This window comes from Balearica regulorum, chromosome 5 (assembly GCF_011004875.1).
Source record: "Balearica regulorum gibbericeps isolate bBalReg1 chromosome 5, bBalReg1.pri, whole genome shotgun sequence".
In the NCBI taxonomy this organism is placed as follows: Eukaryota; Metazoa; Chordata; class Aves; order Gruiformes; family Gruidae; genus Balearica; species Balearica regulorum.
The window spans coordinates 67,058,545-67,346,902 of NC_046188.1; the positions used below are offsets into that span (position 1 = coordinate 67,058,545).

Here is a 288,358-nt window from a genome sequence, read left to right on the forward strand (position 1 = left end):
AGAGACTCTGCTTTACGGAAACCAGTGCAGATGTTAGGACAGAGAAGATGGTTCCCATCTAGAAAACAAATTATGCCTTTTGAAAAGATTGTGTTACGCCAGTTATTTTATACTCTGAAGTTACATCAATCTAATAGAGGAACTTCTGTTTTCCTAACATAAGCCTATGGAGAGAGCAGAACAAATCTTTCAACACTGATGCAGTCCTACAGGATTCAGCTGGATTTAACCAGGACCACATTTTAATTGGGGAAGCACAAAGACTGTGAATAGAAGATTAGAAACATTGCTAAGACATTTTTACATAACTTTGTTAATATGAAAAAGATTCTTTAAAAAAAATGGCATTTACAACCTCACATTATCTGTACATCAAAGGAAAAAGTATTTGCCTCAATTCTAAGGTAAGTTTATCGATTACAAAGATCTTCATGAACAGGTGAGCTAAGGGAGAGAAGAGAAGATGTGGGTTCACATTTTTACTTTAATATTAATATTTTGCACTCCTATAATCTCTTTTATCTAAGGATTTCAAAGCACTCTACGGACATTAATGAATTAAGCCACACAGCAGTCCTGAGAGAAAAGGTAATGATTTAAAGATTGAAATTCAAAGAGATGAATGGATATAAATAGGAAATAGCGTTCCTAAAATTTCATATAGTACTTAGACCATATGGAAAATCTGCTATTTTCCTCTTCATTTATATCCTATGTGCCTTCAAGGCAATTCACAGTACTGGAAAAATTGTTAAGAAGTGTTTACAACTGCTTACACACAGACAGTTTGGATACAACGACAACAGTAGTAGCAGAAATAAACAGATTGCAAAAACCAGGAGGTGTTTTGAACGTGTTAAACTTAATTTCAGTCTATACAGGTAACAGATTTTACAGACCACTTTTGTATTGAAACTGATTTGCTTTACAAATGACAACATTCAGGATTGTATGAAATACCATAACCAAGACAGCAGAGTTGGAGAAATGCTCTCCTGCTCAGAATCAGACCCAAAGTCTCTGAACACGGAGGTCACAGCAGAAGGAAGGAGCCTTGCACTCACTGGAATGGAGGCAAGGAAAATGCACAGCACACAATACATTAAAACACACTTATATCTTTAATGAGCAGCCAAATTCCTGTGCCTTTGCTAACCTGATAAGTTTTGTATATAAATAATTCTATTGCTAGTTAGCAGAATTCATCCCAAAGGATGCACTATCATGTGTAATGATAAAAACAGCATCTTTCAGAAAGCAAGCAAAGCCTTTGATGCATGGGGACATGGCATTTCAGGAGGTGAGCACGTATCCTGTGAAGCCTTGAAACTTTTCTTCCCCTTTTATGTTTCCATTGGTCACAGATACACTTTCCTCTCAAGCATATTTGCAGTTCTCTAAGCTGTAAAAATTCATAAGCAAGACCCAAAGGGAAAGTGCCTTGCATCCCCCAGGGAGAATATGTGCTGTAATCACTTAGTGAGAGATGTCTCTTGATGTACAGCTTTCATTCAATGCAAGAGTCAACAGTTGTGTTAAGGGCATCTAATTTCCTAGCTCAGTTCTTGCTGTCCTGGGGCATTAGGAAATGAACATCTTCGCAATTTGATTTTTTTTTCCTCCAAGTTTTTTTTTTTTAATTGATTATTCATACTTTGAACAGAGCTAGAAACTGAGAAGTATTTGCTTACAGAGAAAATAGCTTCACATCAATCAAGAAAACCTGCAATTATGAGTGGAAGCTCATTTCACACTCTATAAAAAGAAGACAGGACCTGTCTTCTAATGCATGCATATTAGCCTTTATTTACAATTATGATAATCAAGCTTCAAGATAAACATCTAGGAGCAGTTTTTCCTGTAGGAGGGCACTATTCTAAGTCTTTAAGAGTTCCTGAGTCGCTTTGGCCACCAATCATTTGGCTCAAAAATCAGCATCATTTAAAGGCCATCCTCCCCTTTGCTTTGTGCTGCTACATATCTGTGCCTCTTCAGAGAGTATAGCAAGCTGAAAAAAAAGTCCAGCCCCAAAAACATCACCGCTATGCAGATTAACCAGGAATAGCACTATTGTAGCAAAGCCAGCTGCATCTATCCCTTTAAAACTACTCTAAAGTCTTCGAAAATAAAAGCAGATGTACCAAGTCACACCAAAAATCAGTTTCGTTCAATATCCTATCCATAACAGTGCTCAGTCACCAAAGTCTGAAAAGATGTAAGAACAAACCAAGCGCAGAGTTTTATTTCTGTACTGCATACTCCCAGGTTCCAGCAATTTGCGGTTCAGCCTGAGCCAGGCGATGCCTTCTAGTCCATCCTTTAGAAAAGAGAGTAAATGAATACTCCCACATTGTCTTCTGAAAATAAACAGCTGGGCAATCATAGGCACCCAGGCATTCTACACAATTTCCTCATCTGTTTGCATTAAAATAGGTTAAACTGTGTATGAATTCCCACAGGGACACGGGGAGAAGACAAAGCAAGAGCCTTCTCAGTGATGCTGGAACAGATTGCTGAAAGAGGTTGTGTAGGGTTGTGTAGTCTCCATTCTTGGACACAATCCTGGACAACTGGCTGTAGCTGACCCTGGCTGGGCAGCAGGTTAAACTAGGTGATCTCCAGAGGTGCCTTACAAGCTCAGCTACTCTGTGAATTTTGTGAAAAACCCTTAATTAGCAAGTAGTAGTGTGTTGCAAAGGATCCAGATCCAAAGACTTTCTGTTCTTCCTGGCTTGAAGCAAGACCTGAAACTTCCTCTCCTATAGCCCAAACTTGAGTCACATGCACTTAGTCATTCTCCATAGCTTAACAGTTAAGACATTCCCTCAATATGTGGATAGGAATTTTCCAGTACATTTAACTTCAGTTGTCTTGTATGAGCAAGCTCTTACATAAATGAACAGCAAAAGTGCTACCAACTTTAAAGTAGGGACTGTCCCAGCAAAAATATACTATTTTTTGTTAACCTTTTGAATCCCAGGTGCTTAATGCACTAAATTTATCATCAACAGAACCTGAATTTTTCAGCTCCAAAGTACAAGTGAAAACTTGAACTCACAGTTTCAATGACTGGTAACAAATATAAGACCAACACAATCTCTCTTGTCCTGCAGTATATAAGTTTTATGTAGGCAAAAGCATACATTTCATCAAGGGGTCATGCATTTCAAAGAAGATGTTGAAGCATCTGAGAGGTCTGCAAAATTCAAGCTCCCAGACTGGGCTTCATCTCAAAAATCTTCACACACATCATCAACAGATTAAGAGCTTAAACCTCTGGTTTCTCAGCACAGGCTTCTCTCATTTGAAAGTTATTTTATCTGTTATGAGTAGCAGCAGCCCTTATCTCCTCCATGGCTTAGCCATTGAGATGCTGCATTTATTTCAGTTACTAATAATGCATCCGAATGAACAGCAAAATTTTACTTTCTAATCCACACCCAATAATGATGTGCAGCATCAAGATACATATAATTCTTTCATTTTGAAAAGCAGAGGCAGTAGGTTTGCAAACTCCTGTAGAAGTTGTCAGGATTCTCTCAATGTTCTTTATACGCAGTACACACATCACTGCATTTTACTTTTCAGTACCCAAAGTTTTTGGTCAAGATGCTGCTTATCCCAGGCTAACAGAGCTCAGGCACCTCCCATCAGGTCCGGAAGGCTCTCTAATCCAGATCTGAAAAAACATGAAAGGTAGAAGATTTTTAGATCTCAGCTGTCGTGTGTTTGTTCTCATATGTGGAAATGCCTTTGGAGCGTTTAAGTGCTAAATTCTTACTTTCTGACAAGCTGTTCCCTTACCTGTGTTTTTCACTTTCAAAATCTCTCCCTTAGAGCACTGAAGCAAGGGTATTTAAACTGTACATCGAAACGGAATAATGTCTATTAAAAAAGAAACATGTAAGAAAGTCTAGGGATGGCTGAATCTGTCTTGACAGAAACTACTTGTATCCAAGAAGTCAATGTTTCCTCTGACAAAGTGCAACACATTCTTCCTGTATTATTTGTTACTAAAAAAAAAGAGTTTAAACCAAATTCCAAAATCCAAGCATTCAGACACTGGGAAGATCAGAGTTCCAGATTAAAAAAAGTAAATAACACCTTATCTTGTGTAACACATTCAAACTCCACAGTTTATGCTTCTGTTCATTTATTACCAAGATTGACTTCACTGTTAGCCTATACTTTTAGGGAGTGAACAAACATGGATTGGCTTTGCTTGTATTACTCACAACGCTAATGTTCTATAATTCAATTATTTCCATGACACTGACACTAGCAAGTACTAATTCAAATACTAGTTCTAAAGTACAACTGACACTAAAAGTTCCTCTGCTGTCTTGGGTGCCCCAAGCTGGCCAAGCAAACTCAAGAAAGTAAGAATAAGGCTAACATGAGAATTCAGGTGGTTCTTAGTCCAGGCTGAGGCATTCAGCATCCTAGCAAGGTGTGCAGCCTGGCCGCTGGCTAACTGCGTGACCCTACAGTGGCACGTACGATAACACCAATGTTAGATGCACACCAAAGAGATTTACAAAATCAGAGTTACAAAAATCCAATGAGGAATAAAGGAAACATGTTTGTTCCCAAGACAGGTTAGCACAATATTGAGTTAACTTCTTGTTCACTTCTGCTGTTGTCAAATCAACCTGCTATGGTCTCTCCCCATTTGGCATACTGTAAAACTACCAACGACTGCCAGTTATCACATATTGTCCTATTTAAACACCACACATTTTCATTGCAGTTAACAGGAACTGTCTTTACTTTGTTTGCAAGTATCTGCTCCCATGCTAATTTCATCAGTTCAAGCAGTTACAGTAAATTGAAATCTGTCCCAACACTAGCCAAAATTTCCTGGAGTGCAAAACAAACCTGATAAACTTATTTCATATTGGTAGTCCTAACCTGACATCTTTAAATACATAAAATATTTTCAGGAGAAGATGGGGGGGGAAGAACAGCTGCAGATGAACCACTGCCACCAAGTCTGCACCTAACACCTTCGTATGTACAACGGGTTTTACCACAACAGCTGAACAAACCAGGCAAGAAATAGCGTGAGCCAGCCCTGTCGCTCTGTGCTGCTCAGTTGCTGCGGGTGAGCCGAGAAGCATCGCTTTGGTGGCAACACGCACCTCAGGTGGATATCTTTCTGCCCTTTCATGAACTGTTAAAATAAAGCTGGAGGAGAGTAGAAAGAAGACTTAAAGAACCAGTAGCTAAGTTAACATGATCCTCCAGTTGTGGTTAATTTTGGCTAATTTCTTCTTTACATTCAATGTCTCCTAGACTTCTTGGAGCAAATAATCTTTTTTTGAAGACTGCAATAAAATTAATACGAATAAAATGTCCCTATACTTTTTGGTAATTTCACCTGAAACCTAACTGCTACCACTTATGCCTTGTAGAAGAAATTTCTCTATGGGAATTGTGGGCAGAGACCAGGTACTTGTAAAGAAAAAGAAGATTCTGTACCAAAAATACTCTCAATCAATCATGTTAATAAAAACATGCTTCCCTTTCCCACTTCCCATTATTTTTATTTCTTTATTTTTGTTTAATTTTTTTTTTTTGTCTGGGTAGGGGAAAGAGGGAGTTGAGCAAAGAATGTTATGACTATTGACCTGAGACAGTCTCCTGGAAATAATCTAACAGCAGGGAGCAGCAAGTCCTTTTCAAAACCAATGAAGCAAGAAAATGCTGTTGACCAAGCTACTGTGAGAGATTTGACAGAGGGGAGAGGGGGGGAAAAAAAAAAAAGATGGAGAAAGAGGAAGAGAAAGGCTGGAACTATGCCTTAGACTCATACTTAATATTTCCTTTAAAAGAAAACCACATCTTCTCAAGGCCATCACTTTTATGCCATCTCCACCATAACTGACCCTTGTTCCAAAAGATGCTTGTTTTTAGTGGCAGTCAGCCGGCCTGCTTAGGCTTATGACTGCAGGATTTTTGCTCATAGCATGCAGTGCTACATAGCCTTGGCTTTTTACCTGACCTGTCTCTCCTTATAATGCCCTATGGTAGATTTGAGGAACAAGACACTTTCTGTAAAATTAATATCAGTTCATGCCCTTCTTCAGGGGCTCTACCTTTTCAGTAAAATGCCACTGTCTGAGATGTAGAAGTTCTGAAATCTTCATGTTTGCTTTAAAAAAAAAGCTAGGGTATAAAAAACAAACTAAAACATAGTCCCAGTCCTGAAGAGATGAGATTACCAGCTGCCAGCATTGCCAGGACCACTTTCGCTGTGAAATTTTGGCCTCATCAAGACCCTGAGGGTGAGGAGGACCTTGCTGGGATACATTTTGTGTGTGTCAAGATGCTACTACCAGTACCAGCTGGGTCAAGTGCTACAGCAAGGTTGGCCCTAGGAACGCAGATAGTGTGCATATTACCTATTTGCTTTCCACAGATGCTTTTCCCCTACAAACCTCCTTTTGTTTCAGAATTACAATGGACAATACTGATATATTGTCGGATCTGCACCTAGCGGTACCTTAAAAACATAATAAAGTGCCAATGTGCTCTCTCAACTAAAGGACATTCACCACCTTAAATAACTTAAGAATGACTGTAGATGAGACATGGTCATGTTAGAGAAACTTCCCACTCAGGTTTTGGGTTTTGTTTGTTTTTAATGATCTTCGGTTCTTTTTGCTGATCTTTCATTCTTTTTGTGCATGTGCACAGACACTCAGAGTAGTCTCTCACTGAAATACAAAACCCTCAATGTTAATTCATCTTTTGAGTTAATCCATTTACACTGAAAGCCAAGAGACTGAAATTATTATTGTTGTGGAGTGACAGTTAGGGGCTCCATCAGGAAGCCGTAGCAGTGGATTTGACTTTCTCAGTTCCTCATCATTTTCCCACATCAAGTCTGCTATTCTAAACTGTACATAAACAAAGGGGGGTTTATTGTCTGTGAGTGTTAGTCAAAACTGAATCTGCATCTGAACTCTGGCTTTTATTTACGGCATTTGTTGGTGAAACAGACGCTTTTTTCCCACCGCATCATAAAGGAGAGTGGAATCGTGCTCTAAACCGCCAGAAATCATCTATTCTCATTACTCAGATGCGTAGCCACTATTCACACAGGGCAATTTCGTGAATAAGTTAGTACAAATTTACATTTTTAACCGTGATATCACACTTCAGGATTCTTTTCCAAGGAAGAATTCCTTGATTCTTTCAAGAAGTAAAAACCAAAACAGAGCAGGCAGGTTTTAAGAACTTTGAATAGTTATCTATAAATTTCCTCTACTGTATCAAAGGCAGATGTTCCGCCGAAGCACCAACACCAATGTGCAGAAAAATAATCTAAACTACTGATGAAGTAACAAAGATACTTTTCCATGTATTCAGGTATCAAATAAATAGCCAAGAAAAATGTAATGAACGAATAAAGAAAAAGACAAAACAAAAAACCCCACAAACCACCTTTAGGATGAAAGCAAGCATGTGTAATAGGAGCCCAAAGGGTAATATATTCCAAAGGCTGTAAGTGCCTGAAAATGAAGGCTTAGAATGAAAGCACCTCTTCAGCCATAACTCTAGTGTCACTAACGTAAAGCTATAATCTTTTTTTCTATGTTCTCACTATTATCCAAGCACTATGTGTCAGTTAAGAAGATGTAAGAGAGCAGGAATTTTCAGTGGGGTGGAAATCTTTTGTCGCCTGTTTTCTTATACATAGGAATGTTAAGAATAAAATTACAATTTTGTCATGGCTTTTAATGAATCTTTGGTTTACTGCTGCTGTGACAACCTTTTAAGGAGGTAGACTGTGAAATGAAATGATACTTTAACACTCTAATAGACTAGAAGTATCTTTTTTTTTTTAAAATCAAAAATAGCAGTTTCAATATTAACACCAGAAAAGTTAAAGCCCATCTCTATGATGAAAATGGAAAAGAAGCAGATTTGTTAGCAAGCAGGAAGGGATACCAGTTCAAGCTTCTGATACCTTTTTTGTGTTTTGAGGGCTGGTAGATAATATGTAACTGCCTAGAGTTGTTTGCTTTACAAATATTCTTATTTAGTACCAGGAAAAATATAGTATTTTTACCTACTTATTTTACAAAAGAGAAAGTAGAAGCATTTGCAAAGGGAAATGATTTATGAAGGAGGTCCTCCTCATCCACAGGCTGTCATTCTTTCATAATATAAGAATAGTCACACTGGTGTTTGCAGCACTGTGTAAAGAATAAGATACCAATCAGAGCAAGCAAGAAAGCAGAATATATCCATGAGTTAGCAGTCAAGCTCAACCTACTGTTTGTTTCACTTCATGACTGGGTATTTAAAAGGTTTCAGAGTTAAGGCAGACTATGGATTTGAGTGGGATACCTGAATTTTGAACCAACTCACGCTCCAGAGAGGGAGTATGAAGAAATTCGGCAGATCAGACACAGCCCAGCTCAGCCATGCCCGCTCTTCATCCTCTCCCTCTTTTGGCATGCTGACATACGGACTGCTGAACCGATTTCCCGTTAGGAAGGGCTCTGCACACCAAGCCATTTTCAGGAAATGGTTTTCATTTTGCAAGCTATTATACAAGCACCTCACTAACACAGTCTATCACTTTTTAATACAGATACTAGATTTTTCCATCCAGTATTTAAGAACCTAGTGGATAAGAACTAATCTCTCATTGGCAGGAACTCTGTTTATTGAGCAAACTTACTTAGTGCTATTTTACATGGCTTTTAAAGGGACAAGGGACTCTTCCTTCTTCATCCTTCTCCCTGCAGCTGGAGAGATGATGAACACAGGAGACAATTTTCAAAGAGAAGTTCTTCTATGTGTGAAGAACTCTTCAGCCACCGCTCAGGATGAGCTCAAGAACGAAATACCCCAGTCCTCAAACCACCACCTCCTTTAACCACAAACATTTTCTTAAGGAATAGTCCAGATCATTGTATTCGAGCTTTTAATCCATATACATCATTACTCATACAAGATAAGTTACACTACATCTCTTCCAGAGAAAGTAATTTAAAAATATCATGAATACAGTTTCAACCATGCTAATAGCAAGACTCCATTGCTTATTATACTGTTAACTAGTCTTACACAGGGCTTTGGGGGTTGGCTAACAGTAAAATGAAGAAGTGAAGTTTAGGACCCAAAGTGTTTCTGTACACTCTACTCTGAGGTAACTAGACAATAAAATGCTTCAGTCACCCATAAGGAAAGCACTCAAACTGCAGTCATGCATCCATGCATTTGGGTATTGTCTTCTGGTTCCTCAATTTCACACTTTGCTAGAAGCATGCAGTAGCAGCAAGTTTCAATTACTCACATCTAAAACACTTACCAATATTGATGAGCCTGAACTGTGGGGTTTGGATCCCTGCTTCCGATACGGAGACAGTATCCTTTCAAATTTTCTTACGCAGGGTGGTTATCATTATTTTGAACATAGCTTTCTGCATCCTAAAGAGACATATTAAAACAGGAATATAGCAACTGACACATTACTTATTACAAATCACGTAAGTGCAGTAGCTTTTTTTAGCAAGGAAAAAGCATTTCTTCCTTTAGACTTAGAAAAAGTGAAATGCATCCCCTGCTGCCATAAGTAATGACAGAAAGCAACCTTTTAAAATACTAAGTGGTTGCTCTATTTATTCATACCCACGAAAATTACATGTTAGCTTGCCATGTGCACAAATGGATTCACATCTGTAAACTGCAAGTAATTCAGTAAAGTTTACTGCAGTACAATTAACTCATTTTTTGGCCTGTCTGTTCTGTTAGCATCACCCGCATTGCCTCAGAAGATGGGAATTAGTCCAAAGGATCCTCTAAGGAAGCATCGTTGTATAAGGTATTACTACAGCAACTCCTCAGCTGATACAGTTGATACCAGCTTGCTGGTATAGACTTCCACCCTGGAGCCATTTCTACGTGAATACAGGTCTGAGTGATTACAGTCCAATTTAAACTCACTCTCTTATCTCACCCAGAAATAGCTGGTGACCAGGAAGTCTTAGGTCCAGGGCTAGCTTTTCTCCTACTTTATGTTCAGGAAAAATAGCAGCCATAGTCAGTATTTAACAATCATCTGTTTTCTTCCATTTGCTTTCTTAATCCAAGAAAACGAAGAAACATTGAAATATATCTACTGCTGAAGTTCACTCAACATTTCTATAATTAAGCCTGCTGAGAAACTCATTTTAGAGAGGGTTGATTTTTTTTTTTTCCACAGAGAAGGGAAAACAGATTAATTCCTTGGCAACAAAATTCTAATTAATCAAAAATGTGGCTCTATTCATTCTTAGCTTCTTCATTGCAATAAAATATCAGATGTTTACCGCTGAAATTATAGTCTTGATTCAATGCAAAATCAGGTGGCTCTTAACATTTAATTATAAAAATAAAAATTAGGTTTATTGACTCTGCACAAGTGTTTATCTTGATCTGTGATTCGCTGATTACAGAGATAAATGATTTAACACAAGGCAGGACATTCAGCAAACAACTGGAGAAATGTGCTTATCTCCAACCCAATAGACTGTCAATCATTCTGGCAAACCGTCCCCATGTCAACAGCGGAGAACTGGCTTTGTACCTCCTCAGCTTCATTCAAGCAAAACAAAAAACCCAAAATTTTCAAGACCAAGCTGGCCTGTATATAAAGGCCACTTAGGGCACTACTCGTGCTGCCACCAAGGTCATTGCAGAGAGATCTACTTTTCAGTACGTACAAGCTTCCATCGCATCTGTTCCAATATAAACAATAGTTTTCCATGCCAATAACCCATCCATCGTCTGACTCCATTTTCTTTGAGCCACATCTCTCTTCCATTAATGACAATGCAAATATGCCCAGAACAGGGAAGTTTTGTCTTTTCATAATTGAATGAACCTGACCTTGCCTGTATTTAATTGCTTTAAACTTGCATGTCAATGCTAGTTTGTGCATACTGTAATTTCTAAAGGAGAAATATTGAACCTTACTTACCCTGGTAGTGTCTGTCTTCAATCATGTTTGCATATGAGACCCAGCTGTTGAGAAGTGAAATAAAAAGCAGCAGCGCCACTGGCTTTTCTGTTTTTCCATAGATTTCTTGAATCTGGGGGAATGGATCACAGAGAGATGTTTCTGAACCTTGCATTTTTTTCACCCCTAGACAAAAAAACACCCCAGATTTCATCTTTAGTTGATATAAAGATAGTAATTTGAATAGACTAAGAAAGCAATAGGTATGCTGGCTAATGCATAAAGGATATATTCTTGTACCTACAAACTCCAGAGACAATGAAAAGCCAAGCAGTTAACATTTATTCAACAAGCTTCACCCTCACTCCTCTCAGGCCTCTAATTTTGATAACTAACACCTTCGTCCCCTCAGGCTTTCTAGTCTACACCATCTTCTAGAATTAAGTAGCTACCTCTGCTCCATCCCACAAAATTGATCTGGAAACCCTCCCTACTAAGATGCTTGAGGTACTTATCTACACAGGGCAATCTGACCTTCTCTGTCCTATCTCCTTAGCATGGCCTTAACCACCAGGAGAATACTCCCAATTCTTCTGTTGAAACTCTCTCACTTGGACAGCTTATCTTTTTATTAGGCCAGAGAAAGACAGACATTGCATTTGAAAAGTGAGGGCAGCCACCTGCTATTCTTACCCTACACCAAACAATATGCAGGTATTGTGTGAAATATTCACCGGAGACACCAGGAATACCTTCTCGCAGATGCGTGTGCTGTGGTTCTTTTCACTCTTTGGCCCCGTAAATTTTATCTATAATACTCATCACAGAAAATTTAAAGCAATCATAGGCATAGCCAGAGGCAGCTATTTGGGTGCCTGGGGAAGCTGGAATGGGCTTGGCTAGAGAGAAGTGTCTCAGTATGCAGGGACACCCTCCACTAGCCCAGGTTGCCCAAAGCCCCATCCAACCTGGTCTTGAACACTGACAGGGATCCAGGGGCATCCACCGCTTCTCTGGGCAACCTGTGCCAGGGCCTCACAGGGAAGAATTTCTTCCTAATATCTAATCTAAATCTACCCTCTTTCATTTTAACATCATTACTCCTTTAACTAGATGATCTTTAAGGTCCCTTCCAGCCCAAACCATTCTATGATTCTATGCAAAGTCCGCAAGCAAGGATTGTAGAAAATTTAAGTCCTGTTTTCAAATAAGCACCCTAATTACTAGAAAATCCTTCCTTGTCTATTTTGTGATTGTGAACAGAATATCTAAATAAGAGTCTTTTTATATTTCAGGTGATGTTCCTGGATGCTACTGTAATTCAGACAAGAAACAGCAATAGCAAGTAGGTATAAAACCAACTGGTTATTGTCCCACCCTATCGACAAACCTTCTTGCACCACCCCAGAGAAGCTGGACCTGCCAGATGCATGGTCACACTGCTGAACACCATTTCACATGACAAAGTTCTCCAAAGAGGCTTTTCAAGCTAACAAAAAAAGGCATCCCTTAATTGAGAGGACGCAAGGCAAGCTTCCTCCAGGATAAAGGGCGCTTGAGAAAGGTGACTGTTAACAGCCTACTATGTTTCATCACACCAGTGCAGCCTGCAGGAGCATCTTTCCAGGCCCCTGTCATTTTAACCAACAACTCTCCACTGTAGCTGAACGCTGTATCAGTCCCTTCAGGGGAAAAAGGAACAAACTCCCCAAATCGTGTATACCTGACTGACAGGCCAGGGTTTGGAGTACAGCCAGGAGGGAATTCACAGCAAAAAGCCCAGTTAATCATAATCTTCACTGGATGCAAAATTTTCCCGTGTCAGATTATTCGGAAGAAAAAAGGCTCTTTGTTAGAGCGCCACACATTTTCCTGCATTCTCCGCAGGGGGTGGGAAACAAAACACAAGATAGCTAAGAAATGAATATTCAAACGCGTTGAAGTTTCTTTTTTCCTTTGTGTCTTCACAAGAAAATATCCTCAGAGAATTATTGTTTCTGCGAAGAACTGGTGAGGCTGCCAAGCAAAGCAAACTGGATTTTATTTTGATGAACACACCGCAATGTGTATTTATCATCCTCTGTGCTTTCTTGGAGCATGAGTATTACTGCATCATACCGTCTATGCCAACGACCTCATCTGGAAGACTATAACGCTCAGAGAGCGCCCAAAATGTATTTTAGTTATTTGCCTTAATTGCTAGGCTTTCGGCAGGAATACAGTGAAAAGGCAATAAACACAAAAGTTTCCTTTAATAAGAGAGGACTAAGTTATTTTCTCATACAGTTCTAGGTTAATGTATCTTTGACTACATACTTTTTTCCCAATAAAAATATTTCTAAAGAGTAAAACACAGCTTTAATCTTTTGGAAAAAAACTACCCTTAAAAACTTGATATTAACAAAATTTTTCATTTCTCTTGACTTCTGTGACGTTTTAATCCAAATCTTCACTGTAAGGCTTTGGTAAGTGACATTTTACAGTCATTTTAAGTAACAAACAGTTAAGCAGAATATGAAATTAAACTTATTTTACCAATAAGAATTACAAACAGCTTTTGAAAAATAGCACTCAAGGTATTTTATCTACAAAATATTATCCCATTATTTTATAAACAGAAATGTACAGAGCTCAGGAGCCCATTGCTAGGGGTGGTATATCTTTGAAAAGTCTTGAAACTTAAGGATCAGTTCAGTCATTCTTCTTGCTTGCTCCCTTCTCGTCGCTCACCTCTGCCAGTTCTAGCTGAAAGTACAGCTTGACTAGCATTAGAATTTAAAGCGCTGAGTATTTTCTACTAATAACACAAAAATTTGCAGAAATCTCAGTCCTCTTGTAGGTCAGAATCACTTTCTAGCAGCAGCCTACCAGGTTTCTGAGCAGAGTGTAAGCTCAGCTGGGATTTTAACTAGAACACCACAGACTAGAATTTGAGAGTAAAACCCTCCTGACCATCTTCTGTTTGCAAGAGTGGACACGTGTGTCAGCATTTGCTACGCCAGCAAATGATACCTTGATAGATTTATGCAGCAAGAGATTTAGTGAGAAAGTTATAATGAACCTCTGAGCATATTTAAGGAAAAACAACTGCCAGAGAATAAGGCAAAGATAATTACTGTTGACATGTTTAATCCCTCTGTGGTAGATGAAATAATTCAGCTTGGTTAAGATGCTATACACAGAATATAGAGGAGTGTTTCAATAGAGATGGCATTTGGAACAGAAGATGGCAGGTGCAAGTAAAGTTTACTTCAGATATTATGGGCTTTGTGGCAGATTTACTGCACTCAGGCAGCAATCTCTTAGGGGAAAAAAGAAAAAGGTTATCTGTGCAGCGCTAACTCCCTCTACACACAAAAAACACAGGAAAACTAGCTAATGGAAAGAAAAGTCTGTTTTCAACTCATAACAGAATTTTGCTTTTAATTGCACACAGAAGAAACTCGGAATCCCCTATTCCCTTTATGCCATTGTAAAGCATGCCATTTCCAAGCAGTAAGGAATTTTTATTACCCATTCCACAAGGTGGAATCCGCAGCGCAAACTAATAGTCTGACTTTCAGATGTACTTCCTACAAGGAAGACTGGATGCAGGGCATATGGTGCCACATACCTTTGAAAAAGCCAGACTTCTCAAATTGCAAAAGGTCATTCAGAAAGTAATCCTTTCAGCTAGAAAGGTGGCAGAACGAAGGAAAGAGGAACGCCGAGTCCCTGTTCAACACATTCATCAGTCCATCACAAACTTAGAGACAGTTATAATGCACATGCATGTCCCAGTGCATCACATGTCACTGTGGTACCTGACAGCCTGCAAGAGCACACCTCTCGTGCATGGGATTACCCAAGAGCAGGCTTGAAAGTCAGTGTGACACAAATGAGCTATCAGAAGTTAGAGCAAGAGAACCTACAGAGCAAGCAGCACCTTAGGATGAAAAAGTGGCTCAACTCAGAAAAGGCAGAGCTGGCCAGAAGGTTGAAAGCAAGCCATGCGAAGAGCAAACTAAAGAAACATCTTTCAAATATAATCTGGTAGTACAAAAATTCAGGGAAAGAAGAATTTCACTGAAATGAAGAAAAAAAAATCTTCAAATAGAAAATACTGTTAAAGTTCTTGATACAAATTCATTCCTGATGCAAATCCTCTGAAACCAATCAGTTTACACTAGAGGAAAATTTATTCCCTGGTGTGAATGCAACATTCTTCCAACTAAGCCAAACAATTCAACACAAGAACATTGTGAATATCTTCAGTTGAACCAGAAGAGTAAAGAGCATCTGTATAACGTCAGTGTAGTCTGTTTTGTTAACCCTACAGTACAAGCTATTCTGCTATTGACATGCCATTTAACATTACATGTGGCATCTCCCAGCTACAGCACTGAGGGGGGGTGCAATTTGTGCAAGAAGCTGTGTTTTGAACAAACGTTAACTTTTGGATGTATCTGTGCAGTAGGAATCCTTTTGAGTAAGAACTTAGATGCTGCTTGTTGGCAAGAACCTAATGAAATCAGGTCTTAAGAAAAATGCTTCATAGGCTGCTTTAAGAATCCATGCTAGATTCCAGTATAAATACATGACAGAAGAAACACAAAACAAATAAGTGGTTTCAGCAGCACAATCACTTGGGGAAATAAGTTCTTCCAAAGGCTCTTGCAAATAACAATAGCAAGATTTTTTTTTTTTTACTCCATCACATAAAACATTCTGACAAGGAATTAACTTCCATTGTATAATCATTCAAACTTTTTGGCTGAACAGTAATATCAGATGCTTCATACTGTCAAGTGTGCTTGACCCATATGCAACAGTAACCTCTCCAATATATCAGAGCTCATGACATCACCTATAACAACACTGCCTGGTGCTATCGAAGTAGCACTGGAAGAGCACCTCTTTTCAGTAGATCCCAACTGAGAATGAATACCATTGCAGCACCTCCTAACCGCTTGGTTCATACACAAGCAATATTGACACTCCTCATCTCTTCGATATTTATCTGCCCCTCATCTTTCTTGCTCCTGTCTCATCTTCCCTTCAATCAGCAAAGGGCGGTGCTGAGAGAATGTCCAACACAAAGGGGGCTGATGGACACTGAAGCTTGCAGTATAGATCCCTGTAAGACCAAGGCATGCAATGTGTAATGGATCTGCAGGTTCTGTAGAAATGCTCTTTATATGTATATTTAATATACATATATAAAGTGTGGGTTCTGTCACTATTATAATAATCTCTTTTCAGGAACAGAGTTGACCCTGTGTTTTAGCTGGCCCATGAACTTCTGCCTTCAGCAAGTTGGGTGGAAAGCACACAAAGTAGTGAAAAAATAATATAAACCTCTAGTTCAAGGACACGGAGCAAACAGGCCTTTGCTCCAATCAGGAAATTCTTTCAGTCTCAGTGAAAGACTTGTCTATGTTTCTCTTCGGCAAGCAGAATTCCTCTTCATTTCTCAAAAAAACCTGATAAACAACCATGAATCTCAACTCTTAGTAGAGAATTCATCTCTGAAATGTTGAAAGAGCAAAATTTACATTAAATACACTGAAATAATTTAGGTGCTATTACCTGTAAAATGTCTGACTACAAAGAATAGAATGCACGTGAAGTAGAAACATGCTCTTTCCTGGGTACTGTAAACTCTTAGCTCCATATGCTCAGCACCAGTGCTAAGAAAGTGCCCTGCTGAACCTCAGATGTTTGATTTTGACTATACACACATTTTTGTGCTGTTACCATCTTTTCCCAATAATTCATCTTAACAGAAATATACCTACAGAAGTCAAGCACCAAAACTCTCCATCTCCATTTCTCTTTGTACCATGCTATTAATATTCTTCCAGTGTAGTTTCTGGTGCATGCATTAAGTTTTAATTAGCATTCCCCGAAATTAGCATGCCTGAAAAAGGCACTTGTTTGTTTAGGAAGCCGGGTTTCCATCATGGGTTTTTTGTTTCCTTCCCAACCTCCACCTCAGAGTTTGACCAGCTGATTTAATTTGCCTAATTTTAAAAGATAATGTAACAACTGAAGGCAAATAAACTGAAGTGAAATTGAATCAACTCACTCAATAATATGCCTTAATATGATTTAATTTTATGCAGACTAATGAATACAAGATTAGGTAAGGCTCGAGCAAAGCACACTGCAGCGCCTTCTGGACCAGGCACTGCCACCTCCTTTCGCCAGTGCTGTGTCCTGCACCGACCTGCTCCTGTCCTGCTGCAGCAGCCACCAAGCGCTGCTCCGGCACCCAGATTTTGGGCTGTCAGTTATCCCCCCCTCCCGCTCCATCATTTCTCCCAGTTCCCAGGCAGGCCAGCAGCAGCAGCGATTCCTTTGGCTATCTACCCGCAATTGAGGCTGCGTACGTCTATCACTGACCGCCCGGGCTACGCAGGCTACATGCCACTATCTGCGGAGATATCGGATGGTAAAATTACATGAGATCACTTTTATACACTGTGGTTTTTCCATCTGCCACATATCACCTTATTTGCCATCATTTCCCTAATCTTTAAAAATATTTTTTAAAATAATTTAAAAGTAATTTTGTGCTGTTATACACTGTATGGAATTACACATGACATTCTGCTGGGTAAATAATGACAGGAATACAGCCTGCAAGCCCATCTCCGTGACTTAACAGCAGTCTCGTCTCGTAGATGCAAAGGAGTAAAAGAAGTCTGACCTCTAGTGAACCCAAGTGCTTACACCACTTCTGCAAGAGGCAGAGTCTTAAGTTATCTTCACGCTCTGGAAAACTTTATTCATCGCTCTGAAATGAAGATATATTTTGTTACAACATAACCCAGCACGAAGGTGAGGACAACAAAAGTATAAATAAATATTATAATCCTAATTACTACAGAGTTTTGAAGTGACTGGAGAGATTAATATTACAGAAGCATCAGAATAAGGAAAAAAGCTGTGGTTTCTGACTACTACATTGTACTTCTGAATCTACCCTGCCTTCTTTTCATTTTTATTGAATAAAATAATTTCATTAGCTATACTTAAAATATATCAAATATTTTATCCAACTGAGATTTCTGAGATATTTCAGGGCATGCTTATATCATGAACTACTTAACTACAAGTACATACCTGCAGGAGACTGCAGTTTCTCCTAGATACCCATCAGACATTAGAATTAAGGTATGATAAAAGGGATACCTATTGCCTTTAAAATTCACTTGAATAAAGAAAACACAACAATTGAAAGATGCACGCAATAAACAGCTGCACTCACAAGGATTCCTGCAAGCAGTATTTCAACAAAGGAATCGGATGTGCCTAACTTGAGGCACTTCCCTGCAAAGCTCCCGCAGGCGACTATTGCTTACAAATTCACAATTCCAGTCCTAGAAAGAGTAATCCCAGACTAGTTCCTTGAGGAAAGCAGCCTAAAATAACCTGGACAATCAGGCAGCAGGGCAGAAAGCTACAGAAAGTTGCATTTTCTGAAGGTACAAGCCACAGAATCATCTAAATTCCCATACCATCAGTGATTTTCTTTTTTTAATCTTTACAACAGATTACATTCAGAGGTGTAATCACAATACATCTCACAGAAAGGCTGAGGGTGGAAGGGACCTCTCGGGGTCATCTTGTCCAACCCCCTGCTCAAGCAAGGCCACCGAAAGCCCCTTGCCCAGGACCGTGTCCAGACAGCTTTTGAGTATCTCCAAGGATGGAGGCTCTATCACCTCCCTGGGCAACCGGTAAGCAATCTTACACATGGAATTACCCGATAAGAATGATTTCAGTAAAATTCATTATGAATTTGGTTTTATGCGAGCCGTTAATTACAGTTCCGCTTGACAGAAGTACAGCATCACATCCAGGAAGCACACAAGATGTTGTACTTTGCAAAACAAATCCATTATTGACAACATATGTTCATACAAGAAGTACAACTCTGAGCAGAGCATGCAAACCAAACCAGATCAGTGCTTTCTTTGGCATAGCTAATGCTGTTACAAGAAAATATCTATGGGTAAGATAAGGAGGCGTGCCTAACTAGAATACAGGCACTAAAAGCACTTTGATTTACATATTCTTATTTACCACCTTACATATAATCCTAGCTTATCATTCATTGGATTTGGCTAAGCCACAAGGATATATCGCACATACTCTTTAACCCATATGACCATCCTTCAAGTAACTCTTTAGTTGAGCTAGCATAGATAAAATCATACATCACTCTCCAACACCGATTTCTGGCATCAGGTGATATCTTGATTCAGGACATCACTTGAAACTAGCAAACATCCCACACGAGAATCATCATGAAAAAGTGTCAAGGTTACATGTCAAAAAAACCTCCCCTATTCTTAACTTGGTACTGGTGCCTCTGGTTCCCAGTCAGGGGCCATACAACTTTTAATCCTTATGCTTTTCTCTTTAAATATTACCTAGCAGAGAACATCAGTGCTGCTTCTCGTATCTAAGGCTACCAAGAACAACTCAGGCAAGAGCAGAAAGAAATACAAACAGTTTAAATTGATGGCTGCTACGTGTATTTGTGTAACCTCAAAAAGGCAAAGGCAGTAGCATAGTAAGGAAAACCACTCGAGGCACACAAGTTACCAACAGAATAATTATGTCAATAACTGTAATAAAGTTAGCAATTCTTTTAACCTTTGCTTAAAAATACCTGATACTGTCAAAAAAGGAAAGATCATAAGGCCGAGTCCAGCAAAATCTCCCCTGAACAAAGGGCACGAGAGATACTACCATGTGTTTGAACAGAGATAATGGCTTCTTGATTAGGGGATAAGAATAATTTTCAAAGCTTAGCATAAATAAAGAAATCAAGTGACAGCTTGAATGTAAAAAGATTGTTTTTCTCCAGTTTGATTTCTGAACACATGAATGCATTTGCTCTTCATGTAACTCCAATTCTAGCACACATGGTATTGGATGGAATCATCCCTAAAGAAAAAAAAATATCGAAACGCCACCATTTTTAGTATTTATAATTGTACTTCTTGGGAGTCACTCTCCAGCTCTAGGTTACCAGAGCACACAGCAATTACACCTTCTAGCGCATCTTTTACAAAGGGAAGCCAATATACAGGAATTGTATCAAAGAACAAACAGCGAAAAAGAGCAAATGTCCACCCCATGCTAAAACTGACTTTTTATGGTGAGGCATGTATGTACTGCAAGAGAATAAACTTTGGCTGTTACATGGCTGGCGATACCAGGGAGTGAAGGTCACTCAGGTAATTCCTCAATTTGAATATACATGCTTCTGGAGCCTTCCTTTCAGAAGGTTATAGTTACATTAAAAAGCTTTTGTCTTCACACAATCCTAGCTCTAGTACAAAAAAAGCCCAAAGTGGTTTTGGGTCCCAAACATCTACCTACAAGCTAGAAGCGTTGTAACACCCGCGATAAGCGGTACAGCCCGCCTTAGTACCAGGCAGCAGCTGAATCTTATCTGAGGGAGCACCAAGAAGGCCCCTTCAGCAGAGTCAACACTCGGTGATCCCATCCCACAAAAAGCCATGCAATCAGTGAGTTATTAAGCATTATTTTTTTTCCTCTTTTAGGTAAGAGCTTTTCCTCCCAGTTAAGAGAGTTTCGTGTAACTCGTGGTTACTCGGATCCGTTTTCAGAAGCAGGCTGTGCCCGCGTTAAGTGAAGCCTTTACCCGGGCTGCTGAGCCTGGAAGGCCCGCGGGGCAGAGCCCGGCTGGCGCACGACCACGTATTTCACTGTTTTAAAGGCCGTAGAGGCCGCGGGACCCCGCGAACGGACGCCAAGAGCCGCAAGCGACGGCCGTGAAGGACGACCGACTGACAGGGAGGGAGAAGCGGCGACAGATAATCAGCTCCGCTAAAGCAATTAGTGCCCCAGGCTCGTCCCGCTAATTCCCCTCACGCCAGCGGCCGTTGGGGCAGGGAGGGAGAGAGGGAGGCGGCGCGCGCCCAGCCCCGCGCGCCCCGGTTCCCGCGCCTCCAACCCGCCAAACCCCCAGCCCGGCCCGAGACCCGACTTCCCCCGTCCGGCGGCGGCGGGAGGAGGGAACGGCCGCGGAACGCCGCGCTCCCATTGGCTGCGCGGGGTGGAGAGCTGCGAGGTGATTGGCTGGACCGTCACCCCCCCCCGCACCTTCGGCGGCTCAGCGGGTTGAATTCAAATCGGCACCGGGAGCGGCCGCGCGGCGGGACCGGACTGAACCGGGCCGGGCGGGACCGGACCGGGCGGCGGCACCACCGCTACTCCCGGTGGGTGCCGGCTCTCACGCGTCGTGGGGTGGGCAGCAGGCGGGCGGCGGAGCGAGAGCGGAAGACAGCAACTCTCTAGGCGCGGCGGTGGCGCCAAATGTTTAAACCGGATCCCGGAAGGGCCCCGCCCGCCCCCGGTGGCCAATCGGCGGCGCTGCACCGTGAGCGGCCGGTGTGGCGCGGGCGGGGCGGGGCGGGGCCGGGCCGTTGGGCGGCGGGCGCGGGCCGGGCCCAGAGGCGGGAGGCGACGAGACGTCCCCGGCGGCAGCGAGGGCGGCGGGAACCGGCCGAGGTGGGAGCCGCCGCCTGCCCGCCCTCCCGCCCAGCTCGCTGGCCCGTCACGGCAGTCCCCGCCGGTTTCCCTGCTAACGCTTCCCTCCTCCCGCCCCGCAGAACCGGCGGGACCTGCGATGCGGAGCGCCGCGGCGGGACCGGCGGGTGTCGCCTCCTGAGGCTGCGCGGCGGCGGGAGAATGCAGCAGGCGGGCGGGGAGATGGGGACCGGCGACAAGGTATTTCCTCGGTTCCGTCTCGGTTTCCTCCGTGCCTGCTCCGGTGGGAAACCGAAGGAGCAACAACCTCCCCCCCCCCTCCCGGGGGGGGGGTGCTGTCTCCCCGGGGGCGGTGGGGCTGGGGCGGCGGGGCCCTGCCGCCCGGGCCCGGCGCGGTGACAGCCCCGGGGTGCCCGGTGTGGGGTGCCCGGTGTGGGGTGCCCGGTCCCGGCCCTTCGCAGCGCCTCTGGGCGTGAAATCTCTTGGGTCTGACCGGGGGCGTATACAAACCGTTGGATGGCGGTAATCGAGCGCCTTTTACCTTCGCTGTCATTTCCATCCTTCACAAAATTACCTAAAACTGCACCTTGACGACCTTTACCCCCCAATTTTGTAAGGAGCAGAGCTTCCTGGCTCCCCCGTTCTTTTTATCCTTAATAAAAGGGGTTTCGGTCCTTCTTTATAGCTTTCTGCTGTGGATTAACGTTCGCTCTGGCTGTGTTTTCCCTAGAGGGGAAAAAAAAGGAAAGTTACCTCAAGAACACCACGGGCCCCGTGTCCTAAGCCAAAGGCACAGTCAAAGAAATGGTTTCGGGGAAAGGGTTTGTTGGCTTGGAGTAAAACTGCAACCTTTGAGCCACCCCAGAAGAGCAATTGATCTCTATCCCACTCCGACTGTTATCAACAAACGGGTTATAGTGCTTTGGGTTTGTAACATCACGGGTTTTCTTCTTCTTGGCACGCAGGAAAATCATTCTTCTGAGCCATACAGGACCATATTGCAAACGCCTTTGAAACAAGCAGCTACCTCGCATTCGGTATTGACAGAGATACAGCCTGACTGTCAGCCTCTAACCACACCCCCAAAACCTAAAGAAATCCTTCCAGCAGATCCATGGACGCCTACTTCAAACTTGAAAATGCTGATTAGTGCAGCTAGTCCTGAGATTAGGAGCAGAGAACAGAGAAGGGAGCTGTCAAACAACACAAGTGAGGTCCTACAGGCAAAACACTGTTTGCAGGTATGTTGTAAAGGTGTCTTTTTTATTTACTTTTTTTTTTAAATTAGCTGAAGGCTGTTTATTTAGCATAAAAAGTTATACATTAACATGCTACAATGGTTTTAAAGATTTGATTTCAGAGTATTTACCAAATATAAGTAAGGATTTTGTCTAGTTCCATACCACAGGTAACGTTTTGCTGGTTGTATTTCACAACTGTTGAGGGCAAAGGGAGAACACCGGGCCTTTGACAGTGCTCACAATAAAGCTGTTAAATATCTATGTTCACATATTGTCACAAATTTCAAATTCTCTTTTTCGTATTCCCGTGTAGGAGCACTTATCAGGAGATGAATACGAAAAATCTCAACCAAGTCGCAAAGAGAAAAGTCTAGGATTACTGTGTCATAAATTCTTAGCTCGATATCCTGATTACCCCAGCACTGCAGAGAATAATTACATTTGCCTTGACGAAGTATCTGAAGAGCTTAGTAAGTTGGTGTATATGCTCATATATATTATTATCTATTTCTTCACACAAATGTGCCAGTAACCTACCATTCATGTTACTACATTTTTGCTCTGTAAAATTTTGAATGCTTGCTGTGTACTCTCCATCTTATTTAAACTCAGCTTTAAACTCTTCATTGTTAGAGCAATTCTTTTAAAAAGCTCAAGTTTCTTCAGTGAACTGAATTGACAAACGCTGAATTTTGTTTAATATTAAACATCTAAATTATTGCCGATACCACAAATAACCAGATGCAGTTTTTCTGGATCTAGAGATGATGATGAAGATTAGTGGTTGGATTTTTGTGGCAGGAACAAGCTCTTCTCAAGCTGCACCCACAACTTCCTGTCCAATCATGACATCAAAGCAAGAAACTACTTTCTGCTCTCTGATAATTTAACTTTTTCATTTTATATCACTATTTTTATATCGTGCCAATGATCTACCAAGAGTCTAAGTTGCTAACTTTAAGCTGAAGTGTTTTTTTATCGGAGCTATGAAATTACAGTATTCTACAAATTGTAACGCTGATAGTAGTTATAAGTCATACCGCTATAAAATTTTTGGTGTCATTATATCTTCAGAATATGTTGGGGGACATAGAAGAGGAATGAATTGCAAATTAAACAAAACATCTATTCTATTTATACTTTGTAAAAAATAACATCTCTTTTAGGAAATGCCTAGTCAAAACCAAGAGTTTAACAGACAAAAAAGAACAGGACAGGGTGTTAATAGAATAACATAAAAAAACAAGTTACAAAACAGTTGTCTACCGTGAGTTTCCAAGGTTATTTAATGAGACGATTTAAAATCGGTGCAATGAATAATCAAAATTGCTTTGTGTTTTTTTTAAAGCTGTATTGAAACCCATCTAATGACTCTCCTGGCAACAGTAAGTTTTCTTTTTTAAGGAATGCTGTAAACCAAGTAGAACTGTGGAAAAGCAAGCCCTTCCATTTCTAAAGCAAGAATTGTTTTCCTTGCTGGCAAGATCCACGAGGGCTATTTTCAGAAACCTTTGTAACGAGGAACTGGCAAAAACGGCTTAGAAGTATATTAAGAGAAGGTGAAGTATAACAAAGTGATCCCTTCTCTGTGTAAACCATGTTTCAGGTAAATGTGTGACAAAACATATTTTATGTAGTAGAGATGCCATGTTCATTTTTATTTTTTTTTCAGATGTTGAACGTAGACGCATATATGATATAGTGAATGTGCTAGAGAGCCTACACATGGTGAGCCGCCTTGCCAAAAACAGATATGCTTGGCATGGGCGACATAATCTCTCCAAAACCCTGCAGACTTTGAAAAAAGTTGGAGAAGAGAACAAATATACACAACAAATTCAGATGATCAAGAAAAGAGAGTATGAGCATGAATTTGATCTCGATGGTGAAAGAAATGAAGAAACGCCAAGATCTTTTGGCTCAAATGAACATTCAGAAATGTCTTTTGTCGAGCTCCCAGGAATAGAATTTCGTGCTGGTAATAATTCTCTATAATGCCAAGAATAATATGTGCTTGTAATGATAAATATCTATGAACTTGGAAAAAAAAAATTTATTGGACTTCTTTTTTTTTTTCTGAAATGCTACTGCCTGAAAGGCACCACAACTGTTTGTGGTGAAAAAAAGTGCTCTGCACTCTTTCAGTTCTCTTTTTCATTCATTTCTTACACAGTTTGTTTTTACAGTGCAAGAACAAGGGGGCATCAGGTGAAAGTCTCAGGCATAGCCAACATAAAATCCAATTGCAGGATTTGTTACCATTGAATGTTATAGAAACCAAAAGGATAAATTATTCAATTTATTTTTTAATTTAGGTTTGGTTCATGGAAGAAATGTTAATTAAGGGTTGTTAAATACATTGTATAACCTGCAGTTAAACATCTTTAAGAGTACAAGTTGTCAGACAACAGGAAATGTATATGGTGGAAATATCACACTCTCTCTTTGTAGTTAGATTTGGTATCCACCAAATTATCTGATTCTTGCCATGTAGAGACATGATTCTGGAGTCCACATCGGCCCTGCCTAGTTGCTGTGTTGTTTGTCCTTATAATAATTCTTATTGACAAATTTCTTCAGTTTTTTTAAAAATGGTTGTAGCTGGCGTGTCACTTAATGCTTTAATCCTTTCTCCTGTCTGCTACAGCATCAGTAAATAGCAGGAAAGACAAGTCTTTACGAGTGATGAGTCAGAAATTTGTGATGCTGTTTCTTGTATCGACTCCTCAAATCGTAAGCCTTGAAGTTGCTGCTAAAATCTTGATTGGAGAAGACCAGTTAGAAGACTTAGATAAAAGCAAATTTAAAAGTAAGTAAAATGCTGCTGTTGCTGTCTGCTTTTTGATCTTACACTTGATATTTCTATTTAGAGTAAGCTAAACGGACTGTTCTAGTAGAAGTTTATATAGTGTAAAATACCATCACCTGTCTTCCTGCCATAAATTTATTTGAGCCTCCAAAAACTCACTAAACACCTTGCATGCTTTTTAATAGGGACCCACTTGTGCATAGTCATTGATACGTAATGACCACGTAAAAGAAAAAGTCCGTTAAATCGTCTCTCCTGAAGTAACGTCACAAGGCTGCTTATTGGTAGCAATTTGTCTTTCCTCGAGCAGTCTGTCAAAGCTCTCAACATCATTTCATCAAAGATACCCCAGGATCATGCAAATCTGTGTTCTGGTCATATAACTCACTTGTTGGAAACCTAAAGAAATTCTGTAAAAGTCCTGTTAATAACTTACACGTGAGAGGAAGTGAAACTGAATGCTATAACTGCCAATTATTTCTTCATTCTTTTACCCTGCTCTCAGTTCCCTGCACACTTCTTCCTCTTCCTCCCCATTCAAATGAAAAGGTACTTCTAGGTCTAGGCCTATATATCTATAATAATCAAAAATGTGCCTGCTCTTGAGGCATCAAGAATTAAGTGTGGGTTTCATTGAAAATTACACCCTTCCTTGATTCTCAGACTCCTTTGCTTTTTTGTTTGTGGCATTGTATCTATGCAACAAGAAAACTGATCCTCGCTGGTTTCAGTTCATAATTTCCTTTCCACTGCATCGTGGCAACACAGAGAGGGTGGGTCGGCAGGGGCTTTTTGTTTGTTTTCATTCTTTCTTGTTCCTCCATAACCCCTGTCTCACAATAAAAGCATTTTCAGGGCATTCCAGCCATGGGTCTGTATTTCAGCTATCACGTGTTTTACCGTCCTCTCGGTTAAGTCCCTGGTTCCATGACTTGCCAGACTTTAAATTTTCAGTAGCAGAAGCTACTTTGACCTAAGTCACTTGTAATTTGACTGCTGCCTAAAGCTTTTCCCCCATAGCTCAACCTGAGACAGTTAAGAACGTGCAGGATGATTATCCTGTTGGATTTAGCGCGTCTCTTCCCCCTCGTTCCCATATTCACCGTTGCCTGTGCATACCTGCCTTTTAAGCTACTTATTTTCACTACAGAATTGGTATAGGTTTGGCCATTGCACAGAACCTAACTTGTTTTGAAAATGTTTTTTCCTGTATTTAACATAATGCACTCAGCAGTATTTTCTTTTCTGGATCTGTATCTGTGTCATTCTATTTTACAGATAAACTTTGTACTATGAAATAACATATCACAATATAAATACCTGTGCTACAAAACTGTTCTTATAAAAAAAAATTATAAAGGTTTTTTCTTTTAGCCACTAAAAGGGCATTATAACATTTTTAATCTGATATATCTTAACTTGTTAATCGGAATTGCTATACTTTACATTTGTTTATTCTATTGCAGCCAAAATTAGGAGACTTTATGATATAGCAAATGTTCTTAGTAGCCTTGAGCTTATCAAGAAAGTTCACGTTACAGAGGAGAGAGGCAGAAAACCAGCGTTCAAATGGACAGGACCTGAGGTCTTGCCAATTATTCAGGGTGGGTGTATGTTTCATTTCTTTTTGTTTTGTTGATGATTTTGACTGTTTGTTTTCTCTGCTAGAAATGTTTTGACCAAAAGACAGTAAACTAAGCAGAAAGTTACTAGGCACATCACTGTCCTTGGTCCTTTTAGCATAGCACACCAGGATGTACTTCTACATAGTAGATGTACTCATACTGAGACTCTTGCATTTCCATTTTTGCTGCTGCTAGTACTTCAATAATTGTAAGCCAGGCTCAAATAACTGCTTTTAATTACTGAATCTGCATATATGTATTTACTCTTTGGGGTTTTTTCTGCTTTTTAGATACAAAACTTGAAACAACTTCTACGATCTGTCCCCCACCTGTTTCAGAATCCATCACTTCCAAAGAGCAGTGTTCAAAAAACCTTTTTCCTTCAAGAGGAAAGCAAAACTTCACTCGGCATCCTTCTCTAATAAAGTTAGTTAAAAGTATAGAGAACGACAGAAGAAAGATCCAGTCTGCTCCGACCAGTCCAGTTAAAATAAGTGCAAGTATGTACCTTTTTCTAAGTTTGTTTTTAACTTGGGTGTAGTCTTATATTAAATATTCAGGCTGGCCATCTTCTCATAGGAGATGCGCCTGCTTACAACAAACACAGGAGATCTTCAGAACGGTCAAAAAATAGACAAGATGGGGAAAATATACGTTGCCTGTAAATCTGAGGCTTTACAAGATTGGACAGTGAAAACAAAGCTAAACTGATCTGTGTTCAGTGCTCAAGCTCTGCAATTTGTACACAGACGCTCTTTCCAGTTTGGTGGACCAAATCCAGTCACAGCTTGCACAGTTGCAACAAAGTAAATATATTTTTTGAGATGGGGACCAAATTCAGCACACTGTAGGGAACTCTACCCTCCTCTTTCACACCAAATACACATGGAGTGGCATATTACTATTTTTGGTTTAAAAGAATATTAAATCCTTTTTACATATCACTATCTTGACTTTGTGCGATGCCTTACTACAAACTTCTGTTCGTGTAGTACAGCTGATTCTCTGGATATTGTATCTTTCTCTGTGAACTGCTCGAACCCTGGTTTGTTGCGGAAACTGTACTTTAGATCTTGCTATCTAAGAAGTTCTGTGTTCCATGAAATTGCCAGAAAATTACCTATCAATGCTCGTGTTTTTGTTGCGTATCTTCTTCGGAGGGAAAAAAAATAGAGCTGAGGCTTTAAAATGTTTGACGTAAGCTACCATCCAATTGATCAAATCAAGTCTGGGCTGCAGTCTGCGGATAGCTTGGAGTTTAGAGTCTTCTCGTTAAATGTGTACATCACATTAAATAACGCAGTCTCCTCAAGACAAAATTTAACTTCTACGTTTGATGTACTAAGGGTTTGGTTTTGTTTTCCCCCTCCAACCAGGTACTGATCAAAAGGTATCAGCTTTCCCAGGTAAAATGGCTCAGATTCCAGTAATTGCTAAACATCAGCTGGAAGGACAATCAAAGTAAGTTTGCACAAGGGTTAAGGTGAGCAGCTTTGTTTTGTCACTGGCCGTTAAGTTAAAGCTGTGCTCAGTTTGAGTTGGGCAACAGTCTGCAGAAAATGGTAATCCCTGATTCTGCAGGCTATTTTTTTCCACTTATTTTCTGTTTAGTGGATTGAGAAGTACAAGTTCATGTAAGACTTTGTATTGCAGAAAATAATGTGTCAGGACATTCATTTCTGCACAACGGTATTAAAATATGTTTGGGCTTTTTGTTTGTTTTGGTTATTTTTAAGGAAAGCAAAAGAGATGAAAACAAAATTGTCGAGATCAGCTTTGGAATGCAATCTGTCCTTGCCTGAGGTGGTCCCCAAGCCCGACGCTCCTCGCGCCGCAGCACCCTCTCAGCAGCCAGCTCTCATGCAGCCGCTGGCTGGCTGTCCTCCAAGCAACAGCGCAGTCTCACCAGTAATACTACCTCATACGCATTCTGGTGTTTCATACGCAATATATCTGCATCCTTCCCAAGCCCACACTGTGACAACGTACAGCCCAAGTTTCATGTTGCAGCCTCTACCCTGTGCTAATGTAACTGGAATTAAGAGCATTAATTCAAAAGCATTAAATAAAATAACCACTGAGGAAGGGGACAATCAGATAGCTGCAGACAACCCAACAAAGCCCTTGACGGCTAAAGAAAGACCGACTATAACATCAGAAACTTCATCACAGCGGTGCCTTAAAAGACCACAAGCATTACAAGAGAATAATTTAATTAAAAGGTATAGAAGTGATGAGGAAAGCCGTGATACTTCTTTGGTAAGTTACATTATTTTTAAAAATATCATTTTATAGCTTAATGCTGTTGCCACCTACTCATTTTCAAAGTGATTTAGGAGCCTGCCAGTGTGTGTAGGTGTTTTAAATAACATTGCACTTGAAGGGACGACATTCATTTGTTGTGCTTGGTGATATTTGGGGGGCTGGTTTTTGTTTGTTTACACACACAGATAGATAGACAGATATCTCAAATATCACACAAACTTGCTGGTATTTGCAAAGCATCAGGCACAGTATCTAGTATGCCATATAACACCTATCTTTGAAATGCCAACCTAGGAGCAGGCTGTATGTTTCTCCTTGTTCCTATCTCTTCCCCCTCCAAATATTTATTTACAAGAAGACCTGTCAAAGTGTACAGATGTTAGTCAAAATAAAACAACTCCCAAAACATTACCTCAAGACTTACCTATTTATACAACGATTCTGGAGTAGTTCAGGTTGCTCAGCTGCTGGCATTCATTCTTGGCTTTGGAGGTGTTAGGAGGGAAAGTGGACACATAAAAGTCACCAGACAGGGAACGTCCCAAAATCCTGATACCTTCTAGATATTTCTGTCCAACATTGTGTCCTGTTAATGTTGGATTGTTGTAGGCATCGTAATACAGCACGTGAAGAGAATGAGAGGTTCAGATACACTTGATGCATATGGAGAAACTGGGCCTGGATTGCTTTCTACTCCTGGGTTGCTGAATGTTTTAGTGTCTCTGTAAATTATTAGGCTGCTTTAAATTCTGCTTGCCAAAACAGTCGTGAAATGTTATCAGCATGTTGTGGCAATGTGTGGTGTCAAACATCCACTAGTTGTCAAGGAGCAAGAGAGGATGACGTGGAACCAGTTGTCTTACTGACTACAAATTTTTATAGCACAAACTTGGGAAGCAGGAGAAAGCTTGCTTTTCTAATTTTTAAAATGTATAAATATCATAGTAGACCTCTAATTGAGAATGTTCAATCTTACAATGTCTGCCTTTGGTTTTGCATGTACTTTTTTTAAAGGGAGAATCCATTAAAAATGAAAGACCACCTTCCAGTAGCTCACAAATGAATCACGACATGGACAATTTCCAGGAAGAGAGACAGAAGAAAACTGAAACTTCAGAGCAAAACATGCCAAGTTGCTATGATCAGTGTAAAAGAGAAGATACTCCAGAAAATGAGGACAAAATCAAACCTAAACAAGAGATCCCGGTAGCATTTGCCATTCCTGCTCACGAGGTAAGCTTTGTCAGCCACCACTGCACATCTTGCGAAAACAGCACTTGGAGTCTTTGCTAAAGAAACAAAACCATAATGAACTACACATACATAGATTGTCTTTGGTTGGATTATTTTTAGTGTGCTTTTCAAACCTGATTTTGTAGGAATGTAGAACTTCTATTTCTGCATTTAGTACACAAATAAGAGGACATGAAGTGTCTTTCAGGCTGCAGTTGGGATGAAGAGCACAACTAAGGCAAAGTAGACGAAGGCAATGTTGAAATCCCTTGCATCCCCAGTCTGTCCTTTGTGTATATTTAGTCTCAAATACTTTGATTTACAACAGAATCACACAAAACTCTTCATCAGTAGAATTTAGTATTCTGCAGTTAAGACTTATTACTGTAGAGAACCCGCATAAAGAACAGTTCTGTTGACAAAAACAGAAATTGTAACTGCAAACGGATTGTCTTCCAGTATTTGTCTTATGAGAAACACAATCCAAAAATGAGGTGACATGATGATTGCTGGTCCAGATGTTTCTTCTGGAGGAGGGAAAAAAAAAAAAGTATTCAGTATCAGGATTTCTCTTTAGTCTAATTGCACTGCATTAATCCCAAATGGATTTCCAGATCCTCACTGAGGATATCAGCTGGAAACGGAGCCAGCAGACTTCTGCACAGTAGGGCCATCTTAAAGAGCATGTCCTTGAGTCAGTTCTGTCTGATTTCCGACAGAAGGTAGTACAGGCGTGGAATATAGGGTCCTGGGGTCGTGGAGGATAAAGAATAAGAACAAGGCAAGGAGGGGTGCAAGTTTGTAGAAAAACTTCTGTTTTGTTTTATTACGTGTTTGGGGTAAAGGTGTATTGTCTTGTTCTTTTTCAGACTCTTCTTCCATCTGGCTATCTTATTCCTCTTACTCAGTGCACCCATGGCAACAAGGCAGGCTTTTCTGATAAAGAGCAAGCTGGGATATGTTCGTTACAGCACACTACCTACAGCTCGCCCATTGCTGGTGAGGATTAAATAAAATAGGCGTACAGTTGTCTGGCTGAAAGGATTATGGGCCAGATTCATCCTACTGAGGTAATGAAATTACCTTAGTAATGAGTCTCAATTTTTAATCCCCTTCAACACTTGATTTTTTTGTTTCAGGTGTCATTCCGGTGACAGCATCTGAACTGAAAGCAGTTAACATTCCTGCTTTTCATATAACACCTTTGAACATAATGCTGTCACCAACTTCTATAGCTGCTGCACCTGTACTGAGCAACTCCTGTCTCAACTCAAGCAGTTCTGCCCAAAATCCAAATTCTTCAGTTCTGAACTTTACCCTGCAACACATAGGACTAATCCCTGCTGGCGTGCAAGTTCCCACAAATCCTGTTCTTCAGCACGTGCCAGTCTCTTCACAACCAGAAAACGTTAGCCACAGCTCAGAAAACATGAACTCACAAGAAGAGAAGGTGAGTAAAAATAGATTGCAACTTCTTGACTGTGGTGGGTTGAGTGGGAAGTATAGCGCAGTAATTCCTTTAGAGCACATAAAAATTTTAAATTAACTTTTTTTTTTTTTGATCTTTATAAATCAGCACCGCCCAAAAAGAGCTGGCAGTGAAGGCCAGCATAAGCATGATGTAATTGAGAGGTTAGAAAGGAAGAACAAGTAACTTATTTGTTGTGGAAGTGGAGCCAGTTGGAAGATGACTAGATGTGAAGAGACAACTGGTTTCGAGGGAGGATTTTGCATAGATCTGAGATGACACTTGCTAACAAATTGTCCATTTGTTACTTGATCTTTCCTTCTTGTGACTCTCCTAATCTGCTCTCGAGTTCTTGCATCTAATGTTAGCTTTTTTGTTATAGGATAAGATTGTGGAGGATTTTAAAAGAATATTTTTTTCCACGGGGAGTTTCTCTGTATATTTTGTGCAATGCTGTATTGCCTAAGATCTGTTTGTATTAATATGTATTTATAGATATATCAAGGAACACAGGTATATTCATCTCAGTAAAAAGTTGTTAAGTTTTTAAATTTCAGGGGAAAACATGAATTTGCTAACATCCTGCAGAAACCTGAAACTAGAATTCATTCTTTTGTTTTGGTTTTCTTCCCCTTAAATCAAAGTAACTTTCTCTCTTCTCTTGTAGCCTTCTGTTCCAAAGGAACCCCAAGAGCCCCAGAGAGTTACAGAAAACTTCTTCCGCACACCAGGAGGGCCGAACACGGTATCGCCACTATCTGCAAACTCAGATGGTACCGACAGAATCTCTCCAGGAACTCTGTATATTCCTCAACGAAAACTTGAAGTGTCAGAAGACTAATTTTGGGATATCGACTTGCTGGATGTGTTAGCAGACATAATTACTGGTAACACACTGCACACGGCTTGGATTGTACGATGGACAGTGGGTGCTTTAGGCATGTATTGGCAAGACCTTAATACTGGAATAGCCTTAATTAATGCTTTAGAATTAAAACTGGCTCTTAATGAGAAAGTTAATGTCTAATAATTTTTTCCAAAAGGCTTACCCAAAGTATTATAGCAACAAATTTATGTATCTCCTGGGTTTTTTTTTTTTGTGTTGCTTTTCTGCTATGCAAAGTAAGCTGAAATCGTCTTTGTACAGAAAGGTACATTTTATCAGTCAGTACATATTTTGCACAAAGAAAAGTACTGTGAGTGTGTATATATTTTATGTCTTAACAAAAAGGCCATAGTTAAAATGTCTTGCTCCTATGTTCAATAATGCTCTTTTGTAAAGTTAGTAAAAAAAAAAAAAACAACAAAAAATGAATTCTTAATCAAGTTTTATAAGTTAAGAATTATTTATACTGTATTTTTAAATCAATTTGTTCAGATTAAACTTACATCAAACTCAAATTTTGACTTTTTTTGTTTGATCAAATTAAATTACCTCAGTTAAGGAATACATTGTACATTCACTGGCATCTCTTCATTCTTTTTTTGTCAGACAGGGGTGTCTCTGTCGTCTCAAGGGAAAATGGTATTTCACCAGGCAGGGATTTAAGTAACTCAGTCTGACTTCTGAACTCTGTCCCTAGAGGTGACACCTCCTAGTAGCAACCATTAGAGGAAAATATAGTTATGAAGTTTGGAATTCAGAGTATCTTTATCACCTGGAGCATTCTGGAAAGTGCAGTCCCGATGTCACAGAACTGACAAGTTACAGGGTTTGGGCCTCAGACCAAACAATCTTAGTTAAGATTTGAAGATGAACGCTCCTTACCTCACCTCTCCTCTCCTGTAGAGTCTGGGCCAGGTGCACGCTCCGCCGTACACGCTCCATAGGTTCTCTTGACACCGGAGAGGCTTGAAGCCTATGAGAAAGCGTGCATAACATTTGCCCTGAGGCTTTGTAACAGTCTAAAACGGTTTGTGGCAGAAAGGACACATGCAGGGACTGAAGGACAAGCTACTCACTTGCAGACACTGTGCCGTCTGGCTCCTAGAAGGAGGGAGCCCCGTGTCTCTTGGGTGTACCCACGCCGTACGGGGGCTGTGCTGATGGTTTCTGCTCCCAGCTAAGACCAATGTCAGCTTCCAGCAGGGGTTTCTTCCCTCTTGCAATTTCGTATCAAACAGGTTAAGTTACACCAACTCAATTTAAATACGTACAGCAGAGTCTCCTCTACGCTGAAGGAAGAAAGATGAAGCCTCCTCGCACAGCACACGCTCAGATGACAAGGAATGACTAACAAATTAAAGGAAAATACAGTGTATCTGCCTTCCCAGGGGAGACATGCCTGGCTCTCCAAATTAGGGCAGGAGAAATGCTAGCAAAGCCCAAGATTCAGGCTTGGACTGGGTAAAAAACCAGGTAAAACGGCTAACAGTAAAACTTAACTGGCTTGCTCTTTAATAATGCAAAATTGTAATACAAAATACACCTGACAGAATAGGTTCACTATTGAAAAACTCCTAAATGAGGAGCAGAGAAGAATAAAAGCCAGAAAATGGGGGAATTGTCACTGCAGCAGTGAGATTTTCTTTTTTTTCTTCTCCAGAGTAGTAATTGATTGATTTTCCTTACACGTGCTATCAATTTAATTCTCAAATTATAAAGGCAAAAGCTTATAGAAACTTGCCTTACTCAAAGGAAACAAACTACAAACCTTTCATTTTTGGACACCGCAGTTGACAGAATAAGGAACAGCAGTAATGAAGCTTGGAGAAATGGTCTCACAAACCGTGCTCTATTCCAAAAAGCCGAACATACATTCTGACTTGCTGCCTAGTGACCCTGGCTCCTGTCAGGACACAGTTGCTTGCTTTTTCACACAGGCTTTATAATACTTGCCACTTCGTTCTTCATGATTTTGCAGGTGGAAAAAGCTACTGCTCTTCTCTGCTCAAAGCGCCCCACTCCCCGAAGACTTGCATTTGGCTCTGACTAGCTGAACCCCCTGCTCTTTCCACCGCCTCGCCTACCCTCAAACGTGACCTGAGTACCCGATGTGCTCTGCTGCCAAGCTCTAGGAAAGTCCCTCTGATCCTTGGGCTCGTATCTTTTGATACGCCGCATTCCGGTTCTCTGAGCAGTGTTTTTTAATCCCTACCTTTGATCTGTAGACAAGACTATATTCCCGCTCCACCAGGAATATAAAAATTCATGCGTTTGTACACTCCAGTTGCGTATTTCAAGTCTGTTCTTCCAATCTCAGGTCCCGATAGACACAGTGGACCAGGGATTATATGAAATGCCGACTAACCCCTGTGAGTCCGACTGCTCCTTTGAGCTGTAAAGAACCTCTCAAGAAGGTACCGGGGTAGCACAGAAGTACAGGAATGAAGCAACACCCATTATCAGGAAACTAAAGGTCCTTCCCTGCCTTTTCCCCATAAATTCTCTGACAAACTCAAAGGGAAAAGAATGACATTTTAGGGCAAAATCTTCCTCCACACATTTCCCTGCAGTTGGTTATGATGCAAACCCATCCAAGCACGTGATCTACGTGATGTGAGCGAGGATCAATGAAGATTCGGCTCCCTCGCGTCAAGGGTCCTAACTTACAAATCACCGAGGGTGCAAACACAAGGTGGTTACAAGCTGCTTAGCGCTTTCCTTGTGCTGCAACAGCGAGCTCAGTCCTGCCCCGGGCCCTTGCTGCCACCTCACACGAAATGCTCACACCACGCACGTCGCACCGTCACCTCCGCGTTGACCCTTATCTGACACAGGCAGAAGAGTTCCATTAACTACCCACAGAGAACAACCAAGAAGCGATGGAGTCCAGCTCCCAGACCCCTAAAATCCTGAAGTCTGACATGGATTTGGCAACTGATTTCCTTACGCTCCCACAAAAGTCCCAGAGTTGAGATTCTCAGCTTCAGACCCCTGGGGTTTAACCCCGAGGCTGTAAGAGCTCAGCCCTTTCACACACAGCAAAGTCCATGATACTGAACAAAGTTTCTAAATTCAGACATCCCTTTAGAAAATGAGAATTGGCTTCTAAATCTTTAAAGCACTTAAAGTAAAACCCTGTAAAAAAGTGAACTGTACGTGCTTTGTACTTTAGTCTCCGCTTTAATACGTCTGCAGCATCGTCCATTTGCAAGGGGCTCAGTGAGGCACGGCAAATAGAACTGCAATGATCAGACACACTAAACGTTATTAACTGGCTATCTTAACGCCTAAAACCAGTAAAAATTTAAAGATTATAGTGAAAAGCATAATTCTCTGTACCCTAAAAGAGAAACCAGTTGTATCTATCAAATCATGAACTGCTGAACAAAATTCTATTTGGTTTAAAACAACTGATGAGTTCCAGAGGTTCCTACAAACAGGTTTTGATTTTTTTTTTTTATTTTAATAATTATTTTGGTAAATTATTTTTGGCAACGCGACCGTTTATGACTAAATCCTCATTTTGGGAACCGTTATTTTATGATTCACATTTAAGCAATGGCAGTAGCAACTATAAAACTTGACTCTTTATTTCTGCTCTATTCGACTGCAGTTAGGAATGCCCTCTAGGTGTAATCTGAGGGGCTGCATTGTTGTCCACCTACTCACAAGTGGACGTAAGGGAACAAAATGCCAGGCTTTTGTCAGAGGCTATTTTCAGCTCGGTGATAGCAATGGCATCGCTCAAATCCCTCGCTCGTTCCCCTCCCCTCCCAGCTTATAGGGCCGAGAGCAGCGGCCACCGCATTTAAAGAGCGCAGGAGTCCCTCACCTTCAAACCCTTCGAGGCCAAAGAAAATAAGGAGAAACATCACGCGGCTCCGGTAAGTGCAGTATATCGGGTTCTGCCGAGAGCGTCCGATAAAAAGGCTTGGGTATTTTTTCTTTTTTTTCCTAACAGGTGTAGAAACTATTTGTTGCTTGACAAAGAAAAATGTGTAGGCGTAGTACAGAAACGCGAGTCCTACATATCCAAGAGCAGTATTTTAGGTTTGGAGTAGCCAACTGATGAGAGAGATTCCTCTGAGCTTCTCAGCCAGTTTAGTAGCTACTAGTGTTACAGGAACGGGGCTGTGGAAATCCTCCTTGGTGAGGGGCACGCTTCGGCTACAGGCAGGGCTGGAGAACAGAAGTTGCAGAATCTTTAAAAAAAGTTTGTTACAAAGCTACAGAATGTTGTTTTCCACAAAGAGTTTGTCTTTGTATACTTTTTAAAGCATACAAATTTATTTGCTTAAAAAATACCCACAACACACAACAAACAACAAAAAAAAAACCCAACCAAGAATCCTCAGAATATTTCCTGGTAGTGACCAATTGGGTTTACACCAAATGAGAGGAAAACTTTTATGCAGACTCCGCAGAAAATGGCTAGAAAAGAACAGAGGATGAAAGAATTCACACTTCCATCACTCGAGCATGAAAAGACAGCATGGTTGGGCAAGTCTTCAGAAAAGTCCCGATAGGTTGTTTTTTTTTTTTTTTAAATTTATTTACTTTGAAAACTTTTCTACCTAAAGGTAAAATTATTCCAAAGATTAAAGCCTTGCACGTAGATAAAATAATTCTGTGTCTGATGTCAATCATCACGGCACCGTTTCACACTCCGTAACAGTTTTGCTTGGCGCTTAAAAGACGTAGTGCGTGGAGAAGGATTTAGAGAAGGATCTTGTGGGAGGAAAAGTGAAAGTTGAGAGCCCAGGATTTAGGTCTGGAAAAAGAAACGGGTCGTTTGGACAGCAGGATGCAGTTTGAATCAAACTGAACTCTCTGTGTATGGGGGGGGGGGTTGTCTTTTTAAATCAGAACTAGGCACCTCGGTCTAGTGTCGGGATATCTTATTTTTTGGAGATGCAATCTTACGTTTCTGCAAAAGTGTGGATCAAGGAAGTTTTAGAAGAAATGTGGCATTACTATGCTAGAAAGTAATAGATAATTGGGAAGGACACAAGGATGAAAACAGAGGACTGGGACACAGAACGTTTGCACATCACGTGCTTCATATCAAGTATAAATTCTTTTGTTTCAAAAGGGTTTGTGTAACTCAGAGGCACCAGCGTGAGTAAAAAAAAAAAAATAAAATTTCCTTTCCCTCCCCTTGATCCCTATGGGTTAGTTTACTACAGAAACGAAGGAAAAACGCTAATCATCATGAGATTATGGCAGAGGCTCAATGTATGACACTAACGAATAAGCTTAAAATTTACCAGCATCCACAGTCCGTTGAATACACTGAAATATAAGAAATGTGATTACAAACACATAAAAATATTGCATCTTCCATTAAATAAGAAACAAAACACAAAAACTTCAAACACAAACACTCTGTTGTGAATCTGTTCTGCCAAGAGAGAACGCTTTCTGCAAGGGACTGGATTCTGACAAAAACACCGTCAGGCTTTTGGAGACGCAATGGCAGGAATTGTGCTTTACACCGCAGGCACATCACGATAAAACATAACACAGTGAGCGTTAGCTGCAGAGAAAAATCTACAGCAGCATTTTATTGCTCCTTTTACAAGGGAAGCTGCGTGTCGCTATCCCCAGGGCGCTGGCGAGGCGAGTAGCGCTAAGGACGGTGGAATGAGTCGCTGGTGGTCACAGGACAGGTCAGCAGCGGGCTGTGATGACATACCAGAACGGGGACCTGGCTGCGCTGCCGTTTCCCACAGCCTGCGGCTGGGAACAGAATTTCAAATGCAGCCTTGATACTCGCTTTTCAGTGTGGACACTGATTTCATGTGATATTATTACTGTTTATTTATTAGGTAAGGAGTCAGTATTCTTATACTTTTAACTGAGTCTAGACCAAACAGCTAACTGGGGCTAAAACGAAGAGAGATGCAAGACACGTCCTATTCTGTCCATCGGTCCTGGTTCAGCATTTCTACCCGTGGTCCGACATTTCCCCTTCTGATTATCCCCTTCCAGCCACCCTGCAGCACACGTGGCACCCTGAGATAATCCTCCCAGCCACACGCTGCCTGACTTCTGCAGCCCGCTCAGATATGACTGCAGCTCTAGGCTATCTAATGTGTAAGCAGTTAGAAGGGAAAAACCTCACGTTTATCAAGGAAACACCAGAACTACCTCCAACATCTTTTCCACCTGCGCTGCGCTGCCTAGCACTACCGCTGCCTTTTACTCCTCTACACAACTTCATCGGGCCAGTGCTGCATCCACTTCTCGTTTAGATCAATGGATCTAAATATATTTTTGGATGATATTCTTATCAATAGCTCTCTGGTTAGAGTGAGAGGCACTCTGCGACAGTTACGTGACAATCCAGATTTGTGCGGTATGACTAACAGCCCAACAGAAGACGGCTCACATTTTGTCATGCCTGCGCAGAGCACAGAAACACTTCAAAGGCTTCCTTGCTCGGAGGCTAGCCTGTAGAGTAGTGTTACAAGCGCTAAATAATGAGAAGCACGTACCCTTGGCTGCACATCTAATGTGTATAAATTCTACTCCATAGAGTAGCTTCATTTTGAGACGGAAGGATACGAGCTGCTGAATGTTATTAGAGCAAGACCAAGAACACTCCTCCAGCTTAACAGTACCACCAGTGCCTGCCAACATGCCGCGATACAAATACCCAAAAGGTTCTCTGCCATGTGTTTCAAACATTTAGATCAGGCCCACTCTACTTCCCACTAGATCACCGAAATACAACAAGTACCACCACGTGGTTAGCATTCGCTGCAAGTTAACCAGATTTAGACAACAAAGTCCAGGGAACTTCAAGGGGATGTAGATACTGATACCCAAATTAAATAATTGATACAATTTTTTCCTATGACAAATAGGAGACTCAGTTCTATTTGCATGTTGTAAGGTTGGAGATTTAATCCACTGCTATAATTTAGACGAGTAGAAACCTGTGAACGCCGTATATCCTGTGGGCTTCACTTGCTCATGGTAACACAGCTGCAGAGGCAGCACCCGCAGGGATGGCCACCGCGGTTCCGCGTTCGGCCAGAGGAACAAAGCAAGGACACGAGGAGCACGGACTCGCCCTGGCACCTCACCCAGCGCAGACGTCGCGGCGTACGCTGCCATTCTTACGCCGGTATCCTTAGGGGAAACGTTTTTACTGTGACTTCTTTCTCCTACAGCTTCCCATCAGGTGATGCGAAAAAAAACCCATGGAAAATGTGTCTGCGTGCCCAGTCACGTTACTATAATTAGCCTCAGGAGCAATGGTTCTTTTAAGAGCTCTACCCACGGCCCGTAGTGGCACAAGGCTCACTATCACGCATTATCAGACTTTTTCAGAGATTATTTTTTTTCCTTCAGCTAATTACATAACTAGAGCTACTTTCCAAGAAGCATCCCATTGCCACAGACGGAGGTGCTTGGTGTGGCTTTGAGGGGAACTGAACCGGGGAAGGGATCTGACTGGAAACTTGATTTGAAAAGGAACATCGTGAACACAAAAATCTCATTTTAATTTTCAAGAAAGTGTCACCAAACTGATTTTTATCTCCCATTTATCTCTTCCTTCTCTTAAAATGTTTGAAGTGTGACTTGAACTATTTTTATAAGAGGAAAAAATGGCACCGATACAAAAATACTTTAAAAATAGGAGAAAATAGAGAATGGCAGAATGAGACAGTAAGATTTTACCTATGTGAATGATTTCTCTCTGTTCCTTTATCTCCCATTTAAAAGAAAAGGAAAAAAGATTTTAGCAGTGCTATTCAGTAAAGCCTTCACCGAGCAAGAAGGGACCAAATTCGTATTCTGTTCCTTGTGTGCAATTATTTTTGTTTCTTATTTCAGCTACATCAGATTTTTACTTCTTACTCGTTATATTACAGATAAACAGAGTCAGAGGCAAGCTGAGTTTTCTCTTCCTTCTTGCATCATTACTGTTTTCTGTCAGAGCAGTTCGGCTCGTGAACAGCCTCCCAGGAGAACTGATAGGGTCTGGATGCGATTAATGATGCCGCTGCTGTATGACAGCAGAGGACGAAGCTGGTTGAGCTGGAGAGGTTGTTAGGCTGAGCTTAAATCAGCCTCAGAGAGAGGAGACATTGGATCTTGCGTGAGGGTGACAGGTATGCTGTCTGCCGCAGCTAACAGCCACAACAGCGACTAGGTAATTATACAGGGTTCAAGATAATAACTAATAACTGCGGTACTGAAGCGAGGATATTTGGATACGCGTTGTTATCAGTGATTGTTAAGATCTGCCCACCTGGCGATGTCTTCAGTGCTATTGCTTCAGCACACACACGCACCCCTGCGCTACCTTCCTTTTGCTGGGCAGACCCGTCTCGTGTAGCGTCGCGTGATTTTTTAGTGTTAGCTGCCCAAAAGAATTCCCTTCAGCTTCAGCTTGCAGAGCTGGCGTGTAGAAATTGTTCATTTCATTCTGAAATTCAGAAGATACAGTAGAGAAGTCACAGACATGATGACAAACACGGACATTAGTGTCCCATGTACATAGTAAAATGTTAGTCTAAAATGCAAGCTATTGAAAAGACCAGCTATGTTACATCGCTGCTGTGATAAATTCCCCTCCCTCTCACACTTCAGAAGAAAATTCTCAGGTAGCAGGCCTAATTCAGCGTTCAAAATCCTTTTCTTAGTTAAGAATATCTCATGGTGAATTTAATCAAACACAAATAGCACAAGCAGGCTCCGAAAGACCTATAATAAGAAGGTGACTGGTTTTCCAAGAAGGACAAGGAAGCCCTGCGCCAGGAGCTCGGAACAAGCCGATAATACGATGTGCAGATGACAAGATGACGTCCCAGTCTTTCCAGAAACGATGACTCAAACAAGAAAACAGAAGGGCAAACCGTAGGCTGGGGTTGTTTCAGATGTGTGACGGCGCAATCATCGGGAAGGACGTTTTTTGAGCCTGCCGTCAGGCGACCTACGCCAGGCTCCTGGCTCGGACGCTGCCCTCCTGCGTGACCTTGGGCAAGTCACTTCGACAGTGACTCGAACAGTAAGGACTGGAACAGTAAGCACTATTCTCATTTTTTTTTTTCCTTCCCCCCCCCAGATGTTTAGATTTTAAAAACAATTGACAAAGAAAAACACGCCTTAAGCACGTTTTGAACCTTTCTGTTACTACTTTACAATGGCTGTGCGGCACAGAGATCTTGCAGCGGGTTTATGAGGAATTCAGAAAAGCAGCGACTTGTTCCTCTTAAAGCATCCTCTGAAATAACGTCGTACGTTTGTTAAACTTCAAGGTGGAATTATCGAGGTGTGAATTGTACAAAGTGATATCATACTGACACAGAAAATTGCTTTTACACATGTTACCGAGGAAGTTCACGTGGCAGTGGATGAACTGGCGCTCGCTTTGGAGAGGTATAAATAGCACTACCTGCTGTCTCTCCACAGAGTTTAGGCAGAATACTGTCTGCCGAAAATGGAATGCCGAATACTGACCACACTTTTGCTTTTAAACTCCAATAAAGCTTCAAAGTGTTCGTTAGCCTCCGTTAAAATTTGTCTCCCAAAAGCAGATCAACACACATAAAGCAAAAATTGAGAGGAAAAGGCTATGCTGGGATGCAAAGGAGGGCAGGATTGAAAGAAAATCACTGTTTGCTGGAAAATAAATTCTAGAACCACTTCTCCAGAAGAGGTTTGAGTGATCCTTGCACCTTTTTACTGAAACACCTCACCACCACAACATACCGAGCTGAGGAATATCCTTATTTACAAGGGAGGGTCGCAGAGGACAGAGGATTTAGACCGCCCCTGCCCTCCAAAGCACCAGGCCAGCACCCTCACCCATGAACAGGATACATCCCTGCTATACCGCACAGGTACGTAGTATATGCTGGCTACCAGGTGCCTGAAAACCACGTTACACCAGCGAGGTGGGTCTCCCAAGGTCTCCCCCTCCTCAGGAGGACCAGCCACGCAGCAGCAGTGCGGACTCTCAGCTACCATCTCCTCTCCCTGCTACCGGATTATCTGCAAATACCATGGTGCAATTCACACGAGCAGATACCGGCTCGGGGCCACTCTGCAATAGCAGGTGACTGGAAAGGGTGAAAAAATAATAATTAAAAAAAAAAAATTAAAATCAAGCTGTTCTGTTTAAAATAATGCACTCTTGCTGTTGTATTTATTTAAGTAAATTGATTTTCTAGGTTACCCTTCAGATAGAAGGATGCCGAACTGGGGAGGTGGAGTCAAATGCGGCGCCTGTGAGAAGACCGTGTACCACGCCGAGGAAATCCAGTGCAATGGAAGGAGTTTTCACAAGACGTGCTTCCACTGCAGTAAGCTGGCGTACACTGCTTTAACTTCACAGTATTCCCATAGCTCCGTATAAATCTTCCATTAAAGCTAGACAACTTACTTTTGTATTACTTTGCATGCAATAAAGAAGCTTCACAGCTTGAATAGTTGAATACAGGGATGCCTGCAGCAGGCTTTTAAACACCCTAAGCACCGTACGGGATGGCAGAAGCAACCAGCATCAGATGGAATTTCACATGGGAAAAGTTTTGTAAAATTTATGCATCTTACTTCTGGGAAAGCTCAAAGTAGAGAGAGGGCAGTCCCATGTCAGTCATCCTACCTAAAGCACAGCTCAGCGAGGGTGGTTCTGGTCCAGCATCCTCTAGAAACCCAAAGATGAAACCCGTTTCCCATCCTTTTAGTAATGGGAGGAAGGAAAACGACTGTATCTGTTTTCAAAGCAGGAGCTGCTTTTCTGAAATGCCGGTTTGCCGCTCCATAGCGGCTCTTAATAATCACACCCAGTTTTCTATAGCCCTTCAGCCCAAGCAATCTGCCTCTCGGGCTCCTGGCTTTGCTTTTTTCAAACATGCATTGGATGATTTTTGTTAGGGACGCTAGACTGCAGCAGAATCACGGTGTCTAGGTCCATCTCCAAGAAACCCTACCTTCTGTCCCACAGCGTAGCTCGTTTGTTTTGAGTTAAAAAGTCTAGAATTGAACACCCAGTGCTCGTAAGACTGAAGTATGTCTTGTTAGGATATTATAGGAGATGGTTACTTTTATGGTGAATCCTATCACGAATTCATTTCACACAGGAAAGCTGGAAGACATTACCCCAGCGTCACCAAAATCCCCCACCAACACCCTACAAGCGCCTCAGTCTCCCCGTCCCGTGTATTTCATGCACCCCATTTCACTTACTCTTTTACTCCGCACACCTCCGTAGCGTCCGGCAGGCAGCTTCCAGGCACTTTGCTTTCTCTGCAGATGAGCTAGCACTTGAAAAATTAGAGAGAAGGTATCAATTCAGCTCAGCTTGCCCTTTGTGGAGAGAAGTAAATGATGCGATGAGGACTAAAGATAGCTAGATAGTTTATTTTGCAGACAATCCTTGGGATTTAGTACCTTTACAGTTTGAATTCCAGTACAAGAGCTTGGAAGCCATTGAACCTGATTTTTCACCCAGCTTTCCTGGATGGATAGAGAATTCTCGTTTGGAGGCACGAGACCGATATTACATACTCATATGACACGGTACAGCGCTACGCAGAATCAGTCCAAAGGACACACTTGAGCTGTCTGTGCCTTTCTCCCAGTGCCCTGCAAGGGATGCCTAAATTACCGAGTAAGAAAGAATTCCCTCAAAAAGTTTTAAGTTAATTGACAACCTTCAGCCAATTCTTACAAAATGGTAAAAATCTCAGTTTTGTGAAAATGAAAGATTTCTTATTGCTTCCATGTGCTGTCCAGAACAATTAATACTAGATATCACAGAAACTATACAGAGAGGGACATGAATGTGATAATTGTGAGAAAACCTTGAGATGCTTGTGCGTTATCAAATGCTAAAAAATGATACAGTAGAAAACAACAAGTGAGTAGACTCTCCAGTGTCTAATAAAAATAAACAGCTGTCCTAACAGGGCGTAGTTAATAATATTTCTCTCTTATACTGGAATAAGTTTAAGATTCATTCTTAGCACAACTGATTTTATTTTTGTTAATATATATCCATTAGCTCTGCTAACCATTTGTTTGGTTTCTTGTGGGTATTTTTTTATGTTTTATTTTGGTTGGTTGGGGTGGGTGGTGTTTTGGCATTTTCTTGCTTTGTGTTGTATTTGCCTCTTGTACTCGTAAGTCTGAACTAAATTAGTAATAGGTTAGATACTAAAAAAAAAAAAATATTCCTAGCTGAAGCATGTTTAAGGTCAAAAAGTAAAGATGCACGTAAGTCCAGCTGGCATCTGGGAGGTATGTTAATGGGCTTTACTTCTGCCATGATTCTCACACACTAATCAGCAGCTCAGGATGACTCGGTATCATGTTCATGGGCTTTTCAATGAACCAATTATAGGATTTCATTTCTCAACAGAAGAAAAACAATCCTCCCTGCCCTAATCTCAGGTACAGAAACAGCCTATCTAGTTGAGCTTTTACATATTTTTATATTAAATATATTTTATATTTTACATTATATTTGACATACAAAACCTGTATTTTTTTTGACTAAAAGGTTCAATTTGGGCAAAATTCTAAACAACCCAAACCAACCTGTTAACACAGTAAGTAACAGACAAGCTAAACGATAGATCACACTCTCTCCACTCCGTAGTTTTTCCCTACAAACGTTACGAGAGAGAAACCTCTTTCCCCAAACCTTCCCGTGCAGATTCCTGTTGACCTACCTTGTTTCCCCATCAGCCTTTACTGAAGCCGCAGCCGTGACGGACGTTTGGCAGGATCTCACGCCATCAACCTGAACCGCCTTCGTGCCGGCGGGTGAACAGCATCTCTTGGCAGATGACAGGTCTCAAAGTTATTTCAACAACAGCCCTTCAAGGGCTTTGGCTCCGTTTGTTGTGGCGAATTGATACTCGATCCCTACGGTGCCAGAAATAGAAACGCTTTATCTGCTGCTAGAGTTTCCATCATCCCTTAACTCCCTTAGCAAACATCATTATCATCTCCAAGCAGAAGAGATCGTAGCACAGCCAGATCAGGTTCACACATTTACAGAAGCCTCTTGTTTTATTTCTATTAATGATGATGGTCTTTGCAAATTATCTTCCCCTCTGCACAGTACAGTGACAGAAGTCAAGCTGCAGAGGTTCCAGTATCAGCGTACATTCCCTGATGCGGATGAATTTTAGACTCACAGCAGGACAGGCAAAATAAACACGGGGGGAAAAGGGACTAATCAAACACACAGCTAGCTCTGCCACAGCTTTTAGTTGTGTATTTCACAGGGTTCTGTTGCTTACGTGAGCTAAGCAATTCTATTTTCTAAGCTATCAACAGCCCACACGTGACTGGAATGCCCTCCGTGGGGCCTGCAATTGTCCAAAGGAAGCTGGAGAGAGAGGTTTTCTCTGTTTTCTTCCTCCCCCGCCCCCCATCAACCACTGTTGACAGAGTGTACAATTTCTAAGAGTTGAAACTTTAACTTTTAAGCATACTACAACCCCCTGATTTTTTTCTGTAGGCACTCCAACCTCTCTCAACAGGGTGCGCGCTCTCTCACACTGAGTTCCCAAAAATGTGCAGCACACACAGTTGCCAAAAAGACGAGGAGCGTAGTTTCTATTTTTTCCATTCATTATTTTCCAATTTCCAAGCATAAGCAGCAAGGACATCCACTGGACCGGTAGCAGAATTCAGCCTCTAAACGCTGACCAGGTTTCAGATGAGCCAAGAGCCGAGGCGGCAGTAATCCAGCTTCTGCGGCCACTCGATGAGCATAACCACACGTGAGTGTGGCCTCAGCAACGCTCGTTAGCTCTCCGTGTGGCGTGTGTTTCTCAAAACATGGATACTTGCTTACTGAGATCCCCAAATAAGCAGCTGTTAGCACCCAGTAACTTCTGGTCCTTCCAAGTTAAGGCTCAGTTTAAAGTAGCGCCGTAGAGGATGTAACTCATATTCCATTACGGCACCGTCTGTCCAGAAGTCTCCCAGACCTTTCCTCGTGAGCTAAGCCAAGCAGCAGTTCTTGGTAATGAACACGACTAGGAAGAGGTCTCTGGTTTTGGAACAGCGGTAGTCATGCCTTCGCCATCCTGGAGGGAGCCTAACAGAGCTGAGACTACTAGTTATTTGGGATCATCGCTTCGCCTTGCACTACAGCTCAATTAAACATGACTAGATAAATAAAAAGTAAGTTCTGCTTGACTGTCTGAGGCGGTACGTACATTATGGCCTTTTTTAGAAACACGCCACACTAAAATAATGCGGGCTGAGACGAGAGAGCTACCGCAGACTCAGAGTGACTATCCTGAAAGGTGCAGATGCACAGTAGAATCAATACCCCTCCAACCTCCTTTTTATTTAGGGTTTTTTTAGGGTTTGGGAGTTTAGGATGATGATCTCAAATCCATCTTAAGCTTCACAGATCTAGACAAATTGTCTTGACAAGCTCGTGATTTTCCTAGGGTTAGAGTCTAACTTTACAGTTGCAAAAGAGCATCTTGCGTGCACACGCAACTACTTTAGCAACAGCCCGGTGAAGTTTTACACTGACTATGGGCTAACATTCTCCTCTTCCTGTATTTTTAGAGACGAACAAAAATAAACACTAATTGTAACGATTCCGAATCACATAAATTCAAATTTGAAAGCAGAAGCGTTTATACGTGCTCCTCTCTCCCTGTTTTCAGTGGCTTGCAGGAAAGCTCTGGACAGTACCACAGTAGCAGCTCACGAATCTGAAATCTACTGCAAAACTTGCTACGGGAGAAAATATGGTCCCAAAGGTATCGGCTTCGGACAAGGGGCAGGATGTCTCAGCACTGATACTGGTGACCATCTGGGCTTGAATCTGCAACAGTGAGTTAAATCCCACTGAAAGCACCTTTATTCCAGTACTACTTATCACTTAGCGGGGTATTTTAGGTATTTTATTCTGTTTCCATAACAACATCTAGCCTAAGTAGCAGAACAGACTTTCCTACAACCTTTCCTTCAGTGGACACAGCATTTTACCAGTTTTTAATGACATTCAGTCTCTTTAAGCCTTCTTTATAAATTATCTGCTCCTTCAACGGGCAATTATTCTGCAGAAGCAGCCTTTATATGCCAGCACATACGTAAACATATCCACTACAATTGTGATTTGCCATTAGTAGCACAGTAGTAAAGTCCCATTCACCATAGAATATGAGAATACATTTTTTTTTTCTTTCAGAGGCTAAAATACAGTTAGGTTTTACTGTTACAGAAATAATCACGCTACCACATACTGTTAACTCTCCTCTCCATGGGGGAAGATAACATTTCTAAATCCTCCCTGTGGCTCGAGTAACACTCACAAACACACCGAGAATATGTTTGAACAAAGGAATTCTGATGGGATACCATCTTCCAAAAGCCTCAGCTGCACATAATTATCTCTGACAGTACATTTTTATAGTATTTTTCTACAATTCTCAAAGCTGCCCGTTTCCAAATCAACAATGCTTTCTTCTGGTATTACTATAAAGAAACCAATTAACCAATACACTGTGTAGGAAATAAAAGCTTAAATAATGTATTTAACTGTAGCTCCTTGTAAGATACAAAGCCATTAAGGGCAGAGTTCTGTATCAGAAACCACCACGTCCTGTAGATTTAATGACCTGTTGCAGTCCAACAATCCGATAATTCAAAAGTCACTCTGTGAAAGGCTTTATGCTAGCACAAAGACATAAAGCGCCGAGACCAGAAATACAAAGCAAAGCTACTTTTCTGATGTGCTTTTGACCCTAGGCCAGCCAAGAACGCCAGTTCCCTCTCCAAACGTTACCGTGACTACTGAAACCACTGCATGCAAAAATCAAAGGTTTTTTTTTCCCCCCACTGAGTACCAGCAGCCAGTTACAAAGCAGAGACAGGTCTTTTGCTAGTATTTCCCCTCTTGCCTCTCAATAAAACAAATTTCTGGTTTACTTTCATTTTTCATTAAATATCATCTTTTCTGCACATGGCTACTGTCAGCTCCATGTACTCAGCCCAATGCAGCAGTGACGGTATCAGCTCTTCAACCACACAACACTGAATTCAATAGAATACTTTTCATTTTCTCTTTTTCTCCCCACCTTTTGCATGCCCAAGACCAGTAATTTAGTAATTTTTCATCCCTTACCAAAAAGTCATGAAGTCATATTTCTAGAACGAAGATAGCATTTTAAGCAGTATTTAAAACCATTGAAACCTTGTGTTTTAGGGGGTCACCAAAGCCTGCTCGCCCTTCTACACCAACTAATCCTTCAAAGTTTGCCAAAATGATGGTAGATGTGGATAAATGTCCCCGTTGTGGCAAATCGGTGTACGCTGCAGAGAAGATCATGGGAGGAGGGAAAGTAAGTAGTTACTACAGCACTAGAAACACACCACTTATTGTAGTGGTGATAAGCTGTAGCTAATAGATCCTTGATCTTTCAAATTTTTACTCATAGTCTCGATGAAAAAAATACAAGGATGAATTAGTAAACTGCTAGCGAGTCTGATGTACTTTCGGGTGTAAAATCATGTGCTTTTTGCAAGCCGCCTTCAACTTTTTGCATCTTGTCGATGTCTGAAGAACAACTCCTGGCTATAGTAACAGCTGGCTTTTCTACCACTGTCATTCTACTCACATCTCTGGGGAGATTTATAATTTAAACATTTATTTGTAGTGGCAATTGCAGATAAATTGAAGAGATTATGCGACTTGAAAAACAAAAGCCTGCCTCGCGTGACATGCGAGAGCTCTCCTACAGCTCTCTGCTCTAGGAACTCTCTCTACAGTATTATCTCTGCACATCGAAGAAGTGGCCAAAATAAGAGCAATATCTATAGCTCTCTGCTTTTTACTAGACTTCTGTTAATAAGAAAGTCACTAGGTAAGATCTTGATGTGGGACAATAAAGTAATTGAAAAAAGACTAATCTAGAATGACTGAAAACCAAAGCCCTAAGACCAACAAAACAATTTAACCTTTTCACACCATAAAAAGCCATCAGTTCTTTCCTTCTTGTACCTGCTGGCTGTGCACTTTCTGTAATATACAATGACTTGTCTTCATTTCCTCAGCCTTGGCATAAGACATGCTTCCGCTGTGCTATTTGTGGAAAGAGTTTAGAATCAACAAACGTTACAGACAAAGATGGAGAGCTCTACTGTAAAGGTAAGAATTGTAATGACCTGAACTGGGTTACTGAGTCAATCTCAAACGACTCTTTTTAGACCCAGTAATGCCAACACGATTTACCTTGTTACATGCTTAACTCCATGAAATCTCCTCAGTGGAGTTGTGATAAATAACTATGTGCACACTTGGCAATACAGAGTTAAAATGGAATGATTCAAACTACCGTCAACAGTTTCTGGACTACGTTCTAGTTCTTTTAACCTCCTTTGAAAATCTCTTACTCAGTCGGTGTTACTGATACAGACCAAGTTTTACTGAGTATTTTGACAGGAAAGTAGCTTTAATGAAATGTTATGTAGATCTTAAATACATACAGTTTCTATTTTTTTTTTTTTTTTAAGAATATCAGATGTGACTTTAGTTTAACTCAAGTATGTGATTCCAGTTTCACTATTAGAACCTGTCAACACTTCTGAGAAGGGCGCTGTTTCAGATTTCCTTCCTTTTATTAAGTTTGGCAGTAGTACTAAAACCAAAAGTCACTTACCTCTATATGACAACATTCAGAATACCATTTACCTCCCTACTTCTTTTGCAGTTTGCTATGCAAAAAATTTCGGTCCCAAAGGAATTGGGTTCGGTGGCCTCACTCAAGTGGAAAAGAAAGAGTGCGAATGAGAAGAAACGGATGCAACAGACTCAACCCGCTGTTGATGCCAAGTGATGGTTGTCAAGTAAAACATTAAACATCACATATTGCTAAGAACCTAGGGCATTTGTTTAATCCTTGCAGGAAAAACTTGTAGTTTGTATCTTAAGCAATTGTTAGAATAGCTTAAAAAGGTACAGTGATAAAACAAGATTAATGTTTGTTTTACAGTAAATAAATAAAAAAAACCAACTTGTGGAACATTATTGCTTCTTTAACTAGTATTTACCACGCTTTAGACTGGAATTTTAAAGGCTCAGCATACTGTCCCATTAAGATAGAGACACCTTATGGCGCACAAGGGTCAGAGTGTTCCGATTTAGGCTGTACTGTCCTTTGTTCAGAATGTGATGCCGTCTACGTTTCTACCAATCTCCTAAGGGAGTTTTGAATGTTTTGACATTTTGTGTTATGGCAAAGTAGATGTTATTCACTTTGAGACAATTAAAAAATATTTGAAATTCTTTCTCTTAAAGGGAGATATTTCTGCGGAAAAACAACATTTTCATAGAATACAGTGTTGTAAGTTTTGTTATTGTATGTTTTCAAGCTACAATAAAGTACCGATATTGCTTCACTTTATTTTTACTTGAATTTTATTGTGCTTTATATTCTACAACGTCGCAGATAAACGCCTTTCACTGACACGTATGAAATCCCCCATTTCTTAACTACAAGAAATCTGTTTCATTACACTACTTTACTCTTATGTTGTCAGTTCCAGATGATATTTAACTTTCATTTTCTGATCTTGATCTGTTTCCCTGCTGGTTTTCATGATTACCTAATTTGACCTATATTCAAAACCACACTGCCCAGCTGGCCACTCCAGACAGACCTTGTACCCTTTTCTTGGGAACATGGCTGACAGCTGGGAATAACTCCCTCTTTTAATATCCATTGCTATTTTCCATCATCAACTTACCTATTTTCATACACTAACAGCATGTATATATATACACATGCAAAATAAGGCAGAGTCAGGTTTTTTCTTATAGTTTTGTGCTTACCTGTTCTTAAATACCTCACTGGTCACATATCCCTTGAATCTATTTCAGTCTGTAAAAATACACTTAGAAGCATGAAAGCTCTATTTTATTACACATAAACCCTCCAAATACAAAGACTTAACTGAGGTTTTAACAACATAAGCACTAAAATTACAGGGTAATTGTAATATTAAATTTTTAAAAATATGAACGTTCCCCTTAATTTTCAAAAGTAATTTTCTTTTATTATCTGCAAAGTAAAGCAAAGGGTACCAACATGGTTTTGAAATTCTGCCCTAAAAAAAACTTTACCTTTAAAAAAATATATTCTTAGTGTCATTTCATCACACAAAATTTCAAATCGTTTCAGCTCAAACTATATATACACAGACAGATAGAGATTGTTCCGTATACAAACCTGCTGTAGCTTATGCAAGATAGATTTAGTATTTGAAACAATAATACAACCAAGCAACTTCAGAAGAATTCGTAAAAATTACCAAAATAACCAGTTTTATTTAGCTTTCAGCTCAAGAATTTTAGAAATTAAGCAAAACTTCATACAGAATGCACATTTTTCTCCTTTGCCAGGTGGAAGAGGTTGTATTGCTTGGTCCAGTCAACTCCATTGGGTTTGAACATACCAAAGCAACTGCGCTGAAAAAAGTCTGCAAGATTCTGGAAGCATCCAAGACTGAAAAGGAGGGAAATACCCATTAATAAACTAACAAAAGATGACTGCAAGCATCAAAAATACACATTAACCATGAGACAGTACTTAAGGCTGTCAATGATGACAGCTCTGGGAGAAGAAACATAAGAACAGTTCTTTATTGAGCATTACTCCTTTGTTGAACTTTTACAACCTGTATTACATTAAAGAGTGACAGCAGATTAAGTTCAACTCAAATATTTAACAGTTAGTAAGATCTCATCTGCTAACACACAGAAGGAAACATGGACTTCTAGTATAACAGGGAGATCTTGGTACTAATTTCTCCATTGAGCAAAATACTGCAAGGGAAGTCAGAAAGGGGCCAGCTCATACCTGAATTCTCTTCCTAAACCTACAGAACAGACACAGAGATTGACGAACAAATTAAGGGATAACACCCCCTCACCCCTAAAACAGCGTCTACTAATTAATGCTATGGACTGATTTTGCAACATCTTTTTCCTATATACAGAGCCCTGCAGAAAGAACCCCAGTAGCTCTTACGCTGGCTGTTTATTTCCTAGGGCAAAGGAAGTTCTCAGCAAGGAAAATGAGGTCCATTTCTTCTTCTTAGCACAACTCATAACAGGCATGACTAGCACATCCACAGACTGCCACTTTTTTTGCATTTATGAAGCAGTGAAGCAAATCAGTACCGAAAAGAGACGTGCTTAAAACACACTCTTCATTAATACTCACTTGTATGGAGTTCTCCTGAGTGAAACAGGATGCTTAGATGATTTTCTCTGCATCAGGAGGTTCATTCTTTCATGAGAGGTTAATCCTAAGAATGCAATCTTAGAGAAAGGAAAATGTAAGTAATGGTTAAAACATGAACATCACAAATTAAATTCTGGTGATAACAAAAGATACTATTAAGAAGGGAGGGAGGGAGGAGGGAGGGGAACAGGTTAGCCATATCCAACAAATAAGTAACTACTGCCATAATTAATGACTGTGAAGTATGTTTTTAAATGTCATTTGGACTAAAACAGAGCACAGCAAGCTGTAACTAATGCTTCCACTGAGAAGGCAAGCTTAATTGGGATGACTGTAAAGACTGTACTTTTACAGATGTCTGTAGAAGATCTATAGCAGGTAAACACTTATCTCCTCAGATTTTGTCCATATTCTACCACACAAATTGGTAGGAAAAGATCCCCTGAAAAAGACAAAGTAGCTTACAAAAAAGATGAAGTAGATGTCAGAGACTCAACAATAACTTCTTCATTTTCTTGATTCCATGTCTTCTTTCACTGAGTTTCATAATGAGATTTATGGTTTTTTCTGTATTTTTTGCTTACCTATTCCTTTTTCCATTTTCTTATTTTTTTTAATTAACATAAATCTGATAAGCCCTTACAAATGGCTGCAAGGTTCCTTCGCCAAATGACATGCTAAATGTCATAAAGTGGTACATGACTGTGTACACTAGTTAACTGTAAATATTCTACCTAGGTCCCTTTTTTCCCAGGATGATATCTCAGTGCCTTGGACATAACAGAAATGTAGCAGCAAACATTTAAAATTGTGGATTTGGGGTTTTTTTTAAGCAAGATTTAGTTCAGTATGTTAACACATATTCAAATGACACATCTTTCCTAAAAGCTGCTAAACAACCTGTCTTCTAGATGTTTTTAGACAGCTCTTCTCAATCTTGTTTGCATAACCAAGCTCTGAGAAAAATGTAAACAAGAAATTTGACAGTTCTCATCCAGATAAAATCCAGGTCATGTATTTTTATTGTAGCAATGGGATTTAGTATAGTCTAATGATGCACTGCTGAGCTCTACCACATAATTTTCAATTCAGGACTAATTGTGGTATTGAGCTTTTGTGCCATTTTGGGGACAATAACACCAGTTCTATTACTCAAATAAGTTTCTTGGCTTTAAATACATTTTTTTATAGGTTTGGAATTTTTTTTATGAGTAGTAAACCCAGAACTCAGTTAGAGGAATGATTTGCAGACTGTGATCCAGCTTTTAACACGGGAATGTTGAGTGCACAAGTACCCGTGAAACTTAAAGGACTGCCCTGAAATTTAAGAAAAAAGATGTGACATTACTTCAAGAAGGAAAGCAGACAAAGTTTTTATGGGAGCAAATAAACTAGGGAAAAGTTTTAATACAATGACTCTTTAAGAGAGGAGCATAAACTGAAGGAAAATACCTGATAAAGCTGAACCATTAGCCACAATGAAGCCCACATAGTATGAAAACAGGTTACAGCGAAGATGTAGGAAACCCATGGAGAACAATATGTTATCTGCATGAAGTACGTCCATGCTCCATCTTGGTAATAACTTGTTGCGCAATGGTTTGACCAATCTGACAAGACACATAATCAGTTAATTTTTAGGCCACTTAAGAACTGAGTAAAGATTATTTGCAGGGAATGAATATTATAAGCAATATGCTCTAGAAATACCCAGTTTAATATATCACGTTCCCACTTAAAAGCACCCACATAGGTATGTGACTGCTTGCTATTCTGGCTGCATAATCTTTTACATTATCTGCTCACAATCCGCAAAAGGAACATTCAAGGCACTGGCTATGTACTTTTATATGATATTGAAACAAGTCATCATCCCTCGTTGTCAAGACTTCTAAAATTTTGCTTCAAGCTTACTTGTAATTTTAGGACAAGAATTTATCTTAAACACCATCACCAACAAAGGAAGACATGATGGTGAGCATGTCAAGAAAGCAGTATTTTATCACTACTAAGTAGACGTAAATTGCCATGTCCAACTTCTGTAAATTTCTTAAGAGATACTTAAAGCCTACCACATATGTATTTAACCTATGAAAAAAACCCCAAACAAACTAAAAGCAGAGCAACTTTTTTTTGTGTCTACGTCAGTAGAACAATAAAGAGGTTTTCGTCCTATGTTCCTTCACACACAGGAAATGGAGAAAATAATATACTTTTTGCATACATAAGATCCCCGCTGAAACACAGGAAAGCAGCTCATGTCCAGACCCTGTGTCCTCCACCGCCATAGTCAGCTCACTTTACTCTGTGTTAGATATTGACTCAATTCAATATAATGTGAAATAATTGAAAATAAAACAAACTCCTCCTACTTTTATTTAGAAGGTTAGTGCTATGCTAATTCACCCTCATGAACTACATCATAAGAGCTCCCCTCCAATAAATTTCTTAATTTTCCAAAGTAATGGTTTGGGTTTATTAATGAGATATAGAGTTCTCTTCAAAGTTATCGCTACATTAAAAAGAAACTTTTGCAAGTGTTAAATATAGATAATTCCAAATAACAAAATCAATAAAGCCTTTGCAATAATGTATTTAGACTTATTTTCTATAACAGTAAAGGGTATCCAGACTAGAACCTGTAACCTGACCTTCCTTCCACATGGCTTCCCTATTTCGCCTCTAACAAAAATGCTTTCTGATATTGTATTTCCAGTGGACATCCCACCAGAGCTGTATCTCAGCTCAGTTCTTAATCAACACAAACATATTCAGAGATTTGACCAAAGACTCAGATACAATGCGTTTTCATTTTAAGACCAAATTACAAGGTAATATTGCTGAAATATGCTATCATTTGTGCAGATATTATTACACTTGCTGGAAACAAAATGCTGAAAAATAAAGACCATACACACACTTCCTTGAAAGCTAAATTAAAATAAATTCATGGATACTTACACAGAAGAGTTCCATAAAGCAGCGAAACACCGGTCATAGTTAGGAAAGACAGGAACAATAGGTAGTAACGATGGTTCCCAATGCCTGAATTTGAGGCAAGGAAAAGTTTGACATTTTAAAACTCTGCAGTATTTGCATTTCCCCTTAAGTTAACAGGAATAAAAAGAATCAAAACTGCTTATTATTATTGCCTCTGCTATCCTCAAGAGAGTTCGACAAGACTGATCTTTCTCAACTTTCTCCTGTAAGCCATCCCAATTTATAAAATAGAATTAGTTCTGATAAAGTCAACCGGGATTTGTCTCCTCTTCAGAGCATGCCTTCAGCCGTTTTAGCTGCATGAGGACCAATTATGCAACCACAACTCTCCCCGTGCACAGCACAATTGTCTCACATGACTGAAAAATCTAAGCTATTCAATTTAATTGTTTGACCTTTGTGTGCTTCGGAATTGCAAACATACGCGTTAAAGACCAGACTTCTGTCAGAGAAACTGTTACCTAGAGATATATAATTATTTTTCTTTAAATTACAATTGGTATTGCTCAAAGCTTTGAAACAATGCATCAGAAGGATGCCTCACCACCTTGTAAACAGTGAACACCGCAAAAACATTTCCAAGCATTTAACAGTACAAAAAAGCTATTGGCAAAAGAATATGCTAGAAATATATTGCTACAGATGTAAAGCTCTAACCTTTCTATCTTGAGCATCACCAGTAATGAGACAGAAAAGAAGAAAGAGGGAGTTTCTCAAAGAGCACAAGAACATAAAAAACTCCCTACGGGATTATCTCAGTGGTCCAGCTGCTCCACTTCACTGTCTCTAACAGCGACAACAGGCAACGTTAGCTCAGGAGGACACCCGAGCCGTGCCGCTTTCTAGAGTTCATTCTCCTCATCCACAGCTACTGCATTGAAATGTTAGTGCACATACCTGTCTAGTTCTTTTAGTATCTACTTCTGGACACATCGTCCAAAAATGTGTCTAATCCCTTTCTGAACCATCTGATACTGCCTCTATCTGCAAACCCTTACAGCAGCGAGCTCCAAAATTTCACTACCTGCCATGTAATGACATTTTTTCTTTACCAATTTTAAATCCAATTGCTATTCTCACTGAGACTACCCTAGTTGTAGTATGATGTGCTTGGCGAGTAGTTCTGTGTTCACTTTAGCCACTATTTTCATTGCTTTTTTTTTTTTTTTAAAAGTCTCAACCATATCCCCTGTTCCTTCTTCTCTCAAAAGAAAAAGTCCCAGACTTTTTGGTTTCTACTCTCAAGGTAACCACTCCATCCCTTTAATCATTTTAGTTACCCTTCTCTCTGCCACTTAACTGATTTCACTCTGGCAACGATCAGTAACCCCTTCAGTATCAACTGTGTAGTATTATATCAGGTGTGCTCTCTCTCTAAGGAGATAAATGTTATTTCTGCAACTTTTCAAATACGTGCTATTTTCAAATTTGATAATAAACTCTTCACCTATGCACTGTCCAATCCACAGAGAATGCTGATCGTATCTGGCCACACATGAATCACAAGCAAGGCAATGCACAGATCTCAAAGGCTTCCGCACCTAATGCAAGATGAAGGAAAAGTCATAGCAAAAGCATCTATTTTGCTCAAAGTTTAGACATCATCTCATGGGCACCATAATATTTTGTACAATGACTGCGTAACAGACCTCACAACACAGAGAACAGTGAGAACTATGCATCTTAATTTTACAGAGAGATAGAAAAAAAATATTATTTTATTAAGATTAGAGTTAACGGATCTCAAAGCATCTATCACTGTAAAATAAAGAAATTTAAGTAACATAGAACAAACCATGCATGTAACGCTTGCACGACAAGCAACAGAGAAAGAGTTTTTTCTACAGCAGTGTTGACTAAAAGCCAGGTTCAAAAAGAAAACAAATACCAAAGTCTCACTTACAAGACACGATGTGCAAAATGTTCTGAAGTCCAAGCAACCTGCTTCTGCCAGAGCTACAATGTTCTGAAAGACAAAGCAGTTTGCATTTGCATTCGGATCACATTTTCAGGGGGATCTATGAAGAAGGTTTTTACATTAGGCCTTTTGTAGTTCAAAAGCATTTTGAGTGCTGAGCATCAACAGGAGTAAGTACTTGCTATTTAAAAAGGTCCACGAGAAACACAAACCAGCAAAGCCTAATGCAACTGCACTCACGCAGGATTATTCAGAAAAGTATCTCAATGTTGCCAAAATTAATAACGTGAATGAAATATTCTTTAAAAAAATGAGATTGTATTAAGATACAAGGTACCTCTCATATAGCCAGAGAGACGAGGACAGTGGCTCTATTTACTGTCCCTTTATGAGTACTAGATAGACAACATTTACTAGTTCTGTGGTAACAAGTTAAAATTGCAGTTTACTCTCCCTGGCAACCTGAATAAATACAACCTCATGGAGAGCAATGAGATCACAAACAAAATGCTTTCCTTAATCCACAGGTTGGGGAGACCAAATGCTAAATTCTCTACTGATTGGTTGGCCACGATTTCTTTTTGCCATTCTAAAACAGAGCTAGAAATAGCATGACATTTACATGATGCTTAAGCACAAAAATCAAACCGTTGTATGCATCTTCAAAGCATCTGACAAAATTTAAGTCATTTCTAGCCTTTGGTATGTCTTATAAGCACAGTGTGAATCATAAGTGCTCATAAGCACTGTGAATATCTCCTTCTAATGTTAGACAACTAGAGTGGAAACTGTACTAAATTTATATTTATTAAGTGAAGTTCTCTGTGAATTTATATCACACATAACATCAGTAGGTCTGTACGATGTTTGGCCAAAGCTCCCATTTCAATGAGAGGATGGAGGCAAGGAAATTATGGCAGGATGATGAAGCTAAAAACTCTTAAAAGAATGGAGAGTATTTCACTGCTTTCAAGTTTGACAAAGCTGCACACGATGACAAACAAATCAGCCAAAAGTACATGCGTTGCGCCAGGTTAGCCTTTCCTTTTTTGTTTGTTTGTTTGTTACAAAATCACCTACCTCTTTTCTTTCTTTTTCTGAAGTCCTAATATATCCAGGATCAGTTCTCCAAGTTTTATAGAAATAATAAAGAAGACCCACCACACTGAACATGACAGTGATTTGAAGAATTATATTGGTTACATGTAATATTCAGGTTAAGGAATATATTGTTATCCCACTATATATAGTTATTTGTTGCAAGTTTTCTAGCAGAAAAAATCTTATACATGAGGGAGGACATACAGTCATTAGGAACATAACTTTTACACTATGGACTAAAAAAAAAAAAAAAAAATCTAAGTCAGGTGGAAGGGAGAGAAAAACATGTCAAGATTAACTACCCCCATACAGCAACCGAGTAACGTGGAGCGGGACAAGTTTCCTACCAATTCAAGCGTTGAACTTGAGAGCTCGGGCTCCTAAAGAATAGTCCATGATGCCACGAAGGAGCAGAAAGTCCAAGCCCGGATTCCATCTGCAGTGACCACTGGGCCGCTATATAAACTGCGATGCGAATAACACTTAAAAATCAAGTGCTGCAACCTCAAGGTTGTTTTACAAAAAGTGTAAAAACACTGCAAAGTAGCTCTCATTAAAATCAAGATAATAAATTAGGAAATATTGGCACTATTACCAGTCTTATAGCTGTATTTGTTACAATGCAATTGCAGGGTGCACTTACACAAGGCAAAATGATTTTCTGTGGATATCGCCAGTCTATTTGCACTTCTGCTGTTTTCTGAAGCTGAGAGTGGTCCCTGATTAGAATGGTTGGATTTTCTTTCAGACATAAATACAGGAAATTAAAATACTGAACGCTTTTATAATACTCAGATCTGTGACTAGTTCCAGAAGGAAATAAGGAAAATGGTTAGCTAGTGAAATGGAAAACTATTTGCCCATCTCACCAAACTATAGTTAGACCTTCAAGAATATTGCTATGCTCACTATCTTCAGCAACGTGTGCGACTCAAACCCCTAGTGCTGGAATCTTTTTTCCTTTTCATTTAGATGACACCAAGAAAACCTTAAAATATCACAATGCAACAATGAGTAACGTGATTCTCATTTAGACAAGCAGTCTATTCCCCAGCTGGAATATACTTGATCAATTTATCGGAGCTAATGCTGATAATTCTATTAAGGACATCTTAATTGGGAACAGTAAAACAAAAAACCCCCCACTTAATGAATGAAGTAATTAACAATTAATTAAAATTGCATAGCAATGTATTATAGCTGGTTTAGTACAAAATTATTTACAGTTCTAAGTATCTCCCTAAAGGCCTTTTCACAAAACTTAATCAATAAATAACCAGATGCCCTCTGTGTGAGAAAAAAGCAGGGCACTGAAAGGGAGTATAAACTACTAAAACATTTTTGTAGTGATCAGTGCAAAGCCTCTTCAAAGAAAGTAAACGAAAGGTAGAAATTAATCCACTGTACACTAAGGATGCAGTATACCCTCTGACTAAAGATAAAAGGTGGAGATTTTTAGTCGGTATATAACTTTAATTTAAACTCAAAGTTATTTCACCCCCAATGGAAGTAAATGAGTCTTACCAGCCATTAACAGTCACGTGGAATTACCTAGGAATTACCTAGGACTGCTCATTACTATTTTCATGACCAGGCTTAGATTTATTAGGAACTATAAGAAGAGTTCTATTGCATTTCTTGAATATAAAGGATATCAGGCAGCAACCAGAAAAACCAGGTCACGGACATCCAAAAAACTGAACTTAGCAGAAATGCTGTGGGAATATACCTTAAATTCTTGAGCCCCACACATTGTCTGAAAGAATATTAAAAGAAAAAAAGTATTTTTTAAAAGTTTATTTAAAATATAACTCCATAGAGTATAAATTGTTTTGTTCTTTTAAAAACTTCACACTCACAGTATACTTCAAGTTTGTCTTAAAGCAATCAAGAATTGTCACTCAAAAGCATCCTTCAGCCAGACACATAGGGGGTTAACAATGCAAAAATAAAACTGAAGAACGCTCTGTTCCAGCCTACTATTATATATCAGAAGTGCTGTAGCTAGCACTGGGTGAGAAGTGCAATCTCTGTCTACTTGCACACTGATAGCATTGCCATTTCAAGCAATACTGACTGTTGCAGTAACTGTTGACGAAAGCAGGAAACCTGGGAAACAGCTTAGGATAACACTGGGAGGTCTGGGGAGCAGAAGGGGAGGGTAACGGTCCATTAAAACTCATTCGGTGTCACAAATACAGAAGGAAAAGTTGAGACAAAGCACATTTCTGAGCATTGTGCATAGATATCTCAGTGTCTACCAGGTGCAGACCTTCAGTAACGCTCTCTTTATCATTAGAAGTAGCCATCAGACTGCTTAAACTCTTTAGCACTTTTCAAATCTTAGTGACGAGAAACTATTATTATGCACACCTGAAGACATTCAATTTCCATGGTCATTCTAAAAAATACATACATTTAAATCCCTCACACACTGTGCAACCATTTCTCAGGAGGTATTTTTTATGCTAAGTGAAACTAAACTCTAAAAAGAATACTGCATGAGATACCTTATATGACATCTATAACAAATAAATACACATACATAGAGAAAAAGCCACAAACCTCACACACAGAGCCATCCCAAACAGCAGGGCGAGCAGCAGACTTCCTTTCAAAAGCCAAGAATCGGAACTTAAATTCATCACGTATCCTATGGCCCACATAAACGTCAAGGAAGACGCCAACAGCAGGAAGAGCTATTAAAATTATTGTTGTTAAAATATGACAAAGTATTCAGTTAATGTAGTAACAAATGCTGAAAGACTCAGGGTAGATAAATCAAGGTGTCACATCAATACATCAAAGGCGGGGGGGGGACAGACACAAAAACCCCAAACTACTGTGATGTGCTTTTAAAGAATTTAAAATTTTGAAGAATTTATTAAGAATAAATAATTCTTTTTTTTTTTAAGAATTTATTTTTGTGCAGCCAATTTCAGAAACCTTAGAGGACCCTCGTTAGAAAAGTTAATTTGCATATTATTCTAAATACAGAATGCTGTAGCTTTATTTCCATTAGTTATTACTCATGAAATTACCTCATATTTCTCTACTATTTTCAGTAATCTGTTATTTCTTCTGCTTCTCATTCTTTCTTCCTCTTTTATCATATAAACCATGAAGCGATTCGGACTTTGATAAGCAAGGTCAAGCGGTGTCTCTCCCTTTAACAACAGAAATGTTTATTTCTTTATGCATTTAACACATAATTGCTTTGCCTTTTAACAGAAGCAAGAAATAAATATAGCTAAACCAAGAATAATTTGGTGGTCACTTTGCCCCCTCCCCCCCCCCTTTTTTTTTTTTTAAGGCAAGGGTAAGCTAAATACAGAGTTTTAACATGCTTAATCCAGTGCTTTTTAATTCTAAAAACTGATATTTGCAACCAGATTGCATTCATGTGAGTTATCTGTTGGACTATCTCCAACAAACCGACACACTAAACTGCCTGCTAGAATATTACATGCTTACTCAAAGGGAAGGTTTCTTGTTTATGTTAACTTTTTAAAACCAAACAGCAATATCCTAAAAGTCATACATATGAATAAAAAGAAGCGGCAGATGAAAAAGCTGCACAGCTTCATACCCAAATCCTGAGTAACTACACTGTACAAACATAGCTATATAGTCACAGGAATCGATAGTTTCAACATTTATACTTCTCGCTATCAGTTTTTACAAATATTAGGACAAAGACTTTCACAGGTGATTAGCCCTTTTGAACGTACAAACAGACATTGTCAAACACTGGTTTTCACAGGATGACGTACACGTATTTTTAAAGGTTTTACGTGTCTCACTGGACATTAAGACACTGGTATTTTTAGAAGTCTGGTCAAAGTCATTACTTCTCATGACAATGTTTTAAAGTAGAAAACAGCCAACTTAAAGAGAACGATCAGCAAAGGACACAGTTACGTCTGGAGTGACTGAAAGGCTTGACATGAACGGTGCAAAGAATCTCTGTATTCACACTTTGTGCCACACCACGAGAAAGGCGCTAACCCTTTTCGGGAAAGGCTAAGAACGCCTGCTCTCAGACAAGCCCTGTTCCACAGGGTATCCGAAGAGGAGAGGACTCAGATTTTTTCTTTACATTCATTTTACACATTCACGCCACATGGAATGAAGTATCATGAAAGAAACCGTACCTTGATATTTTTTATGTCCAGGCTAGCACCAGCTTCCAGCAACAGATCCACTGCACTAGTATTGCCTGATGTTATTGCCCAATGCAGTGCAGTATTCTTTTGAACATTGTCTACAGCATTGAGAGAGGGGTTAAACTTTAAGAGAAACCTCGTGGGTTCTGGTCTAGACAAAAATAAAGTATAAAAGTTAACAAGCAGAAGATAATCTATGCTGCAGATAAAATTTTTGAACACCTTATAAAAACTACTGTTCCCATCTGTGAAATAACAGCAGATATACAATGCCTTGTCTCAGAATAAGCTCATCAACGATAGAGTCAAGTTTATAACTCAGGACCTGCCCAGAAGGTTCTTCTTCAGACTATGTTGTCTTAGCATTTTAACAAATATGAGGTATACACACAGATTAAATCTTTCTACAATGCATTTTACTGTGTCCACCCTCATTTATTTTCATTTCTGGAAAAGCACTATAACACTGCAGCCGGTTCAGCTGCAAACCTAAACCTCTTTTAGAAATTCTTTTTACTTTCTTTGCTATATCCAATTAGCTACTTCATAACTCCTGATCTCTGAAATAATGTGTATTTTAGTACAACTAAAATGGAAAGGAATGTCAGTTTAACAAAAAGTTTTCGTTAGAAAAAAATCACTTCACTGTTTCTTGGGTACAATACAACAGATTCTTTTTAAGTTATTGACTACTTACCCAATCACTTTTTGGGCTGATAACATTAAAGGTGTTTGTCCATTGAAGTCTGTTGTGTCTATGTTCTAAATATAAGGAAAAGATAACAAGCAAGTGACTACCAGTGATTTCAGGAAAGAGAGAGATGGTAGGATTCAGAGGCATACAGCAGGCTTAGCTTCACTGCAGTAGTGGAAAGAAACCAAATTATACCAGCCAAGAAGCAAACACTCATGTAAACCATTTTCCCCGCCCTGAGTCTTGCATGTCACTCCTTTCAGAATATTCTGAGTCTCCACTCAGGATATTTTTAAGGGAATCACGTTAACCATGCTTCTTGTCCTCTTTTGCACAAAAATACTATAAAACAAACTGTACCTCAGAAAACAATGTTAACCATCTTCCTTGTGTGAACACAGGCACACAACAGAATGTCCAAGCACATAAAATCAGTTTACTAAAACAACAAAAAAGGATTCTGTACCTCAATACATAATTAAACATCTAACTTGCATTACCTAATCATCTTCCTTTTTCTTCACAATGAAGGTCTCCTTCCCCAGCTCCACTCCTCATTACATTACAGCAGATTTACTTAGAAGAAATGTTTAATCACTTGGATTTTCAAGATAGGTAGGCTAAAAACTTCCTTAAGTTTGGGATATATACTATCTACACCTACATTCCAGAGGTCAGTTACTCTACTAAAGAGAGCTCTATGAGAAAGAAAACAAACTTATCAAATCTTTAAATCTTAAGATATAAAGATCATGTAAGAACTCTCCTCTCATTTTTATTAGCAAATCGTTACACTTGTCATTAATTCTGCTTACCTCAGATGTAAGCTAAGCAGACATCAGCTACAGTGGATACAATATAAAATGACATAAAACATAGAATATAGAAATCTCCAATAAAAGATTCAGGCCTAGTCGGATCATATACTCTGCACACTTCAACTGATGGACAATTGCACAGATTATTAGTTACAAATTTGTAATCAAGCAGTAAATACTTCATGATGTATATACTCCATATATTGCTTTTTGCTATCAGGTTTAAAAGCCAGTTGTTATTTATACAGCACCACAAATCCACACAGCCTTAATAATTCTCCTTAAACACTCTGAATTGTCTGTGAATCTGTATGTGTGTGGATGACAAGAACAGGGAGAGTATTAAATATATATATAAAAATAATCTCAATTTCTCTGAACTTATAGCACAGAGAAATAGTTGTTAAATACCTGCTTACCATCTAGAAAACAAAAAGGTTAATTCTGAGATGTATCATACACACAGGCAGCTACTCAGGACTAGAAAACAATACTTGGGAGATCAACAACATACCTGGCCTTTTGATATGAGGTAAGCTACAATGGGCATGTGTTGAAACAGCACTGCTAAGTGAATGCTACTGAATCCTTCCCCATCAATAAGACTGGGATCCGCTCCACATTTCAACAACAACATGACCATAGGCAGGTGTCCTTGTCTGTAACGATATGGGAAATCAAACTAGAGAGACGACAAAAAAGCTGGAAATTTTAATGAAAGCATTGCCTTAAAAATTCTCCTAGATATAACCCCCCTCAAAAAAAAAATTCTTTCAGATTCTTGTGGTTTTATTCAGGAAATTATAAACTTTTTTTAAAAAAAAGTTTATATCAGAAAGCTATATTAGATATATACCTTAAGAAGTCTGTCTAAGGCAAACTGTTAATTTAGAACACAATGGTTATTCCACAGTAATTTCTCCTGCGAGCAGTCTCTCTCAGAAGTATCTAACTTTGCAGAAGATTAAAGATAGCCCAGAAGAAAACACTGCTCTTCCAGTGTGAAAATTTGCACTCAGGTAAGTTAACCCAGAATAATTATTTACAATTGTGTTTTCTCTAGACAAGCAGTGCTTTGTTCTTTTGATCATTTTACTCAAGTCCTGTCCTAGAAACCGAAGCTGTATGATTTTAAACTGTATCAGGTGGAACAGATGTAGTCTAGAGGAGACGTAGATGTAGAAAGAGCGGATCAAAGGAGACATTAAACATATGCAAGCACCAACAGCTACCGTCGCCAGGAAGAGGCACTGCATGTTTGTGGTGGCAGCTATAAGGAAGAGGAAAAGCTAATGCCACTGGAGGAAGATGCTTCAAAGCACAAGCATGCACAGCAGGACCAGCGTAAGGCATCTTGTTGGGATGCATGTAGAGAGATGATCACTTCGAACTGTGAGTCCAAGTTACTAAAGCACAGATGACACACGTAACACAACCTTGCAGCCTGCAAAGTTGCCAGGAATCAGAAAGCAGATTTCAGCAATATTACGGACATGCAGTGAAATTCTTTATATCTTAAAAAAAAAAAAATAAATGTACCACAGAATTTGATTTAAGATGACCACTGCTGTGCTACACAAAAATGTAACTGTTAATACTACCAGATTTACAACTAGTAGTTGCAAGCAACATACCTAATGGCCCAGTGAAGGGGAGTTGAATTCAAATCTCCACCTAGCTGATCCACTATTGCACCTTTGGAAATATAGTATCTGTATAATGGCAACACAATACAATTAAGAATAGACGTAATAAAATATCAAAACATTATACTAAGGATAGGATAGCTCTAGTAGTAAATAGTTCATAATAAAAAAAAAAATCACTAGACAAGCAAGTGGACAAGTGTATTTCTGCAGTAAAGGATGCTGTTTTGAGAAAATGTTTAAGGAAAAATACAATAACTAGCAAGACACCTATAAAATCAGCTTTAATCTTTGTTAAACAAAACAAACCCCCAAAAATCTAATGATTTTGTGTACTACATGATTTCACATATAAATAAACTATGGTAACTTTGCATTGCAGTGACACTTCCACAAAGATAATGGGGTTAAAATTTGAATTTTATGCTTTTCTTCTCAAGCAGTACATTCCCTTTGTTTTGAAGTACAATAGCAACGAAGCGATTATAAATAACAGTGGGAAAATACTTGTGTTACTTTCACAAAGACTCTAGAGCTTACTTAACCAGCTCCTGTCTGTTGTTTATCGCCGCCCAGTGAAGAACAGTCACATTTTCTCTGTCTGGTTGTCGAACATCATATCCTGCTTCTACCAGTTCTTTGCATCGCTCTATTATTCCATACCTTAAATGAGGAAAAAAAACCCATATCAATTTACTTATCATTCATTTGTTAAGTACCCTCCAGTTTAGAGACAGCCACATACTAAAGAAAAAGTAAATCTCAGTAAGCACCACCCAGCAGTTCCTACTTGAGCAAATTCTACGCTGCATTCAATGGAAGTCTTGCAAAAAGAGATGGGCTGAGCATTGGTGAGTAGAATTTTCTACCTAATGGAACAAACCTGGTTGATATACCATTGTTTATGGTAAAAATATTAACGACAGTACCTTTATGTGATTTTTCTTCTTTCGCTACGGGGAGAAAATGGAACTATACTTTTTCTTTGTAAAAATATCCAACCTGGCTCACATTTGAGGACACCCCCATCTATTTCGACATTTTGCACACACAGAACATATACTTACTGTGTAGCCTTGACAATATCACAGGTGCTGGGGTCTTCAACAATCGGATAGGGTCCTGGCAGCACTGATAGATCTTTATCTCCATGGGCGTTATGACAGTTGTGCATATGAGGTCGGTGAGGCCCATGGCAATGGTTTTTACACTGTCGGTTAACAAAACATCTATTAACAAACAATATTTATACGCTGTACACCATGCCTCCCTCTTTACCAGAGGCACACGCTGTTGCTTGTTAGGTTGCGTTAATACAAATAAGGAATTGAGTTTAAAGCGCAGTTAAATCCACCCGCCAAGAGACTAATCCACACAGGGACACGGGAGAACAGGAGGGATACGGTTAAGGTCCATCAGGCCAAATTACAAAGGCGTTAAACACCCTGCAGAGCTGGCTGCTGACACAACACCCTTACCCACAGCAATGCTGCTACACTAGAAATGTCAACCCGTGTCCCTGAGGAGGCTTTGAAATGGAAGGGCACCCGAGAGCCACACAGCCAGCCGCGCACGCCCAGCAGAGGAACACGCCGGAACGAACACAGGCCTCCTGCCTCGGTCAGCCGCTGCTGCCGGGAGCTGGAGCCAGCCGCCGGCAGACACCGGCCCCTTCTCGGCTGCTGCGGGCCGCCGGGAGACCCCTGCCCCGCGGCAGCTCAGCGCCTCCGCACCGCGGGCCGCCGCCACGGCCGCCTACTTCAGCCCGGTGCCGAGCATCAGGCCGAGGCAGCCGGAGGGGAACCGGCCGGCAACGAGGGGCGCGCACCCGGCTCGGCGTCCCTCCCCGGCTCGAACCGCCTTCCCAGCCGCCGCCAGCCTGCCCCAGGAACCCGAGGCCGCCGGCCGACCCCCACACCGCCGCCTCACGGGGCCCCCGGGCCTCCCCCACCGGTCGGGGCCCGAGCACCTCCCCGCGGCCGGGCGGACCGAGCGCAGGGCCGGTCGGTCCCTCAACACCCCTCCCTCGCCGGCAGCTGTCCCCAGGGCCTCCCCTCACCGCCGGGCCGCCACCGCCGGCCATCCTCTCCGCCCGCAGCTCGGCACCCCCCGCAGCTTCCTGCTCCCGCTTCCTGGTCACCGGGGAGCGGCAGCGCCGCCGCGGGGCGGGCTCGGGCACACACCGGAGGCAGGCCGGCAGCCTGCCGTGCGGGAGAGCCGCGGGAAGAGGTCCCTCACCTCCCCCGACTGTGCAGAGCCCCTTCGGCGTGCACAAGCAGTTCAGCGGCTGCTAGTTTTATTCCGTTCTGCGTCAGCTCCCAGCGTTCGTAGGCGACACCATGGAAAAACTCGTTCAACGCGTCTTCGCCTTTCGCATAGGGCTGCCCACGATCGAGGAACAGGACCAACTCCTTTCCTGCTGGCCTAACCTTTGGGGTGCTGTGCCCTGGATGACAGCATACAGGTTCAGCTGAGAGCGATCCGAGCCCCATGCCTTGCCTACAAAGTCCTGACCAGGGTTATAATCTGTCCCACCCACACCGCCTGGTACAGCAGGAGGAGACGAGAGGACGCTTGGAACCAGCGCGGAGTTCAAAGGCCGACAAGTCGATATTAAAACATGAGAAGGTGTTTCCAGTCCTTGTAAAGCTTGTAAAAACATGAGAAGGTGTTTCCAGTCCTTGTAAAGCTTGTAAACATGCTAACACCTGATAATGTTGTAAGCAAACATTACAGTATGAAAGGCCACCAAAGAATTATCCTCATCCTGAGCATGTTTAAAAAAAAAAAAGAGAACCGATGCCCCATTTATGACTGCTCACGCACTGGTTAAAGCTGGGTGGGAGAGGAGGAGCGAGCAGGCTGTATCATAAAGCACGTGCAGCATGGGCAAAAGAAGAGTTATTAAGGCAATCATAAATACATGCTCTAACGCTTGAGGGTTTGGTGTTGCAACCTGAATAACATTCATTCAGCATGTCTTTATATGTAGTTTCCTGCAAGTACTTTTAAGGGGGGCGGGGAAGTATTTTCTCTTTTGTATAGTCACAGCAAGACTTCCATCTATCATTAGAGCAGTATCTACCATTTCTGTCAAACCCCCCCCCCCCCCCCCCCCAGTACACAGCAAATGGCCAAAATAAGCTGTTTACCAGCTACCTTAAGAGAACTGAAAACGCTTGTTGGGTAGCATTGTGGCTGGCGTCAGCTTGAAGATGCCCTCGTTCCTTCCTCCTCTCCCTCCTCCATCCATGGAAAATCTCCTGCTCGATGCGGTGTCAGCCGATGGAGATGTGAACAGGTTGAGGGGGCTGGGCGCAGGGATTTCTGATCTCCTAAGGGGAAGCTTGGCCTGGCACATCACGTATGTTTTCAGCTCAGCATTGCTGCCTTGGAGAAGGGATGGTTCTTCATCACGTTCTTTAAGGAGTTCATATCCTGTTAGTAAGTTTGCTGGCTACCAAAGTTTCTCTGGGATGCGCGAGTCTGAATGAGAAGATGGAAAATTTCAGAAAAAAAATTCAAATGCTTTTTTTTTGTTGTTGGTTGCAAAAAATACAAAGAAACTCTTCACCGTCCTATAGCCCTCAGGCTTGTCAGAGCTCATGCTGGAAACCATAACAGGGATTCACAAGAGTCACCAGAACACCATGAAGTGGAAAATGCTGGTACCTTACAGATAAGAGTGGCTATCAAAATGCTTTACAGTCATAAAAGCTGCTTCGTTTTTTGATGATTGCTGATAGCGCCTTGTACTTTATATAAATTTCAGTTGAGATTTTTCAATCATTTTAAACATGTTAGTAAGCTCTTTATGAGGTAGGTAAACATTGCTCAGAGCACTCCCCTTATATATTTAGTTTTTGTTTGCTTTTCCTGACCTTTTTACTGTCTGATCTTCCTGTCTCTCAGGCTTTGTCCTTCTACCCTATGCTAAATCAATGCAGTAAGCTGTTCCCCGTCAAGCTCTTTTCATCAAGCATTGCAAGGTTATTTCCCTGGCCTGTGCTCGTTCTTGCGGGCCATGCACCCACGCCTGCACTGCCCAAAGTCTCCTTCCACAACCCTGCAGAGGTGGAAGTTGAGCACCTCCTATTCATGCTGCCATTTACGACTGGAATATCCCACATTGCATAGTTTAGGCCCCCAAGTTGACTGAAGGAACAAAAAGTAAGCATTTTTTCCCCACTATTGGGGAAAAGTTGGCTAGATGATTTTCAAGTCTTTTTATTTCTAAATTCTCGTTAGTTTTAGGGTGTTAAAAAAAAAAAAAGGATTTAAAAAAATTATTTGCCATGGAACATGTCCAAATCACCAAAGAAATAACAACTGTTATTCCTTATTGTTTAAATCAGCTGAAACTGTCAATGTTACGAATTTTTCAGTTAAAGCTAGTACCTTAAGGAAGCAGTTGCAAATACCGTGGGCATCTGCTGTCCTCCACGGTTACCGAAAAGTGGGTGAATAATAGAAACCCAATGCAAACAAACATAAAAGATTTCTTTCACAAGAATATCTGGAATAAGTCCAGAAAAAAATAATTCTGAACGTGGCTACTGGATGCTGCTCAATTAGGAAAAATGGCTTTATTCCAAATAAACTACAACTTACTTTCCCACCATTATTGCAGAAGAACAAGCATGGTTACTGATAGTCTGCAAGTTCAGCTAAAAATCAGCATGCCACAGAACGAATGCAAAAATCAAATTCCAGTTGACAGGTTAATACAGCTTTTCCTTCCATATGCAGAACTGCTATATAAATAGATACTAAAGCAGCTCTAGCTGATAAAATATTGAAAGGTTTAATTTGGTTTACTATCACAAAATAGTTTGTATGATTTGAATGCAGAAATCACGTTGGGGAAGCTTAGGAAGAAACACTCTTGCGTTAATTCTAAAATGCCACAAAAAGATTTGGTAGGCATTTTGCTGCTTGGGTGTGTAATAGATCCCCAAAAACACAGAAACACAAAAATAAAACTGAAGAATGAAAAAGAGTTAGTGTTTCCCTGTTTGAGAGTTTGGCATGCGAGACGTTAGGGTTTGTTAAAATAGAAGTTAGTTTGATTTTCTGCATTATCTGAGACTATTCACAAACCTTACATTGCTTGATTACATGGTATAGTATGACAGTTGGTAGCAGTAATTAAGAGTAGTACGTGGGCAATTTTCAACTTGGAGTCTCTTAATCTTTGTTCCCTGTGGATCTCACCTCTGGCATCTCTTTTTTTTTTTAATATATAAAAACCCAGTAACTTTTCCAGAAGTAGGAAAAATTAAGGCTTTCCTTCTACTACACCTACAGCTGGCTTTACAAAAGAAACCATATTTGATCTCGCTGAAATCTAGAGCAAAGCTCCCAGCACAAAGCAAGGTTTGGTCCTCAAAGAACAGATGGGCAAATTTCCATTGTAAACTACATCCCATCTTTATTGTGTTTGTGGGGTTTGGAACATACAGTGGTTATTGATTTATTTTTTTTTAGTAATCAGCCACTATTATCTCACAGCATAAAGTGACAGACTAAGATTAAACAAAGCCTTTGCTGAACTATTTGTGTTCCAGTTGAGGCAGAACTGAACAGTTTCATAAATTTTTTGTGTACTTTGCTGTGCCATCAATGCTGCACTGTTAACACATCTCGTTTATTACTTGGTGAATAAATTCGCTCAAAGTACATAAGTGTTTGCATGAGCAAGAATAACTACTACTCATTCATCATCCTTAAGAGATTAAGACTTGGATTAAGTGCATTGTCTTCAAAAGTCCTAAAACAATCATTCTCTTCCCAAACAGGCCCTGATTAGTGTCATTTTGATTAGGTAACGGTAAAGGGGTCTTTAGCAGCTTTAAAATAGCATTTTGCATTCACTTCACTGGATAAATTGCAGAGAAGCAAGTATAAAAAGATGCCACTAAATCAGATCAAATTATATGAAAATTGCAATTTAAATAGTATAATGCTTTTTATTATGTCAAAACATCGTATGATGCATTTTACATTTTCCTTTATTGCTTTTGATGCTGTTTTACAAAGCACTATAAATAATAAGATTTTGCACATAAGTGTATCTTTTCTGAAGAAAAAATTAGAGGGCACAGATAGCATTCAGTTTCCTTCTAGAAGCTACTTCATTATTGTATCTCTTAAAAAAGCAAGAAAATATCTTTAATTCTGCTGTACAAGGAGTTTTTATGGAACTACAGGAATAACACCACAGTCCTGCCAACGGAAGGATCACTGTAATTCTACCTCCATTTACACCCCTAAAATAAACCTATCAACTGTGTCTGTGAAATTTCAATAAAATGGATTGTATGTATCCTCAGAATGATTCAGATTCCTTTTCTGTAGTCTTTGTGCATAGCCAGAGGTCACACAGAGGCACTGAGGTATGAGACAACAACCGATGCACTCCAGTTTGCAAGTTCTCAGAGGAAAAGGAAGTCCATGAACGTTGGCCAAGGGTTCCGCATTGCCACTCAAACTGAGCTACCAGCTACGTGGCAATGTAGATTGCCTGTGCGTGATTCAGAGCCAAATTTCTTTTCAGGGAAGATTTCTAAACTTAGACAAAAAACAGAATGTCACACCCCCAAGAAAAGTTCAGTTTGGAGATGCTTATGCATGAAATTGAAATACTGTTATCTTATTCTCAAAATGTTTAGTATGTAACTATCTCTTCATCTAATGTAAACATGAGCACCGAACAAAAATAATAATAGAGTAAGCTGTTGTCTGTAAGGCAGTTAAAAACCAGGACATATTCAGTGGCTCTCAAAAAGTAAGGAAAAACACACAAACATTGAAAGCACTCGAGAAAGCTAGATGTGTTGAGTGCTGGCTTGTGTGTACAGCTTTCCCAGTGTTTCATGAACAAATCTAAGCACATATCACAGTGCTGAGTTGTAACTAATAAAGCCATCTTTTACAACAACTGATATTTTTATGGTTAGGAAAGTCCTGACCCAACGAGTGTTTTCAGCCAGGAAGGAAGAGGACTCAGTAGGACAAAGCAATTTCTTTCCTATGCTCTCCGCAGATAATAGAGACAATGTTGCCTGAAGAGACTCAGATCATCCCAGAACCATTAGGCTGATGTCCACACAATGCCAAATAGCACAACTGGAACAGATGCTGGAATCCACTTCTTTCCTAGAATCATAGAGTAGTTTGGGTTGGAAAGGACCTTAAAGCCCATCTAGTTCCAATCCCCCTGCCACGGGCAGGGACACCCTCCACTAGCCCAGGTTGCCCAAAGCCCCATCCAACCTGGCCTGGAACACTTCCAGGGATCCAGGGGCATCCACAGCTTCTCTGGGCAACCTGTGCCAGCACCTCACCACCCTCACAGTCAAGAATTTCTTCCTAACATCTAATCTAAATCTACTGTCCTTCAGCTTAAGGCCATTACTCCTTAGTCCCATCACTATCTGCCCTTGTAAACGGTCCCTCTCCAGCTTTCTTGGAGGCCCTTTTAGGTACTGGAAGGTGCTATAATGTCTTCTCCAGGCTGAACAACCCCAACTCTCAGCCTGTCCCCATAGGAGAGGGGCTCTAGCCTTCTGATCATCTTCATGGCGTCCTCTGGACTCGCTCCAACAGCTCCATGGGGACCCCAGAGCTGGATGCAGTACTCCAGGAGGGGTCTCACAAGAGCAGACCAGAGGGGGAGAATCACCTCCCATGACCTGCTGGTCACACTGCTTTTGATGCAGCCCAGGATGTGGTTCAGGTGCTCTCCTGCTGACCTGTGATCCTTCTCCTGCCTCTGAGCATCTATTGCTGGCACTGCCATCACACTGATAAAAGGGCGATCTTGCCTTTTACGTTCTCAAGACTGTAAGTTGCATTAGAAACATGATCCTTTAGGTATCTGATTTTTTTTTTATTATTTATTTTCAAACACAAAACTGCTGGCATAGGGGCAGAACAGTTATCTGAGAATGCAGAATGCTACTTCCTTGTAACTGACCATATAGGATCTTAAAAAAATAGGAGAAACATTTAAGAGTGTGTGCACCATCTGCATTTCCTATAGCTGTGGCTTATGTTCAAATTGAGGGACTATCACATCACCGCAGTGAGCTACTTCATTTACCTCACTAGCTACAAAAAGCTTAACACCAGTCAGAGCCTCGTGAAATTCCACTGAAGTTACACAACAGATGATGTTAACAAATAGAAGAGACGTAGTTCACTGTTGTTGGTCAGAGAAAATTTGCTAATCCAAAATAAGGAACTGCATAGTATAGCTGAAGACAGAATGTATTCTGTCACATCAGTTTAGAGGATAGAAATACATAACATGTTTCGAAATGCCAGACTCTTAGGCTACTCAGCTCTGCTAGAAACACTGACACAGCTAAACTAAAAGAGGAGAGCTATGCTAAACAGAAGTGACTCCAGGAAAAAAAAAAAAAGACGACAAAAAAAAGAAAAAAAAAGGAAGTATTTACTGATGTTAACTTAAAACATAAGCCATATCAGTGCAATAAAACAGCAAGCCAAGTACCATCTTCATGTTATATATAATACAACCTGGAAGGCAGAGTTTTAACCAGCAATTGCAGAACATCAATGTACTGCTCCTGGTAATTTGTATTAAACTGTGCATTTCAGCTGCAATGTTTTGAATGTTAACATCATCAAAATTAATTTATCCCGCCTTCATGCTTGATTTTGCTGAATTGCCATGAGCTGTCTTTTTAGGTGCATTCCACATATTCAATTTCTTGCTTGCTTTTCCAGAGGAGGTAGCGAGAAGCATGTGTTACACATTCAAAAGCTGACACTTGTTTTGGCCGGAGGAAAAAGGGCAAAGAAAGAACATGCCTCTTCACTGACAGGAGCTAAGATTTTTACTAGTTAGTTTGTAGTAGTACAAACCTTTCAGCTACAACTGTGCAAGAGTTGCTCAAGTTCGGCATCTCTTTTTTGTTGTCTTATCACTAGGAAATTAAACACATCAAGCAAGTGACATTTTAACATCTGATAATTGTCCTCAATCGTAGAGCATCCATTTCCTTTCTCTTTCCGGCTGTCCCCACCGAACTACACCGCAGTTGCAAACCACTTCTCCTTAGCTACCACAGCTGCCTCCCACACCTGGGCTCAGGACTGCCTGGCACACTCAATGACTGCATCAAAGCCTTGCTTATATTTGACTTACAGGAGGAAGGGCTCTTTGATACAGACCTGCAGTGTTATAGAGAAAACCCGTCACTAAGTGATCCTCAATAGTAACTACAATATCCCAGCTGGAAAGCCAAACATTACAATAAAGCATACTTTCCAGACACTGAGATGGTTACTTATTACCAACTTAAGAAAAAAAGAACAGGCACATTTCAAGATGTTTTGGGAGTTTATGATAGTCATTTGCTTGATATAGTCATTTTTCAGCACAGCTGAAATTCTGGCAGCGATATCCCAATTTTTCCCTCACAAGTGAATAGTCTTGTAGCACCACCCACTCTAGGTAGTGAACAGTTAACTGTGTTCCCCTCCACCAGCACATTTTTTCTGTCGGCAGAGAGGTTTCTCTCTCAAGAGAGTGCTTAATTTTACATACATAAAGTGATAAACTCTTACCTGAATTAACAAGCCGCTTAATATGTACTTGGGTCACCTCTTTAAGGGCCTGGTTCTAAGTACATTGAAATTGATAGTAAGCTTTCTTTCTCAGTGAAGAGAGATCAACACAGATACATGGTTATAGACACTACTGTACTTGGGCAAGTACTACTGCAGTGTGAAGCGTATCATGCCAAGAAAATCATAACCATGTCACATGAATTAGTTATTGTCTATTCCACTACTTAGCATGCAAAAATATTTTCTTGTCTTCTTGGATTGTTTCTGTCCTGCTTCCTGGCTTACTAAGTTTGCCTATAGGTCAAACAAGGAGAGACCCAAGCTTAATAAATGTACTTATAAAAGTTCATTCACATAATCAGGCTGTAAATATTTTGGACTTGTTGTCCTTAATAATCTCTCTTTGGAAGGTGATACTTTTAACAGAAAAATTAGCTAATTTAAGTACGAAGCTTAAGATGAGTCATGGAAGAATAAATTATTTTGATTCAATTCTTTCGGTGTTTCAATAGTCAAAGAATTGAAGCCTCTCTCATAGTAGAGAAATTTGTATTAATAATATTAACATATGGCATAATATTAAATTCAGCAGTCATAAATTTTAGCTCATATCAATGTCAAAAGTATATCCTAGAGTTTTACATTCATTGTAATCACCGTGGCATGAATTCATTTCATGTAGTCAAGTCTCTTTGAATTTATAGTTGATGGCTGATAATACAAAAGGCAAGTTTAAGAGTGCTAGTTTGGCTTAAGTTTAGCACAACATTTTTCTTTTAATCTAGGAATTTTCCATAACATTGTATTCTAATTTTTTTTTTTTAAAATCTAGGAATCACCAAACTGAATCACATCAGAGGTCTACTTAGTTCAATATCCTGCTTACACAAAAAAGGTTTCAGAAGTTGACTCCTACAGCAGCCAACTGATTTAATCAGCTCTTTCAAACTGACAAAAAATTGGTTTAAACTCTTTGTCAAAACCTTTAACTTGACTAAGCTTAGTAACTCTTGCAATTCTTTTGTTAGTAGTTCAAAACCTGGATTAAATACCATAGTTATCTGGATTGTCCAGATACATCCTTACAATTAAAAAATAAAATTCTTAATTTCCAGTAGCTACAAGCTCCACGCTGTAATCACACAAAATATATTTAATCTGTTACTTGTGATTTTTGCAAAAGCATGGTGGATTTTTTGCCTTTTATATTTTTCCCTTCTGAACTAATCTCTTTCCAGTTTTCATTTCCTCCACTCAGAAGAGCTTTCCTACCGTTTATTCTTAGATTCATTCTCTGATTCTTCTATAATACTTTAGAGGGACATGGCTGTTGCAACATATACTTATTAGATTTTTTTTTTGTTTTGATTTATACTATGTTAAGATGATGAAATACATATGTAAAATTACCTTGAATTCCAAATTTGTTACGTAATTAAGGGAAAAGAAAAAAACCCATTTGAACAGCATAATTTAAAAAAAGGTACTTTCATTACCTGCTGCCATAAAGTAGATCTAAAAATATGAAAGGAGCTTTTTTTCCCTTTTGATTTGACACACACATTTAGGCTTTTTTTTCCCCCTGCATGAATTCAAGCAGAAAAAAAATACACTATTACAGTTTTATTTTCAACTGCACGTCACTTTTAATGAAGATGAAGCATTATTTAAAATAGCCAAATAATGCAGCACAGCCTTAGGTTAAGGTTAGCACACGATCAGAACTTAGACTGATAATTTACAGCAGAAAATATTTTGTGGCGGCTACCATGAGGCAACAGCATGTACTTCTGTTGTCATTCATATTGTCTGAGTAAAACTGGAACCGAGCAATCACATTTCATTACAGCCTAAGCAGAGCTCTTTGGACTAGTCACCAAGTTGCTCAGAGATACAGATTTTTTTTAAAATGAAGCTTACATATTTATGAACACATTTAAAGCCTAAATGCATTACTCTATGCTATAGTCCACCATTCAATTGTGTCAGCATTTTTTCAGGCTGGATGGGAATAAACTGAACTATAGCTTTGAATCAAGACTTATAAACAATTAGGTGTCCTTATGCTGAACATGGAGCCCTGATCTCAGAAATGCTATCATATCGCAATGCCATCTAGTGACAGGGGGTTAAATGCGGGAAGGCATCCTCGCTCCTACGGGTATTGGTAGTTCCCCACTCCCCTCCATCTGTAGATTGAATACTGACAATCTATAACAGTTATACACTAGAAGACTGTGATGCTTGGTTGGGTTGTTTTGGTCCCCCCCCGGCCTTAGGTAGATCTACAGCAATCTGGAACTTGCTCAGCCTGTTGCACCCTGCTCAAATAGGCATTTGTTACTTTTCTTCCTACAATAATCCAACCTAACTACTTCACTACTGCTCCAAGTAATTACCAGAAGCTTTTGCTGTATTTTCCCATTATAACCCAAGTTAAATCAGTACCATTTTACAAATACTGGCATTTCTATATTTGAAATTCCCAACACACTACAGAGACATACTCTCGAAACTTGATAGGTGATATTGACAGCATGGTATCAATAAATATGAAATATCAGGGCAAAAGTTAATCTCATACACACACCCACAAAACCTTCACAGCAAAGTAGATTTTTTGTGTGTGTGTGTGTTCTGGAAGAAATAAATTTAAACAGCACTGCCATGCATACAACACCGTGTGACCCAGTCATCACTCTATCCAAAGATGTGCAAGTTAATAGCCTTTTCAATGATTCCATTTTAAAGGATGACATTAGTCGGACACTGCTTAGGAATACTGCTTACACATGGCTTATGTTAGAACAAAGCTTACAGATAAAAATATCCTTCATGCCTCTCCAAAAATAACTTATAATTAAGAAATACAAACCTGAATGGAATTAGCACTTCCTTTTCCAGTGAGATGCAGACCTCTGTATACATACAGTATATACTTAAGTCTGTATGCCACACAGATGGAACAAAAAAGACCTGTATGGACAACAGGCAAGCCTGAAGAAGCAGAATCTGTCATCCTTACAACAAATAGGATGTGAGTTTAGCCCAGTGATGGCCTCTTGCTTGAAAAAGCCTACGACTAATTGCTTCCCACCATGAGTTTAACTATCTGGCCGACAAAGAGTTCTCACCTGCAGCAGCTAGGTTATCTGCAGGGTAAAGTATTCTCAGCAGGAGTAGCAGTCCGCATCAAAGGAACAGATAAAAGTGCTTCCATACTCCAATGTCAGACAGTACAGAAAATCCTTTGAGTAATATTAGATGTAACAGAAACTGCCTAGAAGCAGCATTTTAATGCATAATGGTCTCGTTACTCACAATACTACTCTTTTGCTTCAAGTTTCCCCAATTTTATTTTTAAAGTACTGATATTTTTGTTGGTCTTAAATGGGCAGCTTCTTCCACTAATCATCCAGGATTTATCAGTGAAAAGAAGGGAGCATACTGTGCCGTGCAAGGCTACTGTGATTTAGAGTCCAGATTACCTTGCAATATTTAAATAGCCTTGGCATTAACAGCAAGCTGTCAGTGCAATTTAAAGGCTACATAAGAAAAGGATGCAAGTGTGTGGCCTTAGGGAAGCTGAGAAGAGAAACTATCCAATTACTCCAGCAAGGTCAAGGGCAGCCTAAAGCAATGCAGTGCCAGCAACTGATGGGGTCCAACAGTCCTAGAAGCCCACACCTCAGTTTTCCCTTCCTCTGGACTAAGTTCTCTCAAATCAACCATTTTTTAAGCATTACCCCTTGGTGAACTGGTAAGGTATTGGGCTACGTATTTTCAGCAAAGGCAATCGACATTGATTTCCTCCCCCCACCTTTCAGTATCTGTATTAAAAGTCCTCTTCGTTTATAGGAGCGCAAAGTTCAAATGTTCTACCACAGCAAAACATCTGTTGCCAGTGAGCGTGCCATTATTACGGCCATCATTCCTCCTCCCAAGGCACCATTTTCAATTAGCTGCTGCTTTGAAACAAGTTTACAGATACAAATATGTTTAAAAGTATCATTAAATTGAGACAGCCTACTTCCTACGAACAGCTGTTTCCAGACACATAACTGCAGTGTTTTGTACTGGGTGCTACACAGAAGCAGAAAGGATTCTTTTTACTTCCAACCCACAAGAAAATGGTGTTGCCCCTCCAAACTGGAGGTTCAATGAAATCCAGACCTGTAGGAAAGTGAGCTACAACGACCTTTGATGTCCAGAATTTATACGAACTTAATGATCCAAAATGCTAACAATCCTTAAAGCAAACACAAGCCTTAGGACACCTACCTACATGATAAAGATCAGTGCAGAACTGTGTCACACAGAGAGAGATTGGACTGCCACCTTCAATAAGTTAAACTACGAACACTTCTCTGAAGTTTAGTACTGCCAGTTGCATCATCAATTCAGTATGCTTAAATATATGGATTTTAGGCAATATAAACACATTATGGAGTTTGTAATCAGCCACTTGGTTACCAGACACGCTAACAGAGAGCTTTTTATTCTATGGGAATGCTTTGGGATTTGAGTAGAAATTGTCAGATATGGCTACTCCCAGCCCCATGAAAACACTGTTATTAGCAACACCGTAACATACTGAAATTGTTATCTGCAAAATGGTGATAAAGTAGTTAGGAGGTCTACAGACAGTGCTGGTGCAGTTTGTTTAAGAACTTTCATTAACAAGGCATCTCTATACATGCTTGTACATCCAGCTCTGAAACAAAGTCAAACTACAAAATACATTTGTTTCCTAGGTTTGGACAGAACCTTTTTCTCCTGCCAAAACCATCCTTTCAGGCAATACTGCAACAAAACCAAAACACATACTCACCAACACACCTCATTCAAATCCACCACGAGGATCAGTGCATTCAGCAGCTCCTACAAGAAACCAATTTACACAGTTATCTACTTACTGCAAAAACTAAACATATACTTATGCTTAAAAATAAAAAAATAGAGTCCTTTAGCTTGAACATAACTACCAAGCTCATTAAACAATGCATGGTTAATACTATGACCCCGCTTTCTTTTTATTTGTTTCTCCTTTATGCATTCTTGAACCAGCTCTTGGAATTACACTCTTTGAAGAGCTCCTTTTGAATTCGGTAACTCTGAAAGATAACTACGTAACAAGAAAAGAAATAGCTGAACAGAAAATTAGCAGTACTTTTTAGTTGTCTGGGAACCAACCATTTATTTCTTAAATTTTTACAAATAAGATTTTATACAAATGCTAGAGAATGGAGTTTTCTATCCACACTAAAGAAATCAATGTACACTCAGTATCTCCACAAAGCAAGTTCGGTTTTGGTATCAAAATAATACCCAGTTGGTCATGTACCACATTCTCAGGTGCTGTAAACTAATGTAACTTTTGAGCCATACATATTTATACCAGCTTCCACAAGTATTTGTATTAGATTATAAAAATCTTCCCACACACCAGTTTAGGATCAGGTTCCCCAGTTCAGTATTTCCCCTCTTGAAAAAGCAGCAAACAATAAAGCCTCCTTTGGGGAGTTAATTACTGTATGTTATGACTGTCACAAGCAACCACATCATACAATTTCTTTCATAAAGAGATCACACAATTATTTTTCTCCTCTCCTACGTCGCTGGAAACTGGTTCCAGAACCCTGCTACTCTGATGGGTAAGGCTTCCTTCCATCTCTGGGATACTTCAGGAGTCTTAATACATGCAACTTTTCCTCAATTCCAAGTTAATTTTGAGAGGGAGGGGAAAAAAAAAAAAAAAAAGAAAAAAAAAAAAAGAGTTCCAAGTAAGAGAGTCTTCTAAAAAACCAGACCATTTCAGTGCCTCATATCATTTAAATACAGTCTGCCTGCATGCTCCTTCAGTACAGCAAGAATTATTGTCCAGCCACATTTTCTCCTTCAGAACCGTATAAGTGTCCTTCACAAAGTGTTTTTGTTAGTTAAACTATGTAATAAACTCTCTTCACCTCCAAAAAAAAGTTTCTTTTTTTTTTTTTTCCTCTTCCCTGGATTCTGCATTAGCCTTAAAATATTCCTGGTATGAGCCGGTAAGGCACTGCAGCAGTGTAGCGCTTCCAGTCCTTCCCGTATTTGCTGAAACAACGGTGTTCATCCCTAATGCAACGGTGGGTTAGCAGAATACTCATATAGACAATATAGAAGTAAGGCAAGATGTGTTCAAACCCGCAAGTCAGGCAATAGGCCAGGGATCCCATCAAGTCTCCTGTGTAATTAAAATGGCGTGCCCACCCCCAGAATCCTGAGGTCATCAGTTTGCTGTAGTACTTGGTCCCATCCACAGACATATAGGAGCACTCAATATACTCTGGTTTCTTCCCCCATATCTTGCAGTTGCCATTTGTACGACGGAAGAGGTCCTTCTGGTGGTTGGTCATTCTGAAGATGTAATAGCTGATCAAACCCAACATCAAGATTCCTATAGCATTAGCTGTGCCCAGCTGGACAGGGTGGTAAACCAAATACAAACCCTGGGGAGCAGGAAAAAAAAAAAAAGACAATCAGTGATTTACTTTAAATATATGTGCAGGATGCCACATTAATTCCTTGACCTACAGTGACCCAGAACAGATGAGTAGAAAGAACAGGAAAATCCTCCCTACCAGTAAAACCGTGGAAGTTTTTCAGAAAACTCTACATCCTACATTCTCTCTCTCTGTCTCCAACATTGCATTTCTTAGGTGGAACAAGAAGAGAGAAGTTGCAAGTACGCAGACAAACCAGGACAGAAGGCAAAAAAAAACCCCACCAAACACTCTCAACATGCAGAAGTACAAAAAGGGACTGAAATGATGTAGGAAAAAAAAATAAAATACAGACAGTGACAGAAGAGTGCACAAAACAAGGGGAAGAGAGAAAGAGATGTCAATTCATTGCAGGGACCGTAAGCCTTCTTACAAGTGAATTGCTGCAAAGGACGTTGTAATGGTCACTCAGTATTCAAACTGTCTAGAAACAATTCAAAATAGAAAACAAACTGCTGCATGTTTGTAGCCCAAACATGAATTGTACCACATTTTTACCTGCAAAGTATAGAGGTAAGGCAACCAAACACAGTCTCCCCAGCCCAAATACCATCCAAAATGATCATGGCAGATATCAATGGTTTTCAAATACCAGGCTTCGTTCCAGAAGAAGTCCAAAACATAAATACCCTGAAACAGAATAGTTTCACATTAGTAACAGAGCACTGTCACCAGTTATCCTCTCTACAGCATCAGTCTAATCTTTCTGTGCTGTCTTGTAATAGGATCTCAAAACTGATTTGTATTTTAACACCTCAAAAATACAGCCTTAAGAGGAACATATATGACACAAATATACTGCACCTATATAGATAAAGGAATAATAAGTAATGCAAAGCAATATTAACTAAGATAACCAAGGCAAGTGTGCTACAATAAGGACATACACTTAGGAAACATACATTTAATCACTCCTGTCTTTCTTGAGCTAAAAGAGTCTTATGCTTACAGAGAGGGGGAATAGAGCTTCTATCGAGCGGGCTCCCATTTACACCTATCAATAAATAAATCCAAACTATTTTCTGTACTTATTACTTTGGGGTTTCTTCAGCAGGAAGCACAGCACCTGACCAGCTATTTTAAGGCGTGGAGACATCTGTAGTTTTGCACATCTCCTAGACACACACACACAAAAAAAGTTAGGTGCAGTGCTGCCCTCAGAAGAAAAACTTGTCCAATCTTGCTCCAGCTAAAGCCACAGAATTTGTCATTGCTCTCTTTGGATTCAAGATCAGGCTATGCCTGTTTCCAGAACACACGCTCAGAAAAGTATCTCTTAAATTAAGTTTACACTGAAATCTGCTGGTGCAGACATGACCATGCCACTGGTGGCACTCTGAATGAACACTGCAGAGTATTCACGGTGGCACTCAAAATAAATACAAGTGTCCAAATAATCAAGTCCCAGTGCATCATCACTGAATGAGGTTGTTCGGGCCAGGAAAAATTGTGTAAGTTAATTTCAATGCAGGGAGGTTTTTTTCTCCTTTAACACTAGTTTATTTCCAAACTGCTTTCTTATGTCCCTCCCTTAGTTACCTGAAGGACATTGACAAGGATCATGGAGTTGGTTACTTGACCATACAGCTCCTGTTGTTTAGCAGCATAGGATAAGTTAATTAGAGTCCAGGCTACAATACCAGGGCGCCCATTGAAGAACAGCTTGAAATCAAACCACTTTCCTATTCGAGGGTTAAATTCAATCCCCATCATGTAGTCATAAAAGAAGTTGCCAGTGAATTTGCTAGAAAGCATAAAAAAAATAAGAAATGTACACAGTTATACACAAATACAGGTAATTACTATTCCAACTACACATTTCAGATTCACTCCATGTAATGATAAAAAAATCATAAACCATATGATGTTGCGCAAGACAACATAAACTGATCCAACCAAAGCATTACATTAGTAGAGATAAATTTTAGCTTCAGAGGTACCTTAGTTTATTCTTGGTAACACTTTTGAACAGTCTAACTAGAACTTTACCACCATCCTATTTGTGAGAAACAAGTATCTGTAACACAGAGGCTGCCAGTCACATGCCATGTAGCATGAAAGAGTGCTAACGAAGCAAAAAGCCAGAGTCATACATTGGCCTATCTATCTGTGCCAGTAAAATATATTCTGTCATCATTATTCTATGCAGCATTCAATTTATATGACTGATTACCTAGTATTTTCTCATTAGTAAAAAGCCACATACCAGTCTTTGGCATTGGTAGGGAAAAAGTAGCTTTTAATCATTGCAAATGTGGAAACTGCATATCCCAGAACATTGGCACACCACAGGAGAGGAATCCAGTTGTCAAAAATGATGGTGGGTGAGAACCAGTGGAAGTAATAGGCGTTTGCAAACCAAAGCACATGGGTAATGATCCAAGCCTGAAGTCCATTGATTTCATACTTATTCACTATACCTAACATATAGGAAAAAAAAAAAAAAAGAAAGGAATGTTACTGACACTGCATTAGTACAGCTTTTCATTGATATGCGTACAATACATAGAAGCACAATCAAGTGCTCATCAAATGACCTCACTCTCCTCACCCTCCCAATTAAATATCTTGTGGCACTTTTCTGAAAGTTTCATTAGACTCTGCCGTAACCATCAGGCTTTGTTAGGCTGAGCTCTTCTTTTCACTCTCACTTCACAAAACAATGAATTTGGAAACTCCCCTAAAACTAACGAAGGTAACAAGTTACCCTTTCTCACCCTTAGTTCACATCACTCTGTTCAAGACTCGTGGGTTAACTCAGCTTCAGCAGGTGCAACTGCATTGTCAAATACTAGCAGTAGTCCACTGCTGATGTTAAGCACCAAAATCATCAATCTGTATTTTTCCATTGCTGGTGTGGTGCCCGCCATATCAATAGTTTTACTATCAGTACGAGATAGAAATTCTATCATTTATTCTAAAAGATGACATTGATTGCTTTTTATTTTTGTTTCAAGTGGACATACGAGGAAGGTGAAACCATTTATGTCCACGTTTCCTCCAGTTATGTATGGGTTGCTAAATATTGCAAGTACAGAAATACTATCATTTTAAAAGCTTGCATGGTGTGCATGTATTCTAAGGAAGAACTTACCAGCAGGGGTGACAGCACCTTCTTGTACACCTCCTACATATCCAGGAAGAAACTTATGGCAGAAGTCAGGAATGAACAGATACAAAACCACCTAGAAGGGAGAGAATGTATTAACAACAAAAACTGACAAGACAAAACCCTCAAAACCACTATCCCTTTCATACACATACTAAGTGTAACACACAGCATATTCAATTAAGTGTTGGATAAGAAAATATGGCAAGATGTAGCTGTTGTGATTTTAGACTAGTAATATTTCCAAGCTTCTAAACAACCTTCATATATAGTTGTCACCCTTTTTTTGGTGGGGAGGAAAGACAGTTGGTGACTAGATTCAGGTCATTATCCTTTTATTTTGAAGTTAATCTGTGTTACATGTAAGTCATTTTCAGATTTGGAGAAAAATTAGAATGGTTTGGTAAGTTTGAAGATATTTTACAAATCTAAGTTGTATTTCATATGTCAATGTTCTTTTACAGTCTGTCTATAGAAAATAATCGCCCCTTCTGCAGAGTTAGTTTATGATATATTGTGTAACAAATGGGTATTGTTGTTATATAGTTGCTTTTTTCTTAAAAACCACATCAAGGAACATGTCACACAAGGAACATTTGTGTATATTCCCAACATATTTATTTTTCACGTGCATAAGCTTCATTTGAATTCCAAAAAGCCATGGAAAGTGAGAAAAGCCAGCACGACATACCATGATCCTTCGACTAAAAGGATTAGTCCAACAGCTGTTTTAAAAGCCACTACATCTAAATCACAACTCAGTAACATACCTGGAAAGCAACCCAAAGGGTATAGATCCCAGCAGCCCTATAGGTCAGTGTAGGAGTCTTGTTCCAGATGTCAGACAGATGTTTATTCCCCGTGAACAAGTCAATGAGTGGATCAATCAGAGAGCACTGGTACTGGTCACATGACATTATGAAGTAATATACGATAAGTGGCGCAAACATGAGCAGGAAAATGATGTTTGCCAAGGAAAACCAGTCCACTTCCCTGTAATCCAAAACAGAGGATTTTTTTTTTTTTTCCCCAGCTTTAAGTTAGAACAGTGGTTTGGTTGAGTCAGGCAATTTTTTCAGTGGACCTTCTAGACTAACCAGATCAAAAGCGAAAATGTTTTCAGGGCACATACATTTCTTTGGGTCAAATAGCCATAAAAAACTTAGCACGTTACATACTTTACCACAAACTGTTATAAACCGATGCCAGTTGATCAGAGCAATGGAATAGATAATATCTCCTCTCCAAAAAGCGGATTACTATTACAGCCTTCATGTTTTTGATGGCAATCATAGGTATAACTAGTAGAGTGTTCAGTTGGAAGTGGTAACAGAATCACAAGAATATTATGCAAAATTTGGAAATACAGAAAAGACAGACCCTGGACAGGCAGAAGTTGAACTTGGTCTCCCTCCCACACACTGTAGTGGCAAGTCATATAAACACCCATGGCTGTTTCCAGCTACAATACAATACTCTATTAATACTTGCACAACTCTGAGAACAGGGACACGAGCCTTGCTTTTGCTACAGCAGGAGATGTCAACTGGCTATACCACAGATGAATGCCTGTTTTCCAAATCTCATAAAATATTTTGTTCAGTCCTTGAAGGAACTACAAATTTTACTGGGTTTTGTTTTGGGTTTGGTGTTTTTTTGGGTTTTTTTTTTCTTTTTTTTTTTTTTTTTTGTAGTAAGGAGGACTGTGTTTTAACCCAGGCCATCTGGCAAGCTCTCCCATCTTAAAAATCTTGAAGAACTCTTCTTTGGCATCTGTTACTACAGCTTATTACCCATGAGCTTTCAACAGAAGGGCAATGCAACAATCTGTTAATAATAGCATGAAGTTTAAAGGGGATGTAGCATCTATAAGAGTAAGTATGAACCAATTTGAAATACAAAGACTAACTAGGGTCATCAGCTTCTCTCACCATGCTCTTCCCCACTGGACTTGAGATGTTCGAGTATCATTTTGGGTGCTTTTGCGTTTTCTTTCTTCAGAAGTTTTTTTCTCCTGATGGGCTGCCATGATGTCCTGTATGAAAGAAAATACTCATGGTATTACTCCAGCTGGTTCTCAGTAATTCTTATGGTGCTACATATGAGAAACACAAATAAAAGTTATTAAAAACTATTATACAGCCTTCTGATTACAAGAAATTTGGGGGAAGAGGGCAGGAAGCAAAAATATTTCCTAATTTCTTATCATCTTACATTCAGCAAAAAATAACCAAAACACTGATAGCAAGAAGTTTAGTGGATTGATTACTTCGACAACTGGAACTTTCTTTTAAGGTATATTGTATAATACATGGCTTATTACTTACATGCAAGATGCAAAGGGAAAAAACTGTTTTGCCACATTCTTATATACCTCTGAAAATAAAGTTCTGCAACTAACTGACTTTCTTAATTAGAGAAATCACTAGTGTTGCAACATTAACTGTACTGGACCTTGGCAAATTAGGGACTTTTCCCCAAACCCCTTGCTTCCTATATGTTAGCGACATCAGAGAAAACAAGAGAGTTTATAATCCTGTCTAAATCAAAAATCAGTGAAAAGGAAGAATAACTTCCTAGGCAACATCTAATTCTCTCTGTGGAGCATGCGTTATAGCTTTCTTTTGCTTTGCCCAAATACTACTTTTGTTAAAAACCATCATCCCATAATCTGAACATGTGGTAAACCCCCATCCAAAAGAAAAAGCTGTTTTTCCAGAACTTTGTCTCATGGGAAGATATAGACTCTAAAACACACGGAGGGGAATTCGCTAACAGTTGTTGGTTTTGTACCTTTTCAGGCTTTGATGTTTTAACTCAAACCAGAAACTAGCAGTTATTTCCACTGAAACAGAAATGACAATACAACACACTCAGGGCCCTGAGGACACTAACAGGCCTTACTGTCCCTGCCCAGCCTTGCCCCACGGGCCAGGAGGTCCACTTCAGCCCATGCCAGGGCCAACAATCCTAGGCACCACTGGTGCCTAGGAGTGCTGCTCTCCAGGTCCACCAGAGCCCTGCCCTGCCTGGCTATGGGTCCTGCTGACCCAAGCCCGACCCACAGGCTGATGGCCTGGCCTCAGCTTGTCCTCGTCCCTGTGGACCTGCATTGCCACCCTGAGTCTGAACCTTACTCTGGTTCCCCTCCCCAGGCCTGACCCTGACTCCCACGCCTGGGCTGATGGCCCTGCCTGGCCTTGGCCCAGTCCTATCACCACAGGCCTGCCTGGCAATCAGGGGACCTGACCCTGACTGATGGACTGACTTCCCGGCTTGACCTGTCTCATCACCATGAACCTGCCTGATTATCTGGACTCTTGGCTGAACTCGGCCGTAATCTCTGCGTCTGCTTTGCTCCCCTCACAGAAGCGCTATGGGACTGACAGGCAAGCCCCTGCCCACAGCTGTGCTATCTCCCCTGAGCTCCCAGCTCCTGCCCCTTCAGGACCAGCAGGGTCTCACTGCTCCCAGACACGTTCAGAAAGAGGAAGACGCCTACAAGTCAAAGTAAGGACATCTCAACCAGGATCAGGCCAGCCGCAGGGATAACGTGGCACCCTCAGATTCAGAATACATAGTATGTTACTCTGTAGAAATCTCCTCCACACAATACATTTCAATAAAGGTGCTTATTTTCAGAAGCGACCAGAAAAGATGTCTAATGACTCCCTTTTGCCAACCTAGTCAGGCAGAAAACCTAAGCAAAGAATGCAAGAATATACACACGAGGCAGGAAGCCTATGTTTTTTTACTATTTCAGTTACGATAAGTGCTAACTACCACCCTATCTTTCAGAAGCGACATTGTAAAATATGGTAGACTTCTGGCTCAAATCTAAGAAAATCTTTCCAAGTATCAAATACTTTCACGACAAGGTTTCTAAAGCAAGTAATGAACCAGCCTCAAGAGGACGTTATTGATCACGTACGAGAAGAAGAAAGAGGCAGGACAGGAGATTCACCGTATCAAGGTCAGAGCGTGGGAGCTTACTCCAGTTATTTGCGTTGGTTCCACTTTACAATAGTCGTGCAAATTATTACAAGGAACACTTACAATACTATTAAGAATTTTGCCAAGACAGAAAGGCTCTTATTCAGAAATCATCAGAATCGGAAATATTTAGGTCAGATGAAACCTTTGATGTCATTTAGTCCAACCCCACTTGCCCCTGCTAAGAGCAAGGACAACTTAGAACAGGTTGCTCTGAGCCCTGCCCAGTTAAATTTTGAATATTTCTACGGATTCCATATAATTTGTCAGTCCTGCTGACAACATGAGCCTCTTTTCTAAGAGGCCCAGAAAAGAAATCAGCAGTTGAGAATTTTCACAGAGTTCGGTTTTGTTTTAGGCTCTTAAGTAGCCAAATAGCCCAGCTACTTTGCAGAGCTCAGCATACTGCATTTGAAAACCCTGCTCAGCCTGCTGAGCACTCGTAAAAAGCCTGCCTGACGCTGGCAGTACCTGGAATTTTGTGCAAGATACACACACACCCAGTTTATCATTAATCCTACTAGACAGAGCAGAAACAGGATGATTATCCAATTACTAGAACTGGGAACTGGCTAGATGAGAAAGGCTGACATTCAATAGGTTGCATATGGGATCCATGCTTCCCCCCTATTTGAAAGCCAACCATTGCCACCAAGTTTTGCCTTTCTACAGAGCAATTTAAACAACAAGTACCTGCTTGGGACTATTCCCCTAAACAGACAGACCCCAGTTTGATGGACAGCCATACTGGCAGTAACTACCTCTCCTGTTCAGAGCTATTCCCGCATCACTTATCACATGCTAACATTTCTGGATCAAGAATCCTATCGAAGTCATACTCCTATTAGTAATTACTTCCATGTCCAGAAATACAAGCTTTCTGTTACCCCACTAAACACACCCCAAATACTGCTTTCCTAAACCCTTAGTCAGCTTCTTAACAAGACCCTGAAGCAAAATTTACAATTCAAGTATCACCTGCACAGAGAATTCCAGAGACACACTCTTCCTCTGAGTCCAAACTTCAGGGCTTAACAACAAAGCACTGCATTACCGCTCACGCTGTGTTAAAGGAATATCACGCCAACCACACAATTCACTTGGAAGCTCTCCCCATTTGGTGTCTAAGCCACACACCTAACATACAGCTCAGAGCATAAAGCTCACATGGCACCCTTTCAAGCAATAATAATACAGGTGTTCGATGCTTTTCATCAGCACGTTCTGGACTTCTTGAAGAGAATCCCACTCAAGTAGATGTGTGGCAAAAAACCACTTTTAGATTTTGTCCTACAAAAATAAGGCAGGCTCCTGTTCACGAATACATATTTTAAATTAAAATACCTAGCTAACACGCAATATTCCACAGACGCTTGTGCTTTGCATGCGAAAGGAACAGAGCAGCGGGCTGCCCAGGAGAGGTTCAGCTCTCCTCCAGGCAGGGAGGGCAGCACTTCCCCACCTGCCAGGCCCCCCATCTTAGACAGGGGTGCCTTGGGGAGCATCGTCGGGAGGAGGGGGGGCCACAAATTAAAAACAACCTCCAGAGTCAGGGGGCGCTTACCGAGCCTATGGCTCCGCAAACGCTCCCTTCCAGCCCCGCTTCGCCCCTCCGCCCCACTCCTCGCTAAGGCCCAACATGGCTCTCAACGAGGTACGCACCCACGAGCCCGAGCCCCCCCACGCACAGGTGGGCTGCCGGTCCGGCAGGCACCACCCGCTACCCGGAGGCGGCGCAAAGGCAACCTACCCAGCGCAGCTCCCCGGTACCGCCCGTGCGGTGCCGCTCGTCCCACAGCAGCGGTCCTCCCGCGGAGAACCGACCCCACGACGCACCTCACCAAGCACCGGCGGCAACGCCGCTCTCCTCACGGCGACACCTCTCCGTCCCGCCCCCGCCTCGCCGCTCCGACCAATCCCCGCCGCGCTCCGCTCCATTCCGCGCCACCCCATTGGTGGAGAGCGCTCAACCCATGGGCTGAGGAGACGGAGTGGGCGTGGCGGCGGAAAGGGGCGGGGCCCCTATATCCTGCCCGGGGCGAGCGGGGCTGCGGTGGTGTCTCCTCTCGTTGTGTCTCTGCGGCCCGACCGCGAACGCCGGTAGTTCAGGCAGGTCGGCTTGAGCCTGCACTGTAGCAGGCACACATGTTTTGCTCAGAGTGGTTTTAACTGCAATGAGAGGAGGTAGTTCATGGCTACTCCCGTGAGAACACGCGGTAGAGCAGGCATGCTGCGGGCAGCGGTGGCTTTGGATGGCTTGGTTCAGCCGTGGTGGGGGCACGATGGCTAGAAAGAGCAAAGGCTTTGAGAGAAAGGGAACTGACGGTCAAGGAGACGGTTTAGCACTGAGTAAACTTAGAATCCCATGCCGTAAGGAGGCTCACGGCAGCCAAAAATGAAGGACGTGAGCTGGGAGATTGGACTCGGAAGAGCCCCGCTACTTCGGGGTCTGCTCCCCCAGAGCTGCCTCGGTGATGCTGAAAGGTGAATAATGCGCAAGATGTTGGATCCTGCTTCCGTTGCCTTCAGGACTCACGTCCTGAACCTGCTTTGAGGGACACCTCCTAGAAGCTGAAGGGATAAAGAAGAGCTAACACTGTACCCCCGCTGTTCTGGGCTCTGGGGGTACAAAACTGCAGAAAACCGGGCAAGGGGGTGCAGCAGCACCGGAGGAGCCCCAGCAGGGGCTCGGCAGCAGCTCCCGACGGTGTCGGAATCCGCTACGCTCACGGTGCAGGAGCTCCTGGCAGCCCCGCCGAGCAGGCAGAGACCTCCACGCCCCGCAGCTCCGCGCCAGCCACTGGCGGGCGCCGGGAGGAGCGGTCCGCAGCGCCCCGGCACCGCCCCGGAAGCGGCGGGGAAGGCGGTAGGGCAGCCATGGGCCGGGCGGTGACCGTGGCCACCTGCGCCCTCAACCAGTGGGCTCTGGATTTTGAGGGCAACCTGGAGAGGATTTCCAGAAGTGAGTGGGGCGGCGGCAGCGGTACCGGCAGCTCCGCGGGCGGCCGGCCCCAGCCCCGCAGAGCTCGCTGGCTGTGCCCGGCCATCGGGAACCGTCCGTCCCGGTAGCGGAGGCCGTCCCTGTTTTATGCAGTCGGGTTCCCGGAGCCGTGGAGCCGCGGGCGGTGGCGTGGGGCCCCGCGGCCGGGGGTGTCCGGGTAGGGCGGGTCGGGCCTGAGCGTCCGGCTGGTGTTTAATGCAACCCTCTTCCAGGTATTGACATCGCAAAGAGCCGAGGAGCCCGGTACCGGCTTGGTCCAGAGCTCGAAATTTGGTAAGAGCACTTTGTTGGTTCTGCGTTTGGTACGTTCCCAATTGATTACTGAGGAACAGTCGGTAAGAAAATCAGCAGTGTAGTACTGTAATGCCCAAAGCATCACTGAAAGCATGCAGCTGTCCAGGCAAAGAAAAGCCTTGTAGTTGCAAGCACAAGATTGGTTCTCTCGTCTTGGAAGCATGGCTTGTACTAATAATTTTTGACCTATTTCAACGAGTCTTCTATCATAGAAACTGTAGCGCTTCAAATTCTGCCTCGGCCCAGTCTGCTGCTCTTGAAAGGAATATCCCAGCCGTGCCACGGAGTCTTAAAGGCTGTCAGTCATATCCCAGCCGTGCCACGGAGTCTTAAAGGCTGTCAGTCATATCCCAGCCGTGCCACGGAGTCTTAAAGGCTGTCAGTCATATCCCAGCCGTGCCACGGAGTCTTAAACGCCGTCGGCAATATCCCAGCCGTGCCACGGAGTCTTAAACGCCGTCGGCAATATCCCAGCCGTGCCACGGAGTCTTACACGCCCTCGGCAATATCCCAGCTGTGCCACGGAGTCTTACACGCCCTCGGCAATATCCCAGCCGTGCCACGGAGTCTTACACGCCCTCGGCAATATCCCAGCCGTGCCACGGAGTTTTACACGTCGTCAGTAATATCCCAGCCGTGCCACGGAGTCTTACATGCCGTCAGCAACATCCCAGCCGTGCCACGGAGTTTTAAATGCTGTCAGCATGGATGATGTTGACAGCACTGCTGCTTCATGTTCTGCCTGTGTGGAGGAGGTGTTCTTTGTCTGAAGTAGTTCTGGTCCCTTGGCTCTGGTGCTGATTTGGCTGAGTTTTTTATTTCTTGTGTTTTTATATGCAGTGGTTATGGCTGCTCAGATCACTATTATGAGTCTGACACGCTCCTGCATTCGTTTCAAGTTCTTGCAAAGCTTTTGGAGTCGCCAGCTACTCAAGATATTATTTGCGATGTGGGAATGTAAGTTTTTTGTGTACATATGTTAGAAGGGCAGGTCTTTAGGAATGCTGTTTCTGGGAAGTGAGGGCTTTGCACCAAACTTTTGAATGCATTTTAGGAACTGCACTACTTTCCCTGTCAGGTACCGTGGCTAGGACTGCAACATGCAAAATGCTTTCAGAAGGATAATCCTTTCAAAGATTTCTGGTTGTTGAGCCCTTCAAGAGAGAAATAGGGTAGTTACAGTTATTTACTGGGAACCCTCATGGCTGGGCCCTATTGCCATGGGTAAGACTTTGTATTATGCGTAATGCAAAAGGCTTTATAAATTGACTCTCTCTCAGGAACGTCAGGGCTAAAATGACTTGCTTTGACTGGCAGATGTCTTTAAGATGCTGTACGTGTATGTCAAAATCACTGAAATCGTTGTAAGTCATGTGCTGACAGTGAGCAGTGGTAAATTATAACTGTAAAATTAACATGTACACCTACTTGTTAGAATTTATATAAATGTGTAAAGCTAGCTTTATTTTGAACTGGCCTGGTAGTATCATAGGGGCCAGCTTTGGTTAAATAAGTTAGCCCAGCCAGCAGGCTTCTTCTGGTCTGCTAGTGTTTGTCAGCCATGCCTGTGATCTGGCAGTAGTCGATGTATCTGAGACTGACAGTATGGTCAGTAACTCTGATTTTTGCAAACAACTATTGAATTAAAAAATTAGAAGCTAAAACTTGGTATGTTGCTCTGTTTAATTCCCTTTAGTGACAGTGTAGAAGTGTTGTCTTAAAAATAGTTTCAGTTTAGTGATGTAGATTCTGTAGCTTTTTTTATTTCATCTAATGAGCTTAGGCAACTCTGGTTCTTATTTTCACAGGCCTGTTCTGCACAGAAACGTTCGCTACAACTGTCGAGTGATCTTTTTAAATAAGTAAGTAGTTTTGTGAGACAATACTTTAGTTTATCTTTTCAGAGACCTGTTATACCTTCAAGAAAGATTCTTCATTGCTATGTAGAGCAATTGAGTTGTCTTCCTATCTACTAAACTTTAGAGAGACGACTAATGTTTTCCACTGTCTCTTTCCTTTCTGAATTTATAGAAATTAGATTTCCACTGCTTTCTGAAAGACTCCAGAAAAAAAATCCTTAAGTCTACAAACAGAAACTTTAAAAATTATTGTGTGTAGTAGTTGCTTAATGTGCATCATAATAGAATAAATGGGTTGGTATTAATCAGTGTTCTTATTTAGTCTTGTTTGGCTGGTCAGGTCTTAACTTGCCATTTGTGTTTTGTTTTGTTGTAAGGAAAATTCTTCTGATCAGACCAAAAACATCACTGGCAAATGCAGGAAACTACAGGGAACTTAGATGGTTTACCCCGTGGAACAAAGCAAGGTAGGCTGGCTACCATTAAAATTGTGTTTAAAAACACAGCTCGTTGATTGCAGCCACAGCAGAAGGATTGAAATCTCTTTAGCAACGATCAACACCACTACAGGGTGAGCAGCAAGGCAGAGTCAGCTAAGCTACGTAATTGCAGCTCAGTTAGAAAGCTCATTAAGTACAATTAAATTCTCCATTGCTGAGCTGGGAGGAAAAGTGTGGCTGAATGATCCTGCAACCAGTGTAGTAGTGTCATTTTTCTCGTGTCTACTTTCTAACTGTATGCAGTTCATGATTGGCAGAGCCTGTGTTTATCTGCCTGATTGCTGCATCCTGTTCAGTATTAAACTGGAAAACAATGTGAAATGGGTGAGCTCTGTCAGAATTTTAATGACCGCAGAGGATGAAAGCCACATACCTTACAATGCTGCAAAATACGCTTGATGCTTATCACCGGTATTGCGCACTCATCCTGTAGTCAAAGAATGTTCTGACTTGATGGTCTCAGTAAAGTACTTCCGAGAGACCCCCTGAGCATCTGTCCTCAGTGAATTCCAGATGAGTTCCTACTTACTTACATAATAACACTGCAACAAGAGAAACTTTTATTTGGTGTTTGACTTGCGTTGTGTGTTCCTTGTTAGGTCTAGTTTATAGCTAGGATGGAGCATTGTTCACTGTGCATTTCTGAAGCAAAGTGGGATGTTGCTAGCTTATAATCTTAACATTTCTCATTAATTTCAGAGAAAGTATGAAGGTCTCTTTTTTTTTAAACATACACAGCCCTGTACAACTGAAGTGCAGTTTCTTTAATCAATGTTAGAAGGTGACGGAATGTGGAGTTTAGAATCAGTTTTTATGCTGTGGTTTACATAATGATGTATTCACAACCTATAAACCTGCTTTAGGCATGTGGAGGAATATTTTCTACCCAGGATAATTCAGGAAGTGACAGGACAGGTAAGTTTGTAAAGGATCATTTTCTTCTCTTTTTAACTTTAGCATCTTCCAGATTTCCAGATTCATCAATTTAAATGAATAGAACTTGTGGCATAAAACCGTAGTACACCAAATTCTCCTGTCAGTCATTGCAAATTCATAGGTTTCAGTGATAGTTCTCAGTTACATTAAATGAGAGCATAATTTAACCTTGTTTATATTAGTATTTGGCATCAAAACAAGTAAATTTTAAGTTTGCCTCATTTATATATACAGGACCTGGAAGATTGTCTTTTTTTGCACAGTTCTGGTACCGAGTTTATCTGAGACTAGATAAATTTCTAGATAAAACAGACTACATAAATTTCTAGTTCTCATTTCTTGAGACTAGAAATAAGTATGCATTTTGAGGTTAAAAAAAGAATTAAAAAAAATAACCTTGATTCAGAAGGGTCTAAAACTTAGATTATTTCCTGCTAAAGCATGAGCACGATTCCTAGCAAAAGACAGTCTCAGTTTTGTAGATTGTTTAATTCAAAAGCAGTTGTCCTGTCCTGAAACAAAGCACTGGATCTGAATATTACTGAAATTTCAACACAAAATTTCAGTACAGTCCAGAGATTTGCAGTTTAGAGGGGTTTTTTTTGGTTGTTTTTTTTTTTATTTGGTATAAAATGAAGGAGGGTGTAATGTGATTGATACTCTGTCACTCATTTCACAGAAGTGAGTATTCTTTTTTTTTTTCTTTTTTTTTTTTTTAGATTTGTAGTTAACTTTTTGAATTGAATAGATTCTTCTGTTACATGTGTGTAAGGATGTTCTTTTTCCTCAGGAAACTGTTCCTTTTGGGGATGCAGTGCTAGCAACCAAAGATACCTGCCTAGGGACAGAAATATGTGAAGAACTCTGGGCACCAAACAGGTAAAGGAGAAGAAGAAATATAAAGTAAACTAAAACATGAAAACATACCCTGGACCTGCCTGAAATGAATGTTTGAAAAAATCTGATTATTATTCTTCCAGGTAGTATATCTTTCAGAAAGTTTAGGAGCAATTAATACATCATGGGAAAAATTTCATTAGGCTAGAAGCAGAGTGGCAAAAGAAGTTTTAGGTACTTAAGCTAAGTTCGTTTGAAACAGAAGGCAGGAGAGAAATACAGAAAAGAAGCAGAATGAAAAAGGTGACCTGAGGAAAGAAATGACAGCTAGCTGTAGTGCTACCATTCCAGATATTGTTCAGCTTTTAGTTCAACCTGAGGTTGAAACGTCCTTTCTGGAGCCACCTCTGTAACTTGATCTAGGGTCAAAGTGACATGTAGTATCAATTTTGTTTAGCAATTATAATCCTATATTATTCCCACTTACTGTGCCTAGTTTCAAAAATTTGAGAGTACTAGTAGGTCTTCTATTTATTTTTTTTATCTTGGGCTTTGACCATCTCCTCCAAAGCATTCCACTTAACAGACAAATTGAGCTCTTATCTTTGACAAGCTAGAGCACAGGCTTCTAGGCAACATCACTTTGAGATGTATCACTTAGTTTTTTCTATTCAGCTGTTAGCTTAATCCTTGTGCTTTATTTTTTTTAACCTGGATGAGACAATGCATAAACACAATGCATAAGGAAGCAACAAAAGGTCACGAAGGGAAAGAAAAGCCTAGTGCCCTTAAGTAACATTTCCTGTTATTATTTTAGTTCCTATTACAATTTAAAGTTCTTCCCAACCACAAAGAAGATCCCATTCACAAAGGTCTGATGCGAGGTGGGGTTGCATGAAAGCTGTTGCAGTTAACACAAAATAAACAAAGCGTTCCTGATGTTTTTCCAAATCTCCCAGTTACAATCATTTCCTTGTAACTGCAGAGGGTGTGGTATCTTAACAGGCAAAGATGTGGTGGGGTTTTTTGTTTGTTTGGGTTTTTTACTATTGCTTTTGATATTGGAAAAAGGAAAAAAAAAACAGAAGTCGTCTTCTCATGCTTCTGCTTGCTTATGCTTTTGGATTTACGAAGAGAGAAGGAAAATGAGACAACTGATGTTGCACGAGTATCTCCAAGATTGTCTTATTCTCCTTTTCTTTGAGACCTAGGCTTCTACAGGTAAAATAGAAGGTGTTTCATTTAGAACACAGTGAGCAAAAGCCCTTCTGCCCTATGCAACCACAACTGGTCTTTGACAGAAGATTCAGGCAATGCAAGAAAAATAGATGTTTTTTGAGAGCCCTATCCTTGTTTGAGCTAAGACATGCAGAAAACTGGCAATGACATAGATGTTTTTTATTTGTCAGTGGTTTTAAATGATACCTGCAGTATTCACAGCATAGTATTGCCAGCTGAATTTTTTTCTGCCTTTTGTTTTGGCAGCCCTCACATTGAAATGGGACTTGATGGTGTGGAAATTTTCACTAACTCTTCAGGGAGTCACCATGTGCTGCGGAAGGCTCACACCCGAGTGGATTTGGTAAATTCTGCCACAGCAAAGGTATACGCTTAAAAAAAAAAAAAAATTTTTTTTGGTTATGCACCTCATTTTATTTTAGAATAGTCTCCTCTCCTGTGACAGGCCACAGCTTTTTTCTTCCTATATGAGTATGGTGGCCTTGACAGACCTTGTTGCTAGCTTCTTGTTTTCTTACCTGTAATTACCTTCCCTGATTGGATGAGCGATAGGAGAATACCTCTCTGGCTAGGGGACTGTACTTCTTTGGGGCGCCTTGCTATATATCGTGCTTTAATATGAAGCACTGCAACTTGTTTTCTTCTCCGTGGCTCCAAATACCAGAGGCTGTTTGATTGCAGGTCAGCTCTGTCTGGTCTGTGGATGGCGGACTAGAAGAGACGCTGTTTGGTATTTGCATGGGAATAGGGGAGATACAAACGTACCTCTGTGTGTGTGCGGGATGATCTCCCAGAAGAAACTTGGCATGGGAGCACGTAGTTCTGCACTGGCATGCCAGCTATATAATCTCTTTCACGCACAACTATAAAGAAGAGTCAGAATACCTTAACACAGTTTGATAACTCTAAGCTCTGGAGACTTATGCTCCAAAAAATGTATTTGATGTCCTTGATCTTAATTCCATTAAACATTGAAGAAAAAAAATACTGCGCTCGTATAATGGATAGAAAATAGTTAATCAAGTAACTGACTTTCAGTAATTGGAAGTACAAACTGTTGAACCCACTGCATACAGAGAATAACCAGCTTGAAAAGGTGTTGTGGAATGCACATTCTGCATAAAGGGCAAACAACCCGTGGCTGTGGTTGCTCCCTGTAGTTATGTGTCCCTAAACAGTCTCCCTCCATATGAGTCATGTACTGAATTGGCAGCTCATTGCCAGCTTGTAATTTGGTCGACAGAAGAGGTTATTTTCCTGGCACATGTAAAACCATCCAAAAATCTCTTTTGTTTCCTAAAATGACAGTCTCCTGATTTTCGTTCACATAGCAACGTTGTGTTGGAGAAATATCAGTAACTGTATCAAAAAGGGGAAAGAGAAATCGGTGTTTAAACTCAGACTTATTTTTTTTTTCCCCCCTGTCATCTTCTTACTTAAAATATACTGTATTTTTCTACTTTGAAAGTTCTGTTGATTTTAAAGAAGAGAAGACAGTTATTAGGCTGTAATCCCATCTAACAGTGATAGGGACAAAACCAAAGTAATGAAATGTACAGTACACTGTGAAAAATGTTTAATTTGTACAACTGCTTTGTCATTGTAATTTGAAATGCTTTGGTTATGTTTAGCAGTATCTGCTCTGTCCTCAGATACCCAAACACAGCTGCTGTAATCCTCCTCCTGCTTTTCTCAATCTCAATTTGAACTTGGAATTTCAGTTGAGAAAGCCAGCCCTCTCTGTTGGGGCTAAGGGAATGACTCTTGCTAATATCAGCAGACTCCTGTCTTCCAACAGCGTGAAAGGGATAGAGCTCACTTACGACATTTACTTACATAATTACTTGTTTCTGTCGTGTATATCACATTCAAAGTAATTTTTCAAATGACAGGAGAGAGTCCTAGCTGTAAATCATTCACAGTGTAAAGACAGATGAAGGTTATAAGAAGGACAGGAACAGAGAAGTAACATTTTGTCTTTTCACATTCTGTCAGGTGCTATGTTCTGAAAAGCATTTTTTTGTCTGCATGTTTGTTTTTCTCCCAGAATGGTGGAATATATGTTTTAGCTAACCAGAAAGGCTGTGATGGTGATCGTCTGTATTATGATGGCTGTGCCATGATTTCGATGAATGGAGAAACAGTTGCACAAGGATCCCAGTTTTCACTCGATGATGTGGTAATATATTCAACCTATAGCTGCTAGTTACAGCTGAAATTAGTACAGCTACATTTATGCGCAACACATACTAGGTCTGTGTCTCTAGCCCCTTCTCAGTAGATTTGTCATCAAAGCTGTAGGTTTCCTCACATTATGTGCCAAACTCATCTCTTTCCCCAGCATCCTTCTTGCCTTTTCCTCTTGTCCTCTGCCGCAACTGGTGGTGAATCTATTGTTCAGCCATCTGACAAGCGCTATAAATCTGTTGTGGTTTTTAAGTGTCCTAGTGTACTCGGTGGAGCAAGTCAGTTGTGCTCACTGTGCAATTGAAGTTATTCTACTGAGTCAGAAATGACTTGTGAAGTGAGCATGAAAATCTGTATTGAAAAAAGTTGCCTGCATTCTTCTTCCCCAACATTTTTTGTAGTCCAGGCCTGTCAAACATTGCTTATCTGTTTGTGTAGAATCAATCTAATGTTGAAAGCCTTTCCATAGGAGGTGCTGGTTGCCACTCTGGACTTGGAGGATGTTCGAAGTTACAGAGCAGAGATTTCATCTCGTAATTTAGCGGTAAGAATTCTCTACAGAGGTTATGTTTGTAAACTCTGCCAAGTTTGAATAGTTACTGGATTTTAAAAGTATTTGCGTGTCTTGATTTTCACAGTATTCTATAGATCAGATGTTTTATAGGTACACGCTACATTAAAATTGATGTCTTCCCAATTCTTCTGTACTATTGCTTAGGCAAGTAAGGTGAATCCTTATCCCAGGGTGAAAGTGAATTTTGCTCTGTCATGTTCTGATGATGTGGCTGTACCTATTTGTATGCCAATCCAGTGGAGACATCATAGTCCTGAGGAGGAGATCAGGTAAGCACATACTACATCTGTTCCTTGAAAATTTTTTTGGTTTAAAAAACCAAAACAAAACCTCAAACAAACCAAACCAAGAGATAAAACATAAGATCTTATTTATATTTACGTAAAGAAGGTTGGAAGACCACAGTAAACATGTTAACTTGATTAGGTCTTATTCAATAACCCTCTTCATATTCTGTAATTCCAGCCTTGGTCCTGCATGTTGGCTTTGGGACTATTTAAGGCGCAGCAAACAGGTAAGAACAACTGTTTTGTTCTTTGCCTTGGCATACGCATCCTCTTCTGTGCCACAGGGACAGTACACATTGCTATCCTCTGCTGCTGTTAATGCAAATCATGGTAGTCCAAAGTGCAAGGTTTGAGTTTTTTATCTGTAGGTCATTCGAACTTAAACCCCATAAGCTAAGTGTGACTTCACTATGCTCTTCAGCCCTTTTCCTTAGGAATCATGCTTGCTTTGAAAGCAACAGTCAGGCTTACCTAATAAAGGGAATTTCTTTTTCTTTGAAATGCTGTTTTTTCAGTAAGGAAAATATTTTAATGGCATAATGGATATGTTTAAAATAAGCAGTGACTAGTAATTCAGTTTAATAGTGAAGTATATATGAAAAATTTAATCCTTTTTATTAGCTCTTCTGTCTTACTGGAGGGTAAAGACTCACTGGAATTTTTTCTAGCCAAAGGGTTCACACTGACTACTTGTTTTATTATCCAGTCAATGAGAATTTAAGAGGGTTTGCTAGGTCTGGTTGCTTGGTTTGTTTTTCCCCAGTAGAATATAAGCAGACTTGAACAATGCATGTATAATTCTTTTACGAGAGTGTGTTTCTGAATGGTGCAATATATATTTTTCTAATTTTGCTATTTGGAACATCTTCCGTGTTCTGTTTTCAAGGCAGGATTTCTCCTACCTCTTAGTGGTGGAATTGACAGCTCTGCTACAGCTTGCATAGTATATTCTATGTGTCACCAGGTTTGCCTGGCAGTCAAGAACGGGAGTAAGTAAATATGCACATCTGGATAAGCCATGCTTACTAATAGTTACGGACAAGTTATTGTTAGCTGAATGAAATAGATGCAAGAGGTCATTAATGGTAGACTCTTGCTCAGTTGTTCTAATGGAATCCTTTGTATCTCTTCAGAAATTCCATCAAAAATGTGCACCCAGATTTCAGGTTGTTTGAATTGGCTTAACAGTTTTCATTTTGGGTTTAAGAATTGGATGTGGAACTCAGACTAGTTTCTGTCTAGAGTATAGTGCAAAATGTTGCTGATGTAGTTTTAGGGTTTCAGTTTATCGTGAGAATGTTCTCCTTCTATTAAATTCAGTACTGCAAAATGTGGTTAGGCATAGTTCAAGCTCTTAAACTGGCTTTAAGTAGTCTATATGCATGTAGCTAAGCCTTTGTACATACTGGATCATATTTTCTATGAAGTTTCTTTAAGGCATAGAACAAAAGGATGTAATATTTCTGTGTTCAAAATTAGGAGCAAAATCAGTAATTCTTTAATTTGCTATATGAAAATATGTTTGGGGAGTTAGATGATGGAGTGACCTGATTTGTGAGGGGCAGTGTAAAGCTTATTTGGAATGCAAGAAATATACAAGATATTTGCGTATCCTGGATGGCAGGAGCGCAACAATTTCCACTCTTGTTCTGTTTCTTTTGCTTTGTCCTCAGATGCAGATGTGCTGGCTGATGCGCGCAGGATTGTGAATGATGAGACCTATGTCCCTGAGAATCCTCGAGAGTTTTGCAAGCGTATCTTTACCACTTGCTATATGGCTAGTGAGAACTCCTCCCAGGATACTTGCAACAGGGCTAAACTTCTGGCTGAGCAAATAGGCAGGTACAAGTTGAGAAGTGCTGGGAAAAAAAATCATGTTCTGGCAAAGACTTTCATATAAAACTTTCAGACTCTTAAGATGGGGGAAAAAACAGGAGACGAATAGTAGATATGTTAAGTAGGAGTATTACAGACATTATTATTTAAGTATGTAAATGTGAGGCAAACTTAGAAGCATTTGGTGAAGGACATGGAAATTTGGAAACAGACTATGGCAAGTGTTATTCTTTCCTAAGTTCCTTCATAACTGATCTCAGATGGCAGCAGCCTTAAAACATCATTTGATGGGTGGGGTTTTTGTGGTTTGTTTTTTTTATTTAATGCTATCTTTTATAGTCAGATTGTGCTAGTTGTGTCACTTCTGCTTGAATTCTTCTCAGCTATCACATCAATCTGAACATAGATGCGGCTGTGAAAGCTATTGTGGGAATTTTCAGCATGGTGACAGGTCGAACTCCCCATTTTTCTGTCTACGGAGGGAGCAGCAGAGAAAACCTGGCACTCCAGAATGTGCAGGTGTGTTTCACGTAGGCTGAATCAGGTCAGACTTTTTTTTTTCTTTTTTTGAAAGAGTACAAAATGATGAAGTAACAAGGGGACCCTTCATTTGCGTTGCTGTGAAAACCTGAACTTGTGGTGTGTCCCTGAAGATTCGTGGGCTTCCAGTAAATGCTTGTCTGCAGCAGAAATCTACAATCCCACATAACTCGGGAGAAGACCAAGATAATTATTGCTTGTGACTTTTATAGGATAGTCAGGAAGAAATAGTACATGCCTGTATCCCAGCATTGGTGTAGATGTTGTTTAGAAAAGCATCCCAACAGAAAGTTGCTAGGTGAGGAAAATGAGCAGCAAAGTATTCTAATAGACCAGTCTGAGTCCAGTAGGATTGTGGCAGGTCAAGACTCAAAAACATTGCTGATCATAGTATACTAGACTTTCCTCAGGTGAATGTTAGCAGCCTTTAAAAGGCTCTGTGTGAGATGTCAAGGTTACCTATGTCAATTCCTAGATGTCCTCAGTTTTAGAAGGTAGAAGAGAATGGGTTTTTTTATATTAGAAGGTATTTAATCTTCAGCAGGCTTATAGAAAGCAGCTTAGATACACTTAACATCACACACAATTGTGGCTAGAGCTGAAGGGTGAATCTCAGGTCTGTTCGGTGTTATTACCGTCCTTAGAAAAGGTTGAGTTTCGGAGTGGGGACAAAAGCAAAGAGAACTTTTTACAGTTTTTATGCAAATAAATCCCTTTAGTCTAATACTCTATAAAAGCATGTGGTAGACAGATGGTTTATCTGCATACTTCATCCATAATGGATCCTTATTAGCGCTTGTAGGCGGCAGAAAAAGGCAACTACTCCCCATTCTGCAATTCAGATTAGGATAAACTTGCTCAGTCATGTAAGTCTGTGGCAGTAGTGAATACTGATCCTGGCTTTCCTACGTGTGTGCGGCATCTTCTCCACAAGACCATCCTTCTTGCAGTAACGCTTAGCCCTCTCGCGTTTTGTTCTTTAGGGGTTTGTTTAGGGAATTGATTAATAAAACCGATTGGGGAGAAATTATTCTGTTTTGTAATTTTGCTTTCTTTTTCATTTTGCTTTGCAGGCTAGAATAAGAATGGTCCTTGCCTACCTGTTTGCTCAGCTGACGCTTTGGACTCGTGGGATGCCGGGGGGACTTCTGGTGCTAGGATCAGCCAATGTGGATGAAAGGTTGGTCAAAGTTAGAAATCTAAAACCAAGTGAAATGGGAACAGGTCACTGCATTTCCTTGCAACTCTACCAAATCCCAGTGTAGATTATTACTCAGAAGAGGTAACAAGCTAAGAATACACCGATAGCAGTGAAATTAATGAAAATAGTTGAATCGGCCTGAAGAGAAAATTGTGTATTTTTCAGAAGGTTAGCCAAAGTATTGTCATGGTTTTCCAATAAAATGCTGTTCCTTCCTTAGCTGTTTTCAGTAGAGCTTGTCCGTGCAGTTACAGGGTTAACTTTGCAATCTGTTATTTGTTGTATTTTCAATTACTGTATTAGGAATTAAGTTTTGAACTTTGAGTTGAAAAATAGATATTAAAAATCTGGAGTACTATTATTAGAGCTGACTATTTAAAGATTAAAGCAAAGACTGTGAGACTGATAACCTCAAAAGCTGGGAGAGTAGTGTGTGCTGATTCTATGGGTGTTTTGGGGTTTATTTTTTTAATTGGTCAGGACAGTATTTTAATTGTTTTTCATCAAATATATTACCTTAGCAGGGGCAGTTTTGCAGCGCTTCATAATTGTTTAAAATACTGTCTTCCTCTTAGCAATTTCATGGCTTTAGGGTAATACTTTTGCAGCTGAACATTTTGTGCCCCTTACATATAAATACATTCACAATATGCAGCCTGTTTCTCCCTGTCTTTATATGACATATATATTCTATATAGTAGAAAATATTATATATTATAGTAATGTTACGTTATTCTTTACTGTTACTATATAAAATTTCCTCCCTTGCTCAGTCTCCGAGGTTACTTGACAAAGTATGATTGCTCAAGTGCTGATATCAATCCCATTGGTGGAATCAGCAAGACAGATTTGAAGAACTTCATACAATATTGCATTGAAAATTTTCAGCTCACGGCCCTCAGAAGGTGCGTAGCGAAGCGGTAATATTTGGTGACTGTAGTTGTATGTAGCGTATTGTGGACTTCACGGTTTGGTTTTCTCTACTAACAGAGCTAAGCTGCAGTAATGTTGCAAATGCTAATAAAGAAAAGTATTCTGCATGTCCCTCTGGTTTTAAATGATTGTGTACACTTAGACAATGTAAATTGCTGAGTGCTGAAAAATGCCACCAGTCTTAGGAGTTACTGCATGCAAGTATTTATGGTGTTAATTCCACTGAAGGAACTGTTTGAACCGGATTCTTTATAGTTTTTGTATAAAGCATTGCTTTTTAAACCTGGAACAGCTTGGAAGTACCACCTCTTTAGAGTTATCTAGTCCTTTAGCAGCTTATGCTAAAAAAGTTTTGAATAAAGCATTTGATTTTTAACAAACCTGACTGTTAACTAGTACTCGTGAGTCTGGATAGAATTCCTGTTTATCTTTTTACCTTTTCCTTACAGTATCATGTCAGCTCCACCCACAGCGGAGTTAGAACCCCTGGTGGATGGACAAGTGGCTCAAACTGATGAGGTAATGGGCAGTGACTTTAAAATGCTCTGGTAAGCCTTATCCAAAAATTTGGGGTTTTGTCCAGTAACTGCTGTTTGCTCCTGTATGTATCTATGCTTATTGACAAGCATGTTGTAAACAATCTTAAAGCCACTGACAAGGCGTTAGTATCCCACACCAGCCTTATCTATGTTGACAACAGTTTCCAAAAGAGCAAATTAACTTTTTTTTTTTGAACGATTTTATATTTTGGTCACTTAGAAGGATGGGTGTTCTGAAATTCAGTTTGATTTCAAGTTTCTTAATATCAAAAGAGAGTCAGTCAGAGCCTTACTGCTATTGCAATGACTGGTGGCAAAGCCCTTCCTCCTCTCCCCATGCCCATCTCTTTGCTGTCCATTGGATAAGAGAGGACTGGTAAGCCTAACAACTACCTCTAAGGGTTGTTGGATATTTAACTGTAGGATATTGTAAAACTTTATGATAAAGCAAAGAGTTGCTGAACTAGAATTAGTGGTTTGCTTAATTTGGCCTTACCTTACTGATATATACTACATTTAAGCTATCTAGAAGGGAAAATGAACAAAGCTTTCGCAGGAAAGAAATGTTTTCACTGGCCAAGTCAAATATATTCATGGGAGGATTTAAAATCTCTCATTTCAGAGAGATTCCAGGGTTTGGTTGGTTTTTTTTTTAGTTCTGTTCGTAATATTACTATCCCTTTTTTTTTATCATTGGCCATTTGAACACCATTTTGGTGTTCTTTGATTAAACTGGGTTATTGTAATTGCTCCATACAACTATTAATCATAATTTGCGTGGTTAAGATTTTCAGTGAATTTCTGTATGTGTGATTTCAGGAAGATATGGGGATGACATATGCAGAGCTCTCAATCTATGGCAAATTAAGAAAAATTGCAAAAGCTGGACCATACAGTATGTTCTGTAAGCTGATTAATATGTGGAAGGAAATTTGTACTCCAAGAGAGGTAATATAAAAAATAATAAATAAAATCATGCAATGTCTTTGCCAAAATAGAGTATGTTTGGAGAAGGGTGAAGTAGAGTTCCTTTTAACTGAAAAAGATAGTTTAATTTTCTGCATTTAGAGATTATTCTACAACTGTAGCAGAATATGCTCGGAAAACTGGTCTGCGTCTCTTAAATTAATGGAGCTTGTTGTCTGTGTTGCAAATTGTTAGAACAGTAATTGGCTAATTTGAAAACAATTACTTCAGAACTATCCCTTTGGGGGAAAATTATTCTCTGAAATATACTCAAAGGCTAACTACTCTTGAAGCCTTTGGTTATGTATTCTGAGACAGAAAACGGCTCTTGTTTTGAAAGCCTGTCTACACTGAAGAGGTATCTGCTGTTCCACAGTTCTTCCTTGTGCATAAAGGAAAAAGTTCAGATTGTCACAGATTTCTTAGAAGGCAAATGTTAGGTGCAGAGATCGAGGTGGTGTCTGAAAACAGTCTTGAATGCCTCTTATAGGTAGGGTTATCCACAGTGATTCATGCTGGTAGAGGTAGATAATTTATGTAAATATTAATGGCAGAAAATGGATATGTAAAGAACGCATTCTCAGCTCAATTTTTAAATACTAAGAAACTTCATCTAATCAAAAGCTATATTCTTTGTACACCAGGTGGCATCAAAGGTTAAGCATTTTTTCAGGATGTATTCCATCAACAGACATAAAATGACCACCCTCACTCCTTCCTACCATGCTGAAAACTACAGTCCGGATGACAACCGATTTGACCTGAGGCCTTTCCTTTATAACACCACATGGTCCTGGCAGTTTAGGTGTATAGATAAACAGGTAAATGCCCTCTACTTCTTGTATGGTTTTCTATTTAAAGCCCTCGCAATGGGACAAGCCCAGTTCCAGTGAATATCCAGCAAAAGACAGCTAGCATTTAGGGTAGTAGCTTAATAGAGAAATAACTGTGATTGTTCGTTTCACATAACTGTGAGGCTAAGAATTCTCTCGTTTCAGCGTAGGCTGTTTTGTTTTGGTTTGTTTTTTTCATTGTTAAGTTCAGCTTGTGATATTGCTAGGAAAGCAAGAAGTAGAAGAAAAAAAGAGACTGTGTGTACTAAGGCCAGAAACTAATAGGTGTACCCCATACTCATGAAGCCTTGTGCTACTAGGGAGAACAGGCTTAGGTGTTTTGGTTTCAGTTCAGGATCTGTCTGAAGAGATCTGTTTAATTGCAGGATTAAGACTTGACCTACATCTGCGTGGGAAAAGCCAGTATGAGGCAGCAATTCATTGTGCATGCTTCTCCCACCTGCTCCTACAACAATACCTTTTTTGAACCTCAAATCAGTTGACTCACAAGTACGTGTTTGCTCAAATACAGCAACAGTAATGGTACAGTGCTTAGTTTGAGCACTGTGAGGTGTGGAGGAGCTCAAGCAACTATCGGAGCTGTGCTTAGCTTTTCGTAGTTTTTAGTCACACCTTTGACGTTATTTTAATGCCTTTTTTTATTGCAAAAGTGCTGGGCCAAAGAATTTTAGCACCTTGATTTTTTTTTTTTTCCTGCCAGAGATTTTACACCTCAGTTTCTTTTAAGAATCTGTTTATATATGTAATAAAATATTAATTCGCTCGTCTGTGAAATGCCAGACATGCTGTAATAGTGTTTTATTACCTTGAAACCTAGGATAAAAGCTACCATGTGCAGTGCTTTTTTGTAGGTCTGCGTGGTGGGGTTTTTTCCATCGTTTTGGACTTTTTCCCACTGAAGTCCAGGACAAAAGTTCTTTTGGCCTCAGTGGGAGTTGGGTAAAATATTTTTGTAGGGTCTGGACCAAAATGTAATTATTTTATGCTTACAGTAAATGTGATTAGGATCTTTTAATGATCCAGGGTATTGTTACACTCCTTAACTAGATTTGTATGTAATAGCAGTTGTGCTATGCAAACAGTACTAGCCATTGCAACTTATTCCTGAGAAGTGGGAGTCAAGTTTGGGGAAGAATCTGCTATGTAGGCAGCAGTAACCTGAACCGATAAAGTTCAGCAGTAACCTGAACTGATAACTCTTTGTTACGGATAGTTTTTTGCAAGACTGGAAAATAATGACTTGCAATAATGTGAGTCAAATCCGCCGTATACAAGAAAGAGAATACTGTAAGAGTTTCCACTTATTGTGCATATTCAGCACCATTATAATTCTGAAGAGAATCACTCTGTAGGATGATGTCTCACTGATAATTATGCTCCTGGGACTTAATCTGCACTTAAGGTTTTTCTGGCGTAGTAACAGGACTGTGAAACACATAGGATAAACTCTAAATCATATAGTTTCGCCAGAAAACCTGGCATTAACTATCTAAAAGTGTTTTCCTGTAGAAGAGTCATGTTACAGCTTGAGCTCAGTTGTGAAGGGAAACAGTTTGGAGTGCTAACGGTAGAGAAATCCATTGGATTTGTGGAAAGTACTTTTCTGCTTTGGATATTTGTAGTTTAGTCCAGGGTATTTAGTTATCCACTCTTTTAAGTGCAGAATTCCCTCTGTATTTGCTGCAGAAGGAACAGGGGTAAGAGGAGGTTGAGGTCATAGCGTTTGCTGGGAATTGCCAGATTTGCCCTTGGAGTCTTAATGTCATTCAGGTCTACTTAGCTGGAAAGTTCCACCTGGGGGATGAAATTTCTAGTCATTTAGAGCAACCCTAGAAACTCTCTGTAGCTTCTGCATTTGAGTGACATCTGAGGTAAAGGATGTGTGGTCAGAGCATGCACTTTAACAACTTCAAGGTGCCAAAATGTTCATTGGCATTTTAATAGCTGGCATAATTCGAAGGAACTGTGACATAGCTCAGGTGAAAGCTGGCACACCTATCCCCAGGGATTAGGTATCTGCAGTTTTTCTGCTTTTTCTGGTCCTTACTGGTCATACCACAAGATTAGCTGCGTTTGGTCAACCAATCAAAAGATTTATCAACCTGAGTATCTTTGTGCGTCTCTTTCACGACCAGTAGCGGATGTTGAAGGAAGAACATAAGAACAGGGAATTTATAGTACAACCCTCCCTATGTATCCCTGTAGATTTATGGAATGTAAAACTGAATTTTCCAGAGTTAGAGAGAACATGCAGAACATCATGTTTAGTTTGTGCTGTTAGTCTGTCCTCCACGAGTTTGTGGAATCCTTTCTGAAACTATTTATATTGATAGTCTTAACAACAGCTTAGCTTGATACAAGGTAATTCCTTTTCTTAAGTTTTAAAGACAGTAAAGGTCAGTTTTATAAAATTGTGCGTGTGTGCATGAAAAGCAATTTCAGTGTTTGTTTTAATTATTCTAGGTGTTGTGTTTCGGGCAGGGTTCCAGGTTATGGCCTGATCTGATCTGACAGCTGTCACTGAAAGAGGCAGTCTAGCTTCACTTCCAGTCTCTCCTGGCTTCTGAGGTGGCTTTGGTGCTTGGCTCACTCTTTGGTCAGCCAAGTGATGTCACCAAACTGACAAAAAACTAGGAACTGAAGGGAGCGTGCAGCCGGGAGGAGGTTTAGGGGATGGTGGGGATAAAGTTTGACCTTTTCTTTTGACTGCAGCTAACAGCCTGTTCAGCTCAGTTGTCCCTTAGAACCTATCCCGCTGTCGGTTCCTGACAAATCTGGGCTTTACACTGTTTTGTGATGGAAGTCTGAAAAGACATGAGGCATTAATTGCAAACTTATTTTTACTATTGAATCAGTTTCCTTTTTAACTTGCAGGTATCCAAGCTAGAAAAAAAGGAAGGAGTTTCTCTAGTTGAAGATGTGGACTGATTCACTGTCTTGTTTAACTGTGGTAATTAATTTGCTAAGCAGAATGTTCAAAACTGGAGTATACTGTGATGAGGAGCAGAGATGACCAAAACAATTGTTGAGATGACCATTGTAAATGGTATTTGTCATCAAGTCCTTTTTTTTTTTATTTACTCCCTGTTTTGTTCCAAATATAATTAAACCGTAGTTTGGCTAAGGAATCATTTATTATGGATTTTCTTCAACTACTTGAGTTAATTGCCTTTAATTGAAAATATTTGGATAAGCTCATCAGTCATAAATACAGGGTAGTCTTTTGTAAAAGTGAATACACATACAAATATAAAGTTTGGTTGCAATAATTTCAATGTGATTTTTGAGTAACATTCAGCTGAAAGTATAAAATTTTAACAGTTCTGGCATTTGCCGTTGAGGGGGAAAAAACTCATTTTACTTTGCAATAAACTTGTAATTTTATATTTTTTAATCTAATTGACTCAGTTATTATTTTATGTGGTTTTTATTTATCTAGCAATGGCTGTGTAGACTGGTCAGTGTTTTGAATAGCCACATAAGGTCTAATTCAGCAAGGTATTGGAAGCATGTCTAACTTGAAGCAGATGGGTAATTTTGTTAGTGGGATCCAAATTAGAGTTCAGCTTCTTGTTTTGCATCTACTTGCTGTGTAACTTGTGACAATTAACTTTAAAATCGCTGACTTAATTTTCTCAGAGAGGAGTAATACCTAGTTTATCAGGCTGTTCAGGGATTGTTTAATAGTTATTGCACTCCAAGATCCTCAGCTGTATTTTAAGGATTTTGAATAAAGTTGGCATGGTGTCTTTTCCCTCTGGGCATTTTTCATGTGTAAAGGTAACTTGCCATACCTGAAATAAGAAATGTCTTCTGGTGCATGGTGTCTTGAATAGAGAGAACACAAGTTGGTGCTGCCTGTCCAGGAGCTGTGATCGGTTATCACTGACCATGCCATCAGTGAGTGGTTGGACTTGCCCACATAATCCCTTTACTGTTAGAATCAAGCTTGCTGGATGCAAGACATCTGGAAATGGAGTGAATATGGCAGAATGAAATATAAAGCCAGCCTCCTTTGAGCTCAATTAGTGTACTACCCACCTTCCACCCGCTGTTTGCAAAAAGTTATTTTAACATTATGACTCCACTGATCTTTTGAATGTGTCCACTGCTGTGAAACAATAAAAAAGAAACAAGGATAGGCTTGTTCCTCAACTTCAGTTCCCTTTCTGCTCGTTCATTAAATGTTTGCTCATTTCCATTGTTTGTTTTGTGGTTTGTTTTTTTTGTTTTAATTTGATTTCAAATGTGCACTTTTAATAAGGAAACTGGAAATGCATTTTTGAGGTTCTGGGCAAACAATGCTATAACTGCAACAGCAAGACTTTTGTTAAAACGGTCGTAGGTTGTGCTAATGGAAAATGTCTGCTGAAGGGCATGTTCTCCGCATTTGTTTCCCACAATCCAGAAAGACAGAGTTGATTCACTTGGGAGTTAAAGTTGTATTGTTCTTGGTGGGTTTTTAATACAGTATTTATTTAAATACATAGCCAACTTACCTTCGTGGATGTTGCTGGTACTAAGAATGCTTATGTTCATCTGACAGAAAACCCCAGCTGAGATTTTCCTTCAGTCACCATCAGTTGGGCACTTCCACTTCCGGTTCCAGTTAGAGGGACTGGATGAATTTTGAACAGATGTTCAGGAATCTGTTATATATTTAAAGGCTTCTTAAAGATTTTTTTTCTTCTTGAAGTTACTGCTTCTCTTTTCTGACAATCACAGAAGAGGAAAGAAGGAAACATTTGCTTTCAGTTAAATAAAAAATAATAGCAAAAAATAATACAGTGTGTACATGTACTCCCTGTAACTGTGGTTATCCTGAATATTTCAGACATTTAGTGAAAGGACACGTTTCTTAGCAAAGGCACTCATAGCATGTGTGCAAATTACATTTTATTTCTTATCTGGTAGTGCTGAATACAGATTGTACAAGCCCACCCATACTTTCCTTTTACTGTCCTGAAATTTTCACTGTACCTGTTCCATCTGATGCCTCTAGTTTAACTGTTACCAACATTAACTCTGATTTTATCAGTGCCTTGCTGTCTACTGAGAACGGGAAATAATGTGTAGCTAGAGTTCACCTTTTACAAGTGGTGGCTATTATGGTAAAAGTAATGTCATGGAGTTTTCCTTTTTATTAAGCTCCCCCAAAGGGCTGGATCCTACCCTGATTTATTTAGAAGTCAGTGTAAAACTGATTTTTGACCCATCAGTTGTGCAGCTGAAGGCAAAAACTAAATTAAAGAGTATAGGATGGATATACTTTTACTGCCTAGGTTGGAATACCAAAATGAGGGATTGACACACTTTCCTGTTTATTGTTATGCTGCCATAGCTCCCAGAAAAGAGTGTGTAGCTGTCAAATTATCTTGATAGCTACTCTCTTGCAATTGCAGATTTACGAAATTGAACAGTGGAAGTGTTTATGAAGTGGACCATGAGGAAAGGGGGAGAGTAGCAAAAGTGAAGCATCTTTTTAACAAAGTTGCTTCTGGGCTGCCTAGGTGACTAAATAAAAATTAAATACTTTCAGCACTAAGGCTGTAAATGATGTCTGAGGAATGTGAATACAAGGAGGACGCAGTTCCGCAGCTTCCCCCTGAGGCGCCGACTAGCTCAGAGGCACGCTCAGCCGAGGAGACCGAGTTTACAGCTGCCCTGAGGGAAAAAAACCTGCAGCTCTTCATCAGGCGTATATTTTTTAAATCGTAAACGACATATGGGATCAGATTTTGTAAGTTCAGGGAAGAACCAACACTTTTTACCAGAGACTTACTGACACGTCTTTCATCAACCCCTGGCTGCTTAAAAATACTAGTTCCTGAGGCGGCGGACGTTGCCGGGGCGGGAGACGGTGCCCTGTTTCCTGCCGGAGGGAGAAGCCTGTGAGGGGGCAGCGCCGTGAGCGGCCCGGTTACCGGAGGACGCGGCGGAAGGAGCCGCGTTCCCGCCCTCCCCCCCCTAGCGGCAGCCGGTCACGTGCAGCGGGCGGGGTCGGGGGGGCTGCGCCTGTCCCGGGTGGCCCCGCCCTGCGCTCCGGTCCCGTCCCGGCGGCACGGAGGGAGCTCGGTGGTCGCTGCCGATGGAGGTTGGAGCCGCTGCTGAGGCGGAGCCACTGTTGCCCCCGCGGACCTGGCGAGCGGGCCGGGGGCTTTGGCGGGCCGGTGGTGGCGGTGCCCGCTCCGCCACTGAGGACGGTGAGTGCCGTGGGGCGGGCGGTAGCGGCGTGCCCCAGGCCCGGCGCCGCGGGCTTGGCGGGCGGCGCTGAGGGGACCCGGTGCCTGAGGCGGGCGGTGCTGAGGGGAGCCGGTGCCTGAGGCGGGCGGCGGCGCTCTCGCCTTTCCCTCAAACCTTGCCCCCTCCCGGGAGCGGGACGGGCGGGCCGAGCACCGGAGCAGAAAGCCCCCCAGCCTGCCGAGGAGCCGGGGCTCGGTGGGGTCTGCCGCCCCGCCGGTGTTTCTGCAGCGGCTCTGAGGGACCAAGGTGCAGCCGCCCTGGCTGATTGAACGCACTGAGCTGCTATCACTGACTTTAGGTGCGAACCTTGCGCTGCTTCAGCTGGAGGCTTGATTTATGTATTTTTTTTTTTAAGTCTTATTTTTTTAAGGCGCTGACGAGTTTTTTCTCTAACTCGGTGAGTATTGGAGGTCTGACTTCTCAATTGCTCCTGGAAAGGCTCCTTTGGAGACCTCAGGTTCTCTATTTTAAGGGTATCATGTCGCTTAAGCAAACTTGGTTTTGTTGCCTGTTTGTTCAGTATTAAAAATGTGGTAGGGTCAGAGAGATCCCACACACACAAGCTGAGCAGAATTGTAATCATCACTTGTGACTAAGGGTCACTTGCTGTGACGAAGAGTTTCAGAATAAATTGGATATCCTCAGTAGCATGGAGAATGTGTGTTGGTGTTTTGATATTTTTTTTTTTTAAACTGAAATTGCTAAAGTAAACATTTCCTGGTAATTGCCCTGTTGTAGTTTTATATTAAGAACAGTTGCTTAGATTCTGCCCTTTCAAAATCATTGGCATCAACAGTAGGCTTGTTGTGTGCTCCAAGAAATTAAAGCTTTTGCAGTCCTTGCTATCCTTTTAACTAATACTGTTCATTTACACAACCTTATTTTTATCTCGCTGGTGTGTCGTGTGTTGAAAAAGACAAGATCTTTATTGCGTGAGCCTAGCTTCATTCCTGTTTATGCTCAGTCTTTCTGGTGTAGTGGTTCATATCAGAATCAGTACAAAACTGTGTTGTTGCTTATGCTCAGATAAACGATGACATTTAAAAACTGTTTGCAGTCTTTGTAGAAAATTGATGCCACTGAATCTTGTGGAGCATAAAATCATCTGGGACGGAGATCAATGTGCTTCTGGCACTTCTTCCAGCCTGGAGAATGTTGTGCTAGCACTGGGACCGACTTGGTCTCACTGTATCCCATGCTGGGATTGTCGTCTCCTGGGAGGAGATGGTATGAAATGCTCCTTGGGCCTCTTCCCTCTGTGGGAAGGTTACACTAGCACGTATTTTCCACATCGTTAGCCCCCTTGACCTTCTCTCTTCACCCCCCACCCCCCTTCCTGATTGTGATCTTAACTGCCTTTGTCTCTCTTGTTGGCTTAATTGCCAGGTTAGTTACTCAAAGGTCTTAATTCAAGTGAACGCAAGTGATTGCCCTTTATTCTTTATGTATATATCCTCATATGGACTTAATAATAGGATTCGAAATGTTGCATAGTAACTAATTTGGTGATACTTTGTGTACTTTCACCTCTTTCTGTGTCTTGAACTCTGATCTGTTTGATATGGTAATAATAATTCTCAGGTCAAATTAAAAAATGACTTAATTTTGTTCTTATCTGTCTGGAGATTTCTGTTGGTTTTGGAGAGAACAAGTTCCATCTAAACCTCAGTACATTTAAGCAAAAGTAAAAAGGCCTAGAATACTAGTGTCTGATCTTTCCAGCTTCACTTGACTGTACACTTTGTTAAAGAATAATTTGATTGAAGATCCATTAAAGAGAAACAGATTTTTGCCATCTCATTTAGGGGTGGCTTTCTTGAAACAAGATTGATGAGGAGATAAGGTCATAAAATACAATGCCTGTTACTTAGAACTTGTCTCTGTACAGAAATATTCTGGTCTTGTGATAGCTATTTAACTACTGGTATAATCTAGCCACTTAAGCTAAACGTAAGAGAGAACCTTTTCACAAAATATGGACAAATGCATGATGTGTTTGAGATGGTTATTATTTATTTAATGTAATGCATGGTGCTGCTGATGGAGCAAACGTGGCAGGAGCTGTCTCTTTACTTTGTGTGTGTGCGTACAGTGCCCTTTATCGTGAGAACCATGGTTTTGGAGCTTCTGTTAACTAATAAGTAAGCCGTAGGCTTTATCCAAAACACAGCAAGTGATTCTTATTTCTTTTCAACTTCATAGGTACTAGAGCTGATAACGACCTTTATATAAACCAGGCCATAGTATTTATTGAAGATGCAATACAGGTAAATCTAACTTGTTTGTTAGCTATTATACTTCCCATGCTGAATATTTGTCATGCATTCTGCTAGCTTTTAAGTTTTTATGTGTTCAGGCAACTTCCATATAACATCATCTTGATTTACAAAGCAAAACCAGAATTCCAAATCCCTGCAGTTTGCAAGTTTCGGTGAACTTCAGCTTATGAGAAACATATTTTTTCTACACAATGAAATAGATAGTGTCTTCTCTTCAAGGCTGTCAAAAGAGATGCTGATTTGTTGGTTTGTGGCGTGGTTTTGGTGGGGTTTTTTTTGTTTATGGGAGTGACTGGCCTTACTGCTAAGATAAACCGAGCAAACCCTGTAATTTGCCTCTAAATCTGACTACTTGCATAGCTTAAGTGCTGGTAGAGTTTAAGGCTAGCTTTAAGCAAGAAACTGCAACTCTTTTGCTTCAGCTGAACTTAGTGCCTTTGGAAGTTTTCACTCCTTCTTTGTCTCTCCTTTACTGGCTGTTACAGCGTATTCCTAGATCCTGTTATCTCCCAGTTACTAGCAGGAATGCTGGAGGGCAGTCCTTGAGCTCTCTTGGTGCATTCAGATAGCTTTTTGGTTGGGAGATTTCTGGGGATCAGGTATATATAAGGTGTGCACATCTTTCTGGAAGCAGATACTTCTCAGTGGAGGCAGAGTAACAGCAGCCCAGGAGCAGCTGCAGAGGAGGGGCTGAGCAGATTTCGGCAAAAGTAGGCCTGTTCTGAAGAAGCATGGGTACTGCCTTGAACTTAAAGCATGTTTTGTTTTAAGACTTAAGTTGAGGTCTCTTGTATTCAGAATTAAATTGTTTGCATCTTATGGCTTTCTGAAAGAGAAAGAAAGACAAAAGAAGATATGTGAATGGAATGAATTCTAGAAAGGTAAACTAAATGGGAGGACAGTTTTGGCAAGATAGAATAGGCACCGAGTTATTACAGATACTGTTATTTGTAATGATGATAATGCTTGCTTCAGATGATTGCCACACAGTTTGATTATCTCAGCAACTGTGTGATTTCTAGATTAGGAAAACTTCATTAAAATCTTTGCCATTGCATGCGTATTGGCTACAGCTATAGTCATTGGTGACTGACAGTTAGTAACTTGTGCAATAATTTCTTTATCACAAAACTGGAGTTGTCTCAAGATTTGAGTTTTGTTGATTAGAACTTTGTTTATTTTGGTAACTTGATCTTTGTCTTTGAGACAGACTGAATGTAATGTTTTACTGATCTTTTTTGTTTTCTGCCTTCAGTATCGATCTATAAATCACCGTGTGGACTCCAAATCCTTGTGGCTTTATCGATGGTACTATTCAAGAATTTGCCAGTGGTAAGAACTTGGTATTCTTTTTGTTTTTTTCATTTAGGAGTAAGTCTTTATAAAAAAAATATTCTTCATCTTTCTGGTTTTTGTGGGGTTTTTGTTAAATAGTTCGACAATTGTTCCTTTATTCTTATAAGAACTTACTGTAGGAAGGAAGTGAACATGATAGAAGTGGAAAGCAACAAGATATATGAAAGTGTGATCTTGTAGATGACTCTTTGGAACAGCTGTAGGTCTGTTGCATGAGTGGACTGTTGGCATGATTTACAGCACTGTGTGTTTTCCAAGTGTCTATTTCCAAACAGTTAAATAGTATCAGCAAACAATCTTGCTGTTAGTTTCAAAACAACACTGCCTAAGGTTATTGGGTGGTCAGCAGTTACATTATTCTAATACAGGCAACAGCATGCTAATCACATGCTGCCTTGTGGTCTAACCTATCTGTGTTAAAAACGCTATTAAAATGCCTGGTTTACTTCTAAGAAAATTGCTTTACTGTAAGTATTTTGTTATTCTTCTGACTCATTTTGTGGGGTTTGTGTTTTGCTGGTTTTTTTTTAATTTCATCTCTATCCAAACAGGATTTTGAGTTTAACCATTACTATAATCCTGGCTTTGGCTTTCTTAGAAAAGCCTTCTTCGCTTACTATCACGTCAGACGTACGATACCGTCTTCCTGCGTGGAATCCTCCATGTGGCCTAACAGAAAGCATTGAGCTGCTTTGCTTTCTTGTGTTCATGATTGATGTATCCGTGAAGGTGAGCATCACATTCAGCTGGTATGGAATGAAATACTAGGTGTGTTGGGCAGCTCAGTAGATATAGTCAGTGTGGCTGTTCTCCATTTTATATTTTGGGAGAAGTATCTTAGAACTGTTATTCAAATCCTGGATTTGCATGATGAGATTGCTTTGCTATATTGAAGCCTTACTTTCAGGAGAAATTAGAAAGTGCATGTTTTATGAATTAAAAAAAATATTGCTTTTATTTTTTTTAACCTAAGAAAAATAAACTTCTATTTGTGTGGAATAAGTGAAATAAATTTTGCTAAAACTACAATGATTTTAGCTTAGTTGCTTGTGTTAGGCTATAAAAATTGGCGTATATAATAATCAAATATATGCCAGTTCATTTAAACAAAGTAAAATAAAAATAATCAGAAACTGAACTTTTCTTTGGATATTTGTTTCTGAAAAAGTCTGGGTTTATGATTATTAAATGAACATTTTTTTTCTTGCATTCACATGATTCCTCTCACACAGCCTGTGTGCACCTCTCACTTCTTCTGACCTTTATTTAGTTCTTGTAGAAAAATTCTCTGATCAGCCTATTTTTATTTGGATTTCAGGGAGCTTTCTACGAGCACTGATGTAAAACTACAAATACTTGGAAAACAATTGGTGCTGACTTCTTAGGGTATTGGAATTTATTTTTAATAATAAGTTTTTTTGTTTGTTTCCCACCCCCACCCCCCACCCCCCCTTCCCAGAGTTACTTAATTGGATGGGAAGAATTTTGGAAAAATAAATGGCTGGTGGCTTATATACTGACATTAATTGTTTCCCTTACTGATTGGATTGTATCGCTGAGTTTTTTCTGCACAGAGGTAAGAACTACTTGCTGCAGAAACAATTGGCAACTTAGTTGTGGAGAGTGGCAGAGAAGAACCCGCAAAGGGATGGTCAGCAGGGCTTATGTGATATATTGGAGAATTAAGAGGGAAGGGTGAGATGGTTCATTTTTGGTCTTTGATAGCTGGATAATACACTGAAACACAGTAAATGCTTGATGTAATGTAGCTTCTCAAGGGATTCTGTTTGATTCTTAATATAGGATGGGAGTTCATTAGTAAAATTAAATGAACTTTGTTGTTATAGTCTGTCAACAGTCAAACAGTATAGAGAAAACTCTGGTTGCATAGCACCAATTTTGTCACACAGTTGGAGAACTATATTCTTAACTTGATTCAATGGTGGAGTCTATGTAGTGATGTTTAAGTGAAAGGTAATTGCAGAGTTTAACAACTGCCTTCTAAGGTGAAGCTGTGTTATGTTCAAAACAATTGTGCCCTGAGAGGAATGTCAGTTTTGTGAAACTTTTCTGAAAGTGTCCTCCTTTATGTAATAATGCTTTCTCCCAATTGGTTTTCTCTACTGTGACATAAATCTACATGAAACTTATTGTTGTTCACTTACAATCATGGTTAAGAAAATACTTCCCAGCATTTTTACCACATTAGTGAATGAGGCAGAGATGTTGAATTTTGCTTCTTGTGTAAGTTCTGGTGTCAAAGCCATTATCTGTTGCCTTCATCTTTCAAACCTGGTTCAAGTTATTGTCCGTATTAGTCAGGATTAGCTTGGATGCCATTGCTACTACTAGTAACTCGCTCTTAAGTTGTTCTTGCTTCGGTGGTCATAGTTGACCATTGGCCACTGTTGACTAGGATGTGTTGTAGTATCAAAGAGATAATTTGAAAATGTTGAAAGAACAGGTCACTTAGATGCTTATAAGCATCTAAGAAAAATGCATGTGTGTCTTTCATATTCAAGCAAAATAACTTCTTTCAGCCTCATTATATTTAATTATCTAGGATGAAAGTTGTGCTTACAACATAGGGAATATGTTTTGGAAAGAAGTGATTGGAAAATCTTTAGGTGTGATAGTGGACAAGTAGTTTGAACAGGAGCCTTCCATCCAAAGCAGTGGCAGATGGAGCAGTTTTAACTGCTGGGATGTATGAACAAGGGAATACAGGAAGAAAGTGATTTATTTTTTTGCTGTTATGTGTGGCCCTGAGACTGATCCTAAAATGCAGAATGCTGAAATACTTGAAGTAGCTGATAAATCACAGAAATAACTTGAAGGCTGGCAAGTATCTTGAATGCAAGAATCAAGCATCTTAATTGCTTTAGTGTATGTTAAGGAAAATCACCTGTTTGAGTCTTGTCAGATGCAGAAAATGCTGAGTAATTAGCAGGCCCTTTAAATATAAAAAGGAGGATAAAAAAATCCTGAAAATTCAAATCAAATACTTGATTTCAAAATGAGTATCTGTTTTTACTGAAACTAGCATGCAGTTAATTCCCTTCTTGAAATAGACCTTGGCAGAAAATATGAAAATGCCATCTCTTGACCTGCTTGTTCTGCCTACCAGGCAGTAAAGTTGGATTGTTTATACTTGTGGCCTTATGAGGCTGTTGAAATGTCAATGTGCATTTTAAAGCAATCTCTCATTCTTTTAATGAGGCACTCGTGTGTAAAATCTCTGTTGCATCTTTTGTTACCACAGTGGGACAGATTTGGCTTCTGAGCACAGCCTTTTTATGTTACACTGTTGACTTCGTTGATGTGTGTATCAGTGTTATTTGACAAACTTGTATTACAAATATTTGTGGTGCTAGTCTTATGGAACTCAGTATCTGATCCACTGGTTTTTTTGCAGAATGTGAGAATAAGAAGAATTCTTCGTCCTTTCTTTCTCCTTCAGAATTCTTCTATGATGAAGAAAACCTTAAAAAGTATCAACAGCACATTGCCTGAAATGGCAAGGTCAGTAATAGCATAGAAAACTTCCTTTCACAGCATGGGTGTGGTTACCATCAGTATTCTCGAGTGTGACATCTGAGTAGCTTCCACCTTGCTGATCTAGCTACGTGGTTGGTGAGATCAGGTACTAACGGATGGAGCGTTGTGTTAAATTTTTGGTTCTGTAAAATTTCCCTAGAATTCATGTGATGTGACTTTGTATGTGACAGATAAGGTTTTTGATGCTAGTCGAGTGGGGGTTTTTAACTCCGTATATGTTATGTACAGCCATTTTGTAAAGGAAGAACTGAGCCATCATTTGGGTAAAAGTCTATTCTGTGTTTCTCCAAGGTAGAAGCCTCAGAGGTATGGTGAGACACATATGTACTTGTCTTCCCATCGTGAGTGCCACACAACGAGATGCCTCTTTCTTTACATCTTCAGAGTGCTTTACTTCAGCTTTTTCATTTCTAAATGGTTTTAGCCATATATGCGTTAAATTTTACTGTCATTAAAAATGTTGAACTGGAAACCCCACTAATGAAATTGTCACCAGGTAGCATGATGCTTTTTGAAAGAGATCTCTTTTTGTGACCAGGGTCGTGTATATGTACAGCTTGTAGAACTCGCTGTCCTTGTCTGTTACTTTTTAACTAATGAGTCCCAGGAGAATCAAAGGTGTATGCAAGCCAAGATGTTGTTAGGACCATATTTGTACCCTCTAATCAAAATACGAGTGTTAAAATATCATTGACCTCACAACTGTCTAAGCTCATGCTGAGGAGTCCTGAACAAATGTGATTCTTATTCTGAATCAAAACATAGATCACCTTCTGTTAAATCCATATAGCTCCTTAAAAATATCCCTGGTTTTCTTTATATGGCATCCTTTTGCTTTTTCAGCAAAGAATTATCTTATCTTAAGAATAAGATAAAGTTAGTATTAATGCATATGATATGTTTTCTTTCCAACAGTGTTGTTTTACTACTAGCTGTTCATCTGTCTCTCTTTACCATGTTTGCCATGCTGCTGTTTGCTCGAACAAAGGTAACAAATTATATTTATGCTTTGGTAATCTTAGTTTTTGTTGTTTTTCTTTTTCTTTACTCACATAGCTGTTGCATATCTAGTTTTATAATCAAACTGGTGAAACTTGTTTCCCCTGAAAAGGTTATGTTAACTTGTCAAACTTACTGGGGTGAGTTTAAAGGCCATTTAGAGAGATTTAACATGTGCATAGTACCTCTGTATAGTGCTGCTTCTGTAAGTGTGCATTAGAAGGCCCCACCCCAGAATAGTGTTAGAATCTCTTCATCCTTCAGTGAAGAATTCTTTCCAGACTGTGCCTTGTTTCTTAAGTAATAATGCTGCTTCTTACTTGGCAACTGAGATCCTTCACTCTTTCTGTAAGCTGTGGCATATTATTTTATTAGCCTCGCTCTGCTGCTCAAAGCAGTCAGATGGTTCCATACCAAAATGTGGTTGACGTCTGTATTTGGTTTTGGTCCTGCATATTACTGGTATTGATGCCATTGTCACAGGTGAGACATTGAAAGTCTGTTTATATAAGAGGCTTCCGTGTACAATTCTCCAATTTGATCCTTTGAGTTACTTCCTCTGCTTTATTGAAACCTTCTATGCTGTTCTGTGTCCAAAGCTCTTAATCTTGTCACTCTTCTGTTTACATTATCACTCATTTCTTTTCTCTTTTCCTTATCTACCTTTTTGCTAAGTTTAGTTTCTTCTGTGTTTTCTTATCTTCCACTAGTGGTATCCCTGGCCATGCCTTGGTAGGTTTTTGCCTGTGTTTGCCTGTATTACTCTGAGATTTTGGTTTCTGTTCTATTTGGGTTTTCCTCTGTTTTTTCTCTTCCTGCTTCCAAAAAGCAAATTTGAAATTTTGTGGTTAAAATCACTTTTGTGTTCCAGTGTTTTTGGTGTGTTCCCTCTCTCCTAAACTTCCTGTATTTTAATGTATCATACTCAAATTTTTAATTTGTTCTGTCCTTAATTTTTAAGGCCTTCCATAAATGTGTTCCTATGAGCACAAAGACTTGTCGCGTACTTCTCCCAGTAATTTTAATCCCAGTTTTGCACCTTCTTTCCTACTGCAATTTGCACTTGAGCCTGCCTCTAGTCTTCCTTATGATTGGCAAATTCCTTGAGTTCCTGTGTTTATAGAATTTCTGAAATTAGCAGCAGAGCTCTATTTTTTTCCCCTTTGTTTAGTTGCCTGCTGGATCTTTGTATTATCTCTGTATGTCACATCTAATTTCAGTTATGAGCTTTCCCAGCAGATGAGAATATAACTTGTATACCTGAACAAGTCCATTTTGTATACATTTTGGTGAAGAATAACAAATTAGCAGTCTTTCTTTCCTTTTTTGATTTGTTAGTCTAATACTCATGCAAACTAATTGTATCTAACAAGGTGAAGTACTGAAAGCAAGTTCTAAAAATACATTGAATAATGAAATTCACGCCTCTAGATTTTTGCATTGTCTTGTGTATGTCCTGTAGAGGTACACTTTTTCAGTCTTTTGCAGCAAAGTCAAGGTCTGTTTGTTCTGTGCTGCATGATTTATGTTTGTATTGTTTGTACTCTGCATCTTTTTTAGCTGTCTATATTTGAACTTGGGGAAAAAATTAAATATGTGGATCATCCAAGATCGGCCTCCCAGTGTGTTTTTGATGAAAATGCTGATACCATCAGAGCTTTAACAGATCATCTGATGTTTCCACTAAGCCACAAAATAATTTTGATGACCTTAGTTGCTAAAGTATTTGCAAATATTTTTGGGGTGCTGTAGCACTAATATTTTACACACACACACACACACACACCTGCCCCACCCTGATGTTTAAGCTCTAGTTGATGTTTTCATTGATACTATACATAGCATTTTGAATCGTCATTATTTTCAAATTGGAACAGTTACATGTTTTCCACCTGCCCAACAATTTCTGTAATGTGCACTAATGCTGGTTATAGTATGTTGCTTTATATTGTATACTCTTATTTGTGTAAATATTTATTTTCTCTAAAATACTCTTGCACTTGTATTCTAAATACATCTTCATGTATGTTATTAAAAAGAGAACTAAAACTTGTCTAACTCTGTTCTGTGTAGATGTTACCGTAATTAAACAGAACCCCCTGAGTATGTAAGGGGATAACTGGAGAAAGGGGAAAACCTCTGTTCCAAGTAGGGGTAGTAACTTTTGTGCAAATAACTTATTCAGAGGATGTTAGGTTTTCTATTCGGAAGTCAGAGGGGAAGTGAGAAACACATTTCACACTTGGTGAGTATGTTAGTGGAGCTGTGGGTGTTTGAGAGGAGCTCATAGCCTATAGGGAAGGAGCTTTTGTAACACGGTAGTTATTGAGGCAGCTCTTGATTACTGAGTAAGCTGTTTTGTTTCTGTTCTTCGGTATAGACGAGATCTATTTTAATATTGTTCTCAAACTGTATTATACTTTGGGACCAGTCCTGGCGTGTAGTCCTGGAGTATGCTGTTCAGGGTGATTAGGTTTCCGTCTACGCTGAGATACAGCATGCTGTAGCTGGAATAAGAAAGAAGGCGGCTTCTGTTCTACACTATTTTTTATAATGCAAGTTGAGACTGAGGATGGTATTAGTCTGTTTGTGATTTTTTTTTTATTTTTTTTTTAAAATCATGTTTAGGGAGTCCTTTTAGCTCTAATACACTAATATCTCTTGCAGGCTAAGAGGTAATGTTTTTTGTATCAGTCAAGTTTGGCTTCAGATTCCTGTATTGTCTGTGACGTTATTGTTGTTCTTGAGTCTGAGGTAGTAGCTAGTCATAACTTTTATATTGAGCCTCCTGTGTCTGTCTTGGCTTGCTGTTCTTCCTTATATTTTTTTAATGGCTGTTAATAGGTGAAGTGATTGCAATGTGTTCTTACACGTTGTCCTAATTTTTATGCTTGTTTTGTGCTTTTTTTTCATGGGGTCGATTTGATTGTGTAAGAAATTGTTTGACTGATTATTTAATTTTATTTTTTTCCCCTTCCTTGGTAAGATGGTCTTAGTGATTCTTCAGTGTTTCTCTAACAATGAACATATCTTTGACTAGGATGGCCAGCAGGATAAGGAGTGGGTGGGGTATTTCCGGAATTTGCCAGATTCACTGACATCGCTGCTGGTCCTGCTAACTACTGCAAATAATCCTGATGGTGAGCAATCTTTCAGAAATAACTCTTGTCTCTGTTTTCAAAGAATAGTTGAGTAAGATTATCTTCAGACTACTAAAACCATTATTTTACAGCTGATAGCTCTTAGTACAGCTAGAGGAAGGTTATGTAAAGATTTTTTCATGCCTTTAGTAGCTTGATTCTTGCCTTTCCTTCGGTGTAATAATATATGCAACTTTAAGTGGAGCTATATAACAGCTTTTACCAAAAAAGGTCTCCAAATTAAGTGTTCAATTCTTATTTCCTTTTTTGTTAAATCTGATACAGTGATGATTCCTGCATATTCTATGAATAGAGCATATTCAATCTTCTTCATACTCTTCACTGTATTAGGTAAGTTACCTCTTGCCTTCGCTATTTTAAATGCGCTTTGACACTTGCGCATACCAGCTACAGAGTGTTTTATTTTTCTAGAAAAGTTTAATCATGAACTTCTCCTTTTTTGTATTTCTTCCAGTTACTGTGTAGTGTCTTGTAAGATAATTTTCATGGAAGGTATTTATGATTTGGGTTTTTTTCAGTAGCAGATCATAGGGGAATGGATACAGTACAGTGTATTCAAACATTAAAAACAAACACAAGAAAATAAATACTTTTAAAATTTTACATCTGATTTACTATATACATTGAAACTTCTTTGAGAAACAGATATGTATTTCAGTAATTCTTACTACCTCTCTTTCTCCAATAGGCAACTTGTTTCTGATGAACTTGCTTACAGCAATAATATACAACCAGTTTCGTGGATACCTTTTGGTGAGTAAAGCATTCCTAATTTCTGTGTTCTACCATAACTTTAAAACTGTGAGGCCCTAAGTATTAAAAGTTTCAATTGTGTATTAAAGCAGTATGCCTGTCCTGGTTGTAGGTAGTTTTAAGATACTAAAGGTTCTTTGATGTAGATACTTTTCCCCTTATATGCTGTTGTATCTTGATCCCCTTCCAAGACAAAATTACTTGCTTGTATACTTCCATGTACACTGTGGATCTGCAACTTTGACTAGTATAGGAAAAAAAAAATCAAACGATTATAAAACTGAACAAAGGTAAGTAAACAAGCAACTTAAACTTGTTCTCTGTGAAGAAAGCCTGTGGTACTATTTAAATAGCTATTGTTGCAAAGCTTAGTACTTCATTTCTCTGACTAGCACAGCATGAGAAGCCTTCAATAAAAAAGAATCACTGACTAAAATATCTTCATGTTTGGAATTTTTTACTTCTTCCTTACCATGGTGGCTGTGTGCGATGTTAGAGCGATTAGGGCAGTCTGTTGCCTCTTGAAAGATGGCCTTGAGCCTTGTGATTGGCTTGTACCAGAAGCAGTTGCCAGCAGGTGTAGTAATTATTCTTGGTAGTATCCAGTCTCAAATAAAAGGACCTGTGCTTATTTTCCATGCAATGCCAGTCATCCATGTAGTACTTTAATGTACTTCTGGAAGATGCCTGGTCATATGCGATTCTCTGCTCTCCATTTTGTGAAATGTGAATCTGATGTACAGTGTAATGACCTCTTTTGACTCGGGTGCCTATATTAAAGAAGTAAAAGCTGACAAAGTAAGTGTACTTTTTATATGTTGTGCAAGGAGTGTGCAATCTGTGGTGATGATTAAATTCATCACTAAAAGTTCTTTGTCCTTTATTGACAAGTTGTGCTATGTGCTTTGTTGCATTCTGTACACCAGTTGTTTAGTCTGCAACTGAGAGGGTAATCTGTATTCCCTTAGCAGGAAATAGTGTAAGTGCTTTTGTTTTCTGTATGTGATAATGCAGTTGAACAATCTGGGAGGAATTGTAATGAGTTGAGGCAAGAGTATTCTAGAAAGCAGAGACAAAGTCAGTCAAATGAAAGATCATCTCAGTTACTTCCAATAAAATGTACTTCATCCAAGAGGTTAAACTTGTGTCTTTCCTGTTGCTGTTCCAAAAAGAAATAACTGACTGGGTGGGTGATGGGAGGAAAAGGCTGAGTGATGGGTGCAGCTGGAGATCTCCAGAACTGGGTTTATCTCCAGCAATGAGTACAAAACATCCAAGGTGCAGCACAGCTACTTAGTGGTTAACACACAGAAGAGATTAGTAGAAATAACACAGCGCTAGGCTAAGTATTAATGGTTATCACACTGGCACGCAACTGAATCTTTGGTCATCAGTCAGAAGGGGAGCTGTCACTCTCTTGCTCCTCAGAACAGGCTGAGACTTGATCTTGCTGAGGTGCGATCTTCAAACTGTTTGAGATTTTTCTTTGAGCTTTAACTTCCATGGTGAAATTGTTCTCTCAAGTCAAATTAGTTCTTTAACAGTTACGCTTCCTCCTGTGTGTTTTACTTTCCTCTTGCATATTTTGTAAAACTTCACAACTCAACAGCAATGCTTTTGGTAAAGCTGAGTCAGGTTAGCACTATGCAAAATCACTGGAGCCTGACAGCTAACCCTCTGGGCTGTACGTTGAGCTTTTTTTCCCTTGGTGCCAGTATGGTGACGGCCTCTGTAGCTTGGAATAAACAGCAGCTCCCGATTGTGTACGTTGCAACTGATCTTGTCTTATGCCAATAGTTTCCTTCAGGTTTAGTGGCAGGGGAAATGTGGTGAGTTTTTGGCTATGATTTCCCCTTACTTAGATATGGTCTTATGGTTCCTTTATTACTTACTTCTCCCTTTACTTTTTATACAGTCTTATAGTTCCTTCCCCTTCCTTACATAGTCTTATAGTTCATTCACTCCTTCAGAGGAGTGGAGTTGAGGTCTTGGGGGGGAAAGTGAAATAGTAGCTGCTCTAGCAGAGGTCCAGAGAGAAGGTAAAGTTTGTTGTATAGTAAGCTTTAGGCAATATTGCACAGAAGGAATGGCTCCCACCCCCTTGTGGGAGGGCAGTGTTTGAACCTAATATGTGCAAAGAGGAATTTTTGTAATATTTTCCTCCTGTTCTGTTTCTTCCCTTCTTTCTCAATTTTCCTCGTTCCCCTGTGAGAGCATGCCATAATCTGACTCCCAATAAAGTAGCTGAGTTTGAAAGTGATTACTATGCAAAAAAAAGAAGCATGAAAAACTACGGCTCTGGCTTTCTTCCTTTTGTAAGAACCTGGAGACAGACAAGCTGTCTAACTCTGCACAGTAGTATGAGTTTCTGTGAAGACTCAAGCTTTGCTGTTTCCACTGTGTCTGGAACAGACATGTACCTATGCAATCCAGAATTAAAAAATAAACCAGGACTTGGATGTTTACTTGAACTCCACAGACTTGCTTGCTTGCTTCCTTCTCGTACATGGAGTTCTTGAAAGGAAGGAGGCCTAGGGAAGTCTCCTAGTCCGATCTCTAATCACAAATCTGGGGTGTGTACCAGAAGATCAGTATATTATCTGACCATAGGACATAGTACTGCATGAGGAGATGAATAGCCCTGTTCTTCCTTAAGTTCTTCTAGTAGGAATGGGCTTCGCTGATTTCAGCTTATGTCTCTCTGTGGTAGACTTTTTAAACTGTGGAGTGTCTGTCTGGTTGGGGCCAGTATCTGGCCAACTAGCTCTAGTGGCTAATGATGGGGACTTTGGTGGTGGGAGAAACAAAACAGTATCTTGCCTTTCTGAGAAATTACTTTAGTTGAATAGATATGACCCTTTCTGAGGTTTGTAATAGGTTCTGTCAAAGGGCTGGGCAAATAATTTACAGGTCTTATTTGTGTCATCTAGTTGGATTTCCTTTAAACAAGTGTAAGTAAATTGTCTCCTCTGTGGTGGTTTTTACTGTTCAGAAATCGGTTCAGTCCTCCCTCTTCAGGAGGCGACTGGGAATCCGGGCTGCGTTTGAAGTGCTTTCTTCCCTGAGAGAGGCTCCTGCTAATGCACAACAGTAAGTGGACATTGTTGAAACAGTAGATTATGTAGCAGAAAAGAGCAGATGTTTGGTCATCTTGTTTTGTTTAGTATATTTACTGTGGGAACCTTCTTCAAAAATGGCAGTTTTCTCATCTTTTTTTTTATTTTTTTTCTTAACTGGATGTTTATAACATACTGTTTGGGACTCTTATGGCACCTGTTTCCTTCTTATTTCTACTTCTGATTTTATCTGCTTTTTAAAAAAAGGCAGGAATGCATTTGGAACAGCTATTTTTGCCATCAAGATGGTTATCTGTTTCAAGGCCCACCCTATTTTCTTTTAAATAGGTCGCATGTCAGTACTGGAGCCTTACTACAAGTGCTACAGAAAGTTGAAATGGATTCTCGTTGCAAGCAAGCCATCATGAGAGTAAGAACTGGATTTTCTCAGTCTTTATGTTGGTGACTATCAAACCCTCTGATGGGACAGCTATGGAAAATTCCTTAATCACACCATTGATCTAGGAGTAGTAGATTTCAGCTCAGCTTGCTTTATGCTGCTTTCTTTAAGTGTGAACAGAGACCCAGCTCAGTGTCTGTTTGTCTTTTGGGGACTTCAGAACAAAAACAGTCTCTAGGCAATGATTTCACCTTAAGATTGCTGCTTCTTTGGTTGGTGTGATAAGGAATTCATTCACCTGTAGAGGTGTAGAGTCATGAAAACTCTTATTTTGCAGAGCTAATTTTTTCATTTGCTTTACTTTCTCTCTGTAAAGCATTTCTCACTGTGGTTTAGGGCTGCTGTCTATAGGAGCTTCCCTCTACCATTTGAAAATGTCTTTTTTTTTTTTTAATTGAATTTTAGCTGTGCTGCTCCCTCTAGGTATTAATACTTTTATCAGGCTACAGGGAGGGTGGTTTTGCTTAAGTAAAGACTTAAGTAATACTGCAGTTCATGTCATAGTTTTCAGAGATTTGAGAAATTATTTAGCTCTAATAGGAGATGTGGAGATTATTGGTGTGGTTTCAGAAAAAAACATCTAAAAGAGAACAACATTGCAGCATGATTTCGAAGTCCATATTGTAAGATCTTCTGCCAAAAGGAAGTGACAATTCAGAGCTGATGGTTATAGCATCAGCATTTGGCTGGCTTCAGTGTGAAGACTGGAAGTGGAATGAAGAGGTATACATGTATTGCTTCCAGTTGTTGTCTGGGATAGGGCATGTGTAAGCAGAGTTACCTGAAAATAAACACCCTGCTCTGTAGTTACACTGAGCTGTCCATTGCGTTGTTAGTTAGGTACACAAATCCAAGTTCTAGTTTTATCTTCTTGTTGCTGTGTGTGCTACAGTTGCAGTTAGTGTTTAGCATACTATGGAAGTGTCTTCATGTTACAATTTGTGAAATAATTCCATCCTTTCAGGTAGTAACTTCTGCAAAACAATCGTAACTGACATGTTTTGATCAAAGGAATGAAGATACTAATGGCCATACTAGATGAGACTAAAAATTAAAGGATGTCAGAAGAGCATGCTCCTTCTTAAGCAGCATGTGATCCCAGAGAAGGAAAATAGAAAAGACAAGACAAATCCCACAGTCATATGGCAGTCTTGTGTTAAAGCAAAGAAATACTGAAGTTTGCTCTAATATCTTGGTGTAGGTTGTATTACATCTCTATTCCTAGACTTCTAAGATAGTCTGAGGATGTTGGCACTCTTTGAAGATGCACATATTGCAGGTGTTGATCTGAATGTTTCTCTTTCATGTGAAGTCACTCAAAATGTGCTCCTGTGACCAGCTGTCAGCTGCCCAGTTTCAGAAGCTCTTTGAAGAACTAGACAAAGATGCCATTAAGCAAGTATGTATCTGTCAATGATTTATAAAGTATCATAAGCTGAGTGTGTTCTTGCACAAAAATAAGTGATAGTATTCTGCTATAAAGCATATAAACAAACTTCATAACTAGTTGAATGTGGGACATGATCAAGCATCGATTTTTAAATTGTTCATGGATTGCTCTTAGTCGAGGGCTCTGTGTATTTTGTTTGATAGGAAGACTCATTACCAGGAAATGAGGAATAGGAGTTAGAGAAAGGTTGGATTATCTCCTTTCTTTGCCATCATCTTGTGGTGTTCCATAATTGCCAACCCGTTTGCTAATCAGAAATGATCTCTTGCTGTTAATAACCAGAACTTGAAAGCACCTTCTTTCTGAGATGTCAAAATTAGCATGTGGCCTTGAAAAGTTTGGGTTTGAAAAGGTTTATTTCTTAAATCTGAGGCTGGGTTGTTTTACCTGCACCAATATTAAAATGCTTATACTTTGTGTTCTTTTCAGCATCCTCCCAGTCCAGAGTACCAATCCCGTTTTATGCAGAAAATGCAGTTTGCCTGTGGCCATCCCTACTTTGGCTACTTGGGGAATGTTGTAGCCCTTGCAAACATTGTGTCTATCTGTGTAAGTAAAAGGTTTTTTTGATTTGTTTTCCCCCCTGACTCCCACTACAAACTTCAGTCCTGCTCTTGTTTGTTAGTGTCTGTTCTGATAACCACTTTTTGCAGCAGATGTCCAAGTTTGGCAGGCTTCAGTCATACAAAGTCTTAGAGAACACCTCCAGTTAAAAATTATATTCTGGGAATGCTTGAAAAGGTCTATGCAAAACAAAAAGACCGTTTTGTTCTTGTGCTTAAATATCTGTTTTGTTCAGCTGTAAAGTAGTGGATTCATAAAATATTTCTTGTTGTTTAAGGTGGTTTTGGTGATGGATGCAGATAAGCAGCCTTCTGAAAGAGATGATTTCTTCCTGGGGGTAAGATGCAGCAGTATTCCTACAATTATTACTGTTCCCTGAGATGTCAATAATTCTAATTATTACTGTTTTTGTGGTGAAGGCTATCAACTGCTTCTTCATCTTATATTACCTGCTGGAAATGTTGCTGAAAATCTTAGCAATGGGCTTGAAAAGATACTTGTCATACCCAAGCAATAGATTTGATGGACTTCTGACTGTAATTTTGCTGGTAAGCTTCTAGTTAACTTCTGAATTTCTGGATTTGTTAACTAAGATGGTTAGGAACTGCAAAAGCTAATGGAATTGCTTTTTATTCAGCACTAATATACCAAGTTAAACAGGATGAGCGAGTGTTGTGGTTTTCAGTGGCTTGAATATTTTGGTGGGGCATGGTACTCTTAGAGTCTACTTTCTGGAGGTAGGTTTTCTTAAACTGATGGAAAAGGTGAGCTTTCTTATGAGCAGCCTTTCTATTGCTGTTTGGAAACCTTCAGCTCTTGGACTCCATTACATAAGGAAGTCTGTTCCGTAGCTAAAGATCACTTTCCTTATTGGATAAAGAAAAAAGTGGCAGAAGATTATTTTTCATTATTTGATAAAAGCCTGAAACCCATATGGCAGACGAAGCCAAATTCATGGTTAATGTAATTCATTGTATATCCTTATATGTGTGTACATTGGATTAATTTGGGGAATACCTAGTCAAAAATGACGATTTCAGGGCTTTGAAGTGAGTCAAATTAGTGGCTCAAAGCTCTTGAAAATGTTTCCTGTCATGAATTTTGTAACTCAGAATTATGAAGTAAGGTTTTGACTCTTTTTTTTTTTTTTCTTTCTTTCTTAACTAAAGGTTTTGGAGATAGCAACTTTTGCTGTGTATGGATTTCCTCATCGTGGTTGGTATGTAATCTCTCTGAACTGTTGCACTTTGCTCAATGTTTGGGATGGTTCAGGGGAATATACAGACATGTTTGTACATGCTTATGTCATTGAACTATGATTGTCAACCCAGTCCATAATTTACTAAACCTACTGGAATTTCTCACCCTTGTAGTCACTAAAGGCCATGCAATATGGATAAGTGAAGGGAAATTACACATGAATTCCTAAACGGCTGGTGAAGCCCCTTCAACCCTGTGTGTAGATTGAAGTCTGAGTTTTGTGCTGTAAAATTTAGTAAAACAGTTCTCATGGACTTAAATTATTTATCTATACTGGAGTAGCAAGCAGTTGTATTTGATTTTCTGAAGTTCAAGCAGTTCTTGGATAACTATCTTGATCTTTTTTCATTATCGAAAGCATAAAAATCATTGTTTCATCTCTTAAAATTTGAAAATTGCTACCACAACAAAAGAGGAAAGCAAAGGACTTCTGGAAGATTTCCCGAATCTTACTTTCAGGGGTGATTTATAACATGTTCTGATACTTTGTTTCTTTACACAAGCTCATTCTTAAGACATTGTCTCTCCCTAATTTTTCAGGGTATTAGTTATGTTGCAATCAAGAAGTTATCTTAATTTACACTAGTACCTGTGAAGAGACCTGATAGATGTTACAGCTAGAAATGGGTTTATTTTTGAACACTTCTTGCACTCCTGTTGCTCAAAAGTGATGGTTACCGTAAGGATATTAATTGCTAACAATCTAATGGCATTAACTATTGATGAAACTTATAGTTGATTATATTTGGGTTTGATTTTTGCCCTTTGATTCTTGAATGTAGACAATTGTTTGCACTACAATAATATCTTGAAGCACCAGTAATACTTGTTAGATCTTTGTGTCAGTCACTGCAAACAGATTTTAACCCAGATGAGACATTCTGAGTCCTGATGCCGCTTATCGTGTGCGCTGTTGGTAAATGCTCGGTCTGTAGATGTAACATCTTCAGGACAGGACTAAGACGTGATTATTATTCTAGAATATACATTCTATGCAGTGTTGTCTTGAGTAATTTGTTACTAGGGTTGAATATGTTGGTGATGCAAATCAAGAGTTAGCATCTGTGTTACCAGGGAGGTTTTTCATTAACATCTTTTGTCCCTCACCACCTACCCACCTTTTCAGCAAAGAAGCATCCAGCATGCCAATGTAAAAGTCAGCTAAAACTCAGGCTGACATTTGGAGCGTAGGTGTATCACCTGTGGAATAGACATATAAGGAAAAAGGTTGGCAAGACTGTTATCTTAGTGCTTTCTTTGAAGCCTAACTTCAGCCAAGCACACCCTGAAGGATTAACGCACATCTTTGTGCAAGTTCCTAAAGCATCTCGCTATAGCAGTATTTTTGTTTTGCTTTGTTTTCTGAAATGGCCCTCTTTGGTGCCTCCCCCTCAGCAGAAGGAAGGCCACTTACCCAGGTATTTTAGCACAAAGATGCACTTTAAAGAGACTAAATACATGTTGAAGAGCCTAGGCTAAACAGATTGCTTCCTTCATCGGTTATTAGAGTTTACTGTAGCTGGGATTCCTGCTGAGTAACTTGATGTACTTCCTTTCACAGATTATAGGTTTTTATATAGGATAATTCTGGCTGGAAGGGACCTCAGGAGGTCTCTAGTCCAGCCTCCCGCTCAAAGCAAGTTACTTACACTTTATCCAGCTGGGTCTTTAAAATCTCCAACGATGGGGACGTGCACAACCTCTTTGGGTAACCTGTGTCTCCGTCTCACTGTTCTGATGGCTGACAAGTTCTTCAGTTCTTCCTTTGCCTAGTGTGAGCCTCCACTCTTTGAGTTTGCATCTGCTGTCCCTTGTCGTCCTACTTTGCACCACTAAGCAGCCTTGCTTCTGTCTTCTTGAGGACCACTTCCTAAGTATTAGAAGGCTGTTGCTAGGTCCTCCTGAAGCAGGGCTCTCCAGGCTGAACAAGCCCAGTTCCTGCAGCTTCTGTTTGTAGGGCAGGTGCATCAGCCCCTGACCATCTCATTGGCCCTCTGCTGATCTTGCTGCAGTTTGTTGTTTCCTTGTATTGGGGATTACAAAACTGGATGCAGTGTTCTAGTCAGTTATAGGTTATAAAGAGTGTTTACACAAGGAAATAAAACTACTTCGCCCTCCAAATATTTTAATGTGCCATGGATGTTAACCAGAAGTTGTGGAGAATTTAGTTACCTGCAGCCCGCTCGATTTAACTATGTCTTTCTGTCATGGGCTGTTTCTCTGATTTGTTTTCTTCCATCTTTCCTAGGAGACCTGAGTTCATGGGCTTGTTATCCTTGTGGGATATGGTGCGATTGGTGAATATGTTCATTGTGTTCAGGTTCCTGCGGATTATTCCTAATATGAAGGTGTTTATTTACCTCTCCACACTTCTGATTTCTTTGTTGGTTAAACTATAAATTTTATTAAAGCCTTTTAGAATAACATGCAGTAGATTGCAATTCTCTTGCACCTGAGTGGGATTATAACTATTGCACAGTGCCCCACAAGCTCTCTCTCTCTAGCTGGTTTTCTCTGTTGAGGTGTCAGGGAAGTTCTGTTGATGTCACTGCGATCGATGCTGGTATTCTGAAGTGATGAAATCTATCCAGAATACTTTTTGTGCAATTTGTGTAGTGCTTCAATCTTAATTAGTTGTGTGGATATGGTGTCCTTGAAGAACTTTGTACTCAGGAGGTGATAGACTTTCTTTCACTAGATAATGCCAGGCATTTTGGTCATGCAAAGAGTTATTTAGGAATAATCCTTCTTTCTACTTTCCCAGTTTGGGTATTTCCACCAGAATACTTGTACTTGAATCTGAAGTCACTTTGAGTTGTTTGTTATAACCCTGCGTTTAGACTTGCTTGAAAGCTAAGCCTAAATTAATGTCAGGTACAGAACTTGTATTTTACTTTAATAACCATAAATATCTACCTGATGTAATCAGAGGTAATATCAGTGGAAAGTGTAAACTAGAAATTATGTGAATCAAATATGATGTGATCACTCTGGACCTGTGGGGCACTTGTGAATTTTTTTTTCCTGTCCTAGTCTCATCAGGCATATAGACCTTTAAGTCACAGTGTATATATAAAACTTATCATAATGCGTGTGTATGAAAAGGACTACAGCATTGTTCATTTATTTCAAGTACCTCATGGAAATATCACTGTAGAACAGGTGACCTGCATTTAGGCATATCTCACTTCGCTGGTTGGTATTTCTTTGTCCTTTTAGTAAAAATAATTTGATGCGGATTGGAAGTGTGAATGTCATGCATATAAAATTCTGCTTTGTTTTAGTTCATGGCTTTGGTGGTTACTACATTGCTGGATCTGGTAAAAAACTTGAGAGCCTTTGCAGGAATCCTTGTGGTAAGTCATGATGCAAGATTGTAATTTCCTTTCTTCTAGTTAGCAATATAATAAGGGTATGTCTTCAATCAAGTAAACACAGTTCTTTGACAATCACCATAAACAGTAACATTTCACCTTAATCAGCCAGTTCTTTTCCAGGGCATGTCTTGTAAAGCCGCAACAAACTACTGTTTTGTTATGGGCTGCACACAGTGACAGTGCCTCATTTACCAGTTTCCTTTAGGAGTGCCTTTGAAAGATTGTTTGAAACTTCCTCAGAGTGCTTGCCTCAGGCTGGATAGTCTAGTTTCAAATAAAAATTCATCTGATCATAAGAGTAGCCTAGTTTTCCTTACCCTGACTCGCTTATGTTAAATTAAATAGCAAAAGAACTTTAAAATTGTTTTCAGTTGGGATCATCTTGAGATAGCATGTTTGGACGTGATTTTTAAAAGCCTCTACCATCCTGTTTTGGGTGTGTGTGGGCAGAGCATATACTCTGTAAACATGTCATTAAGGGAGGGATCACAATGTGTGATGTCCATTACATAAATCCTCCATTTCCCAACACTTGAGTTTCTGGCTTTGCAACGATGCCTTCCTGGTAGAGCAAAGTAGTGCCTGGGTAGTTTTTTCTTGTTGTTTGGGGTTTTTTAGGACACCTTAATTTGAGGTAATGGTTAGAGACCAAGGATTTGCTGTCTGTTAGGTATTGTCTAAAAAGTTATTCTAGTCTATATACTTAGCATGCAGTTTTTGTCATTAGTCATCTCTGCTTTTATCTGTAGGGGAGAACCTTAAGTTGCAGTCTGGAATGGCTTGTGTTTGAAATAAAGATATTGGTTTGGGCAAAGCTAAGTTGGCAACAACTTTCTTGTGCTGTACAAGTCACGCTTGAAACCGAGAAATACTTTGGGAGTGCGCAAATGGGGAAGTTAGCTTTTGCATGTGAAAAATACATCTTAAGAGCCTAAATGCCAATCTTGCATGTGCTAGGAAGAGGTTTAGGATAACAAAAAACTTTTAATTACCCAATTTGTTATTCACTGTAATAAACTGTCTAAAGGCTGACTGCAGTTTTACTAACTTTGCCTGTTCTTGGTTAAGTACGTACACCATGCTAAAGAAACACACGTTTGCTTATCACCCTTTCGGAGGCTGGTAGGGTTGTGTCCTGGATAGGTGGGAGAGGCAGATACTGCCATTGCTGCTGCTGGATCTGACAGAGCCCACAAATCCAAGCCCTAGGAGAGAGTAATTATGGGGCGAGCTGGTTTGCACTTTACACTGGGACCCCAAAGTTGTGTTGCTACTGGCACGGCTGCACCTGGGCTGTAGCATTCTGCTGGAAGCAATTTTCTATTCCTGAAAGACACAGCTAAGACGACAGGAGCCTGTAGTAATAGGCTTGACTTTATTTTTAGGAATTATGCATTAGTGTTTCAACATGGTGTCCCTACCGCTATGTTTAAGAAGTAACGCTCATTAAATGGTTTAAGCGTGTGCTGCTGATTGCCTTTAATGCAGGGAGTGTGAATTGTAGCTTTGCACCAATTGTGAGGCAAGTCTACGATGGTGTTTGCTGCTTCCATTGAATATAATTTGCTATTACTTGAGGCTATGTAGAAGCTGTCACAGAACCGCTACCGTAGTGATGTGACTCCATTAGCAGCTGATGCGAAACATCTTTCCTAATGTTAACCTGGAACACACACTGATAAAGTAATGTAATTGATTAGCTAATTTCTCAGGCGGTTTGTGTTTTGGGCATATCTTTTTCCAAAGAATAGAATTAACTTTATTACCAAGCCAGAAACTCCATCTTCTGGCCGGCTGTGGAATGTCAGCTTCACCTAATTCCAGTAGCGTTCACAGGGCTGTGACTCATAGGTCAAGGCAGTCTCTCTTCTCCTCCCAGACTTCCTTCTTGGGTCTGTTTTGTAGCAAAATACAGAAATATGACTAATGACATTTTCCTTTGAAGACTCGGCTTGTTTGAAGCTATCCTAGGACAAATGGCTCTTTACTCAGAGGAGCAAAGTGCTAGGTTGTTTCTAGAATAATCTTTTTAGGATAAAATTTGCAAAATCACCTAGGCAACTGCTGAAGACTGTGAAAAGTATCTCTTTAAAAAGAAGTTTGCATTTCTAACAAGTAAAAGACAGAAGTTCCAAAATCCTTTGCGTTATTGAAACATTTATTTTTAGATCAATATAACATTTTTAAAGAAGTTGCTGATGTAATATAAAATACTGACTTAGTTTTGGCCTTCAGTTAAATTTAGTAAAAGCTCATTTTCACTGAATCTAGCAGAAAGGTCCCCAGATATTTAGATTATTCCTTGTAAATACAGGTGCTGGTTTTGGTTTTGTTTTTTAAATCACTGTTCTGCAGTGTTGATAGTTAAGTATCAGCATTCTGAGACACAGAAAAGTAAAATAGATTGTAAAGTAAAATGATTTAATGCATTTTAACAACTGAAAGTAAAAAAGAATATTAAAAAGAGTGAACAGTTAAGTAATACAGATAGTGAGAAGTATTTTCACTCTAATAGCTTCAGGCATGTTCTCGACCAAATTCCTTTAACTGTGGTACTAACGCGAATTCCATGTTAACTGCATTGGTTTCTTATTTAGTGACAGAAATATTCAAAACTAATACTTGCTTATTTTCCTTCCAGGTGGTTTTCTATGCATTTGCTATAACTGGCATAATGCTATTTAAAGGTGCTGTTGTTCCCTTGGGAAATACCAGGTAACATTCTAAACATCACTACTCAGAGTCTGTTTTTCAAAAGCATCTGCGACTTGGTACCTCAGAGTTGTTTGTGGTTCATTGTGGGTGGGGTTTTTTCCCCTCTTATGCTTGGAGCCACCCTTCTTTTAATGTTAAATCACACAGACTTTTAAAAATCTGTAACTCCTGTTCGTTCTTCTTGTATTGCAATTGCAGGAATGCTTATCTGTAGCTTGAATTCTTACCCTGCTGTAGCTTAAATACTTTTGTAACTATTTCCATTGTTTTTCTGCCCATACAAGATACTTAACTTTCTACAAGGCACTCAGAAGAATCTTGGGGTTAAGGTATAGAACACAGAAAGCTATGCTGTCATCAGCCTGTGATTCTCTTATAGTGCTGTCAATACAACGTACGGTAATGGAACTCTGCAGTGTGGGACCTACGAACAGCTGGAATATTGGCCGAACAACTTTGATGACTTTGCTGTGAGTCTGATCATTGGCGGAATCTGTCCCTCTTACCCTCTCTGCTCATCTCTTCCCCTCATTTTCTGAGGCTTAAGTGTGTAATATAGCCACTCAGCTTCTGTTTTACTCATATTATTTAGGCAGCAGTGGTGACCCTCTGGGATGTGATGGTGGTGAACAACTGGCAAGTCTTTTTGGAAGCGTTTTCAAGATACTCAAGTCCGTAAGTAGCAGTGATAATACTGAAAAAGTCCCATATAAATCTTGCTTATAAGGTGACTGAACAAGAATTTTACATGTAGCACAGTTCCTATCATCTGCTAAGAGGGGTGTTGCTTACATTTCTTCTGGGTCAATTCAGATATATAGGAAATAAACTTAATACTTCATGGCTGTTCTTTAACTTGTGTAACTTGGTGGTTGATCTAGTGCTTGGCGGATGCCATGAAATCCCTTGTCACATTTAGAAGGGATTGGAAACTGGCTTGGTAGTCATCTTGTTCCAAAACAGAGCAAATGACTGAAGTGGATTATAAACAGGCTTGCAACATGTGTTCAGTGGGTGGCTCTTGCTGTAGAGCCAATCTCACAGAAGTGAGATATTAGTGAATGGCTGCAATTAATTTTGGGCTGCTTCTGCATTTTTGCCCTGTGGGTGAACAATTTATTGTAAACTTAAAAACCTTGGATGTATCTTTCAATTGTATTTAATTACTTTATGGGAATATTTGAACGAACTGAATAGCCTCTGGGTTGAGCTGTTCCAGTGGTCCTTGGCTCCTTAACCCAGCATGTAGTTAAGTTGTGGAATGCGCTTCTACAGGCTGTTGTGTGTGATAAATGTTTAACGTGGTCTGGTGAAGACTGGACAAGTTGTGAAAGAGAAATCCATTGGGATCTGCAATGAATGGAAGCTACCTCTAGCTCAAGAAATCTCTGAACTGCAAAGGCTTGGAGATTGGGAGAGCACGTAGTGGGGTAGCATCATAGGTATTTTGCCATGGGTTTGCACTCTTTCCTGTGCTTCTGCTTTTGACCACTCTTGGAGGATACTAGCCTAGATGGATCTTTTGCTTTGATCCAGTACAATTTCTCTTCTGTCCCTTCAGAGTTTAATTTGGTATGTTAAATGACGGGAGCAAGTCTGTTTGGCTAACTTAATGAAAGGCAAAGATTTTCTACTTTTTATTTTTTTGTTCCAGATCTCCTTGTACATTAAAAAAGTATTGGTATTATATTTCAAGGAAAAATGTGATTTCATTACTCTCTTTGGCCACTTTCAGGCTGAGGTTATTCAATGCCTGCTTCGCTTATTGTCTGTTAATCTCATCTGCAGGTGGGCAAAGATCTATTTTGTAACCTGGTGGTTGATCTCCTCTGTCATCTGGGTTAATCTCTTTGTAGCTCTACTTCTGGAGGTAAGGAAGTCTGTTTATTTGGTATTAGATCATGAAGACAGGTTCTAATTTGTGTGGGAAATGAAAAGAACCCAGACAACTGTTTTGGAGAAGTATGTTGGTTTTGTGTTGGTTTTTGCTTATTTCATCTTTCTCCTTGCTACCTTTCCCCTGAGATGGTCAGTGAGCATTTTCTTTTTCCTAGACAATTGTGTATTTTATTTGCAACTTTCTCACAAATCTGGTTACATTTCTTTGGGTGTGTATGTCTGCCATTATAGCTCCCTCTCTATAAAGATGAGAAATACTTTATTATAAAATTGCTTGTCTCTTGTACATTAGCATTTAACTTCAGCATTAGTTATTCAAGCTGCAGACTTTTTGCATTTTGATTTGTCAGCAAGTGAAGTTAGTGCTTTAAAATTTACATTTTAATTTTATTTGGTTGTCCCATGTTTCTTCCTACCCCAGTTTGAATTATTACCCATATTCAGTTCCACACTAGAAGAATGGAACTGATTACTTATTTTGAAGAGATCATCTTCTAGAGGTTTTTTTAAAGAAGCTCTGGAAAGGTTGAGCAATGCACCTAAGCAATGCCATGAAGAATTGCATGCCTGTAGAGGGCACTTCACCCCATCTCAAAACCTGTGAAAATTTGTTTTGGAGATGTTCTTGTTGTTGTTGACTGCATTGAGAGCTAAAATTTACTACTGTGGGCAGAATGGTGAACTTTTAGACAGAAACTTAGATACAAGTCTCACGCTGAGCCTCAGTCTTGCCCGTGAGCGTTTCAGAAAAGACTTTCTGTTCTAGCTGAATGTTAATCCTATGAAATCTTCTACCTGCTTACATCCGCAGGGCTGTAGCCAAAGTTTTGCTGTAAGAGCCAAGATGTAGCATGCTGTAGCAGGACAGCAGGATGCCACTATTTTTCTCGCCCCCCCCCCCCCCCCCCCTTTTTTTTTTGTTTGCCTGAGCTCTCTGTCTACTCCCTAGGTATTGATTTGTCAGAGTAATTAAAAATGGATAAGGGAACATGACAAAACCAGAAGCTGAGTTTAAGCTGTGATGCCGGGACTAGGAGTATATTTATATATTGTTGGGTTTTTAGAGAGGAAAAATTCCAAGCAGGTGAACTCTTGTGGGTAGTTCACAGAGTTATCTCGGGGAGGCAGTCCTTGTTAGGAGCAGAAGGCAGCAGGGCTGTCTTCTGCTCTATGCTTCTCTCAATGGGTGATGAAAAAGTCATTTCATTCCTGAACAACAGGTTAGAATAAAATAGTGACCTGCAGCCAATAAATATGCTGATGCCTAAATAAGTCCCTGCTCTGCCACTCTGTGTTTAAAAACAAACCTCGCTCCCCTCCCAAACCTTACCTGCAAACATACTGACCTAATATAACCTTTTTTCTCATGTCAACAAAAGTAGCCTTTAATTTTTTTTCCTGTTTCTTTTACATTCCAGAATTTTATTCACAAGTGGGACCGTCGCTGTCATCGAGAGCCTCTTTCGGATATTGAATACCAGAGGACCGTTGAACTAATGTTCAGGTGAGTTGAACTAGACTTGGTAACTGATCTAGTTTTATATGTTCAGCTGTTTTAAAGAAAGTGTGCTGGCTGCAAGAGGGTAAAAGGCTTGCGTCTTGTTTCTTCCCTCTGAAGCAAACTGTTTCATCTGTTTGGAAAAATTCACTGAGTAGTGTAGTTAAGTCTGCTTTAAGCTGACTTGGTAGCCTAACCTTTATGTGCTTTTTGCCCATAGTATGATGGGAGGTGTTGGGGGTGTGAGGGACACGAAGACTGTGTTGAGAGGGAAAAGAAAAGGGAAGATGAGGAAAGCAATGCACATTCTTGGCTTATCGTGAAATTGTGGGTGGTGACTTGATACTTGATGATCATGTGCAAGTGGAACTTCTGGTGCACATTGGATATTCAATAGTAGCATTGGGAACATGTTCTCATTTGGGAGTTTTTTCAGGAAAACAAATCTACTGACCTTCAGTTGTATTGTACTGAGCGCAGGAAATTGCTTTCCTGCTTCTTATGGGAAAACAGCTGCTGGTTTCCATGACACATCTGTAAAGGATGGATCACTTGCAAGTAGATGCATCTTTAGGGAGCATCAACTTATTGTAACTTTAATTCCTTGTTTCATTCTTGAAACAAGCACACGCTACATCTCAGTATGTGCATTGCAAAAACAAATGCTGAGAAGTTCCCTTTGCTGCCACTAACAACTCATGCTTTTTCTTTGTAGAGATGTTTTGGAAGAACCTACAGAGGAAGAGCTGATGGAAAAACTGCTCCAGCATCCACACCTGCAGTTATGTAGGTGACTGCTGGGAAGGACTGCTTTATTTAGACCTCTGTTTTCTTGAGGTTGTCAACTGGAAGAAACTGAATGGATTTTCTGTGAGGTGCTGTTAGGAGAGAGGCTTGTAGGACAGTACATGAGGTTTTGCTTGGCAATTCTCTGCAGAAAGAGTTTTTTTTATTTTTGGTTCATATCTTTTTATTTTTGAAAAAGATTTGAATCCTGCTAATTTGACTTGATTTTAAGTTGCAATTTTAGAGGAATATTGCAGCTGTTATTTTTATAAACTGTTGATATCAGGATGTTTTATTTTCTTTTTTAAGAAGGGAAAGTGTGTTTAAGATGACAGTGCACTTTAAAACATGAACTTTGTAACCACTAAGCCTGCTACTTTTTTCAGCACAAGAAAATGGAACTGGCTTTTCTGGTAGGTGAGTGTGGCAAGGACTGTGCCCTGCGATTCATGAATGGATTAGGCAGGACCAGGACAAAATCCTTAATCTTTTAGTAGTAAGAATTGAAACACTATTTTTATTGAAATGTGACACCAGCATATATCACCAGATTTTCAGTAGTTAATCACTTCTGAACACAATCAATTTCAACTTAGTAACAGGGAATGTCTACTTCACGCATCCTCTCTTTTTTTCTTTTTTTTTGATCTAGGGTTTGTGCTGGTTGCATCATGGTGGTAGCTTTGAGAGCAGTTATAACTTTGGAGCAATTGCACTCACGGTTTTCAATGTGGTACAATTGAGCTCTCATTTACAGTAAATATTCTCATATTGCTTTCCTTTTCCTCTCTTCCAAGTCCTGCTCTACGCTATACCATATTCCATGAAAAAGCTGAGGGGAATGAACTTTGGCTGGAATGTAGCACCACGATCGCTGCGAGTCTCCCACTTAAAGGGGGGAAGATTGAAAGGGATAATCAAAGTGCCTAGGGGTTCGGATTTGCATTTGAGTCTATGGGAATTGAAAGTGCTAAGCCAATACTGCAAGATCACGTTCTTTTATGGCTCAATGACCACGTGCTGTATACCGCAAGCTTTCATGTGGGTAATGCTTTTTGGGTAGATAACTTTGTCAACAAATCTAAAGCGGAGAATTAAAAGTAAGCCATTATTCCTTAGTATTCCTCTAAAAAAGGTGGTTTTGTTTGAATCTTTGTCACATAACTAGTAAATCACTATGAAGAATAGAATCAATGAAACTACCCTTTGGGGTGCTGCCTTGTCATTGAGACACTTGTCACCAAAAAGACATTATCGTGATCATCTCTGTATTGACAAAGGCTTGGGGAAGGTAATTGGCCATAAAACACTGCTGCTATTTATAACTTATTTGATCCTTTTTAGAAGACAAAACATTTTTGAAAAGTGCCAAGCAGGCATCTTGTATGCTTTTCTTTCTCTTATTTTTCTTCGTCATTTTGTCTTTTTCCTGCATAAGGGAGAAAAAAACGTCTGGGATGATGGTGCGTTTGGGCTCAAAAGCATATTTTCTGCATTGTTGTCTTACTGTTTAGAGCTTGCATAGTGATTCTTGTGTATTTCTTTATTTTCTGCTTATATTTTCCTTGTGCTGTGGGACAAAATATGTTGTAGTTTCCATATGTGTAGAAAAAAATCTGAACTGAGCTCTGAGGCACTGCAGCAATCTTTCCTTACTTTTGTAATCTCGCCTCTTAAGCGATGCTCTTGTCTCTGTTCCAGAAAATCCACCCGGTAACTCACTTGCACTGGTTTCAGTGGCATTACCATGCTTATTTTCAGTCATGCACTTAGACCACACATCATAGCGAGTAGATAAAGACATCAGCACAAAGCTTTTATAGACATGACTTTGGTTTTTTTCAGTATGGTTTTATGTCAGGATTGTTTCTGCTTCTAGGATGATGTAATCACTACCACCAATTTATTGGCACTTACTAACAGTTCAATACTCTATTTTACCTTATTTATTGAAATTCTTTTTTCCACTTTTCTAAATACTCGCCTTGCCAAAAAGGAAGTGGCTGGTTCTTATCTGCCTGTAAGTTTAATATTTTTTGTGTCTCTTTTTTTTTTTTTTTTTTGGCATTACGTTCCACTACAATCTACCAAAGCAACACAAACTGGTGTGGGATTATCATAAACATCACAAATGTCCCATTATACATTCTTTGCATCTGGACAAATGTGAAGAAGGCTATCTGAAGGGAATAGTCTTGTTCTTGTTTCACACTTGTGTAATTGACTGAAAGCGTAACTAGAATTTAATACAAAATTGTGATACCTAATGTCACTTGTACTGAAAGATATAAATGACCACAAGTCTTATGCAATAATTGTATAAATCATGAAAATGAATGTATGTAACTGGGTTAAATTTGAGGTTTGCATTATTAAAAAAACTTCCTTCTCTTTCTTAAAATATGAAAATAATTGGGGTGTTGCAGTAATTCTTGTAGCTTGTTTTTTTCCCTTCCCCCAGCTACTGATTTCTGCTGGGCTCAGCATCTGTGCTCCTATTATCTTTACTAGTTGAAGGCTGGTCCATAGAAGAGGTTACATGCAGATGGGGACACCACTGCCCGGTGTCAAAATGCAGGGACCTAAAGTACGCTGCTCTGTTATTCTCCAGTTCTAGAGACTTGTAACATGATCTGTAGGTACTTGATATGCTGAATTTTTAAGGTGAAACTTCATTGGAACTGAGCGTTGAAGGTGTTGAGCAGCTTGATTTCCATTTGCATTTCAGTCTTTGCGAACTAGGGGTATTTCTTCATCTCTCTTTCCTGAAAATAATAGTGCAATAAGCACTCTCATAGCATTTCAGCTGGGACAAATTTTGCACATAATGCAGCAGGATCCATGGCATTATTTTGAAACAAGTTCTGTTTTAGAAGACTTTTTTTTTAAGAACAAAATCGACTCTGGGTCAAGCTAAAGGCTTAAAATTGCTGATGTCTCTGACAATGGGTGTAGCGGATGCTGAGGTGAAGCATGTGAAAGCCAAAGCAAATAGAAGGTCATCTTGCATTATTAAATCAGGCTCAGATTTTTCTAGCTTCTGAAGGAGGACCTTAATCACCAGACTGCTGGCTAATTTGAGATTCCTGAGATTTTTTTTTTTCCTTCCTGAGTTGCTATGAATTTGTATTACTTAAAGATTTAGGAGTAGAGGGAGAGGATGGAGGCGATTGAAGGGTTCTTGATTCTTTAAGTAGAAATACAGTGATAAACCTCACAAGGACAGTTAACTATGAAGAAATTTAAAAAGCTTATATTGGTCAGACCTGCAAATAGGGCAGGCAGAAGAACCTAGTAACTATGTAGAAATTACAGGCAAAGGAAGAAATACTCTTCCGGGTGTCAAGGGCTTATGTGAATAAACCTATTTGTTGTGGTAATATTGTACATCTCTTGATACATTTTAAGCTACATTACTTTTTCATAACCCCCAACACTTTTTAATATGCACAAAAATACAGGGGCATACAAAGCTATAAGAAAAAAATGGGGTCTATAGGAAACCGATGCAGTGTATAGATTAACTATCTCTGAAACGTGAGGTAAAGGTATTTCTTATCTTGTTAGATGGTTTATCTTTTCACCTGCCAGTATATCACGAGCAGTATGTAGTGTTACTGTGGCTTCTGCTATTGTTTAACATTGCTTTAGTCAGATGATGTCATTTCAGTACTCCATGTCTTGGCTTTTTATTGAAAACAAAGTAAAAATAGGTGTCTGCCTGCTTTTATTTATGTAGGTGGTGATGATTTTTCTTTCACTAGATTTTTGTCTAATTAAAAGCCCGTTCAACTGATGGGAGTTTTCCACAAATCAAATGGGTTACACTTAATCTGCAGTCTTTATAAACATTCAGAGCTATTTGTTATGTGAACTCTGGGTAGAAATAATTAGGGAGGAGGGGTGGGAGCGATAAGATTTGGTTTCTGTTCCAAATCTAAGCACTTCACTATATAGGGCATTGTTTCAAAATGACCTTGATAAATTTTACTTTGATAATTTTGGCAATTTCATCTAGTTTAAGAGATAAATATGGACTATTACAGTTTAGAAACATAAAATGTGGAAGTACCTAACAGAGTAAGAGAAGACAAATATTTTAAGGCTTACGGTGTACTATAAATTGAACAAGCTAACAGCATCTGAAAGAGATCAAAAGAAAATTGCTGTAATTTGTAATAGCACTTCCCTTTAGGCCCTGCTGTTCCCATTTTGGGCCCTGCATTTTCAAATAAACAGCTGGGGGGAGGCATTTGTTATAGGACAGTTACAGCGATCTAAAGAAATTTGGAAGGTGTGAGTTGGGAAGAACTTTGAAGGAAATAATTTGTTCAGGCACATAGTTTTTTAAACTATTCAAGTACGTAAACAGTTGAGAGAAGCGAACTGTTTACGCTGTGTAATCTCTGTGTGCCTGTTGTAGGACAAGTTGTAGTTTGGATTTCATCAAAAAGAGTTGCTAGATATGAGAGATGCTTCCTAATTCGCAGGAGGTCACAGACTCCCCTTTCACTGGAATGCCCTTTTAGGATGGGTTTGACAGTCACCTGCTACAGCTTTGTCTGGATGTTTGTGAACCTGCCCCTGCTTGGCGATGCCTCAGCTGGTCCCCGAGATCCTGTCCCGCCTACCTCTCTGTGGTTTCACTGGAAAGAATTCCCATGGCTGTAACAAACCTTGCTTTTGTTGTTACAGCATGTGCTGTGGGTTCTAGCTAATGGCTTACAAATGTTTACAGCGTGCAAGTATTTTATAAGTAGGTATAGCAAAAAAAATATGCTCCTTCAGCTTCCCATTGTAAACGGGAAGATGAGATTTAGTTGTATGTGCTCTGTTGCTAATACTCAACCAGCATCTCCTGGTCCCTACACTCCGCCCCATATTTCTTCAAGTTCTCTTTACTAGGTTCCCCTTAATTTCATTTCTACATCCCTTTTTGGGCAAGAGGAGGAACGTGCTGCCCTTCTTCCAGTTCGTGTTTGCTCACTGGCAAGCCACGCTGATCAGATAACTTGATCTTTCCCTTGGTGAGAACACTTAATTTGGGCACGCTGCTCTGTTTGGCACCAGTTGTCACAAAATGCACGACACTTATACCTTCGATGCTTTAGCTCTCCTATCAAGCTCTTCTATTTCTTGGTTTGGGGAATTAATTTAAAAGTTATTACCAGGCGACCGATGCTGTGTGATTTCTAGAAGCAGCTAGAAAATTGTACAAGAAGTAACGCTGCATTGTTGGGAATTGTGTTAACTGAAATTGGTCTGATATTTCACTGGCTCCAAGGGAGCTTAGAATCTGAAGCCTTTCAATGGGAATTGAGCACTTAAAATCCAATGTGGAGGAAGGGAGATGGTCCAGATACTTACGTGTGCTCAGCATCATTAGTTTGTAGAAGTGTGAGCTAATGTGTTTGAGCTGTGAACTGGGCTTTCCTGCGTCCTCCAGGGATACCATTACTTTTTAAAAAGATAAAATAGATCATGGAGTGAAAATGAAGAAGTTAAGGTCATGGGAAATCCGTTGCTAATTCAGGAATAAACACCAGATCCTCAGACTTCCTTAATCATGAACTTCATGTTTAATTCTGTACTTAAATCTTTTTCTGTGTTTGTAGAGCTACTTTTTTTCCAGTATAAAGTGAGAGAAAACGTTCAGGAAAAATCCTCTAAGCTGAGATGGCATTCTTCAAATACTAAGTGCATAGTGATGTGTACAGGAAAGTACTGGAGGAGCCACCTACCATTATCTCCCATAAAGAATATGAGAAGAACTTCCAGACTGTGTACAAAATAGAGTCGCAAAGCATAAGTATGTGTGTTTTTCTAAAAGTGTCTTAACTAACTAGAATTGTTGCAATTCTGGAGGAACAATTGTGGTATACAGTTACCTCCATCATATACGCGCTTGTTTGCCAAAGGCAGCAAAATGGTATTTTGTCATGAATTACACGTGTTATCTACTATAAGGGAAAACTTAAGTATGTTTTGCAACTTACAGTTCCAGGCATTTATGTAGTTTATTTGCATTGATTTTCATATCTAGTCCTATACTTAGAATTTTTCCATTGTAATTGTATAAAGATGCCTTACTGATGTTGACTTTTTTTAACTTTGAAATGTAAGTTGAAGACAATTGCAGCTTGTCCTTTAATGCTAGAAATTCCTTATAACAGTCTCAGTCATCTTTTTCCCATTAAGCTAGTTGAGCAGGTGTTGTCTTTGTTCTGTACAGATACTTTCATGGCCCCCATCATTGCACCATTTGAGTGCCTCCCAAGTATTTTCCTGAAAACATCCTGCTGGGATAGGAAAATATTACTATCCTTATTTTGTAGATGATCAGCTGAGATATTTGGTGATCTGCCCACAGCTGAGCTTGAAATCCGTGGGAGAGTTAAGAATGAAACCTGCAGTCCCTGCTCACTGCCTTTGCTAACAGACAATACTGCCTTCTTTTTTTGCAACAGCTGTGAACTTCAATTGTATGTTTACAAGATGATGTTGATGTTTCCACATCAATTAGTTTATAACTTTGCTACTGCCTATTCTTGTATGTAACTTTTTGATTTACTTTGTTTTAAAATTGCAGAACAAATCCTGGAACCTCTAAACTTCTAACTCTACTTGTTTCCCACCTTATCAAAAGAGGAGGGAGGACTTACTGATTTGCCATCTGATTTATAAATATTTAGTAGGGATGATCTGAGGCTGGCACATGTGCTGGATATATAATGAATGTAAGTAAACTGCTAGATTCCAGTAATTAAGATACTACTGTAGCTGTACAAAAATACAGGTTGACCATCCTAAACAGCAGTTATTTGACAACTCCAATTTTAATTTGTCAGACGAGAAACTCACTTCAAAAATGCTCGAGGTTTTCTTTAGCCTCATCTTCCTTTTGTACTGCTTGCATTTTGTTCTTTGAGGTGAGTGAATGATCTGACTTCTCAGAGCTGGGGAGTGCTTGCAACATCATACTGAGTTTGGAAAACTGTCCAAGAGGCCAACTGCCCCGCACGATCTCGTTGACAAAGGATCATCAGCATTTGAAAGAATGGAAATTTATGTCAAAATAGAAAATGGAGTGCATCTTTAAGACCAAGTTCTTTTGTATAGCAGGTGTGTGTCTGTGTAATGTGAAATTCAATCTCTAATACGACTAGAGGTTGTCAGGCTGGATGCAGAAATTACGAGTCAAATTGTAAGGATTATGTTACACAACCTGTCACATCGGGTAGGCATAAAAATCAAAATTCCTTCTGGCCTTAAAGTTAGGGTTATTGTGTAGGATGCTGGCTAAAATCAGATTGGGTTCTGTTAGCTTCCGGAAAAGAATTACCATTTTGTGTGTGATGCAAAACTGTAACACTATAGCATTGAGCTCTGTAGTGGTAGTACAAAAATGACCTTGTACAACGAGCATCCTACTGAGATGAGCCAAAAAGCCAGTCTAGCCTGTATTATTTTATTATGTTAGGTCTCCTTCTTGCATTTAGGAATTAATTGGTTCCACACATAATGTGCTGAGCTGTTGCCAGTGCTCTTTTTTATTAAGTAATGATCTTAGAAAGTAAAACTTAAGTCTTTAATGTGTCTTCCCTTACCTGTTTAATACCAGTGAGAATAATCTTGTATTTCACCAAAACTACAAGTGTCTAGTTTCCTGCATCCTGGATAATTGGTGGTTTCTCTGAAAAGACTTGAACAATTACTTGGTATAGAAAAACAGCTCTGAAGAAGTTCTCTGTAAAAATCAAAGGTGAAGGTGTTAAACCCAGACAATAAAACTTAGATCAAAGTAGCCAGCAGAAGGGGCCATAAGAGGAGCAGATTGTCCTTTAAGCTTCACCATGTTGTGTAAGGTGTTACCTCTCTCTTTCTCTAATCAGATTTCATGAAGAAAGCAAAGCTATTCTTTACTGACGTAATTCAATCAGAGCTCTCAGCTAGATCAGCAGGAAAAGCACCTGCCTTTCTTGCTTTAGGTTTGGTTGATAGACCCCAGTTTTTGATAGGAGTTGGTTAATCCATAACTCAAGCACGTGGCCGCAGCAACACCTGCCATGCAGGTGAGCTTTTAGTCTTGTTAATACAAAAATCTATACTATATTTGTATATTAATCTTGCACACATACACACCCAATAGTGATTGTCATTAGGAGAATTTAATAAAATGAGATCATAAATGTCTAATGTACTTTTTGTTGGGCAATAAAGTTGCCCACATGTTGTAATTGAGGTCTGAAGTTAACTTGACTTGCTGGGACCTCTCTAGGATAGATTACATAGACTACTAGAGCACATGAAAAAATGTTTTTCATGCGCTGCTTTTCCTCCTGTTTTGTCCACTAGCCTTTCCACCTTAACTCTGTCTTGGGTTGGTGCCCACTGTAATATCCACTGCCATCAAACTCAGCGCTTTTAAAATTAGGCACACGTTTTAAACATCTGCTTGATTGAGACCCTCCACAGTGACTATTAAGCTTTTGCCTCTGACATTTTCCAAAGTCCTTGGTTCTTTTCTAGTCTCCTGAGCAACCCTGATATAGTCCTCCAGAGATCTGTAAAGCAGGCTCCTGAACTTCCTAATTGGTAAGTTTGTGTTCAGGCTTAAATTTTCTAAAACTCGCCTACCTTGTATAGGTGGCCACTGTGAAATTTAGACCTGGAGCACCTTATATTCAGTTCTGCTCAAAATTTTCATGCATGTGATTTCTGATTTGCGCAGAGAGAGGTGTTACCTGGTTTTTCACTAGACACTCATGAGCAGGTGTTTGGGAAGGACCACATCTAATTTACTAAATGAGGAAGGGTTGAATTAAATCCCATATAGATAAGATGGTGGTTCAGATAAAAAGGATTGTGACCCATCAATGTAGGTAAGAATCCCACTAAGAGGAAGGCAATTTCATTGTGTAAGAAGGAATTTTGTAAGATTTGTGCCAACTATGTAATGTTACAGCCATGTTTTCTGTGGCCACCAGCGTGTCAGTGTGCTAACAGATTTACCAGAAACCAGAACTAATGTTTTACAGAACAACATACTCTATCATTTTACAGAACGAACTCTCGATGGAGTATTTGCGAGGATCTAGCTCTGCTATTTCATTTCTGCAGTTGCTTTCTCCCCAGCAAACTTTACCCTGGTTTGTGCCCTTAGGTGAGACTCTCAAGGGGTGTTACAGTGCCCCATGGACTTCCTTGATGCTGCTTTTCCATGGCCTTTGGTGATGGCTCCACCTGTTATATTACGTGATTGAGGTGAATACCTTCCCATGCTTTGACTATTGTAGCATTGGGTCAGATAGTCTGTTTTGTACCTTGTGATAGTGTTCAGGCTCAAGTAAGATACCTGTGAAATGTTGCCATTTGAATTTGGAAGTCCCTTACTGCAGAGGTGAGATTACCAGTGGGGTTAATGGGACCAGAGCCCCCCGACTAACACAATCTGCTTTGCCATATATGCTTCAAGTCATTTTACAGGGTTATGGTCACAGCACTGCACGGTCTTTCTATCTGTACTATATCATCTTAGCCAGTTAATTGTGACTTAGAAATGAGTACTCCTGTGGAATGTTGTGGTGGGTCAGACAGTGCTCTAAAAATACTTTTGGAATAAGTTTTAAAAAGCTCAGTTATGTGACCTATCACAGAAGGCACTAGGGGGAACACCAAGTCTGCTCTGTAAGCTCCTTGGGGCAGAAATCTATCTCTTGCAGTCAAGATAGATGAAGGGAAGAAAACAAGGAAAGAACACTTTCCAGGGAAGGAACTGAGACAAAATGACTTTGGGCACACGGATTTTTCTCAGGAGTGGGGACTCAAATCTTACATTTCCCACTTCATTACCTCTAGTAGACCATTCTCTCCAGTAAATTTGACCTGAAGTTGTAGTTTTGGTCCTTGGCAAACATGTCTTAATTTGCTGCTACAACAGTGAATTTCTTTCCGGCAGTTCTCCCACCTTTGCCTGTAAAGGTCCTCTCGCTGTCTTGGTTGGTTGTCTCGTCACAGATACCGTGCTCTTTGTGATCTGTTGGCACTGCATAAGAAGGAAATTGTTTGTGCAGGACCCCTCTGTGGAGCTTCCCAGTCACAGTCCAGTGTTTTATGGGAACAATAAACAGGGAGATCAGGAGTTTTCCTTTCAGGTGCTGTAATGTCACTTTGAGTCACCAACTCGCAGAGGTTGGTAAGCTTTGGGTAGCAGGACGCTGGTGTGGGTGCATCTGAAAGCTGGAAAGCTCAGGGGCAAGTGCAGCCGTGTAGAGGGGCAGCCTTGCCTCTCTCCCCTGCCCAGAGGAGAGGCAGGAACCCAGGACAGGCTTTCTCCTGGAAGCAGCAGCACTGAAGGTCTCCATCTGCCTCCAGTGAGGTAGAGAAGAGAGGCCAGCTCTGGGCAGGAGAATGTGGAGGTGGGAGAACGCTTTTTGGGACGGTGTGAAAGGAGGTGTGAGGTTATAGAAGGTGGAGAGCACAGATATATAGAGGACCTAAGGCTTAGCTTTGTGTGTTTGTACTTGGTCTGTACTTGTAAGCTGAATTTCAACCCTAATTATTACAGAAAAGGGGGAAGCAAGGAGAAAAGACATTAAAAAAAACCCCAACCCCCAAACAATGAAAATAAAATCCCAAAAAAAGATTGTCTTTTATTTTAAAATTGTTTTATACTATTGTGGTGGGTTGACCCTGGCTGAGGGCCAGGTGCGCACCAGAGCTGCTCTATCACTCCCCTCCTTCTCTAGACGGGAGAAAAGGTATAACAAAAAGCTTGTGGGTCGAGATAAGGACAGGGAGAGATCATTCTCTAATTATCGTCACGAGCAAAACAGACCGAACTTAGAGAGGGAATTCATCTAATTTATTACTAAACAAAACAGAGTAGAGGAATGAGAAATAAAATCAACTCTTAAAACACCTCCCCCCACCCCTCCCATCTTCCCGGGCTCAACTTCACTCCCGGCTTCAACCTCCTCCCCCCTCAGCAGCACAGGGGGACGGGGAATGGGGGTTACGGTCAGTTCATCACGCGGTGTTTCTGCTGCTTCTTCATCCTCAGGGGGAGGACTCCTCTCATCATTCCCCTTCTCCAGCATGGGGTCCCTCTCACTGGAGACAGTCCTTCATGACCTTCTCCAACGTGAGTCTCTCCCACGGGCTACAGTCCTTCACAAACTGCTCCAGCGTGGGTCTCTCCCACGGGGTGCAGACCTTCAGGAGCAAACTGCTCCAGCACGGGTCCCCCACAGGGTCACAAGTCCTGCCAGCAAACCTGCTCTGGCGTGGGCTCCTCTCTCCACGGATCCACAGGTCCTGCCAGGAGCTTGCTCCAGCGTGGGCTTCCCACGGGGTCACAGCCTCCTTCAGGTGCCTCCACCTGCTCTGGCGTGGGGTCCTCCACAGGCTGCAGGTGGAATCTCTACACCCCCTCATCCTCCTTCCATGGGCTGCAGGGGGACAGCCTGCTTCACCATGGTCTTCACCATGGGCTGCAGGGGAATCTCTGCTCTGGCGCCTGGAGCACCTCCTCCCCCTCCTTCTGCACTGACCTTGGTGTCTGCAGATGTTCTTACATCTTCTCACTCCTCTCTCTGGCTGCAAAAGCGATCTCTGTTTTTCTCTTTCTTAAATATGTTATCACAGAGGCGCTGATTGGCTTGGCCTTGGCCAGCGGTGGGTCTGTCTTGGAGCTGGCTGGCATTGGCTCTGTCAGACACAGGGGAAGCTTCTAGCAGCTTCTCACAGAAGCCACCCCTGTAGCCCTCCCTGCTACCAAAACCTTGCTATGCAAACCCAACACAACTATTTTTCTTTTTCTTTTTTTTTTTTTTTTCCTTTTTGGCCATGACAGAATTTTTTTCAATTCTCTACTTCTGATTTTAGCCAGCAGAGGGAGTTCAAGACCCCATTACAGACTCCGACCATGCAGGTTGGGCTGTATGATCAGCACTTCTGGATGCACTTAATGGAACATTCTCAGCATAGTTAAGTGCTGGGGCCCGAATGAAGGGGTTGGAATACAATTGGGTTTTGTTTTTTTATGGCAAAATGTAAGAAGGTATGTTTTGAGGCAGTGAATTATCAGTAATACACATCTGTTTGTACCAAAATATTTGTATCCGGAACACTTCTGCATTGTGCTTGGGGTATGAAAATGTAAGAGTAAGAAAGTAAAACTTTGTACAAACTGGCAAATCCAGTTTTTTTGTCCCATCTGAGTGAAATATAGTTAAATACCATTAACCGCAAATGAGTCTCAAAACAATCTCTGATCTTTGGGAACTCCAGAGAGCAGCAGCGGACAAAACGTTTTGAAAATAACCTCTAAATTTTAAGACAATGATCGAATTTTTGTGTTGACAGTTCTTGGCGAAGAAGTTAATTCTCCCTTTCTTTAGGTTTTTAGTGTATATTCTAGGACCTGTATGTTCTGGTGGCAGGGGCATCCTGCTACATCTTAGATGCAAAACCAGGAATAATAATGAAATATGTGAAAATCAATCAAGCACTGCTGGGCTTCCTTTAAACCTGTAATTGTGGTTCCTCTGTGACAGTAAGTTCTCAACTGAGCATTCATCCATTGAGCAGTCAGGGTCTTTTATACCATCGCAAGCTGACAACTGAAAATGTAAACCACATTTTCAAGTGATTCATTGTATAAACTTCTCTTGCAAATGTTAAATTACACTAATTTGAGCAGATGCACATGTTGCTGCCCTAGCAATCGGGACAAATTCTTCAGAACTGAGCAGCTTGTTCTTGTGTGCAAATACATATTGACAAAAACTTCTTTGCTAGTTTCTTGAATTCCTTTACATTGGCAGTCTACAAATGTATATTTTTATTGCAACGAAAGCTGAAGTGTTTAAATGTTTGAAGACTTAATTATAGGTGGGATGAATCTCAAGATAGAAGTAACAGCATTTCTCTTTTTCACTTAACCTGAAGGGCTACCACTTGTGTTTATATACCATTGCAAACTTAATTTAGATGTAGTAGTAAGGGCTAAAACAAGTTGTGCTTTGTAAAGAGACCAAAGAAAGGAACTGAACAGTCCCCAAGTGAAAACAGCAAGGGGAATCAGCGTGTCTGGCATTGACATAATACTGCGAAATCAAAGCTTTGATCAACTATGCAGCATAACAGCTGTGTGAAAGGTTTGCTGTGGTTAGCTGGCATTATCTCTTGTCTAAAGGAAAGTACATTGTAAACCAGTAAAAATTAACTGCCAGAGCACAATGATGGTTTTGTGACTGGGAATTCAGATAAAGTTTTGCTTCTGTTGGCAGAATGATAAAAAGAACTGGGGCCATTTGCATACAGGTGAAGAGAGGCAGTGATGTCCCATGTTTTGCAGAGGCCAAGGCACCACAGGTATGCAAAGTACTTCAGCTCCAAGTGCTGCCTTTAATTTAACTTGATTTTTTTTTTTTTACCTGGTTAGTTATCGAGGGGGAGGAAATGGACTTAGGAAACGGACAATACCGGGAAACGTCATTGGGTGGCAGCAGAGCATTTACCACGTGCCTTGGCATCCCAACAAAATAAAGGCAGAAAAGACTGTAGTTCTGCATAATATTGATATAGGTAGCTGGAAATGAGATCTCAGAACGTTATCTGTGGTGAGACAGCACTCTGATACAAAAGCTTTTTCTCTAAAAGTGTGTTGTCATGTGTGTATGTATGTCTGTGTGTATATATATAAAAAAATATATTTGTGTATAAACATACATATATATGTGCATGCACACATAAAAACTATGTGTGGCGTCTACAGGCTTTAGCTCTGTGATAGTGTAGCGAGGAGCTTTCATGTGATTACTACAACTACCAGCTCCCAAATTAGATCCCATATCCCTGACAGTTCAACCTTGTTCCTAAGATATATAGCTTGGTGCCAGTGCAAATAAAGCCATGTAATAGGTCTAAATTACTTTCTGCTGGAAGGAATCAAGTGGGTCTGTGCAAGTGGCCAGCAATATCCACTTTCACTAAAACTGAAAATTTTTATTAGTTGTGTCTGGTTCTTTGTAGCAAAAGTATGAGAAGCAGGACAGTTACTATTTATTATCCTTTTAGGAAGGAGTTGACCTCTCCGTATTTATTCTACAATGTAAATGTTGAGTCTTTTTGCTGAATAATGTGGTTGGTGCTTGAAGGACTCTTGAAAATACCATCCTTTTTTTGGAACTAGAAGCTAAGTGTGTATTTTTTGTGCGTTGATTTCAGTGAAGAGATAGAGAATTTGTTTTTATTTGTTTTGTGTTTTCCTTTAACATCAGGCCTGGAGAGGGCTGATGCTGTATATCTTACAATGCATTTCATACAAAGGAATGTGTTATGGCCTTAAGGAGGACACAAACTGTAGCATGCGTACATATAAATGTGCATGTTTCCTTTTCGTTATACACATTATGAAGATACAACCTTTTTTTGCTAGTTTTTAAGTTGTTTGTGAGTTGCTGCTATTGTAAGTAAATATCTTGCCTTCTAACTACCCATTCTGGTATCACCACCATGGAAATGCTATTAATCTAATACTTTATGGGCGGTATTGCTGCAAATGTGGAAACTCAGTGATTGAAAGGAATTTAACATTTTTCTTTTGCTACTTTGCCTGGGAATAAAAATGAGCAACTGTAAAGAAGTATTCCACCATCAAGTTTTAATTTCTACTGTGTTTGGAAGGTCCCACTAACAATTCATGCTGGAAGCAATCCTCCAAGAAGCATAGGTTGAACTACAATGCGTGCAATGCTGTGCTACAGAGCCATATTTTATTTTGAAGATAAGCATATAAGCAGTTTAGGGGCAAATGCCCACACTTAGGGTACTTCAAGTGCAAAAGGCTGCCCCCACGGACTTCCTACAGGCATCGTGGGCAGACTGGCTTGAGAATTCCATGCCTCTGCAATAAGGTGGGACTTCTGTTTCACAACTCCTGCTGAGCTGAATGTGACCTACCAAAACTTTGCAGTCTGGACTCCAGATCTTGCCTTGGTAATCCTGAGTTTTTCTGAACTATGCTGATTTCTGTTAGGTTCAGGACTTGGCTGAGTTTGGGAGTTTCTGCTGATGCTGAGGCCCACAACCCATAGAAACAAGGTATTGCCTCTGAAGAAGAGCTGCCCTGCGTCCAAGCCCTTGCTGAGCTCAGAATTCAGTGCTTGCTCCTGCATCTCCAAAAGTTATTATTTTGTACCAGTAAGAGGCAGCATTTCCTGGATCCCAGCTCCCTAGGAGCCTTAAACCCTTGTTCACTGGTGGCATACGACCTCTTCAAGGAATAAGGGCTCTTGTCTCCTGCAGAGCTTAATAAAGCCTATTTTTACACCCTGTTTTGAATACTGTTGGAAATGCTTTGAAGAAAGAAGTCTTTAAAATTATGTTACTGTTTTGATTGTACGTATTACTGCTGGAGATAGTTATTAGAAGTTAATGCATCAGTTGACAAAGACATCAGATGTCCCCTGCCCTGAAAAGCTTATAAAATTAGGCAAGAAGCAATGTGTGAAAGGAAATCTGTTTGGCTGTAGGAAGGTCTGGTTATCGTTTTTAGTTTTACTCACCCATTCCAAGCAAGAAGACATGGCATGGAGGTGAACTCTGGAAAACTCAAAACAAGAAACAATTTCCATGATTTCAGTCTTCACCTCTGTGCGCTTGTGCCTCTGTGTTCGGGAAGCCAAAAGGGCAGGGTCTCAGAGCATGCGCAGATGTTTCAGGTGATCTCAACTGTCATGGTAACACAGAGAGGGAGGGCGATCTGGGAGGCATCAGCACTGATTTGGTAGGTCAGAATGAGCACATCTCTGTCATAAATGATGCAACGTGCTTTCTGTGAGAAATGTAAGCTGCTGCACCACTTAGGGAGCAATTGGGAAGTAGATGTTACAGCCAAGGGAGCTACCTAGTGGAAGTCACAAAACAGGGAATGGGGAAAGATGGCAGTCATGGTATGATGGCAGTGAGACTTCTTTTTATTTGGACCAGATGCTATGAGGCTATTACATTAAATGATCTTCTTCATTGTATCTGCAGTGATTTAACTATAGTGAATTCAGTTCATCCCTACTGCTTTCTCTTATTAGCTTAAGTAATTCCCTTGTCAATTGTTGCATCCACGCAGCTCTGTGCTTGTTTGTATTTGCCTATATAGGGGGAAAATGTTCCCTCATGCAGTGTTTCATTATTTGCTTCCATGCTTTGTGTTAACTTTAGCAGAAGGTTAAGGTGTAGACTGGAAATGACAGGAATTATGGTACTGAAGGTCAAGTGTACAAACCCTTACGATACTTCTCTTTGGGACTAACTTGTGTACTAGGAATGCAGTCGTTGGTGAGAACGGGATGGTAGAAACAACACTGAGCTTTTTATCTGCAGAAAATTTATTTAAAGCCACTTTGGGATTATGTCAGCCTGTAGTGATTAAGAGAATTGGTGGTAGAAAATGAAGGTGACTAATGGCAGTGCTGTCAATTTTTTGTTTATAGTACATGTAACAGAATTTTCTTGTTTTCTTTTGGACAAAGGCACTGGTTGAGGAAAGAGGCTGATACTGGAAAACCTTATAAGGTTATTATAAGTCCATTATAACTGTTCTAGTACTGATGTTTCATGTCCTTTTCAAGACTGTGTGTGCTACTTCTGTCTCTTTGAGGAGTCAGCTCTCTCAATCTCAACTTTGTAACCCTTAGTTAATTAACAGGGTTTTTTTGGAACAAATTGCCTCTGGCTTTCATTTTCTTCCCATTCAGGGATTTGTCAACCTGACTGCAGAAAAAAACACAGTGCCTATTGTCCTGTGCCTATTTTACATGCTGACAATGGAAAAACTTGCTTTTTCCCACAAGTTTGCAATGACATTCTCGTCTTCTCCAGGGGTTACTTCGAGAGGATAACTACCATTTCCTCCCAGTTAAGCTTCCCCGTGTCAGTTATTTGATTGTTTCCAGTGGGTGGAAAAGGGCAGCTCGCAGGCTGATAATTGCATGTGTACCTCTGCAGGCGGTTGCAGAGGATGCTATCTTAGGGCAAATCTCTTGGAGATACAAAAACCTCACGTTAACAAAATAGCGTAGGGATCTGTAAGATAAGCACCGCCTGGTGTGTTGAGTCCCTACAGCCTCAGTGACTGCAACCAAAGGTCAGATCTGCTAGTAACGCTGGCAGGAATTCCTGAAGGTTCCCTTGGATCTGCCTGGGATTCAGCGAAAGTGCATGCAAACCTCACATGTTTAAAAGGGTGATTTTTAGGCTCAGTGACTTGCCTGTTTAAATGAAAGTTCATTTTAGCTAGAAAGCTTCAGACTGCGTAATTAGGAAAGACTTTACACAAATTCTTGAGCAAACAAAGAGGAAAGAAGGTACTGTCGTTTTGAAGAAGGGCAACCTAAGTCGTCAAAGCATTCGTGTATTTTTGGGGCATTTTGAGGTGAAATGCAGTTACTCTGAAGTGACAACTCTGTAGATAGGAAAGCAATGTACATATGACCGTATGAGTGCTAGTGGCATCTGGTGGATGAGGTGCCTTGGTGTCCTAGTATGTGTACTGTCCTCATGGTGGAACTGATTACCCAGGAAGATTGAAATGTAAAAAGTGTAATTTGCTTGAATCTGCACTGAGTATGAGCTATAATGTTGCCAGGTAGTGGTGCAATTCTCTCTGCATGGGGTAAACAGCTGTCAGTAATCCATGTGTTTGCAATGATACCATGAATTCTTCTCTATTACAGTCTAGGACATTTCGGATACATTCTGATCATAGATGTCCAAAGAAGCATCTGTCCTTCTTTTTCTTCAGCATTTTGAATGTTCTTGTTTAAGTCCTGACTCACTACCCTCGTTCAGTGATAAATTGGTGGCCCAATTACTCACTGGGGGTTTATGCCTCTTTTCCAGTGTACCACAGGCCTTTGGAATTTCATGTGGTCTTATATAAAAGGAAATTGATGATTATATATTATTCATAAAATGGTGTTTCCATCATTTTGTCTGTTTCCTCTCCCGCAATTCACCAGCAGAGGGCTGAAGGATTTATCACCTATTTAATTTAGCTTAAATTCACAGACAAGCTACTCAAACTCTCCTCCTGAAAGAACTGTTCCTGCCAGGTTTTGAGCATAGATGTAAAACACTCTGTGCTTTCAAATGCATGATGTGTGCTGCATACCATGCTGAGCTAGGAGGTACATCATTTCTGTATCAGAGTAATGCTCACAGCAAAAACTTCAGATGTCCCTTTTCAAGCAGTATGGCATTTTGAAGCATTATTGTTTTACCTTGGATCTGCCAAGTGGATACCTTTCTGGAATGTGCACTTTTAAACTTTTTTTAGATCTACGTGATAGTTTCTGGTCTGCGTGAGGGAGGTGATTAGATTGGCTGTAATGGTCCATCTTGATCTGAAACTGATGTTTCTACAGCAGCCTTGGCTGACTGCTCGGTGCACGCTCAGGGAAGTTCTTCTGCTCTCCTTGTTGCATGCCCTACTGAGTTGGGTTGAAAACAGGACTTTGTATTCTGAGAATGTAGCCAAAGGTGGAAACTTGAGCTTCATGGGAAAGAAAACAGATCCTTTTGGCATCTCAGAATGGGTTACTCCTTGCAATAACCCAATACATTTTTCCCACCTAGAAGGCTGGGATTCTGAGTTCCTGCTTTCTTAAGAGAGGTAGAGTAGAGTTTGGCACGTTTGTTACGTGCTTTCTGGGGTTCCTTTTGCAAAGATGGGTAAATACGATTGATATCACTCTGGAGAGCATTTACCTAGGGCAAAGGCAGTTTCTTTTTATTCTTAACTTCTTACGGTAGTGATTAGAGGCTGGTTAAGATTGGGGTATGTTGTATTAGTACACAATACAGTAAATAATTCCTGTCTTAAACTGTAACCTAAAAAGGCAGCATGACGAAAGGGACATACAGAGAAATATTGATATAATAAAATAATAAAATCCAACTAAGTGGAGTGGTGAAGGAAAGGAGCTGGCTGAACCTGCAGAGGAGGTGAAGGATGATGGAATGAAGCTGAAGTGAGAAAACTGTGAAATGGGGGAAGAAAGATGGCTCTAGACTGGTGGACAATGCTGAGTCAGAGACTCTGAATGATCTCTGACTGGGGACTGCTTAGCTCTCTGTTGAGACGCATAGAGTGTTTTTACACATAGTTATGTACATGCATGCATGCGTGTGCTCAATAGCAGACATCTGTCTGCATGTGCTTTACTCATGGTTTCTCAGGAAGCAGATCTGTATGAATATTAGCAACATTCTTATTGTACTAGGGTTTTATTCTTGTCTTGGGAAAAGCATGAAAGACAGAATATCCAAGCAACGTACTTTTCTAAACCCAGCTTCTCATAGCGTACAGTGCCTCCTTAGTGCTTCCCATGTCATGGGCAATGGTGAGATACTGCCCCAACGGCAGCAACGGCAGAACTCCAGCATGGTCACTGGTGGGCTGTCTTGGGGTTTGAGGGCAAGTCTTGACTTGGTGTAGGGCAATGGAATATTTTATGGCAATGGTTTCAACACAAAGATTATAAAGCCAGCTCATTTTTTCTGTATGTCATGGAGTTCAGCATCAACTTTGGTTTCTGAGATCCCCAAATCCTTTTTAAAGCTGCATACACTTTGTGTCTCTCTTCAGAGACATGTTATTTCCTGACAAGGTTCACTATTCAGAAATACATTTGGGTGTAAGGGTTCTTGTTTTCAGTATGTCAAAAGCGTTATAGTCTAACCTCAAAATTTTGATTAATCTCCTCATTCATTGATGGGGAGAAAGAACAGGTAAGTTGGGAAATTCCTTGAGTTTCAAAAATGGAAGCACGTGACGGCCTGTTCTCTTTGCAGTAAGCATCTCTGCTGAAGCGCTCAGAAAAAAGCGAGTGCATGATTTAATATTTTTCCCCTGCAGATTGGAGATGGGTTTGGAGCTATTTTTTTCATTTAGCCAGAAAAGTTGATTATTGTTAATAATGCTACCTCTAATGTTTCATTGTAATCTTAATTTAAGGAAATGTTTGAGCATTAAGCATTTTTCCCACAGCACTGAAACAATGTACCTTTCCCTGCCAAAGATCGCATTCACATATATCCTCCTCATTCCTGTAGCTGCAAGGTGAAGTTTGGAATTTTTCCAGTAGCCCAGCTGCCAATTTACCATCATTGATCATTATCAGGAGTCATTTGACTGAGGTGTCTGATGTATAGCAAAGCATGTTCTTGGCTGTGTGTGATACTAGCCGTTTCAGGTCTGGGAGTCCTGCTTGTACTGGTTTATAGAAGCCTGCACTTCATAACTGATTGTAGTTTGTTGAGAGTTCCTACGATATAATTAATTTGTAGTGCACTGATTAGTTGGTGTGTGTGATGGGGGGGCAGGGAGGGGGCAGTTTGCTGGCACCCACACTGTAAACAGAAAACCTAATCCAATTCCTTGGCAGTCAGTGGAAGTTCAGCTATTGAATTCAAAGGGAGGAGGTGCATGCCTGGTGCTCTTTTGACTTAATATTCAACTCTGTGTCCCCAAAATGTTACACTACCTGTTAAGAAATGTATTATGAGGTTGTATGAGTTACTTGTATGTGGTATAATCCTCAGTTAAGTAGAAAGAAAGAAAGAAAGAAAAAAGAAAACCACAACAACAAACCCTCCCCCCCCCCCCACCCAACAAAGCTTATAAGCAGCTCTTACTTCAGTTGAAAAGAAATTGGATTTTTGTCACGTGAAGGTACCTCATAGTATTTAGTACCTTAGAATTTACCAGTAAGATTGCAAGAACTTGTCACATCATGATAATGTACCAGGTGCTACAAATGCTCTGGATGCTGATTTGACTTAATTTCTAAAACCAAAATTTCATCATTAGTGAGATTTCTTTTTTTTCCTATCACTACCAAGCACTTAAACTTAGCATTATGTTTTGCATCAATGCCTTATTTCAGCAGTGTAACTAGTAAGCTAAGAAATAAAACCAGAAGGAATTTTAAAAATTCAATTGATCTTAGTATTTTATGAGCCTTCTATTTTGATTTAGTCATGCTTGTTTCATTTTGAGTTTTTCAGTTCTGCATTGTTAGGATTACATATGCCATATGAGAATTTGTTTAAAGATCACTTTTATTGGAAGAAAAATAAAAACTGGAAATCTTTCTGTTATTCTAAGGCTTTATAACAGCTTGTTTGTACAAAGTCTAAATTTGGAGCCAGATTTGACTTGTCCTTTAAAACAATAATAGCCTCAGAACACTGCTAATAAATGCTGGAGGATTTGTCAGTGCTAAACCAAGTTTGAAGATATTTGAATTGTTTGCCAGACTTAGCCTTTACACTGATGGAGTTTGGGCTACAATGTGTGGGTCTACATTGTACTTTCCTAAATAGCTGATCATTTAGTGTTAGGTGCGTAACAACTATCCATTTTGTTCATAGCTGTCCACACTTTTTAACATTTTCATAATCTATTAATCATTTCTTAACCCTTTATAAACCATTTATAAATGTACCCTCAATAAAAAAAAGTGACCATTCAGTTTTTTCCTCAAGTTTAATATTAAAGGCGAAGTCCAAGGTCAAGATGGGCACAGGGAGGCTTTAGGGAGCTGGTGTAGTTTATATTTTGGCCAGTCAGCTGAGGAACCACGTGGAACTAAAATTAGTAAAGTGTGTGCAGTGAAGAAAGTTCACACGGTGTAATACGCTGTGGGCAGTATTAGCGTTGATTTACCCAATCTGTTAATGGTGTGGTCTGTCTAGACCTTTGGAACATTCCTTAGCTCCTTATTTAATGTAGGAGAAATCATTTCTGAAATTAGCATATAAATTGTCCGGACTCAGCAGCCCTTTAAAACAGTGTTCTACCCGTGTGTCATGGCACAATAACTGTTTTAAAAAATAAAATAAAATCCTCAATAAGGCATGTTCTCATGAGGAACTTCTCGACTTCAGATTGCATGCAGAAAAAGTGCATAAACCTGAGAAAATTCACTAAGTTTAAAATGGGGAAATGGTCAGGATTTGATTTGGGTAAGTTGTATTTATTTAGTCATGTTAATAAGGGGAAGTGTATTATGATAAGGAAACATCTGGCAAGATCTATTCATGTAGAAGTTTTGAGTATATGTAATTGAAACTGGAGGCTTTTCTGACTCTGACGTTACGTTTTTTCTTTCCTTGGTCTTCCACATAACTTGTACGTAAGCCATGCTGTACGGTGCATTCATTCCATGAGTCTCGGTCCAACTGAGACTCATATGAGATCAAATCTGCTCCTGGTACCAAACACCAGGCTGCTGCAGAAAGGAGGTGTGAGGAACCTGTTGGAGGCAAATCCTCCTCCCTGGCTGTTCTTTCATTGGCTCTTCTGAAGTCCTTCTTCCCACTTTAGTTGCCAAGAGTAACGTACAGTGCCCTGTTCTTAGGTTATGATCTTCAAGGGAAGATAATATAACTTCAGCTGGTGAATTTGTGCAGGAATAGAAAGAGTATATGTGTACACAGAGACGGAAAATAAATGACGATACGGTGTGGTAGGTTTATTTGGCATGAATTTGAGATGACCACACCGAGCAGTGAAGCCAATAAAATCTTTGTACTACAAAATCATGTGTTCTGAACATGCTATGTACTTTACAGAAAAACTATTCCAGGAATGTTGCTAGAGAGTTTTATATGTTTATTTGGTACTCGTTTTTCGCCTCCCTTGCTCCAAAAGCCAGGTGCTTTAATCACAATGAGATCAACTGCCCAGGTCACAGAGCAAAAGAAATAGAAAACAATGTAATTACAGAAACTCCTAAAAAAGATCTAAAATAACACTTTTATATGTAACTGAGTAACAATTTTAAGTTAGGATATTTCCTTTACCTCCCAAGGGTTAAATACTGAATTTGTTACTGAAAATGCCTTATTGAAAAGCTTTTTCCATTCCAGAAGCTTTGGCTTGTGGCCAGGAAAGCCTCCAAGAACCTGGATCTTAAATTTGTCATGGTCCCAGCATCCATCCTGTATGTCGCCCTAGTATTCTGAAGAAAGCATGTATTTCAGAGGAGGGGGGAGAGAAAACATTTTGTTTTCTAATAAATAGTGAAGAACTGTTCAAGAAGGGAAAAAAACCCGAATCCCAAACAAAATAAAACCGAAGCCAGCTCCCTCAAAACAAAGTTGCTTACCTGATGCTAGAGTAAAATATGAGAAGAGAAAATTTGAAAACGCTTTATCCTACCTTCTGTTCAAGCAAATTTAATATTTTATACATGCGCAGACCAGTGACCTTCTGATTGCAATGTCATATTTAAGCTTGCATTACTTTTAGTATGAGGATCTCGAATACTTAGTAGTCATTTGTTTGGTTTTTGTTTGCCTGTTTTTTTATTTTATTTATAAAAAAATAACTCGGATAGCTAAACATAGGAATACTGGTTGAATTACGTGCAGCGAGCAGGGTTTGTGTTCTGTACTAGTGCTGTGCCTGGCACAGGGAGGCCTTGGCTGGTGTCTGTGGGCCATAAGCTTGATGCAAAACAAGAATTGCGGTAACAACGTGACAGACAAATGGTATGGCTTGAAGTAGAACACTGGAGTCCTGGCGCTTTTTTTTTTCCCCCCAGTTGGGGTGAAATGGGTACACTGAGCCTTCCCGCTAGAGTGAGCGATAGCAGTTATTTTGTGACCGCGAGCCTAGCAACCGAAGACTTGCATTTATTTCACAGGCTTTACAGAGTGCCTGATCCCAAGATAACCGCGCTCAAAAGTGTCAGAATGTCCTGGATGAATCAGTGCAGGCTGTTGTTCGTGCAAACGTGAGGTGGATTGTAGCGCTTTCGGACAGGCACAGATTTGGAGGGGTGCTATGCAAAGTCTCAGAGACACGCTTCTCCGCACGCCTACCGCACCTCTGCTGTAGGACTGCTGGGCCCCACTGCCACGTCTGGCATGGTGGTTATGATTTTGACAAGTACCTCCGAGGGACCAGACTTGGGATTATTTCACTAAGTTTGTGGCCCAAGTCAGATCCAATCTTTTTACGTGAAAACTTGCATTCACTCCAAGGATGCGTGGTGTCTGTGGGGCACAGAGTTACATTCTTACAGTCTACGTGTCGTAAGAGCCACACTTTAGAGCAGTCCCAGTGGAAAAAGGGCTTTGAATTTTCTATCTTTGCTCCTCTCTGATATTTTGTGGTTTGTGGTAAATGATGTATGCTTGTTTTTATGTTTTCCTTTTAAAATATTTCTGCTTCAGTGTTACTTTAAATGTTTGAAGGGTTTCCCCCCCTCCCTTATTACTCAATTTAATTGGAATTATGGTGCCTATCAAAAAGTATTACTGCAAGGTGACCTGGAAATAATCATTTCCTTTCATCTATACCAAACATTTGTAGATCGTTAAAATGTCACAAATAAAAAAGTCTTATTCACAAAGAAATGGCTTTATATGAGCACAGTAAAATATGAGATTTCATTATACACAAAAAGGCTATGTTTTGTATTCCTGGTTCACAGAGCAAACCTCCAACACATGTGGAATGCATGGCAGGATGTAGGACCCTCTAAGGGCTGTATACAGATATGTGAAAGGGAAGGCGGGGGGGGAAGCACTTGTGGGTCTGAGGAAACGAGCCCTTCCAGTAACAAATGGAGCATGTGCTCTGGGTCTCTGGGAGGATTTGTGCGGGGATCTTGCTCTCCATGTGCGCGCATTCCTCTGAATCAGACAGGTGTTAAAGTGAAATGGTGCCCAGAGGACGCAGCACCCTCCTATGCTATCAGCAGCCTAACCACATGACGGATCCAAAAGCAGCCAAGCACAACTGCAGAGGGGTTTGCCAAGGGGTTAGATGCCAAATGCTGAGAGAGAGTATCCTTGCCAGCTTGGCACCTTTAGGCCATGTGGCTGCTGCTGGCATGGAGTTGTCATTGTAATGTGCTGGGGAGAACGGAACCAGAAACTGTCTTAATAGTTCCTGGTGAATGAAGATCTCTTACTGTTGTGAATATAAAATATTAATTACCTTACAAATGTGTCTGGGAGCCTGTGCGTGGCTTTGGCATCTGTCCAGACTTGCAGTGGTGAAATCAGAGGATTGCCTCCTGGCAGTTGAATTTATTATTGTTCCCCCACCCCCCCAGCATCACACTGGAAATAAGAGGGAACTATTCAAAAACAATTGACGTCTGGGGAACGACATTCATTGGCTTCTGGGATTTGGATCAGTCCCTGAGCTGGTGCCCTAGGAGTGGATGTAACCAATGCTGTCATCTGCTGGCACCTGTTGCAGTTTTGACAGTGGCACAGGACAGCTTTGATTGCACTGTGACTGGAGTAGCGAGCATATGTCTAGTGCCCATCCCAGAAAGAACGACTTCGTGCCCTTAATGCCTTTCCTATTGTTTTTCTGCCACTTTCTCTTCTCTTGTTCCTCAAACTGCTGTTAGTAGTTATCACTACATGCAGACAAGCACCTATCAGCATCTTCAAAGCAAACAAATCAAGGATAAAGCAAGAGGAGAACAGGAACTGGGAGAGTTCTGTGTTATCAGATTCCAGCTGCTTTTTTGCATTTGATTTTTGAACTGTTTGTCTGGCCCCTGAATCTTTAAGAAGTGTGGTAAACAAAGGACTCCAGGCAAAATGATGTGTGTTTTAGTGTCTTAGATGTAATCAGAAGAGGAATATTTGGGTTTATAAATATGCTAATCAAAATAACCGAATATGTGTCTTCAGGAAGAGAATTCAGTGGACCCATTAAAGGAAGTCTCTGCCTACATGTCTCTGTACTGATTGTACATCTGTAAATGGCTGCCGTCCAGCAAAGCTCTTAAGTGCATGCTTAACTCTCAGCGCAGCTTGGCTACAGCAATGTTGCTAACTTTGGCGTGTGAGCTTTTATGCGTTTGTGGCATTTGCATGCCTAGTGCGAAGCACAAGCTTACGCGCCCTTCTGGATTACTAACTCTTTCTTGTGTCCTACAGGCCTGTAGCCAGGAGTACGAGTCCAGTTTCCACCTCAGTTTCCTGCTCCTGTAGAAGGTACTGAAGATGGCAATAGGGCAGCACATCATCTACAGCTCTGAGGTTTTTACCCTTCGTTTGAATGACACTGAAATACAGAGGTACAAACCCCTAAATAATGTTGTGAAGCCTACCAATACTGAGTGTGCTTTACCTTCCTGGTGCCTTAGAGTCAATCTGAGGATTCCCAGGGATCACGTGAATATAATCTGAAATCTGTTAATCAAAATGTGTTTGCTTTTCTGAAGGTGTCTGTCTGTAAGCCCCTGCAGTCACCAGAGCAGTTGATTAGGCTCTGATGGGCAGACCCGTTCACACAATTAGATTAGTAGATTGACCAGATATAATAAAATTACCCATAAAAGCTCCCCATTGCTTTAAATCACTATTTGAAATATATTAGGAGTACAGTCTGTGCAGGATTTAGTTGTTTGTTGAAAATGACTCCCCAAGTAACCCATGCAAAATTGCGGTGGATGCAGAGAACATAGTGGGGAAATGGCACGCTCAGGTATCACACTTAAAATCCACGTTGCTGCATCGCAGTTGTGTGTGTTTGTACTGATACAGGATAGCCTGAGAGTTACATATCTTAAAATTTCTCGTTGTGTTTGCTGCCTTTTTTGCAAAAAAAAAAAAAAGGGAAAGGAAAAATTCCATCAGTAACAAACAACTGTACTTGTAAATAAAGTCCAAGCAAGCAAACTCAGTGAAATATTCTAGTGTGTGCAGTTCAGAGTCCATTTGGATATTTTCCGGACTACCATCTGCAACAGAAAGTTGCTGCACAAATAACTCCGATTCTCTCCAGTAGCTTCTTGGTATGCCTGAGGTGGGATTCCAAAAGAGGAATAGCTGGCAAGTTGTAGTGTTTTGTTTTTAACTTCACCAAAGCCTGTTTGTATTACAGGAATCGTCTTTGGTACCTGTACTCATTTATTTTATGAAAATTAATTTCTTGGAGAGCATAAAAAAAAATCCAGATGGAGAAAAAAAGTCCTGTTGTAAGAAAGCTCTTATCTGCTGCATTGAAATAATTGAAAATAGCCTTCTAAATAGTCCGAAGTAGTTCACTTACAGGCTAAGATCCAAATTTCCTTTAAAAAAAAAAGAAAGACAAAAAATGCAAGTTTGAGAAATACTTTAAAATATCTGTCCAGCTTTTTGCCCCTGGAGGAGGAAGTGAGAAATTTAGAAAGCACCACATGTGGCAGATGCTGCTCAAGATGCTCAACACATTACTTAAAGATTCTCTGTAACCATCATGTTGTGAGTAAGAAAAGAATACAAATGAGATAGAAGAACAGTCCAGATTTACTGTAACCACATCTGTAGCCTCACTGCTCTTGCATGATGTAAAGGAGTCAACAAATTCCTGCCAGTTCCTGGAGTATTCCTAAACGTATCTCTGCAGTGCGAGGCAACATCAGATTAGGGAGCCCTCAGGTTACCTCCAAGTGAGCTGGCATGTCTGTAGTAGATTACCACACAGGGATACTAGCTTCAGTGCCAGAAACAGTAAAGCTCTGTTACTGCCATACATAGTTAATTAGCTCGGGTGTCACACCAAGCAAACACAGCTATATTGCTTCTGGTTCTGCAGCTAAGTTAATTGAGGCTGGCTTGGGGATCTTTGCCCCAATGTGTGGTGCAGACATACCCAGGAATGCACTCCTATTGTTGACTGAATACTGTATTTTCTCATAAATGTGGCAGGAGTATAATTGCAGGGTGGAAAAAGAAGGCCAATATACATTCACTTCACTTTAGAAACTAAATTAAACCTTTGACTTAACTCACTTCTATACCAGCTCCCTGCAGGCATTTCTGCAGGCTTCGTTAGAGCCAACCTAGAGGCCATGGAAAAGGTCTTACAAAAGACTAGCCAGGAAGCCAGTCACAGACCCAGATCCTGCTGCTACAGAATACAATCTGCCTCTTGGCACCTCGGGCTTGCAGCTGCCAGGCACTCTCCTTATGTGGTCACTGGTGTTGGCTCAGAGGCTGGAGCAGATAGACGAGGAGGGCTAAGGGGGAACACATTCATCACTGCCAGCAAAGAGCGGAGGCAGTGCCAAGTCACTATGTAACTAGGCACATGTGCCAATTTGCTCAGTAATTGGATTGCTATTTGAAAAATTAAAGCGGTGTCTAGAAAATTCAAACCTTTGCGTTTATGAAGTATGAAGTTTGCAGCTGAGGGGTTGAACAGGCAGAATGGAGGTGATCAAATGTAGGTGTTTAAGGAGAGCGAATGTAGGAAGTAATTTGATTACTTTCAAAAGTGTTACGCCAGCCTCAGAAGCAGCCACTCTGTATCAGGGAGACAAAGAGCAAGACACAGTGCAGTGGAAAGCTGTAAGGTTATGGACAAGCTGTAACCCATTGCTTACTAAGGAAAATTAGTGCAGACTTGTCAGCTGAAGGCCATTTGTATAAAGAAAACATATAATTAGAGGGAAGGGCTTGATATCCTTGCTGTAATTTTTTTTTTTTTTCCTCCTAAAGAGAAAAAAACGATAATAGGCATTATTATATCTTTTCAGAATTTTTTTCTGAGCCTGCGAATTTGTTCCTTCTGTATGCATTGCTCTCAAACACACTTGGTGAACAAATCCTATGTGTTAGTATTAAGCGTGAATGATATTGAATTACCCAGCTACAGAGAGAATTTCTTATTCAGAAGTATGCCTCTGCCGCAAGCCATTTCTGCTCCCCCTGAAGTCAAATTCAGACCTTGCTTTGACTTCAGTAGAAGCCTAATTGTATCCCAAAATATAGTTACTTAATGAAATGCCTGAAGGCTCTTTATTCTTCTCGGTTGAGCTCACCGGCCACCCTTATTCAGCTAAAAACTCTGAGCATGTGGATACGATGGGATTATAAATTGTTCCTAAGGTAATATTTGTAGTTCAAAGTATAATCCAGTTGCTAGTAGATGCGTAAAAGTAGTGCCTGTGTTCTTCATCACTGTTAAGCGGAAACTCAAGCTGGAAGCTCTCTATTTAAAATAATAAAAAGTAAAAATCTATGGACTCATACTGAGGAAGAACTATTTGGAACCTCTGTGAAATGTCTGATTATTTCTCATGCACTCAGTCCTGGTAGAATGAGGTTAACACATGTCAAAGCTGAGGCTAAGGAAATTTTGAATTACATTTCTGCCCCTAGATGGAGTATTCTGCACACTGGTATTTTAATTTTTTTTTTTTTTTATATATATTTTGGGAGAATGGAGCTGTGTTAGAAGCCTTGAAATGCCTCTTGTTCTGAACTCCCTTTACAGCGTATCAAGTGCTGCGCATTGGGACTAGACTAACTGGGTCCCAGACACCATTTAGAAGAGAAAAATCAAAATAGGGTTTGTTTGTATAATTGATTGGATACTATAAAGGGCACTGCACTTTCTTAGTGTCTCTTATTTGTTGGTTAGTATAGATATATGTGTAAAAAAGCAAGAAGCCTAGACTTTACAGTGTGTCACTAATTGCTATGAAACATCCGATATTTGCAGCTTGCAGTGCTCAATGTTTCTGTGATTTTCATGGTATTCCCTTCTCTTGGTATACTGTGAATACCATGGTAACCTTAACCGCTTGTAAAACATTTTAATAGTGACCACTGTAATATAGTGGTTGTGTGCAAACAGCATGCACCATTGCTTCAGAGGTGTTTGTAACATTTTGTTTTTGTCACAATCGGGGTAAAATGTTGCCAGATTTCAAGAACCCAATCCTAAACTTGCCAAACAGGGAGCTGAAAGTAAGTTCTCCTTTTCTCCAGCTTCTGTCTTTGATCATCTCTGGAGTTTCATTGATACATTCCTACCCAGCACTCACAAGCTTAGTGAACCATGGCTCCAGAAAGCAGAGAGTTGCTTGGGAAAAGCATTTGGCTACAGACACCGTGTTTGGAGGGGGGTGGTGGGTGTCAGATTAGAAGCCAGCTTTTGAAAAACCTAGATTGTTTTGTATCTATGAGTGAGAATTCAGCTGCAGGCTCTTAGCTCAGGTATGTTCACATGTGGGCTTCTGGTTTAGTCTGCTGTAACAGGAGCGACCAGCTGCAAAGTTTGTCCCTGGACTGGGAGCTGAATTCCTGCAGAATCCAGGATTTTGGTTTGGACCTTTTTAGATATGATGTAAATGCCAGCAGCTTCCTAACAACTGTTCTTGAAGCTCAGAGCAGAATTTAGAGCAGACCCTTGTGAGTTAGGGAATTGCACAAGATATCCCTTCTCAGAACAGAAAGAAAAAGCCCAACAAAACCTAAGCCATCTGACTGGAGTCCTGAGAAATGCTTTCCAGCTTTCAAAGAAAGAAAGGGTCTTAATTCAGATTTGCCGGAATTGTCTAATTAGTCCCTTTAATGCCATGCACCTTATAGTCTGTGCCACCGGATTCGTCCTATAAATGAGACGATGGGCTAATTCATCTTGGCAGCAGTAAACAGACCTTGTGATTGTCCTCCTTACAAACACCGGCCTGATTTTAGGAAAATGCTTTGACCAAGCCTGTGTCCCTGCTCCCTCCCCCGTGAGCTCCCCCCCCCCCCTCCTTTTCTGAGTGCTGCCTGTGCTTCTTGCCCTCCTTCTTCCCCACCAACCCAACCCACCCCGTCTCACACACAGTGACATACCTCACACATTTGCCACTGCTAACAACAACCTGTCAACTCTTTCTTTGCACCGTGCTAGGCGCCCTTTGTTTCTGCAGCCCAGCAAGCCTTGCAGCTGTTGTCCGAGGCCTGCTCCGACAGCCTGTGATCAGTCAGCTGCAAAATCCTCCCTGAACAACTCGGTATTCACAGCTCTAATCGGGCCAGCGGACTGTTTCCTCCTCTCTCGCAGTAAATCTTTATCACTTGCGCTCTGCTCGTCAGTTAGTGGCGCCAGCTCTTTGGGCTGCTCTATCCCTTTCCCATACTCTGCTGGGCTGTGTGCTCTGAATGCTAACTCCAGCCTTGTTTAGACCCGGTGCTGTGATCCACATGTTGGGAAGGTCTGAATTCCTGCTCCCTCCCCATCTTTTAAGCTGAACGTACATCAAGTTTGTACCTCTCCAAAGGTGAAGATACTCAAAGGCTTCCTCCCTCTGCCTATGTCATATTTTATCCATATAAGTTAATTATGTGATTATCTTTCTGTTTCTTCCCGGCAGGCTCTCGTGCCTCTGTTTAAGAGCTATCTTTGGTAGGAAGATGAGGGTGAGCTGCCCAGCCTAGGGAAGCTGGTGATGGCGAGGGAAACCCTGGGGAAACTGGCACAAACCTTAATTTGATCGCATGCCCAGGGCTATTAACCTTCCTCCTAATGGTTCCCCCCACGGACGGAAACACATTTCCCTCCATCCTGTCCCTGACTTGATGCCATCTCAGCCTTTTAAAAGATTTACATCAAAGATGTTGAATTGTGAAGCAGATTTTTAGAAAAAAAGGATCAAAGTTTGCTTGCTTAGTATCCCAGCTGAGTTGAGGAGAGTCCATGGAGCTTTTAGGGTAAGGTTTATGTCAACGTGGAGTTGCTGAGGATTTATAGTTGTGAAGCTGAAAGCACAACTCTATCTGTGCCTGTTGCTGCTTCTGCGACAGCACGAAAACTCCTCCTGCGTCCTTTGGCAAAACATTGTGGGTTTTATTTTCCTGTGCTTGGACCTGGGACTGTAGATGATAGAGAGTGTAATTAAAGCTCAGCTAAACAGCACACTTTGCAAAGAGGCTCAACTAGCTTTTCTAAAAAGCTCGATGGAGGTTACTTTAAAAAATAAATGATTCAGGATAGTGAGGGTTATTACAGTTTGTAAGGAACCTGGGGAGCTTTTGTCTGAACACTGGTCTGAGGACCAAAAAGTAATGGGTTTTGATCTTGTCTCTGAAGCTGAGTCCATCTCTGGCACTGGAAAACCCATTTCTCTTTCTGCATCAGCCTTTCCCACCTTTAAGTCCTTGTATTACAACTGTTCCAGGTGTGTATGTGTATATGCGCGTGTGCATGCAGGAGTAAAAATTAACTAAATGTAGAAATATTCCTTTAGGAGTAAAACATGAACTGGCTTTAAAAATATGTGGTTGCTATCAATTTTGAGGCAGCTGTAGGATAGATGCTGCTTGAAAAATCTGAGTTCCTTTCCATTCAGACTTTCTATGCCTCAGTTTCTCATCCGCATAGTATTTGCTCAGTTAAAGATAAGCTGGTGTATATATGATTCTTACATTTTTGGCATTGGCGGTCAGTTTGAGCCTGTAAAAAGATGTACACAGTCAACTTAGTGACAACGACAGTCAATTTGATGTGCAGAGGAACGTAGCCATTAGACTGTATTATGCACATATGGCCAGTAATGTGCGGGTAACACATGGCACTGCTTATTCACTGAGCTCACAATTTGAATCTGTCAGCCTTGGGATTATACCTGTGTCCCACGTATTTGCAGGAGTCTGCAGTCATACTTGCTTTCTGGTCATCCCAGTAGTGCTCTGTTGGTGTGTCCTTTGAAAACAGCTCCCACACACGCTTCCAGGTGGGATGTGTTTTGTTTCTGCGTCATCAGACCTATCAACATATTTTAGGTTTTATTTGGGGAAAATAGCTCAGATTTTGCTGGTATTTGCCACAGAAGTGCCCATCTGCCTCAGTGTGCTCTTCAGTGAAATTAAACATGTGTGAATAGGATTTGAATATTGGCCTTTTTCTGTAGGCTGTCTACAAGGGCAGCAGTAGAAATATGATCTTGAATGGTATGGAGTGTCCCACGTCTAGGCTGATTGTACCATTTGCTGGGGGAAGCCTCGCTGTTGAAGGTGCTGTTACGATCAGAGTCAGTATGGTGGAATGTAAGATAGAGAGGACACAGCAACATCTTGATAGACCCTAGGCAAGCATCTTGAAGATAACCCTTTCTAGTTCTCTGATTTATTTTCTCTCGTGTTACTGTTCTCCCATCCTTCATGTTCAGGGTTTTAGCTGTCATTCTTTTTTTTGGTAAAATGACTTTTTTTCCCCCCAGCTGTCTCCAAAGGCTCAGTGGCTACTGTGGGACCGGTGCAGCAGCTGAGTTTCGTAGTTTGGCGCTCTTGGCACAAGTGATGAAAGGAGACGTCCCGTCCAGTCAACCACCTATGCTTCCTTGGTACTTGTACGTCTCATCTTTCACATGAGCCTTGTCAGGATTACTTTGCCTGCAGTGTTGATGGGTACAAGCTTTGGAGGATATCCTCGTTGTGTTCCCAGACCCCTACCAGCTAGAAGTGTAATAGCAGTGTTTAGCTAATTTTTTTTCTGTCAGATAGCAAGCTACTGAACATGGTTATTTTGTGATGTGACTGTCCTCTATTTTATAAAATAGTGGTGTTTCACCATGCTTGGAGGAGTGGGATGGGTAATATTTTCATTATTATTATTATTTTAGTTTTAGAAAACTTGTAATAGCTAGAATTTACATGTAACCTGATACAGTATTTTGGCTTTGAATTGTAAAGCAAGACTCTAACAGTCTGAATTGAAAGTGAATAGAACAAGGAGAAGACTTTCTCAAAATTATTATTATTTTTTAAAAATGAAAACAACTCAAACCACAGCACAATATTTTGACTCTCTCTACACAGAAGTAAGCAAGGCTGTGCACAGCCCAGAATATACTTTCCTGAGTATGTTGCTGCTGTCTACGTGTCATAATTCTGCTCCTCTACTGATGTTTGAGCCTTGAAATGAGGTTTCTTTGAAGGATGTAGCTGGTGCTTACCTTGGTATGGCTGTAATTCTGTGGTGCTTGGTGATGTGGGCTTAGAATAATCAATTAGAAAAATGTCTTGAAGTTATGACAGGAAGTTTTTATCTGTTCTTTTCCTCAGAACTTTGTACTGCAGGGGAAAATGTCTCACAGGAGGCAAATATTCCTAATGAGAATGTATTGTTGTTCTAAGCCTCCTATGTCAGCTCTCTTGTCTTAGAGAGGTAAGTTCAGTCTTCATCTTAACCCAGATCTGCAATGAAGACTTTGGTGTTGGGGGTTTTTTTTGTTTGTTTGGGGTTTTTTTTCATATTCTTTCCTTCTGTTTAGTTATTGCTAGAAGAGGACTTCTTCATGGCTGTAGGATAAACGGGATGAGCAGAATTTGAGAACAGCTTATCTGTTCCCTGTTCCAAATTGAAAGTGGACTTGACTTACTTTTCCTAACACATATGGATGCATATATTGGAGCAGGATATTTTATTGCTCTGCCTTTTTATTTTTAAGGAACATTGTCAACTTTTTTCCTAGCTCCTCCTGTATCTGTTTTTTAAGAAATTCTCAGACCCCTGCATCTTTCTATTTGATTCCCCCCCTCACCCCCCACCCCGAGTTATTGATAATATGCTTATACAGTAATTCCATTTTAAAATAGCCTTTTAGTCTAGGAATTTCCTTGTCTGATTTGCCTCAGACTTTCCAGGAAAATTCTACCTTGGCATAAAGTTTGCACCTGTGAAAATTCAAGGAAATCAGTTTAGCTTTTGCTAAATGAGGAGAGGATTCTGCCAAAACTGAGTTTATGATGAAAGGCTAGTTTAAATATGGATAGACTAGTTTCTTCATAATTATTAGGTAATATTAATGTATAATCAGTCTCAGAGAGAAAAAATATGACGATGGATTTTATATTGCTTATAAAAATCAATTTTTGTTTCTTCTTTGGCTGCTCAGAGAAGAATGCTTACTACTAACACATCGTGTTTAATTTTGTGAGCCGCTTCTTGTGTGTGAATTTCCTGTATGTCTTGAACAAAACCATGTAAAAGATGAACAAAGAATGAGGGGGAAAATTATAAATGGATCCATGTGACTGCCTCTTCTCCAGACATTTTTTTTTCCCTCACTTAAGAAGTTTAGAGGGAATGCAGGGCCATGCAGTGTTTGTTAAAGCTGATGGAGTATCTTTCTGCCTCAGGGTATTTCTTTAATCAATGTTTCTTTATACCATTAGGTCATCTCCTCTTTTTTTATATACTTTTTTTTTTTTTTCTGAAGAAGCCTTGTTTTGTATGTTTTCATGCATCCTGACATTTATTCTCAGAATTATGGCCTGATCACTTCCTCTCTTTTCCTTGAAATTTCTGTCGTTCTATCTATTTTAAGTGCTGGAGCACAAAGATAACCCCGTCATAGTTCTCTCATTTTCCCCAGCAGTTCCCCCCCGCTTCCCTCCCCTCAATGAAAAAATGAAAGGTCTCATGGTCTTACAGATTTTCTTTATGCTTATTTTGGCCTATTTGCAACCCAAATACATCATCATGCTATAAGACAGCTCTCTAAGGCTCTTGGATCAATTAAAGGTAGCCCTATTCATTGCCAGTACAAACCTTTGCCTATTAACTCTTTCAAAGGGCATTTGTCATAGCAAAAAGCTGTGAATGCCGTCTGGGTTCATTGATTAAAAAAAAGTATTGTTTTAAGGCTGCTGAATATCTTAATTAGTTGTAATCAGAGGGTAGCTTGTGTCTGTAAAGTGATAGTTACCTTTCACCTACTTGCTTTATTTTCCATGTTTCTAAAAGAAGAAAAATCTCAAATGTAATTCAAGCATACTTGTTTTAGAGTACAAGAGGAACAGGCTTGCTGATCAAACTATAATTTATGACATTATTTTGTAAAGCCAAATATTTAATGTGGTAACCCAGAATACGTCTCGTTGGCCTACGATCAGCCGAGAGCCAGTAAGCGGAGCAACACTGCTCATTGCCAGTGATCATCCTCCTTTCTTCACTCAGAAATCCAGGGTCTGTATTCTGGAAATCTTGAAATCCACCCCAATTCTGCAAGCACTTGCATGTGTCCTTTGCTTGAGCACATGAATTGTTTGTTCATATAGAGTATATACAGCACTGTTTGGCAGGTAGAACAGGGTAATTTTTTTTAAAATTTTTTTTTTTTTAGACTAATAGTTCATTTGCCATGTTTGCTGTCTCAAATGGTTTGAAGCTATTTATGAATGTGTACCAGAGCTCTGGCAAATTGTTTTACCTGGAAAAATGTTTTTTCTGCTGTCCCCTAAATAAAAAAAAGTTCTTTCAGTGGTTAATAATACAAATCTGTTTTCTGTTTAAAGAGACCCTTTTGAAAATTAAAATAAACGCTTTTCCTTGGGCTTTATGAAAAGTTTTGGTTGTGCTTGTTGCTTTCTTGGTTTATTTTCCTGAGAAAACAATATAGTTTATATTTCCCCTAAAATATTTTGCTCAAATCAAGTGGTTATTTATGTGTTATTAATGGAGGCATCAGGGTGTAGACAGAACCCTTCCAGTCAGATGTCGTGATGGTGCAGCAATAGCTTGCATCATTTGACTCTTGCCCTCTGGAAATGCGTTTCCAGAGAAGGTGATTTGGGAATGTATGCTTTTCTTTCCATACTAGTGCAAATATCTTCTTACAGGGAGGAAAAAACACTTGACAAAAAAATATTAAACTGAGTCACAGTTGGTAGAAATGTGTGGTTTTGCGCTTGAATACGATACTAGATACAATGACAATGGTAAGTAGTATTTAATTTGTTTCATTATGGGAAGGGGAGGAGACACAAATGGTGTCTTATGGGGTGTTTCCCTTATCTGGGACAAAAAGTCATTAGAAAATGCCCAATACGAACCACATATATCAAATTGCTGCTGCGGTTTGGTCATCTGGAAAGCAAGGCAATGCCACGTCTAGGAACCACCAGACAAACGAATCCCTAACACTCACACTCTACTTCTGGTTTGCTTGATGAATTGTATTACAGGAAACCCATGCGTGCACATGCATGGATGCTCAAGGTAATATGGCAGGGTCATGTAAATGCAAGCGGTACTGCATTCAGTCTCTTATTTTCCAGTGAATACATGTACTAGAAAATGTACAGCTTGAAGTTAGAATATGTTTATAATTTTTCTATTTTTTTCAGAAGCCAAGATGATATGTGCACTTCGCTTGCAGGACAATTTTGCTACATATGCCTAGATTCTACATGAAGAACTTTTTGTGACTAATTTATCTCCTTCTTAATTTTTACAAAAATGCTTCAAAAAGCATAGTTCTGTCTTCAATAGGCTGTATAGATAAGAGCCTATTATGATCTCTATTTCATAGATGGGGAAAAACAGTCTGATACAGATTAAAATCCCAATTCAAGGAAACACAAAAACTTAAGCACACATTTTAATGTTGCAGTGATTTTGGCATAAACTATTCTGAAAAGTTTCTCTGGGATGCTGTCAGAAACAAAAATAGAATATGCATTTGAGTTGCAGACAGTACCTCAGCCACAGTATTCCTCACTGTAGTGTGTGGATGTAAGGATTTTTCTTTTTATACTTGATAAAAAATGTGATGTGTGGTCGTACAGGACAGATTTATTTTTGTAGTCGATTATTTAATTCAGTGATTTATATACCACAGTACTGAAGCTCATTTTGGTGTGGAGATCAATGCAGCTCTAACCTTTTTCTTCGTCTTTGTACATTTTCACAGAAATGAGTAGTGTCTTTTCTTTGGGCAGGTGCCTTGGAAATTTGGAGAAATAAATGTGCACATTTCTACTGTAACTGTGATGTGCACATGTATTTATATATAATGGTATTGTGTGTCTTGCTCTATATAACATTTTTAGGTGTCTGTACAAGTAGGAGATTTATGAAGTGTGACTCATTTTTCCTTTTCCACGCTGTTCCAGTGGAAGAGCTCAGACTGCGATGAGAAAAACTAGTACACGTTATTAAGAATTCTGATAAAGTAGGCTGAATAAATTTGTTTTCTTTGTGAGCCTTAATCCTGTGTTGTATTGGCTTCTTGGACATGGCTAATTTATTTGGAATTCCATTCTGTTCCCGACAGCATTCCTGATTAGCAGTTTGATCACCCGGAGCAAAGTTACATACCAGCTTTCAACTCTTGTAATCTAGCAGTGTAATTTTTTCAAATGGAGTCTTTTCTTTCCTTCTTTGCCCCAGCTCCCCTTCTTTTTGTGTGCAAAGAGACTTTAAAAATAAGCAGGATAACCTGTTAGTAGAATGAAAAACTTGTTCAAAACACAATATAGTTTACTGAATGCCTGACTTGAGACTGGCCACAAAGCCTCTGATGCAAAGTTCAGACTGGAATATGGAAACTTCCAAAATCAGATCAGCCTGTGTTTGTTGTAAACCTAGTGTTGTGTGGCTATCGAAAATGAGACTTAGGAAAGTAAACCATTAAGGAGACAAAGACAAAACATAAAGCTGAAGCCATGCAGTCCTACACCTTTTTTTTTTTTTTTTTTTTTTTTTAGTTTGGTATGATAATGGTAGGTCTGATAATTCATTATTCAGCTTTAAATAAACTGAAGTTTTTTCTAGTTGCACATGTATTAAATAAGGACCCTGTTGAATGCAATCATATTTTTGATCATCTGTCTTCAAAGTTTCCAAAACCTTGTTAATTTCCAAGTAAACCTTTATAAGAAATATCTCAAATATACCTTTCAGATAATGTAATTTCATTTTTTTGAATAGAAAAATAAGGTTTGGAGCTGTGTCAGTGCAGCATATGAAATATTTACTTTCTATTCACTTATAAAGGCTAACAGCTGTGGGTTTTGGTTTTGTGATTATTTTTTTCCAATAATTGCATTTTATGGGTGGTGTGATATCATCTTTCAATGATTTGTAATTTGTCAAAGCCCATTTTGCCTATTGTAAGCTTTAGAAACTTTACCCTTTAACTTTTATTTAGCAGTTTGTCAGATGGTGGACCTCGTATGGAAATTGCAGTTGCGTCATTGTTCGCTTCTATAAATACTGGCTTATGACGCCAAAACAAATGGCAACTAGGAAACGCAAATTTGATTGCAAACCAGAGGCAGGTTTTGATCTGATCTCTTTTTGGTAGAGCACCGGAGGAGCTTCATCCCAGTGAAACTTGAGGAAACAGCACGTAGCAGTCCCCCTTCCATAAGCACTTAATCTGCCGAAGACATGTAGTTACAGACAAGAGGGAACTGGATTTTCCACCTTGTAACGTTTCTTAAGGTCCCAGTCTGGTTTTGCACACAGTGAGATGGAAGCAAGGATTTTAAGTCACGAGAGACTCGGGAATAGCCCAAAGATAGGTGGCCACAGCGCCCATCAAAAGACTCAAACTGGTTTTATGCATGAGTGCCTTGACTGTACAATGTTTTGAAGAACTTGATCTGTCTTTCTGTTTTGTTCTGATTCTTGAATTTTACAGATCTGAAAAGCATCTCTTGACAAATATTTCATCAAAGTTGGAGCATGGTTTTGAAAAACTGGTATTTCAGTTGAAACTCTGTTCTGTCAAAAATAATCATAATAAAATTCTCTACTAGATTGATGTGAACTCTATGAATTTAGTGGGGGGGAAAAATCCACTGATAAAAGGAGAGCACTGAGAAAGGATGGTTTAGAGCTAGATCCATTATGTCCAACCGAATTCAGTGATAATTCCTTAATCTCACTAGCAAAAAGCCAAACGTTCTTTCCAAGCAAAAAATTACACATCTGAGTGTGAAGACAGCAACTTGTGTAGGGTCTCTGACCACCGAAGAGGGAAATGGACGTAATAATTGCTATTCTGAATGTTGTAACATAATTTCTAAATATTTGTACTAAGCACTTTTCCTCTGAGTGACTAAATATGTTTGTATTTTTATGTTTGTTCACCGTTAGGTGGACATTTTGGATATTACTAATCTTTAATTAATTGATATGATTAAATATCATGGCATATACATTGTCTATTCTGCTACTTCCAGATCATGTTCTGATCACAGTCCTAGTAAGAAATGGACACAAATAAAAAGGAAGGAAGATGTCTACTGCTGAGCCTTGCAGCAGCTGGAGATGAGGTGGAGTGACAGCTCTATAACTGCGAAGGTCTCATCAAGTCCTTTTAAAAATATAGATCTCTTCAGGTAATCGCTTTTAAGACTGATTTATAAGTTTTTGTTTCATTTCCTCCTAGTACTTTTCCCTCATTTTTATTATTGTTTTTCCTATGATCTGTGCTCTTTTTGTGCTTTTAAATCTCACTTTTGGCTGTGAGGCCTTTGATGGTGAACTAGAGGTTTACAGATGCTTCTGGTTTTATGGATTCTGAAGTTATTCTCAACAGAAGAAATATGTAATAAATGAAGTATCTTATTTCTGTCCTTGTTTTTCTTGATCATGGAAATGGATATATCGAACTGACTGCAGTGGGAGGAGTATATTTGCTGGGGATTTTCCAGTAGAAAACCAGTGGGGCAGGTGTTTGCTCTTTCCTTTGACTCAATGCAACATTGAATGATCTTGATATGTGCATATTATCGCAAGTTATTTGAATTGACTTTGAATGTCTGATTTTGTCCTCTAAAGCTATGAGTACATTGATCTGGCTCTTTTTGAGTGGTATTTTGTTTTCAGTGCAATGTAGAATGCTTGTTCAGGAGATCTCGCGTATGTAAACTGGAGCAAGGTGCCTTTTTGACTCTGATAACTATAGAAGGCACGTGATTCCAAGAGATAAGCGCTGGTCTTGAATTTTTCTTTTTTTCTTAACAATGAACTGGGAACTTCTTGTTAGCCATGCTGACACCTGCAATTCTTTGCTGTTTTCTTTTGTAGATATCCTGACTTTTGAATGTGTGATAAATACAGTAAGTCAAATATCTTATTATTTTTTGATTCTAATTTATTTATGCTTTGGGATATATTTCAAGCTGATGATAACAGTGGATATTTTATGATTATTGTTTTATTGTCTGCTTTGTTGCTTGTAAATTCATGTGATATCTCAAAATTTTAGGCATGTAGTGATATTTTAGGAGGTAGACTGCTTTATAATTGGAACTGGAAATTAGATATGAAATCTGTTGCCTTACATTTTAAAAGTCAACAAGAATGCATAATATGTACTTTTTTCTGTTCAACTACCCTTCAATGGGCACTGATTACCAGGACAATGTTATGTTATAATTTAAAAGCAAAGTACGGAATTTGTCTTGGGAATAGTTTCAAATTAGATGATTTTAATAAATGTTTATAGCAGAAGAGGGTAATAATGTTGGTTATATGTTGAAAACATATGTTAGTAATAAAATATCACCCATCAGGAATACTGTTCCATCATGCCATTGTTCTCTAGAGAGATGATTATTTGAAAAATGATTTTAACAAAATAAACTCTGAGCAGAGAGGATGCTTTTATGTGTGATACAGCATGCATTCTTTGAAAAGGCAAATCATTAAAAATGATGCCAGGCGTTAGGAACATCTGTTGTGTGAAAAAGTATATTTGGGAAAATCCAAATAATAATCATTAATATATAGGCTTTACATGGTGGTTTTCCTCATTCAGACTCAAAATACTTTACAAAGGAGGGAAGAACAGCTATCCATATTAAACTGTATTTTTCTAAAATCTAGCCACACAATCTTTTCATCTGCATGTAGATTTGCCTTGCTTATGCTGTGCCATTAATTTTCTATGGGAGGAAATCTGTCCTAAGTGAAATCTAAGCAGGAAAGCGCTATCTTTCCATCTTCAGCAACTGAAACGCAGTGTTCCTTTGTGCAAATAAATGTAGTACCTACGAAGAGTGCCAAGCTGACAGCCGTGGCATGTGGAGCCATAGAACTGCTATTGACCAGGCAGCCGTCGTGGAAGCTTACCCGGCTTTGTGTCAGCCTGTCCCAAGCGGAGTCCAGCGCCAGGCGTGAGGGTTGTGCGGTTTCTGTTCCAGCTTTGACACCTCTCGCGGAACGCCAGAGACGGCATAGCTGTGAACCACTTGTGAGCCCGGGGAGGAGGCACCTGTTCGCTTGGCACTGGAATGAACCATCAATTCGTTCCTCATGTGCCCTGAAATAACCACCAGGCTTCTCGCCTCTAACAGATTGAACTGGAGCTGAGGATCGAGGCATAGGATGTGCTGTATTGCGCGACAGTCCCATTAGCTAATGTTGAAATTGGTAAAATCCTGCTGGTGGCTTTCAGCAATCCTGCTAGCGTATGGACTGCAGGATTGCATCAGGGTGAAGGGACATGGCTGTCACAAAAGATACACTTTCAGGTATAGCAATCGCATCCATCCGGAGGAGACATACAGTTATGTGCTTTTCTGGGGGGAGAAAAAAAAAAAAGAAAAACAGATATCATTGCCTCAACCAATAAATCACTTTACAGCTACCAAATGAGCCGGGTGCCCAAGTGAGCATGTAATGTGGAGCCCCTGGCTGCGGGCTCACAGTGGTTGTATTGTAGCAGATAAAGTGACCGAACAATTTGTCAAACTGTTTTTCCTGCTTAAATCCCTTTCAGATGAGACAACGTTTTTTTCTTCTCATCTGTGTGGGTGTAGGTCTCTTAAAAAAACAGGTTAGAGAAACAGCTGTCATGAATGGCATAGCTGATCTTGCTTTAGGGCAAACTGATAGACCTTTTGGGTCCCTTTCATCCTTTTCCCTCTAACTGGAGGTGGCCCTAGTAACATATATATGTATATATATTTGTTCTCTCCAGCCTGGTGCATTTTTTTAGCAAAATCTTGGCTAGTTGAAAGGAGTAGTCCCTTTAAACTTAGCATCTTTTGAAGTCTGTAGGTATAAAAAGACACTCATTGTTCGGTGCACCTCCACAGAGATTCCTTCTTAATCCTGATTGTGTGTACACAATCCCTTGGTTGAGCCTTCCTATACAGAGGAATTTGAGTTGATTCACATTCCTTCATAAATGCACATAGGCTAATACATCAGACTTTCCTTTTAAGCAATCTGACCAGTTTTGACACTTTCCAACTCCATTAAAAATCCCTCTAGTAGTTAAGAGTACCCATTAACGTGAACAAACTCCTGAAATCCCTTAAAGTATTTGCTTTGCCATGCCATTTAACTGTTTACAAAGCCTGCAGCATTGCTCCTGATACACAGTCAATAAAAGATAATAGACTATATATTTTTTTTATTGCAATGTAAATATATTTGTGTTGTCCTAGTAGAAGGCAATGTGTTGATTCTCATGAGGCTACCCCAATCAGGACAAATTTGACCAGAAAATGGTATTGTAAGAGAATAGTGACACTTCCCAGTTTTGAAAGTGTAGGGAAGCAGTCCTGACACTGTGCTATTGCTTGGACGTTGCCCAAGTCATTTCACTTACTGCTGATCCTTCACATTTTTGCCTTCACAATTCCACTTGTCCAGGTCCAGTTGCTGAAGTCTGGGCCCAGGCGAGGTATTACTTAAACATCTATAAAAGTTCCTTGTTTTCTTCTTGAACTGGGTCCTAGAGTTTGTACTTGTTCTAATGGGGACTTGGCATCAATGAGGACCTCAAGGTATTACTGTACCTATTCCCTGATTTTAAAGGAAAAAGAATGTAAAATTCACAGAGTTTTACGTCTCTGAATCAGGCTTTAATTTCTTTTTAGATGGAAAGTGCGGTTTCTGGGGAAAGGAGCTTGCTAGTTGAGTAAGTTCAAAAAGATCTTAGCAGTTCCAGTAATTACTCATTTCATCAATCCATCTATATTTAAAGTGAGCTAAGCAGAGTTCTTTCCTATAATGTCTACTTCAAATAATGCTGCTTTACATTTGGAGAGCCAAATAAGGAAATAGAACATAATCTTCCAGGAGTTTCTTTCCCTTTTGGTTCGTATAGCTCAGAAACTTGCTGTAACAAGAGCCCTTCTTTCTATGAAACCTGTTTAACATATTCAACTAAACAAACTATCTCTTAAAGTAGGAGCGGGTTTTTTTGTGTGTGCCTTGCTCTAGCATTGGCTCTTGAGAACATTTCTGCATTTGTCGATGTACTAAATGTGTGATGCATTTTGGACAGCTTCTGTGTTCTGATTTGTTTTGTTGTGCTTTTTTTTTCTCCCCCCTGCCTCCCTTCTTCCCCTTTTAATTTGTCTAGGAAAAAAAAAAAGCTCCTCCAGTGTTGTTTCCTGCAAAGACCATTCTTAAGAGCTCGTTGGACAGCGCAGGGCTCTTGAAGTGATAGCTAATTGGTGAAAGAAAGGCCCTGATTGTCTTGAGGGAGCTGGAAAGTGCTGCGTGTGCTGCTGAAAGGGACTAGGGAGAAGGTGCCTGGTTTCGCTGAGCAGCTGCTGCTGGAGATGTTTGGAGATTACATCAGCATTGGAAAAAAGGGGCAAAAAAAAAAAAAAAAGTCCAACTTCACAGAGACGGAGTTTATGGAGGTTTTTTTCCCCCTTCCAAAGGTCTTCTGACAATACTGTCATTGTCAATATAAGAGTTGTTAATTCTTTATGAATAGCACATGGGGCCTCTTGACTAAATAGTACGTTACATGTCCCAAATCTGTCAGCTGGACTCTTCTCTCACATGCTAGTGAGATCACTTTGATTGGAATGTTAGAGGAATTGCTGGGCTGGCTGTGCAGAACTGAATACTGCATTATATAATTAGATCTCCCAGAGTATTTTTTTCACATTACCTCATTATTCTAGCTTAAATATGGAATCAGTCCTTTTGATGATTTTACTGGTTGTAATTATATTAATACGATTCATTTTGTGGTCCTGTCTTAGTGCTTATATAGATTATAAACTGTCCCGAAGGTTTCCTGACACGAGAAAAGAGAACTAAGGGACTTCAAAAGGCTTGTTCAGATATGAATTGACAATGGGGAGAAATTGATAAGGTAAATGGAGCTAGAGCAGATTTTACCTTGGGATCTGATGAGAGAGAAATGACCTGTTGAGACTGCAACTGAGTGAAGATTCTTCAGAAAGCCTCGTGCTGAGAGAGGGGGGGAAAAACGACAACTGATTGAGTCAAATGACTTCCTATCAAACTCAGGCATGAATTTGTTGTTGGGAACAGACTTGTGGACTTTTGCCAATTAAAAGATCTGGACAAGCTGGAAGGAATCCTATTGCTGGGCAGTCCAAGACTGCCACTGGCCCAGTCTTGATACGTGAAATGTGATGGCGTGCTGCCTGCTGGACTAACTGCTGGTCTGCATGTTAAGATGTCAGCTGCACAGCCTGCCTGGAGGCAACAACTGATGGCGCCTGAATGAAGCTGAAGATTACTGGCCGAGCTCAGTATCCATGTGCCATGCTGTGGACTTGCAGGAGTGGATTTTTACCCAGTTGGCTGATTTGTTACCAAATTTCTGGTGGTTCTTCTCAATCAGTCATACTGAATGTTTTTAACTGACTATAACCTGCTGATTATTCCCATTTCTTAGCAAGTGATATATCTGAGTACCAGAATGAGCTGGATACTGCTGGAATAGTCAGTTCCATGAAAAACAGATCTGTGCCACATCAGTTGATGGACTCTAGCTGTGCTTCAGCAGCAACCAGGGGTGGGGGGCATGTGACAGCATGGCATGCAGTGAGTTTTGGCTCCAAAGCACTGCCAAGGTACCTTCATTTCTGGCTTTTAATACGGAGCTTATTAGGACACCAAAGGGTTTGACTACTTGCCCAAGGCCACAGCGACTTGGGATTTTTTGGTTAACTCATCTTGCAAAATGAAATAAGTTGTTCCAAGTGAACTGTCTTCTTTCAAATCAATGTTATACTAAATCAAACATCTGAAAATCTTACTGCATATACAACTCAATTTAACATCTGCTTTTAAGAAGTCCATTTTTCTACAGCAAAAGTAGGAAAATTGTATTGTCATCTTTGAGAAGTGCAGCGTCCTCAGTCCAGTCGCCTGACAAAAATTCCTTTTTGGGTTGATAATTTTCTCTGCCATGTAAAAGTGAAGGCTTCTGTATCTCTTGGTAGCTCACATGACAATATCAGAGTTCAGTGTAGGTAAAACCCTACAGCATTCCTATAAAGAGTTTCTGGCTCACTCATGACTCTGACTCGTACAGGCTTGTCTCATTAGTAACTGCTAATCAGCCCTTATAACTTTGTCTTTTGAAGCCTTCCTAAAATTCAGACATGTTTATGCTGTGGAACAGGGTAAATGTAAGGTCAATTGATGTCAGCTTCAGATTTTATTTATGGTGGATGACCAATCTACAAAACAGGCTGCAATGCCTGAAGATGCATGTCATTGACTTGAAATCTAGCCAGATGACAATAAATTAAATGTAGCTGTAACTAACCCCCTTATTCATTTCTGTGGTTCTTAATTGTAATGATTATTCTGTCCTTTTTTTTTTGTTTGTTTCCCGACACCAGAAGACCACAAAGGGAAAGTGAAGTGTTGTCTACTTGATGTGCAGACATACCTTTAATAATAAGTAACTGGAAAAATAAACACAGTAATCCATTTTTCTTCTTTCAATTTATCATCGCTATTCTTAGCTGTTGTATTCAAAACAAAGCCTGTAGATAAATGGATAGTGCCTTTAGGAAACAATTCTTCTAATCCTGCATTTAAATTATATTGAAATTGTATTTGACAGTGTCATATTCATGTTAATTGATTAAAAATGTAGATTTAATGACAAGTGGTACAGGGGAAGTTGTGTGTTAATGCCTTTGACATTCGGTGATATACGGAACTGACACTGGTACGGAATTCACAGCTTTGATTCTTTTATCCCTGCAAAGCAGCATCTGAAGCTTTCCATGTAAATCAGAGAGCGTAGTCTTATTATGGACCATACTCTTACACAGGCCAAATTTTCATTGACCTCTGTGGCACAGTTGGTAGGAAATCATCAGAACGTTGACATGCTTGCGATGTCATAACCATTCCCCTTACTGATGGTGGAGAAAAAGATGGCTGCTACTGGGTGAACTTACTGATTGGTAGACTTAGTGAATGGTTGGTAGGTATCTATCCTGTAGACAACCCCTACTTCTGACCTACTTTCTGCCTGAAACAGCCATCATGAAGGTCGAAGTTATTTTTCACTGCAAATGGTGCGTTTGGCCCTCCTTGGTACTTTCTGAAGTAGCCCGAAAGAAATCTTCTAGCATCTGAAAACCCATGGTATCTTTATGCTAATTTGGAATTTTGTCACAGATGGATTGTTTTTATCCTGTTATCTGATTTAACCATACTTTTTCCTTCAAAAGATATAAAAATAATATTTTTAAATGTAATTGATTTATTTTTAAAATGTAAAAGTTAGACTATGCCTGTGCTTACAAGTTACTTTGTTTACTGGACAGAGTGCAGCTGAAGAAAAAATTTTGGGGAGTAACTTGTAGTTTATTGAAGATCCATCTTGAAGCCTGTATTCCAATGGGATTTGAACGGGCTTGACTGAAATAACTTTGGAGACTTTTACAATTCATTCCATTTCGTTTAGGTATTAAGATGATACTTATGCCCCACTGATTTTGTTTGCATTTAAAGATGTATTTAAAAATAAGGATGTGTTTAATAGCAACTTTGAGCTGTGGAGAGTGTGAATGAAGATTGCAGTGCAGAGCTCCCTTTGAAGACATGAAACAAAGGTATATATAAAGAAATAGAAAAATAATAGCTAAATACTGTGATGATATTAAAATCCTTACTAATGTAAAATTAATTACTTTATATATGTCAATTAAAATCCCCTACATAGAAATATATTCTGTATGTGTTCATTAATTTATATCACTAGTATGCTAAACAGTGGCCAAAATTACCGTGGAATCTATTGGGAAGAAAAGCCACTTTTTGCTTTAAGACATTATCCCAGAGAACCTCTAAGATGAGGTTAGATTCCGTTCTGATTCATATTTGGAAAATTAAATTTTTGTGACTCTGCCAACAGACTGAACTATAGATTTTCATCTCACACTGTGTTTGATACTGCAGAACCATTGCAGCCAACAACTCACGTTGACCTGTTGAAGCACTACTAAAAGCAGGTGTAATTACAGAACCTTATAAGTTAAACTCTAATCCATTGTTACTGATAAAAATTTTCATTTGTGTGAAATGATTTCTTGGTTATTTTTTTTGCCTTATCTAATAGTGTGTGTATAATACATATATCCAATGCATTTATATTTATACATATAAACCAAAAATACAACTGTATGATGTATGGATGCAGAACTGTTACTGTGGTATTGTAACTACATGTTTCTTACATTTATGGGATTATGCTTTGCTTTGGTTTTAACCAGTGATTTGAACAAAAGTATAGGAGTCAGTATGTAAGTACTGTTTCTCATTTTGTGAGTACCTTAGGAAGGTTACTGTAACTTCCCACATCTGAATTTCCTCCTCCACAAGATCGGTGTTACAATGAAGATCTGCCTTACGGGTGGTATTAAGGTCAGTTTATGAATGTTGTAGAGTTCATGATCACACTTGGCAGTAAGCACATACAGATGTGTGTGGATGTGTGTATGGGTACGTGTGTGCATCTATATTTCATGTACGAACGTTAATATTTCAATATCTTGTGATGACAGCCCTTTGCACTTTACACTGCTCAATCTTGTGTAGTTCTGAAAGAAAAATGATCAATTTAGCTGCGTAAGTAACTGAAGTTGCAAAATGCCATTTGTGTTGGTGTGTTAGGACTGTGTTAATTTATGGTGACATTTTTCCAATGCTACCAGTATAACCAAATTTGCTCCTAAACCAAATAGCCATTTTCAAGTTCCACAACCGATATGTTCATTGTTGTTGTTGTTGTTGGGTTGTTTTGGGGGGGGGGGGGCGTATGTGTGGTGTTTCCCCCTCTCCTCCTGCCCTGGGCTCAAAATCTTTGAGCTGTAAAAGCTCAATTGGTTGTAAATATCCTGTCATCTGCCAATATTGTTTCTGTCTGACATGCTGCAATGTGCCAAAAGTTGGCATTATGAACTGCTTTATGGTATGGAGAACTAATTACAGATAAGCTCGTGGTCTGATGACCATGTAATTATGTTTATTGATTAAAATAATTATGCAGTTTTATTTTGCAGTGCCATTACAATAGCATCCACTTGAACAATTTCTGTCAAACCATGTAAACCAACCTGCAGAAGGACTCCTTTAATTGAATCTGGTGATGCAACAGCTGGTCTAATTATTTTAGGTAGGTCCATTACACCAAACTCCAGAGTAGAGAAGCTGCAGACACAAGTAGGGCTACAAATACGTTGACTCTCGCAGAAGGAATCTGAACAGCTGGGGGCCCAGTGGCTTGTCCACCAACTGTTTACAATGAACTGCCACATCATAAACTGAGGCTCGGGGGAAATCTTGTAACCAGTGCTGCTACCCATGTTCGTATTCCATGGCACAGCCCTAGGGAATGGAAAAGTATTGTTGGGATCTCTCCATCAGGATTTATGTAGGCATCAAATTGTTGGACAATTAAACGGCAAAAGTCTTGTCTCAGTTATGTTAGCAGGAACCCAGAGTTACTCTGTAAAATGCAGTTGGTTTATGCTTGATTGTCACCAAAGTGGGTGACCTTATAGGGTGGCCCTTTGACTCAGTACAGGCAGGGCTAGAAACAGCATCTATTACTAAGGCTGCCAGGCACTTCCAGTCCTAAAGCCCTATTTTCAGCTGTTCACAACTTTGTCAAAGTAGCTTTTCAAACTAAATTTTTCCATGTTGCATTGGGTGTCTGCCTCAGGCTGAATTCTCTTCAGAGATTTTCAGCCAGAACAGCTTTAACATCTTCCAAGAACAAGACTAGAGAAAAACACATTGTTTTACACATGCTAAAAAATTATTGGCAATGTTTTTCTCCAAAAAGATGTAGTTGTCCCATTCTGGGAGATGATTCTCCCCCTCCCTGTCAGGGATATGTAACTCTTGTTCATACGAAGGAAATGATGTAACTAGTTACTTCAAATTCAAGGGAGACAAGACCAGATCTGATATGGGCAAATGAGGATAAAGGAATTGGCAGGGGAAAAAAAAAAAAAAAAAAACAACTTATAATGAGGTTTTAGGTAGAGGGGGAAAATGGGCCATGCGTAGTGGATGAAAGGCAAGCTGGACTGTACCATGTAGGAAGATAATAGAGAAGAGTGAGTGATAGACATCTGGTAAAGAACAACAGTATAGCTGGGAGAGCTGGGAAGATGCAGGGAGTGATGCTGAAATGAGAACAGCCAGTGAGGATGTGGACACTGTGGCTGGATATAGGGGCTGAGAGCAAAACCCACACAGAAGTGGGTGAGTGGTTGATTGAACACCAGGCGGAGGTAGGAGACAGACTAGATGAAATTAGGACACTTTGGGCTAGCAAGGAGGACAAAAGCGGAGTCTGAAATACATGACAAGGCTGAAGATGAGAGGTTAAGACTTATTGAGTAAAATTATGTGCCCTGGAATAAGAAGTCCAGGGAACTGTCAAAGGAGTAAGAGCTGGACAAAATGTCTGCTGGACATTTTATGGATGCAAAATGGACCTGTCTCCTTTTCAAATGTTAATATAAATCCTAGGACTTGAGCTTCATTGATTTTTATTTTTTTTTCTATCAGCAAATTGCAGTGAAACTTAACTGTCAAAAATTCCTCCATCCAATCTACCACTCATCCCCCAGCATAAAGTGCTCTGGATCTGTATACTCCAGTTTTGTTGGTGAAACACAGCAGTGTCAGTGTAGCATTGTATGCTGAGCATTACGTGAGCTGTAAAATAGGATGTAACAAAGTTGAGCACTGAGATTAAGACAGGGATAGAATTAAGGTTTACATGAAATTTTTGTTCTGCTCCCCGAGTATGATTATACAGCTTTAAACTGCACTTTTCCACAGGTTCTTTTGCTCATTTATTGCACAGGATGAAATGCTCTGGGATTGATTGAAGCTTGCAGGAACAATGCTTGGAACGTGCCAGAAATGGGAAGATGGGGCAGAAGGGCAGAGCTTTAAGACAACTAAAGTTTTGAGTGCACTAATGAGGAAACTAATTCTGTCTTTGCCTGTCATTCAGTTCTAAGTGGAAACACTTACAGATATGTTTTCTTTGCTTTTTGGCTGCAGAAAAAAGCTGCAGATGGTCAGTTTAACAGATAAACTAGTACCAGTGTAACAAATGAACTGGTACAATTAGAATTCAAATTCTGAGAATCTGAAATGAGACATCTAAAATAAGTAGATAAAAAAAAAAGTCATTCTTCTGTACTTCGGTTTCTTATTGCAAAATGAGATAATGTATATATAACAAAAATGTTAATCAACATCTGCAAAACACATAAACATTAAAGGACATGCAGGAGGAAATTAATTATTCTTGCACGGGGACCAAGTACTGGTAATGAAGAAAACATGAAAACTCATTAAGCAAGCACTGTCCATCCTGTCCACTGAATGTGGCAGGAATACCCTGGAAAAATAATCTACTTGGCAAATGAGTATAACAAAAGGGAGGGAAAATAACTTTTCCTCTCCATGTATGACAGCAGAAATCAGTAGTTGCTTCTCTCTAAGTTACTCGTGGGCACTTAACAAGTCTATTGGATTAGCCTACTCAGATGAGTGGTCAGATATGTCTAGCTTAGTTTGGAGATCCTGTTCACACTTGACTGTGTGATAGATGCAGAGCTTCCAGCACTGAGTGCAAGTGCTCTGGGTGTATGCAGAAGGAAAAAAAAAAAAAAAGAAAAAAGGGAAATTTATGTAGAATAGAGACATCCATAGCATTAAGATATGTGTGGGAGATTTTTAGGTTTGCATGTTGGCCTTAGATCCGTAGACTGCATATCAGTGGTACATGTTTAAATCTTTGTGTGCTTTTTTTTTTTCCCCCCCTCTGCAAGACCCAGGTTAATTTGGAGCCCAGGTCCTGTATTTAAAGGAATGCTTGAACTTAGGACTGGCCTATGTGACTTAAGAGACCATTTTCTTGACTGCCTCCCTTTGAGAATTGGCAGCCTTACACCACTTCATCAGAGTTTCTAATTGATACTTATGAGGTGCATAGTCTCTCTTTTGTTCTTTCAACAATAAATTTTTCTTTGCCACTAAGTTATAAAAAACAAACAAAAACCAACCAACAAACCCCCCAACAGTTAATTACTGCCGTATTCTGGTTGTTATTAACAAATAATAACATCTAGAAATAGGTATTTCTTCTCCCTGGTCTTTGTATTAAGACAACTTGATCAAGGGCTATTAAATGCAGGAAATCCTTTTGCTACAGAGTGTCAAAAGCTGAAGATGATATTGAAAACGCATCACTATATGCTTGTCCTATTCTTAGTCTCTTCTTAGACATCTAATGTTGATCATGATGGTAAATGGTGCAGTTAGCTGATTCTGTAGGGTGCTTCTCTACTGGTCCGGACACGTTCTCTTTGCATCTGAAAAATAAGAATCTGTCCATTATATTATTTAGAATTGGTCTATGGGACAAATGCTTTCAGAGGGTTGGAAGATCTGGCTTGTACTGCCTGTGTCCTCAGCAAAGCAGTGTTGTGCTGAAAGGATGGAGAGAAAGATGGCAGTGAGAATTATGAGCTACCTGAAGACATGTGACTTTAAATTAACAGTTTCTGTACTGATCCCAGAGCAGGTACTTCCAGTAGCATACCTCTGTGGCTCTGGTAGTTGATGAGATATCTGATTTTATGTCTGCGCTCACTGGCTCTTTCTTTAGACATGCTTTCTTTGGCATGCATCTCAGACCGAATATAGCGACTTCCAGATTTTTAGTCCCTGCAAAATGTCTCCCACCACGCCTACATTTAAAAGGGCGCAGGATCCAGTTAGCTAATTTGTTCCTAGGCAGTTAAACTACTTTACATGAGCTCCAGAGCATGGAGTAGATTTAACATACTATTTTAAGAATATGTGAACAGTGTTATGTAGGGGGACGTATCTATATCTGACTTAGAGTGATAATCTAATTGGAGGTCGTCCTTTGTGTAACCCTATTAACATTTTAGACTATTCTGGGAAACCCTGTGGCCCAAGTACTATGGAATGTAGTTAGGAAAAACAGTGTTTTCTCAAATATTTCAGATGTGGAATATTTATTTTGTAGCCAGAGAAACTTGTTTTGTTGCCAAGCAACTGACCATGAGTAGGATCCGCTGCCAACTGTACTTGAAAAAAAGGGGAAAAAAAACTACTTACCTCTTCAGGCTGCATACGAGAATTTACAATGCTATGAAGAGAAATATTAAAATAAAATCTGTGTGACAGGATTCATTGTTAGTAGCCTCAGGCCAGTTAGGCTTTTTCCCTCCTCCTTCCCCTGAGTCATATAAAATTGACAGAAGAAGCTGCTACTGAAAATATTGGTGCAGGAAATCCAGTCATTTTCAAAAGCCTTCCATTTTGAAATCCGCTTCATCTGAGCCTTACAGAATGGAGTTTGATTGTCTGCTCTTTGCTGGGCTTCTGGTCCAAAGGCAGGCAAGGACCTTAGATACACCTTGGACTTCTGCTCAGATTATTTTATTGACCTAATACATTCACTTAAGCAGGCATGCAGATGTTCAAATACTGTTTGTGTCAGAATTCAGGTACCCAGGCTGGTTTTCAGAGGAGCTAAAGATGTTCAGCTTGCACTCAATGGATGAAGGTTAAAATGGGACATAAATTACTTCAAAGGAAGCCTATGGCAATGTGGTTGTAACCGTTTCGACATAAGCAAAGCACTCCCTGCTGCATAAATCTATTGAATGGAAAGTAGCTACTTGTGGAGCTGTCTGTTGGTAAACAAACCTGCCCGTTTCACTGGACTTAGCTTGAGCGAACTGTCATTCTGGATTAACCTTGATGTTACTGAGGTTTATTCCTTGCAGTGGCTATGCCTGTAATCAATGCTTCCACCTCTGCTTCTGGACTGGGGACTCGCTATCAGCCATAATAATGGGGAAAAGTGTTCATTAACTACTCTTTTAACACATAAATGGCCAGTTTGGCCACAAGTGGGCACAGCAGAAAATGCTACCCACCTGGACAAACAGGAGAAGGGGAATGTTATTGTTGCTTGATATAAGAATCAGGCTTGTAGCTAAGTCTTATAGAGAAGTTGGTCAAGAAACTATAAAAAGATGCAAGACAGAGCTGTGAAATGTGGCATCTAGGAGCAGTCTCAGTGATAATTCAGAACCTTTCGTGGGATATATAAGTACTGTTTCTCATAGCACAGATCTTTTGGAGTTTCTCAAAGATGTCCAGGAAGCACCTGTTTATCTGAGTTTCCAGTGTGTATTAGTTTATCTGTTCCTTGTTGTGTCTATAGCGCCGTTCCATGCTTCACTGCCTACTTTGGAGATGTTGCTTGGGTTTTTTCCAGGAGAGGCCAGATGTCAAATTCTTTATGTTTTCAAGCACAAAAGGAGCTTGCCCGTGCTGCTGTTGTTCAGCTTCCTAAAGCTTCCTCTCCAACCTGGGCTCTTCTTTCCATTTTGTCCTCCTACTTCAGAATAATGCCTGTCAGTTGACCTCGTTTAGCAGTCAAGGCTCCACATGGTGGCATCACCTGTTCTGCAGCTTGATCTTCAACCGCTGTTGGAGATTGTGTGTGCACATGTTAGTTTGGTTAGCTTCTGTGCCCACAGATGATTTTAAAATTATGATGTTATGTGAGGCGCTTTTGTGGCTCTTGTGAATTAATTGGAAAGTTCAAGTAGTGGATTACTTCAAAAAATGCTATTTCAAATTCATTTCAATCAGGTAAGAATGATTATCATTCTTCAGTAAGACAGGAAAAGATTTACTGAACACAAAGATAAAGATGCTTACCACATTTCTGGAGTGCTTGGGAGAATTTATCTCCCCCAAATTCTACTCATTACGTTTCTCTCTAGCTAAGAGTATGTGTAACTTCTGTGCTGATGAGTTTGAGATTTTTGTTAACATAGTTTCATTTGGAAAAATTTTGAGGTTTCAGGCTGGATTCCAAAAAGCGTAGAGTTATTCGAAGTGTAGTTCACCATATAATCAGCTACATTTACTTTTGGTGCAAAATAGTGCATGAGTATCGGTGATAAATTGAGTTTGTGTCATGTAATTATTACTGTAATATTATCACAATAAGAAAATAAGTTCAGCAGTACATAATGATTCCAAAATGTATAACCTTTTGATAGAATTATAGATACAAACACATATTTACCATTTACGTAGGTTGGACAGCCTGTGATACTATTTCTTGCCGTTACTTTAAAAAATTTTCAAAGATCAGAGCTGTGAGATCTCTCCTAAATACACTGATGATATTTTATGTGCCAGTAATGCCTATGTGATTTAGACTGGTGATCCTCTATGTTGAGCCATGCATAGGTATATGCATGTGCAAAAAGAAAAAAATAGGCGTTCGATACTATTCTGGTTGTAGTACCTCACACTCTGAAAACATTAGATCCTGTTGTATGAACTGCTGGGATACTGAAGTTTATAGCCTCTGAAGAGTGCTACAATGGAGTTGGTGTTTCTCTGCTCTTTGCTAATGAATTGTATGAATTTTATATTATTTTGTCCTGTGGCCTATAACAGAACTTATCTGAGCAGTTATCAAGAGAGGAGAGGGAAAGAATAAAGAAATGCCTTCCCTTCCTTCAAGCCTTGTTGTTCTGTGGCAGCACGGCACAGGATCAGCAGCTTTTCAAATCAAACCAAGAGGTAAGCGACTGAGAGCACTGCTTTGCATTTTGAAAGGAGGCATGAAAATGTGAGTCTTATTGTGTCTCTGGATGCCGGAGGCTTTCAAAAATGAAAGTACTAATCTGTCAAATTCCAAAGGCAGAAAAGATTTTATAAAATCTTGTTTGGAAAGATTTCTTTGGTTCTGACCTGGAATTTAAGCTCAAAAGAAGAGATCACAGCTGTGCCTCAGGGCTCTGGAGTGGTTAATGCCCTCCTTCGAGCAGCCACCTAGAATTTGGCATACCAAGTCCAGATATCTGCTCTATCTTGCTAAAATGAGAGACTGACACCATCCCATGTGGGTCTCATGAATATTAGCTATGCTAAACTCTATCACTGTCTCTAGATCAAAATTGGAAAGGTGTCTGTGAAATAAAAGAATGATTTTTTTTTTTTCCCTTTTAAATATTAATCTTTCTTCAGCAGAACTGGGGCACTGGTTCCTTCCAAGTTCTCCCTCGGCCCACTACCTGGGAAACGTATCTCCGGGAGACACCTCACAAGCTGGGATTAATGCTGTGGTCTAGGGTTGTGTGTGGAAAGGGAGGATCCTCCCTTCAATATATTTGTTTCCTTGTCTTCAGGTTATACAGATATCATTTAGAGGAGAGCTAGAAATCCTGTCTTAGTTCTTAGACAACTAATAGCTCATTACATTCCTTATGTGAGCAAAATCACTAAAAAAGATGATCTTCTGAATTGTCAGTTACTTCCTGGTATTTACTTCCACAGTGGAAATCATAATATACCACAAGCTGTACTTTAAACAGTTCCATATACGACATGAATAATCTCTCACAACAGTGTTGCGTTGCTCATGGCAGTGGAATGATTTCTGATTTAGAACAGGAAGCATATCTAGGAAGGATGAGAGATTCCTTCTTTCTATTTGATTTTTTTTTTTTTTTTTTAGCACGGGGATATAGTTTACTAGATTAAATCAGATATTGACATACCTATGGCTTGTGCTAACTATCAGAATTTTAAGTTAGCTATTTAGCATCTTGAACTCAACAGTATGGGTATGTGAAGAATTGTACTTGTTATCTAATAATTACCGAACCATTTTCTCCACTTCTATGCAAGTTAAAATTAAATGAATGCTAAAGAACATGATAATTTTTTTAATGACACAGTGTTTCAGTGTATTTCTTGCAAACATATTTTTACCACCAAAAGCTGCAGAAATCTTAAAAATAATCTGCAGGTTGTGGCTGCCTAAAGATCCAGCCTGGAAATCCTGCTCAGCCATCTTGAAATCTTTCCCGTTTATGTCACATAGTAGTTGTGTGATGAGGAACAGAGGCAATACTACCCAACTTTGCTGTCCAGCCGTAAACAAGAATAACAACTGATGAAATTATGATCCAGTTCAGTGTTTTGCCCAAAATTTGTCAAAAATTCAGAAATACGGTTGGACATATTTTTTTAGCAGATAATTTTGAATAACAGACATGACAGGTTTTGTAAGATGGGGAACCACATATTCCCTCTTTTGATCACAACAGCTACATGTTTTATTACCAGCTGAAGCTTGCTTTCCCAGCTCTAGGCACAATATAGCGGATGTGGTATATTACGTAGTATTTTGTTTGAAAATTCTCTGTACTCTTGCGCTCCTACTACGTGCTGTGGCTGCTCAGAAGGTTGTTATTAGTCATCCTGGCCTCGGTTCTTGGCTATGCTGTGGTTAGTTTGCACTGGTGTCCTGGATCTATATGATGAAAGACAGTCTGTGAGCAAGGTAATCCTTTGCTGTCCCTCGGTTGCCGTAACAGTTCCTATGCTACGTAGGGTGCAAAGCTGTAAGCAAAGGAGTATGGTCAAAACATCCCAACAATGCCTGAAAACTGCAGTAGCTCGAAGTCACTGACAGCTGATGTAAAGCAGAACAGCTCTGAAGATGCTCTGCTTTACACTAGGGTCTGACCTGGAGGATAGCCAGTCTCGTGGTCTGGGGAGCCCTGGTAGCGTGTACCTGCCTTGGCTCCGCTCTGGGCTCTCTTTGTGCGGTTTGAACGCTGCTGAGAGCCTGGCTCGGTGAGCGTACGCTGGCTGCGGCGAGACTCTCGTTTTCTGAGCGCTTGTGTGTGTTGCGTTCCCATCGCTTGTGGCTGGGGCCGCAATGAATATATGTATAAGTTATAGCTGGCAAGCACACAGCTGGTAAATAGAAGAAATAAAGTGAGTCAAGTAGTAGAAATGTGCTTTCACACTTCTCATGGTTTGCAGGTATTACTAACCGCTTTTTACAATAAAATTCACCGGTGCACCTAATGCAAAAGCAATATTAAATCATGTGCCTGCTGAAACGCTGCTTCTGTTTTTTCCAGGATTGGAAAGTACTGAAGTATTTTTATTTTCCATAAAAGATAGTGTTTGAGGGTAGTGATAGTTCATTAACAGACATTTTTAGTTACTTGTTTTGTCCCATTATCACTTTTTCTGTCTTCTGAGTTGAAAAAATGGGCAATGCAGTCTTAACAGTCACCTGTGGAATAGTTAGAGCAAAGTGTAATATTCTGAGGCTCCACTTTCCCAAGACTTCCTGAAGGAGTCTCTGTTTATCATGCAGCCTGCAGTGCCTGTATTGGGTTACACTAGGAATGTGGAAAGCTATATGGGAAAATCTGCCAGGCTGTTAAAAGATCTCAGGATTTGAAATTTTATGGACCACGCTTGCTAATGCACATTCCATATTTCAGGGTGTCTGACTACCCTCGCTCCCTGTAAGGATGTGACGTACATTGTGGAATATACGTGCACGTTTTGTTACAGGCGCTACCGAAGTGATAAACAAGGCCACAGACCCAGGGAAGTCACAGAGAGGAAATCCCATTAGGTGATAAATTATAGTGACACCTACTAGTGTTGGTACAGTTAAGGGTCAGTCACCATTTACAAAACATAATCTCTAACATGGTAAGGAACACCGGTGTAACTCTTTTTCTGCAGCAATATTCCAGTAAAATTCCACTTTAGCAGTGGGGCCCTTGTTTTTTCTATATACAGATCATTATGAGAGACTCATCTACAGATTAGATCTTCAGCTGCTACAATTCAGGTTCATATTCATAAGAGGATTTCCTTGCAGATATTTCAGCAGGACCTAAATTGGCAAGTTGCCAAGCGCAGTTAATAGAACTTTGATCAGATGTCTTGAGTTGTACATCTATTAACTACAGTGTATATTACGTATGCTTTGTAAAACAAACCAAAAAAATCCGTTAGCTCATTAAATTAGCCTTTGCACATACGAGATACTGTATAAGCAGTTTCAAGAGTCTAAAATTGTGGACTGTATTGAAGAGAATTTTTTCCTTATTTTTAACTTCAATTTGTCTTGTAAGGTTGCCTACGTGCACTCATAAGATAATTAAAAAACAAAACGAACACAAACTTAGGAAATGGAAAGAGCTTCCTAATTAAAAAGCTGCAGCAGAACGTAATGATTAAAATGTTTTCCTCTTTTTCCACTTTCTGTTGAATATATTCACCAAGCTAGTCAACTTTTCTGACTACCTGCTAGAAAGGTGGGATATTAACAGCAAATCTGTTGGTGGGGGGTTAACAGATTGGCTTATCTATATGTATGTGCTTACAGAAAGTGAGGCGTGACTTCCAAAACTGCAGGAGTTTGTCTGCACAGTCATGTCCTTTAGTGTCTCCATAAAGCAGAAGACTCCAGGTTTATGAATGCAACATAGTCGAAGTCAGTCCCGCAAGCTCGCATATCCAAAGCCATTTTAGAGTTTTATACAGCAAAACAAAGATGGCAAACATTGCTCAGAAGGCAGCAGAAAGCCCATTCAGATCTCATCAATGTCCTGTGGGCTAAGGGAGAGACTCTCTTTGATAAGCATTTCTCCACATAAGCACAAAAAATCAGTTTGTCTGTTGGATGAACCTCTGTGGCCTGGTTTATGCGAATCAGACAATATTATTGTAATCTGACTGTAAAATGACTCAAATTTCTTGAGGAATTCTGTCGTCTTTGTTCAGTAGCTCCATATTTTAAACAAGACTAGTTGTTTAGAAGTTACTAGGGTTTCGTTCACCAGAGAAAAGAAATGCTGGTCCCTGACAGCCACTGCTCCCTTGAGAAGACCACCCTTAAGAAGACATGGCCTAGAATAAACTTCAGGCCCTAACGAGGCACCATGGATTTCACCCGGGATGCCCATCTCTAGTGCCTGGATAGTTACGGGCCAGTTTGAATCCCTAGCAACACCTAAGCTTATGCAATAAGTTCATGGATACATTAAGGGTGATGGATTATGGACACCTTTCCCTAACATTTGTGTTGGTTTTTTTGGGCTTATATCCAGAACTTAGTGTTATTCAAACCTCATACTTTTTGTCTAAAATATGAAGCAAATGCATTGTGAAACTGATCTATTTCCAAATAATTTTGTCATCAGGCAATTAAAATATCATGTGCTATAAACATCTCTAAGACGCTATGGATGGGAAAGTTGCCAGTTTCACAAGTCACATTGCTTTCAAAACTACAATGAACGTACAGTACTCTGAACAGACTGGAAAGAAAAGTAATTTTCCAACTCTTAAAATCTTTTTTTAGCTTTTTGCAGTGCTCTGAAGTCAAATTATGATGATTTTAAAGGCAGAACTGTTAAGCGCCAATGATTTGTCAGTACTGGCACACTTAAATTCTCAACAACATAGTTGGGCCCGTGCTTAATATCTTAATTGTGCATATGAAATGCTTTTAAAGTAAAGCTAGCCAGAAAATGTGTGCTTGTTATATTAAAAAAATAAATTAATTTGCTTTATTATATTAGAAAAAGTTCAAATAATGTATACCTTTTTACTCCAGTGTTGCTGCTTCTGGCTAAGAATATGAACTGTGTAGACTAGGAATTTAAGAAGGGTCTGTAAGGTTTCACTCTCTTGACATGACTGGACACCAGATTGTCTTCCTTGACTTTGAAAACTGAATCTCTCATGGGCTTGATCAGATTAATTTCAATCTATAAAAAGTTCAAAAGCATCTCTTGACGTAATTTGTTAGCTTTTACAGAAAGTGGTGTGAACCTTATGCCTTAGAAATGTAGTTAGAGTATGTGATTAACTTCAGGCATTTTGATTTATTATTGGTCTGTGCCTTGGTTTACTGAGATGCAGGATGAAGACAGGGGCGTTGTGCCTGCCAGAAGGTGTGCAGTTTGGTATCACTTCTCTTGCGAGTAGAGAAGATGCATTCTGAACAGCAAGGTGCTATTCCCTGTGCTGCCGGTGCCTTCGGGGTGCTTTCAGAAGAATCATTGAGCAAGGTGCACTAAGTGAAAAATCGTGAGCTAATTAAAATAACTGTTGCGTATTCCCTGAAAATTGTGGTCATGAAGATCTTCAGTGTAATGTACTTGAAAAAGAAATAATTTTCTAGAGGCTGTGATTGTTATCTGGAAAGAAGAAAAAACAATGTGACAATGTTAATGACCAGTCCCAAAGTAATAAAAGTTCCTTTAGTCTATTGTTGCTCTTTAGAAACAAGAATTCCAATGGGAAAACCTCAGAAGAGTGCTAACAATTGGAAAATTTTACCTAAACAATTCAGATTAGCTTGAGTAATATAATTATTTAGGAAGTACAGCAGGCCAGGTATGCTGTATGTTGACGTTCTAATTATATGCGTTGGATAATGCACTCGTGAACAGCTGACTTGGAGTCTATCTCATCACAGGAACGTGTAATAGTATCTCTCTTCCATAAGTACAAACAGAGAAACAGAAATCTAGGCTGAGTTTTTGCAATCCTAACACAACTGCAGACAGAAACCCGGTTGACGGGGCTTCTTTTGGGGACTGGGCAGAGCAGGGAGTAGCCTGGGGAGAGGCAGTGGGAACGAGGACAGTAAAAGGACCCGGTGATGGGCATCCCTTCTCCTGGTCCTTGGTCTGCGCATGAGTGCAGCATGACTGCCTGCAAGAAGAGGGTATTAAGAAGAGTGCAGCCACCTGCCAGGGCTGAGCCCTTTCTCAGCTGTGCCTTGCTTCAGCGCTTCCCCCGTTCTCCTCGGCGAGGGGCTCGGCAGAGGTGGGAAGGCCAGGAGTCTGCTCTCACCAGGCACTGCGGAGTACAGACTTCTCCGAGTTGGACTGTCCTGGTGACAGCTTTTTGAGCTCCCTGGAGTGTTTCTCTTGCATGTCCCATCACCCCCGGCTGGGCTGAAGACATAAACCTGCAGCAGATGACACATTTCTGAGCAGGCAAGATCTGCTGCGATCAAGGAGCAAGAGCGGTCCCAGGGCTGCAGGGTGTGCTCTCCCTGCCATTTGCTCTGAGAAACTGAGCTTTGCTGGCAGAAAGACGAGGGCAAAATTCTTGACAAACATAGCGTATATCTATACCAACACTTTGGCAGCAAAACATAATTTTGTCTGTTCTGTGCAGGAGCCATCAACCTGTTGTATCCTCTGCTGTAAATCATGCAAACCTGTCGTATGGTCATATCCATGTAAACAAGTCCCATGAGTTTCCTAACTTAAGACACTATTATTATTCAGATGGAAATGTAACTGGCATGACAGTCTTTGATGGAAGTGCTAGGTGCCCAAGAGCATTTTGCCATTTTTTATTTTATGAGTTGTATGTGTGTGTAGAGATACAGTCTTGTTGGGAGATGTAGTCTGTGATGATAAAGGGGTCACAGAACAGAATGTTTGGAGAACTAGAGTATAGCAGAAAGAGAACTTCAATGAAAATTTGGAATGTGTTCTTAGTAAAATATATGTATTAAAAATGATAGTATTTTCAGATGCAGAAAAACACAACTTCAAAATTTCTGAAGAAGAAAAGAGGATCTTATGCAGAGACAACTTTTTTGGATACAAGGCCTTTGTCTCCTTTATATTAACTAACCTCTCATCTTATGTTGCTTTCTCAGTGAGGAAGAACCCTTATAGTGAGGGTATATTTAACGCTGCAGCCCCGGTGCCACTTCAGGAATGGTGTGAGGAGAAATCAATATAAACGAGAAGCAAGTAGTTATGGGGATGTATGCTGGAGGTGTTATTAAACATTGCATTCTGATCTGCAATATTTTTGGAAAATTCACACTTAAATTTTTGTAGGAAATGGTATCTGGAAAAAGAAAGCTATTAGTTCTTTTCTGATGCTTAGTAATGTGATGTACAAATATGATTGAAGTAATAAGCATGAGATTTCATTGCAAGTGCTGAGGGAGTAATAAATGGGAATTAGCAAAAGAATAGGAGGGGTGAATGGGGATATGCACTGAGCATTTATTCTCTTTGAAAGGTGATCTCTCTCCCTGAGACTTAGAGTTACTAAATAGCTAATGGCTGATACAAATGGTTGCAGATAGGATAGATGGCCTCAAGATTGATGGCTGACTGTTGTTGGTCTAGGTTTTTAATCCAGGCTTCTGCTGGAATGCAAAGTTCCTAGCTCAAGATCAATTATACAAGGACATCAAGAAGAAAAAGACAGTCACGGTATTTGTCTGCTTCTCAAACTACCCAGGATGTGAAACTCTTTTTGCTTGCAGTGACATGCCTGTTAATGCCAGGCAATGTAATACGTTCTTAGTGCAACTCTTTGCTTGCAGTTAAAAGTAAAAACAAAACCAAAAACCAAACCGTTTTCTGATACATTGCTCATTCCTTGCACTATGATGAATTATGATTGTGTTGTCTACACAGATAAATCCTGGGGACTTGGGAGGTCACTGCAACAAAGCAGAAGGTGCCTGAGTCACTTGGGGTGGGCAGCATGCCCGTAGCTGTGCTCTTTAATCTAAATTCATTTCATCACACTGCAGAAATACTAAAATACACCCGGAATACAACAGGGGACAAAAGAAGAATTATTCGACAAGCAGAGATGGGCCTGAATCAATTGCTAGTTCTGAATTAGGAGGTGCTTTCATGCGAGTTCGTATCCGAAACATACGGCTTGTCCTCGTTGGTGTCAATAAAAGAGGCTGGTGCAGGGAACGGAGTGCTGGGTAATGTAAGAAACCTAAACTTTCAAGTGTGGCTCCAAACCGCAAGACATACTTAAATAATGACCGTGAAGTAGTTGTCTCAAGTGTAAAGGGTTCTTTACAATAACACCTGTTAAACTTCCTTTGATTTTCCATTAACTGAATACCAACGGAGAGCCGTATGAATATGGAAGGCTGAGAAAAAGATAGAGCTATAGCACTTTAAGGCTAATTATAAGAAATAGTAACTCTAAAAGAATGTCTGCTATTATTTTTATTTGCTTTTATCTTCTGATCATTCCTCTCATATACAGAGCATAAAAATGGGATAAATGTTATGTGCACAACCGCATGCATCAAATTTTGAAAATGCAACTTAAACTGCTCCTTGTTGGATATCATTCCATGAAGGAGAAGAAAAAATTTCTACTCAGGTCAAGGGTGACACGGCAGACTGCAGACAGTTGATGCTGATAACATTATTTGAGAAGATATGATTGGCAATAGATACAAACAAGACTGAGTTTCCACACAAAGTAAAAGTATTAATCGAATAGCTTATAGCCAATGCTAAAATTCAATAGATAATTGAATTAGAAAATGGCAGTAGGTTAATTTAACAGAAATTCTTAACTACTGTGTCAATTTTGGTTAAAATGTATGAAAATGCTGTTTATTAATTTTAAATGAAAGCTTCCATCTGAATGTCAAGTGCTGTGAGTTCCTACATTTCCATAGTCAACCAGCTGTGGTCAAAATTCTGTACAAGTGGAGGACTGAATTTTTAAAGATTAAAGTAGAAGAATTTTTTTTTTTTTTTTTTTTGTCACTCATTTCTGGCTACTGAAGAATTCCCTAATACAGCAGATAGTGTTGATGCTTTCTCTGGTTTTCCACTCCCCATTACGCCCCATTAAGTTGCCAGGACAGTTTTCTATGGAACGTGTGGCAATTGCACCTGATGGTGATGTGCATAGCTTTGGGGGCTATCCCTGCCCTCTTGGAAATAAAATACATGATCTACTTTCTCTGCCTTCTCTGCCCCATAGAGGTTCCTTAACTCATGAGTTTTAGCTATGAGACAGGACATCCTGTGTGATTTCAGCAAATCCATATGGTTCTAAAATGCTTTTCCCAAGGTGAGGATTAGAGAACATCAAATGCTGCTTGACGGAGAGAGGAAATCTCATGTAATGCTTTTGTTCTGCTAACATCTATGTAAAGAGCTGGCTGGGAGTTTTGGAATGGAATCTGTCATCACTGTAATCCTGTTCTGGAAAATCGTGATGGAGACAGCACAGGGAGTGATGTCATTGGCTGTCTGACACAGTCATTGCCCACAGCAAACTCATCTCCTTACCAAACTTTCTTTTGTCTCTGACATTTGAATGCCCAATTGGCGAGGTTATTGGTGTTCCTTTTTTTTTTTCTTTCACAGCTGTGTTAAAATTTGAAACACAGATATGCGAGAAAAAGGCTAATACAGAGGAGGGTCTGTTCAATGCTCTCTGCAGACTTCAGAGGAATTTTAGTACGCTCTGCCTTCAGTGTCATATGCAGGAAATTCTTCTTTGGTCCATACAATGCAATAAACAAACCTCCTGTGTATTAGCTTTAGATTTTAGCACTTCTATCACAGCCTATGGCAAGTGGTAAAAGTGTAAGAAAGAAGCAGTTTGCTTTACAAGGCTTCTGGCCTGCCCTCATTCTCACATACACCTATTTGTTAAGGACCTGTTACCATACAGGGCAATGGGAGTTATATGACATAATGCAAAAATGCTATTTATATACCGTGTGTGAGCAATTCAGTTGAACACTTGTATTTAGTTGTCATCCTTCCCTGCCTTTTTCTCCACCACAGATCACGCTGTGATCTGCATTGCTGGATGTGAGAAGGCAGCCTGCGTTGTAATCCTGTGTTAGAAGTGGATTGCCTCTTTTCAGGGGTAAGTTAGATGTTGTGTATGGGCACCCTTGTTTGTAAGTAGTGTTGCAGGTTGTGTTTTATGAATTAAAGCATGTTTGTATTTAGACATCTTTAGCTATGTGCTGAGTTACTGTTTTACAGATAATAACTTTACATATAACAAAAAGTCTTATTTTTAGAGATGATAATGACCAAGAATGGTAGGATTTTGTTAATGGCTATGAGCGCTCAGTGTCATTGAAACTAAGCCCACAGAGATTATGTTTAAAAGTATCAAGAATACACCTTACCTGCATAACAACTGCTGCTTGCATCGTATGAGTAAAGAACCTCTAAAATGTTGGCAGATGCTAAAGCTATACCTAAAACATGGCACCTGCATGTCTTAGCTCTTAACGTCAGCATGCGTCCCCCAGCTCCATCACAAGTCTGTGCCGGGGTGCAACCTGAGCACATCTCCATCCCCATTTTCCCTGCTGTCACCCCACTTTCCACAAGCGTGAGAGCTGGGTGGGAAGGGAGCAGTGACACGTTGAAGCTACGTCCTCAATCTGGGTCATGGGAGACCTCCCACACGTGCCAGAGAGTTTCCCTCCAAGATACTTGACTGACAAGTTGGATTTCTTCGGGAAAGTGGGAAGAATCCCTTCTTGCTAGAATCCGAGATATAGGTGCGAGGAATTGGTATGGACTGAAGTTCCTTAATCTTTGTTCAAAGTGGAATTGTAACCATTTCTTCCCAATGAGTCTGATCAAGTGGAGGAAGTTTGTTCCTGAGAGATGTCCAGGTCTGTCGCAGAGCCTTTTTCCTGGGGACTAAGGAAGCTCGGCTTTAACCCTGGTTCAGTCAGAGTCCCACACTATGAATTGGAAAGTCAGCTCAGCTTTGAAACATGGAGGTAAGTGCAGGAAACTTTTGAGACTTGTGGATGAAAAATGCTGCCTTGGTGTTTGCTATGAGACAAATCTTGGTTACGTACTGAGATCAGAAATGTCATGACACATGCTGGCACTCTGTAAGTGCTGGAGTTTTTCCTGTGCACTGTGTTTCTCTTCGCTGTAGGTTGGGAGGAAGTTCCACTGAAGCAACTTGGGGCTGAAAACTAAACTGAATCTCATAGCAAGAATTTATCGAAAGCAAGACTGACTGTGTTTGCATTATGCAGAGAACCACAGATAGCCACGCAGTCTGTTGGAAACACTGTAATAGATTTTAAGTCTTAACTTTGTAACCTTTGCATAATTCCTAAAAGCTTTTATGGGTGTCACTAATTATTTGCTAAAAACGCCTGTCAGTAACAGATAGCTTGCTTAAACAGCATTAGTTCTGCTTCCACATGGACAGTATATTTTCCTGCTCTGGTTTTGATGCTCTTGGGTAATCCTACATGGTGGGGGGGGGAAGGGGAGCTGAGCTGCCAACTGGGAATCTTCAACACAAAAACTATTAAGGGGTGATAAATCATTGGAGGCCCAGCATGTGATTAAAAGCTGTGGCCACCAGCAGTGACCCATGGGGATGGAGGTATCAGTGACAGAGAGCAGGGGGAGGTGTTTGGCATTCCTGGTTTGGAGGCCTGACCAGGGCACCGGGGTTTGTTTATGTTTCTGTTCCACCGACTCCTGTGAAATGCCCTCTGTCTGTACAGGGAACACACATCGAGTTAGGGAAAGTATCTTCAGTATTTCTTGAAATGTCAGGGCACGGATACTTGAAGGTAATGTGTGAGGAGAATTACCTGGGGTTGCAGAGTGAAAACCAAACATTTAGTCAGTTCAGGGCTCTGTGAATCGACAGTCAGCATCACATAGTTATTGCAATTTTATTTGAACTTTACACAGATGCACAGTATATTGTAAATACAACTCCTTTCCTCTCAACTAAGTCCATCTAGAAAAAATAATTGTAGTTGGAGCAGGCATGGGGACATCCAATCTCAAGTTCTACTTTGTTCTTGGCTTAACAGAAAGCTTGATTAAGTAAGAGTCCAAAAAAAGTGGCAAAAACATTATGATTTGGCCCATTTTGATATATGCTTGGAGCAATAACAGTATGTTTTGTTGCTGTACGCAAGACGGTGGAGACATAATTTCTGTGTGTTATTTTATGTATTGGTTATTTGCCAGCAAACATCGTGCTAGATATTTATCAGCAATTACAGAGGTACAGTTCCATTTGCAAAGTGCTGGCAAGATAGAGCAGCAGTGAATGAAAGGTGGGCATGGAAGGCAGTGGAGAGCAGGATCCATGAGAGATCCAAGCCCTGGGGTAGTGGTAGTCTCTGAGTTACATTGGTAGAGAACTGTAGGGCCAGGAGGGGAGAAGCTTGGCTTGATAAGTGGAAAAGATCACAAGGGCTTGAACAGAAAAAAAGTCACAGCGACTTAGCAAATGAGGTGCCTTTGAAGATCAAATCAATTTACTTTGGTAAAAAGGCTGCAGAAGCTTTTTTGGGGTTGGGTTGGTTTTTTTTTGAATACCACAATGTTTTGACAGACTCTCTAACTGCTTAGAGACATCCATTTTTCCTGTGAATTTATTCTACCATGTGTGAAAGATGGTCTTGTCATGCTTAAAAGTATCTTAGGGATTCCTTTATGGGCATGTTGTGTTATGCTTGACAGCAACAACCCTAGAATGCTCCAGAGAAACATGCCAAGTAGGTCTGAATATACATAAGGGCTTCTTCCTATCCCCTGTAGGCAGAGATTGGTTTAATCTTCCTGAATTGGAAGATTTTATGTTCCTTCCTATGCTCTTTTTATTAGCTTGGACAGGATATTTTCAACAGACATATAATTCTGAACAACAGGGAAGCAACTCACTGTAAATCTCTTGACTTTTCACCAGCAACAGGAATATCTTAAAAGTTTCACTGTGCCACAGATAAGCAGGTGATAACTATATAATTGATGCTGCTCAACAGGATAAACGTGAGTGATATGGGCACACCTTGTAAAGAAAGAACATGACACAAGGAAGTTGGTAATAATTTGGTGTAAAAGACTAACAAGGACTCTTAGCTAGTTTGAGAATGTTATGTTTGCCAGATGTGCTCTTCCAGATGTCAAGATTTCCTATTGTATGCTTCTTCCGGTCAGGAGAAGCAGTTCCTGTGGTAATGTGTTAGAGCCTTTGAGACATGAAGGTTACCCGACCCTGAAAATTCATTCTGTGACTTTCGTCGCAAATGATGCTTATTATTACAAAAGACTGCAATCCTTATACCCTCTTGTGCATGAGGGGCTAGCAAGATGCGTTGGAAGGTGAAAGGTGGAAGAAACGGACAGTGAAAATTGGAAACAGTCAACATTCATTTCTAGACGGGAGGCCAGTGCCGGGTCTATGCGGTGACTAACTCCAAGCACAGCCCTTGGCTGTTTAGAAACACACTGTGCACAGAGTTGCAATTGTCCTGCCAGGGTGCTGCTCTGTCAGTGACTCACAACGGTCCCTGTTACATCTGAGTAAAACTATGACATGGTATAACCCCAGCTGATTTCATACCCTGCTGCTAGTTCTGTTCTTTCTTGGACTTCCATAAAACTGTAGCCAGATGTTTGCTAGCTAGTTGTCTGCCGCAGATGGGAGTTTACTGAAGTGGTGTCATGCATCAATTGAAACTAAACCAAATCTTTGCCATCGCCTTGTAGCTTCTTCAGCCTCTAGGCAAAGAATTGCTTCCCAGACTTCAGTTTCTGCTCGTTACCTCAAGCCACGTGCTTTTGAAAATCCGTGCTTCTCTCCATTGCTGCAAAGAGCTACCGTTGCTCTGCCTTGCCCCATCCTCTTTGACTGTGTTCTCTTCTCAATCCCTGGAGACATCCTTCTCTTAGCTAGTCCCACTCATTCTTGTGTGAAGGTCTCAGGTCCACAAACCCTTCATGGCAGGGAAGGTCTGACAGGCCCTGCCTCTGTTCCAGATTTGGGGATTTAGAGGGGCTTTGCCTTAGTTTGACCTTTCTGGATCCTTTGAAGGATCCAGGCTTCCATCAAGCTGAGTTCATTCACTGTTCCAGCGCCAGTTCTGTCACCTGGGACCTGATGACAACGCACAGGGAGTGCCTAGGTCTAAGATCTAAGAGTGGCCTGTACTTCAACCATCAGTGGGCAAATGCAATGTTTTCTTGCAGATCATTTTTGCCAGCTAGATATAGGCATATTTTTCCCACAGCCTTTTTTCCTTTGAGGAAAGCTACCAGCCTAGTTTTCACAGAGCGGTTTCTTTAACTTTGTTCCTTTTTTTGCATCACATTCATTTTGCAGAGCAGGAGTCTAAATCATGAAGAAAGTGAGATGAGAGAAGGAAGAAGTGAGGAGGCAATGTCCCTTAATATTGTACAGAAGTGTTTAACATAGGCCTCTGACTGCCAACAGCAGAAATGCTGTACTAGTTACAGGGAAAGGGCAGGGTTTATTCTTTTGCCCAAGAACTCTTTAAGAAAGTCACCTACATCTAAGAGACAACCCTGACAGGCAAGTTAAATGACTGTAGGAAGTCCTTGGTAGAAGCAAGAACCACATAGAGGTCTCTTGTGTCTCAGCTCAGTGCTTTATCTGCATGACACACATGAAATACTTGTTCAATATCTAATTTCTATCCATAATTACAGATTCACAAATGGTCATTATTTAATGTTTTATTTAATAAATAACATATATTCATTTATAGTTTATATTTCAATACCTTGTAATTTTCTCCAGGTTTTCCTACTTAAAAGGACAGAGAAAAAGGGCTGGAAGGGTCAACAGATGGTCACATAAACAGCCCAGTACTTCTAGGACCATCAGTCATACTAATCTATTCCTAAAAGGTGCTCGTTCTCCTAAGAATACTTGCTGGGCTAGAGGATCTTCCATGAGGTGATGGGCTGGGTGCCCAGGAAAACGGCAGAGCAGGGGCCAGACCCTGGCTTGTATGGCAACACTTGACAATTCATGGAAAGAGTTAAGAAAGGGGAAATAGAAATAGGGGAAATCTGCCTGTATCTCAGAACATATGTGGTATGAATCATTAACCGTGTGAGAGGTGTGAAGGATCAGCAAATTAGGAAAATTTAATTTTCCTGGACATGAATTCATGCTTGCAAAAGTTTTGGAAAATATTGGTCAGTCTTGAGAATTTCCCTGTAAGTATGGGGTGTCCTAAAGCTGATCTGTCTTTATGGGACACATATTTAATATTATATCTTTGCTTCTTGACCAGATGGGTATAAGCCTTCTGTAAGTTAGTGCACATTTAGCTTACAGCTATGGGAGGCACTGTGATATGTGCATGCAGACCATGTCCCTCGTCAGAGCCTCCCATTGCTGTATGGAGCTCTGTATGAGCACAGGGTCTCATTAATCTAGTTCACGTTGCAAAACAAGCTCTCCTGACAACTTGGATTTTTTTTTTTTTTTTTTTGGTAAGGCTTGAGCAATATGGAGATGTGTTTATGGATTGAATGCAATATTATTATGAAAGATATTGCTTATATACTCTCAGCAGCAATCCAATCCAATAGTTCACATTTTGGCCCTTGCTACTGCTGGGAGCACACCATGCTATCTCTTTTTAGATAGTTATCTGTGGCCACTTCAGAATTATTGGGTTTGATTATTTATTGTGGTGGTTTAGACTTCTTAAAACTCGTCTGTGCTTATGGCAAAGGGTCCTCTGGCTTTCTGTGCTCCCTCTAGCAAAGTGACTCAGCCTGATTATGGTTAAAAAGGCAACAGTGCTGTGAAAACCAGCTTTTTGCAGACCCAGAGGGTCAAAGCAGAAGCCTGGAAATGCATTGAGGTCACCATGCAGACAGGAGAGACCTTTAACAATTACATTTAATTTGACTTGCAATCAAACAGAACTAGATGGCAAAGCAGGAAATAGTATCTTTAGGCATGACATGAAATAGTGTTGCTGTCAACTTGAATAAGAAAATCTGACTTTTTTTTTTTTAAGTGACTACATATTTAAATAGCCTGTAGGGTCAAACAGCCTTTCCTACAGCCCTTTGATAGCTGGCCTGATAATGGCATATACACTATAAATATCCTAAATCAATAACCCTGTATCACTGCTGAAAGCAGGCGTGTTCACATATCACAGCAGATGGAAAGAAAGCAAATAATATTTGTCTTGCCTTTCAAATTGGTTTCCTGTTTTTAGTAAGCCAGAGTGTGTCCATATGTTAATCAGATTGCTAAGAAAGATAGCAGGGCTCAGGCAGCAGACTTTTACTCGACCTGCTGGGAGAAGGGGGGCGAGGGAGGGAGGAGGAGGAAGTTCTCCACGGCCCTAAAATATCTGCGGCAGAAGCAGTTTTTACAAATGTTATGCAAATGCCTGTGCTTCCCTGACTTTCCCTGGGAAGTGCCGAGCATTTTACTTTTCTTCCTAGGCGGAAGATCTTTGCAGTGCTCAGTAAGCTGCAGGATTGGACCTGTTCACTGAGGATTTCTTAATCCATCTTTTCTTTCCTCTTGGAGAATATTTGCCATGATGAAAATTTTAGTGTCCCCATGTTGGGTAGAAAGACCCAAGGTCCTTGGGAAGTGCAAAGGCTGCGGCTCTTCTCCTCTGCCTTCCCTTGACCTTCAGTGTCATGTGTTTCTCCACTCCTCCTCACTTGCGCTGACACGTGGCCGCAGTGTGCCCTACCGTAGAGCACAAGGACTGTCCATAATGGCTTCCAAATGCACACCCAGATTGTATTACTCTTCTCTTCAGACAGGAGACTTTAATTAATTTTAATGACAAATAGTTCAGAGATCATTTGTGTGCACGTAAACTCTCATGATGTTTATGGGCAATACACAATTGCCCAGGAGGAAATGATGGTACACTTGATGTTCTGAGCATATTTTATGTGGAAGGCATTTATGTACATTCTACGAGCTCTTCAGTTTTATTCTGCTTTTAAAATCCCAGATTTCTGAGATGTTTGGTATGACCGCATGAAAAAAATAATTTCCGTGGACATTTAGTCCATACCCGTGGTCTGCTAGAAAGCTCACACAGCAGCTGCAGTCCCACAGAAGTGGTTTGTGTGTTCATGCCAATGTGGCACACTTCTCATAAATATGAAAATCAACCAAACCTAACATATTCTATATCAAATATAAAATACATACCAAAATTAATCCATAGTGCCCCAAATTTGTATACATTTGGTGTTTTATGCTTGGCTGATATGAGTTAATACAAGATGATCCTGGCGTCCTCATCAAGTCGCCGTTATCTCCTTCAGCATTTTGAGATGAAGGCAGATCCAACAGGCAAAGCACTGGCCTTGATTTAGGAAACTACTTTCAAAAACCTACCTTCGTGTTTGATTTTTACTAGTCTACACTTTTGTTCCCCACCTCTTGAGGGAGAGCAGTACTTCTTGCCTTGTAGATTTGAAAAATACACTAAAGACTGGGATGTGGTCCGATCCCACAAAGATACCTAAAAGAAGTGGGTGTGCCAAGGATTAATTTTTTAGTCAAATCCTAATTTATGTTGCTTGCTGTTTGGGAGCATGAAGGGGAAGGAATGAGAGGAGAATGAAGCTGCTGACTTCTTTCCTGCATTCAGTGTGCATTGGCTGTGTTCAGGAAGCATGTAGGAAGTCCAAATGCAGGGAGGACGAGAGCTGGTCATTCCTTATATTTCTGAAGTTAAAAGACAAAAACCGAAGACCACCCCTTCCTGTAGTGGCTTTTATTATTAGAAAAGAAAAGTAATTTATTTTGGAGAGGAAGGATGACTTTATGGAGCTGGAAGCCAGATGATCTCACTTCTAATACGGGTGTTGACACAGATTTTCCTGTGTGACTTTGGAAAAATCTCTTGCTGCATTCCAGTTTCCAATCAGTAAAATGCAACAATAATTCTTTGTTATCTCTGAGAAGCACTCTGCAGTTAATAATGCACGATTGCTAGACAGGTTTTGACACATGCATAGGTGCTCGAAGATGGTGTTTTGGTATCCAGTGTTTTTCTGTTGTTGGTTTTCTTTTAAAATAATTTAAGCAAGTAAGCTTTAAACTCCTGTGGCAGTTTAGGAGCTCTATTTCTGTCTCCTTCAGCATGTACCTTAATCCTGTTCAAAGTTCTGTCATGTACTAATGTGCTGACATAATAGAAAAGCTCTAGAAATAAATTGAGTTCGAAATAAATTGAGTTCTTAATGGCTATCTTAGTAATTCAATTAAGATAAATAAGCAGATGTAATCAAGTGAAACCCGTTAAAATATTTTAAAGTCACTTTTCTAAAACATGTAATCAACTGACCTCTTGGTTAAGAGCCAAACTGCATCTTCAGCCTTGTGCTGCCTACTTCCACGCTGCTGCTACTACTACTCAAAAAAGGGACACAAGGTTTCTTTCCCCATCACTTCTGCCATTATCCTTTTATATAAGCCATCATGTCACCAGTCCTGTGCCTTCCAACACCTCCCTCCCATTGCTTGCCATTTCTTCGCACCTGAAAAAGCAGTCCCCAGTTCTGCTCCTGGGTATTGCTGTGTCTCCTGATGACAGTTTGCAGGAACCAGGTGATCTGTGCTACTGTCAGTATCTGTGCTCCCTACATACCATGCCAGTTCAGCTGATCCGTGGTAATCCGTGGAAATCCTGCAGATACTCTGGCTCAATGCTTTAGGTGGGCCATAGCATTCTCTGGAGTACTTGGGGTGTAACATTCTCCAAAAGACAATTTTTTTACCTTTTCAAACCTGCCATTTCCCTTGGCCGTCTAAGGAACATGTTCATAGCGGGGCTAAAGACCAGTAGAAGTCTCCGAACCCTCTTTTTGGTCACTCTCTCGTGTTGAATTAATGAGTAGAGCTTGGCAGAGATCAGAACGCTTTGCAGCAGCCACTGCAAAGAGCGTAAGAGAGAAGCCCGAGACGAAGTGACGTGGCTAAGGTTATTGAGCCGTTCAGCGCCTGAATCGGCAGCAGATTACAGACCTCCCGATACCAACTTAGTGCTTTAGCCACCAATTTATGTCAGTTGCCAAATATCCAAACTCTTTATCCAGATCCTTACTGTGTATATAGCTGGGCTGTATGAAACATTTCCCTTTTCCTTTTCCAAATAATCACAATTTAAAAATCAGTGCCAGCATTTTTTTGTTCCTTTCATTTGCTTGGAATCTTAGCTGCACATCTGGTCTTGGTAGAGACAGGTACTGTAATTTCTGCGTGGTTATCTGATCTCTTTTCTAGTGTGTAGCTGGTTTTGAAAGCAAACAAAAAGTAATCCAGTTAGACTTTATTTAAATCCATTCAGTAGGAACAATTATCTCAAGTGCTCCAGCTTCTGACATTCATCACTCCAGAAAAGGACACAAAGATGTATATAAAAATATGACCATTTAACTCGAGTGGTGCTTCGAGGATGTAAGAATAGAATCATTCTGTTACGTTAAATAATATTACGTGGTTAAAATGTGACTAACAGGTCTTGATTATGGCCATTAATATTTGTGTTTAATAAAGAGAGTCTAATAAAGGCACTCTGAAAAGGTTACCAGATATTACAAAGAGTTGCTTTGCTGTTTACATCAGCAAATATTTTAGGTAGAGGGAGAAAATTGTTAAGTGTTGGCTGTTAATCTTGGGTGAATGTAATAGATTCAATTATGTAATGTGACAATGAATTTGTTCTGCTTTGCCTTGGGTTAGAATTTAAGCTTTTCCCCTTCAGATTTATTCAGATTGTTAAGTGGCTGCTGAGGAGCTGGAACCTTGTCAAACAAACTTGGCTTTAAATTTTAAATTATTTTTAATCAATATGTGAAGAGGCCAAGCTCTGCCATATGTTACTCACCATCCATTAGTTGGTAGCTGGTCATTAAACTCTCGCTAAGGTTTCCTAACTGTGACTACTGTGGTGATTATTTTTTTTTTTCTCTCCCTTTGTAGAGTATGGGCAAAGGGGAGCATTCGTGGCAGATTGCCTCGAGGACAATAAAAACTCTCATGTAGTATGGTTGTTTGTTCAGACGCAAACAATAGAGACATTTTGCTATTACCATTTGCCAGCTATCAAGGGGTTTCGAGCCCCCCTCCCCCTTGGTGCCTACAACTCAAAACAGATGCAAAATCTTTCTTTTCAGTCCCCTTGAAATGACCTGTGGTGGTGCAGTGTCATTTAGAGGAGAAATTATTGGAGTGAGAGTGGCTGGTAACAATAGGGGCCTTGTGCCAGGCACATGACGGAACAGTGAGGGGGCTGTTGGTGACTTTATTGGGGAGGAGAACGGCGATCTGGCAGGTGCTGCCATTGTTAAAGGTCTCCGCTCCTAGACAGTGGTCGCAGATGAGTTCATGTCATTTTGTTGGAGCTCTTTACGTCGGGTTCAGTGATGTGACACTGGTCAAGTAGCCGATCCAGCTTTTCTGATCTCTGCGACATGGTCCCTTCTGTAACGTAACCCTTTATTGCTGAGATATGTCAACACGCTTCTAGGCCATATGGCTTCAAGCTAGAGTAACTTTTGTGCTCTCTGAAAGGGACATAATAACTTAATGTTTACTCTGCTAATACAGCCCCGGTACTCACTACTGATCCTGGCATTATTCTGTGGAGATGTCATCCAGAAAACCAATTAAAGCGTATTGATACAAAATAGATCCATTGGTTTAATGCTGAATTTGACAACAACAGAGATTGTTGCTCACGAGCCAAAAGCTCCCGCGGACTATATTTAGAAATGCACGCTCTCAATGTTTTCCTTTTTATACACATAACAATGCTGGGTTCTGGTGGTGGGATTGCAGACCAGCAAAACGGGGTGAAGAAGTTTAAATTTTTTTACACTCGAAAGAATAACATTGAGTGATGTTAAGTAGAAAAGGTTAAATGCATTGAAGTAAATGTATTAATGCATTAATTTTACTCATGCGGTCCCTTTTCTCAAAGCACCAGGCCGCACGATAATAGCTACATCTGCTTCTGTTGTACATATTGTTTAGATCTAGTTTTTTGGCTCAGATAATAGAAACTGGTCTTTCTGTGGGGAAACAAAGAATTTGTTTTTGTAAATTGCTAATTTTTTTTTTTCTGAATAAATAATGAAAAATCTGGCAGACTGAACAGATCAGCCATATGGAAACTGGCAAATTTTAGTCTGCTAAGGATAATTAAACATGGATGTTAAGTAGTCTAATGAGATATGTGTTTGTGGTACAGGGGAGAAGCAGAGACTAACTAAACGAGGAGATGGCGCTCAGAAAGAAAAATTACATTTTTGGCATTTGAACTGCTGACGTACAAGAGATCTGAAGTATTTTCAGAGCCGCTTAATGGGCCTGGGGTAAGCAGATCTCGTCCAAACTGTGGTTGTACATCCAAAATGGGCAGACAATTTATAGAATTCCCCCTAAGGGATATGCTTTTTTTTACTAACAAACACCATAGAGCGGTCATAATAAAGACTTGATCATAATACGTGGAGGAACTCTGACCATAAAAAACCATTTGCATGCAGATAAATGTTATTGTTCTTATTAGACAAGTTTGACCTTTTGATTGTCAATATAGAATATAAAATAAAAGATAAACCACTTTGCAAGACAAGGTCTTAAAAATTTGACACTGAAATGGACCTATAAATGTGTCTTATAAAAAATATATTGTATCAGATATAGAACCAAACCTTAAAAGTAACCAAGAAAGATAACTTTGCAGGAAAAAAGAGCTAAGTAACTCTTGCTAGGGAAAAACCTAAATCAAGTGTTGCAACCCTTGTGAGATATGAGCCCTCATAAAACACCACTGTTTCGAATTTCATCTATTTTGTTGAGACCCCAAGAATTTACCATATTTTGTCCTATATTTCAAATACTCGCCTACTGGATCTTCTTGAAAGCTGATGAGGTCTGCAGTGTGGATAAACAGGTAGCACAGAAAGAAAATAGTTTCTAGAGTAAAACCTGGAGTCAATGAGCTAGGAACATAATAGGAAAAGGCATTAGGGTTTACAGGAATGTTTAATATCAGTGTAATGGGAAATGACTCAAGTATGCTACCAACCTAGCCAAACACTCCACAAACAAACAAGCACTTCCCACCTCATTCCCCAAAAATAACAAGCAGAAAAGCAAACTGAAAACAAATCTGAGGGGGAGTAGAGGAGGGTGTGGGGGAATGTGATCTGCTAAAAGACTATCACAAAACCTTCCAAATTGTGCTATCTATAATTCTCCCTGGAAAAGGGAGTCCCATCTCTGGGTGTGCTACTCACATTGTGACCTTTAAATGGAGTAAACCTCTGTTTTCTTATCTGTACCACTAGCAGTAAAAGAGATGACTGTCCAGATGTGGGGAGGTTTTCATTAGGTTCAGTAACGCACTCTGACCCTTTGGATGGCAGAGCCAAAAACACAAAGGAAAATGAGGGCACACACACATACGACTTGTGAAATTGAGCCAAGTACTCCCTACTACCCCAGCTGTGTGACCAGAGCTGTGGTCAAAGAATCCTCTCCCTCCAAAGGGATGCCTCTTACAGCTTGACAAGGCCGTGGAGTATGCATTTATGCTGCTATGCACACAAAATGGTGTTAACTGTAACACGCCAAACTCAAGCTTTCAGGCTTTAAAAAATGCCAGGTTTGAGCTTGGTTGTCTGTTGAACACGAATTGGCTCCATTTGTGTAGATGTAACACGATGAAGTATTTAATGGCATGATCACACACGGCTTTTCTACAGGGTTTCTGCTTCATTCAGTTGACAAGACAGACCCATGCACAAAGGAGCTTGAACTGAGCACTGAAACCTCAGGTTTGCAGCCTGATCAGCTGGAAGGTAATAAATGAGAGGGCTAGAAGCTTGCTAGTGGGATAGATGATTTTTTTGTTCATACAGATCCATTCATAGAGAGTCCAATTAAGGTTGTGTGGCCACCTTTAATTCTGACTTTTCAGGCTTTCTGAATTCTGAGAACTTGATCTTGCCACCTTTTTTTAACACCTCTCTATTTCACGGTTTCCATAACTTAGTTTGTAACTTTCTACATTTAAAAAAAGCAAACTATATCTATAATTAAAACTCCCACCTGTTGCATTCTGAGACAACCGTAGGTTCACCAACATGGCTTGAAGTTTTAAATGCAGTGCATAGACTAGTCAAGCTGCAGAAATTCTGGCCATAACAGCAAGCTGTAGTGGAACAGGTTTGCAGATATTTATCAATAGCAGTGAATCTCCAAGCTTGGCTTTGGTGGGAACTGCATTACAGTTGTCCTGTGCCAATTTGACACTTGTCCATCTAGAAGCTTCTCTTTTGGCCTACGTTCTCTAATCTGTTCCAGTTCTGTCAGTTCTCAACTCCTGCTTATCACCCTAGATATGTTTTGGTGGAGTCTCCTTAGCCTGAGTCCTAAGCCCATATGATAGCTCAGTCTCACCATGTCTGCTTATACCCTCAGTTTATATCTGTCTGGCACGTTAGCACCCAAAAAACCTTAATGCACACCGTCAGTTGCAGGTACTGCGTTTGAATTGAGAGCCAAATGTGTCTCGGTCTGTTCTCCAGCTCCAACTGCCAGTCATAGTCCCCTTCTCCAACCAATTGTCTTCCGTCTCAGGATCCTCCCAATGTTCTCAGCAGTATCTGTAAGCTTCATAATAAGCATAACAAATAATATACATCATAACAATGATAACTTATGAACTAAGCTCCATGTTAATATTATCATACCTACTTGAAAGCACACATTTGGAAAAAGGTCATCTTGTGGGGTTTTTTTCCACAACGGGGCCGTGTATCTTGGAGATAATGGTGGCAGACTAAGGTCCATCTCACCAGTCTGAGTGCACTGAAATCATCCCCAGGGCTTGTGAAGTTGTGAGTAGTTTGACAGTACTCAATAATTACCCCTTCTTTTTTTAAAGTAGGAAGTAGTAATGAGGCAGAAGGACAACCATGGTCAACACAGTTTACTTTAAGGGAATCCATTTATAAGATGATTTTTTTTGTTAATTACATTCCCAGAATTTTTCTAAAAATACAGGTTATGTTCATTAGATGGGCTTATCTGTGATTTCCTTTTTGTCATTCAGAAAACTTGATTGCTGTGGGGAAATAAAGTAGTGTGTAAGGAATATATCACTTGTGCACTTATGAAATTACTTTTCTGCATTTTTTTGTAGTACAAAACCTTCCTCTGGTAATGATTGGTTTATAGTCATAGGTTTTTTTTTTTTTTGTTTGGCTATAGAGTTTATTGAAAAGGTAACACCACTTAAATGACACGATTCTCGGTGTGATACTCTGATGTGATGTTAGATTTTAACTGTTGTGTTTGACCCAGCAGGAGCTAGAGTTAACACATCTCATTAACAGTTATTAACAGTATATGTTAATAACTGTTAACATACAGTTAACATTACAGTAATAATGTAACATTACAATAACTGTTAACATGTAGTTAACATTACAGTTGTTAACAGTAATTGTTAACTTTAAATTCTAGTTGTCATATAAATAGTATTAATTCTTTGGTATCTTTCCAGAATTCTTCCTAGGGATTTGAAAGAAAAAACCCCATATTTTTCCAATGCCCATGTGTCGAGTAGCTCAGTTTACTGCATAATTAAGACTCTGCCCTCGAATATCCCAGCAGGAGAGTTCCTCATGGATACAGAACTGGGGTTACTCTCAAGTGTGCAAAGTTAACTCAAGAGGAGGCACTCACAAATAATTTAATTAAAACTCTGGATTGATATCTATTCTTAGGTACATTAGCCTGATTTTTTCACCTTACCTACCTCTCTGGGACCGAAGCCAGAAGTTATACACATGACAGTATGTGTTTTGTTCAAGTTTGTGTTTGCAAACACTGTAGATATGTGTTTTGGTAGAGTACAGTTCATTCAGAAGACTAAAGTTTACTTATCTCAAGTTCTTATACAATAGAATAAACAAAATGAGAATTAGAATTAAAATCTTTAATTCTTCTCTTAAAAAATCCCTAGCCTGGAAATGACTGTCCTAAGAAGTTATCTTTTAGGAACGTGACACAAGGAGTCTGAAAATCATCACAGTATAACTTTATCTTTAAGATGATAAAATGTGTCCAAAACCAAACCTGTAAGCAGTCTGCACAGTACAGTGTAAGGTACTGGGGACATATTCAAAGAGGGCTTTGTAGAGCAAGAAGTATCAGGCTTGTCATCTGATCTGCAGGAATTAATATTGACGAGGATAAAACTAAGTCTTCTTTTTTGCAATCAAACTTTCTTTCTTTTGCATAGACCCCCCCTCCAGAACCAGAAAATATAATTTGATATTTTTGAGCTGGAAATGGTAAGCACCAGCAGACTTTCTTGTGTTAGAGAGGCAGAACTACGGTATTTCCCCAGTGAATAAGGCTCATTCACATCTTGCAAAATTGCTGATGTGTGACTAGAGAGGTAGGACAGGTAACTATCGGGAGTCATAGGTGGAAACAGCCCCCAGAGATCTGCTTTCACAGAAGAGCAGCGACTGATACCTCGCTGAAGAGAGAATCAGGTAACTAGCTTGCAACATATTGCTAGCAACATGTTTTTTCAACAGGAGAATTAGAAATACAGAATAGTCATGAAAGCAATACGTTGAAAATGAGAAATAAACACTGCCGAATAACCTTGCAGGAATGTAAGGATGTGATGCTGTGACACTAAGGGGAAGGGGAGAGGTATGTGGCTGAGCTAGAGTCATATTGTGCTTTCCAAGGCTTTTCTAACAAAGAGACAAGGTGCTACAGTATGGAGTCGTTCAAGGATAGCAGCACCCAATGCCAGGAAAAAGCGCAGGAGCTTTGAGCTTGTCGAAAGCTGGAGTCCTCAATACCCAGCAGAGGCAGGGTACTGCCAGCCAGGCAGACGTTGCTGCTTTCTACAGGGGAAAGGATGTCTGAGAGATGCAGGGCATCCAGAGGGGTCCGAGACTTTGGTAGTTCAGGATTTGTCATGGAAACTTTAAGCACCCACTGCATGCAGAGCACGGTGTCAGGTCTGAGCATTGAATTGTACCCTTACCACTGTGTACCGAACACCTTCGGGCACTGGGAAGTGTTACTTTTTCTTCTCAGTAACAGCAATGTAAATCATTAATAAGGTCATCCAAGCTTGCTGATGTGAGAGCTCGATGTGTCCTACAAATTTCTTGGTCTTTTTACAAATGTCAGTGCAGGTTCTCTGTCTTCTCCCGACAATGATAGGGGTTTAACTGGTCCCCTGTCTGAAATCACATGCTCATGGTGGGCTTTTCCTTGCAGTGACATCTTGTTTTGCTAAGGATTAAAAATGACTAAATGAAACCGGGAAAACAGAAAGAAAACAGGCCACAGCCAAAGCTCAAGCAAAAGCATACAATGAGTAAACTAAAACCTGTGTTGGGATGTAAGGCAGATATTTTAAATGATTTATATTTAAAAAAAAAAAAAAATCCTAAGGAACTACTATTAATACAACCGATCAACTATTTTTAAACGTTGTTTTTGTAGCTGAAGGGGAAGAAGAGTGGTTCTTTTACGGCAGGCCAGCGGTCCTGGGAATACTCTCTTCCTCTTCTGCTTGGTACTGAGCGCATTTGAAGAGATGATAACAGCAAGGAGCATATCATGGCTTTATGATGGCTCATCAGCTTTGGGGAGCCTGTGAAGTGAAAGGCCCCCCAGACTGGCCAAGGTTGAAAGGTTGAGGCTATAACCAGACTTTTTGTTCCTGACACGGCCAGAGCCATTGCTGAACAACAGGCAACTGTGAATAGATAGATGATGGGCATCTTTGCTTTGTTGCTGCTCCCTGGTTTAAGGATACTCTTGTTCTCCTTCTGCCCCTTCTATATTTGACAAGTTTGCTTTCAGCAGATATGACAGGCACTGGTGGGGGTCACTGGCCCAATTCCACATTTCCACACTTGGCTTGCTCCAAGTTCACTGGCCTGAACTAATGTCTCCAATGGAGGTCGTACTACTGAACATTATGAGTTTTTATATATTAAACATGCATTAGTGGTTTTACCCTGCTTATCTGACAGCTGTAGAAAAATAAAGAAAATTCAGTTTGAACTTTAAAAAGCAGGGCTTAATTTATGTCCACTACTTTTGTTCCTCACTTTCTTTTTCATTTGCCAATTGCAAAGCTCAAGGGAGATAATAAAATGGAGGAGCTGCTACTTTATACTTCCACGTGCTTCCTAGTGCCTGTGCCTTACTGGGTGAGCTAAATCTAAAACTAAAAAAAGAGTTTTCAGATGGAAATTTGATTAAACAATGCAATCATCTGTCTCACAATCTGTTTTTTTATAAGGAAAGTATTTTTTTTTTCCAGGGGGAATTTTCTTTCAGAGGGTTTTGTATGAAAAGGCAGACGTCATGAATACTGATGGGAAGGGCTCAGTGTTTTGTTATTTCTGTATAACAAAGACAAAATGCTTTAATAAAATCAGAAAACACAGATGTTACTTTGAGTGTATTTTGCATCTTCTACTTTTTTTTTTTTTCAAAGTTGGGAACAATTCCCTCCCTCGGATTGACAATAGCAGCTCATGACAGACAAAATTAGCAGCTGGAAACTTAGCCAAAAAGTTTAGGCTTTTTAGTTTGTTGTTATTGTTTGGGATTTTCTTAGATGGTAAAAGGCATGCTTGAAGGAAGAGGCATGGATGAAAGCCCTTGTTTCTCACTCTCAATATAGTTTGACTGGATTTTAGTTTTTATAAACAGTTTTAAATGGGAAAACGTACAACCCTTTGTTTAGAAATTAGCCTATTGTGTTTTCCTCTTTTTTGTGTGTGAGGACTTGAGGGGAGTTCGTGTGGTTTGATAATATATACTTTTCATACTCATTTAAATAGATCACTTTTTAATTTTTTTTTTTTAAAAATCAGTTTCCATATGTCAGTGAAAAAGCAACATCTATCAATTTTTCCAAAGTAATCACTGTTTTTAGGGAGGACACAAGAGATATCTGGAAGATACCTTTTCACCCAGACTCATGACTGAATAAAGAGTGAAGTGAATTAATTTCTTTGCTGTTTGCTCAGTATTTTTGAGGCATCATGATTGTTCTATATTCTGTGAATTTTACAGTGGCAAAAGATGGCTCCGAGAACCTTTTCAGGGTGCAGAAGAAATCTTCTGGCATGACAGTCTCTCACTTATCTTCTGTGCTTACTGCTTTACTCCCTGCTCCTGAAGCTGGATGCTGGCAGAGTTGCCCTTAGGGTGCCTGGAGCCGGGAGGGATCGTGGATGGGAATTACCTCCATGGCCACCTGCTCGCAGGAGCCCCACCTTCCCCAGGACCAGGAAACCACATCATCTGACTTTACGCTTTGTGTGACGATTAAATGCTTCTGAAAACAGTGGAGGAGCAAATCTTGCAGCATGTACCTTTCTTTGAGGTCTAGCATAGGTATCTTCAGCACTAGTCTCGGCGGGAATGTTTCATGGTTGGTTTTCGTGTGCTTTTGGCACATCTTGGATCGCCGTGTTGATGGGGCAGTGCTTCAGAACGATGGCCACTTCGGAGTGGTCTCTAGATACTTCACTACTGAAGTATGTTTTACTCTAAGAAACAATGAAACGAGATATTTTGTGTTCAAGAAACAATGGATTTAGAGGCAGAATTTTACAGTTTTCCTGGTTTTGCCACAGGTATGTTCTCTTTCCTCTGTTCAAGCTAATGTTCTAACGAAACATGCTTTCTCAGGATTGCTGGGTGGTCAGTCATTGCCTGCCCAGCATTATTTGTAAATGGAGCTTTTGGTTACGCTGTTTGTTCTTTCAGGGCATAAATTCTCAGAGATCATACCTCTGGATTCATACCACATTTAAGAAATTGAGGGGAGCACTGGGAAAATCCCTTTGCCAACAATGAAAGATAATACTATGATCAAAACAAAGTATTAGGATTTGGGAGATTTGGCTTTTTTTTTTTCTTTTTTTCTTTTTTTCTTTTTTTTCTTTTTTTTCCTTTTTTTTCTTTTTTTTCTTTTTTTTTCTTTTTTTTCTTCTTTTTTTTTTTTTGAATCAACTGTGACCTTAAGCAAGTCCTGTGGGTTACAATGTTCTTTAAGTATATGGCAATGGAAGGGAACACCTTGTAACGATTGTAGCTTTATTGCAGGACATTAATAACACCTGCTTAATGCACATAAACAAAAAACATGAATGAGAAATGATATTGCAATGAGAAGGGATCACAGCATGCAAGAGGAAACACCACTGTCCTCATCCCATTCAAAAGGTGAACCAATGTTATATTGTTATGTCAAACTGCTTAGCACGTAAATATTCCTTCTCAAAGGAGATGTGTTAACTGAGATAGATATAAATCAACAAAAATAACTAGAGCTAATTTCAAAAAATGTTCCCTAAAATACTACATGATCTCTAGCGTGCAACTGCTGGAATAACAGGGAGTTGCCTGCAGTGGTAGAAAATATTGCATCCTCTGGGTTTACCTGTACTACAATATTTAGTAAAGAATCACTTTAAGATGGAAAAATTATTTCTAATTCTGATACTAGTGACATTTCCTTATTTCAATGTCACTTTCTTTTTTGGACTTAATGGACACTTGTTCCCAAAGTAATCATGTAATGTTGCTTCATATGTAAATATTATTATTGCCTACCTGTATTTGTGCTTCTGATGCAGGAGAATCTGGCTGATACTATCTTTATTTTTCAGGGTATTAATCCAACTCTTGATATGCAACAGAGTAGCGTTAGAGACCCCAGACATAACTGTAAAAGTGAGGGGACTAGTGAGCTGCTGTGTGGTCTACATCCATGGCTGGAAATGTGAATTTTCAAGGAATGGCCTTTTTTCCTGGGCCTCTGAGAGGATTCGGAGTATGCTTGTCCACAGAGTAGCAGAATTCAGGGGTGGTAGAGGCAGAGAAGCGGGCTTTAGTGGAAATTCATGGGAAATATTATTTTACATAGCAAAACATCTTGTATGCAGAAAGTATATTACTAGGTAGTGTGAGAAACTCAGTGTTGAGGTTTCTGGCTTTTCACACAGCTTGTTTATAATAAGGACCATTCCCTATCATTTCCATGTGGAAGCATTACTTCACACTTGCAACTGCGCAAGAGCAAATGGAACAGAAGAGCCTAATTAAAGTTACAGGGACTTCTTTATAACAGAGCAAATGTTAGTTTAATGATACAGTTACAAGTCACAAAGAAATCGGAGCAGACGCCCCAAGTTTTATACATTTTTGGCAAAGTAAGTGGGAAACTATGTGCTAAAGTGAGGTCAACAGATGGAGGAAGAGAGGTACAGGAGGGGAAGAAAGCTACACACCCACGTACAAAACCAAAAAAGCCCCCAAAACCCCAATCAAACAAACAAAAAGAACTAAAGAGACAAACCTTGGAAGAAACAGATTTTTAAACAAAGTTTGCCAAATAAGCAAACTTTTTTTTTCCTGAGGGCAGATGCAAAGTGCCTTTTCAGTTCATTTTGGATAGAAATAAGTGAACACATGCTGTGCTTTAATAAATCTTGGCGCGACCACAATAGGGAAACTCAGACCTTGATGAACAATTTTGTGTTGGAGTTTGGTGATACTCACCAAGGCTCTTTGCTTTCTTCCCTCTCCTGCTCTGCTTTGGAAAAAAAATAAAAAATAAAAATAAATTGTCAGCGATATACAGAAGTTCGTTTCCTCCATCCTACACCAGGATGCCCCTACAGGGCAGGGAGATAGACGATCTTCATAACACCTAGAGAGTACCTGGTATTTTGAAATCTACTATTTGGTAAATGGCCTTACTAACTGACCTTGGGCAAAAGTTAGTTAAGTTTATGTTTTCAAAATTCACTGTCCAGAGTGAATTCTTACCTAACCCTCCTTAAATTCCTTCTCAGGAATTCAGCTTCTAAATTTCCTTCTTAAATTCCTTCTTCAGCTGCAAAGTAGTCTGTTTTTCATAAAACCAAGACATTGATGCAAACCTCTGTGAATCTTTGTGTTCCCTTTTATGAAATGGGATAATAGTCATTGACACTTTGTTCCACTCCTATTTTTGTCATTATTTGCTTTCAAAAAGCATAGTGATGTTTCATAATAAGTTTGCATAACCATGTAGTTCTGTGTCTGGATTTGCTATCATCTCTTCTCAACCTCCCAGCATTGTGCTGTCTGTTGTTTATTTTAATTAATTATTATTTTTTTTAAGACTGGGATCGGGAGTGAAATCTCAGCTCTGTCAAAACTGGTGGAAACAATCCTGGTCTTTAAGAGAATCGGGATTCTATCTCCAATTTTTTTATTTGCCTAGCACCCTGGGATAATTCATAATAATAATAGTTAACATGTATCATGCTCTGATCCCTGCCAAGCATTCCGGATAAAAGCTTAACACATTGGGTAAACCTGGGGTATGCTTATTATCAGGCTACTATAACTGTATCTAGCAAGGACAGAGTGCACAGGGGAATATTATCCTGACTGCAGATGTGTTGACGTTGGTGAGCCTTATGACACATCACACATTTATACAAAGCCCCGAAATTCAGTAAAATATACAGTTGGCAAATTCCTACCAGTCCATTTTTCTGGGCTGCCATAACCTTTTTGGAGAACAGTTTTAACACATAGAATATATGTATACATTTCATTATGCTTCTAACAGCTGGATTTCGTACAAATCCTGTGATACATGAATCAAAGCTATCAAGATCACAGACAGTGCAAACAGGGACTGTCTGATACATGAATCTTCCAGGTGTGCTACTGTACTTTCCAGAAAAGGCTTGCAAAATTCTGGCTGTTGTATATGCACTTTGCAACTTACTGAAGCTGATCTTGTAGGCAATGCTGAAAGCCGGAGGAGTTGCCTTGCTTCAAGGGAGGAATTTTTCTGAGCTGAATGTTCTGCTTTGCTGTATGGTTGTGGCTTAATTTTTTCTTAATGCTATTTCTGTATGAGATCATAATTTAGTCTGTTCAAGTACCTATGGAAAATATTCAGACACCTCTTTTGGAGTAACTTGGAACACCTCTGTTGGTGTCACACTTGTTGCAGACGAATGCTTTGATCTAGATGTAGATATATAAAAAGTATTGGTTACTGAAGGCACTGTGGCACAGACAGAATATACTCTAAAATCGAACATATTTTTCCACCCCAGAATCCTTGGAAAGCTCCATGAAATTAATGTCTCTGGAAGCTATTTGGTTAATATGCACTGTAAAGTTACCAGTATGAACTTGTGTCGTGGAAAGACCGATCTCACTTAAGGAGGTTCAGCTACCTGCACTAATTTTGTTACTGTAGATTAAATTGGTCTTGAAACTTTGTCTCCACATGGAACAACCAGCACCTAACCATATATGTGATCTCAGGCTTAAAATAAAGCATTTCCCTGAATCAGGGTAATACCAGGACCTTGATGAGAACTGAGAGGAAAATTTGCCTCTCGGTTTCTCCCAGTTTTGAAGTTGACACAGTGCACATAAGATTTGTGAGTTTGTGTGTGCGAAATAATTATTAGGTTGTGACAGAGAAAGGGGGGAAGATTTGAAATAATCTGAAGGTGGTTTAGGATTAGAAACAAAGTCAGATATAATTTTAGAAGCCTGAATTCTTTCCATTCTTTTTTAGTTGGAAAAGGGTAGAAGTTGTAAATTGCTCTTTGCAAGCAGAAAAATACCTCTAGTACAGTCTCGGATACTCACATTAGACCATGTGTTTCCGAAGTGGCCCTTGCCCCTCATAAATTTCCTACTGAGATTAGTCGCAAACAAGATAATTACTCATTTCTAGGCCAAAAATAGATGAATTGACTGGACTTAAAATATTTATGTTTACTTTAATTAATAGACTGAGTCAACAGAAATGAAATACTTCCTTCTCTGACTGTGATCTATTTGTGTTGGGTGAAAAACCAAGTGTACCTACCTATCTGGACTATTTGTGACCTGTATTCAATTTTCTATATTTGGGCGTTGTCTGTTTAATGGCGGTAACTTTAGATTTCATTGAAAGGGTTCATTTAAGACTAGTTTTCATGCTGTATTTTAGACATACTGACATAGAGGTCAGATATTCATTCCCATGAAATATTCCCAACCGATGGAGTTAAATACAAGTTTGATTTGCGAATGATTGAAAAGTAGGAACATGTACAGTCTGTTTGTCACGGTATTTGTTCAATATGCCAAATTATGTCTTAGCAAAATGCATGTATTTCACCAAATATGCCAAACAAGGATCAAATGTGATTTTTCAACTCCTCCCCACATGTTTGACATTATACTGAACCTCCTTGTTTCGACTTCAAGATGGTCTAAACACAGGCCCGTCAGTTTTTCCTCTGGACTGTGATGGAAATACCCTACAAATAACGCTTACAAAGGTAGCTCTTGCTCATGCAGAGTGTCCCACTGGTGCAAATTTGCTAGATGATGCTACTTACGGACTATTGACTCAGTGGTCCTTCAGATGGTTGTGCTGCAATCCTCTGTCAGCTAGGCATCGCCTACATTCTTCCTCCTGCTCCGCTGTGTACGCTTCCAAAAGAATTGTCTGAACTGCTCCTGTTTTCCCAACATTATGCTGTTCTTCCCTATCTGTTTCTTTGCTGTTCCTTGCTTGGACTCCGGTTCTTTCTACCTGAAATCTTTCCTGAAAATATGTTTTTGAAGGGAAGTCATAAATTTTTTTCTATATACCTCTGCCTTTGTGTTTGTGTGCGCATGCATGTGCAAAGGTCTGGAAAGCTTTGTGCAATATAAAAAGTTTACCAAGTTAAGTTAAGAATTTATGTATGTGATATGTTAGTCATGATACTCCAAAAATCCCAATACAATTCCTCAGCTTATCATTTATTTTTTTTTTTAAATTTATGTTACAGGGCGTATTTTAGGAACAACTATTTGAGAACTCTTTTAGATCTCTATGTATTTCCCTGTCACTCTACCTGTCAAACTAGCTGGTCCTTTGTTAACAGCCTGATTCAACAGACTGTGAAGACCAACCACAGCAGAAGTTGACTCTAAGGCATTTTGAGTCAGTAACATCGACTAGCCAGGTGGAATCAAGTGCTTGCGCTATATGTATGAGGCTAATCAACTGGAAGTAGATTTAGATTAGGTATTAGGAAGAAATTCTTCCCTGTGAGGGTGGTGAGGCCCTGGCACAGGCTGCCCAGAGAAGCTGCGGATGCCCCTGGCTCCCTGGCAGTGTTCAAGGCCAGGTTGGATGGGGCTTTGGGCAACCTGGGTTAGCGGAGGGTGTCCCTGCCCGTGGCAGGGGGGTTGGAACTAGATGATCTCTGAGGATCTCTTCCAACCCAAACCATTCTAGGATTCTGTGAAGTTTTCTTTTCTAATTTGAAGACAGTGTGCCATACCAGACCTTAAAACCATCACTGATCCTGAAATGCACGTCACTATTTTGTACTGGCATACCACTCTGCTGGGAAAGTAGTGGATAGAAATTTGTAGAGGATGGAAAGACTTTAATCTCTTTCAGCTGCTACTTTGGAAACTGTGGTTCTTCAAGGCATGTAGTCCTAGCAAGTGAAGTGTTCAAATAAGCCCAGAATAGTATATATTAATTTGCTTAATATAGAAAAGATGGTAAAACACCATAATGAAGTCATATTGACAAAGATTGTGCAATCATCTGATGTGTGGATTTCAGTTGAACACATAGAAAGCGTGTATATTGTGTGAATGTAACTGCGGGTGTCTTTTGTCCAGATACAAATGTTTAGGTAAATATTTTGACTCCTGCATGTCAAGGCACTTAAATATACAGTTGCTACTGATTGAGTCAAATACCTGCTTCTCTTTCAATGTAAGAGTTTCCATTTAAATACTGACAATGAAACTAATGTATAAAATCTGAGAATGCGGGGGAAGTCAAAGCAGAGTAATTCTCCTTGAGAGGAAATCTTGGGGAGTGGAGATATGGATAGATATAGAACATGCACAGTGATGATAAGAAAACATACGCTATACACCTTGAGCTGTTGTTATAATAAAAGAACTTTTTCTTTCTTAGGCTCCAAAAGAAAAATTACTGCATAAAATCAATTGTCCTGTGGCCTCTTGAACCTGTCAGAAACAAGTTTGCTCTTAAGAACACTTTAACTTCAGAGATCTTAGTTGGATAATATTGTCACATTCTCTCTCTCGGTTGTCAGGGCTTTTTTGTTTGTTTATTTTTCTGTTGTTGTGCTAGTTTTTTTCCCCTGCTCTATTGGGAAGCTATTCTGGTTTTACTGATTTTTGTTCACAAAGAACAAATGGACGCAGAAGGATGTTGATGGGGATCTAGATCACAGTTCTGATAGTTACGGGGAGTAACTCACAGTATTGTAGAAAGTCAACCAACGCTCTGGGCAGCAAACCTGGATTTGGGAAGGAAAAAATTCTGGTGCATTTTTGGACTAATGTCTGGAAACCTTCAACCTATAATGATGTAAGTCATGTCTAACAGGTCAGTCCTGGACATAGATCACAGTTTGACGTGTTCTGTGCTTATTCAGTCTTTGGAAAAGTCTGGGCCTCATGTATAGTGAGGGAAATGTCTTAATTTTGCCTTTGGGATATTACTACTTTAGAGAATATAGTGAGTTTTAACATTTACTCTGCTCCCGTGACTCAGAGCTTCCTCCTTCACCTTCTGGTTGTGATGCTTACTGTGACCTGCAAATCGAGGGACTTGCAATTCTGTATTCTGCCGGTGAAGAACAATTTTGTTCTTTGCTTCTCATTTGTCCACAGCTGAGCTGGGCACAACTGGATGCAACTTCAGATATGGATTTAAAAAGCACTCAGACTGTGGCAGTGCTAAATGTAAGTGATGTTTTTATTTACATGTTCATGATAGTTATGTCTGGGAACACTTGTATATCTTGCCAGATACGCTGGTACCCAGTAGCTATTCTGTCTTTCCACCAATAGTTTGTAGACTTCTGCCAAGTTGTTTCATTTTTGTTATGAAAGAGATAAAAATAAAATGGCCTGGACCTTGATCAAGAAATGATTTTAGATACTGCTTGGCAACAGAAGGAGACCCTCAGCAACATTTTCCATTGTACAGTCATTCTTTTTTCTTAACTGGGCAGTATGATAAATTGCTAATTTCAGGTCAGGCAGCTTAAAGTGCAGAACAAAAACAATGACACCATGGAAAATAAAAAGGGTGTCCAGCGTATTGAGTTTAAATTTAAATCTGTCTCTCTCAGGAAGCAGACTTCAGCAACAAAGATGGAAACACACCTCAGAGGAAGATGGCTGAAGTCTAATGAACAGGGATATCCTTCAAATTCACCAAGAAAAGGGGTTTAAACCTCTTCTTCTGAAAAAATGGATGAACTAAACTTGATTTTTTTGCTTTTGTCGGTTCTCCCCCTTCATATAGGAATAATTCTACTGTGTCTGATTAACTAGTTCTTTTTTTCTTTAAAGTTCATCAAGTCTTAGTTTTCTATTTTTAAGAGGTTAACTTGATAGCAGTAACAATTAATTGCCTCTTCATATATATCTTGGTCTTGCAGAATGAAAACTGTTAGAAATGGTCTCAAAATGATAGGTCTGGTCTATTCCCTGTCTGTACAAGTCTGTACCAATATTATGAAATATTTCAGAAATGCTTGTTGGGCATTTACCAGCATTTTCAGAAGTCTCTAAACAAGTTAGGTGCTTAGATCCCATAGAATATGATAGGGCTTGGGACTCTCTTGATAACTTCAGATATCCAAATACCTATAAACATTGAACTGATAGTTTTTAACACACTAAAATCAATGACAGCTAAGTACCCAGTACTGCAACACCTTTGTAAACATGATTCTGGGCTCTTTGGTCTCTCTTGAAACTGAGATTGGGCTGTTTAATCATGAACGTGGTTTTGAAAAGTTTGTCTTAAAAGTTGCTGTGCCCTGTTCCTGAGGGGAGACATCAGCACTGCCATTTCAGTAGTTGATACATGAATGCTATTCATCTGTGCTCAGTATATTAAATTATTTATCCTCAGTAATTAAACTCTTTGAATATTAGGAAATGTGGTTACAACACTCATTGCTTTAAAAGGTATGGAAATAATATAAATATGTGAATAATTAGGAATTTACTGAATCAAAGTATGTAAATTTAATTATTGAGATCTCTCCTGTCAAACCAGCTTACTTATTTTTTTTTCCACTTTTCTGAACAATTTCCAGTATGAAAAGTTTTGTTGGTGGTGAAACGTATAAAAGGTGAATATAAAATTCAAATGTTAGTGCATGACAGCCCTGTGGTGGGATACTCTTAAATCCCTGCTCCATGGCAAGATAAAATGCCTTTTACCTGCCTCAGTAAGGATCAAAAAGTCTTTGTCCTTCTTTCTACACTTTATCACATGGCAAACTCATGTCTAATTTACTGTTCATTGCCATACTGAGATTTTTCTAGGTTTAGGATTCTAATTGAATAACAGAGTTTTAGACAATTTCCCGGAGTTATGAGTTAGAGTGACCATCTGTGAGGCTAAAAGAGTCATTAACTTTCCATGGTCATTTCCACCCATTGTCTTCCTTTGAGACTACCCATAAGGATTCCAGTTAGCAACCAAATGTAACGATGGGTTGGTTTTTTTGTGTCGGGGGAACACCTGTCCATTAGGAAGAAAACAGAGGCTTTCAACTTTTTTTTTCCAAGTAGATCAGTGTAGGACTGTCGGTTGGGAACAACATTTGGTCACTAGCAATCTGGTAGAGGCTGCTTAAAATCCGTGACCCCAAATGGGAAGATGATGTTCCCTGATCAACCTGCTTCTTCAGGGAAGACAGTTTAGGCTACAACATAATTTTTTTCATTGGGCTGTGAAATAGCACTTGTATAACTTCATGCTTGGCTATAGTTCTAATGGTCTCTTTCTACAGAATTCTCACCTACAAATAACAGCTTTTTTTTATTGAGTGCATATATCTGGTGTGGAATTAGGGTGTCATCAAGCATAAGGTGGAACAAAATTAATATTTCACTACAGAGAGATTCCACTTCCTGGTTTGTTAATTGACTTCATAATTAACTGACAAGATCAAAGTGCAAGAGAACTTTTTTTTGGTATGTTTTACATTTGTGCTTCCTATTAAAAAGTTCTTTACTTTTCTGTAAAAAGGGTCAGACAAATACTTTGCATTCAGTACCTGTATTGCTGATCTCTCTTTCCTCAGGAGTTGGTGTGTCACTCGTAAATTTCAGCTTTATTAATCAAATCTCTGTAGCAATTAATCTTCCTGTATATTTTACCTGATTGTTCTGATCTTTACTTTTGTCCTAAAATGTTGTTCATTGTGCCATGTTTATAGGACCTGTATTCTAACACTGTGAGATCTGCATTTCAGGAACAGGATTTCCTGTTCTTTCTGGTGTATAATTTCCAAAGTGGGCTTGAAATAAGGGAAATACAATTGGTTTTTTGTTTTGTTTTGTTTGTTTTTTCCCTACAGCATCTACAGGATCACAAGCACTCTATGGAAATTATATAGAGACTTTTTCCCTGCCCAAAGGACTTTGCATCATTTTTAAAGAGTAATTTAGCAAGTGGAATCAAAAAATAGTACAGAAAACACGGAGATGAAGTGCTCTGTAGCAATTAATTCCTTTGATCAGTTCAGATGCACACACATTTTAGCTGCAACAGAAAGGTTTTCTTGCAGGAATAATTATTATTTCTCAAGAACTCTTGTGAATGTTGTGGAAGTGGCTAGTGTTTGAAGAAAGAAAAAGGCATTGGTTTTTTAGAGCAATGGAAAAGTAAAAGTAGAAAGAAAATGTAGCCCTAATTTACCAAATTGTTTTTGTATGTGTCTGTTAGGTGTTTGACCAATGAACTTTTTACATTCTGGGACTTTCAGAAAGTGAGACTTGTGTTAAGGATCCCTGGTAAAAATGTGATTCCCTGTACTAAGGCTGAGAGAGAGAGGAATAAGGTACTATAGCTCATTATTATCTCATTCTGTACACAGAAAAGAGAAAGAAAAGTTACAATTGAAGACTGACTGGTTTCTTTCAATTTGCAGTTCGTCAGGTTTTCTCGAGGTCCCTCATGATAGACACACTCTCTTTCCCTCTCTCCTTCTTTTTTGAATTATTGACGTCTCTAAATGGCTGCTGTAATTTTGTAACAAGTACTTTGAAATCTTTTCTGTCTGAGATTGGAAGAAATCAGACTTAGAAATTCAGAAGAAACAAAACCAAGATTTGATTCAACATTTCTGGTTTTGGAACCAAAGCAACTGCCCATGTTTTAATACTTTTCTCCCTTGTTTCAGCTGTAACTTGTGGTAATTGGTCTCTGGACTGGCTGATTTTCTACAGTGCACTGCATTTGACCCTTAATGCCAGCATAAGATGGACAGTGAATTTTCCAGTGTCTTCAGCCTTCTGTTGTTACAAGGCATCAAGTTCCTTTCCATTTTATTATTTTGTCTTTCTCTTGTTGTTGGTTTGGATTCACGTTTGCTTTCTTTTGGCAAACAGCTTTGCATTTCTTTTGTAGAATTTGTGGCCACATAACTTATCAGCTATAAAAAGGCCAGAGCAGGAAAGCTTGTCCTTGACATACCCAGTGGAATAAAAATAATAAAAAAAAACAAAGGCAAGCAAACCATTTCCTATTACTTTGTTCTGTTAGTAATTGCTGTAGGAGGTTGCCAGAAGGAACAGTGTCTGTCTTCAGGTCAGGATGGTAAACTGCAGTGTCCTGCCATACTAAAGAAAATACAATTTTTGTTTCCTGCAGAGTGAGGTAGACCGGATGCAACTCCTGACAGGGTTAACTGCAGAAGGGTATGCAAGGTCTGTGTCGAAAATGGATAAGTACAGCAACTGAGAGAGAGAGCAGCAGGATGAAGAGTAGCCCACTGTGTTCAAAAGAGGCTCTGTAGCATGTAGTACTATTTCACAATTTAGAGATTCACGCTTTAAAGCTTTTGGTCTGGACTAGTTGTCTAATATTGTGTCATTGTGAATGGTGTGGAAGTGACAGAATCACTGTCAGAGGGTCAGTAATAACTTAAATACAACAGTTTATAAATACCTTAGACATTTATTGGTGGATAATGCAAATCATTCTTTAGAAATGCTTCTTCCCTTCATTATCTATAGATAGTAGCTAGCCTGTAGGTCTGAGCTTTTTGGCTAATGTATACATAGTTCAAACTTAGTCAGACCCATTTCATTCTCCTCTTTTCCCTACCCTGTGAAACATGGAGAACTGACAGATAGCCAGCAATAAAATGCTTTGTGAATTACACACAGCAACACCTTGCTCTCTTGTTACAATTTTTGGTGTGGCATTGCAGGACTTCAGATCATGGGCATGGATGGGATTGCTCTGTGCCAACTGCTGTAAAAATGTAGAGCAAAAAGATGTTCTAAAGAGCTTCCAGCCTAACTATGAGAGGTAATGGATGGATGCAGCCTGGCTAGAGAATAATTTCTTGTAAGATGAATTTATGAAATTTCCACCCATTTTTCTCTCTTCTGAGAATCTCACAGCTAGCTGTCTGTTGGTTTTGGATTTGGAAATTTGAAGGTTTTATGAATCCAGGGATTATTTCACTGTTTGTATAATATTGTTGCGGGGCTGATGACATCCCTTCAGAATGTCTGTCAGATTGTTCATGAGCTATTTCTACTGGTTAACTTTAATCTGAAAGCCCTGTCCTACTTCTACAAGGCATTGGCTTGTTTATCCTTGAATGCAAGGTAGCTTTTAAATCTGCTTTAGAATAAGTGATGCGTTGAACTTGTTGGGTTGCATTTCTTCCATCTATAGGTAGAAGATCTGATCTAGGGAGTGACTGACTGCATAAAAAAGTGTAGCCTTACGGCTGCTCTTTTTGGTCCTAGAAACCAAGTAGCAGCAAACTCCAGACCCCTAGGTCCTTTTCTGTGTGCCTGACAATGCAGACTGAGATGCCTACAAGGAGTGGTGTAACTTTGTGCTGTTTTGGAAGGATAATGTTACTTTTATATACCAACCATCCCTAGAAGAAAGCTGTGCTTGTTGTTTTTATGTATACGGTTGTCTCACGGCTTCCCAACAGCACAGATAAAACTGCAAAGAAGTCAGACGTACCTCACTTGTTGTTAGCAGGATAAGGGAAAGACAGGGACAGAGACAGATGCTGTTGGGATGAAGCAGCCTTCCAGTCATCTCCTGTGGCAGTAACAGCCAGTTTGGTTTGCTGGGGCTGTGTTATCATAAAGACATGGCTGTTTTGGTATTTGCTACCCTGTATTATATCTAATAAAACAACAATAGTACCAGCAGTATTAGTATTAATCTGTCCATCATCATCATAATAGCAACTAAATAATTATCAATCAAAAACCTGAGTACTTTCAATAAAATATTGTGCTGCTTTCTGTTAGTTGATACGGTGTTTGAAATTTTCAAATATTTTGAGGATTCTACTGGCTGTTTAAAGAAAATTAGTACTTGAATAACGGGTTTTCTACTAACTTTAGAAATAATGTTGTTACCTAGACTGCTTTTCTATTGACATGCAGCTGCCAATCAGGAAGTATTCATGAAGATCTCTTTTTTTGTGTGTGTGTGTGTGTGCCTGTTGTTACAACTTGATATGTGTGACATAAACTGGGAAAAACAAGATTCTTACTGCAAGTGTCCATTTTGATAATGCAGACCAAATGACCGAATTTTTAAAGGGAGTAAATAAAAAAGCAAATAGTTTCACTTTTCCTTCTATCCTTACAAATATGCAGGAGGTTAAACACAACTGCCATAAAATATGTAGAACTTTAGCAAGATGGATAACGGCAGTGCAAATCAGTGGAACAGGGACAATGAAGGTCTTGGTCTTCACGTAAGAATTAAAAGATATTTCTGGATTTATTGAACAAGTTCTTTGCCTACAGCAAAGTTTGCCTAATTATGCTGGCAGTTTTTTTCCTGTGTTCTGAACACATCTTTGAAATGCTGGTTCACTTCAGGTAGGCCATTCAACACTCATCAAGTGAGGATGATTTTCAGATAGATCATTCAGTGGCCATTGAGTGGAACAAGTGTTAATTTAGGTCAGAGTCACACTGATGATGTGGTGGTCTATAGCCTCTTATCAGCCTACAGGACCTTCTGATGTCCAGAGAGCTGGAGGACCTCTCCTGTGAAGACAGGCTGAGACAGTTGGGTTTGTTCAGCCTGGAGAAGAGAAGGCTCTGGGGAGACCTTATGGCACCTTCCAGTACCTTAAGGGCCCTTCAAGAAACCTGGAGAGGGACTGTTTACAAGGGCATGTAGTGATAGCACAAGGGGTAATGGCCTTAAGCTGAAAGAAGGTGGATTTAGATTAGATGTTAGGAAGAAATTCTTCCCTGTGAGGGTGCTGAGGCCCTGGCACAGGTTGCCCAGAGAAGCTGTGGATGCCCCATCGCTGGAAATGTCCAAGGCCAGGTTGGATGGGGCTTTGGGCAACCTGGGCTAGTGGAGGGTGTCCCTGCCCATGGCAGGGGGATTGGAACTAGATGATCTTGAAGGTACCTTCCAACCCAAACCAGTCTATGATTCTACCAGATTCGGGTACTCTTTTTAAGATAATTCCCTGCACAGATTTATTTTGCACTTTTTTTTTTTTTTCAGTCACCCTTATGGTTAAAAGAATTTAAGGTTTCTCTATTTCAGCTCAGAAGTGAGCAGAAAGATCTAGAGGTTTGGATGAGCATGTTGGCTCTGAGTTTAAATGTGAGCTTAACTTTAAGTAGGGCACCAGTCTCAACATCAGTAGGCTTACTCGTGTGACTGTACTTAAGCAGGGCTCAGATGATACAATGAGTCCGAACATTCGGCCTGGGATCTTACACCTTAGAAAAGAAATGGGAATTTCCTGGCTGAGGTACTGCAAATTCAAGCTAAAATCCCGCCGTGGTCCTGCTAATAACCCATACAATTACAGATTTTTAAACCATTATATAGTTTATTTTGCTGGCCGTGTTTTACTGACATGAAGTTTGAGGCTGAATTCCTAAAGAAATAATATTCTGCTTCCATTGCCTGTTGTTGTTAATTTAGGCTGTTATCCGTGATGTTTTGGTACTAGAAGTATGGCATCACTGTGGGTCTACAGTGCTGGATCAAGTCTCTCTCTTTTTTTTTTTTTTTTTTTTTTTTTTACAATGGGTGAGATGTGTTTAATTTATTGTAGGAAACTCTTAAAGATGCAAGATCCTTTTTAGAGGCTTCTACAATAGCCGTGAAGCACTTATTTAATCCCATTGAATGGAGGCTAGATTTACTAGCTGGGCTAGACATGATTTTTGTTCAGGAGTCATCTCGGAGTACATCGAAGTTTAAAGATCTTTGCAGAAAACCCAAGGAGAAACAAAAGGAGTAAATTTTAAAAGGAACTTTGTCAAGGAGTTTTAGATGTTAAACAGATAGAAAAACCATGGTGGCTTGACTGAAACGAGTGTTGGGTTAGCAGAATCATTACTGATCCGGTGAGACATGCTAATGAGGCACTTTAAATGCAAGTTTGATGGAAAAAGGGGTAATTTCATACCAAAGTGCAGCAAGGTTACTGAATCAAAGAAGGTACACTTCAGTTCTGCAAAAGGGGACAATGCTCCATTGTCAGATCCTTTTTCTTTTGACTTTAAACATGTTTTAACTACACTATTTACTAAATTGTACAATGTGGCTTGCCCACTGATTGAGAATTTATGACCAGAAACAAACCTGTTAGGGAAAGAAGAAAAACTGAGTGTGATCCATACTGTAGCTGCATAAAATAGTTTGAATGAACTTAACCTGAGCACTGTGGGGGGTGCACAATATGGTTTTCAAGCCCGGGGGCCTAGGATCTGAGTTCAAATAGAATTTTGTCTTTCAATAACAATTTAAAAAAAAAAAAAAAGGGGGAGAGTGTTTGGAGACATCTGTGGCCTCTCAACCTGAGTTAATATAGACGTCTCAGTTTTGTCTTAAAAAGCCTACTTCAGAACTGTGCCTTGTCGACCCATCCAGCGTGCAAAATTCCTCAGATTGCATCATGCCTGAAATTCACAAACATCTTGTTTTACTTTCAGTCATTACAGCTCTTTTGGTAAAACTAAAGACGAACAACATCAGTACTTGCTCTTGCTGCCATGAAAAATCAGCACACAAATCCTTCACTTCCATGAAGAAGAATTGAGGCTCCTTTATGAGATTTATTGAGCAGCTTTTGGGTGAGATGATTACTACACACAAACACAATGAAATGGCTCAATTTTTGCCATGCCAAATTCAGTTGCAGTGAAGAACAGACTTTCCTCATCTAGTTTAGTAGAATTGCATTGGATAAATCACAAAACGTGTTACTCCAACTTGGTATAACGAAGCCTCAACAATTATAAGAAATTTCAGTTATGGGCATTTTTTTATTATTTTTTTCAAAACTGGAACCTGCCTGTGGCAATATATTTATTATAGCACATCTTGTGAAAGGTTGCTCAGCTGGGTTCTGAATTTAACCTCCAACCTCCACAGGTTCCCGCTGATCCTCCTAGTTGGAGTTAGAAACCACAGAACCAGCATAAAATGGTTCCTTGAAATGGAATTTATATGAGGTTTCAAAAATTGCTTTAATAGTTCTCCACCTTTCTCTGGATTTTATTGCTAAGCTTTTAGTTTGTATCTTGGTCTAGAAAGACTATCCCAATATATTGGTTTTCTTTGTACATCTCAAAATGAAAAATGCATGGTATCTCACTGAGGGGTCTTATATTGCAAGGCCTTTCTGTGAGATTTTGATAAAGGACCTACGTTAAGCGGGAAAGTTTGATTTGTCAATTACAATGAAAAAGGTCCATTTAAAATAAAAGTTATTTGATTCCGTGTCAGCTGGCAAAGATCAACTGTAGATCTACATTATTACAGACTTCTATGATGCTGCACTCTTGGCTGTGGTTTTCACCCTGCACAGCAAACTTGAGTTGGATTTTCACAGTGTGTTTAATATTTGGGATTGATAATTACATATCATTAATATGTATTTCAAGGGATCACATATAGATGCATGTAGATTTCTTCAGTAAGAGTTTTCCCTTGCACAATTTTGTCCTGTTTAATTACATCACAGAATATATATTGTATATGACTAGAATAAAAATTTTCTAGTTTTATGTATATACGTTTTTACCATAGAGAATTCAAAAGTCTAGGCAATAATAATAAAAATTGAAAACTAGGTGGCAGTAATACCCAGCTGTACAGCTCTCCTGTGAGCGATGATGGGATGACTCATAGTTTTCTTAGGAATTCTGAGGGTGCTGCAGTCCCATACTGAATGGCTCAGCTATTAACAAAGAGAAAAAGTACAGGACCAAGTGTTCATATGGGTTCATTCACTTAAAACCACAGAGCTAGTTACAGCAAATCCTCTTCTAAAAAGGAGTAACAAGGAGAACTAAAGTGAATATCATAGGAGAACTAATTATTGCAGCCAAGCTTGTTTAAATACTTATGTTAAAAGCAATTTCCTTCCTACTTGCACCGAGTGATAGAACAAGAGGAGTTGTGATTACTTCTGAAACTCTTGTTTCTTGTAGTTGTGGCAAGGGGCCAGCAAGTATTCTAAAGTCCATAAGCAGATTGCTATTCACGTCGATGGTTATATATAGTCTATGGGATGGGTATTCTGCTCACGCCAGAGTAAGCTAAAAGTAACATGACTAAAATCAGTGGAATCACTCTGTAGAAGCACTATTATTGGCTCTGAAATCAGGAATTCATGATGAACATCCTCATTTATTTAGAGGCATGGGCTGAGGCTACAGTCCTAGAAGAGTTAGACAATTGTAAGATTTATTGGCTGACTTCATTGTTTAAATGCAATATGCTCTCCTTAGATTCATGCAGTTTAATTGCATGTGCAAAGAAGAATGCAATGTCCTTTTCTGGTTAGCCGAACTGCTTGTGTGGCAGGACTGCACAGAAAGGTTTGGGGAATCCTGCCTCTTGGATGTGGTTCTCAGTCTGATGGTACTGGAAATATATAGTATTTGCTTTATTCCCATAAATTGTTTTGTTTGAAACTGGGTCACCTAAATATTCTCAGAACTGTCTGAGCTGCCACAAACTCATCTTACTTCAGCAGATATTGCAGAGATTTTTTTCTGTATTTGAATTTATGATGTAGTTCTGCCTATGACAAAGATCTTTTGATACCTGCTCCTTTTCCAACAAATAGTTCTGTACTTTGCAAGATCTTGATGTAGGGGCTTAAACTCAGAATAAGTCGGTGGCATTGCTGCCCGTAATATAACTAAAGTTGATGTGCTTTCTCTCATTTTTCAATGAGAAATATTTAAATATATTATAACTGCTTTTTCTGTGACTTTTTTGGGTCTAACTAGGATATAACAATGAGCGCAATGTCAGTTGCTTTGTTTTTTATACACAAGGGATATATCACAAGCCCATTTCTATTACTATTTCTGCCCTTCTGAAACACGTGCAAGTAGAATATGATGAGGTCACAACTATCGGTTATTGAAAAAAGAGTCACTTTCACAAGTTATCCAGAGTATTCACAAAATCCCTTTGCCCAAACCTAGCAAGAACAGAAAGGCAATTCATCTTGACTGTAGGATTACGTGGTAGGTAGTGGGTACCAGTCACTGGACAACTTGTTAACTAATAGATAACAATTAATGGTGAAGTTTTTCCTTAAAACTAATAGTTCATTTTACTTTCTAAACAACTCTTGTTTTCCAACACCTCTGTTTTCATTTTTCTTGACTCATTCTTTATTTGCATAAGTGAAGCCTATCAAGCACCTATCAATCCAGTTTTTCTAGTGCTTTATGAAAAGTGTGATAAGATTATTTTATTTGTATAATTTTTTTGCATATGTTCAGGTGTTCGTTACATTAGGGAAAAAAATGTTAAGTCTGTTGTACCTGAGCCAGACTGACTCTAACCTTTCTCAACCTAGATCTCCTGCAGGGATGGGAAGAGTTTTGACCTACTCCTAAGGACATGGGGAATCAGATATGCTTTTGAGTAATTTACTAATTCTGGGGATCATGTAAATAAGCACAGATGTGGCTCAGCATAAATTTCTACCTGTCTGGAATACAGGCTCTCTCAGGTGATCATCCCCACCCTTATAGTATGTAGCCAAATATATGCACCTTACCTCTGCAGTTGGGAGCTTGCTTACACGCACCAAAGCCATACCTGTGAATTTTTGTCTATATATATTTTATAGGCTTAGAGTGCTCTTAATGATAGACTATAGGCTTGTTCTTGCTCTCCTGGAAGTTTAGAGAAAAAGATTTTCCATGATGCTGGTAGCACGGGGTCAAACCTAATGCATACATTTGTGAACTTTTGCCCCGGCAGGATTGCTGTCTGCTTTTGATGAACAGAGCTAAGGCTCATTGGATATGGTCCAATGTTTTAAACTTAAAAAAAAAAAAAAATTTCTATAGAATTATATTGTTGAGAGTTCCTGTTGCTTATAAGAATGCAATTTAAAACAAACAGCCAGGCTGTGATAGGTATAGTTATCAGCAATACCAAGAAGATCTTGGCAATTACTCTTTATAACATCAGAGATCTGCTGAGGGTAATTAATGTGTATTGCCGTAAGATTGTAGCACACTTTACGCTTTACAATCACATCATAAATAGTAGGATATCTGCGATCTCTTTCATGTCTGTGACTCTGCTTTTGCTTTTACTTGAGAGTGTTAACCAGATGACACTTCTGTCCCTTAATTTATTCTAACAGCCTCTCAAATGCCAAAGCTCCTGCTGATGGAAACCTTGTCTAAGGAAGGAAAAAGAGCAAATATAATCTCTGGGTGAGTTTACTGAATTGTGTTCTCTTCCACACTCCCTGCAACCTTACCTTGCAGAAGTTGATGTTACATTTTCCTGCAGAGGGGGATTGCAGAATGTTGCATAACAAAAGGCAACCAAAGATAATTCTTTACCTTTTCTGGGAAAGACAGCAGTTTCTTTCATATTTACAGGAAACCAAAAATAAATCACAAACTCTGAAAACTTGGAAGTAAAAATACTATTTGGCTCTATATATGCTAAGGGACGAGAATCAATATCAGTATGTAGGAAGGAAGATATTTTTCTGTGCACTATTTTCCCAGTTACCCTGCATAAATTACTAAAGAAAGGTGTCTCTGTTTCAGGTAGTTGTACATGACTGAAGAAAATTAATATACTCGCCTTAAAATGCAACATGTGTCTTCATTTTTTGAATCTTCCGATGAGTTCAGAAAAATAACTTACCTGTCTGGAAGTCAAAGAGTATAATGCCTTTTATCTCAGTAGGATCAGGATTGAACCCCAGCATTACGTTTCCATAGCAGTCACTTGTGAATTACATCAAAAAGAGAAATGGAAGTTTTCCAGTAAAATAAATGTTTGTTTCTAAATTAGTCTTTCATTGGCCTTGGTTCTGTGAACATGTATGGCCATTCTTCATGTGCACACAAATCTTCAGGGTCCAGGACAATAGCCATTAAAATCTTTTTTTCATGTGGTGTAATACTGAGGTAATAAACTGGTCAATACTGTGAACGCTATATACTAATTGCGATGAATGCCTTAAATATTCCAAGCAAGAAGGTGGCAGTTCCTACTTCTATTTACAGAAACATTGATTGGCAAACTTTTAAACCCCTCTGTGCATGCAGGAAAATAAGTACATATTTACCATGGTAAATGTACACGTAGGTATAGTTTTAAGAGAGTAGCATTTACAGGATCGAAAGCCTTAATCTAAATGTATACTAATTTTGCCGTTGTCTTTAGGGGAGTTTCTATCTACAGAACTTTTCTCTAAGCTGTTTGTCTAAAGCAGTATAATATTGATAATGATGCACATATATGCTTTTATCAATTGTATATGCTTTTCACCATAAATGATCCTTTTTATATTATTTATAATATATAGACTACCTTTACACCGTACAATGTCAGAAGATGTGGGGAACACCTCTGAAGGCAGCATTACAGAGCTATTTCCCAGTAGAGAATCCGGCCAGGATCTTTAGGTTAACTTGTCCTCTGCAAACAATGAAAGCATCAGGTCTTAGCGACGATGTGCAGACAGGACGTATGATTGTTGTTCAGTCTGGAAGGGCCTCAGTCCCTGTAAGCGATGAAAGAGCAGTGGTAGTGAAGGCTGAACAAAGTTTGTTGTATACATTTGTTTTGTGTTCACTGGACAGCTGCTGTCATCAACTTCTTTTCGAGGTGCTAAACACAGATACAGCATTAATGGAGATCTAAAGTTATACAGATCCAAATAAGCACTGCGTAACTTATTTTCCCTTTTGACTACATTTATCTGTACATGCATACAGTATCTTTATACCAGTCTAACTGCGATATAATGACACTGTACTGAGATGCTCTGTATTATGCCTATCTGTTTAACTTTACTAGCATTCTTTTGTATATAAACACTACAATCTGATCCTGAAAACCATTCTCACTTCCCCTGGAATCTGGATTTTCAGGCTAGAGGATTGTCTTAAAAAAAAAGCTACAGATAATACCAAGGAAGCCTTCCTTAGGCAATCCCTGTAGAAAATGTCTTCTTTTTTTTTTTTTTTTTTTTTTTTACATTACATTCAGAACACTTACAGATTTTATTTTTCTTACACTTGGATAACAGAATTAAGTCTCATTTATCTTGTATATTCCAGCTGACCATTGCATGAAGTTTAATGGATTCAGAAGGCTCTAAAGCCTTTCTCATTATGATATTTCAATTAGTACATCATATGTTTTATGAAGTTTTCCAACAGAAACACTATGTGGAAACTTTTATGGAAGATCTTTAGTGGTTTCTTGAATGGTATGGACAGTAAAGTGTATTACAGCTTTACTCTGTATTTCCCAGTGAACTCGATAACCATTGTAACCTCTTTTGTCTATAGAAGAATATACAGGGATATGCCTTTTGTTGATTTAGTTTTAAGCTACCGTAATTACACAAATATCTGTTGAGTTCATGTCAAATGTGTAATCTTGTAGTGGACGTCTTATAGTGATCCTCTTCTTAGGATACTTGAATACTGTCCTTGGGGACTGATCAGTGAAGCGTGAGATTGTCTCCTGTACAGGGCAGGAACAACGAGAACGGCAGCAGAAACTTTATGATTCAGTCTCACCTCTAATCTGAAAACATAGTGGCCTGAGATTTCAGTTTTGTTCTCTTTTTTTTTATTTGACATTTTGGGTGCTGATGCAAACTGGTGAAGCATTTGCTCGCAGTCTGCTTTGCTGTTGTCCTGCACTTTATGTCTGGCTTTCAAGGAACATACAAGCTCTCAATCTTCTCTGATAGCTCTCTACACCCACTTTAACTGCTCACTTTGCATTTTCCTGATACACAACATGTGTGTGTATATGAATGACTGATCTCAGTTTTCACTGCTGTGTTGCCATATTTCTAAGGCTATCTAAAAGCTTTACAAATTATAATAAAGTATACCCCTGAGTGTTGCTGTGGCATGTGAGAGGCATTGGTCTCGTTGTACGTATGATCTCCTGGAGAAAATGGATAGATTTTGAGCAGATTATTAATGTTTTTTCAGGTTTATGTAGAAAAAAGAAGAGGAATATTTCTAGTTAGATGTTCCAAAATTGGTTAAAAAGATCCCCAACACAATAAAATGGAAAACATTCTTTGTTAGACTACAGATTGGCTTAATCCCTACTACAAGCTAATGCTGAAAGGAAACAGAGAAAAAGTATAAAACACAGAGTTGTTAGGAGGGTTTTTTTTTTTTTAGAAACTGGTAAGGACAGAATCAAAATCTTCCTTCTCTTCTTGTTTCTTGCATCAGGAAGAAATTCCTCTCTATCCTGTAATACAAACACATTCAGATCACCCATCCCATGCACTCTCACATTTTGGTGCTGTATGTTTTTACATAGTGTGATATGGCTCACTGGAACAGATTCTGTCAGTGTCACTTAGGTGTAAACTGATCTACCTCTGCGAATATGTTCTTAGAGGTGGATGACTTTGGTAAAGAACTCTGCCTTTGGAATATGCTGCCCCACGTACGTGAGCGCATTTGTCGGCAGTGCTTCTTCCATACCTGCAGTCGTGCAACCGTGGCCCTTCGTGTCGGGAGAGTGCAACCTCTGCAACACAGCGCACTGCTTGTCACTTTTATTCCTGGGCACCCTTGCTGCTTTGGGGCAGTAGCAGAGGGCAGACCTGACCTGGAAGCAAGTGCCTTTCCTGCCCACGTGCTTCTCACCGCTGTTCCGACAGGTGGAAAGGCAGCCTGTACAGATTTATCTACACCTTGTTGCCTTGGAGCGCGAGATGGGTGGGGGTGAAAGTAGCCGCTGAGCAAAGTCATTGCCATGGCTGTTTTTTGCAGAGTGTTTCCCCTTTGGTGTCAATTTTCAAATGGAAAATATTTCACGTGTCACCACAAAACAGAGATACTGCGGAGTTACAGAACTGTGCTCTTGAAAGCTGTCGTGAAATAAATATATATATGAGGTTATAAAAATGGGTTTTGTATAAACTGCCCTCTTTTAGCAAACATTTCACTTCCTATAATTGTGTGCGCTTTTGTTTGAACTTATCAAATATGTGATTGTTCTCCTTCTCCTTCAGGGAGATAAGAAATCCACCCTCCGGATATGCAGAATGATGTTGTTGTAATCACTCTTCAAAGGGAGATCCACAGTAAACAAAAGTTGCTAGCCTGTCGCCTCTGCAGCTTCTTTCTGTGAGCTGCAGAACTTCCAGAAGAAGGCTGGGACTAGGAGGAGAGGAGACATTTAACTGAAGAACAAGTAGATAGTTTTGCTTTCTTCAGTTCCAGGAAAGACCAAAATGTATAGGTTTGTGTAAGAACACCTCAAAAATATATTTTTTTTTTTTTCTAAGCAGAAAGTATTTTGCTTCAGAATAGGTTGACTCTTTGAAGTTTGCCAGTGTTGTTATAGAACAGCAAGACTGGGAAACAAAATTATGCCTTAAGGAAAAGCGCTTGGACCAGATAACACAATATAACAGCAAGAGAGTTTCAATGCATGAGCTACATAAGGGTTTTATTGGTGCAGTTACACCTGCCAAAATCACATCTCTTCACCGAAGCTGCTATGCTGGCCAAACTTTTAAATGCAGACTACAACTTATAGCTGTATGTTTGGGTTTGTTTTTTTTTCTGCAAAGATAAAGTTTTTAAAAGTGATCAGATCAGCCCTATGGAACCAAACTCTCTAGCCTGCAAAGTTTCCCAGCCTGCCCAGTGTTTCCCCATCTCTGAAGAGCACAGCGGACTCTCTCTGCTCTTCCGCTCTAGGCCTTCTGTGTTGAAACTCCTAACAAAGCCACCCAGTCTTAACATAGGTGTGGTCATCTCTTGGACACCCAAGTGAAGCAGGGCAGGGCTACAGCTGCTACCTCACTCTGCCGAGGGGTTGAGTCCTCTGAGGGCTGACGCAGAGTGTTCGTAAGCATAAGGTCAAACATGGTGAAGAGGCTCATAAATTACCTGTGTTCTCTCATAGGAGCAATGGAGCAGATGTAAATTTCCACCCGGTGTGGAGGTGCTTGGCTCATTTCTGTGTTGTGCATGCAGCCAGATTTGTGTTAGACTGCAGCAGATTTCTGCTCACAGCTTCTTATTGCTCAAGGAATCGAAAGAGCAAAGACCAAAAGCCATGCACGGTGCAAACCTCTGTTAACAGTACAGTCTCCCACTAGAATAGGTGGAAATCTACTCTGATTTTTGTACCCACCACCTTAAATTCATATGAACTGGAGAGGTATCTCTTTAGCTCTTGTGAACTGTTAACAGAGTGAAATTCTAGGTTTATAAATTAGAAGTTTGATGTGATTCATTGTCACATAGTTTGAATTCCTACCCAAATCTGATCAGAATCCTGAAACTTCTGAGATTTGTTGATCCCTAACATAAGCCTTTATGCATAAGATAGATCTTTAAGGTCACACTGAAGTCAATGAAGTTAGGTGTTGCTTAGGTCACAGACAGTTAAAACCAGAAGGCGGTTCAGATGTTACAGGACTTTCTGCATAACTACTGTGGGAAGAATCATCATCTCTTCTTCTCCCTCCCAATTTTTTGAGGTCTGACAACAGTAGGTGAAAAAGGGTTGTAGAGTAAATTAGCGAGAGGTAAACATTCAGTGCTTTTGTCAGCACTTAACAGACTGCAATCTCAGCTAGAAAAGTTCTTGTCTAATTGTATTGCTATTCATGAAATGTACTCCTGTATTGCTATTCTGGATGTGCTTAATCTTAGCATGGTTAAAGCCACCATAGGTTTAAATGTCTTTCTTGTTTTAGGCCTCAGATTTTGCATGATCTGGTTGCTTCCAGTTCTGTTGTGTATATTTTAACCAAAATTGAAACAAGCAGCCGCTTCTTACTGTGTTTGTGCTCTATTTGAAGCAAAGAGGTGGGAGTGACACTTGAGGATTCACTTCTGCAAAGGGTAAGGAAAGTGTGGAAGTGCAGTCATAAAACTTTGAGTAGCCAAGGCTAGTACTCGTGGCAGTGCCTGGGAACCACTGCAACAGAGTAAGAGCCTTCTACACTGTCACGATGGCGTTACTGAGAGGATGGATTATGAAATATTGTCTTCAAGAAAGACTTTGTATATCTTGCCTATTTTCTAGTCTTCCTCCTGAGAAGCATTAGTAACATTGAACATATTTACATTTGAAATAAGATCTAACCTAGCGAAGTGTTTAAGCAAAACTACACATATCCTTTGAGTTAAACATACATATGTGTGTGTTGCAGGTTAATTATTTTGCACTTTAATTTTATGATTTATGCTGTACTCTTGGTTACAAATCTTACCTATAACTAAAACCTGTCAGCTAATATTAAAGGTCTCATATTCTGAGTGACTGTCATTGCCCCTGCACTCAGATCAAACAAACCCATTCAAAAATGTAAATCCAAGATGATTTTTCTTGCTTTGAAAACAAAGGCTCAATTGTCAGAATTGTCTATTATCTAAGCATTTTTGCAGAACATACATGGATTCATGTCCCTCTGCATAGTGCATCCTTTGTTTGATTTGCTTTCAACATTTTTGATGTAGGTGATTTTTTTTTTCTTTTCTGTGCTAAGAAAGGTAGTTTCATTTTTCATCACTTCTTCTTTTCCAAAGAATAAAATGTTTGTCTTTACAAAGTTTCATTGAATGATATCTGTAGCATACTAACTATTAATTCATTGGAAGGATACTTGGTGACTACAATAGTGAAATATAAGACTTGTCTCAGTGGAATCTGGATTTCCTCTCTTTATGTTGGTTTGGTTACCTAAAGATCAACAGGTAGGAATTTTGTAAACACTGTCAAAATTAGATCAACATCTGAGCACCCTTATCAAATTCATTTTCAAGGTTTCTAGGGCACTCAAATCCTGCCTGAGTCAGCGGGAAATGTAGGGTCTCAGCAATTTAAAAAGCAGGCTATTACTTTTTAAGTGCTTAAAGGTGGATTAAGGAAGCTAAATCTAAACATCAAGATTGAAAATTGTGACGTTTAATTCCTTTGAACTGAACATTAATGTCATTGTCCCTGATAAAATGAAGCTGTGGGAATTATGGGTGCTATTATGCCACAAGCGTGTGGATATTAGAATCTATTTCGTCTATGAACACTGAAGTTTTGTAGTGCGTGATAGCTTGCTAAAGCTCTCTTGGATTCTAAAAGTCCATTAAAATTCCATTATTAATGTTTCTCTTTCCAACGGTACCTCTAGACACAGAATGCCTTCAAGTAGCTGTATTTTCCATTTGAGTCTACTTGTACGAAGGAGTCTACATGTATAAATATCCATCCTCAAAAAAATTCCATTGCATGTATATAAGCTCAGCTGTTGCATTTAAAATTCTCCTGAGAATCTGTTTGTTTTCTTGTTCTCACTTTCTTCAAATAGTTCACGTCTATTTTTGCAAAATTATCTTGCACAGACATTCACTATGGTGGCCTTCTCTTCCTTGTATTACAATCCTCACACAAAGAAAACTGAGAAGACAATTTTCTTCATTATAGTAAGAGGATTTTTTCAAAGCTTGAATTTCACGTACCCCTTATGATTAGGTTTGCTGTGTCTTGTTTGGCTATTGGCTTGTACTGCAAGAAAAAAGCAAGAAGTACAGGTTAGTATATTTAGGTACCATTTTGAATAAAACCTAAAGCATTGGGGAATAATCGTCTGGAGTGAAAATCAAATTGGCTTGTCATTCTTAAAAAACAGTCAGTAAAAAGAATACAAGTAAACTTCACACAGTGACACAGGTTCAGTTCCAAGAATCCGACATGCAAATGTTCATAACACTGTTTCACACTGATGCCTGTGTTCTTCTCTTGTTCTCTAAGTGGAAGATCTTGGGAGCAATCTGTGCTCAAAGGAGTTTCTGGATGCTTCCACCCATCTAAGAGTGGAGAAAGTTACAGGTATACACACGGTACAAAAGCACAGCCAGAAATAATTGTGTGTGACAGGTCGTCATCCACGATCTAGTTACAGTACCTGGCTCGATCTGCTGTAGCCATATTACCACATGTATTGGTTACATGCCAAAATGTTCTGTGAATTCTACCATCTTCACAGTCGTTTAACTAAGTGAAAGTATTTATGTATACCTTTGAGAAATAGAGTTTAGTTTATTTAAGACTTAACCAAGAGCTGCAATAGCAAGGATGGGCAGCACATTGTTAAGAGCAGAAACCACAATCACCAGAAAGACTTTCTGTTTTATTTACTGACCAAAACCACAGGAATTCTTTCATTTCTTTCTTTCTATTCATGTATGTTCCAAATCAGGATGGGCGAGCTGTCTCCAGCTAAGCAAATTAACCTGTACAGAAACAAAACAAAATGCAAGTTAACAGGTTTCTGATATTTGCATATGAAAATGAGCTTCAGACCCAAGGTTGTGATCTATGTAAATTCAATGTAGCCACTCAGTATCAGAAGATAACTCCACTTGGGCCACTTAAGGACAAAAGCAAGGGTAAAAATATTCTACGGGTCTACAGTGCAACAGCAGATTAAGGTACCTATTGTGTCAGAAATAAATAAATAATCATCGTCAGAATTTTGCAAGCTTCTCTATCCTCTATCTGTTACTTGAAATTAAAAGCAACAAGGATTCTAGTGCAATGATTTCTCTCTTTCCTTTCACAGTGCTAGCTTGGAGCTGCCTTTTGCCACTCAAGTTTATTGCTTTCTTGGACTTTAATTTGGTTTCTTCTGAGTGAACCAAAGATTGTACTGACCTAAATGTCACTTGAATTAATGTATTCTTGTTTCACTCTTTATTTTTCTCTTGGAGCCACTTCTAGCTTAAATTACCTTGTATTTCAGGGCTTGAAGACAAGGTCACAGTCATGCAAAGAATTAGAAGTATGGGATGTTTCAAGTTTGCTTTCAGTATTTTAAGAGAACAGGTCTGAACACAATTATTCCTGAGCTTAGGAAATAAAATAACTATATCGGTATTAATAGCCATTATTATTACTACATAAACCCACTTGCTCAGTGATGTATCCTTCAGTGAAAGTGAGGGGGAGTGACTAGCCAAGCCATATAAAGCTGAGCGTGTAAATCATAGCGGGAGCTGGAGAACTCCTCGGCCACAAGTAATTCTGCTGCCGATTTTCATCTTATTTTTCTGATGAAAATTCCTTTCCCTTTGCAGAGCCCACAGCCATCCTGAGTCTCATTGCATGGCCGCACAGCCTCCACACATAATACTTGGTCTGTCAGCTGCCCATGAGTGATATATTGCGACAACTCCATGTGCAGTTTTGCCAGTTAGAATCATGGTTCTCCTGGCACCGTTCTGGACTGTCAGTAGAAAAGCAAAATATTAGTGTCTAGCATCCAGAAACATTCTTCAGGGAGAATAAGCACCATTATTAAAGCCCACTTTCTATGAGAATAACCAAGCTATTGCGTTCTGCTGGTTACATGGTCGTGGCAATTTTCCTGGAAAATAAAGGCTAGAGGCACTATTCTAGCATAAGCTGAGCTTTTCTAAGAAGTGGACTCTGCTATGTTGTAGCATTCCTTTAATCCTGGTAGGATTCTGTGTGCTCTCTGCTTTTTCAAAGTACGTTGCTACTTCTTGCCTTATTCTTGTAGCAGAGCAGTGTCAAGGTTTTCTGATGTTTTAGGGAAATATTTGCCTGAGAAAAGAACAGTAGAAAGTAAGGCCAGACTTTTCAAGAGTGGCCAGCTTCATCGGACCACAAAAAAACCTTGGAAGTCTTAGGATGTTGGTAGTGGTGAATAAAGTCCTCTTCCATGATTTTCATCAGCGGAAGGAGCAAGCCGTGAAGTTCAGAAGGACAAAACAAAGGGGGGAAAAAAAGTCCAAGAGGGTTTCTAGATTTCATTTCTGGATACGTTCTATTTCAAAATTGCCAAATATAATGTGCAAAAGAGAAAATGAACCCTACAACTCACATTTTAAATAAGATTACCTTCCCTAGAAATAGCTTATATTAATATTTGGCATAAATTTACTATATAATGTCATGCTTCCTGATAATTATACTTACAAATAGCAGTTGCAGGCATGCAGAAATGTGCTATAATACTAAGGCAGGTGCTATTATTCCACAACTTTCTGGTACCTTTTTCTTCTGTTTTTTTTTTTCCATAGACCAGACAAGTTCACCTATAATACAATCTTTCTATGAAATAAATAGATACAATGAGTAGAAACAGCTAAGGAAGAAAAAGAGAAGCATATAAACCAGAGAACAGGAGAAGCTTTTGCTTTTCCATGTTTTCTGTTTATATTCAGTTTGTATTTGTCCACTTACTGTTTAGGTCTCGCTCTTGTCTCTTAGAAGGTAATTCGCTTTTATCTGCTGCCTTGGTTTTCTTATGCTCCTTATGGAGACAGTTCCATGTGCTGGATAATTTTTACATTAACTAAAATGCCTGAATTCACTCCCTGTTCTCAACTTCTACCACTTAAAAATGACAAAAACTTAGCTGTTTCCTGTGTTTTCCTGAAGTAATAGCAGCTGGGACAAAGAATCCCTAACCCCTCTCCAGTTTGATTCATAACCTATTCCCCCTGTATGTCACACTCTGTTCTCTCACCTAATGTAGGTATAGAGTACAGACTCCAATGAATTGCCTAGAATTGTAACTTCTAAGAGGTTTTCCCACTTAGAATATACCCTCTCTTTTTTAGGAGGCTTTTAACAGTTGCTAATAATTTCTTATGGACACTTTTAAGAAGAAAATTAAATGGAAAACTTAAAATGAAGATGTGCTCACTTTTATCTTAATAATTTGCTTATAAGGTGCTCATAAAAATTAGGAAATTGTTTGAAAATTTATCAAATAGCAAAGCATTTCAATCGTTTACTTATGGCAAGAGAAAATGATTTGCATGAGCTATTTCGAATAGAAAATATTTTGATGCTGATCATTCTGGATACATTAGGAGAATTGGCTAGATCTGCACTCTTTTAAAATTTGATATGTGCCTCAGTTTAGGGTCAGAAGGAAGTTGGAGGAAATTGCTCCCTTTAAATGTCCTGTTCCTCAGGGAGTTGGGTGGGTCCAACATCTAACAGCCTAAGATATAAAGGAAAACTGTGTTATGTAATTTTCAGCAAATCCTAAGCTTCATCTAAAAGCTGTGGCTCATCAAACTCGTAAGTGCAGTATTCAGGGAAATATGATGTCGCAATGCACATTACATCAGTACTGCAGATACAGTACACTTGGTACTGCTGCTGCTTGAAATTGCTGACTTGTAATTTTTCTTCTGGATCAACTGAGTCAGCAAGTTCAGTGTATTTGGAGTTGTTTTATTTCCACAGCAATTCTGCTTTCAAGTGGTTGCAGTGAAAATACATCACAACATATATTTCCTGCATTCCTCAGCAAAAGTAATTGTTTTTTAATTTTACTTTTTCTTTGTGTACAGCTGTGACCCCTAGAAAAGAAGGAATCCTCTTTATTCATATTTGACAAGCACTCGAGCATAAATGTTAGCGAACGCCAGGGTAGTACCTGACCGGGTTAAATATGATAAACAGAAGTAGTTGTAGGGACCTTCCTACCCATTCTTCTTGGATGTGGGATTTCTCATGGGATCAACATCCCACAGTTGAGCAACACCTGGTCTTGCTTCATCTCCTGTCAGACTTTAGCTGTGTTATCAAACGTTGTTACTTAAAGCCGGAGAGGAGGGCCTGCATTTCACCCTGCCCAGTATCCCTGTGGTATAAAGGATGAGGAATAACGATGTGAGGGCATGGAAGACAACCGAAAGAATGTCAGGGTTATGTACTGCTGACAGAGTTGCTATCTTTATCAAGGCAATCGCGGATTCAAGCTAGTTGTATGCCCTGGCCATGTCATCGGGTTATCGGGGCCTAATACCAGCTTTCCTCTTGGACAGCAGGAGCTGCACCACAGCACACGCTTGCCTTGTGGTCTAGGCATAGCCTGGAGCAGCCACGGATTGAGGAGGTCTGGCTTGAGTGCTTGAACATCTGCGTTTTGGGTATAGAGCTGAAGCCTGGAGGAATAACCACAGCTAGGAAAGTCTGTGTCTGCAAGAGAGCGGTTGCAGAAAAAGGGATGTCTTGCAAGATCTAGGAAAAGGTAAAGGAATGATGTGTAACATTAAAAGGGTTACAGCAGAGAGGCCAGGCTTATGAAAGTCACTACTGTTGAAGACACAAAGCTCGGCAGCTATGTGGGAGGGAAGGGATCACACTGGACATGGAGTGGAGGCAGAGGAACGACTAATTGCAGAGAAATGCAGAAAAGCAGAAAAGCCTGCCAATCTGCAGAGCTAATATACCACTGATCACTGAAGCATTTTTACGCAATTTTGTTGGTCTTTTTGTAAAGCATATGTGCAAAGTAAATATGCAAATAATACTTGGTTTTTTAGAATAAGAAAGCATTTAAGTTTGGTGGATATCACAAAAATATTTGAGAATATTCAAGAGTAATTAAAGCCTCAGAAATCATGAAGTTAGTAAGAACAACTGTAGATACCAACGTGAGGGAAAAAGACTGTATATTCACTTGGCAAAAGATGGGAACATATTTGTAAAGATGGTTTAAAAGCTTCTGGCATACAGCAGAGCATAGACTCAGAGCAAATATATTCCATACATCACTGGAGCCTAACTTGCAGGTTGGCAAATGTCCTGCAGTCTTGAGTTGGAGTTTTAAATTTGATCTTTTGCTTGCATATTACCTGTGATTATACAGTTGTCATCTCACTGCTTTCAAGAATTTCCTGGCTTGTGTGATTTCAGCCCCCGTTCTCTCTGCTTTGGGGCTACAAGCAGATACCCACATCCTACAATTTTTAGTGAAAGCTACACAGGTCTTTGTATTTAGCAAATAGGCTCAAAGGCTGAGAGCCTGGTGAGTAAAGGACAATCAGACAGAAGAAATCGGCAGCAGTCAGGTTTTGTTTCCTTATAAAAAACGAGTCTGAATTCTCATATATCTGAAATCTGCCAATCATTTGCAATATTTTAGATGCAAAATGCTTGGCTTAACTATGGTGGATATCACTAGAAAAAAATTAGATTTCCTATGATCCATGTGTTGTTAAACGTAATTAGTGGAAATCAAAGCTCTGTGGCAATGATTTTTGTATTTGCTTTCATAGTGTTAACTTTCTTGCACATTCCTCTGAAACAGCTGGAGCCAGCCATTGCCCTTCGCAGAATGGTGGCCCAGAGCTGCGAGGCAGGCTGCGGAGGCAGAGAGTGAGGGGTACTTCAGGAAAGAAGGCTGGGGGAAGCTTACATACCTAAAATGGTTTTCTGCCCATGTTTGGGTCAAGCCACTTGTCATTCCTGGAGTAAGAAAAGAAGATCCACCAAGATGTACAGGAGGGACTGCGAGGTGACTTGCCATGCACCAGTTCTCTTGGTCCCCAGGAGGTCAAGAAGTGAGAACAATACCATTCATTTTTCCTCCTTGTTATCATCTTCTGTGTTTCTGTGTGAAACAGCAGAGAAGGTTTGAGTCATAACAACGTGGGAAAAGAGCTGTTGGAAATATTCCTTTTGTGGGAGCTAGATGGCGCCGTGGATTAATGCTCCAGCCGTTGTTCTGGGGCAAACCCAGTTTAGTCAGGTAATGACTTGGCAATTAGTTTGCTGGTAGGAATTTAAATCTAGATCAATGGAAGCATTCAGATCCTTAAATCCTCCTAGGTGCCCAGCCTCTCCTGGACATCAGCAAGGACTCATAGCTGGAATTGCACCCCTACAAATTGGGCTATGATCCTCAGCAGACATTGGTACCTGCTGCAACAGGAGCCACTCACCCACCCACCCCAACAGTGGGCTCTAAGACAGGTGACTGAGGTAGCAGAAATCCTGCATTTGCATTAATATACCCAGGTGGAGAAATGTACAGCTGGTGCTGCACCTGAGTTTAATCTTTGCTTATCAGCCATAAAAGTCCTCTACATTTTTTTTTTTAAATCACTTAACATTAAAAAAAGCAAAAGTAAGAAACCAACAATCCATAATTCCTCTGGCAACACTGAGATGTATTTCTGGTTTTTCAGGCTATTTCTGTGGTGGTGTTGTTAAAGGATACTCGCCTGGAATCATCCAAACTTTCCACTGAACTATTTAAAAAAAAAAAAAAAAGTAAAGCACAATAGAATAAACTGGAAAGCACATCTCTGCGCACAAATGTCAGCACACTGTTGGGCATGGGATTTGTATTCAAAGTCTTGCTCTTTCTTTTTGTGGGAAAAAGAATCTCACTTAAAAACAAATGGCTTATAAAACAATGCAAAGACCACTTTATTGTGAAAAACTGAAAATTCAAAGAGCACAGCAATGGGAGCAGCCACAGGACAATTTGGAGGATGATCAGTGGGGATTGGAAACTGTTTAATGGGGTTAAATATCCAGCTCCGGCAGATGCACTGAGTTGTTGTTCCGTGGCCAGTATGAAGCAAATTCGGTGACAACCAGCTTCAAACTCTCCCCCTCCCAGCCCTTCATCGTCGTCACTGACCCCAGCTGTTAGGAGAAAGATGAGGAAACGAGTTAACCGTTGGTTTCTAGAAAGGTTGAAATACCGCGATGCCATCTCAGCTGCCTGGCTATGCGAAAGGCCTGCATATTCAGTTGAAATGGTAGGCAGGGTGCATTGCTGCACGGGGGTGTCCAGACCGGGAGACCTGGGCCCTGCTTTGGGTCTCTTCCCGCCCTTTCTCTTCTGCTGATTTCAAGCGCAGGCTCCTTTGCTCAGCAGTCAGCAAACAAGGGCTCTCCTCCACCCTGTGCTGCCCTGACACAAATAAGTGCTTTAAAGCACGTAAAAAAAAAAACAACCAACCAAAAACCCCCAGAACAATAATACAGCTTAAACAAAATACCTTGGGAAGAAGCTTCCAAGTTTTGTTGCAGCAAAGAAAGAAGATGCCTATGTCTCTTTACTGGCCATGTGAGGGTCAGTACTGAGGGGAGAGATGTTCATTATGGGGCACATTCTTAAAGCTTTACTTCTTCCTATTTTTTTCCTGACATTTGCTGTTTTATACTCTCTGGCAACCAGCAGAGCTCCACCGATGCTGACTTGCAGAGCCCATAGAGATACTAAGGAAATATTTTTCCTAGCAACAACCAGCACACAAAAACATGAAGAAACGCTTCTCCTGCTCATATTTCCCTTCAGTTTTTTTCGGGCATCTGGTGCTGAGATAAGAGTTGCACGGTGAAACCTGCTGCTAGCTTGTGTTTCGCAAGGCAATCTGGAATAGAGGAACACGTAAAAACTTTGCGTTTGTCGTTGACTAGCGCAGAGGTCTGTCTGAAATCATGGCGGCATAGTGTTGAGGGGGCACACTGGCTGCCATGCTGCCTGGCCTCCATGCTGCTGGGTCACTCCCATGCTGCTCAACACCGGCTGGTGCTGAGGTATCTTCAAGCGGCTCTTCAGCCGGTGAAGACAAAGAGGTGTATGGCATTGCCTTAACATGGCAGCTGCATCCAGGCCCCGTAGTACAGTGGATAAATGAAGTGATGTTGTCTGAGGCAAGTTTCTTGCGAGCACTGCCTGAGGCGCCTGTTCCCATAGACCCTGGCTCAAGTGAGGCTCTTAGAAGTTGCTCTAACAAAAATGCAGCAATTAATGAGGGATAAAGGCAAGCTCTCCTGGGTGTCAGGGATGGGCAGCCTCCTCCAGGGATGTGGCGAGTGGGAGCCCTTGCTGCCATTAGGTTGCGTAGGTGGGAACTCTGCCAGTGTCTTTCTGAGGTAAATGGAGGAGGGATGATGGCGGTCGTTGCCTGCAGGGCTCCCAAGGAGGCCCCTGTTGGGCCCTACCCAGGTGATGGGCAGGTGTCCAGCAGCCACCTGGGGCCCACAGGGAATCCCAGCCGCTGCAGGTGCCCAGCACACAGGTACGTGCCATGGCGTGCTGCTCGATGGCCGTGCACCGCTCGATGGCCGCACTCCTGAGGCTTTCCTCTGGGCTGGGCCTGGGCAGGCAGAGGCACGGCCGGGGCTGAGAGGTGAGGGGAAGGGATCAGCAGTGAACAAGCAGGGATGGGTTGTGGCTTTTTCAACTCAATGTGGTGGCTGGAAGCAGGTTCGAGTCCCAGAGCAAACATGTGAAGCATGGAAACCATTTCCTTTCCCTTTATGGCATTGAAAACCTGAAAGGGGAAACCGGGGATGGTGCTTCATCCTGACATGGCAATATTTTCTATTTTCTGCCTGCTGGTGGGACAGAGCTAAAGTGTTAATGTTATTTTAACTAAACTGTAGTTTCCTGGGATTGAATTATTAGCCATGTGGGGGTAATGACTGGTACTTGTGTCTGCTTGTGAGTAACTCCCCCTTCTTTTCTGTCCTTGCTCAACCATGCTGAAACAGCGTTCACAGATGCGAGGGCAGTGGCCACGGCAGAAAGGCTTTGTCAACACCAGCAAATCACTGTTCCTGCCTCTGCAAGGTCAGCTTCTGAAGGCAATGTGTCTGAGACCACAGCTCCACAGCCAGTGAGGAAAGTGAATTGTCAGGAAGCATTTAGAAATTACACAGTATTAGTGGGTAGGGCAACAGCATTTTCATGGTAGAGCCAACCTCTGAATTTTAGGCCAGCCTTGCACCCATAGGGTGAATACTTTGTGAGTAACTTCAGTGGGGTTAGGATGAGGCCCAGGAGAATCTTACTCATCACTTGATGGGTTACCGACAAGAAGACATCTGCAGAGCATGTTCTTGTGTCATCAGTGTATTTCCTGAATTTGTCCTCTAGTATTTTAGAAGAAATTATCCTTTGGAAAAAGCCCAATACAGCAAACTGAAAAGCTTTGCAGTGGAACATTTACTTTTGTAGTTGTTTAGAAATAGTTTGCATAACGATAGGAGCAGGTTTGTAAAACTGGTTTGAAAGCTGCATGTAGGCAACAGAATACACACTCTATGCAGACATACATGTCCCAAGATAAGAAATTATCCTGCAGGCTTAAACTGGAGATCAAAATCTTGTATTTTACCTGAATGTATATCTCCGTTACAATATGATTCTTACAAACTCTGCTTAATACTGCCATGGTTCCTGTGTGTTGAACTGGAGCTGGTTTTTTTGCAGTGAAACTTCAAATAGTCCCCAATTATGATGATTTAGCCAACTTGAAAAGAAAACTGAATTGTGAAGGATAAAGTTTTAAAAATAATCCCTCAAGGTTTTTTTTTAGCTGAACTTGAACTCTTAACGGGTTTCAGATTTGCCAGTTGCTCATTATAATTTATCCGGGAATTGTATTACAGTGAACATCCTAACATGTAGGGACCAGATAGAAGACCTAAAGACTCTATTGTGTGAGGAAGGCCGTATTTTCTGGTTTATCCTTCACTTCACAGAGGAAAACAATGTGAGGAAATGGTGTGTTGATCAGTATGTTGTACACATCGTGTTCTATAGAATGAGAGATACAGGGCAATTGTCTTCTGTCAATTCAAATAATGTACTGTGGGTACATTGGTAAGGTATGTACCCTACTCCATACGGTGCTTAATGGCTTTTTACTATTTATTTTCTGAGCTGTTGCTGAAAGAGTCTAAATATAAGTCAGAGTAAATTCAAAAGCATGTATTTATTTCAAGATAGAAGTGGAAACATCCCCTCCTTGCAGGTAATAATAGGATCGACATTGTTAAACAATTAAACTGAAAACTATTAATAATAAGTGCTTCACGCATGTTAAACAAAACTTCAATACGCACTCTGTTTTATTGTTTAACTGTATGTATGAGTCATAAGGAAAGTGTTAATGTTTGGGATCAGATATGAATCCTGTATTTGTGAACAATCTTCCAAGGCCAGCACTGAAATCCCAAACACATTTATTCTTTGTAGTTAGTCAGCTCTGTGCTTGGAAACTGAAAGTGTAATCAAAGTGAGAGTTTGTTTATTAACTAGCGGATGCTGTGCATTTTATTTACACAGATTGATAATGGGGGGTGAAAAATAAGGAAGAAAGCTGGTAATGCATGGAACTCTGTGTCCCTGGGGTTCAAATCACAAAAGGAATCTGAGCAGCAGTAGCACTAGCCATTAAATGCTGAAAGCATTCTGTGACTTTAAAAGAAAATCCCATATTCATGAAGGGAATCCATATGGCACCCTATTTGTGAGGAGAGGTGCCCCATTCTTTTAAAAGCTGACTTGCAGCATTTATTGTTTTGACTGCTTTAGCATTAGGGTGAGAGAATTCACTTCAAGGGGAACAAACAAAACAAGTGGAATGCACAGGAGTAACTTGGGTGTTATTATTTACTGTATTGATTTGTATTACAGATAGAAAATTGGAAATACTGAAGGACAAGCTCTTTGTGCTGGCTCTATTTGGGCATGCTAAGGAAATCAGATTCTTTGTAGAAAGTAATCCCACCTGGTAATTATTTCTGATCATTGGTAATAAGTGTGTTCCTGGAAAGACATGGAGTGAAAAGGAAGGTTGAGTTGCCTGTTTTGGAGGAAGGAGAGTGGTGACTGCTGGGGCTCATGCTCAGTGTTATAGGTTAAGAAAAGTTTCTGAGTGCTAGCTGTGGTTTAGGGGAGACCTCTCAAAATCTAGTTCAGCCTCTGATCCTGCCTGACCTTTAAAAACCCTGTTTTTCTTGTCTGTTTTCCCAACTGTGAAATGGATCCTGAAAGGCATTTGGTCAAGCTGCCTATAGTATGAAGCACAATCCCTCCCTTAATCAGGGAATTGTGATTGAATTTTAGTTATGCTGGGAGTGTATGATTCACGCCATTATGGCATACAGCATGGAACTGCTTTGGGATGTGACTGAATCAGTGTTGCTTTTGCAAAGGTATGTGTTTGTTTATCTAGTTCTGTGTTGGCTTTCTTATAATTTTAAGATATACTTAACTTTTTTAGCAGTAACAAAAGTTTTCATGTTTCTGTGTACCTGAAGCTAATGTAACATTACCAATCTAATCTTGTAAGGTCATAAAAATCTGAGTATTAACAATAATATTAAAAAGAAGCAAAAAGTAGTTTAAATAGCTTGGCAAGGCTTTGACTGAGCCTGCATTTGAATGGAGAATTCCTGGCCCTATACTCCTACCACTGAACCTCATTTACAGATGAGAAATGCCATATATTCACAAAATGTGTTCATATACAAACTATTCTGCTTGAGAGCCTGAATAACTGGTTTTGCCACACGCTGAAATGTGACTTGTGCTCTCAGGTGACAGGATGCTTGGAGTCACAACTGGCACACTCCTGGCCTCTTTTGGAGGCTACTGCAGCCACCTCCACGTTGCCCCATGGCTTGGGATTTGCCTTCAAAATTTTGTGGAGAGAAGTGTGCTTTTTCTGACCTTTAACTTTAAAGGAGGTAATGGTTAGTGTGCTACTCAGAGAAAATTTAACTGAAGTGAGATTCAGTAGTGCCTGACCAAGTAGAAACATATCTAAAGTACAAATCAACTGTGATTTTACATATAAACTTCATTTCCCAGCAACTTCCTAGTCTGTCCAGATCCTCAAATGTAAAATTTTCTTTCTAATGTGCTAATATTCACATGTTTAAAGCCAGGCAGTTGCACAAGGTTTACAATAACAGAACCAACTATATAAAAATTAAAAGCAGCCTATTTTGTTATTTTGGTCTGTATTAATTTTCTGATTAAACAGCTGTGTCTTTTTTGAGTGGGGCCAGACCTATCGCTGCTACTTTCTTCTGTTGCAGAAACATAAATTGAGATTTGATTAGGAATGCTTCCTACCTCAGCCTGTGTTGATTTCTTTGTATTTCTAAGTGGTATGCCCTATCTGCTCTGCTTAAGCAGAAGTAGGGAACTTCTAGTTTTAAAATTAAAGCCCTTTAAAACCCTTTGCACACTAGCGAATTTAGCTTTTTAATTTTGTGACACCGTATAGGTCTCGTCTTCCTTGTGCAATTTCAGTTAGAGTACAAATACAAGTGTACAACCCACTTGCCTGTTGTTGCTTTACAGCAAGGTACTTTCTGGAGGCTGAAATAAAAATTACACATTCAAACGTGTTAGAATTTAAACTTCATATGGCAGACACTTGGATTAGTTTATCTTGCTGTTCTGACAACATTTATTCACTTGCTTGGTACCAAATAGTGTCTGTGAATGATGGTATCTGCAGATGTATCTATATTTATGTCTCTAAATAAAAACTTGCAGTTATGTATTGTAGCAGAGATCAGGAAGATCTGTTCAAAGAGCAATTCCATTGCAGCCTAGTGTGAGTTGATACACTTATGTTGTACTGCCTGGCGTGACAACTGCCCCAAATAAAGGGACCTCCCTGCAGTGCAGAGCTGTTTGAGTTAGTCTTCCCTTAACGCATATCCTTGTTATTGAAGCACGTCCAGAAGAAGGGTATGGATCTGATGCGCTATTGCTCTGTTGGGGTCGTAGTTCTCCCTTAGCCTGGACAAATTTAAAGATGTCTTACAACCTTTCCTATTATCTCTCTTCTGAGTAATGCTGTGCAGTCCATATCCATAATTTAGGTTGCAGTCTAGTGGTTTTCCTTTTTTGTGGCTTTAGCAGTAGGTCAGATTTATTGAATTTTTTTCTCGTTAGAAGATTAAGTTTGTCTGCCATTTCTTGTCTACAAAGAGTCTTTCTGACTTCTGCCTGCCTTCAGCAGGGTCAGCTAGCAAAGCCTGCTGCCTTCTCAAGGTTGAAAATTTAAACTTTGCTGCTGTACGTTGTCTGTGGGTTAAATAATGACTGTGTTGAGCTGATTAACAGAGAACATTCAGTTTCCTTATTGCTGATGAAAGGGCTGGAATACATGTCCAAATCCCATTAGTGGAAATCTAGTCACTGCTGAACTATGCAAGATTTTCAGAACTTATATAGTAAAAATGTACAAATATGAGGTATGAGAGAGGAAAAAAGAACTCATTTTATGAGCTGCTTCTGCGCTATTGCAGTGTATTAAAAAAAAAAAAAAAAAAAAAAAGAAAAGAGGCCATAATCTTGGCTGGTGCAAGGTTAAATAATTATCACTTAACGTTCTGTAGTCTGAAGGCACACACAGTGTCTATATAACACAGTAGTTGCACATCTTACCTAAACAGTCTCCAGACTCTTACAACCAATATACCTGCAAAAAACCAGACTAGCTGCCAAGTTCTCAGTGATGTGACTATGACTGGAGGCAAACTAAAAATGGTCCTGAGTTGCACTTCTTGGATGCTTGTATTTAGTGGTGCTCAGTTGCTTACAGGAGTTGTTGAGTGCCTGACTTTATCAGACCCTGTGCTGTCGAGAGAACAGAATGAGCTGTTATTGTTTTTTCTCCTCTACCTATTGAAAGATCCCATGTGAATAATTCATTCAGTCCCAAAGGAGTGCTGAACTCTTCTGCTTCACAGTGGTTATCTGGGAAGAGGAAGAAGGATTGTCCTGTTGTGCATGTTCTTAGGGCTGCTCCAGCCAGTTTATAACATCTTCACTGCTGTATCAAGACCTCAAGGTTGGGGCCCTAGATTAGAAATGTGTGGGGTTTTTTTCCTGAAATACAAACATTACTGTTAAATGCAATAATTAGGGGATATTTAATATTCAGTTACAAAGAAACTAGTCGAATTCTCTTAGTCTGGGGCGGGAGGGGGAATGAGGGCGAGGAGATTTTGTACAGCTCCTTTGTTTCATGAGGAGTCTTCCACAACAATGGGACTGTTTCAGTCAGCCTCTAAACAGTGACAACAGTGACAACATTGAGAAATATGATTAGGATGGAAAGTTGGTTGTATTTTCGTTGCCATCCCCCCAATGCCTATTTTGCTAGCAACAAAAAAACCTAACTGGCATTCAGCCCAAGTATTTTAAATATTGGAATTAGCCCACTGGGTTCACATTCCCATAGTTCCCTGCAGTTGATACCTTTGACTGGGCTATTGATAATCACTGGTTTTTGTTTGCTGCTTCCACTTTAGCAGCTTTGTGGTTTGAGTGGTTGTTTGTATAGTATTATTAACACATGTGCCACTAGCCTGTCATTGCAGACAATTATTTCGTAGTCACATACTTTTATTATCACTCCTTTACAGCCTGCTTGTCAGTTTTTAGGCAGGTAAATGTACTATGCTAAATTGCAGAGAAAGGTACTGATACTGAAACAGCTCACAGACACTTAATAGCTTAGAACAGTTTATAGTGGCAGGTGTAAGAGATAAGAGTGTCATTTACTGGTATGTGAGATTCTAGTAAGTGTCATAAAATCTGACCTAGTGCATCAGAACAGTAAGTAAATTGTTTTATCTTCTTTAAGCTTGGTACACCTAACATCATTGTAATATTTTTGAAGTAAGCTTGTCTGCCTTCTCCTTCTATTGTCTTCAGATTCATCCAGTCGTAATATTCTTTGCCTTAAAACTAGAAACACAGACAAACTGCTGATTACTCTGAGTAGGAAGTAGAAAAAAAAAAAACAATCCCTGTACAACTATTGTGAGAACAGCTTAGAGTATATTTGGATCCAACATGTTCTTTCTTAAAGACTGAAATATCTCTGGATAAGGTTTATGATAAATTATGGGATTCAAAACTATTCCAGGGTCGGGGACTGAGTTCCAAATTGGAGAACTGGAAATATCTGACAGTTGTTCTTATTAGAGCTGGGGAAACCTGATGTGCTCAGAGAAACCTCAGGTAGTCACATTCAGGGCAAATGTATTGCATTTGACTGAAATTAGGGCCTGCATTAAGTCCTTATAATGATAGATTCAGTTCTCGAACAGGAATTCCATTTGTGCTTTCCCAAAATTGAAAGGGATTTTTAACAAATACTCTGGGTTTGGCTCATTTCTGTTAGAAAGGGCCCCTTACAAGATTTGTTGTCTTTGAGGCCTCTCTGGTTGCACTGGAAAACATTTACAAGCTATACTTCCTCACATTGGTACTTGAAAATGTGAAGGCAAGAATTTTACTCTTTAGTAGTATGTGTCCAGTCCCTCATTCCCTGGATTGAGTGGGTGTTATTTGTCGTGACTCTTTAGAAATTTTTTGGCAGCCAGGCACCTGTACATTTGAAAGGAGCAGAGCGGATGCCTTTACTTTTTGTGCCTGTTTCATTCAGGTTATTTCCTCATTACACCAAGACTGCCAGCTCAAAACTACCATTGTGTTAAACAGAACATATAATAATCCATTTAAAATATAACACATTTATCACTTGGCTCAGATCAAAGGTGCGTGGCTTCAAAGGCTCTAATTAAATTGTGATGATGTAGAATGCTGGCTTTATCTATATAGGTTACAGACTGATGGTTGGGTGGTTTGTTATGTTTCTTTAAAACCTATTGAATTAAATATTTGAAAACTTTTGTAAGATGTTTCCCGTCATTGCTGTTGATCAAAGTGTTAAATTCAAATTTTCCCATTAGATTATTTTCTTTTTCCTAGCTAGAAACACTTAGTATATAAATTGTTTTGTTTAGCTATGTCATGGTATTACTATTCTTCCTTGCTGCCTCAGTTTTCCATCTCCCTCATTCGCTCTCCAAGTTCTCATAGCTTCCTTTCTCTGACTTTACTAGTGCTGCAGTTTGCAAACTCTGTACAAAGATGCCACAGATGGGAAGTATGCCTGTTTCTACTTCAAATTTGGATGTGGAATTCAAGCTGTACTTAAACCATTTAGGTCAAAATGTGATCGTGTGCTGGAGTCCATAGGATAACTTGAGCATTACCTTGAACTATGGCTCCTTCAAGGATTTGGACTGAAATGAAACCTGGTTTAATGGTTTGCAAGGCTTCAATCAGTGATTTTTAGAGGTGGTTAGGAACAGCGTGAGCCGGGCCAACATCCCCTAACACTTAAAGAGTAACAAAACTCTGAGTAGAACCTATTGATTTTACACACCTTTGTTTAATCACAAATAAAACAACTTTGCTCAGGAAAGCAGAGTTAATTATAATGCATCATCATAAGCTGTCTCTATAAGATTGTCTGTGAATTATATTTCTCAGTACTGTTAGAGAGATGAATAGTAAGGTTGAGAAAAGGTAGGTAGGCAGATAGCATTGAATTGCTGGATTAAAAGTAAGCAAAATAGGTGTGAGAAAGGTGTGAAAGTCCTGGGTTGAAGTTAAAACTTCAACTGGTTTAGCTAGGTGCTAAACCAGTAAAAAAGTAAAAATGTAGGTAAGAGAGGTTAGGGTTGTGAAGTAAAGGGGGAAAGGCTGTGTGTAGCCCAACTGAGTCACAGTGTAGCTTCTCTGAAGCCAGTGGAGTAGCACCCAATTAAGGCAGGTATAATTTTTATTTTATAACAGAATTATTAGCAAAACAGAGGAATTAGTTGCCGCCAAATCCAGGGCAAACTCCTTAGCTATAAATGACCCTACTTCATTGAAAGGAAAATGCTGAAGAATGAGGTAATTTGTGGCGTTTTGACTCAGTCAAGCATGTGTTGCCAGACAGAATGGCTCTGGAACAGTAGAGGTGTTTCCAGAAAGTAAGGTACCCAAGACTTCAGCTCTACGGTCTAATAATAATTGATAATAAGCTCAATATTGGGTGTTTTTTATGGTCAGCAGTTTAGAAACAATGGTGAAGATCAAGTAGAAAAATGACATTTTATTTACAGAAATTACTATTTCCATCCACACTTTATTTCATACTCTGCTGTTTTCTTAGTGTCAGTGAAACTCTCCTGAATATAAATGGACAAGCACACTTTCTCCTATTCTTTTTATCTTATGAGTAGCCAGGGCCATATTTTCCACTTGTCTATCATCAATGAATCACCATTTGCTTCAGATTCCCTTGTAAAATGACATATTCATTTAAGTCTAGCATGTGAAAACTTAAAAGTCCAATCTTGCAAGCTTGCATGAGCAACTAGTCAAGTGAACGGTCTTGTTTAATTCAGTAAAAATGCTCACATGCATTTTTTTGCGAGATCAGGCACACCAGATGATAAGCTGTGTCTTATTACAGTATACCCTATGCTTTTGGCCAGCATAAAGCAGTGATGTTTTGTGATTTTTATATTTTTTAATTTTTTTTGGCAAAAAACTTCACTGATATTCAGAAATCTGGAAAGCAGATACTGCATAAATAATTCACTATTTCAGTATAAAGGGGAGGAAGCAGATTTAATATAATTTTCCTCACAATGCATTTAAATTTGATATGTAGGGTCTTAAAAAGAGAGTAAGTGAGAGCCAACTGCCCACAGAGAACTGTCTGGTTTTTTCCGCAGTCTTTTCTTTCAGTGCAGCCAAGTCATCTCTTGCAGTAAACTGCTGAGTCAATACATTTAAAAATTCACCAACTGTTTCTTATTTCTGTATAGTTAGCTGATAAGGACCTGTTTAAGGGTTACACCCTTCCGTATTTACAGTGTTAAGGCAAACATGGTTATAGGAAGCAATTACATTTAAAATTTGCAGTGCATATTATACAATATCACAGTACTCTTTTGGCATGTTTAATTTAATTTGTGTGTGCGTGCAAGTGTAGTGCTAGAAGTTGAAGAGCTGCATTTGGTATGATGGATATGGCAGGCTACTGCCAAGCAGCTTCCTCACAGAACCTTCTCTCAGCCTTTCAATTGACCTGATCCTCGATGCTCCTAGAAATAGGCAAGTCCTTCAATCCCCTTTGCTATTTCAAATTCTGACTGCACCAAAAATTTGCTGTTTATTGAAGCAAAGACATATATCATACCAGAAATGGCATTCCCAGTCATGGGAAATAGTTCTTTCCCCCCCTTTATGTATTAGTGTTCCCTTGATCTCTCTGTGGGAATTTAGGACATTCTTAGATGACTGCAGAGGAACATAGAATCATAGAATACCACATTGGAAGGGACCTCAAGGATCATCTGGTCCAACCTTTCTTGGCAAAAGCTCCACCTAGACAAAAGCATTGTCTAGACAAGATGGCCCAGCACCCTGTCCAGCTGAATCTTAAAAGTGTCCAATGTTGGGGAATCCACCACTTCCCTGGGGACATTATTCCAATGGGTGATTGTTCTCATTGTGAAAAATTTTCCTTTTGCATCCAATCGGAATGTCCCCAGGAGATCCATTTCCCGGATCCTCATTTAAGCCCTTCTTGTAGGTAGGGGTGACATTATCCTTCTTCCAGTCTTCTGGGGTGTCCCCCAATCTCCATGACTTCTCAAAGATTGCGGAGAGCGGCTTCACAACAACGTCAGCCAGCTCTCTTAGTGCCCTTGGGTGGACATTGTCAGGGCCTGTTGATTTATAAGGGTCAAGCTCCTGTAATAGTTTGCATGCCAACTCTTCCTTCCCTGGCAGCAGGTCTGTGTTTCCATCAGCCTGGACTTTTGTTCCCAAGGCCTGGAGCCCAACTGTGCTGGTAAAGACAGAGGTGAAGAAAGTGTTGAGAACCTCTGCCTTTTCAGCATTGTTGTTGACTAATTCACCTCTCCTGTTTAACAATGGGCCAATATTGTCCTTCCGCTTCTGCTTGTTTACATACCTGAAGAACTCTTTCTTGTAGGTTTTTACATCTCTGGCCAATTTGAATTTGACCTGAGCTTTTGTTTTTCTGACTGCATCTCTGCATGCCCTGGCAATGCCCTTATAGCTCTCAACAGGTATTTGTCTGCTTTTCCATCTCTGATATGCTTCCCTTTTGGTTTTGAGCAGACTCAGAAGCTCACAGATAACGTGGGGGGTGCTGCGAGTTCAAGGTACAGTGTGAGCTCTGTGCAGTCATGGGGGAGTTCTGCTGAAAGAACAAGCATCTGTAAAGTTTATAAAAACCACTCCATAAATGTATGCGATGGAATGGAAATGGTGTTTCTTCCAACATTTTTTTAAAACATTCTGCAGAATTAAATAAATTTTAGATAGAACCATCAATGCAAATACATTTAGGTTAAGGTGATTTTTCTTTTAAGATCAAAACTATAAACCGTAATTCAATGGCATATAAAAAGGTTTTTGAAAGCTCTATTTTGGATTCCTAAAATTTGCATGTCAAAGATGAAATAATAAATATTTGTGGTTTGGGTGTTTAATTGTAAACAGTCAAGAACCTTCACCCCATCGCATGTCCTCATTTCCTACTCTCATGGGTGATGTTTGACCAAAGCCAAAAGATGGTTCTAAATAGCGCTGTTTCCACGCTCTCTCTGTCTCCTCTTTTCACCTTTTGGATAACTTAAGAAAAAGCAGCTGTTGTGAAGGGTGACAAAACTCAATAGCTATCTCTGGGACAGGGCAGGATTAAACAATGTGGAAACTTGCAATTTCTGCTTAGGATGAACTGCTAAAGAGAGAACTGGGACCAGGATTACAGTTAGAAAGAAATGTTTTGGGTTCTTTCCAATGGATAAAATAGAAGAAACCAAACAGAAAAATGAGAAGACAGCAGAAGACCTGAATTCCAATCTTCTATCTTCTTACCTTTAAGATAAATATTTCAGCAAATAAACTCATTTATAAAATATATCCAGGTCATTGGTACTGCAGTTTGTCTTCCTCTTGTTTTAAAGCTAAATGGTAACCAATGCAAATGAGACATGATCTTGCAGTGTCTCTGAGGTGCAATCCGAGGAAACCCACCAAATGGAAGCTTCTCAATCCAGATGTGCAAAAAAAAAAAAAAAAAGATGTAATGTCTGGACTTAGGCTAGGCTTGGCCATGACACATGGGCTGAATTCTTCAGCCCTGTCAAGACCTAGGTCTTCAGTGGGTGTTGGTGCAAAACAGGATTTTGGATGATGGCATGTGTCATATCCGAAGCTGAGGCGTGAGTGACATTCAGGCACCAGCAGTAAGGTGACAGCTCAGGTAAGGGTTTCCAAGATTCCCAGCCTGCTCTTATAAATTTGCTCAAGGTATATTTGTAATACTTACCTCTGTCCAGTGCATGACTCCCTTCTTTCCATGGGATTTCATGGAGTGCTGGTTACTCTGACGACCTTTATGCCTTGGAAAAATCTCACCCCCTACAATATTTATTTGATGTACGATCCTTTCCAAGGACATTATGAAATTTAACTTGACTGTCTTTAGGGCATCTGAAAACTCTGGATTATAGGAAAGCTAGTAATTATCAATTGTATTATTGCTAGCCCACTTGTGCTTTTTTCTGGGCAAAGAGCAGTATGGGTTTTTGTGTTACCTGTGGTTTCTGTTTGGAGTAACAACCTTAGGCTGATTCTTTAGGGATGTTACAGTAAGAGTCCAGATGTTTCTCAAAATGAGAATGAAATTACATTTTGTTGTCCATGTCAAAAATACTGTGATCATCTTATTTTGGTTCGTTAAGTGTGCTAATGCTTGAAGCTTAGATTTAATTTAGTATCTGAAATTTGGCAGGATTGTTGACTTTCTTTTTTCTCCTCTTCTTTTTTCTCCTCTTCTTTTTTCTCCTCTTCTTTTTTCTCCTCTTCTTTTTTCTCCTCTTCTTTTTTCTCCTCTTCTTTTTTCTCCTCTTCTTTTTTCTCCTCCCTGTGAATGGAACTCATTTTTAAGTCTTGGACAAAAAAAACCCCAAGTCATAATTTGGATGTGCTTATTAGAGATTTGTGATACTGCCATTAGTTCATCCCTTGAAGTATGCAAAATGTATTTGGACTTTCAAGCCTGGAGCTGCATGGGATCTTCTTAAAACTAATAGCAATCCTACATTGCTGTGTTCCATGTTAAAAATGGACAACTGTACAAGGAGATTTTTATTTTCTTTGCTCTTAGAGTTGTTCCTGCACAATATAAAGGAACAAACTGATTGGACTGCAGGTGGGATGTAGAGACTGGGAATATAGGTGAAAACCAGAATCTGGATGTTAGTTTAATAGATTAGAGTTGCAACTAAGGAAAAGGAGTGATGTTTAGTGGTAGGGTGTCGAAGACTAAAATAATTTGGGCAAGAAAAATGTGATGAGAAACCAATGGAATAGTTGATAAGAAAGGCCTGAGGAAGGGTGTGGGCTTGAAGAGAGAAGTAGGATTGCAATAAGGAGCCTGGTATCTGAGGACACTTGGATACAAAAGCTGAAGAGGAGCTAGAAGATGACACAAGGGGAAACAAGAAAGGGTGTTGTGACTGCAAAGAGTATTGGAGTTTTGCCAGGGTGAGGCTTCTGCGTTCATAAATAAAAAGACTAGGACTTAGATAAGGAGGAGAGGCAGAATGGGAAGTGGGGTACGATACCATTAGATGAGCTGATACGTTTTGCATTGAGAAAAGCTCAGCAGTTATTCCCTTGATCAAGGAGCATCAAGATTTTGTTTTCGTGTTTGCACTGGGTGTAGTTCTGCTGAAGGATCAAGCCCAGCCTTCCAAAAGCTGCAGCAGCAGGTGTAGGTAGAGACAGCCCTAGTGCCACTGGAACTGTGCTCATCTCTCTGTAACCAAAAATTTCCCATTCAGCTGCAAATTGCATCTCACTTGCAGAAACTTGCTTTGGTGAGAGAAGGTGATGATTTGTGTAATTGCTCGAGCTTGAAACGGATGGAGATCTTTCCATTTGGTTAACAATTGCAGGGGATACTCCCAGCGTCTCTGGCTGCTGCTTACAAATGCAGAACGAAGCTCCAGTGAGCCTGGCTGTTTGTGTGCCACTTCTGAGCTGAATCATCACCATTAAAAACCACATTCAATACTTTACTCAGAGCGCGCGTGGTATTTCTATAAGGGAAGTTACAGTCACACTGGGTGGAGGAACCTCCCTGTCTAGCTATGGGGATAGTGAATACAAGGAAATGCTTGCGGTTCTGGACACGATGGCATCTTTTGGTATTTCTCTGCTATTTTTTGCACTGATGCATTTTGTTTGGCAGTTGAGAATTTCATAGCAAACACTGTAAGATGCAAACACTCTGTTCCAATGTTTTATGTTTTGGAACATTAATGGATTTTTTTTTTTTTTTTTCCCTCCTTGCTAAATGTTTCTTTTTCTTGTAGAGTTAAAGCTGTATGTGAACTGCATACTGACAGGGGCTGCTGCCTGACTGAGGCAGGCACACAGATGCTTCCTGAGCATCATGAGTGGTCTTTGGGAGTCGTTCTCAACTCCTCCTGTCCAAGACTGGAGTGTGCTTTCCTTTTCCCTCTCTCTAAATGTTGTGCAACATGCATGTTTCTTAAGAGATTCAGATGAGGAAAATAATTGTTTATCCTGGTCAGCAGCCATGTAGCACTGGAGAATGGACAGTGCTCTGCTTTACGTTCTGCTACAATTGTCATGTCCTTTTTTCCCCAGCCCAGCAGTTTCAGCCAAGGGTGAGAAATACTTGATGCCCACAGTCTCTGTTCAGATTCTCTCTTTAATGAGACTTTTGGGATCTGTAAGGAGTATTTTGTGGGATTTGCTAAGTGTAAGTTCCTCTGTATTGTGATGAGAAGTGCATATTACTCAAATTTTTGTGGGCTTCATTGTATTGGCCTAAACTTTGACCCTGTACCACTGTGACCTGGCTTCCTGGCAACTTCTGAATCGAGGCCCTTTCATCCCAGCTGTGTGATAGATCCCAAACAGGAGCATGGAGTAAATGTGGTTTCTTATTCATGAATTAAGAGCAACACTGGTGTATTGTAAAAGGCAAGGGAAGATTGAAAAGGTCTTTTTAGAGGACCAGTGCTGAAGGTATTTGGATTGAGACAGAATAACTTGGAGGAGTTACAGCTGGGCGGATCAGTTTATTATTTCTTCAGATTTTTAAGGCCTCCTTTCACTTATTAATAAATTCTAGTCCGCTATCTTTACCTATCTAATTTTGAAGAAAAATAAAAATGATCTGTGGCATAATTCTCCTTTCTTTAGTCTTTGTTGATGAAAGGAGTGCTTACATGCAACTTAAATAATGAAGGCTTCCAATGTGCACTATTTATACTCCCTCTTGTCTATGCTTATGCTTTCACGAAAACGAAACTTGACTGAATATACTTTTCATTTCCTCTTCAATATTTAGTTAATGCACAACCATGGTTTATTGAATTTTGCACAGAACAAAATGGAGCCCTATAATGAAATTAGTCTCTTTTGGATGTGGAATATTAAGATATAATCCCTTTTGCTTTCTGTGTCACTGAGTCCGAGAACAGACAGTAAACGTGGCTTTTAAAATATATCCCTGAAGTCTTACAAGTCTTCGATTTATCTTTCAGAAATAATGAACAGCCGCCATTGTTCTTGCTGACTTCAGTTGAAATCTTGGAGTGTCTGTTGCTTAGGAAAACCAGGTCTCTCTCACAAGAAAGAGGTTTGTTTGAGAGAGAGTGGTATTCTGTAGCCAATGCATAAGCCAGAGAAACCTTTGATGGTAAAGAGACAAGTGGAAGTACAAGAGCACATGAACATCCATAATCATTCATGTGCCTGTTGGTGGGTTTAAACACTACATGTCACTGCATGGCTGGAACGCCTTCAAACATGACATGTCTCTGGCATTTTGGGTTGGCCTTGGTTACTGCTCTGCTATTAAAATGCTAGCCAATATTCAAAGTAAACCTAACCTGTCTGTTCCAGGTAACTAATGTTCTTGCCACAGACTTAAAATCAATCGAAAGTGTGACAGTAAGCCGCATCTGATATGCGTGCTTGAATAAACAAGACCTCCTTCCCACCTCCCAATGAACTTCTGTGCACTGGAATTGGTCATTTTTAATTCATCTGTGGTTTAAATTTATGTAGATAAGATGCATACTTACATGTTCAAGACGACTGTGGATGTATTTCAGTTACTGTTTCAGCACTGGCAAATGAATACCTTTCAAAAATATATACACCTCCCACTTGTAGCTAGTAATTTTGTGCAGTTGATCAATGGGTCCTGTATGCGTGGGTCTGTGGTACTTCCATGGGGAAGTGAATTAAGTGAACACAAGGCTAAGACTAGATGATCTCCAGAGGCCCTTTCCAACCTAAATGATCCTGTGACAGCAGGAGTTGCTGAAGTGTGTGCATAGCACTACTGGGACACAAGCCGTTTCTGAAGTGGTACTGGAAACTCTGCTTGTAGGGTTTTGGTCTTTTTCCAAAGATAAGAAGGGAACAGCCTTTTGGAGAGCAAATGGCACCCTAACAACCAGCCTCCCCCTCTTGTGAGTAGCCTGCAGAGAGCATGGAGAATGGGGCTGCGCCTGGCTCCATGTGGGCAGGGATGGCAGGGCTGGGGCACTCCCCCACGCACGTGGGGCCTGGTGCTCACGAGGGACTGGCTGCTGGGCCAGTGGGGCAGGGAAGTTGCTTCTCTCCAACAGGAGTGTCTGTGCAGGACGAGCAGGGCCTCCGCACTTGGCTCTGCCTGACTTCTCTCCCCTCTGAACACGTAGAAACCTACATGTGCAAACGTGAGGTCAGTGGGCTCATCCAGGGAGCTTTTGGCTTTAGGGTTTAACTGCTGAGGAGCTTTAATCAAAATGTCGTCTTTTTCAACTATTTGCTGTTTTATAACAAATAGTTAAATAATGTGAGAAGTATTCTCTTGGTTCAGTGTCTCAGCTGAGTTACTGATGTAATACCCTGGGGAACTCTGAGTTTAAAATATGCTATTGCTGTCGTTATATCCTTATACTCCATGTATTTTCACGCTGTTCTCAATCCGTGCCTTTCCAGCCATTAATGCCACACAAAGCTTTCCCTTGGGAAAGTGAGCAGAAGCAGCCTCTAGTTGACATTAGGGACCTCTGGGGAGAAAAACAGAGAAATGGAAACTGACTGTAGCATGAACAATTTCTTGATGAAACAGATATCTTGTGGAAATTGGATTATTTTTTTTCCCATGCAGACTTTCCCCTCTATTGCTACTGCTGTAGCAAATCTATTTGTTAGTGGTAGAAGGAAAAAAATTTGGTTTCATTCACACAGACCTGATTCTCAGAGCTTCGCAGGCCTTACTGTGGCTTTTGCTTTTGCCAAGTAAAGACATAAACATCTAATGATTTGACTTTGTGAAAAAATATGATGGTAATAAACGAATCAAATTCATTATATTGACAGCAATAACTCTTCTGAGTTATTTGACTCAGAAGAACTTTGAAGGCACTATTATTTTACCAGGAATTAATCCCACCTGCATCACCTCTATTTTTATGAAGCAAAGTATCTTTGCCTTTGCCTGCATTTACACTGGTCACTTCACTTGGTGGTAATCATACATACATACAGGGAAGGAATGTTTCCTGTGCAGTTTATTTCAATAAACTATTGTGTATCAGAATAGATGCCTGCATTCCATTGCAATTTAGTTTTCAGCAGTTTGTCCTAAGAAAAATAGAAGATGAAATAGCGGAAATATCCAACTTCCATGTATCAGGAAATCATATGTAAAAGTGTTGTTATTGCTGGCGTAGCCCAATCTGCTGTTAGCCCTGAATCCTTGTTAGTGACCTGATGAGACCGGATTTCATCCTGTGTACCTGCTGGGTGGAAATGCATGTCACAGCAGCAAAAGCATCTGCTTCCTCTAGTTCAAAGCTTTGGCAGTGGTATGTTTGATTCTTAAATTGGTCTTAGAAGTTGTTTGGCAAGTGTGTGCTTAGTCATCTGTATTTTTATTTTTGGTTCATGTCATTCAGCAGCAGCTCTTGGTTACATTCTTCCATTAAAAATGCACAGGTTTGCTTTCTTTTGTAGCTTTGAATATCTCTGAGCTTGAATGGTTAACACCCTGAACATCTGGGTGGCAATGAGAAGTGAAGAAGCTTTGAATTCATAAAGCTGGAATGATGGATGTATGCACAAATAACTCCCCTGTCTTCTCAAAGAAAAGAAAGTTTATGAATGGATGAGTCATATTGGTGCAGATGGTGATATCAAAAATAATACCTAATTGAGAACAAATATTTAAAGTGACTTTCACCTGTGTACAAATAAACCAGGTGCCTTTCAGCAAACCGAACACTACAACAGCCAGAAAGATGTGCAACTTGCAGGTTATTTGATTGAGTGATATCTGGTGCATAAAGTACTTTCTCAGTCTCTCCAAGTCTCAGAGCTGTATGCAAACAAAATAATTCACTGTCCTTCTGCTTATGTTGATGATATAGTCTGTGCCTCTGTCATATTTGGGTTGTACATTCCAGCTAATAGAAAAGCCTCCCTCTAGTATGTCTGTGACTCTAGAAGCAGCTCATTCCATTTAACTTTGTCTAATTAAATTAAACTCTTTAGTATACAAGTCTTGCAAGAATGTTATTGGTAGAAGGCAAAGTTTTTCTACGCTGCAAGAGAAGGTGATAAGGTTTTGGACTAGCACAGATGAGCCAAGTGATGTGGCTCTTACTAGAGAAAGAAAAATGCCCCTGAGCTTTTACCTGACCTGAAATCATTTTATGTGAACTTGACTTCAGTCCAAATTTAGTAGGGAGAGAAGGATGCTCATTGCTTTGCCCAGCCAAAACATACCAGTCCTTTTATAGAGTTTGAGAGTGGGGATTAGCCCTTAATGCCAAATCTAGACTAGACTTTTACAGTACAGGCCAACAGGTAGAATATTCATTGGTATCTATTATGGTTTTATATATACCTGTGATCAGTAGTGAATGCAGGGAGACTACTAGCTACTTGGACTGGCCCCTGGGGAGTAAATTTTGTCTTTCTATCCAAATGAAACTCATAACCTGGGCACCGTTGAGTGGAGGAGCCAAAATTTGCCAGGTATTTCTGAGAGGAGGGAAGACTCTAGAATTGTTCCCAGTATAAACTCTGCTTTAAAACTACACACGGTGTAGTATTCATGCTTAAACAGATATGCATGCTGTCAGATAGGAACTAAAATTCTTCCAAAGACCCTGCAAATATAATTTATTTTGCCCATTATGTAAGTGGGGAAATAAAGACAGAAATATTAAGTTATAAAGTCTGTGTCATTGCAAGCAAGCAATGCCTAGAATGAGTCTTTTTCTTCTGGTTTCTAGGCCTACAGCAGTTCTTTGGCTCTCAATGCCTAGTACACTAATAAGGATTTATAGGTAACACGATTGTTTTGAAGACAGATGTGAAAACTCACTAAGTCAGTAATGGAAAAGACTGCTCACCTAGCCCAAACCTACGACCTGTTAGTCACCTAATATACTCTTCTGTGGACATAAGTAAAATTAAGAATTCAATGGAAGAGCTGCTTCTGAAATTTGGTGTTTTGTAGCTTGGAAGCATAGGCCCCTGATGTGGCTCTCTTGATGTGTACACCACAAAAATATTTGCAAAAATTTAGAAGTTCTAATGCCTTTTGCGGCAAGATTATTTGCCCTCTCTTTTACCTCTGTCATCGCCCCATTTCCCTGATCCAATCCAAAAAAAAAAAAAAAAAAAAAAGGTAATTAAAGTGATGGGGGAACTAACTGGATGTAGATAACTGACCCCTTTTTGATTTTGCTGTCATATCATGCACATGGTTAATCATGAGAAGCTTCATCTTGCTTTGAGATATAATAAGGGCCATTGAACTCTAAAAATGTAATGTCACAAAAAAAGAATGTGTTTGTACTAATTCCTACTAGCCGCGATGCCGGCACTATAAAAGCTTCTGTACATGTTGCACTGTTTTATGTTTTAGATGCGAACATGAGACACTGCTCATTAGAGAAATGGGAATGTCAAAACAGCATTTTTAAATGAGTTTGATGAAAACATTCATGGAATGTATTATCCATACATAAGTAACGCTAGTAGCATTATTCATTCTGGCCTTATTTCTTAGCAAGAAATTATCTCTTGAGCTCTGTAACTAGGCGGGACTGAAAGGCAAAAGGGTAGTAATAGTTAAACTGCAAAAGAAAAGGAAATTCTTTAAAAATAAACTGTGAGAAATGGTAACACAGTTTACAGTGACCCTGAGTGTAATACTTATGAATCAATAACTTGCATGTAAATCTGCAGGAGCATTTTATAATGGTGACTACAGCTGCTTCTGTTTGGGTCCTCTTAGCTCTTGTATCAACCTGGCTCCGTTCTAACACAAGGGATTGTGGAAGGACTACAATGCTGTGAATAGCCACACCAGTTCTTCAGTAAAATGGTGTGAAATGAGGTTTTCTTACAGATTTTGGCTGCTGTTGTGCTATTGGAATCTCTGGTTCTGAATAGGATATAAAATGGAGATCCTGAGCAGTTCTTGGTCATACTGCAAGGCTGGGGGAGAAGTCCTGCTGGCCTGCAAGTAAATTACTGCTGCAGGTAAATTACCCTCTATGATTTTGATAAGTTGGAGCTGTCCGGGGAAGATCCAGCAGGTCAGGCCTTTGGTATGCACCTCAGAGTAGTAGGTACCTGATAGCTGGACCTAGTCACTAAATCAATTTTGTAAGAATTCTTCACAATGTAGAAAAAAAAAAGATCATGGTTACTTGGGGTGATGGGGATGAAGAAAATGTAATCAGTATGACACTCACAAATACAAACTGCTAATTTGTGTCTTGGAATCTGAATTGGTGGAATGCTATGCGACTGCATTGCTATAGATGCTGATTATGCGTATGGATGCATTCTTCTGCTCTTTTTTGTACAGTTATGTTTTCACTATAAAACAATTTATAAAACTAAGTCAATATATGAACTTCATTAACTTATCCACACAAGGCTTTGTTGTTTGTGCATTAGGGCTGTGATTTTTATACTGTTTTCTGTTACTGGAATACCTTTCTTTTGCGAACCCTAGGATTTCCTTAAAGTTCTGCCTATGATTACTCCAGCAACCTGCCTGCTTTATGACATGTGGCTAGGCTTGCTTCAGTTTGTCACTTTCGACATGACTAGCTGCTAATGGCATTTGTCAGGGAGCAACTGACAGCTTGAGCAAGAGATCAGCTTGGAAGAAATGAATCACTTTTTTCTTCCTACTCAGGTAAGATTCTCCACTTCCATGAGTTGAAAAAAAAGAGGGAAATAAGCCAAATTATAGCTCTTGTAATTCTCTCAGCTTTAGATGATGTCATTTTGAAGGAGTTACAGGTGCTGAAATAGCCAGTCAGCAGGAAATGAAATACTGAAAAGGGTGTTATTTAAGTTGTCCTACTGCTACATAACTTACAAGTTAATCAATGTTTCTGAGTTCAAAAGAGAGGAAGGTCAACATGGATTCTGATAAAGTTTATCTCACATCAGTAAGTTCAGAGGCTGGAGAGGGAAGATGAATTGAACATTTTTAATTGTACAGTAATTCCCCAAAAAATCTGTTAAGGGAATGCAGATAATATGGACCGACCCATGGCTAAGAACATGCAGTGGGTTACTTTGAGAAAAGGAGAGGTATACAGGGCTGTAGTACAGACAGTATATTTTTATAGTTCCTTGTTTTCATTTTCAGTATGTCTACCTTTATTCTTGTGGATAGGCTCCAAAAGGTAAAACATGCATGACCACACACAATACTGTTACAACTGTGAAAGCAAATCTTTTGAGTTAAATATTCAAAACTCTTGATTACTTTTAGCACCATGCTAGAAACAAAAACTTGTGAAATTCAAGGTCCATTAAAGCCAGAGGAATTTTCCCAGGCTTTTGCTAAAGACCTTCTCCACTTGCAAGTAGTCCACCTTACTTGATTTATAGTGTTGAGATTCTGTTGCTGATTCACTCTTGGTTCAGAGTGTGGTACTCAGCAGGGCAAAAGGATTATATCGTAGCAGAGAAGTAAAGTCTATTGCAGCATCAGAAGAGAACTTGACCGAGAACACTTTTTTAGATGCAGTAGGTAATGGATAGCTACATGCATTGCAGCATTTTGCAAAGCAATGCATGTGGAGATGCTGCAAGCAACCACTTCCAGTACTCAAAAAAGAGAACTTCAGAAAAATCTAATCTGATTGCAGTTTGGGCATTCAATACTGAAAGTTGTCTTGACAATAAATGTATTTCCCAAATGATTTTTTTTTTTTTCCTGGCAGCAAATATAGTTGATAGAAAAGTCAGAATGATGTCAGAAAATGTGGAATGTCTGCTAGTTAACCCAGAGTTCAGAGATTTACTTAGAAAGACAGATGTATAACAGAGACCCGCTTGGGCTGGGTGTACACGGGGATGAGTCTAGGAGACTGATTTTTTGGGGATATAAATTAGTTCTAATACATATTTTTTGGCCGCATGTGGAAGCATATGGGGGAAATGCAGTTCATTAAGAATATTGATATTGGCACGTAATGTTGGGGGTACTGGCAAGTCTCTCTTCATAATTATACTGTACATCTCCAGGTTTCTCCTCATATTTTTTCAGAGCTGTATATTTTCCAGATAAATATGACATGATCAGCTAGTGCTGAAATAAACTGAAGCAGATTTGGTAACACAAATACCTTAGTTAGGATTGTAAATGCACTTACTCATGAGTAGATAACTGTCCCACACAAAAACATAGACTTTATTAATAAACTAGAGATGGATTTATTTCATTTAAGGCTGGAATCTGTATTGCTTGCTGTTCTGGAGATGTAATGATCCAAAATAGGATATTTTTTTTAATGCTTAGTGGAAAATGTGTTGACTTTTTCATTGTAATGAAAATGTTGAATTCTGGTTGAACTCATTCTCTGTAGTTCCTTGGAAATTTATCTAAATATGAAAACCAATTTTCTCAACTATTAATTTCAGCTTGCTGTCAGTACAATAGATAACAGTCGCTTTGAGGCTTGTTTTAGCTGTTGCAATGCAAAATTACTGGACTGCTTTCGTACAACTACCTTCAGGAGGTGCCATCTCCAAAGCTGCACGTCTTCTCCATTTGCGTAGCAGAGGCAGGTTGATCTGTTCAGGAGTGGATCTAGTTTAATGCTGATCTCCTTCCATACCACATTGTGAAACAGATGGATCTTTGGACCAATTTTTTTGGCATACTTTCCTGCAAAATTCCTTAAATAACTATACTCCCTGACCAGAAGGAGTCATTGTGTTTTAAGCCAGAAGGAGACGTTAGGATCCTCCAGGTTTCTCACTGGCCTCCCCTTGCAGAGAGCTCTCCCCATGGAGAGTGTTACCACTTCAGCCTGGGAGCAGGTGATGGAGCGGTGTGAGGCAAGTGCCAGGACCTCTTCGCCTGTTCTTGTGGGTAGCTGCTGGGCTGAGCCAAGCCAGAGGCAGCGCTTGATCTTCTGTGGTCTCCTGCTCTCAGGGATGATCAGGCAGTGGCCACATTTCTAACACTGCATGTGCCAGCACCTCTTCTGCGGCACGATGAAGTTCCTTGAACTGTGTCTCGCACAGCTGAATTTGTCTGCGTTGACAGTTGGTAAATAAACCTCAGATGGATCTCTTTGATCAGGAGGATCTAAAAGGTTTAAAAGAGGATCTCGATTTCAAAATAGTTTCCTGGTTTCTCTCCTGTATAGCTTCACCCTGCCATAGTCTCCAGAGAAGGCTTTTCTACCTATGAAACATTTTATACCTGGCTTTTAAATTCTTTGTACCTTCCTCTTGGCATTCCTAATGACATAAAGTGTGTTTTTCCCCCCTATTTCCTTCTGCATGCAGAAATCACGGGGCCAGCCCTGCCAGTAGGGGTCAGGGAACGCCTGAGCTAATCCTGCCTTCAGCACATGAAGGAATGGTGCTATAACAAAACTGAGACACCTAAGCCTGCAACCATTTTTGCACAGAAATGGACAGTTTTGTTAAACTGCCATATAAATGGACACTTATACAGACTAAGCACAAAATATTTAACTTCCTTTCTATCTGTAATACAGGTGCCTAAAAAAGACAGAACTCCAAGGCTTCTAAGGTCTAAACCTGCTCTTAGTTTTCTTTAAGAACCTATATGAAAGAAAGTCTATATCCACGGGTTGCACAGCTCTGGAAGAAACATATGAGATGTGAGTATATATCACGTCACTGACCTGAAAGGCCTTTCTCTAAAAGTTGAATGTTTTTCATGTCTTCCCAGTAAAGTAGATTTTCTTCCACCCCTCTAATTTTTTAACAGAGAATTAAAATTCTGCAAACATGGCCACCTTTCAAAAGCAGTCTTGAAACTTAAGCTATTTCCCTGTTTGAGAAGTATGCTTAGGACATGCAGTAATCACATTCCATGGCTGTCACGTCATCAGCTCAGGTTCCCTTTGGAATAGGAGCTGTGTCGGGTACAGATTCATCTCTTTAACCTGCACTAGAGTCTCAGGTAGAATACAGATTCTCTGTGGGTTACGCAGTCCTGTACAGAAGAACAATAAATCTTTAAACATCGTTAAACTTGAACGTATGTGCACACACATACAAGTTTATACAGTATAACTGTTTATCAATCACCATCTCTCTTTGCTGGGCTGCTTTATTCTTTTTTTTTTTTTTTTTTTTTTTTTTGTCTTCCCTTAGGAATTGCTTTTGAAGGTATTTTGATTAGTTATGTAATTAGCCACTTGTACAGTTAAAAGCAAACTTTCAGGTCACATACTGTATGTTTACTCTTTGGCTTTAGGAGAACTTCATTCAGAAGAAATCACTATTGTTTCTTTGCCTTCCCATGGGAAAGATTTAGTTTTGGAAACCATTCAACAAACGTAAGGTATGCAAAGGATACTGTAAAGACAGTTCTTGAGTTTGCCAAACTTTTTTTTTTTTTACAGTTAGTAATTACCAATTACTTTCTTTTGTATAAAGGCAGAGGTTTGTTCTTATACATGCTGCCACGGACTGAGCTTTGATTTCTTGATGACCCATGACATTGATAACCTGTCAGTGTCCTCTCTTCCCTTTCTTTCCTACCCCCCTGCCCCAGACTGCAGCAGCTTTTGAAACGAATAGAATGGCTTACCTTAGCTGATTCTGAGCGATTACCTCAACCACTCTTGAGAAAAAGCTAACTGAGAAATATGGCGACGTAACTGAGCTGTTACACTTTTATGCTCAAGTCTGTTGTATCTCTTTCGCTTCCAGTGAAATGGATGTATATTTCAACCATAGAGAACTTTTTAAGATTGAGAATTCACTAGAGAGCTGAAGATGCTCATGAAAATCTTAAAACTGTTGTTCATCTGGAAAATGCTCTTTAGATGCCTTGCCCGCAGTGACTAGTACATTCAGTACTTCAGTACTCATTTTCTTGAATCTCCATCATATCATAATGATCACATCCTTTTTTGATTATAGATTTAATACACAGCTGCACTGAGTCCAATATACATTGAATATCCCCATCCTAAAATAGACTCAAGGTCCGATGCTGCAATTGGTGGCTTCCGCAAGAGGATTTGGAAGGTCTGAAGATCTGGTGATGGATCATTTTCACAGTCCCAGTTCTTACAGACCTGCCTGCACAGAATGAGCAAGGTAATGTGGGACACAAAGCCAGTAATAATTTTAGGCAACCCGAGGATTATGGTCTATATGGGCAACCTCTGGCCAGCTGCTTAGAGCAGCTCTCATGTTATTTTTGATGCATCTGAAATGGGGATATCAATATTGGCAAATAGTTTCACGTGCTCGGTCTTTCTTAAGTGATGTTTTTAGTGGTATGGATGGAATATTCTCTACAAAGACTATGAAATGTATAGTACAGTTTGCAGCTAGGATAGCAATGTTTGCACATACTAGGCATGACTGAGAGCCACTGTGCTCTGGGCGGGTGGTAGACATCAGGTGTGCATTTGTGATTTTACTGCAGCAGTGGATATGTGAATAGCTCCGAAAAAAGAGCTGTGGCATTGAACCTGCTAGTCAGTGTAAAGCCTATCTGGTTATTCAT

The 288,358-nt window shown here is 39.8% G+C and overlaps 7 protein-coding genes and 3 long non-coding RNA genes across 23 annotated transcripts; 5 read left to right on the plus strand and 5 right to left on the minus strand.

Moving 5' to 3' along the window:
• Positions 1–804: 804 nt before the first annotated feature.
• Positions 805–21,292, minus strand: LOC142602132 (uncharacterized). Of its 3 annotated transcripts, XR_012835855.1 has the most exons (5): positions 20,104–21,292; positions 10,979–11,090; positions 9,329–9,447; positions 8,082–8,204; positions 805–3,679 (listed from the first exon to the last, which is right to left on the minus strand). It is a non-coding gene; the product is annotated as an uncharacterized LOC142602132 (long non-coding RNA). The 3 variants fall into 3 exon arrangements; XR_012835856.1 differs by lacking the exon at positions 8,082–8,204 and having other exon boundaries at positions 21,083–21,289; XR_012835854.1 differs by lacking the exon at positions 8,082–8,204 and having other exon boundaries at positions 20,104–21,289.
• Positions 21,113–33,484, plus strand: E2F8 (E2F transcription factor 8). Of its 3 annotated transcripts, none has more exons than XM_075755373.1 (14): positions 21,113–21,198; positions 21,592–21,709; positions 22,435–22,710; positions 23,024–23,180; positions 24,383–24,688; positions 25,358–25,519; positions 26,986–27,123; positions 27,435–27,644; positions 28,521–28,605; positions 28,881–29,403; positions 30,424–30,642; positions 31,512–31,641; positions 31,782–32,092; positions 32,778–33,484. In XM_075755373.1, exons 2-14 carry the CDS (start codon positions 21,671–21,673, stop codon positions 32,949–32,951), a joined length of 2,730 nt encoding a protein of 909 aa, XP_075611488.1. In that variant the 5' UTR covers positions 21,113–21,198; positions 21,592–21,670; the 3' UTR covers positions 32,952–33,484. The 3 variants fall into 3 exon arrangements, with proteins under 3 accessions (XP_075611488.1, XP_075611489.1, XP_075611490.1); XM_075755374.1 differs by lacking the exon at positions 21,113–21,198 and adding an exon at positions 21,467–21,490; XM_075755375.1 differs by lacking the exons at positions 21,113–21,198; positions 21,592–21,709; positions 22,435–22,710 and adding an exon at positions 24,059–24,095 and having other exon boundaries at positions 23,081–23,180.
• LOC142602133 (uncharacterized) lies at positions 30,610–45,036 on the minus strand. Its single transcript, XR_012835857.1, has 4 exons — positions 44,202–45,036; positions 41,260–41,436; positions 33,879–33,969; positions 30,610–31,169 (listed from the first exon to the last, which is right to left on the minus strand). It is a non-coding gene; the product is annotated as an uncharacterized LOC142602133 (long non-coding RNA).
• On the plus strand, positions 36,764–51,397 carry CSRP3 (cysteine and glycine rich protein 3). The gene is made up of 6 exons (XM_010307282.2): positions 36,764–36,880; positions 43,184–43,315; positions 47,657–47,825; positions 49,201–49,336; positions 50,049–50,142; positions 50,705–51,397. Exons 2-6 carry the CDS (start codon positions 43,204–43,206, stop codon positions 50,782–50,784), a joined length of 591 nt encoding a protein of 196 aa, XP_010305584.1. The 5' UTR covers positions 36,764–36,880; positions 43,184–43,203; the 3' UTR covers positions 50,785–51,397.
• Positions 51,398–52,290: 893 nt separating this feature from the next.
• ZDHHC13 (zDHHC palmitoyltransferase 13) lies at positions 52,291–68,715 on the minus strand. 3 transcript variants are annotated; one of them, XM_075755376.1, is made up of 17 exons: positions 68,642–68,715; positions 67,650–67,792; positions 67,123–67,245; positions 66,571–66,648; positions 65,451–65,595; positions 64,122–64,186; positions 63,413–63,575; positions 62,300–62,425; positions 61,824–61,957; positions 60,912–61,014; positions 59,238–59,360; positions 58,143–58,205; positions 57,687–57,780; positions 56,201–56,284; positions 54,692–54,849; positions 53,219–53,316; positions 52,291–52,498 (listed from the first exon to the last, which is right to left on the minus strand). In XM_075755376.1, the coding sequence occupies exons 1-17, from the start codon at positions 68,663–68,665 to the stop codon at positions 52,363–52,365; spliced, it is 1,860 nt and encodes a 619-aa protein (XP_075611491.1). In that variant the 5' UTR covers positions 68,666–68,715; the 3' UTR covers positions 52,291–52,362. The 3 variants fall into 3 exon arrangements, with proteins under 3 accessions (XP_075611491.1, XP_075611492.1, XP_075611493.1); XM_075755377.1 differs by lacking the exon at positions 68,642–68,715 and adding an exon at positions 68,411–68,503; XM_075755378.1 differs by lacking the exon at positions 68,642–68,715 and adding an exon at positions 68,061–68,213.
• A 6,003-nt stretch (positions 68,716–74,718) lies between these two features.
• LOC142602134 (uncharacterized) lies at positions 74,719–81,059 on the minus strand. The gene is made up of 3 exons (XR_012835858.1): positions 81,014–81,059; positions 77,679–77,764; positions 74,719–76,476 (listed from the first exon to the last, which is right to left on the minus strand). It is a non-coding gene; the product is annotated as an uncharacterized LOC142602134 (long non-coding RNA).
• Positions 81,060–81,352: 293 nt separating this feature from the next.
• On the minus strand, positions 81,353–91,723 carry DHCR7 (7-dehydrocholesterol reductase). Of its 4 annotated transcripts, none has more exons than XM_075755379.1 (8): positions 91,577–91,723; positions 87,765–87,868; positions 86,604–86,826; positions 85,819–85,909; positions 84,931–85,144; positions 84,264–84,468; positions 83,223–83,354; positions 81,353–82,670 (listed from the first exon to the last, which is right to left on the minus strand). In XM_075755379.1, exons 2-8 carry the CDS (start codon positions 87,860–87,862, stop codon positions 82,206–82,208), a joined length of 1,428 nt encoding a protein of 475 aa, XP_075611494.1. In that variant the 5' UTR covers positions 87,863–87,868; positions 91,577–91,723; the 3' UTR covers positions 81,353–82,205. The 4 variants fall into 4 exon arrangements, with proteins under 4 accessions (XP_075611494.1, XP_075611497.1, XP_075611496.1 ...); XM_075755382.1 differs by having other exon boundaries at positions 91,668–91,706; XM_075755381.1 differs by having other exon boundaries at positions 91,663–91,699.
• A 928-nt stretch (positions 91,724–92,651) lies between these two features.
• Positions 92,652–112,556, plus strand: NADSYN1 (NAD synthetase 1). Of its 2 annotated transcripts, XM_075755366.1 has the most exons (22): positions 92,705–92,788; positions 93,040–93,100; positions 93,334–93,459; positions 93,962–94,078; positions 94,930–94,983; positions 95,358–95,447; positions 96,344–96,395; positions 97,207–97,295; positions 98,739–98,856; positions 100,540–100,671; positions 101,149–101,223; positions 101,398–101,522; positions 101,719–101,767; positions 102,427–102,529; positions 103,214–103,382; positions 103,760–103,895; positions 104,990–105,096; positions 105,891–106,022; positions 106,500–106,569; positions 107,409–107,537; positions 108,200–108,376; positions 111,284–112,556. In XM_075755366.1, coding segments are annotated over exons 4-22 (1,863 nt in total). In that variant the 5' UTR covers positions 92,705–92,788; positions 93,040–93,100; positions 93,334–93,459; positions 93,962–94,076; the 3' UTR covers positions 111,338–112,556. The 2 variants fall into 2 exon arrangements, with proteins under 2 accessions (XP_075611482.1, XP_075611481.1); XM_075755367.1 differs by lacking the exon at positions 93,334–93,459 and having other exon boundaries at positions 92,652–92,788.
• A 1,862-nt stretch (positions 112,557–114,418) lies between these two features.
• Positions 114,419–146,232, plus strand: TPCN2 (two pore segment channel 2). 4 transcript variants are annotated; one of them, XM_075755368.1, is made up of 26 exons: positions 114,419–114,612; positions 116,855–116,919; positions 118,187–118,263; positions 118,839–119,016; positions 119,747–119,863; positions 121,703–121,809; positions 122,761–122,833; positions 125,885–125,984; positions 126,270–126,335; positions 126,694–126,758; positions 129,751–129,848; positions 130,163–130,244; positions 131,587–131,673; positions 132,154–132,273; positions 132,566–132,625; positions 132,708–132,836; positions 133,458–133,507; positions 135,797–135,896; positions 136,833–136,904; positions 139,567–139,640; positions 140,020–140,110; positions 140,233–140,315; positions 141,429–141,510; positions 142,958–143,043; positions 143,753–143,823; positions 144,621–145,012. In XM_075755368.1, exons 1-26 carry the CDS (start codon positions 114,498–114,500, stop codon positions 144,884–144,886), a joined length of 2,514 nt encoding a protein of 837 aa, XP_075611483.1. In that variant the 5' UTR covers positions 114,419–114,497; the 3' UTR covers positions 144,887–145,012. The 4 variants fall into 4 exon arrangements, with proteins under 4 accessions (XP_075611483.1, XP_075611484.1, XP_075611485.1 ...); XM_075755369.1 differs by having other exon boundaries at positions 143,753–146,232; XM_075755370.1 differs by lacking the exons at positions 114,419–114,612; positions 116,855–116,919; positions 118,187–118,263; positions 118,839–119,016; positions 119,747–119,863 and adding an exon at positions 122,141–122,186 and having other exon boundaries at positions 121,728–121,809.
• A 38,216-nt stretch (positions 146,233–184,448) lies between these two features.
• Positions 184,449–190,253, plus strand: SMIM38 (small integral membrane protein 38). The gene is made up of 2 exons (XM_075755372.1): positions 184,449–184,482; positions 187,743–190,253. The coding sequence occupies exon 2, from the start codon at positions 188,306–188,308 to the stop codon at positions 188,435–188,437; it is 132 nt and encodes a 43-aa protein (XP_075611487.1). The 5' UTR covers positions 184,449–184,482; positions 187,743–188,305; the 3' UTR covers positions 188,438–190,253.
• The last annotated feature ends 98,105 nt before the right edge of the window (positions 190,254–288,358 follow it).

What these genes read in the sequence shown, in the direction of transcription:
- NADSYN1 (XM_075755367.1), top strand. Translation starts at nt 92,704, where the DNA reads ATGGGCCGGGCGGTGACCGTGGCCACCTGCGCCCTCAACCAGTGGGCT. An exon ending in CCTGGCAGTCAAGAACGGGA is followed by an intron (nt 102,530 to 103,213) that starts GTAAGTAAATAT and finishes CTTTGTCCTCAG; the next exon opens with ATGCAGATGTGCTGGCTGAT. An exon ending in TGGCACTCCAGAATGTGCAG is followed by an intron (nt 103,896 to 104,989) that starts GTGTGTTTCACG and finishes TTTGCTTTGCAG; the next exon opens with GCTAGAATAAGAATGGTCCT.
- E2F8 (XM_075755373.1), top strand. Translation starts at nt 21,671, where the DNA reads ATGCAGCAGGCGGGCGGGGAGATGGGGACCGGCGACAAG. An exon ending in AGATGGGGACCGGCGACAAG is followed by an intron (nt 21,710 to 22,434) that starts GTATTTCCTCGG and finishes CTTGGCACGCAG; the next exon opens with GAAAATCATTCTTCTGAGCC. An exon ending in TCCAGTTAAAATAAGTGCAA is followed by an intron (nt 27,645 to 28,520) that starts GTATGTACCTTT and finishes CCCTCCAACCAG; the next exon opens with GTACTGATCAAAAGGTATCA.
- SMIM38 (XM_075755372.1), top strand. Translation starts at nt 188,306, where the DNA reads ATGGAATCAGTCCTTTTGATGATTTTACTGGTTGTAATTATATTAATA.
- DHCR7 (XM_075755379.1), bottom strand. Translation starts at nt 87,862, where the DNA reads ATGGCAGCCCATCAGGAGAAAAAAACTTCTGAAGAAAGAAAACGCAAA. An exon ending in CCTACCAATGCCAAAGACTG is followed by an intron (nt 84,469 to 84,930) that starts GTATGTGGCTTT and finishes TATGCTTTCTAG; the next exon opens with CAAATTCACTGGCAACTTCT. An exon ending in CTTACCTCTATACTTTGCAG is followed by an intron (nt 82,671 to 83,222) that starts GTAAAAATGTGG and finishes CCTGCTCCCCAG; the next exon opens with GGTTTGTATTTGGTTTACCA.
- ZDHHC13 (XM_075755376.1), bottom strand. Translation starts at nt 68,665, where the DNA reads ATGGCCGGCGGTGGCGGCCCGGCG. An exon ending in TCAGCCCAAAAAGTGATTGG is followed by an intron (nt 63,576 to 64,121) that starts GTAAGTAGTCAA and finishes ATTTTTGTCTAG; the next exon opens with ACCAGAACCCACGAGGTTTC. An exon ending in GCTTTATGGAACTCTTCTGT is followed by an intron (nt 54,850 to 56,200) that starts GTAAGTATCCAT and finishes GTGTCTTGTCAG; the next exon opens with ATTGGTCAAACCATTGCGCA.
- TPCN2 (XM_075755368.1), top strand. Translation starts at nt 114,498, where the DNA reads ATGGAGGTTGGAGCCGCTGCTGAGGCGGAGCCACTGTTGCCCCCGCGG. An exon ending in TGAGTTTTTTCTGCACAGAG is followed by an intron (nt 119,864 to 121,702) that starts GTAAGAACTACT and finishes GTTTTTTTGCAG; the next exon opens with AATGTGAGAATAAGAAGAAT. An exon ending in GAGATGATTTCTTCCTGGGG is followed by an intron (nt 132,626 to 132,707) that starts GTAAGATGCAGC and finishes TTTGTGGTGAAG; the next exon opens with GCTATCAACTGCTTCTTCAT.
- CSRP3 (XM_010307282.2), top strand. Translation starts at nt 43,204, where the DNA reads ATGCCGAACTGGGGAGGTGGAGTCAAATGCGGCGCCTGTGAGAAGACC. An exon ending in CAAGACGTGCTTCCACTGCA is followed by an intron (nt 43,316 to 47,656) that starts GTAAGCTGGCGT and finishes CCCTGTTTTCAG; the next exon opens with TGGCTTGCAGGAAAGCTCTG. An exon ending in CTGGGCTTGAATCTGCAACA is followed by an intron (nt 47,826 to 49,200) that starts GTGAGTTAAATC and finishes CTTGTGTTTTAG; the next exon opens with GGGGTCACCAAAGCCTGCTC.